The sequence below is a fragment of the Ovis canadensis genome, chromosome 6 (genome assembly GCF_042477335.2).
Source record: "Ovis canadensis isolate MfBH-ARS-UI-01 breed Bighorn chromosome 6, ARS-UI_OviCan_v2, whole genome shotgun sequence".
Classification (NCBI taxonomy): Eukaryota; Metazoa; Chordata; class Mammalia; order Artiodactyla; family Bovidae; genus Ovis; species Ovis canadensis.
This window is the reverse complement of record NC_091250.1, coordinates 22,491,375-22,770,301: the sequence shown is the minus strand read 5'-3', so window position 1 is coordinate 22,770,301 and position 278,927 is coordinate 22,491,375. Positions and strand designations below refer to the sequence as shown.

The window sequence follows — 278,927 nt, the reverse complement described above, 5'->3', positions numbered from 1 at the left end:
ATTAGACTGTCTTCTGAGAACTAGGTAAGAAGAAAGTTTGGACATGTTTTAGAGAAGTCACAGGTTCACTAACAGTTAGACTCAGCCTTCCCAGGAGCCGGGTTAATATTAGGCGCTCGGGTGTCAAGTGGTCCATGATTAAAAGCAAGCACAGCAGTCTTCTTCCAAGCAAAAATACGGATCCATAAACCTAAATGATACCTGAAAGAACTCCTACACTTCTGTATTTATTTTTATGTAAAGAAAGACAAAACAGATTGCTGGTTTCTGGAAATTTTAAGGAGCTCACCCTACGCTTCTGCCTGATTTCTTGAATAGTATAATAACAGGCCAAAGGAAGTGGTTTCTAAAAGATGGCAGAGTAAAAGGACGTGCGCTCATCTTCTCCTGTGAGAGCTCCAAACTTACACCTCGCTGCTGAACAACTGTTGTCAGGAGAATGTTCAGTTCAGTTCAGTTCAGTCGCTCAGTCGTGTCCAACTCTTTGCGACCCCATGAATCGCAGCACGCCAGGCCTCCCTGTCCATCACCAACTCCCGGAGTTCACTCAGACTCACGTCCATCGAGTCCGTGATGCCATCCAGCCATCTCATCCTCTGTCGTCCCCTTCTCCTCCTGCCCCCAATCCCTCCCAGCATCAGAGTCTTTTCCGATGAGTCAACTCTTCACATGAGGTGGCTGAAGTACTGGAGCTTCAGCTTTAGCATCATTCCTACCAAAGAAATCCCAGGGTTGATCTCCTTCAGAATGGACTGTTGGATCCCACCAAAAAAATATATCCCACATCCAAGGGCAAAGGAGAGGCACCAACAAGACAGCAGGAGGGGCGAAACTGTGTTTAGAATCAAACCCCATACCCACTAGAGACGCTCGGAGGGCTCAAACAAAACCTTGTGTGCACCAGGGGACCCCACAGAAACTGAGCCAGACCTGCCTTTGAGTGTTTGAGTGTCTCCTTCAGAGGCATGGATCAGCAGTGGACTGCCACAGGGGCAGGGGCTCTGGGGGCAGCAGCCCTGGGTGTGGCATAAGCCCTCTTGGAAGAGGTCACCATTAATCCCGCCATAGAGCTGCCAGAACTTACACAGGACTGGGGAAACAGACTCTTGGAGGGCGCAAACAGAACCTTGTGTGCACCCGGACCCAGGAGAAAGGTGCAGTCTCCCCCATGAGACTGATCCAGACTTGCCCTTGAGTGTCCAGGAGTTTCTGGTGGAGATATGAGTCAGGGGTGGCCTGCTGCAGGGCCGGGGGCACTGAGTGTAGCAATGTGTGTGTGGGATCTTTTGAAGGAGGTCACCATTATTTTCATTACCTCCACCATAGTTTGGCCTCAGGTCAAACAAGAAGGAGGGAATACAGCCCCATCCATCAACAGAAAATTGGATTAAAGATTTACTGAGCATGACCCTGCTCATCAGAACAAGACCCAGTTTCCGGAAGCTTCCATAAGCCTCTTATCCTTAACCATCAGAGGGCAGACAAAATGAAAACAACAATCACAGAAAACTAATCAAGCTGATCTCATGGACCACAGCCTTGTCTAATTCAATGAAACTATGAGCCGTGCCATGCAGGGCCATTCAAGACAGACGGGTCATGGTGGAGAGTTCTGACAAAATCTGATCCACTGGAGAAGGGGAATGGCAAGCCATTTCAGCATTCTTGCCTTGAGAACCCATGAACAGTATGAAAAGGCAAAAAGATACGACATTCAAAGATAGACTCCCCAGGTTGGTAGGTGCCCACGATGCTACTGGAGATCAGTGGAGAAATAACTACACAAAGAATGAAGAGATGGAGCCGAAGCAAAAACAACACCCAGTTGTGGATATGACTGATAATGGAAGTAAAGTCCAAATTTGTAAAAAACAATATTGCGTAGGAATCTGGAATGTTAGGTCCATGAATCAAGGCAAACTGGAAGTGGTCAAACAGGAGATGGCAAGAGTGAACATTGGCATTTTAGGACTCACTGAACTAAAATGGACTGGAATGGGTGAATTTAACTCAGATGACCATTATAGCTACTACTATGGGCAGAAATCCCATAGAAGAAATGGAGTAGCCATCATGGTTAACAAAAGAGTCCAAAATGCAGTACTTAAATACAAACTCAAAAACGACAGAATGATCTGTTTTTGTTTTCAAGGCAAACCACTTAATATCAAGGTAATCGAAGTCTATGCCCCAACCAGTAATGCTGAAGAAGCTGAAGTTGAATGGTTCTGTGAAGACCTACAAGACCTTCTAGAGTTCAGTCATGTCCGACTCTGTGACACCGTGAATCGCAGCATGCCAGGCCTCCCTGTCCATCACCAACTCCCGGAGTTCACTCAGACTCACGTCCATTGAGTCAGTGATGCCATCCAGCCATCTCATGCTCTGTCGTCCCCTTCTCCTCCTGCCCCCATTCCCTCCCAGCATCAGAGTCTTTTCCAATAAGTCAACTCTTTGCATGCGGTGGCCAAAGTACTGGAGTTTCAGCTTTAGCATCATTCCTTCCAAAGAAATCCCAGGGCTGATCTCCTTCAGAATGGACTGGTTGGATCTCCTTGCAGTTCAAGGGACTCTCAACAGTCTTCTCCAACACCACAGTTTAAACGCATCAATTCTTCAGTGCTCAGCCTTCTTCACAGTTCAACTCTCACATCCATACATGACCACACGAAAAACCATAGCCTTGACTAGATGGACCTTAGTCGGCAAAGTAATGTCTCTGCTTTTGAATATGCTATCTAGGTTGGTCATAACTTTTCTTCCAAGGAGCAAGCGTCTTTTGATTTCATGGCTGCAATCACCATCTGGACATGCAGCGATTTTGGAGCCCTCAAAAATAAAGTCTGACACTGTTTCCACTGTTTCCCCATCTATTTCCCATGAAGTGATGGGACCAGATGCCATGATCTTTGTTTTCTGAATGTTGAGCTTTAAGCCAACTTTCTCACTCTCCTCTTTCACTTTCATCAAGAGGCTTTTTAGTTCCTCCTCACTTTCTGCCATAAGGGTGGTGTCATCTGCATATCTGAAGTTATTGATATTTCTCCTGGCAATCTTGATTCCAGCTTGTGTTTCTTCCAGTCCAGAGTTTCTCATGATGTACTCTGCATATAAGTTAAATAAGCAGAGTGACAATATACAGCCTTGACGTACTCCTTTTCCTATTTGAAACCAGTCTGTTGTTCCATGTCCAGTTCTAACTGTTGCTTCCTGACCTACATACAGATTTCTCAAGAGGCAGGTCAGGTGGTCTGGTATTCCCTTCTCTCTCAGAATTTTCCATAGTTTATTGTGACCCACGCAGTCAAAGGCTTTGGCATAGTCAGTAAAACAGAAATAGATGTTTTTCTGGAACTCTCTTGCTTTTTCCTTGATCCAGTGGATATTGGCAATTTGATCTCTGGTTCCTCTGCCTTTTCTAAAACCAGCTTGAACATCAGGAAGTTCATGGTTCACGTATTGCTGAAGCCGGGCTTGGAGAATTTTGAGCATTACTTTACTAGCATGTGGGATGAGTGCAATTGTGCAGTAGTTTGAGCACTCTTTGGCATTGCCTTTCTTTGGGATTGGAATGAAAACTGACCTTTTCCAGTCCTGTGGCCACTGCTGAGTTTTCCAAATTTGCTGGCATATTGAGTGCAGCACTTTCACAGCATCATCTTTCAGGATTTGAAACAGCTCAACTGGAATTCCATCACCTCCACTAGCTTTCTTCGTAGTGATGCTTTCTAAGGCCCATTTGACTTCACATTCCAGGGTGTCTGGCTCTAGATGAGTGATCACACCATCGTGATTATCCGGGTCGTGAAGATCTTTTTTGTACAGTTCTTCTGTATATTCTTGCCACCTCTTCTTAATATCCTCTGCTTCTGTTAGGTCCATGCCATTTCTGTCCTTTATCCATCCCATCTTTGCATGAAATGTTCCCTTGATATCTCTAATTTTCTTGAAGACATCTCTAGTCTTTCCCATTCTGTTGTTTTCTTCTATTTCTTTGCATTGATTGCTGAAGAAGGCTTTCTTATCTCTTCTTGCTATTCTTTGGAACTCTGCATTCAAATGGGTATATCTTTCCTTTCTTCCTTTGCTTTTAGCTTCTCTTCTTTTCACAGCTATTTGTAAGGCCTCCCCAGACAGCCATCTTGCTTTTTTGCATTTCTTTTCCATGGGGATGGTCTTGATCCCTGTCTCCTGTGCAATGTCACAGACCTCATTCCATAGTTCATCAGGCACTCTATCTAGATCTAGGCCCTTAAATCTATTTCTCACTTCCACTGTATAATCATAAGGGATTTGATTTAGGTCATACCTGAATGGTCTAGCGGTTTTCTCTACTTTCTTCAATTTAAGTCTGAATTTGGTAATAAGGAGTTCATGATCTGAGCCACAGTCAGCTCCTGGTCTTGTTTTTGCTGACTGTATAGAGCTTCTCCATCTTTGGCTGCAAAGTATAATCAATCTGATTTCGGTGTTGATCATCTGATGATGTCCACGTGTAGAGTCTTACTTGGGTTTCTCTTACCTTGGGTTTCTCTTACCTTACTTGGGTTTCTCTTACCTTACTTGGGTTTCTCTTACCTTACTTGGGTTTCTCTTACCTTGGGCGTGGGGTATCTCTTCACGGCTGCTCCAGCAAAGTGCAGCCGCTGCTCCTTACCTTGGATGAGGGGAATCTCCTCAATGCTGCCCTTCCTGACCTTCAACGTGGGATAGCTCCTCTAGACGTTCTAGAACGAACACCCCAAAAAGATGTCCTTTTCATTATAGGGTACTGGAATACAAAAGTAAGAAGTCAAGAGGTACCTGGAGTAACAGGCAAATTTGGCCTTGGGGTACAAAATGAAGAAGGGCAAAGGCTAATAGAGTTTTGCCAAGAGAATGCACTGGTGTTAGCAAACACCCTCTTTCAAAAACACAAAAGAAGATTCTACACATAGACATCACCAGATGGTACGTACTGAAATCAGATGGATTATATTCTTTTCAGTTGAAGAGGGAGAAGCTCTATACAGTCAGCAAAAACAAGACCAGGAGCTGACTTTGGCTCAGATCATGAACTCCTTATTGCAAAATTCAGACTTAAATTGAAGAAAGTAGGGAAAACCGCTAGACCATTCAGGTATGACCTAAATCAAATGCCTAATGATTATACAGTGGAAGTGAAAAATAGATTCAAGGGATTAGATCTGATAGACAGAGTGCCTGATGAACTATGGACAGAGGTTCATGACATTGTATAGGAGACAGGGATCAGACCATCCCCATGGAAAAGAAATGCAAAAAGGCAAAATGGTTGTCTGAGGAGGCTTTACAAATAGCTGTGAAAAGAAGAGAAGCTAAAGGTAAAGGAGAAAAGGAAAGATATACCCATTTGAATGCAGAGTTCCAAAGAATAGCAGGGAGAGATAAGAAAGCCTTCCTCAGTGATCAATGGAAAGAAATAGAGGAAAACAACAGAATGGGAAAGACTAGAGATCTCTTCAAGAAAATTAGAGATGCCAAGGGAGCATTTCATGCAAAGATGGGCACAATAAAGGACAGAAATGGTATGAACCTAACAGAAGCAGAGGATATTAAGAAAAGGTGGCAAGAAAACACAGAAGAACTATACAAAAAAAGATCTTCATGACCCAGATAATCACAGTGGTGTGATCTGTCACCTAGAGCCAGACATCCTGGAATGTGAAGTCAAGTGGGCCTTAAGAAGTATCACTATGAACAAAGCTAGTGGAGGTGATGGAATTCCAGTTGAGCTGTTTCAAATATTGAAAGATGATGCTTTGTAAGTGCCACACCCAATATACCAACAAATTTGGAAAATTCAGCCATGGCCACAGGACTGGAAAAGTTCAGTTTTCATTCCAATCCCAAAGAAAGGCAATGCCAAAGAATGCTCAAACTACCATATAACTGCATTCATCTCACATACTAGCAATGCAATGCGTAAAATTCCCGAAGCCAGGCTTCAGCAGTACATGAACCGTGAACTTTCAGATGTTCAAAATGGATTTAGAAAAGGCAGGGGAATCAGAGATCAAATTGCCAACATCCATTGGATCATTGAAAAATTAAGAGAGTTCCAGAAAAACATATACTTCTGTTTTATTGACTACATCAAAGCCTTTGGTTTTATGGAACACAACAAACTGTGGAAAATTCTTCAAGAAATGAGAATACCATAACACCTTACCTGCCTCATGAGACATCTGTATGCAGGTTAGGAAGCAACAGTTAGAATTGGACGTGGGACAACAGACTGCTTCCAAATTGGGAAAGGACAAGGCTATATACTGTCACCCTGCTTATTTAACTTATATAAGGAGTACATCATGAGAAATGCTGGGCTGGATGAAGCACAAGCTCAATCAAGATTGTTGGGAGAAGTATCAATAACCTCAGATAACAGATCATACCACCCTTATGGCAGAAAGTGAAGAACTAAAGAACCTCTTGATGAAAGTGAAAAGGAGAGTGTTAAATTTGGCTTAAAACTCAAGGTTCAGAACACTAAGATCATGGCATCCAGTCCCATCACTTCATGGCAAACAGATGGGGAAACAATGGAAACGGTGAGAGACTTTATATTTGGTGGCTCCAAAATCACTGCAAATGGTGACTTCAGCCATGAAATGAAAAGACACTTGCTTCTTGGAAGAAAAATTATGACCAACCTAGAGAGAGTATTAAAAAGCAGAGACATTACTTTACCAACAAAGGTCCATCTAATCAAAGCTATGGTTTTTCAGTAGTCAAGTATGGATGTGAGAGTTGGACTCAAGAAAGCTGAGCACCAAAGAATTGATGTTTTTGAACTGTGGTGTTGGAGAAGACTCTTGAGAGTCCCTTGGACTGCAAGGAGATCCAACCAGTCCATCCTAAAGGACAGTCTTAGTATTCATTGGAAGGACTGATGCTGAAGCTGAAACTCCAATACTTTGGCCACCTGATGCGAAGAACTGACTCACTGGAAAAGACTGATGCTGGGAAAGATTGAGGGCAGGAGGAGACGGGACGACAAAGGATGAGATCATTGGATGGCATCACTGACTCAAAGGAAATAAGTTTGAGCAAGCTCTGGGAGTTGGTGATGGACAGGGAGTCCTGGTGGACATTGCCAGGGAGTTGCATGCCATGGTGTCCATGGGGTGCATCCATGGGGTCCCAAAGAGTCAGACACAGCTGAGTGACTGAACTGACTGACTGAAAGGAATTGGAAGAATTCCCTTTCCTCAAACCCTAGTGGATAATCTTCCTAGGCTCCCATGCAGGCTGTTCTTACCCTCTCCCTCCTTTCTCCAGGCCTTCTGCATCATAGACACTCTGTGAGAGGTGCCTGTTGTTGTTTAGTCATTAAGTTGTGTCTGACTCTTTTGTGAGCCCCATGAACTCCTCCGTCATGGGATTTTGTAAAGAATACTGGAGTGGGTTGCCATTTTCTTCTTTCGGGGTCTTTCCTACCCAGGGATCGCACCTCCGTCTCCTGCATTGGCTGGCAGATCCTTTTCCACTTAGCTATCAGGGAAGCCCAAAGGTACCTGTGTTGTTGTTCAGTTGCTCAGTCTGACTAAAGTTTCTGACTTTTTGACCCCCATGGACTGCAGCATACCAGGCTCCCCTGTCCTCCACTGTCCCCCAGCATTCGTTCAAGTTCATTGAGTCCGTGATGCTATTTAACCATCTCATGCTCTGCTGCCCTTTTTTCATTTTGCCAAGGTACCTGTATCCTTAGGCAATTTTTAATAGGTAACTTTTCCATCAGAAAAGGGGGGTGTTACAGTTAATGTGACCATTCATCAGTTGCGTTTATTGATTTTTCTTAATGTCAGTAAACAAATTTTTATCATCTCTGTTGCTAACATCTAAATAAGGGGATCCTGTGTAGCCTGGTGGACAGCACACAGACTGTCAACCAAAGGGCATTATATCAAATTCCTCCTAGCCGTTCAACAACTCAGATCTTTGCTAGTTTCTCTCCGAGTTGCATCTGGGGGTGTCAGCACCACCTCAGAGTGATGTGGTGCAGGAACAAGAAAAATGCTGTGCTGGCTACTTCATGACCACTGAACAGATGGTACATTTTCTGTTTCGTCTTTTCTCCCTTTGTCTAACCTCATCCTTTGTTCAATATTATTGAAGGACTAACCATTTTTTCCTACCAAGCATGTTGAGTCAAGCTGCAGCTTTACATTCCAGACTGAAGCAGAACAGTCAGGGAAAGTTGCTACACATCCTTGAGAACATGCTAACCTTTAACAAAATAAAACAAAACCCTTACCCAGTGTGCATTTGTGGCTCTGAAATCTGGTAAATAATGTGTAGTTAAGTAAAATCTCAGCTTCTTTGGGAAAGAACTGAACTTCCTTTGCCTTTTAAATTGGTAGACAAAGGAATTCAGACCAAATTAAAGTGTTGTTAAGCCTTTAAAACATAACACGAGTAAGATATTACCTCTAAGGACTAAATTATGCACTGATACTCTTTTGGGTTCTCACACGAGAATTTTAACTTTTTTTACTTTATTAAAAGTCTAAGATATTTAGGCCATTAAATTTTATCTATGCAAGTCTGTTGTTCTTGTTTAATGAAGGTATCAGTGGTAGTCATTTCCCTCTCCCTCTTGATTTAGAATACCAGCTGTGGTGACTGGAACACTGTAGTCTGGGTTGATCCCTGAGGCTCCTTACCTATGCTGCAGACGCAGCAAGATTTTTTTTTTTTAATACCTTTCTTTCTGGAGCACACGTTTGTAAACCAGAGCTCGCTGACATTGCGTATCACCCAGGCTTTAGCTCTTGTCTTTACGATTTTAGGGGCGCTGCACCCAGGATTGCCCTCTTTTCTCTACATCCTCAAAAACGCTGTTTTAGTGGATTCTGTCTGATTTTCCTGAATCTCCTCTGGATCAGAACTGGCCTCTACTTTAATCTTCCCTTTAAATTCTCTTTACAGTTAAAGAAACTCTTTCCACGCGGCCTAGCCTGCTGGCTTTGTCTTGGACTTTTTGCCCTTTGTTTACTTTCTTTGGCCACATTCCTTTTCATTGTTGTTGCTGCTGATTTCTTCCCCCACTGTATTAAGTTCACTGATATTTCAGGCCTCTTGTACTTGCTACTCCCTCTTCAAAGAATGCCCTTCTCTGGGTCTTCACAGAGCCACACTTCAACTCTTGGGTCTCAATCAGATACCACCTCTCCAGGTGGCCTCTGGATCTGCACCGTCTAGCTAAGAACTCATCGTCAGCCTCCCCCCAGGTCACTCTCCATCCCACTGAACTGCTCTCCTTCCTTCACAGCACCTACTGCTCTCTGAGGTGATCTTTGTCTTTTACTGTGGTTGTTGCCTGACTCCACACTCAGGAAAGTACGTGCCGTTAGGGCAGGAACCTGTCACTTCTGCTGGCCACAAAATCCCTGGTGTGTAGCACAGTTCCCATAGAGGCTTCATGAATAATTTCTTGAAGAAATAAATGAATGAATCAATGACAGTCTTCATCCTCTTCTCCACCTATTTAATCTTACCAATTAATCAAGGTCCATTTTTTTCCCCTATAAATATCCTTCGAGATGACTCTAGTCCACAATGTTGTTTAAAACAACGGTCCTCACTTTAAAAGTACTAGGCTACCTGTTATTAATAGTATTCCTCACGACTCTGCCCTAAATTTCAGTGGCTAGTCCTCTCATCTGAATGATTAACCTTGATTTAGGTTGGAATCAATAAGTTGGACCTCATTCAGTTCTGAGAGGCTTTTTGGTGAAGGAATGTGTGTGTGTGTGTGTGTGTGTGTGTGTACATGTGTGTGCTTAGTCCCTTGGCCATGTTCGACTCTTTGCAGTGCCATGGATTGTAGCCACCCAGGTTCCTTTGTCCATGGTATTTTCCAGGCAAGAATACTGGAGTGGGCATTATCAGAGAAATGCAAATCAACACCACAATGAGGTATCATTTCACGCCAGTCAGAATGGCTGCTATCCAAAAGTCTACGAGCAATAAATACTGGAGAGGGTGTGGAGAAAAGGGAACCCTCTTACACTGTTGGTGGGAATGCAAACTAGTACAGCCACTATGGAGAACAGTGTGGAGATTCCTTAAAAAACTGGAAATAGAACTGCCATATGACCCAGCAATCCCACTGCTGGGCATACACACTGAGGAAACCAGAATTAAAAAAGACACGTGTACCCCAATGTTCATCACAGCACTGTTTATAATAGCCAGAACATGGAAGCAACCTAGATGTCCATCAGCAGATGAATGGATAAGAAGGTTGTGGTACATATACACAATGGAGTGTTACTCAGCCATTAAAAAGATTACATTTGAATCAGTTCTAATGAGGTAGATGAAACTGGAGCCGATTATACAGAGTGAAGTAAGCCAGAGAGAAAAACACCAATATAGTCTACTAACACATATGTGGAATTTAGAAAGATGGTAATGATAACCCTGTATGCAAGACAGCAAAAGAGACACAGATGTATAGAACAGTCTTATGGACTCTGTGGGAGACGGTGAGGGCAGGATGATATGAGAGAATGGCATTGAAACATGTATAATATCATATGTGAAATGAATCGCCAGTCCAGGTTCGATGTATGATACAGGACGCTCGGGGCTGGTGCACTGGGATGACCCAGAGGGATGGTATGGGGAGGGAGGTGGGAGGGGGTTCAGGATGGGGAACACATGTACACCCGTGGTGGATTCATGTTGCTGTATGGCAAAACCAATACAATATTGTAAAGTAATCAGCCTCCAATTAAAATAAATAAATTTATATTAAACAAAAAATATTAGAGTGGGTTGCCATTTCCACCCCAGGGCATCTCCCCAACCCAGGGATTGAACCTGTATATCCTGCATCTCCTGCTCTGGCAGATGATTATTTATCACTGGGCCACATGGAGCTCAGGCATTAGCCCCAAATATAGCTCAGGATTCTCAAGAGTACCACCAGCCTCTTCAAGGTAATACATTCTAGCGTAATCCCCTCGCCCTCTTTTCATACCAGCCTGCTCCCAACAGTGAGGATTCCAACCCAGACCCACTGCAGAATGGCTGTTAACTGATATCAAACCAAGTTAAGCCCTATATGAGGTAGATAAAAAGAAATAAATTTGGTGCTTCTTGCTTTTCCATATTCTTTACTTTGAGCACCCTCTGTAGCAGTGTACCTCCTGAGTGGGATTCCAAGACCTCCTCTCCTAGGTCCAGCACTTTCCAGCTATTCATCCCTTCATACCCAGAAGATGGCTTCAGGAATACAGCCTCAAGGCTGCAGGTTCTCCTCTCTGCAAGTCTCCTATCACAAACACTGCCTTACGGACAGTGCGTGCCCCCTAAATTGCTTCAGTCACGTCCGACTCTTTGTGACCCTATGGACTGTAGCCCACCAGGCACCTCTCTCCGTGGGATTCTCCAGGCAAGAATACTGAGTAGGTTGCCATGCCCTCCTCCAGGGTTATGGACAGTATCAGATCCTGAGAGTTTGCCAGCAGTTGATTTGATACATTCCTTTGTGCTGGACTAAAAGAACCCTCAGGGCCTCTTCTCCACCTCCAGGAGTCTTAATTGTAGTAGCTTTTTAAGATAACCATCCACTTTGGTGTGTCACCCACAGGAATGAGAGGAAAGGTTAAAACTCTAGACCAGGTAAGAGGTGAAGGAGTGTCAACAGGTTGAGACTGGTGCTTCTGATGAGGAGCTTGTTGAGCAGCTCACATTCTGCTATGTGTGTGGCCAAGGACTTTTTCTTCCAGTTCCCCAGAACTGGATAAAGAAGCGACTTGAGCACAGGGGCTGCAAAAAAACAAAATGATCCACTTGAGCTGTAGATTTCCTATGGTTATTTCTAAACGTCTGCATTCCCGATTGCTCTCTCAGCTTTTCAGCCATTTTCCCCCGGAAGGCTCTCTTTGTCTCTTCCCACACTCATTCCAGTGGTGGTTTTTCTCCACGTCTTACTCAGTCTGCAGTTGCTCTCTCCCTGCCCCATTTGTGTTTTCCTCGTTCCCTTACATGCTCTAACGTCAAAAAAAAAAAAAAAAATCCCGCTTTTGGAATTTGTTATGTATATAATGGACATACCACCTCTGACATATTCCCTTCAGGAAAGGAATAGAGGGAAAAACAGGAGGAAAAATGTTCCAAGAAGCTTGGATCTGTTTCTCATCTTCCTTGTGGGCAGAGGGAAGGGCAGAGTCCAGGCTCTCCTCTCTACAAAAAAAACCTGCTCGCCTTGAAGGTTTCTCATCTGCCTTGACGGACTGGAGCCTAACTGTCTGTCTCAAGTCATTCAGTTCATTTCAGTTCAGTCGCTCAGTCGTGTCCGACTCTTTGCGACCCCATGAATCGCAGCACACCAGGCCTGTCCATCACCAACTCCCGCAGTTCACTCAGACTCATGTCCATCGAGTCCGTGATGCCATCCAGCCATCTCATCCTCTGTCGTCCCCTTCTCCTCCTGCCCCCAAACCCTCCCAGCATCAGAGTCTTTTCCAATGAGTCAACTCTTTGCATGAGGTGGCCAAAGTACTGGAGTTTCAGCTTTAGCATCATTCCCTCCAAAGAAATCCCAGGGCTGATCTCCTTTAGAATGGACTGGTTGGATCTTCTTGCAGTCCAAGGAACTCTCAAGAGTCTTCTCCAACACCACAGTTCAAAAGCATCAATTCTTTGGCACTCAGCTTTCTTCACAGTCCAACTCTCACATCCATACATGACCACTGGAGAAACCATAGCCTTGATTAGACGGAGCTTTGCTGGCAAAGTAATGTCTCTGCTTTTGAATATGCTATCCAGGTTGGTCATAACTTTTCTTCCAAGGAGTAAGTGTCTTTTAATTTCATGGCTGCAGTCACCATCTGCAGTGATTTTGGAGCCCCCCAAAATAAAGTCTGACACTGTTTCCACTGTTTCCCCATCTATTTGCCATGAAGTGACGGGATCAATTCTTCAGTGCTCAGCTTTCTTCACAGTTCAACTCTCACATCCATACATAATCACTGGAAAAACCATATCCTTGACTAAACGGACCTTTGTTGGCAAAGTAATGTCTCTACTTTATAATATTCTATCTAGGTTGGTCATAACTTTTCTTCCAAGGAGTAAGCGTCTTTTAATTTCTTGAATGCAGTCACCAACTGCAGTGATTTTGGAGCCCTCCAAAATAAAGTCTGACACTGTTTCCACTGTTTTGCCATCTATTTCCCATGAAGTGATGGGACCAGATGCCATGATCTTGGAGAAGGCAATGGCACCCCACTCCAGTACTCTTGCCTGGAAAACCCCATGGATGGAGGAGCCTGATGGGCTGCAGTCCATGGGGTTGCGAAGAGTCTGACACGACTGAGCGACTTCACTTTCACTTTTCACTTTCATGCATTGGAGAAGGAAATGGCAACCCACTCCAGTGTTCTTGCCTGGAGAATCCCAGGGATGGGGGAGCCTGGTGAGCTGCTGTCTATGGGGTTGCACAGAGTCGGACACAACTGAAGCGACTTAACAGTAGCCATGATCTTCGTTTTCTGAATGTGGAGCTTTAAGCCAAAGTTTTCACTCTCCACTTTCACTTTCATCAAGAGACTTTTTAGTTCCTCTTCACTTTCTGCCATAAGAGTGGTGTCATCTGCATATCTGAGGTTATTGATATTTCTCCCAGGAATCTTGATTCCAGCTTGTGCCTCTTCCAGCCCAGCATTTCTCATGATGTACTTTACATATAAGTTAAATAAGCAGGGTGACAATATACAGCCTTGATGTACTCCTTTTCCTATTTGGAACCAGTCTGTTGTTCCATGCCCAGTTCTAACTGTTGCTTCCTGCCCAATATGCTACTGGAGATCAGTGGAGAAATAACTCCAGAAAGAATGAAGGGATGGAGCCAAAGCAAAAACAATACCGAGTTGTGGATGTGACTGGTGATAGAAGCAAGGTCTGATGCTGTAAAGAGCAATATTGCATAAGAACCTGGAATGTCAGGTCCAAGAATCAAGGCAAATTGGAAGTGGTCAAACAGGAGATGGCAAGAGTGAACATCAACATTCTAGGAATCGGCGAACTAAAATGGACTGGAATGGGTGAATTTAACTCAGATGACAGTTATATGTACTACTGTGGGCAGGAATCCCACAGAAGAAATGGAGTAGCCATCATGGTCAACAAGAGAGTCCGAAATGCAGTACTTGGGTGCAATCTCAAAAACGACAGAATGATCTCTGTTCATTTCCGAGGCAAACCATTCAATATCACAGTAATCCAAGTCGATGCCCCAACCAGTAATGCTGAAGAAGCTGAAGTTTAATGGTTATATGAAGACCTACAAGACCTTTTAGAACTAACACCCCAAAAAGATGTCCTTTTCATTATAGGGGACTGGAATGCAAAAGTAGGAAGTCAAAAAACACCTGGAGTAACAGGCAAATTTGGCCTTGGGGTACGGAATGAAGCAGGGCAAAGGCTAATAGAGTTTTGCCAAGAGAACGCACTGGTCATGGTAAACACCCTCTTCCAACAACACAAGAGAAGACTCTACACATGGACATCACCAGATGGTCAACACCGAAATCAGATTGATTATATTCTTTGCAGCCAAAGATGGAGAAGCTCTATACATACAGTCAGCAAAAACAGGACCGGGAGCTGACTGTGGCTCAGATCATGAACTCCTTATTGCTAAATTCAGACTTAAACTGAAGAAAGTAGGGAAAACCACTAGACCATTCAGGTATGACCTAAATCAAATGCCTAATGATTATACAGTGGAAGTGAGAAATAGATTTAAGGGCCTAGATCTGATAGATAGAGTGTCTGATGAACTATGGAATGAGGTTCGTGACATTGTACAGGAGACAGGGATCAAGACCATCCCCATGGAAAAGAAATGCACAAAAGCAAGATGGCTGTCTGGGGAGGCCTTACAAATAGCTGTGAAAAGAAGAGAGGCGAAAAGCAAAGGAGAAAAGGAAAGATATAAGCATCTGAATGCAGAGTTCCAAAGAATAACAAGGAGAGATAAGAAAGCCTTCCTTAGTGATCAATGCAAAGAAATAGAGGAAAACAACAGAATGGGTAAGACTAGAGATCTCTTCAAGAAAATTAGAGATACCAAGGGAACATTTCATGCAAAGATGGGATCGATAAAGGACAGAAATGGTCTGGACCTAACAGAAGCAGAAGATATTAAGAAGAGGTGGCAAGAATACACAGAAGAACTGTGCAAAAAAATCTTCATGACCAAGATAATCACAATGGTATGATTACTCATCTAGAGCCAGACATCCTAGAATGTGAAGTCAAGTGGGCCTTAGAAAGCATCATTACGAACAAAGCTAGTGGAGGTGATGGAATTCCAGTTGAGCTGTTTCAAATCCTGGAGGATGATGCTGTGAAAGTGCTGCACTCAATATGCCAGCAAATTTTGAAAACTCAGTGGTGGCTACAGGACTGAAAAAGGTCAGTTTTCATTCCAATGCCAAAGAAAGGCAATGCCAATGAATGCTCAAACTACCGCACAGTTGCCCCCATCTCAAGTCATTAGGCTATTAGATTGTTAGTTTACCTCTTATTTGTGCTCTTCTCTGTTAATATTATCATTGTTAATATCAATCATAAGAAAAACAATGAAATTACCTATATTCTTTGTTATTATAACCTCCTCTAATCTTGAGTTAGGTCATTAACTTTTTGCTGTCATGAAAATAGGGTAGTATGAAATATCAATATATTAAAAGATGAAGAAAGCTATTGCATCTTTTAGTAGGCATTCAGTGGGTATTTTGACAGAAGAGAAATGTAGGAATTTTTATAAAATTAATTGATTCCAGTATAACTTTTCACACAAACAAAGTGAAATGTATAATTTCAGCTTTTTGAATGAAACAAAACCTCTTTGAGGTTTGAATAATAAACTGTGTGTGGTGTAATTATAAGATTGTATCTCAACTTTTCTGCTAAGTCACTTCAGTCGTGTCTGACTCTGTGCGACCCCATAGACAGAAGCCCACCAGGCTCCCCCATCCCTGAGATTCTCCAGGCAAGAACACTGGAGTGGGTTGCCATTTCCTTCTCCGATTCATGAAAATGAAAAGTGAAAGGGAAGTCGTCGCTCAGTCGTGTCCAACTCTTAGCAACCCCATGGACTACAGCCTACCAGGCTCCTCTATCCATGGGATTTTCCAGGCTAGAGTACTGGAGTGGGGTGCCATTGCCTTCTCCATCAACTTTTCTAGAAAACATGAAAAAACGCAGCTGCATTTTTTACCACAGTAACATTACAATCACTTGGTCTGTTGAAATTACAAGTCAAGAAGAAGCCTTTTGTTTCTGCGTATAGATGAACTCTGTGGAACGGTACTGTATTTTTTCAAGCTGTTAAAAATGGGCTTGTTGCTAAACAGATACAGGTTACTATTTAGTGAGGTTTAGTTAGTATCATAATGAGGGCCCAAGGGGTAATTTTCCAAGACAGTTGGGTTTTAAATACACAACGTGAACTTAGCTGGGAAGAAGCATAGACCTTAAAAAAATAAGAGCTAGTACAGTGTATGGATGTGAGAGTTGGACTGTGAAGAAGGCTGAGTGCCGAAGAATTGATGCTTTTGAACTGTGGTGTTGGAGAAGACTCTTGAGAGTCCCTTGGACTGCAAGGAGATCCAACCAGTCCATTCTGAAGGAGATCAGCCCTGGGATTTCTTTGGAAGGAATGATGCTAAAGCTGAAACTCCAGTGCTTTGGCCACCTCATGCGAAGAGTTGACTCATTGGAAAAGACTCTGATGCTGGGAGGGATTGGGGGCAGGAGGAGAAGGGGACGGTAGAGGATGAGATGGCTGGATGGCATCACAGACTCAATGGACGTGAGTGTGAGTGAACTCCGGGAGTTGGTGATGGACAGGGAGGCCTGGTGTGCTGCGATTCATGGGGTCACAAAGAGTCAGACAAGACTGAGCGACTGAACTGAACTGAGCAGTGTTCTAACAGCACAGTGGTGAAAGGTAGCAAGAAATGAAGAGCGAATGCAAATGTGAACCAAGTCAACCCAGAGTGCCAAAGCAGTACTCAGATTTCTCTAATTAGGGTTCAAATGAAAACGTAGAGAATCACTTATTTTTTTAGAAACATAATAACTATGAAAACATAATTTCTGGTGGAGAAAAACCCATGAGCTCTATTCTGACTTGTAGCTTAAAAGTCTGCTTTTTGTTTTGTGCCATTCGGATAACAGCTCCCATTACTTCATTCCTAGCGATGATAAGTGAATTTAATGTGTTGTCTTGTTTGATCTTGTTGAATGATAGACATTTTACATGAGGATACAGAAGTTTGGGGAGGTTAAGTAAGCTGTGCTGCAGCTTAGGAGGTGAAACCAGGACTCAAACCAGAGCACTTGCCCTTCTCCACGGCCCTGTGCTGCCCCTTGTATTGGCAGTTTGCAGGCAGTGAGAAGGGCACAGCCTTTCAACCTGCAAACAGATGTGTACAATACTTTGTGAGCTCACTCGTGAAAAACTAAACCAAAGCTAAAATATGAGAGCATTAAGGTTTAAGAAAGCCTAAACAAAGCCAGTGGAATTCACAGTCTGAGTTTTTGTCTCATTTCTTTGATAGGTAATGAAATATGGTTATACTTGGGAGCCTCTCAGAAAAGTGGAGACATTCATGGGAAGAAATATGCAAAACACGATAATCCTTTGGACTGTTGTTCTTATAAAATATAGCCATCTCTTTCAGACAGCAACAACAATTAGTCATGACTTACACATTCTTTTTAAGATATATCAGAGTCCATTTAAAGTTCCAAAATGTAATACTCAGCACAGAAATAGAGTAACAGATGTTATAACCAAATTAAGGGTTCTTTCCAGACATCTTTTATTGACATTAGAGTGGTACAGAGGCACATTAAAGCCTTTGAATTAAGTGCTACATTCTCAACCTGAGGATTTGGTGGAAAATAACTTCTGAAATTGATGTTTCAATTTCAACGGCTTGTATACATACTGAATTGCTTCAGTTGTGTCCAACTCTTTGCAACCCCATGGACTGAGGCCATCAGGTTCCTCTAGACATGGGATCCTCCAGGCAAGAATATTGGAGTGGGTTGCCATGACCTTCTCCAGGGGATCTTCCCAACCCAGGGATGGAACCCAGGTCTCTTAAATCTCCTGCATTAGCAGGCAGGTTCTTTACCACTAGCTTGCCACCTGGGAAGCCCTCAATTTCAACTATTTGATTCAAATTGATGTTTCTAACAAGTGGCTTTCTAGTTAATGAATATGTTTACAGATTGCCTTCTTTCTACTCTGTTCTAAAATTTATCACATTTCTGCAATTATTTGCCTATTGTCTCCCTCCCTCACTAGACTGTGAGCCACCGAAGTGCAGGCACTGTGTAGGAACCTTCTTTGTATACCCAGGTCTTGATAATGCCTGGTAACAAGTAGACATTGAAATTTTTACTTTTTAAAACACATAACATAGAAGTTTTCAGCCTCAGCACTATTGATATTTTGGGTCATATAATTCTTATTGGGGGGTGGTGCTGTAGCATACATTGTAGGATCTATAACAGCAGTCCTCACATCTACTCACTGGATGCCAGTGGTCCCCACCTACCTACCCAAAATATCTCCAAAAGTTTCCAAATGTCTTCTGAGGGGAACAGGGAATCACCCGCAATTGAAAACCAATGACAGACAAGAATGCACACTCATGCACAGATTAAAAACATGAAGCTATTATTAATTTATTTTTTCAAATTTCTTTGATTAGGTGACAAGTACACAGCATACAAGAATCTAACGTATGAAAGGATATATAATAAAAGATAAATTCATCCCCCTCTTCCATCTCCCAATCAGTTTTTGTATATTATTCTAGACCTGAAATATCCAACAGATGCCACTAACTACATGTGATTGTTGTGAACTTAAGCTGTGGCCTGCTCTAACTGAGATGTGCTAAGTATAAAATCTGTGATGGATTTTGAAGACTAAAAAACTGTAAAATATATCATTAATAATTGTTTTACATTTACATGTTAGAATGACAATATCTTGGATACACTATGTAAAATAAAATATATAATTAAAATTAATTTCACCTTTAATAAAGCCATTTTACTACAGCTACTAGGAAATTTTAAATTACATATGTGACTTACATTATATTTTTGTTGTATGGCACTTAAAAATAAATTTTCTATGGAGTTATAAACATAGATGTCCATATATAATGATAAACTTTAACATGTATACATTGTTTTATTTTATACTTAGCATAAAAATTGCATATGGTACTTAATAAATACTTAATAGATACTCACTGAATCAATAAATAATTGAGTGATTATATGTATACGTATACAATTGACCCTTGAACAACTTGGAGGTTAAGTCCAAAATCTGTGTATATTTTATACTTGACCCTCCAAATATGCTTGCTATTCCTTTGAATCCGAGGTCCCATATCCCCTCATTCAACCAGCCTTAGATAGTGTAGTACTACAGTATTAACTGTTGAAAAAAATTCTCATATAAATGGACCCAAACAATTCAAATCCATATCACTTCCACATACTTCATTTTATTCAAATGATATAAATATTTTATTATGATCTTCATTTATTTCATCTGTAAAATGGGCATAATAACAACATTGTTGTGAAAATTAAGTATTTATATAAGAACTTAGACTAGTACCCATCAGATTACTATAATCACATATCACTACCCTTCCCTTCTTTGTTATCATTATTGTTTTTGTTGTTACTATTTTTTTTTTTGTTACTATTATTTTAAGTAACTATTTTAAAGATGAGGAAACCAAATATCAGGGAAGATAATACCCCTAGGTAACACAGCTGGCAACTTGCCTGGTCAAAACTGGAACCTTGTGCTTTGACTTACAAGTTCATGCACTCATCTCCATCTCAGGATGCCTCATTATAGTCATTTAAAAACACAAAAAAAGAAAGCATGCAGTGCCTAGATCCTGTTTTTAAATTCCATTACCTTGTATCCAGTATTCTTGCCTGGAGAATCCCATGGACAGAGTAGCCTGGCGGGCTGTCGTCCACATGACTGAAGTAAACAGGCACCTTATAAAAGGTACCAGCGCTTCCCAGGTGGCACTAATGATAAACCACCCACTTGCCAATGCAGGAGACGTAGGAGATGTGGGTTCAGTCCCTGGGTTGGCAAGATCTCCTGGAGAAGAAAATGACAACCCACTCCAGTATTCTCAGCTGGAAAATTCCATGGACAAAGGAGCCCCATGGGCTACAGTCCACTGGGCCACAAAGAGTCAGACCCAACTAAGCGACTGAACACACACACATAAAAGGGACCAAGATCCTTAGAATATTGTGTGTCTCCACGTCAGGATTAGGAAAGTGCAAATCTGAAATATTTTGATGCCAGTCAGGAAGTGCTCAAAAACTGAATATGCAGGAGCTTTGTGTACCTTTCTGAAACTTTCAGGTAAATTTCTAGTAATTTCAATTATTTCAAAATATGAAGTCTAAAAAATAGTAAAAGCAATGGGGAAATTTAGTTAGGAATGTCAAAACATATATCTCTGTAATTTATGGGTTAAAGAAGTTATAGTGGAAGTTGACATTTAGGATTGAATGAAATGAACTTACTTACCCAAATTTGTGGGCTAAAGCCATGATGGCAGTTGGAAGGAATTACAAAACTTTTAAAACTTATGTTAAAAATAGCATGAATATAATGGGACAAGTGGATATTATGTACCTCCAAATGTGATACATTTAAGGAAGACATTATATCATCTTTTTAGTATTTTTGTCAAAAATATTTCAACTGCTTCTAATTGTGAGGAAGCAGTCAGACAAACTGAAATTGTGGACACTCTACAAAACACCTGGCCTAGATGCTGAAAAATGGTGGTCATGAAAGTCAAAGAAAAAAGCCCAGAACCCTCTTTTAGGTTAAAAAAAAAAAAACACCTTTTTTTTTACCTAGAGTAAAAGAGGCTAGGGTAACCTATCACCTAAATGCAATGCTTGATCCTTGTTTGGGTCTTGAATTAAACAAACAAATGAAAAGCTATAAACATTATTCAGACACTTGGGGAAATTTGAATATAATATTACTGCTGCTGCTGCTGCTAAGTCGCTTCAGTCGTGTCCGACTCTGTGCGACCCCACAGACAGCAGCCCACCAGGCTCCCCCGTCCCTGGGATACATAGTATTAAATTTCTTGATTGTGGTAATGGTATCATGTTGGTGTAGAAGAGTGTTTTTATTCTGTGTGGGTGACCTATGACGTCGGCAATGATATAGATAGAAAGATGATGGTAGAACAATGTGATAGATGTTAGCCCTTGGACTAGAGGATGAGCACTCTGGTTTTTTGTTTCTTTAGTGGCTCAGTCGTGTCTGACTCTTGCAACCCCATAGACTATAGCCCGCAAGGCTCCTCCATCCACGGGATTTTCCAGGTGAGAGTACTGTTCCAGGTGAGAGTACTGAAGCTGGTTACTGTCTCCTTCTTCAGGGGATCTTCCAGCCTCAGGAACTGGCCCTTCATCTCCTGCACTGCAGGTGGGTTCGTTACCACTGAGCCACCTGGGAAGCCCTGCTGTGCTGTGCTGTGCTTAGTCACTCAGTGTGTCCGACTCTTTGTGACCCCCTGGACTGCAGCCCACCAGGCTCCTCTGTCTATGGGATTCTCCAGGCAAGAATACTGGAGTGGTTGTCATGCCCTCCTCCAGGGGATCTTCCCAACCCACAGATCAAACCCAGGTCTCCTTCATTGCAGGCAGATTCTTTACCATCTGGGTCCAAAGCCCTGAGAGTTGGGTGTTAGTTATATTGTGAGGTGTTTTTTTTTTTTTAATCATCTCAAGCTTTGAAATTTAACAAACATTTGTTAAGCTCTATGTGCTGAGAGTATAAAGATAAATAAACAAGCCTCTCTTCCCCAGGAAATCCCAGTTTTGTGGAAGAGTTAACATGATCATTGCTGCAGTACCTGCTGGTAGTATAAATGCAAAAAAAAAAAAAAAAAACACAGAAAATAAGGAAGAAATTTTGTTAACAAAGATTATTATCACTATAAAACTCAAAAATAAAGAAAAACTTAGAAAATTAAATTCTTATATGCCATCGCCCAGAGGTGATTTCGTCAACATTTTGCTGATTTGACTTCCTTTCAATGCTTACTGTGCATTTTCCGTTCTTCCTTTCTCACTGTCACTCTTACACTCTCTAACTCCAGTGGAGGATGGAAATACTAAATTGAAGTCACATTGTATTTTCAGTCTTGTGCTCTGACTCCTCCACCCATTAGATCATTGTAGAATCTTTTCCGTGCCATTGAAAATTTCTTTGAAATGTCCATTTTAATGGCTTCATAGTATTCAATTACATTGTTGAAGATTTTGACCATTTCCAAATATTGTCTATTGTAAATAATTATAATTAGGAAATAATTCAGAGAAAAAGAGTCTGCATGTCAAAGGAAAATGCTACTGTTCATTTGAAAATGGGTGAAATTTAATGTACTCCTTTCATTTATAATGTAGCATGTAATCCTTATCTAATTTTCCAGTTTATAATCCTTATCTAATTTTCTAGTTTATAATACTGCTATATTCAGGTCAGTTGCTCAGTTGTGTCCGACTCTTTTCGACCCCCTGGACTGCAACACGCCTGGCCTCCCTGTCCATCACCAAATCCCAGAGCTTGCTCAAACTCATGTCCATTGAGTTGGTGATGCCATCCAACCATCTCATCCTCTGTTGTCCCCATCTCCTCCTGCCTTCAATCTTTCCCAGCATCAGGGTCTTTTCAGATGAGTCAGTTCTTTGCATCAGGTGGCCAAAGTATTGGACCTTCAGCTTTAGCATCAGTCCTTCCAATGAATATTCAGGACTGATTTCCTTTAGGATGGACTGGTTGGATCTCCTTGGAGTCCAAGGGACTCTCAAGAGTCTTCTCTCAAAAGCATCAATTCTTTGGGGCTCAGTTTTCTTTGTACTCCAACTCTCATATCCATACATGACCACTGGAAAAACCATAGCTTTGACTAGACAGACCTTTGTTGGCAAAGTAATGTCTCTGCTTTTTAATATGCTGTCTAGGTTGGCCATAACTTTCCTTCCAAGGAGCAAGTGTCTTTTAATTTCATGGCTGCAGTCACCATCTGCAGTGATTTTGAAGCCCAAAAAGTTAAGGTCTCTCACTGTTTCCATTGTTTCCCCATCTATTATCTACTAGTGGCATTTTATACTGAAAGAACAATATCACTTAATGTAAGCTTATCTATTAATATTATAACTTAATGTAAGCTTATATATTAATATTGGGGCTTCCCTGGTGGCTTAGACAGTGAGGAATCTGCCTGTAATGTGGGAGACTCTCTGGATCAGAAAGATCCCCTGAAGAAGGAAATGGCCACCCACTGCAATACTCTTGCCTGAAGAATTCCATGGACAGAGGAGCCTGGCAGGCCACAGTCGATGGGATCATAAAGAGGGAACACAACGGAGCAACTAACATTTTTATCTTTTTACATATTAACATGAAATATTTGTTAAAAATATAGATATAGTTCTCCATTTGATTTTTCAACTCCCAAAAGGAAATTTTAATTTAACAGTGCATTTCAAGGGAAACATTCTGTAAACATTTGCAAATTATTAAAAATAATTTGCTGTATTTAAAATTTTTCTCCCTCTAACCTTTATCCCTCAAACTTCTCTACTATGGATTTTATCCCTTTAAATGAAAATGTCTTGTGCATTTATGTAAATTTATTTGAAAGATAAATTACCAGAAAGATTTAACAGTTAAATTCACCCATCCTTTTGGGAAAAAGATGGAGTGTTGTTTGGAGAAGTTTAGAGAGGGAAGCCACGCATATGCACCATTCACGGGGAATAACAGCTGATGAAACTGTCTTATAGGATGATATAGCAATACCCATTAAAAACTTAAATATGTATAATCTTGTTGCTGGGGATTCCCCAGTGGCTCATGGGTAAAGAATCCACCTGTCGGTGCAGATGTGGCAAGAGTCACAGATTTGGTCCCTGGGTCAGGAAAATTCCCCTGGAGAAGGGAATGACAGCCCACTCCAGTATTCTTGCCTGGAAAATCCCATGGACAGAGGAGCCCGGCAGTGTACAGTCTGTGGGGTCACAGAGATTCAGACACGACTTGGCAGCTGAGCAACAACAACAATAGCCTTGTTGCTGTGGGCTGAAAGTTTATGTTCAATCATTTATATACTGAAGCCCTAACCCTCAAAGGTAATATTATTAGTAGGGGGGTCTTTCAGGGTTGATGAGGTTATGAGAATGGAGCCCTCCTGGATGGAATAAGTGTGTTTACATCGAGTTGGCCAAGAAATTCGTTCAAGTTTTTTCCACAAAGAAGAAATCTCACCGAGCCCCCCAGCCCCTTGGGCTACAGCGGGTTACAGGGAGTTCTGCAGTCAGAGAGCATTGTCACGCTGATCTTGGACTTCTAGCCTCCAGAACTGTAATAAATTTCTGCTGTTTATAAGCCACCCAGTCTGTGGTATTTTATTATAGCATCCTGAACAAAGTAAGATACATGTTCTCATTCTTAACATTTTCAAAATGCATACAGCAAACTTTTAATTGTCCTCGGGAGACAAAGAATAAGATGGATAATGAAAACATTAAATTCCCCTGATTTACACACAAGCTTCAGTCCCCCACATCATTAAAGATTTTACTAAATCTTCTAAGAAAAAATAAACGACCCAATCAAAAAATGGGCCAAAGAACTAAATAGACATTTCTCCAAAGAAGACATACGGATGGCTAACAAACACATGAAAAGATGCTCAACATCACTCATTATTAGAGAAATGCAAATCAAAACCACAATGAGGTACCACTTCACACCAGTCAGAATGGCTGCGATCCAAAAATCTGCAAGCAATAAATGCTGGAGAGGGTGTGGAGAAAAGGGAACCCTCCTACACTGTTGGTGGGAATGCAAACTAGTACAGCCACTATGGAGAACAGTGTGGAGATTCCTTAAAAAATTGCAAATAGAACTACCTTATGACCCAGCAATCCCACTTCTGGGCATACACACCGAGGAAACCAGAATTGAAAGAGACACATGTACCCCAATGTTCATCGCAGCACTGTTTATAATAGCCAGGACATGGAAACAACCTAGATGTCCATCAGCAGATGAATGGATAAGAAAGCAGTGGTACATATACACAATGGAGTATTACTCAGCCGTTAAAAAGAATTCATTTGAATCAGTTCTGATGAGATGGATGAAACTGGAGCCGATTATACAGAGTGAAGTAAGCCAGAAAGAAAAACACCAATACAGTATACTAACACATATATATGGAATTTAGGAAGATGGCAATGATGACCCTGTATGCAAGACAGGGAAAGAGACACAGATGTGTATAATGGACTTTTGGACTCAGAGGGAGAGGGAGAGGGTGGGATGATTTGGGAGAATGACATTCTAACATGTATACTATCATGTGAATTGAATCGCCAGTCTATGTCTGACGCAGGATGCAGCATGCTTGGGGCTGGTGCATGGGGATGACCCAGAAAGATGTTCTGGGGAGGGAGGTGGGAGGGGGGTTCATGTTTGGGAATGCATGTAAGAATTAAAGATTTTAAAATTTAAAAAATAAAAAACTAAAAAAAAAAAAAAATCTTCTAAGAAATGGCAAAATGATGGATCACAGTGTGATCCTCTGCTTTACTCTATCCCCAAACTACTCCTAATAGACATGCTGATTAGTGAAATGGCTAAACAGTTAGCAGCAGTGAGACAGAGTAGAAACAAAATGCTTGCATAATCCCCTAAGAGGACAATCCGTCACTAAATAATTAAGGTTGACTGTGGAGTAGATGTAAATTACCTTTAACAAATCCCTTCTGCTCAGCCCTTTCATTATATCATGCAAAATGGATTGTATGGAGGAAGTCTTTCCATAAATGGTTCATGGTGGAGGAGGTGCTAGAGTTTCAATGGGGATTCTAAATGAATTAAATGGTCTAAATACAGAGAAGAGAAAAATGGTAATTAAAAAGTTACCAAGTGGTTGGCCAGTACTGAAGTCTCCAATCCTCTTGAGAGACTCCCTTTATGTTATCTTTATTCCTATAGAGAAATAGTAACAAATCAAGTTGACTAGCTACATTCACAGAACACATTTATAATCATGCAAGTGTCCTTAAGTGAAGTAAATCAAGCTTTTTATCTCACAGAGTCACAACTCACTCTTTTCTTAATGAGCAGGACTTTCTATTGGATAGTTACAGCTAGTCCTCCTGTTTTGAATCTCTGAAGACATGAAATGTGTATTTTAGCCTGGGCTTCCCTGGTGGCTCAGTGGTAAACTATCCACCTGCCAGTGCAGGAGACCCAGGTTTGATCCCTGGGTCAGGAAGATCCCATGGAGAAGGGCATGGCAACCCACTCCAGTATTCTTGCCTGGAAAATCCCATGGGCAGAAGAACCAGGCAGGCTATAGTCCATGGGATCACAAAGAGTAAGACATAACCAGCGATTAAACAACAACAGTTACCTGCTACATTTCCTAAAATTTTAACTTAAGTATATCCAAAATATTACATATGTATGTGTGTGTGTGTGTGTGTGTGTGTGAGAGAGAGAGAGAGAGAGGAAAATTGTGACAGTCCCGGAGTGGGTCAGGAAATTGGAAAAGTAAACTTACCTCAACTTCTAAGGTCTATTTCCTCTAACATATGATGGTTGTTTATGTTCACGATCCTAAAGTTTATGAGAAGAAATCAACATTTTCCTTTTGATGTTTCTTTTTATATCAGGATTCATGTCTCATGTTTAAATCCAATTGCCAAGTTAGATAAAATTTATTTTATAGATACCATAGTGTCTGAAAGCATTTCATCTTCTCATTAAATTATTATGTGTTTTAATTTATAATTTTAGTTGTTATTTTTAAATGGAATTCCTTGATGTAAAGTGTTAATTTTTGGAGTATACTTTTGGAGTATAATATTTTTCTTAGCAATCAATCATTGCTATATTATCTTTGCTTTTCCTTTAACAGACTCAACTTTAAAATTCAACATAACTTATTGAGAGCCAGCTACTCATCTTGCCTAGAGTGGGGAAAATGTCACGTAGTTCAGTTCTAGAAGCTCTTCTATAAAGTGGAAATCCCTCTGTGATGACCTGGAGGGGTGGGATGAAATGGGATGAAAGGCAGGCTCAACAGGGAGAGGATAAGTGTATACTTACAGCTGATCCACTTTGTTGTATGGCAGAAACCAACACAACATTGTAAAGCAATTATCCTCCAATTAAAAATAACTTAGGGACTTCCCTGGTGGTCCAGTGGTTAGACATGCAGCTTTCAACGTACAGGACACACTTCCATCCCTGGTCAGGGAACTAGGATCCCACACATCACGGGGCAACTGAGCCCAAGAGCTGCAGCTAGAGAAAGCCCTAGTGCTTTTTCTGCAACAAACTCCCAGCACAGCCAAAAACTTTAAATTAATTAAAATAAATAAAAACATATTGTAGAAACGGAAAAAGATATTTCTCCTAAGAAAAGTAAAGTGGAAATCTATAAAGGAATCTCCATGCTCAAACAGGGGGTTACAATTTTATAACTTAAGTAATATCAAAGAACTTAACATTTTAAAAAGTAAAGAAAAATATGTTATGAACATCCAACAATTATAAACATGTTAAACTAGTAAAATTGAACTCTAAATTATGGAATTATAGATTTGATTGTTGGAAAGGACTTTATCAGTTTATCTAATTTAATCCCCTTGTTTTGCAAATGAAAAAACTGAGGTACAAACAAGTTAAACAATTCTTTCCAAAGTGAAAGTCGCTCAGGTGTGTCCGACTCTTTGCCACCCCATGGACTATAGAGCCCATGGAATTCTCCAGGCCAGAATACTGGAGTGGGTAGCCCTTCTCTTCTCCAAGGGATCTTCCCAACCCAGGGATCGAACCCAGGTCTCCCACATTGCAGGTGGATTCTTTACCACCAGCTGAGCCAGCAGGGAAGCCCTTCTTCCCAAAGCTATACAAATTAAATAGTAGTGAAGATGAAGCTAGAAACTAAGGCTTCCAGTTTAGTGCCACGTACTGACTACCTGATATTAGTGAGTGTGAAGTCACTCAGTCGTGTCCAACTCTTTGTGACCCCATGGACTGTAGCCCACCAGGTACCTGATATGAGCAGTGTATAATTTGTATCCCCCCAAAAACTTTAACCTCAAAAAACAAACAGAATAATAAATAATATATAAGTAAGTAGATGCTGATATATTAAAAAGATACCATGTAAAAATGGTTATTTACCTAATAACTATGTTAAACCAACTGTGTTAAAATAAAGTATATTAGACCACAGTGTTTTAGGTTATGGCCATCTTAAAATTTAAAACTACTTTATAAATTTCTTGTCTTTCAGTAATCTTCTAGGAGCAAGAGGTAAGGAGTTTTTTAACCAATCACTCATTTTCAAAACAATAGCCTTTGCAACACATTAGAGCAGTCAATAACACTTACTGAACATTTTTTACTGCTGGGCCAGAGACTGTTCTAGGCCATGGGGATGCAGTGGTTAAACAAGACAACGAAAATGTCTGTTCTTACAGAGTTTATATTCTGAGGAATGGGCATGCACAAGTCTGCACATATGCATACGTGCGTGTACAAGCGTGTGTGGTGGGGGCAGACGAAAAACAACAGCGAAGATATCGTAGAGTGATAAGGGCTGTGAAGAAAAATGATGCTGTGATAGAAAATAGCTCTAGGCTACTTTAGATTGGATGGTCAGTAAAGGTGTCCAGAGGAACTGAGTCCTAAAGGAAATAAAGGGCGAGTCAGGAAATATCCCAAGCCACAAAACCAGACACTATTTAAGGGATTTAAATGGCAGATAAGGTTGGCACACTAAAGAAACCATAAAAGAAGGAAAATAATAACTATAAGAGCAGAGATAAAATAGAGGCCAGAAAAACAATGGAGAAAATAAACAAAGCCAAAAGCTGGATCTTCAAAAAGAACAAAGTTGACAAATCGAGTTGGTGATGGACAGGGAGGCCTGGCGTGCTGCGATTCATGGGGTCGCAAAGAGTTGGACACGACTGAGCGACTGAACTGAACTGAACTGAAGCTAGGTTGACAAAGGAAAAAAAGAGACAAAGAATACATACCCAGTATAAATAAAAATGGGATCATTATTACCAATTATATAGGAATAAAAAGATTATGAGAGTGCTATGAACAATTATATACCAACAAATTAGATGACTTAGCTGAAATGGATAAACTCCATTTATTTAGAAATACAAAACCTACCAAGGTTGAAACCTGAGAACTAACTAGTGATGAGATTGAATCAGTAATCAAAAATCTGACAAAGCAAGCCCTGGACCATGGCTTCACTACCAAACATTTAAAGACGAACTAACACCACTCCTTCTCAAACTCTTCCAAGAAAGTGAAGAGGATGGAACACTTTCTGACTCAATCTATGAGGTCAGAATTACCAAAGCCAAAGACCAGCAAGAAAGGAAACTACAGATCAATATCCTTTATGAGTATTGATGCAAAAATCCTCAATAAGATGCGAGCAAATAGAATTCAGCAGCATACGATAAAGATTAAACACGATGACCAAGTGGGATTTATTCCTAGAATGTAAGGATAGTTCAACATATGAAAATCAGTTAATAATTAATCAATGTACATCACATTGGGCTTCCCAAGTGGCGCTAGTGGTAAAGAACCCTCCTGCCAATGCAGGGGACATATAAGACGCGGGTTTCATTCTTGGATCAGGAAGATTCCCCGGAGGAGGATATGGTAACTCACTCCAGTATTCTTGCCTGGAGAATCCAATGGACAGAACAGCCTGACAGGCTGTGGTCTATAGGGTTTTAAAGAGTCAGACTGAAGTAACATATCACAGACGCATGCCCAGACACCTCTCTAACAGAGTGAAGGAAACACACACACACACACACACACACACAATTAATTCCCTTCGAGAACTTTTCCTTTGCATTCACAGCTTGGCTAAGTGGTCAGTGCAAGAGGCTTCACTTTTGGCCTGTCTTGGCTTTCTACGTGCCTTCCATACTACACTTAATCATTTCTAGCTTTTACTTTATTTTTAACATTTATTTATTTATCTGCATCAGGTCTTAGTTGTGGCATGCAGGGCCTTTCTTTGGGGTGCAGGCTTCTCTCTATTTCCCGCAGTCAGACTTAGTTGCCTCGAAATATGTGGGCTCTTAGTTCTCGGACAAGGGATCAAACCTGTGTCTCCTGCATTGGAAGGCAGATTCTTAATCGCTGGATCATTAGGGAAATCCCTTGATTTGTTTTTTAGTGTTTTATTTGTGTTTAAAGGTGATACATATTTTATTATACACATATATTATTCATTCATTTCTTCTAATTTAGTACAATTTTTTTTTGCTATTACAGAAAATAATCTTGTATACATCCTGAACATGTCTCCTTGTACACACTGGTGATGATTTCTTCAGAGTATATATCTAGAAGTGAAATTCCTGGGAAGCAGTGTGTGTGCATCTTTAATTATACTAAACATTGCCACATGCTCTCTAAAATGATTATACAAAGTCATACTCCCACCAGCTGTACTTGAGAGTTTGTTTTCCTATGTGCTTGACATTCTTGGTATTGCCAGAATTTTCTTCTCTGTTAATCTTACAGGTTCACAGTGGAACCACCTTATTTTTTTCCCCCTTTTTTATTGACACATAGTTGATTTGCAACATTGTACAAAACTCAGCAGAGTGACTCAGTTTTACACATATATACATTCTCTCTCTCTCTCTTTCTCTCTCTCTCTCTCTCTTTTTTTTTTTTGTAACCAAAACTTTAATCCCAAGGATTCTCGCAAAACATATTACAAATGACAGCATGAAAAAAGAATCTTGCACTGTAACTCAGTTCAGCTCTACAATGTACCCTTAAACTGGCAAGGACATTCGGTATTTTGAGTAGTCTCAAATTTCCAAATAAAGAACGTTACAAAGAGCTATGTATTCTTATACAGCAATCACAGAAGGAACTTACAACCTAAAGCAAAGGGAAACTAACTTCTTTGAAACTTCTTAGATTCTACACCAACTGGACAACCTTTTGTCCAGTGTGAAGACTAGTGGAATTTTTAAACCTCTAATCTAGTTTAAGGGTGCAGCTTTAATTTTTCCAGCTTTTGAGTTCACAGCAGCTTTTAAAAACCACTTAACTACAGCTGCATACCGTATCCCAGCTATATTGAAAAAAATCTTCCAATTTTTGCCAGTTTTTGTTTCCATAATGTTAAACATCGACTTCACCTGGGCAGGAGTTAGAGGTTTATTATCAGCCTATGCAAGACTAAAATTCAAAGCAAATTAAATTTTGTTTAAGGGAACATTTTAAAGTAACAATTTTTGATATTACATGCCTCATATGATCCATTTCAAACCATAGAGAATTACACCTTTGTGTGTCACTGTTCCAACAGACAAACAAATGTGAACAGCTAAAACATTTAAAAAATGCACCAAGCTTATGCAGTCTCAAACAAAACTTGCATTTTCTGTACTTACTCCTGTCAAATGAAGTTGTTTCCTGTACACCACTCCTCTTGAAAACTGATCTTCTATTTCCTTTCATTTGACCTAGATCTGCTGTGAGACCTAGAGAAAGATCAGGATGGCTTTGTGACTTCTCTCCCGGGACAGTGATCTCTCTCTTCTCCTATCTCTGGAAAGGGACCTGCTCCGGCTGCGGGAGAAGCTTCTCCGTCTTGGAGATCCGCGTGGAGGTGGACTCCTCCTCCTCCGATAATCATCTCAAGGGCGACGACCCCAAGAAGGAGGTGCGCCACGATTTCGACTTGCCTTTTCACCATTGGATAGTTCCACCCTTCTCGACAGCCGCTCAGTGTTCTCTCCGTCTAGCTCTGGGACAGCATCAGCTGCATCTGGGGGATCTTCAGATTCAACAAAAGCAAAGCCAGGACTGTTTCTAGCAACCCACACACTTCGGAGTGGTCCATAATAGCCAAAAGCTCGTTCCAATTCAGTCTTGTTACCATTGTTTCCAAGATTATCTACCTAAAGTTTACAGTCCAATGGACAGGAATCGCGATGCATTTCGAGATCTTAGGTTAGAAATGCAGAGGTTCAAATCCACAGAACTTAAGCTAGGTCTTCCCAGTTCCCTCCCGCCCGCGTTCCCAGATGCGCCCGCACACGTGACGTCCACAAAATAGCCTACATTCTCTTTTTAAAACATTCTTTTCCATTATGGATTATCCCAGGAGACTGGATATAGCTCCCTGCGGTGTACCATAGGACCTTGCTGTTTATCCCCAAATTCCCAGACCAACTCTCTCCCTTTTCTCCTCTCCCTTGACAAGCACAAGTCTGATCTCTCTGCCTGTGAGTATGTTTCCGTTTTGTAGACAGGTTCATTTGTGCCGTATTTTAGGTTCCACCTATAAGTGATATCATATGGTATCACTTTCTCTTTCTGGCTTACTTCACTTAGTGTGATAATCTCTAGTTGAATCCATGCTGTTGCAAATGGCGTTATTTTCTTCCTTTCTTCCTTTCTTTTATGGCTGAGGAGTTGTAGATATGTACCTCATCTTCTTTATCCATTCATCTGTCATTGGACATTTTGGTGGTTTTCATGGTTTGGCTGCTATGAATAGTGCTGCTATCTTTTTGAATTATAGTTTTGTCTGGATAGTTTTGCGGGGTTCCCTGGTGGCTCAGAGGTCAAAGCATCTGCCTGGAATGCAGGAGACCCGGGTGCGATCCCTGCGTTGGGAAGATCCCCTGGAGAAGGAAATGGCAACCCACTCCAGTACTCTTGCCTGGAGAATCCCATGGAGGGTGGAGCCTGGTAGGCTACAGCCCATGGGGTCGCGCAAAGAGTCGGACACGACTGAGCGACTTCACTTTAACTTTCTTTCACTTTTGTCTGGATATATGCCACAGTAACTTTGAAACACAATAAAGCAAAGTGCAATGAGACAACCTATGTCTGTACCAAGAATAACCTCATTAACACTTTTGAGAACGTAGTGAGATTTTACTAATTCAGACAACAGTAACATCATAATTCATACACTGAAATTATATTTGCATTGATAGTACATATTTTTTGGCATTCTTTGGCATTGCCTTTCTTTGGGTAATGAGTTTGAGTAAACTCTGGGAGTTTGCGATGGACAGGGATGCCTGGCATGCTGCAGTCCATGCCAGGTCACAACTGAGCAACTGAACTGAACTGAATATATTTTTTACAAAAGAACATACTTTAGAAACTAAACATATAAATCTGGCTCCAAAGAGCATTATAAAATATTTACCTTTACAAGCACCTCTGTGTTCAGCATTCAGTCGTGTCCGACTCTTTGCACCCCCATGGACTGCAGCGCACCAGGCTTCCTTGTCCATCACCATCTCCTGGAGCCTGTTCAAACTCATGTCCATTGAGTCAGTGATGCTGTCCAACCATTTTATCCTCTGTCGTCCCCTTCTCCTGCCTTCAGTCTTTCCCAGCATCAGGGCCTTTTCTAATAAGTCAGCTCTTCAAATCAGGTGGCTGAAGTATTGGACCTTCAGCTTCAGCATCAGTCCTTCCAATGAATATTCAGGATTGATTTCCTTTAGGATTGACTGGTTGGATCTCCTTGGAGTCCAAGGGACTCTCAAGAGTCTTCTCCAGCACCACAGTTCAAAAGCATCAATTCTTTGGCAGTCAGCCTTCTTTATGGTCCAACTCACATCCATACATGACTACTGGAAAAACCATAGCTTTGACTAGATGGACCTTTGTCGGTAAAGTAATGTCTCTGCTTTTTAATATGCTGTCTAGGTTTGACATAGCTTTTCTTCCAAGGAGCAAGTGTCCTTTAATTTCATGACTGCAGTCACCATCTGCAGTGATTTTGGAGCCCAAGAAAATGAAGTCTGTCAGTGTTTCCATTGTTTCCCATCTATTTGCCATGAAGTGATGAGACCAGATGCCATGATCTTCGTTTTTTGAATGTTGAGTTTTAAGCCACTTTTTCACTCTCCTTTATCAAGAGGCTCTTTAGTTCCTCTTCTTTCTGCCAAAAGAGTGGTGTCATCTGCATATCTGAGGTTATTGATATTTCTCCCAGCAATCTTGATTCTAACTTGTGCTTCATTCAGCTGGCATTTTGCATGATGTACTCTGCATATAAGTATGATAAGCAGGGTGACAATATACGGCCTTGATGTACTCCTTTTCCAATTTGGAACCAATCCGTTTTTCCATATCCAGTTCTAACTGTTGCTTCTTGACCTGCATACGGGTTTCTGAGGAGATAGGTGAGGTGGTCTGGTATTCCTATCTCTCTAAGAATTTTCCAGTTTGTTGTGATCCATACGTCAAAGCATGGTCAATGAAGCAGAAGTAGATGTTTTTTCTGGAATTCTCTTGCTTTTTCTCTGAGCCAACATATGTTGGCAATTTGATCTCTGGTTCCTCTGCCTTTTCTAAATCCAGCTTGAACATCTGGAAATTCTCAGTTCACACACTATTGATGGCTAGCTTGGAGAATTTTGAGCATTATTTTGCCTGCATGTGAAATGAGTGCAATTGTGCAGTAACCACCTCCATACAGACAGTTATATGTTGGCAGTTACCTCTGAAGCTGGCCACAGTAAATATTCAACAATCGTTTGCTGAAAGAATAAACATTTTAAGTTGTAGTCACAGAGCAGCATAATCCATTAATGAAGCAGTGGATCTTCTGTAATCCTCTACTCAATCTTGTACTTTGGTTATAAAAGTATGTTGTGGAGAATTAGACTATAAATCAGATGTTTTCACTACATCTAAATGCCTCCAGCAGGTTTGAATTAATGATGCTTCTGTTGATAGAAATAAGGAAATTTTAAGACTAGGATAATAAGAATCTATTGGCTAGTTCACAAGTAATTCTTTTTTATTTTTCTTACCTTTGGACCTCTAATACCTATTCTTACCACACCCACCCCCACTTCTGACAATCACCAATTTGTTCTCTGTATCTATGAACTGTTATGTTTATTTTTTAGATTTCACATAAAAGAGATCGTAGAATATCTGTCTCTGACTTATTTCACTTAGCATAATGCCCTAAAGTTCCATCCATGTTGTTGCAAATGGCAAGTATTTTTTTTTCATTTTAAATTTTGTTAAGCAATCTCAACATACTTGACACACATATTTGTTTGTATATATACACCACATCTTCTTTACCCATTCAGTTAGATTGTTCACATATCTTGGTGGTGTAAAAAATGTTACAATGAACATGGAGTTGTGTATCTTTCTGAATTAGTATTTTCATTTTCTTCTGAAAATACCAAGAGGTGAAACTGCTGAACCATATGGTAGTTATATTTTTACTTTTTGAGAAAACTCCATACTGTTTTCAAAGTGACTGCACCAATTTGCATTCCCACCGACAGTTCAGAAGAGTTCCCTTTGCTCCACATACTTGCCGACACTTGTTATTTCTTGTCTTTTGAAAACAGCCATTCTAGGAGATGTGAGGAGATACCCTACAGTGGTTTTGATCTGCACTTCCCTGATGATCAAGGTGGAGAAGGCGATGGCACCCCACTCCAGTGCTCTTGCCTGGAAAATCCCATGGGCGGAGGAGCCTGGTGGGCTGCAGTCCATGGGGTCGCTAAGAGTCAGGCATGACTGAGCGACTTCACTTTCACTTTTCACTTTCATGCACTGGAGAAGGAAATGGCAACCCATTCCAGTGTTCTTGCCTGGAGAATCCCAGGGACGGGGGAGCCTGGTGGGCTGCCGTCTATGGGGTCGCACAGAGTCGGACACGACTGAAGTGACTTAGCAGCAGCAGATGATTAAGGATGTTGAATATCTTTTCTTGTACCTGTTAGCCATCTGTATGTCTTCTTTGGCAAAGTCTCTTTTTAGATATTCTGTCCATTATTTAATCACATTGTTTGTTTTTTGGCTATTGAATTGTGTGAGCTCTTTACATTTCCCGGATATTAACTCCATACCAGGTGATTTGCAAAGATATTCTCTCAGTCCATAGGTTGCCTATTCATTTTGTTTATGGTTTCATTTACTGTGTAGAAGCTTTTCAGTATGATGTAGTTCTACTTATTTATTTTTGCTGTGTCACTTTTGCTTTGGGTGTCATTAAAAAAATTGTACCCAAGACCTATGTCAAGGAGCTTATCACTTATATTTTCTTCTAGAAATTTTATGGCTTCAGGACTTATGTTCAAATCCTCAATCTATGTTGAGTTAATAGTAATCCCGTTTCATTCTTTAGTATTTCCCTGTCCAACTTTCCCAGCAACATTTGTTGTAGAGACTGCTCTTTCTTCATTATATATTCTTGGTCCTTTTATCAATGGCCCCTGTGTGTTGGTCTGTTTCTGCGACCTCTGTCTTGTCCCATTGATCTATGTATGTGTTTTTTTCCCAGTACCCAGTTTTGATTTATAATGCTTTATATTGAAGTTTTAAATCAGGGAGCATGATGCTTTCAGCTTTTTTTTTTTAATTGAAGAATAATTGCTTTACAGAATTTTGTTGTTTTCTGTCAAATCTCAACATGAATCAGCCATAGGTATACCTATATCCTCTCTCTTTTGAACCTCCCTACCATCTTCCTCCCCATTCCACCCTTCTAGGTTGATTACAGAGCCCCTGTTTGGGTTTCCTGAGCCATACAGCAAATTCCTGTTGGCTATCTATTTTACATATGGTAATGTATGTTTCCATGTTGCTGTCTCCATACATCTCACCCTCTCCTCCCCTCTCCCCATGTCCATAGGTCTATTCTCTATGTCTGTTTCTCCATTGCTTCCATGCAGTACCATTTTTTTATATTCCATATATAAGTGCTAGTATACAATATTTATCTTTCTCTTTCTGACTTACTTTACTCTGTATAGTAGTCTATAGGCTCATCCACCTCATTAGAACTGACTCAAATGTGTTCCTTTTTATGGCTGAGTAGTCTTCCATTCTGTATATGTTCCACAATTTCCTTGTCCATTCATCTGTTGATGGATATCTAAGTTGCTTCCATGTTCTAGCTATTGTAAATAGTGCTGCAATGAAAAATGGGATACCTGTGCCTTTTTCAGTTTTGGTTTCCTTAGGGTATATGCCTAGGAGTGGGATTGCTGGGTCATATGTTGCTTTTATTCCTAGATTTTAAGGAATCTCCATACTGTCTTTCATACTGGCTATATCAATTTATATTCCCACCAACAGTGTAAGAGCATTCCTTTTCTCCACATCTTCTCCAGCATTTATTGTTTGCAGACTTTTTGATGATGGTCATTCTGACCAGTGTGATGATGTTTTGATTTGTATTTTTCTAATAATGAGCGATGTTAAGCATCTTTTCATGTGTTTGTTAGCCATCTGTCTTCTTTGAAGAAAAGTCTGTAAAGGTCTTTTCCCTGTATATTCTGGAAATTAATCATTTTCCAGTTGTTTCATTTGCTATTATTTCCTCCCATTGTGAGGGTTGTCTTTTTGCCTTATAGTTTCCTTTGCTGTGCAAAAGCTTTTAAGTTTAATCAGGTCCCACTTGTTTACTTTGTTTTTATTTCCATTACTCTAGGAGGTGGGTCATAGAGGATCTTGCTTTGATTTATGTCATCGAGTGTTCTGCCTGTTTTCCTCTTAAGAGTTTTATAGTTTCTGATCTTACATTTAGATCTTTAATCCATTTTGAGTTTAGCTTTGTGTGTGGTGTTAGGAAGTGTTCTAATTTCATTCTTTTACATGTAACAGTCTAGTTTTCCCAACACCATTTATTGAAAAGGCTGTCTTTTCCCCATTGTATATTCTTGCCTCCTTTGTCAAAAATAAGGTACCCATGTGTGCATGGCTTTATTTATGGGCTTTCTATTTGTTCCATTGGTCTATATTTCTGTTTTGCACCAGTACCATACTGTCTTGATGGCTATAGCTTTGTAGTATCATCTGACGTCAGGAAGGTTGATTCCTCCAGCTCCATTCTTCTTTCTGAAGACTGCTTTGGTTATTCAGGGTCTTTTGTGTTTCCATATTAATTGTGAATTTTTTTTGTTCTAGTTCTGTGAAAAAGCCATTGGTAATTTGATAGGGATCACATTGAATTTATACATTGCGTTTGGTAGTATGGTTTCACAATATTGATTCTTCCTACCCAGAAACATGGAATATCTCTCCATCTGTTCCTTCTATGCCCATTTTTTGAAGAGTTTTAATCATAAATGGTGCTGAATTTTGTCAAAGGCTTTTTCTGTGTCTGTGGAGCTCATCATATGGTTTTTATCTTTCGATTTGTTAATATGGTATATCACATTCATTGATTTGTATATATTGAAGAATTCTTGCATTCCTGGAATAAACTCAACTTGATCATGGTGTATGAGCTTTTTAATGTGTTGTTAAATTCTGTTTGCTAAAACTTTGTTGAGGATTTTTGATTCTATGTTAATCAGTGATATTGGCCTGTGGTTTTCTTTTTGTGTGTTGTCTCTGTCTGGTTTTGGTATCAGGGTGATGGTGGCCTCGTAAAATGAGTTTTGAAGTGTTCCTTCCTCTCCAATTTTTTGAAGGAGTTTTAGAAAGACAGAATTCTCCTGTGAAGCCATCCTGTCCTGGGCTTTTGTTTTGGGGGAGATTTTTGATCACAGCTTCAATTTCAGTGCTTTTAACTGGGTTGTTCATAATTTCTAGTTCTTCCTGTTCAGTCTTGGAAGATTGATCTCTTCTAAGAATCTGTCCGTTTCTTCCAGGTTATCCATTTTATTGCCATGTAGTTGTTTGTAAGAGTCTCATATCCTTTGTATTTCTGCATTGTCTGTTTTAACCTCTCCTTTTTCATTTCTAATTTTGTTCATTTGATTCTTCTCTCTTTTTTTCTTGATGAGTCTGGCCAAAGGTTTGTCAATTTTGTTTAACTTCTCAAAAAAACAGCTTTTAGTTTTATTAATCTTTACAATTGCTTCTTTCATTTCTTTTCATTTATTTCTGCTCAGATCTTTATGATTTCTTTCCTTCTGCTAACTTTGGGGTTTTTTGTTCTTCTTTTTCCATTTGTCTTAGGTGTAAAGTTAGGTTGTCTATTTGATGTTTTTCTGTTCCTTGAAGTAGGATTGTATTCACTTAGAACTGCTTTTGCTGCATTTCATAGATTTTGAGTTGTCATGTTTTCATTGTCATTTGTTTCTAGAAACTTTTTGATTTCCCTTTTGATTTCTTCAGTAACCTGTTGGTTATTCAGAAATGCATTGTTTAATCTCCATGTGTTTGTGTTTTTTAGTTTTTTTCTTGTAATTGATATCTAGTCTCATAGCATTGTGGTCAGAAAAAATGCTAGATATGATTTAAATTTTTTTTTAATTTACTGAGGTTTGATTTGTGACCCAAGAGGTGGTCTATCCTAGAGAATGTTCCATGTGCACTTGAAAAGAAGGTGTACTCTCCTGCGTGTGGATGGAATGTCCTGAAGATATCAGTGAGATCCATCTCATCTAATGTATCATTTAAGACTTGTGTTTCCTTATTAATTTTCTGTTTTGATGATCTGTCCTTTGGTGTGAGTGGAGTGTGAAAGTCTTCTGCTATTATTGTGTTCTTGTCAATTTCTCCTTTTATATCTGTTAGTGTTTGTCTTATGTATTGAGGTGCTCCTATGTTAAGTGCATAGGTATTTACAATTGTTATATTTTCCTCTTGTATTGATACCTTGATCATTACATAGTGTCCTTTGTTATCTCTTATAATCTTCTTTATTTTAAGCTCTATTTTGTCTGATATGAAGATTGTTACTCCAGCTTTCTTTTGCTTCCATTTTCATGGAATACATTTTTCCATCCACTCTATTTCAGTCTATATGTGTCTTTAGGTCTGAAGTGGGTTTTTGTAGACAGCATTTATATGGGTCTTGTTTCTTTATCCATTCAGCCAATCTGTGTCTTTTGGTTGGAGCATTTAATCAATTTACATTTAAAGTAATTATTTCTATATATGTTCCTATTGCCATTTTCTTAATTATCTGAGATTTGATTTTGTAGATCTGTTTTCTTCTCTTGTATTCCTTGACTATGTAAGTCCCTTTAACTGTGGAAAATTCTAAAAGAGATGGGAATACCAGACCACCTGACCTGCCTCTTGAGATACCTATATGCAGGTCAGAAAACAACAGTTAGAACTGGACATGGAACAACAGACTGGTTCCAAATAGGAAAAGGAGTACGTCAAGGCTGTATATTGTCACCCTGCTGATTCTGATTTAACTTATATGCAGAGTACATCATGAGAAACGCTGGACTGGAAGAAGCACAAGCTGGAATCAAGATTCCTGGGAGAAATATAAATAACCTCAGATATGCAGATGACACCACCCTTATGGCAGAAGGTGAAGAGGAACTAAAGAGCCTCTTGATGAAAGTGAAAGAGGAGAATGAAAAAGTTGGCTTAAAGCTCAACATTCAGAAAACAAAGATCATGGCATTTGGTCCTATCACTTCATGGGAAATAGATGGGGAAACAGTGGAAACAGTGTCAGACTTTATTTTGAGGGGGCTCCAAAATCACTGCAGGTGGTGATTACAGCCATGAAATTAAAAGACACTTACTCCTTGGAAGAAAAGTTATGATCAACCTAGATAGTATATTCAAAAGCAGGGACATTACTTTGCCAACAAAGGTCCATCTAGTCAAGGCTATGGTTTTTCCAGGAGTCATGTATGGATGTGAGAGTTGGACCATGAAGAAAGCTGAGTGCCAAAGAATTGATGCGTTTGAACTGTGGTGTTGGAAAAGACTCTTGAGAGTCCCTTGGACTGCAAGGAGATCCAACCAGTCTATCCTAAAGGAGACCAGTCCTGGGTGTTCTTTGGAAGGAATGATGCTAAAGCTGAAACTCCAATACTTTGGCCACCTCATGCGAAGAGTTGACTCATTGGGAAAGACCCTGATGCTGGGAGGGATTGGGGGCAGGAGGAGAAAGGGATGACAGAGGATGAGATGGCTGGATGGCATCACCGACTCAATGGACATGAGTTTGAGTGAACTCCGGGAGTTGGTGATGGACAGGAAGGCCTGGAGTGCTGTGATTCATGGGGTCACAAAGAGTCAGACACAACTGAGTGACTGAACTGAACTGAACTGAACATTTGTTGTAAAGTTAGTTTGGTGGTACTGAATTCTCTTAACTTGGCTTGTCTGAAAAGCTTTTGATTTCTCCCTCAATTTTGAATGAGATCCTTTCCTGATAGAGTAATCTTGGTTATAGATTTTTCCCTTTCAGTACTTTATATATATCTTGCCATTCCCTTCTGGCCTGCAGAGTTTCTCCTGAAAGATCAGCTGTTAGATACATGGGGTCTCTCTTGTATGTTACTTGTGCTTTTCCCATGCTGCTTTTATATTCTTTATTTGTGTTTAATCTTTGTTAGTTTGATTAGTATGTGTTTTGTGGTGTGTTTCTCCTTGGGTTTATCCTGTATGGGACTCTTTGCACCTCTTGGACTTGACTGACTATTTCCTTTTTCATGTTGGGGAAATTTTCAACTATAGTCTTCAAAAATTTGCTCACACCCTTTCTTTTTTTCTTCTGGGACCCCTATAATTCGAATGTTGGTGTGTTTGATATTGTCCCCAGAGGTCTCTGAGATTATCCTCAGTTCTTTTCATTCTTTCTACTTTATTCTGCTCTTCAGAAGCTATTTCCACCATTTTATCTTCCAGCTCACTGATTCATTCTTCTGCTTCAGATATTCTGCTATTGATTCCTTGTAGAGTATTTTGGGGAGAAGGCAATGACACCCCCACTCCAGCACTCTTGCCTAGAAAATCCCATGGACAGAGGAGCCTGGTAGGCTGCAGTCCATGGGGTCGCTAAGGATTGGACACAACTGAGCGACTTCACTTTCACTTTTCACTTTCATTGCACTGGAGAAGGACATGGCAACCCACTCCAGTGTTCTTGCCTGGAGAATCCCAGGGACGGCAGAGGCTGGTGGGCTGCCGTCTATGGGGTCGCACAGAGTCAGACACGACTGAAGTGACATAGCAGCAACAGCAGAGTATTTTTATTTTCAGTAATTGTGTTGTTTGACTCTGTATGTCTATTCTTTAATTCTTCTAGGTCTTTGTTAATTGATTCTTGCATTTTCTCCATTTTGTTTTCAAGAGTTTTGATCATCTTTACCATCCTTATTCTAAATTCTTTTTCAGGTAGTTTGCCTGTTTCCTATTCATTTATTTGGACTTCTGTGTTTCAACTTTGTTTCTTCATTTGTGCAGTATTTCTCTGCCTTTTCATGATTTTTTTTTAATTTATTGTATTTATCTCCTTTTCCTAGGCTTCAGGGTTGAATTCTTTCTTCCTTTTGGTTTCTACCCTCCTAAGTTTGGTGCAGTGGTTTGTGTAAGCTTCGTACAGGGTGAGATTTATGCTGGTTTTTTTTTTTTTTTAATTTTCCTCTGATGGGTAAGGCTGAGTAAGGTGGTAATCCTGTCTGCTGCTAATTCTGTTCGTGTTTTTGTTTTGTTTGTTCTTTGGATGAGGCATCCTGCACAGGGTGCTACTGGTGTTTGGGTGATTCTGGGTCTTGTATTCAGAGGTTTCCTTTGTGTGACTTCTCACTATTTGATACTCCCTAGGGTTAGTTCTCTGGTATTCTAGTGTCTCTGAGTCAGTGCTCCCAATCCAAAGGTTCAGGGCTTGATCTCTGGTCAGGAACGAAATTCCACAAGTGATTTGTTATGCCATTAAGTGAGATAAAAACACATGGCCAAAAATGAGAAACCAAAGATGAATCCCAGACTAACGGCAGTTACACAATCAGCAAATAATAATTAAAATCATGGACTATACACATATACAGATACATCCGTAGGCAAAATCAAAACAGTCCAACAAAAATCAAGTACAATAGAGTGAGTGACCTGGCGAACAAAGGAAACCAAAAATTGTATCTATCAGTTAAGAACAAAACTAAAGCACAAACTGGAAAACAAAACTAAAGGAAGGGGCCAAGTTTGGAATAAAGCAATGAAAACAAAACTAACATATGTTGAGAGGAAAGGTAAGAAAGAAAAGAAAGAAAGAATAGATATGCAAAGCTACATAGAGACAGATAAAGAAGATTTATATACATTAAAGATAACTGCAAGGGGAAAAGAACAGTAGGAAAAGCAAGCAAAGTAATAAATGCAGAAAAAACAATAATAAATTTTAAAAAATTAAAAAAGAAAAAAAGGAAAGAAAAAAAAAAGGAAAACTCCATATAACTGCAAAAGCCCAACATAGAGGCAGAAGTTTATAACAGCAATAAAAAGTGTGATTGGAAGAAAAAAAGAAAAATCTCATAAGCATAATTAGATTTCATAGCGCCAATAAAATCGACAACTACAACAGATGTTGGCAATTTGATCTCTGATTCCTCTGCCTTTTCTAAATCCAGTTTGAACATCTGGAAGTTCACAGTTCACATACTGTTGAAGCCTGGCTTGGAGAATTTTGAGCATTACTTTATTAGCGTTTGAGATGAGTGTAATTGTGCGGTAGTTTGAGCATTCTTTGGCATTACCTTTCTTTGGGATTGGAATGAAAATTGACCTTTTCCACTGCTGAGTTTTCCAAATTTGCTGGAATATTGAGTGTTTCACAGCATCATCTTTTAGGATTTGAAATAATTCAACTGGAATTCCATCACCTCCACTAGCTTTGTTCATAGTGATGCTTCCCAAGGCCCACCTGACTTTGTATTCCAGGATGTCTGGCTCCAGGTGAGTGATCACACCATTGTGGTTATCTGAGTCATGAAGATCATTTTTGTATTGTTCTTCTATGTGTTCTTGCCACCTCTTCTTAATATCTTCTGCTTCTGTTAGGTCCATACTATTTCTGTCCTTTATTTTGCCCGTCTTTGCATGAAAAGTTCCCTTGGTATTTCTAACTTTCTTGAAGAGATCTCTAGTCTTTCCCATTCTGTTGTTTTCCTCTATTTCAGTCAAACACTGGCCCCCACATTGAAAGTGCTGCATCTTAACCACTGGACTGCCAGGAAATTCCATAGTTTTCAATATGTAAGCCTTTCACCTTCTTGGTTAAATTTGTTCCTGAGAACTTTATTCTTTTTGATATAAATGAAATTGTTTTCTTTATTTCTCTTTATATAGTTTATCTGTGTACAGGAACACAGCAAATTTTTGCATATTGATTTTATGTCCTGCAGCTTTACTGATTTTGTTTATTAGCTCTAACAGTTTTTGGTGGCATCTTTAGGGTTTTTTGCATATAATATCTTGTTATCTGCAAGTGACAGGTTTACTTCTTCCTTTCCAATTTGGATGTCTTTTATTTCTTTTTCTCACCTAATTAGTCTTGTGTAGGATTTCCTATACTGTGTTGAAAATAACTGGTGACGGTGAACATCTTTGTTTTGTTCCTCATCTTAGAGGAAAGACTTTCAGCTTTTCACCATTGAGTATGATGTTAAAGGTCCATCTAGTCAAGGCTGTGGTTTTTCCAGTGGTCATGTATGGATGTGAGAGTTGGACTTTGAAGAAAGCTGAGCACCGAAGAATTGATGCTTTTGAACTGTGGTGTTGGAGAAGACTCAGTCCTGGGTGTTCATTGGAAGGACTGATGCTGAAGCTGAAACTCCAGTACTTTGGCCACCTCATGCGAAGAGTTGACTCATTGGAAAAGACTCTGATGCTGGGAGGGATTGGGGGCAGGAGGAGAAGGGGATGACAGAGGATAAGATGGCTGGATGGCATCACCAACTTGATGGACATGAGTTTGGGTGAACTCTGGGAGTTGGTGATGGACAGGGAGGCCTGGTATGCTGCGGTTCATGGGGTCACAAAGAGTCGGACACGACTGAGCGACTGAACTGAACTGGTGATGGTAGCTGTAGGTTTGTCGTGTACAGCCTTTATTATGTTGAGGTACATTCCCTCTATTCTCATTTTGTTTAGAGATTTTTTTGTACATACATGTTGACTTTTGTCAAATGCTTTTTTTTGGTTTCGGTTTAAATAATCATAATTTTTATCCTTCATTTTGTTAATGTGGTATGTCACGTTGACTTCATTGCAGATATTGAATGATACTTACACCCCTGGAAAAAATCCTACTTGGTCATGGTGTATGATCCTTAAAATGTATTGTTGAAATCAGTTTGATAATATTTTGTTGAGGATTTTTGCATGCACATCCAACAATAATGCTGCTGCTGCTAAGTCACTTCAGTCGTGTCCAACTCTATGCAACCCCATAGACGGCAGCCCACCAGGCTCCCCCGTCCCTGGGATTCTCCAGGCAAGAACACTGGAGTGGGTTGCCATTTTCTTCTCCAGTGCATGAAAGTGAAAAGTGAAAGTGAAATCACTCAGTCATGTCCAATTCGTAGCAACCCCATGGACTGCAGCCCACCAGGCTCCTCCATCCATGGGATTTTCCAGGCAAGAGTACTGAAGTGGGGTGCCATTGTCTTCTCTGATCCATCAATAATATTAACCTATAATTTCTTTCCTTTGGTATCCTGTCTGGTGTTGGTATCAGAGTAATGCTGACCTCTTTAAATGAGTTTAAAAGAGTTTTCTCCTCTTCTATTTTTGAAGAGTTTGAGAGGGATTGGTTTAATTGTCTTTTGAATGTTTGGTAGAATTCGTCAGTGAAGTTTTAAACTTTTGTTTGCTGGCAGGTTTTTAATTACTGATTCAGTTTCATTACCAGTTAATTGGTCTGTTTAGATTTTCTCTTCCACCATGATTCAGTCTTGATAGGTTGTATGTTTTTAGAAATTCTTCCATTTCTTCTAGGTTATCCAATTTGTTGACATGCTATTGCTTATAGTAGTCTCTTATGATCCTTTGTATTTCTGTGGTATCAGTTGTAATATCTCCCTTGCATTTCTGATTTTAATTAGTCCTCTTTTTTCTTTACTTTTTGAATATTAAGCATGTAAAAATCAAGAAAGAAAATGTAGTTAGAGCTGACTAATTCCAGTGGTAGCACAATGATAAGAGAGTCTAGGAATTCCTGCAGCTCTGACCCACTCTAGGGTTGTTTCTTAGCTCCTATCTGTTCCTGAAGCTGTTTTACAAATGTGCCATTAAATTTATGACTTATCTTTTCAACAAATTCTCCTACTTGCTTAATTTACCTTGAATTCATTTTGTTGCTTGCAGCCATGCTTGTATTCATAATTTTCACTATTTTAGAATATTTTCTTAGGATAGATTTGATAGCATTGGGATTATTGAGTAAAATTTCTTGATGGTTTTCTGGCCATTTATATAAATACCTTTTGTTGTGATTGCAGAGGCCAAACTAAATAGAAAAACTTTTCTTACTTCTGCAGTGATATGAACATTCTGATAACACAGGAAATGGCAAAAGTAATTGCTTTCATTGCAGTCTATGCAATTTAGAAGAAGAAAAGGGAATTACTTTTTTAATCATTTGCGCACATTTCTGTGGTAATAGGCAGCTGTTGTTTTAACTTTTCTAATGAGATCATTGTAACTGGGTCCATTAGTAAGATGAGTTACCAATAACCCTAAGATGCTTCATAGCAAAGACAGATTTGTGCATGTGTGTGAATGTGTGGGGTGACTGTGTTGGGAGAGGTGGAAGGGGTCTGAAAAATGAAGGGTAGACTGGAAAAGAGAGAGAAAAGAGATACAGTGGAAATGTGCAGGCCATAGATACACTAACCAGTTTACCTCTCAGGCATGCATAAAATAAAGGCTTCAGTTCTAAGACTGATTGATGGTAATGATTCTTTCCAACCTAACTTGTTCCTTCTATAAATTAAAAAAAATTTTTTTCCCTGTTACTATGTATTTAACTTCATTACTCTGCTTTGAAGTTCCAGTTACCAATTGTGAATACAGTTGTGGATCTTAATAAACATTTGTTTAAAATCTATTCTAGTTCCATTCCCTCATTTACCTTTGGGAACTTCTGTTAAACCCTATGACAAATGCCTAAGAGTTGCTGGGGGGAAAAAGCCAGACTAAATTTGACCCTGGTCATCTTATTATTTCTTTGTAGCCTTACCCCTCCATAAAGACTAACGTTTATCTTTGAATCGTTGAGAATTCTTAGCTTCAGAATTCTTACCTTCAGAAGACAAAGTACCCTTTGTCTAAGGGTAATTTTTATGGTGTGGGACATTTAACTTACTTATTAAGAATAAAGCAAATGAAGTCTGTATTAAATGAAAAACATATTTGTGACTTTCCGTGAAGGTCAGGGCAACCACATTCTAAAATCATCAGCAATGCTGCTTGGTTTAAAGAGTTAGGTCTATTTCACTTTTTTTTTAAGACAAAATTTTTTAATTTACTTGGAAAGAAAAAGATACACGTTTTGTAATGTAAGCTTTGAGAGTCACACTTCTTTTCTGTACAGACACAGCTCAAAATTTGACACACTCAGTATTTCAAGATATTATTTATATGTGTAATCTAAAATATGACAAATGAACATATCTATAAAACAAAACAACTCACAAATACTTTGGATGATAATAAAAATATGAAACTTGCAATTTTTAAAATTGGGCTTATTTATAAAATTTTCAATATTTTATATGTTATTTCTGTTGTATCAGATCTGAAACAATCTTCACATTTTATTCACACAATAGTCATTCAAATAAGGCATTAATTGAGCACCTACTACATACAAGACGGTGAATAAAGCAGAGAATGAAAGAAATGACCTGCTCTCATGACGCTAATGCTCTAATGAAGGATTGAATTTAAAATAAAAACATATAAATATATTATAAACCAAGTGATAAGTGTTATGAAAAGAAAATAAAGCAAGATAATAACAACAGTGATGACTATGCTATTGTGCAAAATTTGGTCAGATTGTCATTGACACAGTTTATAGTCTCTTTCTGGAAATCAACATAACTTAAGGGTCAGCTAGTAATTCCAAGTGCCTAAATCCTTCAAAGAATCTATCATATCTAATATTTAATGCACACACATTTCTTAGAAAAGAGATTTTCATATTTGACCTGATGAATGGTATTTGGTAATATGTGAATAATGAAATGAAGTTAACCAAATATGTTTTACTTTTTGAAATACTGAACATCCTTTACCTGTAAGGAAACTGTGTTGTTAAATTTTATTTTTAAATATGTATTTGAATCTCTGAATACATTTTCTCATAGAAACAATATTAGGTATAAAGATATATGTCGAAGCTTGTATATTCAGCTGAAGTACAGTTTATTGAAATAGTAGAAAATAATATTGCCTCCAATTACAGTAATTGAATAAAGTAGAAAATCTATATAAGAGAACCCGATTCTTTTTCTTGAAGAATGACACTGTAGAAAATTATGTTCATTAAGAGGAAAACAGAGAGAACATGAACAGAACATTGAGGGGACTAAAGGGCATGAAAACTTTAGAGGTTTCTTGAATTGGTTATTTTTTATATATAATTTTATTTTAAAGTTATAATTTTCTTTAATTTCTAAGAAACCATGTCATTTAGCACTACTCATATTTAAGTCATAATTAGACTTGACTTTTTTCCCCCTCTCACAAATTAAGAAGAGACAAAAAGAGGGTAGGACTTCTCTTAGTTTTGGAAATAATCAAAGAGGCAAAAAAAAAAAAAGCTTATTTATAAGAATATTATATTTTAGCTTTATTTAAAATTACATGATTGGAAATAAACTCAATTTCCAACAGCAGGAAAATGGTAAAGAAATTTAGACTTGAAATATATTGAATCCACCAAAAGGAAAGTTTCTGAAGAATATTTAATGAAGTAGGGAAAAAAAATGTTCATTGGAGGATAAAAGCCAGTAACAAGACTGTATACCTCTATAAGATTTTTCTATAAACTTTTCAACCAAAGATTTGAAATTATTATCTCTGGGTGTAGAGTGATCGGTATTTTAAAGATTTTTTTTTTCATTTTTTATTTCTATGATCTGCTTTGTTGATTTTCGCATTTCTGAAGGTATTTTTCAGAGTCTGATTTGCATATGAGGAAAAGTAAATAAGGAAAGGGTTTTAGAATAACTGTTAAGCATATTTTAAAGATTGAGTGGGAAAAACAATACTCTTAAGAAAAAGAAACAACTGGAAAATATCTGTGTTTACTTAATTCTTCCCTAAGTGAAAGAAATAGCCCGATGGTAAAGACACTCTGGGCAGAAAATCATGGTGGCCCCAGATTGCATGACCTTTGTAGCAGGCTTCTATATAAAATTCCTCCTATCGAGCCACATGGTGTGGACCCTGTTTTCCTGATTGGATCCTGACTGATAGTGGTACTTTCCTTCTAAGAAGTACTAAGAAGCGGTACTCCCTCAATAACAAAAATCTAATGTATGAACAAACACGCCTTGTTGTGCACCGATCACTTATCTTTGTCTCTTCCTCTGCACCCAAACCCAGCCCCCCGTGCCTTTGCGCAATGTCTCTTCCTTTTCCTTGCATCTACCGCTGGCCATTCCCAGCCAGCAACCAGTGGTCCTAGGGTGAAATCTGAACTTGGATCAAAAGAGTTTGAATCTCTTTCACAAAGAAGATTACGGAGGAAGAATCCTCACTTAAACGTTATCCTAGACTCACAGATTTAGAGAACTTATGGTTGCCAGAGGGCAGAATGCAGGGAAGGGATAGTTAGGGAGCTTGGGATAGACATGTCCACACTGCTATATTTAAAATGATAACCAACAAGGTGCTACTGTATGGCACATGGAATTCTGCTCAATGTTATGCGGCAGCTTGGGTGGAAAGGGAGTTTGGGGGAGAATGTGCTCAGTCACGTCCAACTCTATGCCACCATACGGGACTGTAGCCCACCAGGCTCTATGCCACCATATGGGACTGTAGCCCACCAGGCTCCTCTGTCCATGGGATTTTTTCAGGCAAGAATACTGGAGTGGGTTTCCATTTCCTCCTCGAGGGGATATTCCCCACCCAGGGACTGAACCCGTGTCTCCTTTGTCTTCTGCATGGCAGGTAGATTCTTTACAACTAAGCCATTGGGAAAGCCCATGGATACTATATGGATGGCTGAGTCCCCTCACTGTATACCTGAAAGTATCACAGTGTTGTTAATCGGCTATACCCCATTACAACATCAGTTCAGTTCAGTCGCTCAGTCGTGTAAGACTCTTTGCGACCCCATGAATCGCAGCACGCCAGGCCTCCCTGTCCATCACCAACTCCCGGAGTTCACTCAGATTCACATGCATTGAGTCAGTGATGCCATCCAGCCATCTCATCCTCTGTTGTCCCCTTCTCCTCCTGCCCCCAATCCCTCCCAGCATCAGAGTCTTTTCCAATGAGTCAACTCATCGCATGAGGTGGCCAAAGTACTGGAGTTTCAGCTTCAGCATCATTCCTTCCAAAGAAATCCCAGGGCTGATCTCCTTCAGAATGGATTGGTTGGATCTCCTTGCAGTCCAGGGGACTCTCAAGAGTCTTCTCCAACATCACAGTTCAAAAGCATCAATTCTTCAGCGCTCAGCCTTCTTCATAGTCCAACTCTCACATCCATACATAACTACTGGAAAAACCATAGCCTTGACTAGACGGACCTCAGTCGGCAAAGTAATGTCTCTGATTTTGAATATGCTGTCTAGGTTGGTCATAACTTTCCTTCCAAGGAGTAAGCGTCTTTTAATTTCATGGCTGCAGTCACCATCTGCAGTGATTTTGGAGCCCAAAAAATTAAGTCTGACACTGTTTCCACTGTTTCCCCATCTGTTTCCCATGAAGTGATGGGAACAAATGCCATGATCTTCGTTTTCTGAATGTTGAGCTTTAAGCCAACTTTTTCACTCTCCTCTTTCACTTTCATCAAGAGGCTTTTTAGTTCCTCTTCACTTTCTGCCATAAGGGTGGTGTCATCTGCATATCTGAAGTTATTGATATTTCTCCTGGCAATCTTTTTTTTTTAATTTTTATTTTATTTATTTTATTTACTTATTTATTTATTTTATTTTATTTTTTAAATTTTAAAATCTTTAATTCTTACATGCGTTCCCAAACATGATCCCCCCTCCCACCTCCCTCCCCACAACATCTCTCTGGGTCATCCCCATGCACCAGCCCCAAGCATGCTGCACCCTACGTCAGACATGGACTGGCGATTCAATTCTTACATGATAGTATACATGTCCTGGCAGTCTTGGTTCCACCTTCTGTTTTTTCCAGTCCAGCATTTCTCATGATGTACTCTGTATAGAAGTTAAATAAGCAGGGTGACAATATACAGTTTGATGTACTCCTTTTCCTATTTGGAACCAGTCTGTGGTTCCATGTCCAGTTCTAACTGTTGCTTCCTGACCTGCATACAGATTTCTCAAGAGGCAGGTCAGATGGTCTGGTATTCCCATCTCCTTCAGAATTTTCCACAGTTTATTGTGATCCACACTGTCAAAGGCTTTGGCATAGTCAATAAAGCAGAAATAGATGTTTTTCTGGAACTCTCTTGCTTTTTCCATGATCCAGCAGATGTTGGCAATTTGATCTCTGGTTCCTCTGCCTTTTCTAAAACCAGCTTGAACATCAGGAAGTTCATGGTTCATGTATTGCTGAGGCGTGGCCTGGAGAATTTTGAGCATTACTTTACTAGCATGTGAGATGAGTGCAATCATGCGGTAGTTTGAGCATTCTTTGGTATTGCCTTTCTTTGGGGTTGGAATGAAAACTGACCTTTTCCAGTCCTGTGGCCACTGCCGAGTTTTCCAAATGTGCTGTCATATTGAGTGCAGCACTTCCACAGCATCATCTTTCAGGATTTGAAACAGCTCAACTGGAATTCCATCACCTCTACTAGCTTCGTTCGTAGTGATGCTTTCTAAGGCCCACTTGACTTCACATTCCAGGATGTCTGGCTCTAGATGAGTGATCACACCATCGTGATTATCTGGGTCATGAAGATCTTTTTTGTACAGTTCTTCTGTGTATTCTTGCCACCTCTTCTTAACATCTTCTGCTTCTGTTAGGTCCATACCATTTCTGTCCTTTATCGAGCCCATCTTTGCATGAAATTTTCCCTTGATATCTCTAATTTTCTTAAAGAGATCTCTAGTCTTTCCCATTCTGTTGTTTTCCTCTATTTCTTTGCATTGATCACTGAGGAAGGCTTTCTTATCTCTCCTTGCTATTCTTTGGAACTCTGCATTCAGATGCTTATATCTTTCCTTTTCTCCTTTGCTTTTAGCCTCTCTTCTTTTCACAGCTATTTGTAAGGCCTCCCCAGACAGCCATTTTGCTTTTTTGTATTTCTTTTCCTTGGGGATGGTCTTGATCCCTGTCTCCTGTACAATGTCATGAACCTCATTCCATAGTTCATCAGGTACTCTATCTTATCAGATCTAAGCCCTTAAATCTATTTCTCACTTCCACTGTATAATCATAAGGAGTTTGATTTAGGTCATACCTGAATGGTCTAGCGGTTTTCCCTACTTTCTTCAATATGAGTCTGAATTTGGTAATAAGCAGTTCATGATCTGAGCCACAGTCAGCTCCTGGTCTTGTTTTTGTTGACTGTATAGAGCTTCTCCATCTTTGGCTGCAAAGAATATACTCAATCTGACTTCGGTGTTGACCATCTGGTGATGTCCATGTGTAGAGTCTTCTCTTGTGTTGTTGGAAGAGGGTGTTTGCTATGACCAGTGCATTTTCTTGTAAAAACTCTATTAGCCTTCCCCTGCTTCATTCTGCATTCCAAAGCCAAATTTGCCTGTTACTCCAGGTGTTTTTTGACTTCCTACTTTTGCATTCCAGTCCCTTATAATGAAAAGGACATCTTTTTGGGGTGCTAGTTCTAAAAGGTCTTCTAGGTCTTCATAGAACCGTTCAACTTCAGCTTCTTCAGCGTTACTGGTTGGGGCATAGACTTGGATTACCGTGATATTGAATGGTTTGCCTTGGAGATGAACAGAGATCATTCTGTCATTTTTGAGATTGCATCCAAGTACTGCATTTTGGACTCTTTTGTTGACCAGTACAACATAGAAAGTTTTAAAAAAAAGTTGTCCAAAGCTTCACAGTAAGAGCAGTATGCTCCAAAATACAGCACCTGTTCTTACACATATTGTCTGTGTCACAGGTAATCAAGACCATCTGATCTGGGTTCTGTGCTTCTGCTGGGCAGCAAAAATTTTTACTGGCCTTCTAACATTAAATGAGCCCCACTGAATTGCAGGAATCAAAAGATAATTGTCATGCATTTCCTTGTATTTGAAGTTCCTTTAAATGAGCCTCAAGAAGAAGCAAACTTTTTTTTTTAATCATGTGGGTGGTTTCTCAAAAATGTCAAAGATTCAATAGATTGCTTTGTCAAAACACAGGTAGAAACATAGTTTCTCCTGTGATTCTTTCTCTTGTTATCTTTCTAAATTGAAAAGAAAGAAAATACAATAGTAAAAATTAATTAAAGATAAAAGTTTCACAGCGGTGTGCTTCATGAAGTATTTCACTCAGTGGACCAGTGTGAGAAAATGGAATTCACAGCCACCCTTGATCTAAAATGCATTGCTGCCTCTAGGCCGTATCTTTCCTTTTATACTCCTTGTGGTGGAAAATCAACAATTACATTGATGTCAAAATGGTGTAGAACCAGATAGGATAATTTCCAGAATCAAAACCCCAAAATATATGTGCATCTTTGAGCTAGACCATCACCGACTCGATGGACGTAAGTTTGAGTGAACTCCAGGAGTTGGTGATGGACAGGGAGGCCCGGCGTGCTGCAGTTCATGGGGTCGCAAAGATTCGGACACGACTGAGCGACTGAACTGAACTGAACTGAAAGCAATAGTAGGCTTTGTCTCAGTGAACACAAGCAACAGAACCTCTTCCTTGAGAGAATGTTGATCTATGTAAAATGCAGATAAACACCAACAAGAGGCAGGCTGGACATCCATTGTCTCGTCAGAGCTGCTGCTGATTATTTTAGAATTTTAACTCTTTATAATTTCCCTCAAGGTTTCTCAAACTTTAATTCACTGAAGATTGAACTGATTGTGTCAGTAGCAAAACACTGTTAAATTGTGTTATCATAAACTTGGAGATTTTTTCCAAAGAACTTTCATTTTTATGTAGGCGGTTACATCTTCAGTCTAGTCGTCCAGAAAATAGTATTTTCCTATTTTAATTTCCTGTGAGGTAGGTGCATTACTGTTCCAGTTTTACAGAAGACGTTCAGAACAGGTCAGTGACTTAGTGAAGGTCCCATGGGAGGTGAAGGACCTACTGACCCTAGGCCCTGTGGAGGTTTATCTGCTGCTTCACTTTAGATGCTTACAATGTTGCACCACTTTATTATCCAGGTGGCAATTAAATCTTTTTAAAAACATATTTATTTGTCCTCATAATAAATTCCTAAAATGCAGAAGTAGAATTCAGAGGGCCCTCGCAGTTGAATTGCATAAAGCCCCATCACTCCAAGATAATTGTGGTTATATTCTGCACATTTCCTTCGTATCTTAGGACCTTATGTTTTACATATCATATAGAAAAATATAATGAAGTCTGATTTTTCACTGTAAAAGCAATATAGAAAGTTAGGAAAGCTATAGTGTACCAAGAACAAATCAGCAAAAAATTCAAAACAATTGGGTTAGTGACAAAATTTTCTTGTGCTTATGCTAAGTCACTTCAGTTATATCCTGCTCTTTGTGACCCCCATGGACTGTAGCCTATGAGGCTCCTCTGTCCATGGGATCCTCCAGGCAAGAATACTGGTGTGGGTTCCCATGACCCCCTCCAGGAAATCTTCCCAACCGAGGGATCAAACCCACGTCTCTTATGTCTCCTGTATTGGTAGGCAGGTTCTTTACCACTAGTGCCACCTAGGAAGCCCAAATAAAATTTACTATCAACTGAAATTAACTTAATCAGTTTTATTAATTTCTAATTTGCTACATTTTCTTAATCACATTAAAAAATTAATATTACACATAAAATTAATACTAACAGGCTATAAAAGCCATATATAACTTTCCACAAACTTTTTTTCCTGAATAGCAAAAAATTGCAACCACTTGAAAAATTGATCGAATTGTTTAAAATGTATGACATCATCTCATATAAATTGAGAAACATGTCACAGATCTATTTGTATGACAACTTTGTATATTAAAAGGTTAGAGGTAAAAAAGGAAAAACACTTCTATTGATCCAACTTCAGGACAGGTTACTATCATCAGTTAATAGTTTTCAAAGTTGGTATATATAGTTCCAAAAATCACATTTAAAGGCAGTAGGATAGGTTTACTCTCATCTTAGAAAAAAACCCTAGTGTTCTGAGGGGGTTAATAATATATTTTGAGAAAAAAATGAAGTAAGTGCACATGGCCAAACACACTTGAGAAAGAGTGTATATTATAGTTTGCTCATCTGAGAAAAGGTATGTTACTATTTCCTCCTGGAAACATATGAATAATAGCAGTATATTAAAGACTTAGAAATCAAGCATCAAGTGTAACTTTATCTCAGAATTTCTCACATGTATTTGATAAAGAGATTCATCTTTCCCCTGCCCCTCCAAATACTTACAAATATGTCACAAAGATGTCCTGAAGAATGCACTGTGGAAAGTGCAGACAGATCAGTCATTGCCTATCCAGGGTTTCATCCAGTTATCTTGGACACAGAAAGACTGAGCAGTTTGTGAATCATTGCTCTCAAATAACTTTGTCTCACCTGCAGTGTAGTCTCCTATATCCACCCCATTATTTCCAGGTGTCCTGTCCTGCTTGCCTATCACCTTTCTGTGTCTGCCGCATTATAGCATCCCTTAAAAACTATTAAATCTAGACACATATTGACATCATGATTCCAAATGTAAATCATTATACTAGTAGTAGTAGAAGGAAAAAGTCTCCGGAGATTTTCCGAGTCTTCCCTACTCTTTGAAGGGCCATACAACTTACCATCCTTTATTCCTTCTTTCTGTATAAAAGAGGAGGTCTCACTATGTTCTAGATTTAATCTTACCTCTAGAGGCTGGGAAAGAAATTATTTCATCTAAAAAATTTAAGAGCATTAATTCCGAGCTTTCCAATCTGCCTGCTGGAACACAGAGTTGTTAAATGTGTAGGAAATAGCTCCCCCTTCAGCTCCAGGATGGTGGGGCAGGACCTTCAAGGCAGGGAGTTGCCTCTGGCTACAAGTGGCTTCCCATAACTTTCTCTGGGTGCCTTATAAATGTTATCATATTTTAATTTACCAAGGACTTTCCTGGTGGATCAGGTGGTAAATCTATATGCAATGTGGAAAACTTGGGTTCAGTCCCTGGGTTAGGAAGATCCCCTGGAGAAGGGCATGGCAACCCACTTCAGTATTCATACCTGGAGAATTCCATGGACAGAGGAGCCTGGTAGACTACAATCCGTGGGGTCACAAAGAGTCAGACACGACTGAGTGACTAACACACATAAGGCATGAAAAACATCTGAAAGAAGAACATTAATATGCTAAGAACTTTTGTACACTGACCCACTTTCCAGTTAGAAAAGAACATGAAATATTAAATAAGAATCACAAAATTGTGGAACAATAAGACATACATAAGTATATAATAAATATATACATCTATAACATTATTAGAAACATTTTTGACAAGCTCCATGACATTTTAGTAGAGATATTTGCTATGATTAAAGTATTATTTAAAATATTAATAATGAAAACCATATTACTTCTAAAATATGAGTGATAGGAAAAGATGGTTATAGCAGACATTTTCTATTAAAACATGCATGTGGTTAGGCCATCAAAAAATAGTGCCTTTGAATATTTAGCACCTAGAATTTAACCTTCATTTAATTATATAGTTCACATTGCTATGATTTATTAAGTACAATATGGACAAAAGTGACAGACTACCCAGAAGACTTTAAAGAGTTTTAAGATTAATACCAAGAATACCAAAGCAATTGAAAAATGCAATATGCTAAGCATGACAGAGCAGCATCTACAAGCTATAATTTGTAGTATATTGTTCACACAAGAATTAATGATAGGGAAAATTTTATTGAATAAAAGGTTTAGTCAGTGAGTATGTACAATGAGATAATACCATCGAACAAAACAAACTGATGCTTTTTAAGCTACCGCATGACAGATTACATGAAACTCAACAAAAGGCAAAATTTTCACAGAGTATTTTGTATTTTCCAGATTTACAGAGCAATTCTCTCTGAATATTAAACAGTCACATTTTCAAATTTTCACTCCTTTCCTAGACTGATTGATTGCTGGAGGCTAATTTCAAACTAATTTCTAACACTGTCAGTGGAGAAATGTATTTAAAGCAAAGATTTATGCTAGTCAGATATCCATCTGTCTTCTACATAAGGCCATTCAAATCCTCCCAGAATCTGTTTTAAAATATGTGCATCCTTTTGCTGGGAACATTACTTACTCTTCTCCCAAATTAGGACAAACGCTGATTATTCATGAGTCAGATGGCTCTCAAATACACAGACTGCATTTTCTACTCTTATTATAAAGTCCATGAAATACTACTCTTGTTTTATTTCATTATTCTTTCCCCTTCGTCCTACCCATTCTCATTTACATTGTCCTTCTCATCAGAGATGTTTACAGTAGTATATTCAAAATATGTCCTTAGGCATCCAAAACTACAACCCTGAGAAATAATATTACTTTCTATGTGTGTGTTTTGAATGTACATAAATTGTTTTGCCCCATATAATTCATTCTATATTTCTAAGATCTATCCATATTGCTATAACTTAAAATGATTAACTACTTACTGCTGTACTGTATTTCATTGCATGTATTTATCACATATTCTGATAATCCATTTCCCTAGGGACAGATATGAAGGCTTCTTATAACTTTCTGCTAACACAAATAATGCAATGATATTATTGTCATAAATGTTCCCTTAAAAACTTGTACACAGTGTAAACCCAGATGAAGGAATGATATGTATGCAGAATATATGGATAATTAATTTCACTAATGTTATCAGTTTGCTCTCCCAACAGTGCACAAAGTTTCGCATGACTCATTCTAACCAACATTGGTATTAGCTGACTTTTAAATTTTTCCCAATACTAGGTTGACTTAATTTGAATTTCTCTGACTTCATGTGAAGTTAAGCATCTCTTCATGTCCATATTGGCTATTTAGACTACTTCTTCCATGGATAGTCTATTTTTACTCCTTGTCGAGTTTTTGCTTCCTTGACGACATTAGTAGTTCTTTATATATTCTATTTGTTAATAATCATTTTTCAGTTTTAAATTTTGAAAACATCTTTTAATCTTCCACAAGCTTGTTAAGTTTGTCTATCATATCCTCTTTGTATAGAAATCTTATGAAAGATTTCTATATTGTTATATATGAATTAAAATTCATATACCACCTACACATTTTTTTGGCTGTGTTGGGACTTCATTGCGGTGCTTGGACTTTTCACTGTGATGTTGCAGCCCAAGGGTTTAGTTGTCTTGTGCATGTGGGATCCTAGCTCCTCGACCAGGGATCACGCCCAAGTCCCCTGCATTGGAAGGCAGATTCTTAACTTCTGGACCACCAGAGAAGCTCCTCATTTATTCTTAAAGTTTATAATTTTTTAGTCTTGTCTAAACATCCTTACTGGTGATAGAAGCAAGATCCGATGCTATGAAGAGCAATGTTGCATAGGAACCTGGAATGTAAGGTCCAAGAATCAAGGCAAATTGGAAGTGGTCAAACAAGAGATGGCAAGAGTGAACGTCGACATTCTAGGAATCAGTGAACTAAAATGGACTGGAATGGGTGAATTTAACTCAGATGACCATTATATCTACTACTGCGGTCAGGAATCCCTCAGAAGAAATGGAGTAGCCATCATGGTCAACAAAAGAGTTTGAAATGCAGTACTTGGATGCAATCTCAAAAATGACAGAATGATTTCTGTTCGTCTCCAAGGCAAACCATTCAATATGCCCCAACCAGTAATGCTGAAGAAGCTGAAGTTGAACGGTTCTATGAAGACCTACAAGACCTTTTAGAACTAACACCCCAGAAAGATGTCCTTTTCATTATAGGGGACTGGAATGCAAAAGTAGGAAGTCAAGAAACACCTGGAGTAACAGGCAAATTTGGCCTTGGAATGCAGAATGAAGCAGGGCAAAGACTAATAGAGTTTTGCCAAGAAAATGCACTGGTCATAGCAAACACCCTCTTCCAACAACACAAGAGAAGACTCTACACATGGACATCACCAGATGGTCAACACCGAAATCAGATTGAGTATATTCTTTGCAGCCAAAGATGGAGAAGCTCTATACAGTCAACAAAAACGAGACCAGGAGCTGACTGTGGCTCAGATCATGAACTGCTTATTACCAAATTCAGACTCATATTGAAGAAAGTAGGGAAAACCGCTAGACCATTCAGGAATGACCTAAATCAAATCCCTTATGATTATACAGTGGAAGTGAGAAATAGATTTAAGGGCTTAGATCTGATAGACAGAGTGCCTGATGAACTATGGAATGAGGTTTGTGACATTGTACAGGAGACAGGGATCAGGACCATCCCCATGGAAAAGAAATGCAAAAAAGCAAAATGGCTGTCCAGGGAGGCCTTACAAATAGCTGTGAAAAGAAGAGAAGTGAAAAGCAAAGGAGAAAAGGAAAGATATAAGCATCTGAATGCAGAGTTCCAAAGAATAGCAAGGAGAGATAAGAAAGTCTTCTTCAGCGATCAATGCAAAGAAATAGAGGAAAACAACAGAATGGGAAAGACTAGAGATCTCCTTAAGAAAATTAGAGATACCAAGGGAACATTTCATGCAAAGATGGGCTCGAAAAAGGACAGAAATGGTATGGACCTAACAGAAGTAGAAGATATTAAGAAGCGGTGGCAAGAATACACAGAACAACTGTACAAAAAAGATCTTCACAACCCGGATAATCACGATGGTGTGATCACTCATCTAGAGCCAGACATCCTGGAATGTGAAGTCAAGTGGGCCTTAGAAAGCATCACTACGAACGAAGCTAGTGGAGGTGATGGAATTCCAGTTGAGCTGTTTCAAATCCTGGAAGATGATGCTGTGAAAGTGCTGCACTCAATATGCCAGCAAATTTGGAAAACTCAGCAGTGGCCACAGGACTGGAAAAGGTCGGTTTTCATTCCAATCCCAAAGAAAGGCAATGCCAAAGAATGCTCAAACTACAGCACAATTGCACTCATCTCACACGCTAGTAAAGTAATGCTCAAAATTCTCCAGGCCACGCTTCAGCAATACATGAACCATGAACTTCCTGTTGTTCAAGCTGGTTTTAGAAAAGGCAGAGGAACCAGAGATCAAATTGCCAACATCTGCTGGATCATGGAAAAAGCAAGAGAGTTCCAGAAAAACATCTATTTCTGCTTTATTGACTATGCCAAAGCCTTTGACTGTGTGGATCACAATAAATTGTGGAAAATTCTGAAGGAGATGGGAATACCAGACCATCTGACCTGCCTCTTGAGAAATCTGTATACGGGTCAGGAAGCAACAGTTAGAACTGGACGTGGAACAGCAGACTGGTTCCAAATAGGAAAAGGAGTACATCAAACTGTATATTGTCACCCTGCTTATTTAACTTCTATGCAGAGTACATCATGAGAAATGCTGGACTGGAAGAAACACAAGCTGGAATCAAGATTGCCAGGAGAAATATCAATAACCTCAGATATGCAGATGACACCACCCTTATGGCAGAAAGTGAGGAGGAACTAAAAAGCCTCTTGATGAAAGTGAAAGAGGAGAGTGAAAAAGTTGGCTTAAAGCTCAACATTCAGAAAATGAAGATCATGGATGGCATCTGGTCCCATCACTTCATGGGAAATAGATGGGGAAACAGTGGAAACAGTGTCAGACTTTATTTTGGGGGGCTCCAAAATCACTGCAGATGGTGACTGCAGCCATGAAATTAAAAGACGCTTACTCCTTGGAGGAAAAGTTATGACCAACCTAGATAGCATATTCAAAATCAGAGACATTACTTTGCCGACTGAGGTCCGTCTAGTCAAGGCTATGGTTTTTTCCAGTGGTCGTGTGTGGATGTGAGAGTTGGACTGTGAAGAAGGCTGAGTGCTGAAGAATTGATGCTTTTGAACTATGGTGTTGGGGAAGTCTCTTGAGAGTTCCCTGGACTGCAAGGAGATCCAACCAGTCCATTCTGAAGGAGATCAGCCCTGGGATTTCTTTGGAAGGAATGATGCTAAAGCTGAAACTCCAGTACTTTGGCCACCTCATGCGAAGAGTTGATTCATTGGAAAAGACTCTGATGCTGGGAGGGGTTGGGGGCAGGAAGAGAAGGGGACGACAGAGGATGAGATGGCTGGATGGCATCACCGACTCGATGGATGTGAGTTTGAGTGAACTCCGGGAGTTGGTGATGGACAGGGAGGCCTGGCGTGCTGCGATTCATGTGGTTGCAAAGAGTCGGACACGACTGAGCGACTGAACTGAACTGCACTGATAATAAATGTAATATATTATACTATATATAAATGATATATATTATATATATTAAATATATATTATATAGCATATAATATCAGAGAACGCAATGGCACCCCACTCCAGTACTCTTGCCTGGAAAATTCCGTGGGTGGAGGAGCCTGGTAGGCTGCAGTCCATGGGGTAGCACAGAGTCGGACACGACTGAAGCGACTTAGCAGCAACAGCAGCAGCAGCTGCATAAATATATATATATACTCTGCTGCTTGTAAGATTCTATTATCTTCATTTCAGTTTATATGTCATGTTATAATTTTGTATAGCATTGATTTTTTTGAAGACTTATTCAAGTTTTTTTAGAGGGATGACTTAAAATCTCCAGTTTAAATTAATTTATTAATTTCTCTCAATAGTTCTTTCTGCTTCCTTATATAATTGAAAGTTATGCTGTCTGTTGCTGAAATGTTCATAATATATTTTTATAGTTTATTGGTATACTGTTATTCTAAAAGCCACTTTTAGAATTCTATTTTACTATCATGGCTTCTTTTAAAGGAGATTGTTTCATATTTACCTGATATCCCTTTTTCTTAACATATACCCTCTTATAAACACATTTGAGGTAAGTTACTGAATTGTTTCCCTCCCCCAATATAAAGCCACAGGTCTTGCTTACAGACACTTTAAGATCTACATTATAAGTATATAGCTTCATAGAGGCAGATGAGATTACATGATAATTCTGAGTCAGACACAAAATCTACATTCTTCCCCCAACATGTTCCAGATACAAGCTTAGTTTCCAGGTCAGCAGTTCTAATGAATCATGGAGCTTATCAAAAGGTAAATGGGCAAAAGAAGAGGTAATTATGCTATCTGGGGCTACCTGCTTTTAGAAGAGGAGCAGAGGTCTTATTCAGTAATACTTGTCTATGGAACATTTGGTTTCTTTGTTGCCGGTTGTACTTGGCCAAGCACTTATACTGGAACAGGGATGGCCTTGTGCTGTCCATGTTGACAACAGTAATATCTCAGTATCTTTAGAATTATGGGAAACCATGAGAATTCACCTTTTGGACTGAACCAAATAGCACACCTGAAAACACTGTTTTAGAGCTGATCTGATTCACTGTGAGCAGAAGGCAATGGCATGACTTCTCATCATAGCCTTGGAAATTTTCTTGGGGCTGGTCACTATATCTACTCCTACCACCTGGAAAATAGTATGCTAGGGAACTTCGTTCAAGTTTCCTAGCCATCCTTATGAAAAGGATGTTAAATAGACAACAGCATCTCGCCACCAAAGCATCCTTGATGAAAAACTTGCACGTTTGATAACTAGTCAGATAAGATATACCAGCTAGAGTTCATAAAAGACTTGAAATCTGGGTCATATCTCCAACTCTGGAAGAACCAGAGGTACTTTCATCTATGTCAACAACTTTATCCATGTATGCAGCCTTTGCAATGATGATCTTTAACAGGACCAGGGCTTCATGATTCTCAAGGGTGTTTAGAGGAAAACCTCTCATGCCCCTTATTGGTGCATCTTTCTTTATTCCTCCTTGATGAAGTTCTTTTGTTTTGTTAGACCTCTACTCTAGTGCATTATCTGAAGTTTGCATCACTTCAGATGTTTCAGAAGTGTTATGAAACACTGCGTTGTGAGCTTGCTGCTATTCTTGATCACACTGAAAACTGGAACTGACTAGGTGACATCTGAGTGGCCAGATTAGTTGATAATGAGATGGGAGAGAAAGGCCCCCCTACCCCTTTGACAGTTTCAGCCTTGACAGCAAGGGGAATACTTAGTTTGACAATATTTCTATTTAAATTCCTTCTCAGTGCCAATTTGTCATCAGTTTGTCAACCTCCTTTACATAACACTCAGTCCCTTGTTCACTAGGCAGTTCCAGTAGTTTAGCTTACGTGTTTGACAGCTTTGGTGGTACTTTTTTTCATTGTTTCCCAGAGCTTGAGGGCCATGTATATACACACTGATCGACATGCTATTAGAGGAGCTCTGAAGAGAAATTTTCAGATGGAAAGCTTAACCTCAACACCAAGTTTCTAGGAAGCTTTGGCAATGATCTTGACAATGGATATGGTGAAGATCTGGCTGTAGGTTTTTGATGCCCAGAGGGAAAACAGATGCAGCCTCCAATGGGGATGCACAGCTCACCCATGTATCTCTCTGAGAAAAGAAACAGTCTCTTTTAAGAAATGCATTTTTTAAGAAACTGTTATATTTTTAATACAGTCTGAAATTTTCTGTCTTGTAATCTGTAAATTTAATGTACTGACATTGATTGAAATTATTGTGATATTTGGAATGTTTTCTGATCCCTTATTTAGTGTTTTGCAATTGCCATATTCTTTTCTTCCTTTTCTGCTTCCCATAGGATAATGCATATTATCTTTTGCTAATTTAAAAGTTATATATTTTGTTAAAGTGTTGCACTCAATATGCCAGCAAATCTGGAAAACTCCGCAGTGGCTACAGGACTGGAAAAGGTCAGTTTTCATTCCAATCCCAAAGAAAGGCAATGCCAAAGACTGTTCAAATTACTGTACAATTGCCCTCATCTCACATGCTAGCAAGATTATGCTCAAAATCCTTCAAGCTAGGCTTCAGCAGTACATGAACTGACAACTTCCAGATGTACAAGCTGGATTTAGAAAAAGCAGAGGAGCCAGAGATCAAATTGCCAACATCCACTGGATCATAGGAAAAGCAAGGGAATTCCCACAAAATCTACTTCTGCTTCATTGACTATGCTGAAGTCTTTGACTGTGTGGATCACAACAAACTGTGGAAAATTCTTAAAGAGATAGGAATACCAGACCATCTTACCTGCCTCCTGAGAAACCTGTATGCAGGTCAAAAAGCAACAGTTAGAATCAGATGAGCAACAATGGACTAGTTCAAAATTGGGAAAGGAGTACATCAAGGCTGTATTATGTCACCCTGCTTATTTAACTTTTATGCAGAGTAACATCATGCGAAATGCTGAGCTGGATGAAGCACAGGTTGGAATCAAGATTACTGGAAGTATCAACAATCTCAGATAGGTTGATGATAGATACCACTTTAATGGCAAAAAGTGAAGAGGAACTAAAGAGCCTCCTGATGAAGGTGAAAGAGGAGAATGAAAAACCTGGCTTAAAACTCATTCAGAAAACTAAGATCATGGCATCTGGTCCCATCACTTCATGGCAAATAGATGAGGAAAAAGTGGAAACAGTGACAGATTTTATTTTCTTGGGTTCCAAAATCACTGTGGATCGTGACTGCAGCCATGAAATTAAAAGACATTTGCTCCTTCAAAGAAAAGCTATGACAAACCTGCGTGCTGCTTGCTAAGTCACTTCAGTAGTATCCGACTCTTTTTGACCCCACGGACTGTAACCTACCAGCCACCTCTGTCCATGGGATTCTCCAGGCAAGAATACTGGAGTGGGCTGCCATGCCCTCCTCCAGGGGATCTTCCTGACTCAGGGATCACACCCATGTCTCTTACATCACTTGAATTGGCAGGGGGATTATTTACCACTAGCGCCACCTGGGAAGCCTATGACTACACAACATATTAGAAAACAGAGACATCACTTTGCCAACAAAGGTCCATCTAGTCAAAGCAATGGGGTTTTTCTAGTAGTCATGAATGGATGTGAGAGTTGGACCATAAAGAAGACTGAGCACCTAAGAATTGAGGCTTTCAACGTGTGCTGGGGAAGACTCTTGAGAGTCCCTTGGACAGCAATGAGATCAAACCAGTCAGTCCTATCCTCCCAAAGGGAGATAGTGAAGGATAGGGAAGCCTGGTGTACTCCAGTTCTTGGGGTCGCAGAGAGTCAGACATGACTTGGTAATTGCATAACAAGAATAATTGTGTTATTTTGTTCTTTATTGTCTCTTCCTAAAACCCAAAAGACTAGACTCAATTGTCTCTACAAAGTAGTTGTACTTACCAATAGGTATGTCTTGCCTCAAACAAAATAAGGACCTTAGCATCAGTCCATTTCTTCTGTTCTGCCTCAGCCCTTCACCAGCACATATTGGTATCATCTAGCATTTTTGTTCAGAATTGATATAAATATATTTTAAATGCTTCTTTCTCATTCTTTTCCTCAAGTCAATGCTTAATGAACTTATTGTATATCTTTATATTATTTTGTTCATCTTTAAATATAAATATAAAGTTGTTTTCTCCAGAATTTATTTCTCTCTTGATGGAGTATTTCCTCCAAGAATCATTGCAAAGAAGATTTTTGAGGGAAAAAGTTTTGCCTCCTTGTATTATCAAGCCCTTACAAATGTAGTTTTCCTAGAAGTAAAAAGTCTAGGTTAAAAGTTGTTTTGCTAAAATCCTTTGAAAATATTAACTCTCTTACCTTCTTGCACCTAGAGTGGCTAATGAAAGGCTAATGTCAAGCTGATTTTTGTTTCTCTATGGGTGATATGCATTTTCTCTCAGAAATCTTCTAAGATGTTTTCTTTATCTTTGATGTTGCAATGTGAATTGACCACTCCCCATCTCCACCCTTTCCATGATCTACCAGGCAATGCTATCCCTTAGGGAAACTTCTATCACTTTTACCAACCTGGGCACTGTTCTTTGCAGCAACTGTTTCCTTCAGCTGGAATTATCTGGCCAGAGTTGGGGTGCAGCGGGTGAAGGAGTAGGGTGCATGCTCAGGGCATAGTCAGCTTGCCTGCCTTAGTTGTTACATGCCACCGTATCATTACCGTGGGCTGGCACTGAGCTGTAGCTCGTGTTTTTCTGCCCTGCAGAGGCAGTGGAATGGGAAATAATTAGCCAGAACAATGTAGGAGAGAGAAAAGGACAACTCTTCCTCCAAGCAAACCTCCATCCCTGATGCCTAGCTCTCTTCACCTGGAGGTCACTGTTCCCTGTGATCATCTCCTTCCTCTTCCAGACACACACACACACACACACACACACACACACACACAGAGCTTTTGTTTCTTGAAAGAGGTAGATACAGACTTAGAAGAAAGCTTTTGTAAATATCCTCAGGTGATTCTGAGACATAGAGAAGTATTTAAACCTTTGGAGCATAGATCAAACTTCTTTGCTCATGATTAAAAAAGTAATAATTGGGCTAAAGAGAGTAAGAGAATGCAGGCACAGGAGTATCTTAGACTGAGAGAAAATGAAATCAAGAAAGAGAGTAAGGTGACCAAAATTCTGGGTAGGAAGTTTCCTGGAAAGAAGTCCAAAACATGAACCTCTTGAATAGTCACCACCTACCTATATAGTGAAAGCAAGTGGGCTGCTAACTGCTGCTAAGTCGCTTCGGTTGTGTCTGACTCTGTGTGACCCCATAGATGGCAGCCCACTAGGCTCCTCTGTCCCTGGGATTCTCCAGGCAAGAACACTGGAGTGGGTTGCCATTTCCTTCTCCAATGCATGAAAGTGAAAAGTGAAAGGGAAGTCGCTCAGTCGTGCCTGACTCTTAGCGACCCCATGGACTGCAGCCTACCAGGCTCCTCCGTCCGTGGGATTTTCCAGGCAAGAGTACTGGAGTGGGTTGCCATTGCCTTCTCCAGCTAGCTGGATCTATTCCCTTGAAAAACTGTACAGTTCATTAGAAGGGCAATGCCTGGCTGAGCTGCTTTGGATAGCTGTTCCCTAGGGCAGTTGTAAGGTCCTTAAATCATCAGAGAACAAGGTCTAGTCCTTTACCTCTCAGCTAGAGTGTCAGATTGAGAAGCAGCTCTCAAAATGAAGAATGGAATAAAGCCATTTTGAGGAGAGTTATTTTATGTCTGTCCTAATGGCATAGAACAGACGGGGAACAGGATGCTCCCTCTCTGGATTTCATTTTCTCTAGGTCCCAGAAATGTAAGGAGTGTTAGTCGTTCAGTCATGTCTGACTCCTTGCAACCCGCTAGACTCTAGCCCTCCAGGTTCCTCCATCCGTGGGATTTTCCACGCAAGAATACTGGAGTGGGTTGCCATTTCCTTCTCCAGAGGATCTTTCTGACCCAGGGACCGAACCCGGGTCTCCTCCATTGCAGCAGACTCTTTGCCGTCTGAGCACCAGAACTCTTCAACTCGGGTTAAGAACAGATGATTAGAGATCTGGTGATACAGGATGCAAGAGGCTGTCATCACCAGAAGTAGAAAGGGAGGCTGCTGAGAGAGGACCGAGAAGACTCAGATTGTAAATTGATCTAAGAGACATTTTGAACTCGTCTTGATCCTGAAAGAAAGGTTTAGAAGCTAGGTTCCCATGCTGCTGGTACAGCTGAACTGAGCATTATTCTGTCATTACTACCACTGTGACTGTGCTGAACCACTAACTCTGTTCCACCCACTCCCCTCCCCCTCTGATCTTCTATCTTTCAGTCGAGACAGACTCACAGAATCTGATTAAATTGATGATATTCAGCATTCATCATTTTACTGTGATATCTATTAAACTACCTATCTGTTTAGACTGCTTAGCTATATCTAGTCTTAAGAAAATTCACCAAAAATAAACTTTTTTGAGACAATGAAAGAATTTTCACTAATGAAAAGGGGCCAAGTAAAGAAAAAGGAATAAAAAACTCTCATCACATCACTCTTAGTGGTAGACTAAAAGGTGGCATAATCTGTATTCATTTTCAAGCCACTCTCCAGAAAGTTGTTACTCTTTGATATGAAAAATTCATTGCTATGATTACAGATTTCACATAGCAGCTGGGCTTTAAAAAAATGATCGTGTATCAAGCTTCCATGTGGTATGAAGAAAAATATCCATAATTATCTTAAAAGAATATTAAAGTTTTAAAGGTTTAAACTCCTTTCCAAATATCTACATGAAACCAGATTTTCTTCATATACTTTAATTAAGACAACATATCACAGGAAAATCAATGCAGGGAAATATCTAAGAATCCAGCCATTCTTTATTAAGCCAGACATTAAACAGATTTTTTTATCATGCAAAACAGTGCTACCCTTCTTAAAAAAAATTTTGTTTTGGAAACCATAGTTATTTCTCATAAAATATATTGTTTATGCTAACATACAGTGAGATAGTTATTTTTAAATGAATACATTTTTTCTCAAGTTTTTCTCAGTCCTACTTTCTAATTTTGTAATAATGATTGATATAATCCTCACAAATATAAATTGAGCTCATTGAGATCACCTGTTTTAAGAGAGTAAAGAAGTCCTTGAGAGACTTCTTTGAGAAATCTCAAAGAACCACTGAATTATTTGAGAACCACTGAATTATTTCATTCCTTTTGCACTGCAGTTTAGGAACACATGATACAAATGGTTAGATGACTTGATCCATGCCATAAAGCTACTTCTTTTTCATAGCTCAAGAATTTTCAAAGCCTAGTTTACATTTATAAATAAAAATTCTGCTTTTATAACTTACATTTTTTATTTTACTGAATTCTATTACAATATTACTCCTAGTTATATTAAGGTAACTATAAGTCTCTTTTGATATTTTAAAATTCTTTTAAAGACTCTATACAATGCAGTTTATGAAACTTATCATATATTTTAAGTTTCAGTTTCTTTGAAAATCCTTTCAGAATGAATGGATAAATGGACAACTTTTTTTTCTATTTGTGTGTTCTATTATTATGTTGAGTTCCACAGAGTTTCAAGTAAGTGAATGCTAATAATACCAGAAAGCTCTTTCATTCCAAAATAAGGAATATGCCTTCAATATTCTAATTATGTAACAGATACATAAACTATAGAATTTTAAGTTTATAAGATGTATTTCACTGATTTTCTACTAAAGTTTTGAAGCTATCCTGATATATCTAAGAGTCTTATTCTAAAGACACAATTTAAAATGGTCTGAGACAATTTTTCAACCTAGCTAAATTCCAAATTTATCTTTCGACTTATTTGCAACCCAAAATTAATTTAATAGATGTAATAGAATCCCACCAGTATCTCTAAGAATGTGGCATCCTTTGTGGCATGAACTCTTCTGACGCCATCATGTAATAAATGTGCTGTTCCATACAAATATAGACACAAAATCACACAGCACTTAGAACAAATAGAAACTGTTTTACATAGCATCTTGATGAGGTAAGCTTGTGTTATATCCTTTTAATACAACGAAACACAGAGCTGTGAAAACCTGTTCAGACTTGCCTAGGTTAAATCACAGAATTACTGATGAAGTCAAAGGATAAAAATTCCCATGGTTTCTGGAACTTGTGAAACACAACAATATCCTCTCTTTCATTTAGAATCAGGACATGTTTGAGATATATTAATATATGGTTCCACGTTTTTTATTTACTTCATGCAGCATGAATAGAGGACTTGACTTAGTGGTAAGTAGCATGAGTAGAATTTATCTGAAATCAGAGCTCACTTTTCTTTGTTTCTGTAATTAATTAACAACACTATAAACAGTCCCTTTTGAGGATATACTGAATCTACCAGTAGTTGAATACTCAAAAAGAATTTGCATTTTGAAAAGGAAATAGAAATGTTAAGCATGTAATAAATATTAAGTGACCCCTATGTGCTGGGTATTTGAGATGTGATGAATATGACAGGCAAGGTCACACTTTGAGTGAGGGAAGAGGAAGTAAACAAATAATTTCAGCTAGTCTAGTGCAAAAAAATAACACCCAACAGAGTAATGACAAAATAAAAAATTTAACTTTTAAAATTTAACTATTGTATAGGATATATTAAATTTTTAGGATTAAAAGATGCTTATTCCTTGTAAGAAAAGCTATGACAAACCTAGACAGTGTATTAAAACGCAGAGACATCACTTTGCTGACAAAGGTCAGTCTCTTCAAAGTTATGGTTTTTCCAGTAGTTGTGTACAGATGTGAGTGTTAGACCATGAAGAAGACTGAGCACTGAAGAATTGATGCTTTGGAGATGTGGTGTTGGAGAGGACTCAAGAGTCCCTTGCACAACAAGAAGATCAAACCAGTTAATCCTAAAGGAAACCAACCCTGGATATTCACTGAAAGGACTGATGCTGAAGCTGAAGCTCTAATACTTTGGCCACCTGATGTGAAGAGCCAGTTAAGTGGAAAAAACCCTGATGCTGGGAAAGATTGAGGGCAGGAGGAGAAGACAGCCAGCAAGGATAAGGTGGTTGGATGGCATCACTGACTCAGTGGACATGGGTTTAAGCAAACTCCAGGAGATAGTGAAGGACAGGGAAGCCTGTGAGCTTCAGTCCATGGGCCACAAAGGGTCGGACACGATTGAGTGACTGAACAACATCATAGGATATATCTTTCGCTTAAGTGTACAATAGTACTTGTGGAAGTTTTGGCTAGGACTTCCAAAGTTTCCAAAGTGTGGATCACAACCACCCTCTCGGACACGTAAAAGAAGCAGAAGAAAATTGGCTATAGGGCTCTAAACTATTCTGTCTGCTTCTGAGTTCCCAAATGATCAAGAAGTGGTGATTGGAGGAGAGAATTTTCAGAATTCACTGTATTCACAGAGTTCAAGGAAGGGAGAGAGAGCTTAGTCCTGCTTAACCTAAATCAACAAAGGAGGCTTTAAGGAGACTATGGGGGAACCTGAGGTCTGGGGAATATGGGACTGTTTACTTTCCATTTGGAATGGTTGGTTAGTTGCTCAAAGGGTCATGTGGCCACTTTGTAATAGGATTTCTGGTTTTCCTGAATTCTGGCAGTAAAATACTTCTCCCAGAGGCCAATGGGATAAACAATGTGGTTTTTCCATGAACCAAATCTTGGAAAGCCACTCACTTAGGAAGCCAGCATGGGGTCTTCTTAGATTAAGCCCTGAAGAATAGCCAAGAGGTAAACATAGTCCTCTGCAGAAAGAAGCCAAGTAAATAAAGAAAGCTAAAGAACAGTAGAAAACAGAGATACATTAGCTCTTGTTATGGGAGCCCACAGGGAGAGTAGAGTGGGTCTTGGAAAAACCCATGAAAATGCAAAATGAGAAAGTGTCAATTTTAAGAGACATCCATTGTGGTCCAGTGGCTAAGACTTCACTCTCCACAAGGGAATGAGATTCCACATGCTGGAACCCAGAGTTCACATGCTTCAACTAAGAGTTTGCATGCCGCAACTAAAGATTCCACATGCTACAATGAAGAGCAAAGATCCCACATGCCACCACTAAGAAGTGGCGCAGCCACTTTATTTACATAAAATAAATATTTTAAAGAAAGAAAAAGAGTCAGTTTTAAACATCTGCCAAGTCCAGAAAGTTTCTATACTAGATCATGAATGGTACTGTCGTACCAATTTAGTAAGAACTTTTCCGGTAAGCTGTCCATTAAGTCCCTTTGATCCCCACACTCCTACCTTAGGGGTGGGAGTCTGCAGGTCTTACTGAGATGTGGAGCTGGAGCATCCCCAGGAGGACAGAGAGAAGCAGCAGACAGCGCGCTCCTTTCTCTGCCTCTGCAACGGTGAGCTTCACGCCTGCAACTGGCCTGAAGACAGGGGGTAAGGAGACAAGCCTTTACCAGACAGCCAGAATTAAGTTGTGACTTCTTACTTTGATTGTTATATGTATGTGTTAGTCACTCAGTCATGTCAGACTCTTTGCGACCCCATGGACTGTAGCCTGCCAGGCTCCTTTGTCTATGGGATTCTCCAGGCAAGAATACTGGAGTGGGTTGCTATTCCCTTCTCCATGGTATCTTCCTGACTGAGGGATCAAACCCAAGTCTTCTTCATTGCAGGCAGATTCTTGCCAACTGAGCCCCCAGGGAAGGGCCCACCCCCCCACAACAAGCCTGTCTCATTGATTGTTATAATGAGATGAAAACTTCAATAACCAAAGAACTGTTTCTAATAAACAAGAATGACCAGGAAAACTATGAAGACTGCTTAAGTTTTCATCCAAGGACAAGGGAAGAACCAGTCTCACAGAAAGAGTAGTAGAAGACGATAATTAATTTGCTTTATGAATATATGCTACAAGCCTTGCTGGGTCAGTATTCTAAATACAAAGGTAATCTTCCTACGCTTGCAGGCTCAGTGTCCGACTCTTTGCTACCCCATGGTCTGTAGCCAACTAGGTTCCTCTGTCCATGGGATTCTCCAGGCAAGAATACTGGTGTGGGTTGCCATTTCCTACTCTAGGGGATCTTCCTGACCCAGGGATCGAATCTCTGTATAGTGAGCCTCCTGCATTGACGGGCAGATTTTTCACCATCTGGGAAGCCCCAATCTTCCTATACATCTTAACAAAATTTTTCCAAATTATACTTTGCCATATGTGAATATGCGTGTACACGTACATACAGAATCACGTGTTTTTCCCCTGCTATGAAGATGATACCTGTTTTCAGAAACTACCAATTCAGACTTGGGTACAGATGTGAAAGAATTCCTTACATATAATGTCATTTCCAGTTTTCCTGAATTAGTTAACTTACAGAGCAGTAATACTGTGCTACAAATATGGAAACTGTTTATTTTGGCCTAAGATGAGACTACCTAAGTAAGGTCCAGCCTTTAGAGACATATTGGAAATTGAAGTTAGAATCCTATCCAGCTCCTCTCCAGGATGAGAAAATGTCCAGTTTTTTCCCTTCAGTAAAGCTCTTCAAGTTTCTGTGGCCAAAGCTGTTTTTCTCAGCTAAATTTCACCAGGATCAACATGCTTTGAGTTATTGTATATTTGACCCGTAAACAGATGAGAGGAAAAAAAAAAACAAAAACAGTTGAGATCATTCAAATCCGAGGGAATACTGCATAACCAGTGAGGAGCCAGTGAACGCTAATTCTGCACATTCCTACGTCTTCTGACATAAATGCCCAGAGGAGAAGGCTGGGAAGGAGAAAGTAGGGCGACTCCAGTGATTTCTCTTGGATGCACTGATTTATAATCTGAAACAGATTTAGCATATTAGCCATAATTTGGTCTTAGTATCTGTATTTTTGAGCACATATACAAGAATTACTTTTTCATATTCATTTGAAACTTAGTTCTTTGGAATTTAGAAATTGAATTTTAAATACTGTAAAAATTACAGCATTTGCATTGGCTACAAAAATCTGTCATACTTTTTTTTTAATTGGCATAACATTGCTTTACAATGTTGTGTTAGTTTCTGCTGTACAGCAAAGTAAATCAGCTGTATGTATACTCGTATCCCCTGCGTCTTGAGCCTCCTCCCACTCCTACTCCCCCCCATCACACCTCTCTCGGTCATCGCGGAGCACAGAGCTGAGTTCCCTGTGCTATACAGCTGTTTCCCACTAGCTACCTGTACTACACACAGCAGTGTGTAGTATACGTCAATCCATTCCCCCCTCTCCCGTGTCCACTTATATATTATCTACATCTGCATCTCTATTCCTGCCCTGCAAACAGGCTCATCTGTACCATTTCTAGATTCCATACACGTGCATTAATATACAATGTTTGTTTTTCGCTTTCTGATTACTTCACTCTGTATGAATATGTCGCCTGTTTTAAAGAATGTATCCAATGAAATCTGTAATTATGGTGCCTGAGTGCTAAGTCGCTTCAATCATATTCGACTCTGTGCAATCCTATGGGCTGTAGCCTGCTAGGCTCCTCTGTCCATGGAATTCTCCAGGCAAGAATACTGGAGTGGGTTGCCATGCTCTCCTTCAGGGGATCTTCCCAACTCAGGAATTGAACTCGCGTCTCTTAACCTCTGTTACACTGGCAGGCAGGTTCTTTACTATGAGCGCCACCTGGGAAGTTTCGGTATAAAGGTACAAAAATAGTTTTTAGCATTTTTCTGATCCAAATTTCTGGAACAGTGGATTCCTTTATAATAGTACTTTGTAATTTCTGAGACCAAATCTTGTACAGTTTGTATGTGTGTTTTATAAAATATTTTAAATATTTAAAAATCCACCAAATCCCAAACAGATCACTAAAAAGTAAGCAGCACTTACTATTATATCATCAATTCCTCTTTGAATATGAGTTTTACGCATTTATTATTTTTGGCCGCACTGGGTCTTCACTGCGCCAGCTTTCTCTAGTTGTGGCAAGCAAGCTTAGCTGCCCAGCATCATGTGGGAATTCGTTCTTCAGTCAGGGATAGACCCTGTGTCCCCTGCATCAGATTGTGCATTCTTAACCACAAGGAAGTCCCTATAGGATTTATTTTGATTCATTCCAGAATGTACTTTCTTTTTCTAATTGTTTTTAACATTTCAAATTCTGCAGAGAGAGAATACTCAAAGTAAGAATTAAGCTGTAAAAACAAACACATTTAAAAAACAGTATAAAGCATTAAGGCTGTTAGTTGGAGTCAGCTACAGAACAAAACTTCCTATTCTTTTAAAACCACTGAATAAGCTCCCAAAAGTATTTGCTTCATAAACAATTTCATTTCTTACGTAAGTATGGTAATCTTCTTAGAGAAAGCCCTACATGCAGTTACAGGTATTTCAAACTTTACAGATTTTTAACTCAACATTTTCTGTGTTACATAGAGACACCTGCATGCGTGCTCAGTGGCTCAGTTGTGATCGACTCTTTCCGACCCCATGGACTGTAGTCCACCAGGCTCCTCTGTCCATGGGGTTTTTCAGGCACAAATCCTGGAGTGAGTTGCCTTTTCCTCCTCCAGGATATTGAGATACACTGACCTGTTAAAATAAATTATAGAAGAGATAAATTAGGGGGAAATTGCTTTCATTTCATAGAGATATTTCATTTTATTAAATTTCTTATCCCACAGATCCTTAAAATTGCACTATTAGTGTTTTTGAAATAGGAATAAAGATACAGGGAATGTTGAAGAAATTGTATAGAAATAATAAAAGAATTCATAGAAATTAGAACTATAATGCACTTCCTCCTAATTATAAGTGTTTTTAAAGCCTCTTACTCTTCTCTCTTCTTGATAATTTAAATGTTTTAAAATATCAGTTCAGTTCAGTTCAGTTGCTCAGTCGTGTCTGACTCTTTGCAACCCCATGGACTGCAGCATGCCAGTCCTCCCTGTCCATCACCAACTCCTGGAGCTTACTCAAACTCATGTCCATCACGATGGTGATGGCATCCAACCATCTCATCCTCTGTTGTCCCTTTCTCCTGCCTTCAATCTTTCTTTCCCAGCATCAGAGTCTTTTCCAATGAGTCCGTTCTTCACATGAGGTGGCCAAAGTATTGGTGTTTCAGCTTCAGCATCAGTCCTTCCAATGAATATTAAGGACTGATTTCCTTTAGGGCGGACTGGTTGGATCTCCTTGCAGTCCAAGGGAGTCTCAGGAGTCTTCTCCAATACCACAGTTTAAAAGCATCAGTTCTTTGGTGTTCAGCTTTCTTTATAGTTCAACTCTCACATCCATGCATGACTACTGGAAAAACCATAGCTTTGACTAGACAGACCTTTGTCGACAAACTAATGTCTCTGCCTTTTAATATGCTATCTATGTTGGTCATAACTTTTCTTCCAAGGAGCAAGCATCTTTTAATTTTATGGCTGCAGTCACCATCTGCAGTGATTTTGGAGCCCCAAGTATAAAGTCTCTCACTGTTTCCATTGTTTCCCCATCTATTTGCAATGAAGTGATGGATCGGATGCCATGATCTTAGTTTCCTGAATGTTGAGTTTTAAGCCAACTTTTTGATTTTCTCTACTTTCTTCAATTTAAGCCCAAACTTGGCAATAAGGAGTTCATGATCTGAGCCACAGTCAGCTCCTAGTCTTGTTTTTGTTGACTGTATAGAGGTTCTCCATCTTTGGCTGCAAAGAAGATAATCAATCTGATTTCAGTATTGACCAGTGGTGATGTCCAGTTGTCTCTGCTTACTCCTTGAAAGAAAAGTTATGACCAACTAAACAGCATACTAAAAAGCAGAGACATTACTTTGCCAACAATGGTCCATCTAGTCAAGGCTATGGTTTTTCCAGTGGTCATGTATGGATGTGAGAGTTGGACTGTGAAGAAACCTGAGCGCTGAAGAACTGATGCTTTTAAACTGTGGTGTTGGAGAAGACTCTTGAGAGTCCCTTGGACTACAAGGAGATCCAACCAGTCCATCCTAAAGGAGATCAGTCCTGAGTGTTCATTGGAAGGACTGATGCTGAAGCTAAAACTCCAGTACTTTGGCCACCTGATTCGAAGAACTGACTGAGTTGAAAAGACCTTGATGCTGGGAAAGATTGAAGGCGGTAAGAGGAGGGGACGACAGAGAATGAGATGGTTGGGTGCCATCACCAACTCAATGGACATGAGTTTGAGTAAGCTCCGGGAGTTGGTGACAGACAGGGAGGCCTGCCATGCTGTGGTCCATGGGGTCATGAAGAGTCGGACACGACTGAGCGACTGAACTGACTGACTGACTGAAGCCAACTTTTTCAGCTTCCTCTTTCACTTTCATCAACAGGCTCTTTATTTCTTCAGTTTCTGCCATAAGGGTGGTGTCATCTGAGGTTATTGATATTTCTCCTGGCAATCTTGGTTCCAGCTTGTGCTTCTTCCAGCCCAGCGTTTCTCATGATGTACTCTGCATATAAGTTAAATAAGCAGGGTGACAATATACAGCCTTGACGTACTCCTTTCCTGATTTGGAACCAGTCCGTTGTTCCATGTCCAATTCTAACTGTTGCTTCTTTACCTAAATACAGATTTCTCAGGAGGCAGGTCACAGGTCAAGTGGTCTAGTATTCCCATCTCTTTAAGAATGTTCCACAGTTTGTTGTAATCCACACAAAGGCTTTGGCATAGTCAGTAAGCTGAAGTAGATGTTTTTCTGGAACTTTCTTGTTTTTTCAATGATCCAAAGGATATTGACAATTTGATCTCTGGTTCCTCTGCTTTTTTAAATCCAGTTTGAACATCTGGAAGTTCACGGTTCATGTACTGTTGAAGCCTGGCTAAGATAATTTTGAGCATTACTTTGCTAGTGTTTGAGATGAGTGCAATTGTGCAGTAGTTTGAATATTCTTTGGCACTGCCTTTCTTTGGGATTGGGATGAATACTGAACTTTTCCAGTCCTGTGGCCACTGCTGAGTTTTCCAAATTTGCTGGCATGTTGAAGGGCCACACTTTCACAGCATCATCTTTTAGGATTTGAAATAGTTCAACTGGTATTCCATCACCTCCACTAGCTTTGTTCATAGTGATGCTATGACTTCACATTCCAGGATGTCTGGCTCTAGGTGAGTGATCACACCATCATGGTTATCTGGGTCATGAAGATCATTTTGTATAATTCTTCTGTGTATTGTTGCCACCTCTTCTTAATATCTTCTGCTTCTGTTAGGTCCATACCATTTCTACCCTTTATTGTGCCCATCTTTGCATGAAATATTCCCTTGGTATCTCTAATTTTCTTGAAGAGATCTTTAGTCTTTCCCATTGTGTTGTTTTCCTCTTTTTCTATGCATTGATCATTGAGAAAGGCTTTCTTATCTCTCCTTGCTATTCTTTGGAACTCTGCATTCAAATGGGTGTATCCTTCCGTTTCTCCTTTGTGTTTCACTTCTCTTCATTTCTCAGCTATTTGTAAGGCCTCCTCAGACAACCATTTTGCCTTTTTCATTTATTTTTCTTGTGGATGGTCTTGATCACTGCCTCCTATACAATGTCACGAACCTCCATCCATAGCTCTCAGGCACTCTGTCTATCAGATCTAATCCCTAGAATCTATTCGTCATTTCCATTGTATAATCATTAGGCATTTGATTTAGGTCATACCTGAATACCAGACCACCTGACTTGCCTCTTGAGAAATCTGTATGCAGGTCAGGAAGCAGCAGTTAGAACCGGACATGGAACAACAGACTGGTTCCAAATAGGAAAAGGAGTACGTAAAGGCTGTATATTGTCACCCTGCTTATTTAACTTATATGCAGAGTACATCATGAGAAATGCTGGGCTGGAAGAGGCACAAGCTGGAATCAAGATTGCCGGGAGAAATATCAATAACCTCAGATATGCACATGACACCGCCCTTATGGCAGAAAGTGAAGAGCAGCTGAAAAGCCTCTTGATGAAAGTGACAGAGGAGAGTGAAAAAGTTGGCCTAAAGCTCAACATTCAGACAATGAAGATCATAGCAGCAGTCCCATCACTTCATGGGAAATAGATGGGGAAACAGTGGAAACAGTGTCAGACTTTATTTTGGGGGGCTCCAAAATCACTGCAGATGGTGATTGCAGCCATGAAATTAAAAGAGGCTTACTCCTTGGAAGAAAAATTATGACCAACTTAGATAGTATATTCAAAAGCAGAGACATTACTTTGCCAACTAAGGTCCGTCTAGTCAAGGCTATGGTTTTTCCAGTAGTCATGTATGGATGTGAGAGTTGGACTATGAAGAAGGCTGAGTGCTGAAGAATTGATGCTTTTGAACTGTGGTGTTGGAGAAGACTCAAGAGAGTCCCTTGGACTGCAAGGAGATCCAACCCGTCTTTTCAGAAAGAGATCAGCTCTGGGATTTCTTTGGAAGGATTGATGCTAAAGCTGTAACTCCAGTACTTTGGCCACCTCATGCAAAGAGTTGACTCATTGGAAAAGACTGTGATGCTGGGAGGGATTGAGGGCAGGAGGAGGAGACGACAGAGGATGGGATGGCTGGATGGCATCACTGACTAGAGGGACGTGAATCTGAGTGAACTCCGGGAGTTGGTGATGGACAGGGAGGCCTGGCGTGCTGTGATTCATGGGGTCGCAAAGAGTCAGACATGACTGAGCAACTGAACTGAACTGAATGGTCTAGTGGTTTTCCCTACTTTCTTCAATTTAAGTCTGAATTTGGCAATAAGGAGGTTCATGATCTGAGCCACAGTCAGCTCCCGGTCTTGTTTTTGTTGACTGTATAGAGCTTATCACTTTTTGGCTGTAAAGAATATAATCCATCTGATTTCGGTATTGACCATATGGTAATGTCCATATATAGAGTCATCTCTTGTGTTTTTGGAAGAGGGTGTTTGCTATGACCAGTGTGTTCTCTTGTTAAAACTCTGTTAGCCTTTGCCCTGCTTCATTCTGTACTCCAAGGCCTTACTCATTACCTGTATTGAACCCATCCTATAGGATTCATCCGCCCTCTTCTGTGCGCTCCAGCAGAACTGATTTTTGCAAATAATAGTCGTTTAACATCACACTAACCAATACTTAAATATTTTTCCTCATTTATTTAGTTAAGTGTGTTGACATTACTTAAACTGTCTTTGCATTATTTTATGCTTTTCACTTTGCCTTGTCTCACTTGATCCCTTATTTTTGTCATTTTGAAAAGACTAGGGATTTTTTGTGCTAATTCTCCAGGTAAATCAAACATACTCCATTCTCTATATTTTGCCAGTTAACACTGACATATAATCTGTGAAATATTCATCTTTATATTCCAGAAAATGAATCTTTTATAAAATATTTTATGTATTTTTTTAAATTTACTTGATTCCACCAGGTCTTAGTTGCGACACGTGTGATCTCTGACCGTCATTTCAACATGCAGGATCTTTCGTAGCAGCATTCAAACTCTTTAATTGTGGCATGTGCAATCCATTTCTCTGGCCAGAGATAGAAACTGGGCCCCCTTCTTTGGAAGCGTGGAATTTTAGCCACTGGCCCACCAGGAAAGTCTCCAGAATAATTTAATCACAATGCCTTTAAAAAAAATCTATTGACAGATGATAAGAAAAACCCTCTTAATCCCTGTTTCTTATGTAGTCCATTCATTTGACACCTGAGGCTTGCTAAATATTCTCTTGTGCTACAGCTGCACTAGATCTTAACCATTGTCCTGTTGGGCACAACACATGTACAGACTGAGAAACCTGCACCCAAAGCCTGTAAATGAATTTCCACGGATGACGGGGAAAATGTCAGATGCTAACTGGCTGTCTCCCATCCCTCCCAAAACAGCTACTTACAACCAACCTTCCCAGTGAAACTCAGAAAAATTAGAGAGTTAGCCTCAACCAGTTCATCAATAAGCATTTGTTGCGTTTGTTGCACATTTGTTGTTTTCAAGGCACGGGGAGAAAGCATTCATTTCTAGTTCTTTAGCTCTTTCCCAAAAAGTTTCTTACCAAATGTATTTTTTAAAAGTCTTTTAAGAATATCTCTTTTTATTTTAGGAGAATTTCTTTCACCCAGTTATAAGTTCAGAAAAAGTACCAGAAAAAAGGTATGTTTTAGGAAAATAGATAAACATTTCAATATACCTGGAAGATTGGGTACATAAAGGAGAATAGAATGGAAATGGGAGGGGTAACAGAGGACTACTTTGCATATAATGCTGGGTAGTTTAGATTTTAATCCCCTTGAACCTAGAGCTGTGTTATGTAATATAGTAGCTGATAAACCAAATATGGTTAATTACATTTAATTAATTAAAATCAAATAAAAATTCTGTTCCTTGGCTACACCAGGCACAGTTCAAATCCTCAGTGGATACATATGGCTAGTGGCTTAGTGCAAACAGCACATTTCTATAATTATAAAAAATTTTCTTAGACAGCACTGCCCCAGACAGTGGCTGCTGCTGCTAAGTCACTTCTGTCGTGCCCAACTCTGTGTGACCCCATAGACGGCAGCCCACCAGGCCCCCCCTTCCTTGGGATTCTCCAGACAAGAACACTGGAGTGGGTTCCCATTTCCTTCTCCAATGCATGAAAGGGAAAAGTGAAAGTGAAGTCGCTCAGTCGTGTCTGACTCTTCGCTATCCCATGGACTGCAGCCCTCCAGGCTCCTCCGTCCATGGGACTTTCCAGGCAAGAGTGCTGGAGTGGGGTGCCATTGCCTTCTCCGCCAGACAGTGAGGAAGCATGTAAAAATATTTAGTGGGGAAGCATGTAAAAATGTTTAGTAGAGTCGAAAGTGATAAATTTTAATTTTTCCACAAATCTCTAGTAAGAATTTGATAGACTGAAAACTGATAGGAAAATTAGGCTATGAATCAGGATACATATCATCCAAGGTTGTGTTTACAGAAATGAAGACTAGGGTGTCTGTGTGAGTGTTAAGGTCAGGGAAGAGATTACAGTCACAAAGCAGATAAGGAGGCTGAAGGAGAGGTAAAGTGCTTCTTATTTAGCGAAATGGGTGACTGTAGCCATGAAATTAAAAGAGGCTTACTCCTTGGAAGGAAAGTTATGACCAGCCTAGACAGCATATTGAAAAGCAGAGACATTACTTTGCCAACAAAGGTCCGTCTAGTCAAGGCTATGGTTTTTCCAGTGGTCATGTATGGATGTGAGAGTTGAGCTGTGAAGAAATCTGAGCCCTAAAGAATTGATGCTTTTGAACTGTGGTGTTGGAGAGGACTCTTGAGAGTCCCTTGGACTGTAAGGAGATCCAACCAGTCCATCCTAAAGGATATCAGTCCTGGGTGTTCTTTGGAAGGAATGATGCTAAGGCTGAAACTCCAGTACTTTGGCCACCTCATGTGAAGAGTTGACTCATTGGAAAAGACTCTGATGCTGGGAGGGATTGGGGGCAGGAGGAGAAGGGGACGACAGAGGATGAGATGGCTGGATGGCATCACCAACTCGATGGACATGGGTTTGAGTGAACTCCGGGAGTTGGTGATGGACAGGGAGGCCTGGTGTGCTGCGATTCATGGGGTCGCAAAGAGTTGGAAACGACTGAGCAACTGAACTGAACTGATTGATCCCACTCACTGAAAGAGGAAACATTTTCGGAGTATAATTAAAAAGATAGACACAGGGAACTCTACTTAGTGCACTGTGGTGACCCAAATGGAAAGGAAACCCAAAAGAGAGGGGATATGTACGTGTATTCATTTTGCTGTACAGTAGAAACTAACACAACATTGTAAAGCAACTATACGTCAATAAAAATTAATTTAAAAAAATTAATGGATGGGGGTAATTGATGAATTCAGCTTATAGCTATCTCAACTTTGAGACTGTGAGGGACATGTTACTAAGATGGACAACAGGCAGTTGGATCCATATGTTTGGAAGAGTCATCCTCAAGGAACTTAGGGGGAATGCATGGTCAGGCCACTGAAGACGTTTGCTCCCTTGCTCTCCGGACATCCCCTGCACCCTACTGCCTGCACCCTGATCACATGACTGAGCTTCCTGTGTACTTGCCTCAGGCTTCAGCTAGTGATTTAGTGATTGTTCTCATCAAAGGGTGGTGAGGGGCATGCCCCTCTACTGGTTTCCCAAGTAACTAATGAGCCCTTCTGACTTCAGTTCCCTTATAACTGGTTATATATTCCCATCCCCCCAGTGAAGATGGCCACCATGTCTTGCCTGCCATCTGCCATACACCATGAGGTGTTGCTCCAGGACTTTGCTTCACACATGTTAGTTCCCCCTCCATTGAACCATTTGTGTCTCTGTTGCTAACTCTGGGCTTGAAGCTGGGAGAGCACAGGAGTTGTAGGCCTATGGGATGGAGCCCAAGAGGGGAAATGCATTAATTGTTACCTAGATCTTTCATTTGTTGTTGTTTAGCCGCTAAGTCATGTCAGACTCCTTTGTGACCCCAAGGACTGTAGCCCACCAGGTTCCTCTGTCCATGGGATTTGTCTGGCAAGAAGACTAGAGTGGGTTGCCATTCCCTCATCCAGGGGAGCTTCCCAATCAAGGAACTGAACCCATATCTCCTGCATTGGCAGGTGGAGTCTTTACCACTGAGCCACCTGGGAAGCCTGCATCTCTCATTACCTCCTTAAAACAAGTGCCTACAAGTAAAATTGCTTTTTCAAAGGATATGAATTTTATTGGGGGAATTTTCAAATTTCTTCTCCCCCTACCCCTGCCACACACATTCCCTAGTGGCCCTTATTTTGTCGTGATGAAGAAATATTACTGATGCACATGTACAGTACTCTACAGGTGTGCTGGTGTGGTCTGGTGTTTTAAAATTCATTGGGAGACAGACTTCAGAGTTATATCCCTTTGTTTGTGAAAACTGCGAAAACTCTCTGCTACATGCCAATGGCTTTGTAAATACTATAAGGTAGCATACATTTGCTTCTTTATCAGTACACATTTCAGGTAGGAAAACTAATCATACAGGGAATTCTAAAGAGACAGCATTTGCTATGGAGAAATGTTGAAGGCTAGAAGAGCAGAAAGTGGAAGGTGAGATTAAATAATAAATTCCTAACTTCAGGAATCAGCTGCCAGCCCTAGAGCTGGTAGGATAGAGTATGGAGATGGTATTTTCAGAGCCTAAGAGCAAAGTCACTTCTGGGGACACCCACCTGAGTGTAGGGAAAGGGAAGGTGGGACCACTAAGGAGGGGGTTTCTCAACTGGCTCTACGACTTTGTAAAGGCCACAGCCATTCCCCCAGATACAGAAGCAGAGAGGTGGAGAAATAAGGGACAATAGCTTTCCCATGTTCCACCTTCTAGTCTGCCTGTGCAGAATTCTTTGCAGAATCTTACAGGAAGCCATCAGACAAGGAAAGCTGGGAAATTCAGTCTGTGAACTCTCAGCTCAACAATCATCACAGAGCAGAGTGTGGGTGAGTATGGGGCTCAAGTACAACTCACTGCACTGTGCTTTACCAGGAAAAAACATTTTCCCTCCTTTTGACAGTAAGCTCCTTAAAGAAAAACTATCTGATTTGGTTTTTGGTCACTGATATACCCGAGGGTTGGAGAAGGCAATGGCACCCCACTCCAGTACTCTTGCCTGGAAAAATCCCATGGATGGAGGAGCCTGGTAGGCTGCAGTCCATGGGGTCGCTAACTGTCGGACATGACTGAGCGACTTCACTTTCACTTTTCACTTTCATGCATTGGAGAAGGAAATGGCAACCCACTCCAGTGTTCTTGCCTAGAGAATCCCAGGGACGGGGGAGCCTGGTGGGCTGCCATCTATGGGGTTGCACAGGGTCAGACATGACTGAAGCGACTTAGCAGCAGCAGCAGCATACCTGAAGGTCCATCATCCTATCTGTCGTATAAAACGCTCAGTTAATGTCAATGCATATTTGAGTGAACAAAATGTCTATTTACATCATTTATTTAGATCAATAAAAGTTCAAATCAGTACTCATGTGACTGGCAAGTGTATTGTCTTTTACAGTATAGGGCCCTTGGAAGTCAGCATACTTTTTCAAGTGGTGCTGCCACTACTCAAAGGATTTTTAGGACTCCTTTTTTGAAACTGCCTTTCAGAACTACTTATTGAGAAATTCATGACGATTGGTAGAGTCTAGTACTGGTTATTTCTGGCCAAGACAAATGGACATACACAAAAAGGCGATCCCTAGCATCTGACCTCTAGAACATGAACCAAGACATGTTTTACGATGACCCACCTGTTACTGAGTTTAGCCCTTTTGGCCTAGCCTGGACCACTTGCTTTTGATCTGGAGGGTTTAATACTATTTTCAAAAAGTAAATCCCCTCTTGAAGAATATAGACTTGTTACTAATGTTACTAAGTACTTGCCACAATTTCCAACTAAACATGGAGCTACATGACTTTCTTAGCCTACTTCTGCTAGTACTTTGAATTTGGAATAAGATGATAATATGGTGCATAGCTGTAATAACTTAAGACTTCGTCTTTGCTGCCTTCTATAAAGAGGGGAGAATCATTACTGAGCCCCCTTCTACAAGCATGTTATCTCAGTAGACTATGTTTTTATATCTCAGGGTTATTTCCAGCTAAGACAAATGCACAAGCACAAAAAAGGGGTCCCCTGGCATCTGACCTCTAGAATACAACCAAGACTTGTTTTCCTTTGACCCATCTGTTCAAGTCTAAGCTCATACTGCTTGCTGCACAAAAGGCCAGTAATCAACAGGCAAGTAGCTGGGACAAGGAATAATGACTTCCTTTGGAAAGTCAGTTAAGCAAGAAGAGAGTGGGCTCACGCCCCAAAGAACCATCTTGCCTGAGTTAGAATTTAGGCTTTTTTTTATAGTAAAAGTGGAGGGAGTAAAGTCAAACGCTTTCTGTTTCCTATCAGCCTCTGGAGAGGGATGTGTTAATCTCTTTCTCCTGGCAGTGATTCACAGGTGGGTCTGCTCAGGATGTTTCATATGAGAAGGATTTTAGCTTAATGCGCCTTCCCTGGAAAGCAGGGTTCCCAGAGATAGGCCGTTTATGTATAATTTAAGTGTACAGACAGCATCCCTTTAGTGATTAACTGATTTTTCTGGGCTTCAAAATCACTGCAGATGGTGATTGTAGCCATGAAATTAAAAGACATGTACTCCTTGGAAGGAAAGTTATGACCAACCTAGATAGCATATTAAAAAGCAGAGACATTACTTTGCCCCCAAAGGTCCATCTAGTCAAGGCTATGGTTTTTCCTATGGATGTGAGAGTTGGACTATAAAGAAAGCTGAGCCCCGAAGAATTGATGCTTTTGCACTGTGGTGTTGGAGAAAACTCTTGAGAGTCCCTTGGACTGCAAGGAGATCCAACCAGTCCATCTTAAAGGAGATCAGTCCTGGGTGTTCATTGGAAGGACTGATGTTGAAGCTGAAACTCCAATACTTTCGGCCACCTGATGCAAAGAGCTGACTCACTTGAAAAGACCCTGATGCTGGGAAAGATTAAGGGGAGGAGGAGAAGGGGACGACAGAGGATGAGATGGTTGGGTGGCATCACCGACTTGATGGACACGGGTTTGGGTGGACTCCGGGAGTTGGTGATGAACAGGGAGGCCTGGCGAACTACGGTTCTTGGGGTCCCAAAGAGTCGGACACGACTGAGCAACTAAACTGAACTGTAATAGAGGACAAAAATGTCAAGGTGAAAGTGTTAGTCACTCAGTCCTGTCCAACTCTGCGACCCTATGGACTGTAGCCTGTCAGGTTTCTCTGTCTCTGGGGTTCTCCAGACAAGAAAACTGGAGTGGGTTGCCGTGCCCTCCTCCAGGGGATCTTCCTGACCCAGGGATCGAACCCGTGTCTCTTATGTCTCCTGCACTGCTGTTCCCTGCCTAAAGGGAAATATAAGTAATAATAAAAATCTCAATAAACACCTTCATGGTGGTATGCTTTTAGCTCTGCTTATTCTTTCAATCTTCAGCTCTGTAAAGTAGGCCCTCTTATCACTCCCATTGTACAAATGAGAAAACTAGAGGCACACAGAGGGTGATTAACTAGCCAAGGCCATTCAGCTAGTAAAGGACAGTCCTAAGTTTAAACCTGGCAATCGGACTCGAGTCTGTGCTTTTAGCAAAAAACCTGGTATCCAGCAATTTTTAAAACGCCAGCACTGGCCACTGTGGAATTACTGGAAAAGGGAATCGACAATACGGCCCACAACTCGGAAACAGTGCTACAAGACCCAGGAAGCCTGCAGTCCCAGGAGAGGGCAGTGAGAAGCCAGGCCACCTGCCCGCACCACTGTGACAGCCCGCGCTCTCTGAAGGGCGGTTACCTTCCGTGACGCCCCGGGCGCCGCAGGACACTCATTGGGCCTCTGCTAAACGGCGTCAAATCGCGGGCGTCCAGGGGGAGGCGGGACTTCCGTGGTCCGTGGCGCAAAATTCCGGCCGCGCCGGAAACACCTACTGAGGAGAGGGTATTGGGTACCCGCCTCCTGAAGCGGCTGGAAAATTTTGTGATCCACAGATTCCGAAGAGAAATTGGCGCAAGGGTTCATCCGCTAATTGCCAAGTTTTCGAGGTAGTGGAAAACAAGTCGGGATATGGACAGCCGCTTGCAGGAGATCCGGGAGCGGCAGAAGTTACGTCGACAGCTTCTCGCGCAGCAGGTCCGCGGCCCAGGGAGGGGTCGCGAATGCGCGTGCGCCGCGTTCCCCGTCCCTTTCTCCCCGTTTTTCCGTCTCCTCACCTGCCACTCGGCAGCCCTTCCTGGTCTTGCGACTTTAATCCCAGGACCTCTCTACCCTCTCTACCCCGAATCGTTCCCCTTTCATGTTGTGGTCCTTGCGGTGGTGCTAAACCGACCGCCACGCCTGGTCTTCAGCATCATGTGTGGAATGCCCGCCAGGGGTCTGGCATCCTCAGTGATGAGGATACAAAACTTTGGTGTTTGTGTGTAAGTTATCGCAGTTCACGCGAGGAAAGGGGAGTCGTTAGCCCCTCAATTTCTCTTCACTGTTTAAATAGTCTTTTGTGTCTTGCCTTTTCTCGTATCAGCGCCTGATTCATGAGATTGTGGCTTCATTGTGAAATAGGTTTACAGTGTTTTTTCCTGGGATAGTATCTAAAGACCGCGTTGGCAGTAGCCGGAGTGTAAATTTTAGGTTCTGCATCGTGGGTGTTGCAGTCGACTGTGTTGTATACGGTATCCTCGTCATTACCCACAGCTAAATGTTTGAATTCTTTCCTCAGTCACAACAGATCTCTCAAAGAGGTAGCATTATCGTCACGTAATGAAACACGGGCGCCGGTGGCTAACGAATTTTTCCCTCGAGTCGTTAACCGCTGGGCCAGTAAGTTGAACCCTGGTTTGTCTCTCCAAAGCTTGTCTTCACCGCGGCTGGCGTGTAAATTGACACGTGCTGATTAGTAGAGTGCATATGCAGAAAATGCAGATGCCACCTTTGCTTAAAGTCAGAGGCTGTCTTTTCCTTTCTGACCCTCGGATCAGTAACAGTGATGGGGGAAATGCTCATAAGCTTTAATGAGGGATCTTAATAGTTATTCAGAAATAGTTATTTTTTTTTCTGTAATGAATCTTGGTTTTAGTAAATGAAAATCAAAGATATAGCTTCTTTTATGACATGATGAAAAGATTTATGGTATAGTGTTTAAAATGTCGGTGCTTGGGGAACTTCTCTGTTGGTCCACTGGTTAGGACTCTGCGATTTCATGGCTGTGGCGTGGGTTCAGTCCCTGGTCTGGGAACTAAGATCCCTTAAGCCCCGTGGTGTAAGCCAAAACGAAAAAAAAAAGTGGGTGTTTGGAATTAGGTCTGTTTCTGTGCCTCTGACATTATGATTTTTTTTGACAAATCAGGTATCTTTTTCAAGCCTTCTTTATCCCAGTTGCTTTTATCATGTTATGTTTGAAAATGTTCAGTGGCTCTTTATTAAAACCAAGTAAGATTTTGACACTTAAGTTTTGAATTCAGACCTATATTTGACTCAAAATACATACATAAAAAATTATTTCTTCAATGTCTTACTATGTACCAGGAACTCTTGCAGATGTTGGTAAGTCCGCTATGAATGATAGGTTATCCTACCTTTAGAGAGCTTAAATAGTGTACAGCATTTAATAATGGCTGCCATTTATTAAGTCCATTTTATGTGTCAAGGGACTTGACAAATTTTTACGTATGTTATTTTATCATACAAGTCAGATGCTATCTGGATCTTATAGGTGAAGAAAATAAAGCTCAAAGAATTTACCTTACATGCTGAAGGTGACAAAACTTAAGTTTGCCAGCTTCGGTCTTAGGCCTTTCTGTGCTCTTGCCAATACACCTGGTTCCCTCTTGGAATAACTGGTTAGATACCATTCCACCTGGGTGAGGATGGCCAGTATAATCAATAGTAGACTTCCACTTTACCAGAAGCCTTTTTTTCACTGACTATGTGAACAAGACAGACTGGTTGCTCTCCAGAAAGTTGTTTGTGTAATATAGACATTGTAATTTTTAAGAAGCATCCTTTCTTTCTGATTTCTGTCTATCCTTTATGGCACAGCCCAGGGCAGAACTTTGTGATGAAACTTGGTCTGGAACTCCCTGGTTTAGGCTTTTCTCGCTCTGTGCATCCATTGTCCTGACTGAATGTTGAGGCCACTGCTGTACATCACTAACTCGTACAGACAATTCCAGTTGGGTTAATCTTCTACCCTAACTTTGTTTCTTACCCAAAGTTAGTTTTTAATAAGTTTTTGTTGATTTGTGAACTTCAAAGTAGAGCACAACTCAGCGTATGTAATTTGCTTGATTTGCTTTTGGCTGCTGGATGAAGATATCAGATGCAGTGTGTAAGTAAAGTCGCTCAGTCGTGTCCGACTCTTTGCGACCCCATGGACTGTAGCCTATCAGGCTCCTCTGTCCATGGAATTTTCCAGGCAAGAGTGTTGGAGTAGATTGCCATTTCCTTCTCCAGGGGATCTTCCCGACCCAGGAATCGAACCCAGGTCTCCCACATTACAGGCAGACGCTTTACCGTCTGAGCCACCGGGCAGTGTATAGGCACACACTATGATTGTGGCCGTTGATGCTGCCGCCAGTAATTTACACCTGCTGTTTAACTTGTAGCTTTGTTTTTAAAAGTAGTATACTTTCAGAGGATACCAAATTGTCATAATTATTCAAATAACATATTTAGTGCTACCACAGTGGAAATGGCAACCCACTCCAGTATTCTTGCTTGGAAGATTCCATGGACAGAGGAGCCTGGTGAGCTGCAGTCAAGGGGGAATCACAAAGAACTGGACACGACTGAGCGCACACATGTACACACCCGCAATGGAAAAAGTCTGTTTAGTTACTCCAGTCATTCCACAATTTAAAAAAAGTTGGAATACAAGAAGACGGTTATGTATGTAAGCACAATTTGATTTAAAATGTTGTCTTATAAAACATCGTATTCTAATTTAGGCCCTGGCAAGAAATCTCATTGGTTTATTCACATATTTATTGAGCATCTAGTATAAGTAAGACTTTATAATAGCTCCTGAACATTAGATATCAACAGGATAGAGTTCTTCCTTGGTGAGCTAACAATTCAGTGGGAGAAGAAGTAGACAAAAGTAAACATAAAATAATTGATGTGTACAAATATAAAGTATAAAATAATATAAATAGGGAATAAACAAAAGTAAAACAAAATTAGTTTGTATTTTGATCTGAATGAGAACTATGATCTGAATGAGAAAATGAGGAGGTAAGAGAAAAATGCAGGGAGACTACCTGTTCTCTCTAGTGTTCATGGAAGAACTCTCTGAGAAAGTGACGTGTATTTATCTGAGAACTGAAGGGAGTGGAGTCAGTCACTTTCATGGGAAGAAGATTAAAAGGCATTTCCCCTTACAGAAAGTAGATGTGGTTTCCAATGAAACAGAGTAGGGGTCAGGAAAATTTTATGGAAGAGTTAAAATATCAGGAACAGTTAACATATTGGAAGAGATTTATCATTGGAAAAACCTTAGGGGAGTCATGGAATAGTGTAAAGAGGCAGTGGGAATTAATGTAATTGTGTAATAAAAATTGTTTAATAAAGGCTGGGCTCTAGTATGCTTTCTTTCCTTTTTTGAGCTCAAGGGGCTATATAATGCAGACTTCCTCATGCTTTTCTTGTGCTTAAAAATATTAAGTGATTCCTCATGGCTTGTAAATTGCTTTCTATACCTTTGGTTTGGTGTTTAAGTGTTCCATGAATTGACGCCACAGTTTGTAGCCAGACTTATCTCAACTGGTGATTTTTTTTACATTTGTATTTTGTAGAATTTACCCAACTGCCAGCCATAACTTGCATAACTATTTTTCAGGTATTTGGAAAGTTTAGTATTGTGCCTGTAATCATTATATAAAGACTTGGCTTGAATAAAACTGAATAGTATTTATTACAGTATGGGATAAATAAGGTATAGCACATGAAGTATATGTACTATATAAAATAAATAAGGTATGGTACACAGATGGATGAAAAGTGTTTAACATAATGCCTATCAAACTATAAACCCTGTTACCTGCTTTTTTTTTTGGTTACTACTGCTAAATCATATTTTATTATTTACTTTAAAAGAAGATTGGCTCAAGTTAATTGTTTTGATTTCAGTATAACTTAAAGCATAAAATACTTTTCAGCTGTTGAAATCATTCTTAAATAATGTGGTTTTGTTTCAAGGTACTTTCTGTTTTTCCTGGAAGGTAAATATTCCATTTGCTTGCTATGGTAGTTAGGGATTTTTTTTTTTTTTAATATTTGATGTATTAAATGCTGCTGCAAATGGCTAGAAAGGATGCTTAGTGCATTGTGTTCTAATGTTGAGTTTTGCCTTTTCTCAGTTGGGAGCTGAAAGTGCTGACAGCATTGGTGCTGTGTTAAATAGCAAAGATGAGCAGAGAGAAATTGCTGAAACAAGAGAAACTTGCAGGTCAGTAGAATAATGGCTTTTTATAAATGACATGTTAATATTTGCCAAAGGATAATAAACAATAATCTTCGGTATCAAGTATGTTGTTATGATAAGCATCAGCATACCAATTTGGAAAAAATTGATTTTTATTGTCTATGAATTATGAAATGCTTATTTTCTGAATATAAGTAAGTTCTCATTTATGAACCAGTTAGAAAATGGAATATTAGACTGAGAATTAGCTTATGTACCATATATAATTTTATTTTAAAAATGCTTATTTAAAAAAGAATACCCTAAAAGTAGTATTCATTGATAGTTCATAAAGCATTTAGAATTTTTCAGTATTGTAGTTACCAATTAGAACATCAGTTTCACTCAAGACAGAATGATATGTAGAAATTTCTCTTTGCCATACATACCTTATAAAAACTTATTTTCTCATTTGGTTGCTTTCTCAAAAATAAAGTACAGAGTTATTAATCAGGTTATGATACTTCTAAAATTTATGAACCGAGTGAATGGATACTGTTTAGTTAGGAAAAATTTGCCTTATTCAGTCTCTTTAAAACTATCCTTTAATATTAATGAATACATGTATACATCTTATGTATTTGTGAGTGATATTTCAGTTTTAATTTTCAGGGCTTCCTATGATACCTCTGCTCCAAATGCAAAACGTAAGTATCAGGATGAAGGAGAGACAGATGAAGACAAGATGGAAGAATATAAGGCAAGTAGAGAATGGGACAATGTTTTGGTCAAGAAAAAAATAAGTCCTTACAATCTATAGAGTCTTATCTAGAAAAACAAATTTGACAAAAGTTGAGTTTTGACAAAATACTGAATGTCAGTAGCATATATGTCACTGTTTATATCAGTTTACTCATTTTAATAGAAGAGGTATGTGGATTAAATCAGGTGATGTATATAAAGCACTAAGCGTAATGCCTAGTAAGCTCTAGGCAACAACATTCTTAAATAAGAGCAAGGAGGTAGATGTACCAGAAACGTTGGATAATTAGATCAGTTTTCAGGAGGCTACAGTACTATCTTTTATGAGTTGTGTTGTTCCATCTTAACAATATAGGGTAGTGCAATTAAAATATTTTGAGAATGCATAGGCTAGATAGCAGTGTAGAAGCATTTCTAACAGAGGCCCAAGGGAAAAAACCCAACTTCTTAACTTGTAGTTGCATTATTTAGGTGAAAAAAAAGTAAAGGGCAAAAAACCTATCTCCATTTTTTCAAATTAACTGTTATACAGCTATATTTAACAGAAGAGAATAAATAGTTTCAGTAAATCTCTTAAGTATAATTACCTAATTTCATAAAAACTATGTTGTATGTTGGGCTTCCCTGGTAGCTTAGTGGTAAAGAATGTGCCTGCCAGTGCAGGAGACATAAGAGATGTGGGTTCAGTCCTTGGGTTTGAAAGATCCGGAAATCCCATGGACAGAGGGGCCTGGCGGGGCTACAGTCCATGCGGTTGCAAAGAGTTGGACACAACTTAGTGAAACAGTATTGTGTGTTGGTTGCATTTGATATATCCTAGTATATAACTTAAATATTTGTGATTATGTTAGATTAAAGCATATACAGTTCCTCATATTTTAACGTCTTTGACTTATGAAATAGTGATTTCTTTTGGTTTGCTCTAGTGGAAGTAAAATTGCCCCATTGGTGGGCCTATCTTTCATGATTTAAGCTAAATTCTAATAATTTAAAGTTTTATATCTAAGGTAAATCTAAATAACTTAGTCAACAAAATTAGTAGTTATAGACGGGTATTGAGAATGAAAAGGAAATTTTTCTTATAAACATAGCTAATGATGAGAAAGCAAAGACTTCAATGTTTGACTTTAATGGTAATTTGAAAAATTTATGTCTTAGGGAAATAAAATATTTATGAGTGTTAATACTTATGATGTAATACATAAGATTCCTCTTATACATAAAATATCTACTTAATCTTCCTTTTTTAAGGATGAATTAGAAATGCAACAGGAGGAAGAGAATTTGCCATATGAAGAAGAGATTTATAAAGATTCTAGTACTTTTCTTAAGGTAAATAATTTTCAGATCTTTAAATTTTCATGTTTCAGCTTTATGCCTGAAAAGATTTTAAATACTTATTTATGTTTAAGATTTTTTTTCAGTTGTTGAAGGATCATTATTGTTATATAATAAAATATCATTTAAAATCATTCATGACATGTTCTTCTGATGCTTGGTTATTAATATCTGTAGATAACTGAATTATAAACTATCATTTTAGTAGTGATGTTTTTTATTTTTTAAATCTATCAGTTAGCTTATATTTTGCTTGGCCTCATAGTAAAAAATAAAGCTCCGAGTTAATGTATCTGCCACCAGAGTGAAAGCTATTAATTTAATTTTGACTTTTTCTTTAGGGAACACAGAGTTTAAATCCCCATAATGATTACTGCCAACATTTTGTAGACACTGGACATAGACCCCAGAATTTCATCAGGGATGTAGGTATGTCTGATTTGTTGGGGATATGTGATTGCTGGCTGTCGGTTACATGCATGTAATTTATCCATTTTGTGGTTTATTTCTAACAAAATTACTTTTTCCTGACTTGGCTTCCCCTTTCCATTCATAGTACTTCTTGTAAATGCTCTTTTTCCATCAAGCAGTGTTGCTTTTTTCCTTCTTCCTTCCTTTCCTTCATTTTGTTTCTGTGATTATCCCTCATTTTTATTTCGCCTTTATTTATTCCTTCTTTGATGCTCTTCCTTTCTTTAGGTAAATCTGATTTTTTGACCTATGTCATTTTCCTTTCCTCTAAGAATTTTTTTAACATTTCTTGCAAGATAGGCCTACTAGCAACAAATTCCCTTAGTTTCTGTTTCTCTGAGAAAGTCTTTATTTCTCCTTCACTTTTGAAAGATCAATTTTGTAAAGTACAGAATTCTGGATTGGTGTTTTCTTTCTTTCAGTACTTTAAATATTTTACTTCACTCTCCTTTTGCTTGCTTTTTTCCGAGAAGTTGGATATAATTCTTAACTTTGTTCCATAGTAGCGTTTTGGTTTTTTTTCCTGGTTTCTTTTAGGACTTTTATTTCTATAGCTTGAAAATGATATGCGTAGGTATAGTTGAGTTTTTCTTTTTTCTTTTTTTTGGTATGTATCCTGTTTGGTACTCTCTGAGCTTCCTACATCTGGGGTTTGATGTCTGACATTAATTTGTGAAATGTTTAGTCATTATTTTGTTTATTTTTGATTTCCTCATATCTTAGTTGTGGCCTGTGAGCTCACTGTTGTGGCTCAGTAGTGTGGCACATGGACTTAGTTGTCCTGCCACATGTGGGGTCTTAGTTCCCCAATCAGGGATTGAACTGTCATCCCCTGAATTGCAAGGTGGACTCTTTAACGACTGGCCCACCAAGGAAGTCCCCTCAGTTGTTATTGATTCAGATATTTCTTCTGTTCCTGTGGTTTTTGTCTTCTTCTGATATTTCCATTATACCTTTTGTAGTTATCTCATGTTCCTTGGATAGTCTTTTTTCCCCCCAATTTTTTTCCCTTTACTTTTCAGTTTTTGAGATTTCTGTTGAGATATCCTCAAGCTCAGATCCTTTCCTCAGCTGTGTTCAGTCTACCAGTATGCTCCTCAGAGGCAGTATCCCTGCAGTTTTGAAAATAGCTTGATTAAGATAATTTATGTACTATACAATTCACCCATTTAAAGAATATAATTTAATTTTTTAAAGTATCTACAGGTTTGTGCAGCCATCACCACCATCTAATTTTAGACCTTTTTTTAAAATTGAGGTATAGTTGACTTACAATATTATGTAAGTTTTAGATGTACAAATAGTGGTTCACAATTTTTAAAGTTTATACTTCATTTATGGTTAATGTAAAGTATTGGCTATATTCTCTCTGCTGAACATTATGCTTGTAACTTATTATATAGAGAGAAATTTGTATTTCTTAATTCCCTCCCCAATTTTGCTCTACCTCTTCTATCCCCACTGGTAACCACTAATTTGTTTTCTGAATCTGTTTGTTATATTCACTAGGTTGCTCTTTATTTTTTAGATTTCACATATGAGACACAATATATGGTATTTGTCTTTCTGACTTATTTCACCAAGTATATTATCCTCCGTGTTGTTGCAAATGGTGAAAAAAATAATCACTTTTTTATGGCTGAGTAGTACTCCATTGCATATGTATATGTACCACGTCTTCTGTATTCTTTCATATATTGATGGACATTTAGGTTGCTTCCATATCTTGGCTGTTGTAAATAATGCTGCTAACAACATTAGGTGCATGTGTCTGTTTGAATTAGTGTTCTTAAGATACATACCCAGGAGTGGAATTTCTGTATTCATATAGTTACTTCTATTTTTAGTTTTTTGAGAAAGCAGTATGATAGTTCTGTACTGCTTTCCACAGTTGCTGCAACCACATTACACATCCTTAGAACATTTTTATCTCCCCTAAAGAAACTCAGTACTCTCAGTCATTAGCAGTCAATTCCCATTCCTTCATTGTGGTTTTGATCTGCATTTCCCTAGTGATTAATGATATTAAAAATCTTTTTCTATGCTTATTTTCCATTTAAATAGCTATTTTGGAGAAATGTCTAAAAGCTTTTTTTTTTTTTTGGTATTTGACTTTTATTGAAAGAGTTCTTTATCTATTCTCAGTGTAAGTCCTTTATCAGATGTTTGATTTGAAAATATTTTCTTCCATTCTGTGGGTTGTCCTTTCACTTCTTTGATGGCGCCATTTGCCACACAAAAATTTTATTTTGATGTAATCCAATATACTTTTTCTTTTTTTGCTTGTAAGAATGTTTTCATGGTCACAGTTTAGATGTAGCACAAAAAGTTATAATGGTGAGATAGGCCAGTTACAGAATGACAAAAATGCACACACTTAAAGAGGTACTTAAAATATCAGTAGTACATATATAAATACATACACTTTTATGAGCTACCAAAAATAGTGATTCTCATAGAAGAAGAGAATACAGCAGTGGTTGTCGGAGGCTGGAGAGAGAGAGGAACACGAGAAGTTGTTGTGCAGCTGGCATAAAGTGTCAGTTATGCGAGATAAATTAATTCTGTAGATCTTGTTGTTCCGTCACTCAGTCGTGTCTGACTCTATGACCCCATGGACCACAGCATGCAAGGCTTCCCTGTCCTTCACTGTCTCCTGGAATTTGCTCAAACTCACGTCCGTCAAATTGGTGATGCCATCCAACTATCTCAACCTCTGCCTCCCCTTTCTCCTCTTGCCATCAATCTTTCCCAGCATCACTTTTCCAGTGAGTCAGCTCTTTGCATCAGGTGGCCAGAGTATTAAGAGCTTCAACTTTAGCATCAGTCCTGATGAATATTCAGGGTTAATTTCCTTTAGGATTGACTGGTTTGATCTCCTTGCTATCCAAGGGATCTCAAGAGTCTTTTTCATCACCACATTTCAGAAGCATCAATTCTTCAGTGCTCAGCCTTTAATAGTGCAACTCTCATAGCCCTGTGTGACTACTGGAAAAACCGTAACTTTGACTATATGGACATTTGTCAGCAAATTGATATCTCTGCTTTTTAATACACTGTCTAGGTTTGTAATAGTTTACAGCCCAGGAAATAAAATCTATCACTGTTTCCATTTTTTTTCCCTATCTATTTGCCATGAAGTGATGGGACCAGACGCCATTATCGTAGTTTTCTGAATGTTGAGTTTTAAGTCAGCTTTTTCACTCTCCTCTTTCACCTTCTTTAAGAAACTCTTTGGTTCCTCTTTGCTTTCTGCTGTTGGAGTGGTGTCATCTGCATATCTGAGGTTATTGATATTTCTCCTGGCAATCTTGATTCCAGCTTGTGATTCAACCAGCTCCTTACTTTCCATGATGTACTCTGTATATGAATTAAATAAGCAGGGTGACAATATACAGCCTTGATGAACTCTTTTTGCAATTTGGAACCAGTCTGTTGTGCCATGTCCTGTTCTAAATGTTGCTTCTTGACCTGTATACAGGTTTCTCAGGAGGCAGGTAAGGTGGTCTGGTAGTCCTATCTCTTGAAGAATTTTCTACAGTTTCTTGTGATGCACGCAGTTGAAGGCTTTAGTGTAGTCAGTAAAGCAGAAGTAGATGTTTTTCTGAAATTCCCTTGCTTTTTCTATGATCCAAAGGATGTTGGCAATGTGATTTCTGGTTCTCTGCCTTTCCGAAATACAGCTTGTACATTGAGAAATCTGGAAGTTCTCGATTCATGTGCTACTGAAGCCTAGCTTTCACATTACCTTGCTAGTATGTGAAATGAGCGTAATCGTGTGGTAGTTTGAACATTTTTTGGCATTGCCTTTCTTTGGGATTAGAATGAACACTGATCTTTTCCAGTCCTGTGGCCACTCCTGAGTTTTCCAAGTTTGCTGGCATATCATCGTTTAGAATTTGAAATAGCTCAGCTAGAATTCCATCACCTCCACTAGCTTTGTTTATATTACTGCTTCCTAAGGAAGAAGCACAAGCTGGAATCAAGATTGCCAGGAGAAATATCGATAACCTCAGATATGCGGATGACACCACCCTTATGGCAGAAAGTGAAGAGGAACTAAAAAGTCTCTCTTTTTTTTTTTTTTTTGGTTTTATTTTTATTTTTTTATTTTTTAAATTTTAAAATCTTTAATTCTTACATGCAGTCCCAAACATGACCCCCCCTCCCACCTCCCTCCCCACAACATCTCTCTGGGTCATCCCCATGTACCAGCCCCAAGCATGCTGCATCCTACGTCAGACATAGACTGGCGATTCAATTCTTACATGATAGTATACATGTTAGAATTCCCATTCTCTCAAATCATCCCACCCTCTCCCTCTCCCTCTGAGACCAAAAGTCCGTTATACCCATCTGTGTCTTTTTTCCTGACTTGCATACAGGGTCGTCATTGCCATCTTCCTAAATTCCATATATATGTGTTAGTATACTGTATTGGTGTTTTTCTTTCTGGCTTACTTCACTCTGTATAATTGGCTCCAGTTTCATCCATCTCATCAGAACTGATTCAAATGAATTCTTTTTAACGGCTGAGTAATACTCCATTGTGTATATGTACCACAGCTTTCTTATCCATTCATCTGCTGATGGACATCTAGGTTGTTTCCATGTCCTGGCTATTATAAACAGTGCTGCGATGAACATTGGGGTACATGTGTCTCTTTCAATTCTGGTTTCCTCGGTGTGTATGCCCAGAAGTGGGATTGTTGGGTCATAAGGGAGTTCTATTTGCAATTTTTTAAGGAATCTCCACACTGTTCTCCATAGTGGCTGTACTAGTTTGCATTCCCACCAACAGTGTAGGAGGGTTCCCTTTTCTCCACACCCTCTCCAGCATTTATTGCTTGCAGATTTTTGGATCGCAGCCATTCTGACTGGTGTGAAGTGGTACCTCATTGTGGTTTTGATTTGCATTTCTCTAATAATGAGTGATGTTGAGCATCTTTTCATGTGTTTGTTAGCCATCCGTATGTCTTCTTTGGAGAAATGTCTATTTAGTTCTTTGGCCCATTTTTTGATTGGGTCGTTTATTTTTCTGGAGTTGAGCTGCATAAGTTGGTTGTATATTTTTGAGATTAGTTGTTTGTCAGTTGCTTCATTTGCTATTATTTTCTCCCATTCCGAAGGCTGTCTTTTCACCTTGCTTATATTTTCCTTTGTTGTGCAGAAGCTTTTAATTTTAATTAGATCCCATTTGTTTATTTTTGCTTTTATTTCCAGAATTCTGGGAGGTGGATCATAGAGGATCCTGCTGTGATTTATTTCTGAGAGTGTTTTGCCTATATTCTCCTCTAGGAGTTTTATAGTTTCTGATCTTACATTTAGATCTTTAATCCATTTTGAGTTTATTTTTGTGTACGGTGTTAGAAAGTGATCTAGTTTCATTCTTTTACAAGTGGTTGACCAGTTTTCCCAGCACCACTTGTTAAAGAGATTGTCTTTACTCCATTGTATATTCTTGCCTCCTTTGTCAAAGATAAGGTGTCCATATGTGTGTGGATTTATCTCTGGGCTTTCTATTTTGTTCCATTGATCTATATGTCTGTCTTTGTGCCAGTACCATACTGTCTTGATGACTGTGGCTTTGTAGTAGAGCCTGAAGTCAGGCAAGTTGATTCCTCCCGTTCCATTCTTCTTTCTCAAGATTGCTTTGGCTATTCGAGGCTTTTTGTATTTCCATACAAATCTTGAAATTATTTGTTCTAGTTCTGTGAAAAATGTGGCTGGTAGCTTGACAGGGATTGCATTGAATTTGTAAATTGCTTTGGGTAGTATACTCATTTTCACTATATTGATTCTTCCGATCCATGAACATGGTATATTTCTCCATCTATTAGTGTCCTCTTTGATTTCTTTCATCAGTGTTTTATAGTTTTCTATATATAGGTCTTTAGTTTCTTTAGGTAGATATATTCCTAAGTATTTTATTCTTTTCGTTGCAATGGTAAATGGAATTGTTTTCTTAATTTCTTTTTCTACTTTCTCATTATTCGTGTATAGGAATGCAAGGGATTTCTGTGTGTTGATTTTATATCCTGCAACTTTACTATATTCATTGATGATCTCTAGTAATTTTCTGGTGAAGTCTTTAGGGTTTTCCATGTAGAGGATCATGTCATCTGCAAACAGTGATAGTTTTACTTCTTCTTTTCCAATTTGGATTCCTTTTATTTCTTTTTCTGCTCTGATTGCTGTGGCCAAAACTTCCAGAACTATGTTGAATAGTAGCGGTGAAAGTGGACACCCTTGTCTTGTTCCTGACTTTAAGGGAAATGCTTTCAATTTTTCACCATTGAGGATAATGTTTGCTGTGGGTTTGTCATATATAGCTTTTATTATGTTGAGGTATGTTCCTTCTATTCCTGCTTTCTGGAGAGTTTTTATCATAAATGGATGTTGAATTTTGTCAAAGGCCTTCTCTGCATCTATTGAGATAATCATATGGTTTTTATTTTTCAATTTGTTAATGTGGTGAATTACATTGATTGATTTGCGGATATTGAAGAATCCTTGCATCCCTGGGATAAAGCCCACTTGGTCATGGTGTATGATCTTTTTAATGTGTTGTTGGATTCTGATTGCTAGAATTTTGTTGAGGATTTTTGCATCTATGTTCATCAGTGATATTGGCCTGTAGTTTTCTTTTTTTGTGTCATCTTTGTCAGGTTTTGGTATTAGGGTGATGGTGGCCTCATAGAATGAGTTTGGAAGTTTACCTTCCTCTGCAATTTTCTGGAAGAGTTTGAGGAGGATAGGTGTTAGCTCTTCTCGAAATTTTTGGTAGAATTCAGCTGTGAAGCCGTCTGGACCTGGGCTTTTGTTTGCTGGAAGATTTCTGATTACAGTTTCAATTTCCGTGCTTGTGATGGGTCTGTTAAGGTTTTCTATTTCTTCCTGGTTCAGTTTTGGAAAATTGTACTTTTCTAAGAATTGGTCCATTTCTTCCACGTTGTCCATTTTATTGGCATACAACTGCTGATAGTAGTCTCTTATGATCCTTTGTATTTCTGTGTTGTCTGTTGTGATCTCTCCATTTTCATTTCTAATTTTATTGATTTGATTTTTCTCTCTTTGCTTCTTGATGAGTCTGGCTAATGGTTTGTCAATTTTATTTATCCTTTCAAAGAACCAGCTTTTGGCTTTGTTGATTTTTGCTATGGTCTCTTTTGTTTCTTTTGCATTTATTTCTGCCCTAATTTTTAAGATTTCTTTCCTTCTACTCACTCTGGGGTTCTCCAACTCTTCCTTTTCTAGTTGCTTTAGTTGTAGAGTTAGGTTGTTTATTTGACTTTTTTCTTGTTTCTTGAGGTATGCCTGTATTGCTATGAACTTTCCTCTTAGCACTGCTTTTATAGTGTCCCACAGGTTTTGGGTTGTTGTGTTTTCATTTTCATTAGTTTCTATGCATATTTTGATTTCTTTTTTGATTTCTTCTGTGATTTGTTGGTTATTCAGAAGTGTGTTGTTCAACCTCCATATGTTGGAATTTTTAATAGTTTTTCTCCTGTAATTGAGATCTAACCTTAATGCATTATGGTCAGAAAAGATGCTTGGAATGATTTCGATTTTTTTGAATTTATCAAGTTTAGATTTATGGCCCAGGATGTGATCTATCCTGGAGAAGGTTCCATGAGCACTTGAAAAAAAGGTGAAATTCATTGTTTTGGGGTGAAATGTCCTGTAGATATCAATTAGATCTAACTGATCTAATGTATCATTTAAAGTTTGCGTTTCTTTGTTAATTTTCTGTTTAGTTGATCTGTCCATAGGTGTGAGTGGGGTATTAAAGTCTCCCACTATTATTGTGTTATTGTTGATTTCCTCTTTCATACTTGTTAGCATTTGTCTTACATATTGCGGTGCTCCTATATTAGGTGCATATATATTTATAATTGTTATATCTTCTTCTTGGATTGTTCCTTTGATTATTATGTAGTGGCCTTCTTTGTCTCTTTTCACAGCCTTTGTTTTAAAGTCTATTTTATCGGATATGAGTATTGCCACTCCTGCTTTCTTTTGGTCTCTATTTGCGTGGTATATCTTTTTCCAGCCCTTCACTTTCAGTCTGTATGTGTCCCTTGTTTTGAGGTGGGTCTCTTGTAAGCAGCAAATAGAGGGGTCTTGTTTTTGTATCCATTCGGTCAGTCTTTGTCTTTTGGTTGGGACGTTCAACCCATTTACGTTTAAGGTGATTATTGATAAGTATGATCCCGTTACCATTTACTTTGTTGTTTTGGGTTCGGGTTTATACACCCTTTTTGTGTTTCCTTTCTAGAGAATATCCTTTAGAATTTGTTGGAGAGCTGGTTTGGTGGTGCTGAATTCTCTCAGCTTTTGCTTGTCTGTAAAGCTTTTGATTTCTCCTTCGTATTTGAATGAGATCCTTGCTGGGTACAGTAATCTGGGCTGTAGGTTATTGTCTTTCATCACTTTAAGTATGTCTTGCCATTCTCTCCTGGCCTGAAGAGTTTCTATTGAAAGATCAGCTGTTATCCTTATGGGAATCCCCTTGTGTGTTATTTGTTGTTTTTCCCTTGCTGCTTTTAATATTTGTTCTTTGTGTTTGATCTTTGTTAATTTGATTAATATGTGTCTTGGGGTGTTTCGCCTTGGGTTAATCCTATTTGGAACTCTCTGTGTTTCTTGGACTTGAGTGATTATTTCCTTCCCCATTTTAGGGAAGTTTTCAACTATTATCTCCTCAAGGATTTTCTCATGATCTTTCTTTCTGTCTTCTTCTTCTGGGACTCCTATAATTCGAATGTTGGAGCGTTTCATATTGTCCTGGAGGTCTCTGAGATTGTCCTCATTTCTTTTAATTCGTTTTTCTTGTTTCCTCTCTGATTCATTTATTTCTACCATTCTATCTTCTATTTCACTAATCCTATCTTCTGCCTCCGTTATTCTACTATTTGTTGCCTCCAGAGTGTTTCTGATCTCATTTATTGCGTTATTCATTATATTTTGACTCTTTTTTATTTCTTCTAGGTCCTTGTTAAACCTTTCTTGCATCTTCTCAATCTTTGTCTCTAGCCTATTTATCTGTGATTCCATTTTGATTTCAAGATTTTGGATCATTTTCACTATCAATATTCGGAATTCCTTCTCCGGTAGATTCCCTACTTCTTCCTCTTTTGTTTGGTTTGGTGGGCAGCTCTCCTGTTCCTTTACCTGCTGAGTATTCCTCTGTCTCTTCATCTTGGTTATATTGCTGCGTTTGGGGTGGCCTTTTTATATTCTGGTAATTTGTGGAGTTCTCTTTATTATGGAGCTTCCTCACTTTGGGTGGGGTTCTATCAGTGGCTTGTCAAGGTTTCCTGGTTAGGGAGGCTTGTGTTGGAGTTTTGGCGGGTGGAGCTGGGTTTCTTCTCTCTCGAGTGCAGTGGAGTAACCCGTAATGGGTTACAAGACATCAAAGGTTTTGGGATAATATTGAGCTGCCTGTATATTGAGGCTCAGGGGATTGTTTCTGTGTTGCTGGAGAATTTGCGTGGTATGTCTTGTTTTGGAACTTGTTGGCCCTTGGGTGGAGCTTGGTTTTGGTGTAGGTATGAAGGCATTAGATGGGCTCCTATTGCTTAATGTTCCCTGAATTCATGAGTTCTCTAATGTTTTCAGGCTTTGGATTTAAGCCTCCTGCTTCTGGCTTTCAGTTTTATTTTTACAGTAGCCTCTAGACTTCTCCATCTATACAGCACCGATGATAAAACATCTAGGTTAAAGATGAAAAGTTTCTCCACATTGAGGGACACTCAGAGAGGTTCACTGGGATATAAGGAGAAGAGAAGATGGAGGAGGTAGTTAGAGGTAACTGGAATGAGATGCGGTGAGATCAAAAGAGAAGAGAGCAAACTAGCCAGTAGTCACTTCCTTATGTGCGCTCTATAGTTTGGCCCGCTCAGGGGTATTTACAGAGTTATACGGGGAAGAGGAGAGGGAGGAAGTGGACAGAGGTGACCAGGAGGATCAGAGAGAGGAATGAGTGGGAGAGAGACAAATCCTGCCAGTAACCTGTTCCTTAGGTGTTCCCCACCGTCTGGAACACACAGAGATTCACAGAGTTGGATAGAGGAGAGATGGGGGGGGAAAGAGACAGAGGCCACCTGGTGGAGAAAAAGGAGAGTCCAGAGGAGGAGAGAGTGGTCAAGCCAGTAATCTCGCTCTCAGGTAAACTGGGGTAGTGAAGTTTGGGTTTTTAAATGTACAAAATTGGCATTAAACACCTAAGAGCAAAGATTAAAAATCCTTTCTGGTATTATGGGCCGTGTGGGATCACTTCCAAGGTGGTTCCCTCTGATTAACTTCTTCTGTTTGCTGGTTTTTTAGGATCACTGGTTCAGTCGCGCTGTGGGGAGGGGGGATGCTGTTTTTGAAGACAAAGGTCTGCTTTTCTGGTTGCCTGATGTCCTCTGCCAGCCTACATAATTTGTTTTGTGAAGTTTGCTCAGCGTTGAAATGTTCTTTTGAGGAATTTGTGAAGGAGAAAGTGATCTTCCCGTCCTATTCCTCCGCCATCTTTCCCTCCCTCCTAAAAAGTCTCTTGATGAAAGTGAAAGAGGAGAATGAAAAAGTTGGCTTAGGGCTCAACATTCAGAAAACAAAGATCATGGCATCTTTCCCATCTCTTCATGGGAAATAGATGGAGAAACAGTGGAAACAGTGGCAGACTTTATTTTGGGGGGCTCCCAAATCACTGCAGATGGTGATAGCAGCCATGAAATTAAAAGATGCTTACTCTTTGAAAAGAAAGTTATGACCAACCTAGATAGCATATTCAAAAGCAGAGACATTACTTTGCCAACAAAGGTCCGTCTAGTCAAGGCTATCGTTTTTCCAGTGGTCACGTGGATGTGAGAGTTGGACTGTGAAGAAAGCTGAGTACAGAAGAATTGATGCATTTGAACTGTGGTGTTGGAGAAGACTCTTGAGAGTCCCTTGGACTGCAAGAAGATCCAACCAGTCCATTCTAAAGAAGATCAGTCCTGGGTGTTCATTGGAAGGACTGATGCTAAACCTGAAACTCCAATACTTTGGCCACCTCATGCGAAGAGTTAACTCATTGGAAAAGACTCTGATGCTGGGAGGGGTTGAGGGCAGGAGAAGGGGATGACAGAGGATAAGATGGCTGGATGGCATCAGTGACTCGATGGACCTGAGTTTGAGTGAACTCCGGGAGTTGGTGATGGACACGAAGGCCTGGCGTGCTGCAATTCATGGGGTCGTAAAGAGCTGGACACGACTGAGCTACTGAACTGAAGGCCCACTTGACTTCATACTCCAGGAGGTCTGGCTTTAGGTGAGAGGTCACACCATCATGGTTACCCGGGTCATTAAGACCTTTTTTGTAAAGTTTTCAGTGTATTTTTACTGCTTCTTTTTATATCTCTTCTGCTTCTGTTCCATACTGTTTATGTTCTTTATTGTGCCCATCTTTGCATGAAATGTTCCCTTTGTAGCTCTGATTTTCTTGAAGAGATCTCTAGTCTTTCCCATTCTGTTGTTTTCCTCTATTTCTTTGCACTGATCACTTGGGAATGCTTTCTTATCTCTCCTTGCTATTCTTTGGGACTCTGCATTCAACTGGATACATCTTTCCTTTTCTTCTTTGCCTTTCACTTCTCTTCTTTTCTCGGCTATTTATAAAGCCTCCTCAGACAATCATTTTACCTTGTTGTATTTCTTTTTCTTTGGAATGATTTTAGTCACTACCTCCTATACAATGTTATGAACCCCATCCACAGTTCTTCAGGCACACTCTTATCAGATCTAATTCCTTGAATCTATTTGTCACTTCCACTGTATAATCATAATGGATTTGATTTGGGTTGTACCAGAATGGTCTAGTGGTTTTCCCTACTTTATTCAGTTTAAGTCTGAATTTTGCAATAAGGAGTTCATGATCTGAGCCACAGTCAGCTCCTGGTCTTGTTTTTGCTCACTGTATAGAGCTTCTCCATCTTTGGTTGCAAAGAGCTTCTCCATCTTTTCCATCTGGTGAGGTCCATGTATAGAGTTGTCTCTTGTGATGTTGGAAGAGGGTGTTTGTTATGACCAGTGTGTTCTTTTGGCAAAAGTCTCTTAGTCTTTGCCCTGCTTCATTTTGTACTCCAAGGCCAGACTTGCCTGTTATTTCAGTTATCTCTTGATTTCCTACTCTTTTCATCATAGGGGCATTCCAGGCCCCTATGATGAAAAGATTCTATAGATCTGCTGTATAGCAAATTGTCTATACTCAGCAATACTGCTGACCATAGTCAACAATACTTCAAAAAATTTAAGAGTGTATATTTTAACTTACTTAAAGATACTTGTTGGGTCGCCAAGTTGTGTCTGACTCTTTGTGACCCCATGGACTGCATCACGCCAGGCTTTGATGTCCCTCACCATCTCCCAGAATTTGCCCAAGTCATATCTATTGAATTAGTGACACCATCCAACCATCATCCTCTGTTGCCATCTTCTCCTGCTTTCAATCTTTCCCAGCATCAGGGTCTTTTCCAATGAGTTCGCTCTTTGCATCAGGTGGCCAAAGGATTGGAACTACAGCTTTAGCATCAGTCCTTCCAAAGAATGTTCATGGTTGATTTCCTTTAAGATTTGATTTGGTTTGATCTCCTTGCTTTCCAAGGGACTCTCAAGAATCTTCTCCAGCCCTAATTCAAAAGCATCACTTCTTTGGTGCTCAGCCTTCTTTATGGTCCGACTTTCACATCTGTACATGACTCCTGGCAAGATCATAGCTTTGATTGACTATAAGGACCTTTGTTGGCCAAGTGATGTCTTTGCTTTTTAATACACTGTCTAGATTTGCCGTAGTTTTCCTGCCAAGAAGCAGTTTCTAATTTTATGGCTGCAGTCACCGTCCATGGTCATTTTAAAGCCCAAGAAGAGAAAATTTGTCACTGCTTTCCCCTTTTCCCCTTCTCTTTGCCCTGAAATGATGGGAATGGATGCCATGATCTTGGTTTTTTTAATATTAAGTTTTGAGCCAGCTTTTTCACTCTCCTCTTTCACCCTCATCATAAGGCTCTTTAGTTCCTCTTCATGCTCTGCCATTAGAGTGGTATCACCTGCATATCTGAAGTTGTTGATATTTTTCCTGGCCACCTTGATTCCAGCTTATAACTCATCCAGCCTAGTATTTCCAATGATGTATTTTGTATATAAGTTAAATAAACAGGGTTGACAATACCAGCCTTGTCCTACTCCTTTCTCAATCCTGAACCAGTCAGTTGTTCCCAGTAGGGGTCTAACTGTTGCTTCTTGACCTGCATATAGGTTTCCTAGGAGACAGGTAATATGGTCTGATATTCTCATCTCTTTACTCTTCTACAGTTTGTTATGATCCACACAGTCAAAGGCTTTAGTGTAGTCAGTGAAACAGAGGTAGATGTTTTTCTGGAATTCCCTTGCTTGGTCTGTGATCCGGTGAAGGTTGGCAATCAACCTAGTTCCTCTGCCTTTTCTGAATGCAGCTTGCTTAAATTTCTGGAAGTTCTTAGTTCATGTAATGCTAAAGCCTGCCTTGGAGAATTTTGAACATAACCTTACTAGCATGGGAGATGAGTGCAGTTGTCCATTGGTTTGAACATTCTTTAGTACTATCCTTCTTGGGGGTTGGGATGAGGATTGACCTTTTCCAGTCCTGTGATCACTGCTAGATTTTCCAAATTTCCTGACTTATTGAGTGCAGAGCTTTAATAGCAACATCTTTTAGGATTTTAAATACCTGCTGGAATTTCGTCACCTCCACTAGCTTTTTGGCAGCAGTACTTCCTAAGACCCATGTGACTTCACACTCCAGGATGTCTGACCCTGAATGAGAGACTACACCATCGTGGTTAGCCGGGTCATTAAGATCTTTTTTGTTCAGTTCTTCTGTGCGTTTTTTCCATCTCTTCTTGATCTCTTCTGCTTCAATTAGGTCTTTACTGTTTCTGTCCTTTTTGTGTCCATCTTTGGATGAAATAAATGTTCCTTTGATATTTCCAGTCTTCTTGAAGAGATCTCTAGCCTTATGCTTTCTGTTGTTTTCCTCTATTTCTTTGTACTGTTCATTGAAGAAGACCTTCTGCTCTCTTGCTATTTTCTGGAACTCTGCCTTTAGTTGGGTGAACCTTTCCATTTCACCCTTTCTTTTTGCTTCTCTTCTTTCCTCAGCTATTTGTAAAGCCTCCTTCTTGCCTTTTTTTGTTGGGATGGTGGTGTTTGCTGCCTCCTGTACAGTATTACAGACCTCTGTCCATAGTTCTTCAGGCACTCTGTTCACTGGATCTAATCACTTGAGTCTGTCTGTCACCTCCCCTGATGTTCATAGGAAATTTGATTTAAGTCTTACCTGACTGGCCTAGTAGTTTTCCCCACTTTTCTTTAGTTAGGCTTGAATTTTGTTATGAGGAACTGATGATCTGAGCCACAGTCAGCTCCAGGTCTTGTTTTTGTTGACTCTATACAGCTTCTCCGTCTTCAGCTATGAAGAATGTAATCAATCTGATTTCAGTATTGACCATTTGGTGATGTCCATGTGTAAAGTCATCTCTTGTGTTGTTTTGAAAGGGTGTTTGCTATGACAAGAGTATTCTCTTGGCAAAATTCTGTCAGCCATTGCCCTGCTTCATTTTGTACTCCAAGGCCAGACTTGCCTGTTATTCCAGGTATCTCTTGGGCTCCTGCTTTGCATTCCAGTCCCTTATGATGAATCAGTTCAGTTCAGTCACTCAGTCATGTCTGACTCTTTGTGACCCCGAACTGCAGCATGCCAGGGTTCCATGCCATCACCAACTCCCAGAGTTCACTCAAACTCATGTCCATTGAGTTGGTGATGCCATCCAACCATCTCATCCTCTGTCATCCCCTTCTTCTCCTGCCCTCAATCTTTCCCAGCATCAGGGTCTTTTCCAGTGAGTCAGTTCTTCGAATCAGGTGGCCAGAATATTGGACTTTCAGCTTCAGCGTCAGTCCTTCCAATGAATATTCAGGACTGATTTCCTTTAGGATGGACTGGTTGGATCTCCTTGCAGTCCAAGGGACTCTCAAGAGTCTTCTCCAGCACTGCAGTTCAGTAGCATCAATTCTTCGGCACTTGGCTTTCTTAATGATGAATAGGACATCCTTTTTTTGGTGTTCTAGAAAGTCTTCTAGGTCTTCATAGAACTGATCAACTTCTTCAGCATTGGTGGTAAGGGCATAGACTTGGATTACTGTGATATAGAAGAGTTTGCCTTGAAAACGAACTGAAATCAGTCATTTTTAAAGTTGCACCCAAATACTGCATTTCAGACTCTCTTGTTGATTATAAGGGCTACTACATTTCTTTTAAGGGATTCTTTTTTTTTTTAATTGAAGGATAATTGCGTCACAAAATTTTGTTGTTTTTTATCAAACATCAACATAAATCACACATGTTTCCTTCCTTTTAAAACTCCCTCCCATCTCCCTCCCCATCCCACCTCTCTAGGTTGATACAGAGCCCCTATTGGAGTTTTCTGAGAAATACAGCAAATTCCAGTTGGCTATCTATTTTACATATGGTAATGTAAGTTTGCCTGTTACTCTTTCCATACATCTCACCCTCTCCTCCCCTCTCTCCATGTCCATAAGACTTCTCTGTCTGTTTCTGCATTGCTGCCCTATAAATAAATTCTTTAGTACCGTTTTTCCAGATTCTGTATATATGTGTTAGAATACAATATTTATCTTTCTCTTTCTGACTCACTTCACTCTGTATAATAGGGTCTACGTTCATCCATCTCATCAGAACTGACTCAAATGCATTCCTTCTTTATCGCTGAGTATATGTAGCACAAATTCTTTATCCATTCATCTGTCGATGGACATCTAGGTTGCTTCCCTTAGGGATCTTGTCCACAGCAATAGGTCCAATGATTATCAAAATTAATTTCACCCATTCCCAACCATTTTATTTCATGGATTCCTAAGATGTTGATGTTTACTCTTGCCATATCCTGCTTGACCATGTCCAATCTACCTTGATTCATGAATCTAACATTGCAGGTTCCTATGGAATGCTATTCTTTAAAACACCCTATTTTACTTACATCAACAGACCCATCCACACCTGAGTGTTGTTTCTGCTTTGGCCCAGCCGCTTCATTCTTTCTGGAGCTATTAGTGGTTGTACTCCACTCTTCCCCTGTAGCATACTGGACGCTTTCCAGCCTGAACAGCTCATCTTTCAGTGTCACATCTTCTTGCCTATCTGTACAGTTCATGGAGTTCTCAAGGCTCGTGTCCTGGAGTGGTTTGCCATTCTCTCCTCCAGTGGATCACATTTTGTCAGAACGCTCCACTGTGACTCATCTGTCTTGGGTGGCCCTTCACAGCATGGCTCATAGCTTCATTGAGTTATGCAAGCCTGTTCGCCATGACAAGGCAGTGATCCGTGAAGGGGTCTTACTGCACATACACACCAAAACCAGAGGAACACAAAGAAACTTCTGAAGGTTATTAATATGTCTTACCTTGATTGTGGTTATGGTTTCACAGCTATATGCATATGTTAAACCTCATCAGATTGCATCCATTAAATGTAAGTTTAATGTATACGGTTTTTGTTTATCAACTATACCTCAATAAATTTATCAAAAATACTTCAGTAAAGCTTTTTTTTTTTTTAAGGTTATAAGTAATATAGCCAAATTTCATTATTGGCCTTTCTGCTTTTAAGACGTTTTATTTCTCCAAGGCAAAGAAAATGTACTTAGGAAACTATTATGGATTGAGAAAAAGTTGTACCTCTGTTTTGTAGATGATTGAGAGCTGACTCTACTGTGATTGAAACTCAAACATAATAAAATCTTCAAACTTGTTTCATTTGAAATTTGATCTGTAACCACTGATTAAGGATGCTTTACAAAATCTTTCATTTTTTTAATCTTTGATATTAGGGTTGTGAGATGTACTTTTGGTTTTTAACTTAAGATGATTATTATTCTTGTAAGGAAGCAGGATAAAATAAAATAAGATCTTTTAGGAATCTTTGATATTCAAAGCCCTACTTACCCCTACAGTTGTTTAAACAGGCATTATGCTGTTTTACCTAAAATCTCTTCTGAGGTTCAAAGAGTTAAATATTTTTGAGGACATAGAAACAATGAGGCTCCTGCTTTTAACCTTTCTGGGACTTGGAGGTGTTTTTGAAGATCCTAGGCTTGAAAATATATATGAGGATTTGGTTTATAATATGTGGAGATCTGAGATCTTTAAAACTATAAATACTGATATAGGATATGTTCTTAGAGAAAATGACTTGTCTTGGAGTCGGTAGTACAATGTAGATGAGTAATCAGAGTGAGTGAGGTGAGAGCTAATCGACTAATAGGGACTCATTATCTTCCTGCCTAAATTTGTTCTGGGATTGTGTCCATAATTTAAGCCATTTAAGATCGTCAGTAGTAAGGATAAGAAATCTTCATTTTCTCTGCTTTGGATAACTGTCAAACTAAGGGAAAACTGAACAGTCACTAGATCTTTGGGAGAGTTGTTTTTTTGTTTTTTGTTTTTTTAGTGAAAATAAAAGGAAAAAAGCATGAATAAAAAAAAATTTCTTTTCCTGAGAACAGAATGTCTAAACTTGATATTTTAAGCAGATTATTTAATACAATAAGTTTGAAAAATTAAATGGTTAATTGACTTAGACCATCTTGCCTTTAAAACACCTGGGTGTTTGCCTACATATGAAATTAGGGTCATTAGGTATAAAATGTGTTTATGAAGTATTCAAAGATACTCAAAACTAACTTTTTTACAAAGAATGCAAGAATGATAAGTTGGTTGTGTCTTATTTTGTTTTCCTGAGCAGGCTTATCACCTTTGAATTCATTGATACTCAATTGTATTGAAATTTGGAATTTACTATTTTTCCTCCCCAGGTTTGGCCGACAGATTTGAAGAATACCCTAAACTGCGGGAGCTCATCAGACTGAAGGATGAGTTAATAGCTAAATCTAACACTCCTCCTATGTAAGTGGGGTTTTTTCTTCCCAACTCAGGCTTAAAATATTAGTCTTTTTGTCATGTTACCCTTCTGAAGTTTGAAAAAAATTCAGCATCTTTGAAAGGTTAACACACTCTCTCTTCTTTATAGTGAAATGTATTAGTTTAAAACTCTGGCACTGAGTACACAGTAGGTTGTCATTTTATTTGTTTACAGTTTACTGGATAATTTAGAGTATCTTTAAGTATTTTTTTTTTTTTAGAAAATCTTATTTGTTGTATTCTTAACTGTCTTTAAATGTTTTTAAGTATCTTTTCTTCTCAAAAATTACATATTGAAGAAAGTTAGAAAACTTAAGAGAGAGAGAAAATAAATGAAAGTTAATTATAACTTGGCATCTAGGGATATTATTTTTAACATTTTGGAATATAAAAATTCATTTTAACCTTTGCTAACAGAATGATGTTTCCCTCAAAAAATGTGTTTAATCCTTAAAATTGGAGACTCTTTAGCTTACTTTGAACATATTATACACTTAACAATTTGCTAAAATGTATGTTATTAATGATTAGAAGAACCACAAAGATAACTGAGTTTGTAGAAAAATTTTTAACAGGCTAATATTTATCATATTTAGAAATATTTTACATTTAAAGTAACTTATGCATGCATGCATGCTAAGTTGCTTCAGTCCTGTCTGACTCTTTGTGACCCTATGGACTATAGCCCTCCAGGCTTCTCTGTCCATGGGATTATGCAGGCAATAAATATAGATTTATAGTATATATTATGCCTGAAGATGTAAGGTATAGTAACAATTATTATAATATCTTTGGTCTTTCTTTTTGAGGCAGAAGTTGAGCAGGGAATAAGTAAGTTGTCTGTAGAAGCCTTAAAATTCCAATCTTAGAGTCCTTGGATGTATAGCTAGAAATAATACTGGAGTGGGTTGCCATGCCCTCCTCCAGGGGATCTTCCCAACGTAGGGATTGAACCTGCATTGCAGGTGAATTCTTAACAGCTGAGCCACCGGGGAAGCCCCAAAGTGTTTTATATTTATATTTGAAATACCTTCATACTGTGTAGAAATAACCATTAAATAAAGGCTAGTAGTAATTTATACTAGATGGCTGGAAAGGACTGTTAATATAAACACTATTGCTAACAAACAAACTAGCAAAAGAAAATTATGTCTCGCTTTAGAAACTTTTTTAGATGGAGGAATTTAAAACAAAACAATTTTTCTAAAGGACAATTGCAGGAAAAATAATGTGATATTCCTTGAAGTATTATGATGATAATGGAAAGGGACTCAGACACTCACATCTGAGTATGGATTTTCAGTATAAAAATGGGAGAGGTTTATACTCAAGATGTTCCTGTGGGTTCCTGGTTTTGCTTTGCAGTATGATTCTGTCCATGTCCTCAGGAAGAACAATGGTAGAATATGTTACTGTCTGTACTGAGGAGAGAGATTCCTCCATAAAAAGGTATTTAGTTATTAGCTCATGATGACTTTGAAATAGTATTAGGAAATATTTAAGAAACTTTTTTTCATTACCATCTGTAATCTCTTACTTTTTATGTTTTAATCAAATAGGTACTTACAAGCAGATATAGAAGCCTTTGACATCAGAGAACTGACACCCAAATTTGATGTGATTCTTCTTGAACCACCTTTAGAAGAATATTACAGAGAGACCGGCATCACTGCTAATGAAAAATGCTGGACTTGGGATGATGTATGATGAAACTTTCTACATTGTAATGAATTATTTATTTTTCAAATGAATATATCTTTATTTGATCAGAGAATAATATTATAAATACTGTTTTAGGAATTATAAATATAGATTTATAGTATATATTATGGCTGAAGATGTAAGGTACAGTAACAATTATTATAATATCTTTGGTCTTTCTTTTTGAGGCAGAAGTTGAGCAGGGAATAAGTAAGTTGTCTGTAGAAGCCTTAAAATTCCAATCTTAGAGTCCTTGGATGTATAGCTAGAAATAAGTCTAAAAACAGATTGAATGGTTGATAGCTTTCTGTATTTGGTTAGTTTCAGTGAATGTCAGAGTATTCACACACACATATATATTAGCATAATTTTTACTTGTTAAAGAACTTAACAGTGTAATAGATTTAAAGTATATATAATCTCAGTCTTATATAGTTGCAGTAAAATTCTGTTTTCCTAAATAAAAGTAAACAAACTGATAGCTTCAGTGAGTTACATAAAGTAATCTGTTTTTATTGGTCAATAACAAAAATAGCAAATATATATTTATTGAGTACCACTCTATACTAGGCAACTAGGTACTGGAGATTCAAAGATGAATGAGACTTAGTATTTGGCCTTAAGGAACACACAGTTAAATGGGATAAGCAATGACCTAAACAGATAATTGCAGTATCATTTTGTTAGTTCAGTAATAGAGGATTGCATAAGGTGATCTGAAAACAAACCTGACCAAGTTGAGGAAGCTGGGGGACATAAAGAGGAAGTGATGCATGAACAGATTAGCCAGAATTGGCCACTGAGAATGGGCTGGGCTAGGAATTCAAGCTGAAGGCACAGCAAGAGCAGGAGGCAAAGAGGTAAGAATGGAGGTCTGTGTGTATGTTGATTGTGCTGAAACACAGATGGAGACTGTCTAGAGATGCTGTCTTCTTAGAAGCTTGGACTTTTATCCTGAAGACATTAAGGAATCTTTGAGGGGCTTTAACCAGTTTAGTAAAATGGTCTAATTAGTGTGTGGAGAAGGATGGTCCAGAGAAAATGAAGACTGGAGAGGGAAGAGCAGGTAGAAGACTGTTGTAGTAGTCTGGTTAGAAGGTGAAGGTTCCCTGAATTAGGGTGATGGTAGTAAGGATAGAAAGGTGATAAATTCAGTAATGTTTCGTAGGTATGTCTGGTGAGATCTAATGATTGAGATGAAGGAAAGAGGTAAGGATGTTCAGAAGTTTGAGTTTTGGGATAAATGGGTTCAGTTATCACCGGGTGAGAGTCAGTTTAAGAAGAGGAGCAGGATTAGCAGGATTAGGATATGCTGAATGTGTTGATGAGAGGTGTATGAGAGACATTCAAGTGGAGGTTGGAATAGGAGTATGCAACTTAACAGAAAGATCTGGCCATCTCAAAAGACGGATTTTAAAGGGTTAGCATATTAAACCTATGAGAATAAATGAATATGTCTTGAGATAGTATCTCAATTAGGATACAATGTGAATTTTCAGTAAAGCCTCAGGAAACTAAGCATTTAAGAGGCACGTAGAAAAGATGTGAAAAGAATGGGTCACAGATGAATGAGATGAATCAAGATAGTTTGAATGTCATGGAAGCCAAGGACAGAGAGAGCTTCCCTAATTGAGGAGGAGCATGTGATCAAAAGCGCTGAACACAGAAGAGAGGTAACGAGGACAGTGGCCTCAAACTCTGTAAACTGATGTTTCACAGGAAACTGCTTTGAATCCTTGCATATCCCCCTCTGAGTTAATAGTCGTTACTATTGTTAGTATTACTTACTCTTCAAGATATAACTTCAGTTTTTCTTCCTTGAAGCTTTTCCTATCAGCCTCAATACCTCTGTAACATTTATTTACATTTTTATTTTATTTTACAAGTTTTTCCTCTCCTCTGATAAGTATAATCTATGTTTATTATTGAAACACAGAAATATATATTATCCCCAAAACTTAAGGTTAAAGACGTAGTGCTGTTGATATTTAGGGCTGAGAGGTTTTCCAGATAGGTTGTACAAGTTAATATTTGTTCTGATAGTGTTTAAGAAATATCTGTTTTTCCTCATCAAAATTAATATAGAAAATAATCTTTTTTAATTTAGGCAAAAGAAAATTGAAAAATTAATCTTACTATGTCTATGGTTAGTAGTTAGGTTGAGCTTTATTTTCTCTGGCCAATCTCTAAGATTTGGTCAGTGAAATCCAAGAGTTCAAATTTTATATGATAAACTAATAGAGTTTTTGCAATAAAGAAATTCCATTTTATATGCATATTGAAAAGTTTTGTCTGGAGCCCTAAGAACTCTAAGCTCTTAACCTTTATGTAGTAATAACCTAAAGAAAGTGCCTATAGCTAAATATAAATTTAAAAAGTGAGTTTCTTAGGTATTCTTTTTCATGTTAGAGTCAGTGGAGGTCACTGTGTTTTAGTTAAGAATATAAGCACTTACTTAAAATACCAGTATTTAGTATTTATAATTGTAATGTCAAGAGTTATTTGCTTAATGTTCTTCACTGTGTGCCATCACCTACCTTAGCTATGCCATGGATAAATGTGTGTAGGAACGTGTGTGTGTGTGTGTGTGTGTGCGCGCGCGTATTAATGTTTATTCATATTCTTAAGAGAATATTAGATCAGGCGTTATATCAAGACAAAATTGGAAGTGTAAAACTGAATAGGTTTATGCCTATTGTAATTTATTTCCACTGTCACTCTCAAATAATGTTTCTTTTTACCTAGATAAGTTATAGGTGATATGGTTATGATGCACTCAGGTGAAAGTTAAGGAACTTCCCTTGTAGTCCAGTGGTTAAGACTCTGCACTTCCTCTGTGGGGAATGTGGGTTCTATCCTTGGTTGGGAAAGTTCTACACACCCGTGAGGTGTGGTCAAAGAAAAAAGGAAAAAAAAATTTTTAAGTTAAAATTCCTTAATACATGTAACTAATAAGTATTAGCTTGAGCCATGGTTTGTGGAACTTGTTAGCTGTAAAAGGAAGCAGTAGAATAAGAATACCATATAAAATGATTGCTTTTGTAGTCGTTTATACACACTATGGTAGTCCCCAAATTTAGAGAGTTCATTATTAAAGAACTTTTTTTTTTTTAATTGAGATACTCAGCACGTACAAAGCCAACAATTGTAGCCTTTTTTTTTTTTACATTTCAGACCTAAAGTGATCATTACAATGAAATGTGTATATCGATTTATTTTATTTAGAATTGTTCTGCTGGAAACATCATCCTCCACAAACATTTGTGGTTAGGTTTTATTTTAAGTTTGCCCCTAACTTTGAGGTAATTTAATCCCTTTTCTTTTCAGTTTCTTTTTCTGTAAATGGTAACAGGTTGCTCTAAAGCTATACCTTATAAAATTCCATAATTCTATAAATATGGTTTCCTATAAACTTTTCATGGAGAAGGCAATGGCACCCCACTCCAGTACTCTTGCCTGGAAAATCCCATGGACGAGGAGCCTGGTAGGCTGCTGTCCATGGGGTCGCTAGGAATTGGACACGACTGAGTGACTTCACTTTCACTTTTCACTCGTGCATTGGAGAAGGAAATGGCAACCCACTCCAGTGTTCTTGCCTGGAGAATCCCAGGGACGGGGAAGCCTGGTGGGCTGCCGTCTCTGGGGTCGCACAGAGTCGGACACGACTGAAGTGACTTAGCTTAGCAAACTTTTCATATAAAATCAAGTGTATCTATGTGCATGTGTTCATCTGTTTTGTATTAATATAGGGGGAAAAAACCCATAAGAACAAGTTTTAAGGATAAAATTTATTTTTCCATTGTATTTCCTAAAGAAAATTAGTACACTTAAAGAACACATATACTGTAAGTAAAAAGGAAAGTGAAGTCACTCAGTCGTGCCTAACTCTTCGCAACCCCATGGACTGTAGCCTACCAGGCTCCTCCATCCATGGGATTTTCCAGGCAAGGTTACTGGAGTGGGTTGCCATTTCCTTTTCCAGGGGATCTTCCTGACCCAAGGATCAAACCCGCGTCTCCCACATTGCAGGCAGACGTTTTACCATCTGAGCCACCAGGGAAGCATGTATTATAAGTATATAAACATATGCTGTAAGTCCTGATAAATCCCAGTGCTTGTTCTTTTGGATTTAGAATGAATGGGAAACAAGATACTTCAATGCAATACAGTTTTGGTTTCTTCCAGATTATGAAGTTAGAAATTGATGAGATTGCAGCACCTCGATCATTTATTTTTCTCTGGTGTGGTTCTGGGGAAGGATTGGACCTTGGAAGAGTGGTAAGATGGTGGTTTTTTTTTTAAGTGTTTTTTTAAAATTCATAAGAAACAACAGTATGTTGTATAAGAAATTTGAAGATTAAGTTTACATTGTTCTTCATTTGTTAAATAGTACTCAAATATTCAGAAAGAAAAACTTTTAAAAAGAATATGTAAAAAAATTTTTCAATTAAAAAAGAAAGAATATGTAAAAGACAGTACCCCTTAGTCAGTTAACTAGCTTTCGGGATGAAAAATCAAACTACAATTTACTACGACTTCAGGAAGAGAACAGTTTAGAGATTTGAAATTGAATTGCAGCTCCAAAGTGTGCAGCTTACTGTTGTATACTGTCCGTTCAGTTCAGTTCAGTCGCTCAGTCGTGTCGCACTTTTTGTGACCCCTTGAATTGCAGCACGCCAGGCCTCCCCTGTCCATCACCAACTCCCGGAGTTCACTCAGACTCCCATCCATCGAGTTGGTGATGCCGTCCAGCCATCTCATCCTCTGTTGTCCCCTTTTCCTCCTGCCCCCAGTCCCTCCCAGCATAGTAGCTAAAATGTATTCTGAGTAGCCTTAACTCATGAATTCCAAATGTAACCCGAATCGCATTGGATACTAACACAGCATCTAGAACATATAGTTTGAAGGGATTAATGAGAGTGAGAAAGAAGTTTATTATCTCAGTTTATTTTAGGTACCTTATATTTATCGTATTCAAAACTTTTTTTGTCTTTTTGGTTGGAGTGTTTTGAATTTCTAAATGGAAACAAAATACTAAAAGCTTTTTTTTTAATACTGGTAGCTTTGTGGCTAGTTTTGGTCTCAGATCTGCTGTCCAGCAGTGAAACTTTGGGTAAGGAGGTATTTACTCTTGTGTGTTTCATTTTCCTCACTTGTTATGGGGTAATATTTACATTTTTAGGACATATTATTAATACTTGATATACTACCAAGATCTCATTTAATCCTGGTAATTTTAGGAGGTGTCCGTTTGATAGGTGAAGAATTTAAGTAGGATTATATTGAGATAAATTTGTGCTCAAATCCTGAAGTTCTGCAATTGCTTTGTATTTTTTGTATAAATAGCAAGTTTGAGATTGTTGGATCACATCATTGCTTCCATCATTTATTAACTCCATGGTAAGACTATAACTGTATACTGGGAATCTGTTTTATTGCTGGTATCTCCCTAAGATGCTGTAAAAAATCTAAGAAAATAGAAACACGCCATATGTTTTTATAGATATATTGGTATATTTTATAGTTATATTACCCTGTTTAGATCAAATATCTAGCTTTGGGCTTTTCTCCTACCCCTCAGATTAGCTTGAAATTGATTAGGAGGCTTTATCTTATTTATTTATGCATCAGTTTATCATACTAGTGAAAGCAGATTTTGGCCCAAAATAATTACAAAAATAATACAGCATGAGAAATACTCATGAACTTGTGCTAAGTTGATTAAGGCATGTTGAATTTAGGCCCTTGTGATACTTCATGAATATCCAGTGCTAAACAAATATTTGGCAACAGGAACAGATAGTCATTGTGATTTTTGAGATTTTAAGTTAAAAATCTAAGTTCCATTTTGAGGTGTATCTCAGTATATACAATGAAAAGTACATATATTTTATGCTCTACTGTGTCTTTATTTGTACTTGATCATAGTGCCAACAGTGTTGCACTCCACAATTTACTTAATTCCTCCTACTTTGCACTTAGTCAATTAGGGGTAAGGACTGTATCTTACTCATGTTTTTAATCCCAGCAGCTAGCCAACACCTACATATGGTAGGGCTCAAAATGCTTCTCTGGGTACTCACTTAGCTGATATTTGTTATATGTTCATATATAATAGATTCTAAGACACTAAGATTCAAACCTCTCTATTGTCTGGGTTACATAAAGCGAAAGTAAAGTTTTATAAAGAAATATACAGACAATTTTAAGTCTTTGTATTTTTGAGGTTTAGTTTTAAATATATAAAAATAACATTTTGCAAGACTCATTTGAAAGGAAGTTACTGATTAGAACTTCTTAACAGTTTTTAGCTTTATCAGAGGATAAAAAATTGAGGTGGCAAGAACATTTTACCTTTTGAATTTTTTTTTAATTAAAGAGGGGCTGATTGTTCTCATATTTAAAGGTCACTCTCTGTTGATGACAGTGGAAGGTAGTATAAAGAATTGGAGTATTATATAGTCTTTTCCATATTTTGGTATTATATGTTTTTATAATGGCTGTATATTTAAAAACAAGTATTTCTTTTTTTCTGTTTCTACAGTAACACAAAATTATTATGACATCTTGGAGTTTAGTGTCTCAAACCTCTAGGAAGTTTTTAATGCTAGTTGATTAAGTATTGTTTATTTCTTTTAGCTAAGGATTTTAAAAAAATTCTCTTATTCCTAGTGTTTACGCAAGTGGGGTTACAGAAGATGTGAAGATATTTGTTGGATTAAAACCAATAAAAACAATCCTGGGAAGACTAAGACTTTAGATCCAAAGGCCGTCTTCCAGAGAACAAAGGTATTGTCTTTACTGTTTTCTATATTTTAATTTTTTTCTCTCAAGCTTTTACAAATGACTCCATGCTGTTTAATTCATTTTGGTGGAAAGGTTCTCTCAGACTTGCACAGATGGCATTGAGCATTAAAGTAACACAGCCAAGTTCATTTAAAAAATTCTGTTCACTCAGAGAAGCCTATGCTGTGCTGGAGAAGGTAATATGTATTCCCATATATCCTATACTACTGTCATTCTCAGTCAGATGTGGGCTTTTGGTACTTCTGACGCCTATAGTTTTTCCTTTCTCTGGACTCAGAAAAAAAAAAAATGGCAGCAAGACTCATAGCTGGCCAGCTGAGATGAATATTTCTCTCCTCTTCCCTTCTTTTTTCTGGGCTTCCCTGATAGCTCAGCTGGCAAAGAATCCTCCTGCAGTGCAGGAGACCCCAGTTTGATTCCTGGGTCGGAAAGATTCCCTGGAGAAGGGGTAAGCTACCAAGTCGAGTATTCTTGGGCTTCTCTAATGGCTCAGCTGGTAAAGAATCCACCCGCAATGCCAGAGACCCTAGTTTGATCCCTGAGTTGGGAAGATCCCCTGGAGAAGGAAAAGGCTACCCACTCCAGTATACTGGCCTGGAAAATTCCATGGACAGAGCAACTTTCACGTTCCCTTCTTTTTTCTACATAAGAACCTGAAGAAGCCCTGAGAACCTCTGATTCATAGAACTGCCCTCCTAGTTACCAGGGTTTAACAGTTTGTCCTCCAGCCTTTCACTGTTCTGGGAGCTTCAGGGGGAGAGTCTTTTTGAAGTCTTTCTTGGGCTAGAAATTCTTTTTGAAGGGAATCCAAGCCATCCTTGCTATTATTGGTTCATGGAGTCAAGTGAGATTAAATTTATTTAAACTTTACGCTGTTGTCCAGATTAAATAGAGGTCAAAAAATAAACAACAAAAAAAGAAATTGTTTGACTTTCACATTTATGTATGTTGAGTATTTTCAGTTTGTATCCTTGCTTAAAGTCTTCTCTCCATTTGAAAAGGCTTACACCTTGTGTATAGATTTGCTCTTGGATCATGTGAGGCCCGATATAAAATCAGATTCTGAAATCAAGTGCCATGTTTCCATAACTTCTGGAAACAAGTTACTATCAAGAGTTGCAGAGGAAAACATCCCACAGTCATTGACTCAGTTATCTAAAATGTGACGGTCCTGAGTTTAATGTCTAGCTTCCCTGCCAGTCTTCGAAGGTCCAGAGATCCAGGTTTTTCCTATTGTGTTTTTGCCGGTAGAACTATATCGCAAAGATTCAGAGAAGTAGTATTGTTTTGGAATTTGAAATGTAAAATGTTGTGCAATATGACTGTTTATGAAAAGAAATTAATTGGCCTGTTTTTATTGTTACTTAGGAACACTGCCTTATGGGGATCAAAGGAACTGTTAAGCGTAGCACAGACGGGGACTTCATTCATGCTAATGTTGACATTGACTTGATTATCACAGAAGAACCTGAAATTGGCAATATAGAAAAACCTGTAGAAATTTTTCATATAATTGAACATTTTTGTCTTGGTAGAAGACGCCTTCATCTGTTTGGAAGAGATAGTACAATTCGACCAGGTAAGATCTCAGTGGGGGGAAGTGTTAATAGTTCCTTGAGATATAGATGTTAAGAAAGAGTACACGGTCCTTTGTAAAATAAAATGCTTATGACACATTTGACCCCTCTTCTTGGTGTATTTCAAGTATACTAAGCTCAGTCTTGTTTCAGTACTCTTTCAGGGTTCTCTTTCCTATCATTCTGATCCTGACAAACCTTTTCTCACAACACCGCCTAAATTAGCCAGTTTCACAGTACTATCCAGACCTTCCACCACTCTTTCCCTCATAGCACTATTACCTGAATTATAGAATCATTTGGGCATGTTTATAGTCAATCTCTTTAGCACCGCAGTCTCACGGAAAACGAAGACTGTCTTATTTTCTTTTGAACCAGCATTTAGGTTATTAAGTAAATACTGTGTTGAAGAAATGCATAATGGACATTTGGTCCTGTCCAAAATGTCTGTAAGACATTTGGTCCACACCAAAAGGTTCTTGATATTTGGCCCTGTCCAAAATCATTTGGCAGGGACCAGATTTGCTCAGGTTTCAAGGATCTTTTGGCGTGAACAAAATGTCTTACTTTTTAGGTAGCACTAACCAAATGATCCTGTAGAAAATAACCATACGTTTGTGAAATAAATGACATATCTCAGCCTTAATTAGTACTTGGCTTGTCTCCTTACATATATCATGATACTGTTTTATCAAAGCTTTAACTTTTTTACTAAATCTGTATAATGTGAATTTACAATTTTGAAAAAAATGAGTAGAAAATAATTAAGCTGTTACAAACTGGAATTTTCTTTCAGAGGGGACAGCTTTTGTTTACAAAGTATTGTTGAAGTAATTATACATTCTGTTTCTTCTCGGAAAATATAAAAGTTGCTTTTAAGGACATTGCATCATTTAATCACAGTATATAAAATCAACCTGTTTGGTTTTACCATGCTAGAAATGTTGTTTAAAGCTGAAAGGAGCCAGAGTCTTACTTGTTTTAAACAGTCTACATTTTATACAAGGTAAAAGTTGAAGAAGGTACAGTGGAATAATTGGCCTTCAAAGTACATAAGAATTTAAAAGAAACTCTGATGTTCATTCTAAAAAAAGTAACCCTTAAGTTGAGGTAGGTATAATGGGATCCATTCTCCCTTCCTCCTCCCTAGACTGGTCAGCTATTCTCTGTGGGTGTGCTTTAGTGAACACATAGAAATATCTTAGTTTGTAGAAACTGGTCTTGAATTTCATAAACTTCTGTAAAATGATAAAGGGAAAAATAAAAGTGCATTCTCTTTACAAAGAAATATTTTGCGTGTGAAATGTTTTTTCTCTGTGGCTTAGGTTTAGAGAAAATGTTTTCTGCATTTAGAAGTTAAATGGTTTTTCTCCTGACAGTTTGTTATTCAGAATTGCGTTGCTTAAGTTATTATTTATCATTGCTTTTTGGCTTAATATTGTGGTCAAATAATATGTATCTTAAAATACCACTAATTTGTAATTTGCTTTGACCGAATTTAGATAACTGAAAATAATGTAAATTTTTTGTTGTTGGTTGTAGTATTTGTGTATGCTGTTTCTGTCAGCCGTGTCTTTACTAATGTTTTTAACTATTCTATGAGAAAGGTATGTTTAAATCTATTAAGATCATGGGCTTTTGGTTCTGTTTAGTTGTCAGTTTTGAATTTATGTCTGTTCAAGATTGTTATTAGGTGTATTTAAAATGTAGGACTTTTGTGCCTTCCTTGTAGATTGATGGTCTTAATATTATGAATTGTCCTTCTTAATCCAGTTTCTTAACTTTAAATCCTACTTCATCTAACATTATTACAGTGATTCCAGCTTTTTTGGGGGTTGTGTTTGCTCTGTATATTATTTCCATCCTTTATTTACAGTCTTCCATATCCTTTAACATACCTCTTGTGATCAAACACAGAGGTGGTTTTCATTAAATAGGTAGGTTTAATCTTTATCTTTGAATTGGGTTTTTTTTAAAAAATAATTGATTGCTCCCTTTCCCATGTTTCTGTTTTCTTTTGGTTTTTGTTTCTTTGGCTAAGAGACATAGGATCTCAGTTCACAACCAGGAATTTATCCCCTGCCCCTTGCTTTGGAAGTGTGGAATCCTGACCACTGGACCACCAGGGAAGTCCCTTAATTGAATTGTTTGGTGGTGGTGGTAGTGGTGGTTTAGTCACTAAGTCATGTCCAACTCTTGCAACTCCATGAACTGTAGCCTGCAAGGCTCTTCTGTCCATGGGATTCTCCAGGCAAGAATACTGGAGTGGGTTGCTGTTTCCTTCCCCAGGGAATCTTCCCAACACAAGGATTGAACCCTAACCTCCTGCATTGCAGGCAGATTGTTGACCAACTGAGCTATGAGTCAAGTCTATATTTAATGTAATTCCTTTTTAAAAAATGTTTTTTTATTCATTCTTGGCTGTGCTGGGTCTTTGTTGCTGCACAGACTTTTCAGCTAGTAGGGGCTACTCTAGTTATGGTGCACAAGCTTCTCATTTGAGTGGATTTTCTTGTGAAAAGCAGGCTCTAGAGCAGGAGCACTTCAGTAGTTCTGGCATGTGGCCTCAGTAGCTGCAGTTTCTAGAATACAGGCTCAGTAATTGCAGACGGGCTTAGTTGTGCCACAGCATGTATGATCTTCCAGGATCAAGGGCAAATTCGTGTCTCCTGCATTAGTGTGGGGTTTCTTTACCACTGAGCCACTAGGAAAACCTTTAATGTGGTTTCTGATATTTGTGGTTGTTCAGTTGCTCAGTCATGTCTGACTCTTTGTGACCTCATGGACTGCAGCACCCCAGGTTTCCCTGTCCTTCACTATTTCCTGGAGTTTGTGCAAAGTCAAGTCCATTGAGTTGGTGATGCCATCGAACCATCTCATCTTTTGTCATCCCCTTCTCCTCCTACCTTCAATGTTTCCCAGCATCAGGGCCTTTTCCAGTGAGTTGGCTCTTTGCATCAAGTGGCCCAAGTATTGAAGCTTCAGTTTCAGTATCAGTTCTTCCAAATTTAAGGTTGATTTCTTTTAGAATTGACTAGTTTGATCTCCTTCCTGTCCAAGGGACTCTACAGAGTCTTCTACAGCACCGCAATTCAAAAGCATGAATTCTCTGGTGCTCAGCCTTGTTTATGGTCTATCTCTCACATCTGTATATGACTACTGGAAAAATCATACCTTTGATTATACAGACCTTTGTCAGCAAAATGATGTCTCTGCTTTTTAATATGCAGTCTAGGTTTGTCATAGCTTTTCTTCCAAGGAGCAAGTGTCTTTAAATTTCATGGCTGTAGTTATCATCCACAGTGATTTTGGAGACCGAAAATAAAGTCTGTCACTGTTTCCACTGTTTTCCCCATCTATTTGCCATGAAGTGAGGGGACCGGATGCCATGATCTTCGTTTTCTGAATGTTGAGCTTTAAGCCAGCTTTTTCACTCTCCTCTTTCACTTTCATCAAGAGACTGTTTGGTTCCTCTTCGCTTTCTGCCATAAGGGTGGTGTCATCTGCATATCTGAGGTATTGATATTTCTCTAGGCAATCTTGATTGCAGCTTGTGCTTCATCCAGTCCAGCATTTCTCATGAGGTACTCTGCATATAAGTTAAATAAACAGGGTGACAATATACAGCCTTGACATAGTCATTACTCAATTTTGATCCAGTCTGTTGTTCCATGTCCAGTTCTAATTGTTGCTTCTTAACCTTCAGACAGGTTTCTCAGGGGGCAGGTAAGGTGGTCTGGTATCCCATCTCTTAAGAATTTTCTACAGTTTGCTGTGATCCACACAGTAAAGACTGTAGTGTTGTCATTGAAGCAAAAGTAGACATTTTGCTGGAACTCTCTTGCTTTTTCTGTGATCCAGTAGATATTGGCAGTGTGATCTCTGGTTCCTCTTCCTTTCCTAAATTTATTTTGTACATCTGGGAGTTCTTGGTTCACATACTGTTGCAGCCTAGCTTGAAGGATTTTGAGTGTTACTTTGCATGTGAAGTGAGTGCAATTGTGTGGTAGTTTGAACATTCTTTGGTGTTGCCCTTCTTTGGGATTGGAATGAAAACTGACCTTTTCCAGTCCTGTGGCCGCTGCTGAGTTTTCCATCTTTGCTGGCATATTGAGTGCAGCACTTTCACAGCATCACTTTTTAGAATTTGAAATAGCTCAGCTGGAATTCTATCACCTCCACTAGCTTGGTTCATATTTATGCTTCCTAAGGCCCACTTGTCTTCGCACTCCAGGAGGTCTGGTTCTAGGTGAGCGATCACACCATTGTGGTTATCCAGGTCATTAAGACCTTTTTTGTACAGGTCTTCAGTGTATTCTTGCCACTTATATCTCTTCTGCTTCTGTAAGGTCCATACTGTTTCTGTCCTTTATTGTGCCCATCTTTGCATGAAATGTTCCTTTGATGTCTCGGATTTTCTTGAAGAGATCTCTAGTCTTATTGTATTTTCCTCTATTTCTTTGCATTGAACACTGAGGAAGGCCTTCTTACCTCTCCTTGTTCTTCTTTGGAACTCTGCATTCAGATGGGTATATCTTTCCTTTTCTCCTTTGCCTTTTGCTTCTTTTCTTTTCTTGGCTATTTGTAAGGCCTCCTCAAACAACCATTTTGCTTTGTTGCATTTCTTTTTCTTGGGGATGGTTTTAACCACTGCCTCCCTGTATAGTGTTAGGAACCTCCATCCATAGTTCTATACACTGTATCAGATCTGATCTCTTGAATGTATTTGTCACTTCCACTGTATAATCATAATGAACTTGATTTAGGTGATACATGAATGGCCTAGTGGTTTTCCCTACTTTCTTCAATTTAAGCCTGAATTTTGCAATAAGGAGTTCATGATCTGAGCCACAGTCAGCTCCTGGTCTTGTTTTTGCCGACTGTGTAGAGCTTCTCCATCTTTGTCTGCAAAGAATATAATCAATCTGATTTTGGTGTTGACCAGCTGGTGACATCCATGTATAGAGTTGTCTCTTGTATTGTTGGAAGAGGGTGTTTGCTATGACCACCTTAATGTTTGCTTTACATTGGTACAACCTGTTCTGTGTCCCCTTTTCTCTCATTTCTTTTGGATTAAGAATTCTTATATTATTCAAGTGTTTCTTTTTTATTTTGTTAGATATTCTTTTATTGTTCCTTCACTGGTTTTCTTGGAAATTGCAGCATGTACCCTTGAATTATTAAATTTAAATTAAAGTAGCATATTGGGTTTTTTTTTAAAGGGTAGGAAGGCTATGGTTTAAACTTCATCGTTTCTTTAGTCTTTTAAAGGCAGTTTTTCTCTATATATTCAGTCATGCCTGAGTTTTACACACATACTAGATATACAGCTACAGAATGAACTTTGAGTTGTTGAGACTTCTGCTGTACATATACATGAACATCTTGTTTAGAGGTTTAGTAGATGATTTTACTCTCTTATCAAAGTAAAATATTTTGACAACAGAGCTTGTGGCAAGCAAATATTTCCTCTTCACTGGCTTAAAAGAAAGTAATATGACTAGATGCTCAGCTGGAGTTGTATGTTTTTCAGAAAGTGTAGATGTCCATAGGTATTGAATATTAAGATTCTGGCTGTAGTGTTTGAGGAAATAAGGAACAGATTTTTATCTTCCATCATTAACCTTTGTACTCAAAAATAGTTTTTGAATCTGGGAACAATCTCCAGTGGGAACTGCTATTTAAAGGAAGTAGAAAACTTTAAAGAAAACAGCAAAGCTATTTGAACAATAAAAGGGAACATCAAACAGATGGTAATCTTTTTTAGTAATTGAAAAGTCAGTGTAACAACATTAAAGAAGATTTTCAAGAGGGAAAAAGATTCAACCTCACTACTTCCAAGAAGTATTATTTTTTTGCATAATACTTTCCAGTCCTCTTGTGCATACAAATTTTTACATAACTGTGTCATTCATCATTTTGTATTTTTCTCAATATTATGTCAAAATATGTCAAAACTATTTCTACATTTAAGTAATTATAATGCTTTTAATGGCTTTATAGCATTATTTTAAGTTTTTTTTTTTTTTAATGTGAGTGGAAGAACCTAAGGAGTAGAGAGAGTAGATAATTATTAAGTATAGCTATAGATATAAACCTAAACAGCAACTGAAATAAAAATACAAATTTTGGTGCCAGTTTGTATTTATAATATTCTATAACTATAACATAATGGGAATTTTCTCCATTCATTTAGGTATGGCCACTCTACCCACTTTATATTATACATTATATCTCTGATACCCTTCTGTCTATATCTATACCAGTTGTACAAAGTCTTAGAGATTTAGATTTTATTTTTTGCTTGTAAACTACTATCTGATTCTTTATCTTTGCCCATTCTTGCACAGATTATTTTAGTATTAAGAAAGAATATCCACTTTGGAAAATTATGTAGTAGAAAGTTAACCATGTAAATAATAATAGGAGCAATTGAGAGAAGTCTGTTCAAGAGGCTATAATTTATTTGGGTCAAATCCTCAAATACATTTCTTCCTCAAGGAGATAGTCTAAGGTATATAACACATACCAGAGGAATAGTCTTTATTATTGCTTTAAATGTTTAAAAATTGATATATGTATCATATTCACTGAAGCCGGGCTAATTTAAAGTTACTTGGTTCTTAGAAATTAAGGATTCAAAATTTTAATAGAACACTGTTGCAGTGAAGAATTTGTGAGTGGGAGGTAGTGTCCCTTGCAGTTTACTTTGTAAAGGTTTACGTCTTATTTATGGAGGGCAATATAGCATGAAGGAGACAATATTAACTATTTTTATTAAATCTTCGAATTTTTTCTTACCTCTTGCTTGTGTGTTGTGTTCCACAGCACCATATGTATAGTAGAAAATAAACCAAAAGCAAGTAAAAGTCTCATAGGTTCAATTGTCAGTGAGACCACATAGGTGTGCAGTGTATTCTTTCATCTCATTTTTATCAAGGTGTCTACTTGATGGGACATGAAAAGCATCATATGGTTTTATCTGTTATTTTTCTCCAGATAGTAACAGATTTTATCTGTGCACTGTTAGACGATTTAAATGATGAACACAGTTTTGTACCAAAAAAAGGCTACTACATTTTAGAATGTGACTGCAGTAAAATATTTTCCATTTTATCATGGACCTAATAGTCTAAGTCCCATCACTCCATGGGAAACAGATGGAGAAACAGTGGAAACAGCGGCAGACTTTATTTTGGGGGGCTCCAAAATCACTGCAGATGATGGCTGCAGCCATGAAATTAAAAGACGCTTACTCCTTGGAAGAAAAGTTATGACCAACCCAGATAGCATATTCAAAAGCAGAGACATTACTTTGCCGATTAAGGTCCGTCTAGTCAAGGCTATGGTTTTTCCAGTAGTCATGTATGGATGTGAGAGTTGGACTGTGAAGAAGGCTGAGCGCCGAAGAATTGATGCTTTTGAACTGTAGTGTTGGAGAAGACTCTTGAGAGTCCCTTGGACTGCAAGGAGATCCAACCAGTCCATTCTGAAGGAGATCAACCCTGGGATTTCTTTGGAAGGAATGATGCTAAAGCTGAAACTCCAGTACTTTGGCCACCTCATGTGAAGAGCTGACTCATTGGAAAAGACTCTGATGCTGGGAGAGATTGGGGGCGGGAGGAGAAGGGGATGACCGAGGATGAGATGGCTGGATGGCATCACTAACTCGATAGATGCAAGTCTGAGTGAACTCTGGAAGTTGGTGATGGACAGGGAGGCCTGGCGTGCTGTGATTCATGGGCTCACAAAGAGTTGGACACGACTGAGCGACTGAACTGAACTGAATAGTCTAAGAAATAATCTTGATAAGGCAGAAATTGTGTGAGATTAATTTTTCAGGTGAAGAACCTAATTCTTAGAGATTCCTCGACCTGCCCTAATGATCAGGAATCGCCACATGCAGGGAACCTCAAAGCACGAGGTCTCCATCAGGCATTTACAGTTAATTTGTAGTTCTTCCTGTTGCAGATACAATGTAATCAAACAGAAACCATCCTTATAAGGAAAATTATCTAGCAATGAAATTGACAAAACCTTTTTACCTGTAGAAATATAATATGTAATGGAAATTCAGAAAGATAATTCATTTCATTAAGATACATGTTTAAAGTGGATGTTGAAGGATGGAATTTTCACCAGGTTGACAGGATAGAAAAAATTATAGGTACAAGGTGGAGATCAGTGTGCAAACAGTTAACTGTAGTGGTTCATTGTTTCAGCAGTGCGATTAGAAAGCTAGTTCAGACCTCATCATATAAGGCTTCCGATTCCATGTTACTGAATTCTGGCTTAGTGGAAAGCCCAGAAGGTTGTGCAGAGAAGGAATGTGGTTTCAGCTTTGCTTTAGGCTTTCCACTTTTAGAGGAGGAGAGGTTGGGAAAGCATTACCGTATGCAAGTATGTCTGTTGTATGTGTAGGGGACAAAACTAGTAGAAAAACAAAAACTCTAAGGGTGGCAGCAGAAATGGAAAGATGGTAACAAGTAGGAGCAGCATGGTAGTAGGTTGAATTTCTAAGACCTGCCAGCTGGGTTAACGTGGTTGGAAGAGAAGAAGCAAAAGTTAGTTCCAGGATGTTAATTAGAAAACTGGAACCATTTCTACAAGTAGGAAGGTAATACAAAATTTAATAAATTTTTACTAAGCCAGAACTCAGTGTAGTGTCTAATATTTTCTAAATCCTATTCTCACAGAAATATGGATGGAAATGACGATTATATTATAAAAGTTTTTAAAAGGAAAAAACAAAACAAATATATATATGAAATCAAAGACCATAGTTAAATGCCACATGTTCTATGTAAAATATCAATATTGGGTAAGTGATAGGGGCATCTTTGGAAATACACTGGAGATTTGAAATGGCTCCTAAAGATAAGTAAGAGAATTGGGGGGGAAGAAAAAGGTTAATGTTTTTTCCCTCCGTTTCAGGGTGGCTTACAGTTGGACCAACTCTTACAAATAGTAACTACAATGCAGAAACGTATGCATCCTACTTCAGTGCCCCGAATTCCTATTTGACTGGATGTACAGAGGAAATTGAGAGACTTCGACCAAAATCACCTCCTCCCAAATCTAAATCTGATCGGGGAGGTGGAGCTCCCAGAGGAGGCGGAAGAGGTGGCACTTCTGCTGGCCGTGGGCGAGAGAGAAATCGATCTAACTTCCGAGGAGAAAGAGGTGGCTTCAGGGGGGGCCGTGGAGGAGCACACAGAGGTGGCTTTCCACCTCGATAGTTTTTAGGACACTGATCCTATTAATGCCCCTTCACCTTCTTTCCGATAGTTTGAATTTCACCCAGGAGATGTTTAGAACTCTGTTCCAGCTTGCACTTTGCTTTAGTTTCTCTAAGCTACAGGAATATTTTAATCAACCTCCCTTGCAGTTGTCACTGTCACGTTTTATTCAGGGTAAATGAGTCATCCTGGCTTTTGTCCTGTGCATGTAACCAGAGTGGAACAACACAAATACCTTTGCTTTCAGAAACGGAATTTAGTCTAATTACAAAGGCTTTTGCTTTTTAGGAATAAAGTGAGCAGTGAAAAAGACCCAGTCTGAAGTATCATACGGGTGCTGACAGTAGTTGATCATGGGCATCCCACCATTGCTGTCACAGCAAATGGGAAGCTGTTTGCAGGCTTGATCGAGTGGAGTTGGGACAGATGGTAAACTTCTCTTAGAGTTTCAACATTTTCTCATTGAAACAATAAAAGAGACTTTTTTTCTTTCTCTTTGAAAAATCTTAAGTAAACTCGTGTAGTTTGATCACAGAAGAAATTAAGAGACTTGGAACAAAAGCCTCCTCCCAGGTTTAAATCTGATCAGGGAGGTGGAGCCACTGGGTGGGCAGAGAGGAGTAGAGCCCATAGACATACTTTTACAAAGAGGGGAAAAAGTGCTCATTATAATCTCAGTTGTGCAGCTACCAATGACTGTTACTCATGCTTCCTAAGAAGCTGACGAGGACAAATAGCCAAGCAGCTAAGGACAATAAAACTTTGGTGTGATCTTGGATTGACTTTCAAAGCAGTTTCATATTCCTTAGCAAAATAAAAGAATAAAAGCAACAGATACACCTGGTTATCAGGTGCTTGGTTTAAACATTTTGGGGAATAAAGTACTTGGTGATGGGAAAATGACATGCATCTTTAAACTTGTTATGGAGAAAACGTAAAACCAATTACAGAAAACCCTCAACTTAAGAAGAGAGCTTGGAAAAATGAACTGCAGTTGCCTTCTAAGGGACTGGTTTTCCAGATAAGTTGTATGAAATTTTATATGGTCATTTCTATACTGTCACTCATGTTTTGCATGAATCTGCTAAATGAAATAATACCATTATTGTTGATAAACATATTTTTTATCTTATGTATGATTTTTCTAATGAAACTTTAAACCTTTGAACTTCGAGAGTCTCTTTTCTGTGAGTGGAATTGTCGTTACCAAATGAAAAAGGATTGACCTCAGATGAGACTATTCTCTTGGTCTGTGAGTAGTCCTTTATGTGTATTGGCTCATAAATTGAGGTTATGTTATATCCTTTAAACACTCAGTTTGAGGATAGGGACTGAATTATAGGAATATGCTTGAGATCCTTAAAAGCGTGATGAATTTTACTTGCTCAACCTGTTAGACCTTTCTAGTACAGGTAGCATTTGACTAATGTTGTTCTTGATGTAGATATGATGTGGAACTGTTCGTTAGAATTTTTACTGAAATGGTGGTACATTTTCAGCTCCAGTAATTAATAGAGAGAACTCTATTTGTTAAAGGTGACCTGGGAATGAAGAAGACAGATACTCAGTTGCCCAGTGGGAGTCCTTAGACACACCAGCTAGGGAGTGATTCTGTCCTTTAAATAGGACTCTAGTCTGGTTCCTGCTCTGGGTCAGCTAGAACAGAGTTCGTGGTGGGGAATATCGTACCCAAATACTACTGAACCATATTAGATCAGGGAATTGTTGTGATGTCAGTCGCAGTGTAGAATGAGACAGCACAGTGCACGAGGCGTCGAGCTTTTTAGTGGGGAATCAAGTGTGGAGTCAGACTCCACAGGCTGCATATCCAGAGTTGGAGTGGGAATCAGGGCTGCACCAGAGTTGGAGTGGGAATCAGGGCTGCACCAGAGTTGGAGTGGGAATCAGGGCTGCACCAGAGTTGGAGTGGGAATCAGGGCTGCACCAGAGTTGGAGTGGGAATCAGGGCTGCACCAGCTAATACTTTGGTAAGTAGAAGAGCTACCTCCTATAAGTCCTTAGCTCATAAAAACTACATACCTCTCTTATTTGTAAACCAAGTAATTGCTGTGCCACAGTTTCACTTTAAATTGATGGGATTGTAATGGTTGGATGCCTGGGACAGCACACTGTAACTGAGAATGATTCCTTTGCATGTCTCTTAAAATACTTTCTACCCATTTTAGTCGTTAACTTACAATGTTCTGATTACAGCACCTGATTTTTAAAACCTATACTTTTTTCATTCTGAACTTAAGAACGTAAGAGTTAGTCTATAGTTCTAGATTTTACTGATTTGGTATAATTTTTATCAACTTGACAAAATGATACCCCAGTTGGGATTCATTCTAAATAATAGTCTTTGATCGGAAAGTCTCTTTTTGAGTGCGCTGTTAAAAACATACGCTTTTGTGTATAAGAAAGGCTTTTCTTGGAACAGTCCTGTATAATCTTGGGGTCCATATAGGACATTAGCATTATCTTTGATGTTCAGTGATAGGGACTTAAGTATATGCTGTCAGTTTTTAAGCTATAAACCTGGGACTCCCCAGGAGGTTAGAACATTTATCTGGCAAATTGAGCCCATTGAAGACTCCCATTTCTGAAAAGTCACATTTGCTTCTGCTCTCAAGATGCCCAGTCAATTACTCATATGAACATTGTTAGGTATAATGCACAGACAAAATACTACCTCATTTAATCTAGATGTTCTTTTTCTGTAAACCCTTTTTCTAGAATTTGACAAAATATTAAAATGATCAGTTTGAGTCTGTGTTATAGTTCTTCTGTAACTAGAGGGGCTGATGAACAATGAAATCAAATAAGGTAGGTTTTTTCCAAAAATGCTTCTAAAAAATTAAATTTGAAGTCAGTGATATAAAGTGCATATAGGGATTAGGTATATAATGTGAATCAGTGAAGCAAGCCATGAGTTCATTTTATAGTGGAATGATGACTGCAGCCATGAAATTAAAAGATGCTTGCTCCTTGGAAGGAAAGCTATGACCAACCTGGACAGCATGTTAAAAAGCAGAGACATTACTTTGGTTTTTCCAGTAGTCATGTATGGATGTGAGAGTTGGACTATAAAGAAAGCTGAGTGCGGAAGAATTAATGCTTTTGAACTGTGGTGTTGGAGAAAACTCTTGAGAGTCTCTTGGACTGCAGGGAGATCAACCATGCCATCCTAAAGATCAGTCCTGGGTGTTCATTGGAAGGACTGATGTTGGAGCTGAAACTCCAATACTTTGACCACCTGATGCGAAGAACTGACTCATTGGAAAAGACCCTGATGTTGGGAAAGATTGAAGGGAGGAGGAGAAGGGGACGACAGAGGATGAGATGGTTGGATGGCATCACTGACTCAATGGACATGAGTTTGGGTAAACTCTGGGAGTTGGTGATGGACAGGGAGGCCTGGCGTGCTGCAGTCCATGGCATCGCAAAGAGTCGGACCACGACTGAGCGACTGAACTGAACTGAATTCTTTTTTTAGACATTTTGAGTGACTTTGACAACGCTATTTGCATATTTAATGCAGGACTATTTACTTTCATTTACTGTCTCCCTTTTGTCCTGTCTTTGCTGTTTTCCCACATGGGTGGATTTTCTTAGCTCCTCTCTAAGGGAGCAGAACAGAGCACCTTAATAAGTAGTCATTGACTTGATCTCAAGGCCGTGGAGATCTGAGAGAGAGGTGGCAACAGAGCTCACAGGTAAGGCAGACATCATACCCAACGCCAACGGATTGTCACCACAGAGGGAGGATGGTAAGTCTGAAATGTTCATGTGAAATCTCCCTAGATGTTGGCAGTTAAAACACTTTGTGTCCTTTGCTTACATTTTCCTTTCAAATAACTGAAAGTTTTAAAAATTAGTTTGGCTAGCTAAATTCTGCATACGTTTTAAATTCTGGCTTCTAAATACTGTTACCAAAGTCACTTAAAGAGGAAGAAAAGAATTTACTTGATTTGGACAGGAAACATTCACTTCGAGAATGTTGTTGGTACACTTTGAAACATACTAAAGAGATTGCAGACATGGACTAATGCTTTAAAGTTGGATATAGGGGTGTGACTGCAGCCATTCATCTGTCCGGTGGAGGGAATGTGGAGGCTAGGCCAGTTTGCCACACTTCCTTATAAAACCCCACATCTCCCCCATCTTTTAGCTTAGAATTACAGCTGTTAATGTCGTAAAAGAGTACATCATTCTGTGGGGGTTTTTTTGCATGTTTTTTTAAAGTAGAGGACAAAATGTCAAACTATTTTGCTGGGATACCCAGTTCAGTAGTTTATGCTGGTTAAATTTCCAGGGTAATTGCTTGGATGTCTTAAGGAATTTGCTGTCATTTTATAGGTTTATGCTTTTCAGGATGGTAGGAACATACTTTGATATCAAGTACAAGGAGAGTTTGGATGTAATAATGTTGCCCATGATTCAGATAAGCTGCACAGGTAGAGGGATTATTTTGCCTTGTCCAAAAAGCAAAGTATTTATAGTGGTAAATAGGATCTCAAGATTCTAGCTTACTTTTCTACTGCTGTATCTTACTGAAATAAAAATCTTACAGCATATAAGTATGATTATTATGCTTATAAATCCAAAGCAAAATTTCAGAAACTATAAGCACGCATGTAAGCTTGCCAGCTAATTGACTCTCTTAATTTTATTTTATTGTTAAGTATTTGTTCATTTGGCTGCATCAGGTCTGAGTTGTGGCACATGGGATCTTTGATCATTTTTGTGACATGCAGAATCTTTTAGCTGCACCATGCAGGATTTTAGTTGCAACATGTGAGCGCTTAGTTGTGGTGTGTGAACTCTTAGTTGCAGTATGTGAACTCCATAGTTGTGGCATGTGGGATCTAGTTCCCTGACCAGGATTGAACTTGGGGGCCCCCTTGCTTGGGTAGTGTGGAGCCTTAGCCACTGGACCACCAGGGAAGTCCTATGACCCCCTGAATTTTAAATCCCATCACTTCCTTGAGATGATGCTGGTAACATATTGGGTCAGAATGTCATTAGAACTTCGTTGGGGAACATTCCCAATTCTGATTGCTTTAGAGTGATGTTTTTCAAGTGAAAGATTCCCATTCCATCTGGTACCTGCTTTTGCCTGCTCATTTGGTTCTGAACTAATAACTGCTGCTCACGCTCTTAGCAATTGGTCTTTGTCACAGACTCTATAATGGCAGCAATATGCTTTCTCAGCTTCTAATGTGCAGCACATAGCAAGTGCTCAGTAAATAAATAACCCTTTACTTTTTGTTTGACTAATAATTGGAAGTAATTCCCAGAGGATTTTTAAAATCGTTCACATTTCACTTCTTTTCCCTTTTGCTGTTTCTTTCTTGCTCCATAAGAGGACTGATTTTCTAAATAGTAAGGATTTTTTTCCTCTCAAGTATTAGAACATCGTCTTTGAGGCTGAGGAAATGAAGTCATTTCCACTGACTTACTACTTACCAGTGGACTTACAGAATCAATTTCCTTTGGTCTGAGTTTAAAGGCATCTGACTTCCCTCAGGACATTAGTCTTTAAAATACTGTGTCAAATGCAGCCTATTAAAGTAAGGCAGATTAATTAACCACATCTCTATCACCTTGTTGCTAACAGCTTCAGTAAAAAATTAGACTCTTCCTCCTATTTATGAGAGTGGACCTGAGGGAGAGTAGGTTGCCTAAGAGTGAGGGGAGCACAGGATGACTGTGGATGGGCATAGGGAGGCCCCTGGGGGTCTTGGGAAACTGCTGGGGGTCAGTTTCCCTCAGGCAGAGAGGACCTCAGGCAGAGAGGACCTCACTGGGAAGTAGCTGAATGGTGCACACAGAAAAGTTGGTCCCCGGGCTACACATTTATTTCTCCCAAACAGTGTGGAAGCAGAGGAGTCCTGGACTTAAAGAGACTGTAAGGCTTTGACACTAGTCATCAGTGTGGACTGAAGACAGGAAATCTTCCCTGCCAGTTCTATGAAATAGAGATTCTGACTCAGGTTGATTTTTACACTCAATCTTAGCCATAAGGCCAAGAAGCAATTATGCTAATTTTTAAAACATGGGTTTTTTTTGGGGGGGGGTATACTAGAGTTTACAGCTGCAAATTTATGTCAGTATGCCAAATCTGATTTCCCCTAATTCATAAATGTAATAGCCTTCTTGCTGAACAGGCATGATGAGTCCCTAAAACATTGATTGGGTAACATTAAACCTCATGGGGTATTCTAAAACTGTATTTTTGAAACAATATCTTTTTAAAGAAGAGTTTTTCATGGACCTAAGGTATACCCTAGTTTGAAAAATATTGGCTTCAAAGTCTTATTCTGTAAAAGATCTTAAAATAGAAAATTCTTATCATGTAAGAGCTCTGTTTATAACTGTTAATATTTTTTAATGTCATGAAAATAAAAAACATACCCTGAAAATCTTTGCACAGCTCATACTCTTGAGACCGGATCTGTAGTCACTATTATGATAGTTTCCTAAACTAGACATTAGTATTTTGCTTCCCAAATTGACTTCATTCTTTATGTAGTTTGAAACTGAATTTTCATAGATGACAGTGTTTCTGGAAATCATATTCATGAGGACATACTTTGGGAATTGGGGGAGTTTAGCCTGGACAAGGGATGTGATAGGGATACATGGTAGCCTTTGAACTTTCTGAAAACTGTCATCAAGTGGAAGAATTCACCTGTGACCTCAGACAGAGTTTGTACAAAAGGAATGAAGTCTGCTAAATTTGATTTTCTAACAGAACTATTCATAAATGGCTGCTTGGGAAGGAGTAAGCTTCTTAGCACATTGTTTCCAAGCAGAGGCCAAGAAACATCTGTTAGATATGATGACTGGGGATTTCTGTTGCTTCTTTCAACTAAGATTTTTTTCCTTTTTATCCAGATTATTCAGTGTTATGTCTTGTTTTCAGCAATTATAATTTATGTAGTTAATTCTCCCCCAAAGAATTGTCTTCTCTGGAAAATTACCAACTAAACTTTTTGGAAGATTTCCGGACCCTCAGTGTGTAATGCCTCCTAGTGGAGCTGAAGTTACCTTTGAACAGGATCTAAATTTTGATCTCTACTTTTTGTGGTTTTATTAATAGAGAAACATGTTTCTATCCCGCAGCATTTTTAATAAAGACTAATATACTACTCCTAATTATTCTCAATCTTATTAGGTTAGATTTCTAGGAAGTGAAGGGAGTACCATTTAGTAACATCCTTAAAGATGTGCCTTTTTGAGTGAGTGAACTCTGATTTTTCTCATACTGATTCTTCAACATTCCAAATGCAAATTCTTGTTTTTGGTTTATATATTAACTAAAGTTTTGATTTCACAGTTAAAGCAGGTTAGGTTAAGTTTTGGTTAAACCTAAAGCAGCTTGGTTTAATATTTTTCTCATTGAAGAGTTTATTTTAATCTCTGAGACCATCTTTTAATTGGATACTTCTGTAGAATTTAAAGATGCTTGGTTTTAAGGACATAAATTAAGATATTCATGAGACATGTAGTTTTCTTGATTCTTAGCAAGTTTAATGTAAAAACGTAATATTAATAGCCATGAAGCTGTGGTGATGGGATACCACTGTGTGCCAGGAACAGTTCCAGGCTTAATCCATGAAACAGCTGAAAAGGAAACTGAAGCACAGAAAGGTGGCTAACTTAGCTGTATCACACACCTGTGTGGAGGAACCATAATAGAAATCCACATGGCTGGTCCAGAGCCCGTGCTCTTAGCCATTATGCCCTCCTGCCTCTCAGGGTTTGGGGCATGGGGTAACTTTCAGAACACTATGGGACAGCACTCACACCATTTTCAGCAAGTAGTCATTTGGGATTCACTGGCGCACCTCCATTGTATATTGGGTTCTTCTACCATTGAAGGGTCTATCTAGGTGGCACTAGTCACAAAGAACCTGCCTGCCAGTACAGGAGACCTGAGATGTGTGTTCGATCCCTGGGACAGGAAGATCCCCTGGAGGCGGGCACAGCAACCCACTCCAGTATTCTTCCCTGGAGACTCCTGTAGACAGAGGAAACTTGCATGCTATGGTCCGTAGGGTCACAAAGAGTCAGACCAACCGAAGCACCTTAGCACATGCACTGGTTGATCAAAATCTAGTCTCTGTTGTACTCAGTATTATATTCCTTCCTGTGCTCTTGAGTCTGACTCTTGTAAGGGTTTTGTTTATTTCTATTTCTGTTTTTCTGTTTTCAACCTTCAGCATTCTTAGAGTTGAATGAAACAGTACTGCCACTTTTTTTTTTTCCAATATAATACTGGACTGCCAGTATTTAAATGTCAAATCCCTACCTGTCTTAAAGAACAAAATCCTTCCTTCTGTCTGTGACCCTCTCTCATCCCTTTCTTGAGCTGCCTCCATCTGTCTCCTATTCCTTAACCGTTTCCCATCTAGCATTTAAGCTTATTGACCCAGTAAAACTGCTCTTACCAGTTCCCCATGACTTTTTTTTCAACTAATTCCAATGTACCTCTTAGTCTTTATAGCTTGCCTTTGGGAAGCCTGGAACTTGCCTGTCCACCTCCATGTACCCCTTTCCCTTGGTGCTGTGACACCCTCCTGCCACATCATCCGCCTTCTCTGGCACTTCCTTCTCAGTCTCCAGGTTTCTGTTTTACTGTCTGTCAAGGATTTGTTGTGCTCTTACTATAGGATTTCCCTATGGTTTTTTTTTTTTGTTTTTGTTTTATCCACCTGTGTGGCTTTTCCCCTCTCTGTGTAGATGGCTTGCACATTTCCAGCCCAGAGTTCTTTCTTGAGCCTCAGACCCATATTTTTAGGTGCTGTAGTTGGTCTCACTTGCATAACTTACAACGTACCTTCACGTACAGATGTGAACTACCCCTTACACACAAAAGACACACACATATACACAATCTGTTTCAACTCCATGTTTCCTTTTTTAGGGAATGGTCTATCTACCCAGCTATCCAAAGCAGATATCGTTTTCAGACACTTCCTTCTCCCTCACTAACTCCAGTTCTTCCCTGCCCTTTTCTGTCAAATACCATCATTTTAGTTCAGGCCACCCTATGTGTCCTCAAAGGGACTATTCTGAGAGCTGCCTAAATGGTTTCTCTGCTTTAGTCTGCCACCTCACAGCCCCAAGTGATCTTCCTAAAGAATGATCTTATCTGGCTTGCCAAAGTTACTTTGAATGTATGCAGTTTGCCTTTAGGCTTAAGTTCAAACTTCCCCTTGACCAGAACTCACTCAGTTTTCTCTTTTGCTGCTTTTTTCTCCTTAGTAAGTAAGTTCCAGTCAACTTTAAACTTAAACTCCTTTAGGTTTATTGGAAGGGTAGTATATGCTGTCTGTCACTGTGGGCCTTCATGCATATTTTTTCCTTTTCTGGAATATTTTACCAGTACTCCCTATGACCTGGCTAATGTCTACCAAATTTTCCAGGTCTCAGCTTCAGTGTTTTTAAGTACTGTGAAATCTTTACTGACTAAACCCTGCCCCCAGCTAGATTACATGAGATATCCCTAATATATGTACTATATCATGCATGTGCCTGCATGCTCAGTCATGCCTGACTCTTTTGCAGTCCCACAGATGGAAGCCCACCAGGCTCCTCAGTCCATGGGATTTCCAGGCAAGAATACTGGGGCAGGTTACCATTTCCTTGATCTTTCTGACCCAAGGATTGAACCTGCGTTTCTTGCATTGCCGCAGATTCTATACCGCTGAGCCACCAGGGAGCCCATATATGATATATATACATACAGACATGTGTATATAGCGTATATATATGAGATTTCGTTTGTGGTCTTACTGTTTGTTGTTTGTCTCCCCAGTAGGGGTATAGTGCCTGACACATTGCACACAGCAACTGTGAAATAAATACCTGTTAGGTGAGAACAGATTACCTCTTTGAACAGCGCATTGTTTGAGCACCTACCTAATTACTGAGAAGTTTCTTCTTTCAGTTGAGCTGCGCCTTGTCACTTACATTTATTGGTTCTATTTTCTATACCCTTGGGAACACACAGGGCAATAATTAGACTTTAAAAAATTTTTTTAAGTTGTACCTCATGTATAGTTATTATGAAATATTGGCTATATTCCCTGTATTGTTCAATATATCCTTGTACTTTGTTTTATGCATAGTCGTTTATATCTCTTAACACCCTATTCCTATCTTATTCTTTCCACCCCACTTCCCTTTACCTACTGGTAACAGTTGTTCTTTATATCTGTGAGTCTGTTTCTTTGTTATATTCACTAGTTTCTTTGATTTTTTTAGACTCTACATGTAAATGATAACATGCAGTATTTATCTTCTGACTTAATTTCACTAAGCATAATACCCTCCAAGTCCATCCATATTGTTGCATTTGGCAAAATTTCATTCTTTTTTTGCTGTTGTTGCTGAGTAGTATTTCATTGTGTGTGTGTGTGTGTGTGTGTGTGTGTGTGTGTACCATGTATTTGTCTGTTCATCTGTTGATGAACACTTACGTTGCTTCCCTAGCTTGGCTATTGTACTGTTTCTTAGCTTAACTTTGCTGCTGCGTTACATCGGGGTGCATGTATCTTTTCAAATTAGTGTTTTTATGTTTTTTTTTCAGATAGATACCCAGGAGTGGAATTGCTAGGTCATGTGGTAGTTATGTTTTTAGTTCTTTGAGGAACCTCCATACTGTTTTCCACAGTGGCTGTACCAGTTTGATTCCCACTGGCAGTATTTGAGGGTTCCCTTTTCTCCATCTTCACCAACATTTGTTATTTGTGTCCTTTTCGATGCTAGCCATTCTAGTAGCTCATTGTGGTTTTGATTTGCATTTCTCTGATTAACAATGTTGAGCAGCTTTTCACGTTCCTGCTGGCCATCTTTATGCCTTGGAAGAATGTCTCTTCAGGTCTTCTGCCCAGTTTTTATTTGGATTTTTTTGTTTGTTTGTTTTATGAGCTGTTTATATATATTTAGATAGCATTCCCTTATTAGTTATATCAGTTGCAAATATTTTCTCCCATTTAGTAATTACCTTTTCATTTTATGGTTTCCCTTGCTGTGCAATAGCTTTTAAATTTAATCAGGTCCCATTTGTCTAATTTTGCTTTTATTTCCTTTAGGAAACAGACAAAAAAATTACTGCTACAACTTACGTCAAAGAGTGTTTGTCCTTTGTTTTCCCCCAGGAGATTTATGGTTTCTGGTCTTAAATTTAGGTGTTGAATACATTTTGAGTTTGTTTTTGTGTGTGGTGTTAGAGAATGTTCTAATTTCATTCTTTAACATATAACTTTACAGTTTTCCTACCACTATTTATTGAAGAGATTGTCTTTTCTCCATTATATATTCTTGCTTTGACCATAGATGCGTGAGTTTATTTCTGGGCTGTCTATTCTGTTTTATTGATCTATTTGTCTATTTTTGTTCCGGTACTCTAGTATTTTTATTACTGTAGCTTCATATTATATGCTGAAGTCAGGGAGTGTGATTCCTCTAGCTCTGGTTTTCTTTCTCGTGATTGTTTGGGGCCTTTTATGTTTCCATACAGATTTTAAAATTATTTGTTCTTTTACTATGAAAAATGCCCTTGGTATTTTGATAGGGATTGCATTGAATCTGTAGATTGCCTTAGGTAGATAAGTTATTTTAACAATATTAATTCTTCCAATCCATGAACACAGTATACCTTTCTATCTGCTTGTATTGTCTTTAATTTCTTTCATCATTGCCTTGTTGTTCGGTCTCTCAGTCATGTCCGACTCTTTGCTATCCCATGGACTGCAGGCACACCACACTTCCCTGGCCTTCACTGTCTCCTGGAGTTTGCTCAGACTCATGTCCATTGAGTCAGTGATGCCATCCAACCATCTCATCCTCTGTCACCCTTTTCTCCTTCTGCCTTCAGTCTTTCCCCCAAATCAGGGTCTTTTCCAATGAGTTGGTTCTTCACATCAGGTGGCCAAAGTTTTGGGGCTTCAGCATTAGCCCTTGCAATGAATATAGAGTTGATTTCCTTTATGATTGATTGGTTTGATCTCCTTGCTCTCCAAGAGACTCTCAAGACTGTTCTCTAACCCCACAGCTCGAAAGCATCAATTCTTCGGTGCTCAGCTTTCTTTATGGTTGGTCCAACTCTCACATCTGTACATAACTGCTGGAAAAACCATAACTTTGTCTATTCTGACCTTTGTTGGCAAAGTAATGTTTCTGCTTTTTAATACGCTGTCTAGGTTTGTCATAGCTTTTCTTCCAAGGAGCTAGCATCTTTTAATTTCTTGGCTGCAGTCACTGTCCACAATGATTTTGGAGCCCAAGAAAATAAAGTCTGTTACTGTTTACACTTTTCCCGCCATCCATTTGCTGTGAAGTGATGGGACCTGGATGCCATGATCTTAGGTTTTTGAATGTTGCTTTCAACCACCTTTTTCGCTGTCCTCTTTCACCTTCATCAGGAGGCTCTTTAGTTCCTCTTCTCTGTCTGCCGTTAGGGTGGTATCAACTGCATATCTGAGATATATCTTACTGATATTTCTCCTGGCAGTTTTGATTCCAGCTTGACATTCATCCAGCCCCACATTTCACATGATGTACTCTGAATAGATGTTAAATAAGCAGGGTGATAATATACAGCCTTGATGTACTCCTTTCCCAATGTTGAACCATTTGGTTGTTCCATGTCTGGTTCTAACTGTTGCTTCTTGACCTGCATACAGGTTTCTCAGGAGGCGCGTAAGAGGGTCTGGTATTCCCATCTGTTTAATAATTTCCCGCAGTTTGTTGTGGTCCACAACAAGTGGATACTCAGAAGCTTTAACGTAGTCAGTGGACAGAAGTAGATGTTCTTCTGGAATTCCATTGCTTTCTCTATTGAGAGGGTAACAGGCATAAAGGTCAGGGGTCTGCAAATGGAGAAAATAGGCTGCAAGTCTCAGACATTTTTTCTCTCTCCCTTAAGCAGCAGGAGGAAACAAACTCTATGGAATTTTTTTTTTCCTTAAGCTATGCTAATGAAACTATGTATTTGCTTTGAAATTTACCCTTCTTCAAAATGGTTCCAGCTAAAACTAACTTTTCTTTTCTCTTGGGCTGATAATAGCTCAACAAACCAGTATTCATATCAACTGTTTTATGGCTGGGGGATGACACACCTCGTGCCATCCTATCTCAAAAAAGCATATTGTGGGGGAGGGGCCTGGTGTCTAGCAGGGGGCCACTCTCCATCCCCTTCTGATGCAAGTCTATATCAGAAGCTTCTTCTGTCCCTTTTCATACTTTAATAAAAACTCTGCTACCCAAAAGCTCTTGAGTGATCAAGCCTGGTCCCTGGTCCCGAAGTTAAATCTTCAGAGATCACGAATCTGACACCATTCACTGTAAGCTATCTTCTTGGGGGCTCATCCGGGATGTTCAGGACAAGGTAAGAACACTCAGAGCTGGAGCCTCTTTGCTTTATCAGTATACACGTTTTCTGCTTTGTTAACTCTTCAGTGTGCTTGTGTGACTGAATGACACGCCCTGCATGAAACAAGTGTTGAGCCCTGCTCTGTGGTTTTGTGGTGCCTTGTGACAACTGAAGGCAGCCCAGAAAAGGGGAACCTTATTGGGGGTTTATACTGAGCTGCCAGTGCCAAGAGACACCCAACCTCCCTGCGAGGGGAGCGGCCAGAGATGGGCAAAGCGTGTGGACTGAACTTTCCTTTCTCGGTCACCTTTTCCTGGTCTCTTTGACCACTTCGTAATCACCTGGGAAGTTAGAACTACTAACCTAAACTGTCGGACCACAGACTTTCAAGAGACTTGTGATCTGTGGTGTTACTGTGTGCTGTTACTTAGGTCCCAAACTTAGATTGGTAGTCAGGAAGTGCCTCGCTTCGCTAGGAGTTGAAAGTTCGGAAGCTAGACGAAGCTCTAGCTCCAAGAGTATCTCTTGGGTTCCAGGTTACTCAGGAAGTACAGTGGGCCTCTTCCTTTGCTAACACTAGCTCTTAGTGGACCAGAGGAGGCTCTCCGGTGGCTTTTGTCCCAACTCCTTGGCTATTCTTTCTGTGGAATCTGTGAGAATACTGGTTTGATGATGCTCAGAAGGAACAGTTTGGTTTTATGTTATACTGGTCTTATTGTGGTCAGGAATATACTCAGGGTCATGCACAGGCACTCAGGAGACAAATGTTTCCCCCAGTGGTCTTAGCTAGGGAGGTATTCTGGAAGGTTACTTAGATTGCCCCCTGGGTGGCATCAGAGGCAAGCAAGGCTTTAATGGTGAGGAACTGGACACTAGTCTGGGATGCCATCAGGTCTGCCTCTGGTGCATCCCCACCCCGTCTCAGTGGTGGAACTGGGAGGGACGAGTATGGTGCCTGTGTTGGTAAGGCACAGACTAAGTCCGACCAGGGAAGGAAAGCTTCAATGAAAAGTCTGTCTACACCCCCATCTAGAGCAGGGAGGTATGCCTCCAGTAGAGAGAGGGTGCTGGTCGCTTTTTTCTCTCTTACGGATGGTAGCTAACAATTCCAACCTCACTCCTGTGAACTGTATCTTGAAAAACTGGGATAGATTTGACCCCCAGAGCTTAAAGATGACATGCCTGGTCTTCATATGTGATACTGCATGGCCACGGTACCCACTGGAGGACGGCGAACGGTGGCCGGTTGGACATTCTCTTAAGTATAATACTGTTTTACAATTAGACTGATTCTGTAGAAAACAAGGGAGATGGTTAGAAGTAGCATATGTGTTGCCCTTTTTCTCTCTGTGGTACATGCCAGATTTATGTCCTAAGGGTACAGATTTGGGTGTGAAACCTTCAGCTCCCTCCTGTCCTCCTACTTTGCCCCTGATCCTGCGGCTCCAAATCGGGCAAACTGAAAGTCAGGGAATCACCCCAGGAATGGTTGCCTTGGTCTCAGTAACAACCCAAACTGAGATTCAAACAGCCCAAGTAGGGTAGAGGTCCAAACAAACTCTGTCTCAGTACGACCTCAAGAGTACTCTGGTTTCAGTAGAAGTTTTCAAGAAGACCATCGAAGTAAGAGAAGCTCAGACAGCAAAAACTAAGGGTGAAATACAGGATGAGATGGAGAACAGAAGACAGAAAAAGAAAAGCAGATTTCTCCAATCTATCCCTGGGATCGTATGCGCGGAGCAGCCAGAGAGGCTGAGGAACAGCTGCACAAGCTGTTGCCTCTTCATGAAACACCCACTGGGAGAAATAATCTATAAGAGTTAATAAGCCCTTTTCTTACCAAGAAATACAAAGAATCAAGGAGGAAGATGGTGGAGGAACAGGGTGAGGAGACCACTTTCTCCCCCACAAATTCATCGAAAGAAGATTTGAGCGCCAAGCAAATTCCACAGAAAAACTAAATGCTGGCAGAGGACATCAGGCACCCAGAAAAGCAGCCCATTGTCTTCGAAAGGAGATAAGACAAAATATAAAAAGATAAAAGAGGTAGGGACGGAAATCCGTCCCGGGAAGGGAGTCTTAAAAAAGAGAGACCAGGAAACACTCTCTCTGGTGGGTCTGTGGCAAGCCGTGGAAACTCAGAGGGTAAAATAACCAGGAGGAAAAATAAATAAACAATTAAAACCTACAGATTACATGCCTAACAGCAACTCCCAGTGGTCCAACAACCCAGATGCTCACATCCCCTACTAGCAAGCTGGAAAGGGACAGGGAGGAGCGCGTGGCATTGCTTACAATAAGGACCAGGCCTGAATGCCCTGAGGGCATCGGAGGGAACTAGCTTGAGATAGCAACGCAGACTGTGGGATAGCTATCCCGAGATCCCACAAAAAGCCCTAACCACCGCCAGGCACGCTCACAGAACAAAAGACTGAGCACAACTAGCCACCTGTAGACTGGCCATCCCCTGCTGGAGACAGGCAGGCGAGGGCAGCCAGAGCCATAAGAGGGCAATCACGGCCCCAGAGAGGCATCCTGTACCAAACTGCAACCAGTCTTTGTTGCTAACCAAGACTTGGGATTCTGGACGGTTGACATCCACAGAGAGGGTCGCAGCCAGAGATCAGCTTCCCAGAAGAGAGACAAGGCTTGCCCGTTGTATACCCAGAAAACCGAGCTGGGATGGAGGAAGGGATAAGTCGCAGCCTTAAACTGGGGGTGACTATGTGCACCAAGGAAATGGTCACCTGAGCTGCTCGAACCTGGGACAGGCGCAAAACTCAGCCCCAAGTAAGTCTGTGCCTTTGTTGAGTACCCGAGAACCTGAACCTGAGGGGCTTAGACCTGGGAAGTGCATGCAAACCAGGGCCCACAGCAGACAGTTTCCAGCAGAGCAACCTAGAGTCTGAGCAGGGAATGCACACACACCGTGAGAGAGGGCAAACCCAGTGTGGCTGAATCACTGTGAACACACACCAGTGATATTTGTTTGCAGTGTTCCTCCCTCCCCAAAGCACGACTGAACAAGCAAGCCTTAAAAAATGCTCACCACCATGCCCCTTGTGTCAGGGCAGAAGTTAGACACTGAAGAGACCAGCAAACAGAAGAAGCTAAACTAAGCAGAGGGAACCACTTGGGAAGTGGTGCAATAGATTAAAACCCTGTAGTTAGCACTGGCTACATAGGAAGGGGCCTATAGACGGTGAGAAGTACAAGCTGGACAAAGGAACTATCTGAAAATGAACTGACCCCACACGGTCTGCAGCAGCTCCAGAGAAAGTCTTAGACATATTTTTACTATTATCATTTTTTAAATTAAAAAAAATTATTTTTTTTTGTTATTTTAAGTCCCCATTACTCCTTTAATTTTCATTTTTATAACCTATAATTACCTTCCCCCCAAAAAAGACCCTATTTTTAAAGCAAACTTCATATATATATTTTATAATTTGTGACTTTTTGTTTTTTGTTTTCTTTAATATCGTATTTTTGAGAATCTAACCTCTACTCAAAATTTTTAATCTTTGCTTTTTGGTATTTGTTATCAACTTTGTACCTTTAAGAACCCAATCTTCAGTATCCATTTTTACTTGGGAGCGAGATCACTGGCCTGATTGCTCTCTCCCCCTTTTGACTCTCCTTTTTCTCCAACAGGTCGCCTCTATCTCCCCTCTCCCCCTTTTCTTCTCTACCCAACTTGGTGAATCTCTTTGTGTGTTCCAGGCTGTGGAGAACACTTAGGGAACTGATTACTGGTTGGATCTGTCTCTCTCCTTTTGATTTCCCCTTTTATCCTCCTGGCCACCTCTGTCTCCTTCCTCCCTCTTCTCTTCTCTGTGTAACTCCATGAACATCTCTGAGGGGTCCAGACTGTGGAGAGCACATTGAGAATTGATTACTGGCTAGCTTTCTCTCTCCCCTTTTGATCTCCCCTCTTCTCCTGGTGACCTCTATCTCCCTCCTCCCTCTTCTCTTCTCCATGTAACTGTGTACCTCTCCAGGTGTCCCTCACTGTAGAGAAACTTTTCATCATTAACCTAGATGTTTTATCAATGGCACTGTATAGATGGAGAAGTCTTGAGGCTACTGTAAGAATAAGACTGAAAACCAGAGGCAGGAGGCTTAAGTCCAAATCCTGAGAACACCAGAGAACTCCTGAATCCAGGGAACATTAATTGATAGGAGCTCATCAAATGCCTCCTTCCTACACTGAAACCAAGCACCACCCAAGGGCCAACAAGCTCCACCCAAGGGCCAACAAGCTCCAGAGCAAGACATACCATGCAAAGTCTCCAGCAACACAGGAATATAACCCTGAGCCTCAATACACAGGCTGACCAAAGTCCCACCAAACCCACTGACATCTCAACTTATTACTGGACATTTCATTGCACTCCAGAAAGAAGAAATCCAGCTCCACCCACCAGAACACCAATACAAGCTTCCCTAACCAGAAAGCCTTGACAAGCCACCTGTCCAACCCCATCCATAGCAAGGAACCTCCACAATAAAGAGGAACCACTAATGCCAGAATACAGAAAGGCCACCCCAAGCACAGCAATATAAACAAGACGAAAAGGCAGAGAAATGCCCAGCAGGTAAAGGAACAGGATAAATGCCCACCAAACCAAACAAAAGAGGAAGAGATAGGGAATCTAGCTGATAAAGAATTGTGAATAATGATAGTGAAAATGATCCAAAATCTTGAAAACGAATTGGAGTTATAGGTAAATAGCCTGGAGACAAGGATTGAGAAGATGCAAGAAAGGTTTAACAAGGACCTAGAAGAAATTTAAAAAAGTCAATATATAATGAATAATGCAATAAGTGAGATCAAAAACACTCTGGAGGGAACCAACAGTAGAATAACAGAGGCAGAAGATAGGATAAGTGAGGTAGAAGATAGAATGGTAGAAATAAATGAAATAGGAAAAAAGAAAAGAAATTAGGGCAACCTCAGAGACCTCTGGGACAATGTTAAATGCCCCAACATCTGAATCATAGGAGTCCCAGAAGAAGAAGACAAAGAAAGACCATGAGAAAATACTTGAGATAATAGTTGAAAACTTTCCTAAAATGGGGAAGGAAATAATCACCCAAGTCCAAGAAACCCAGAGAGTCCCAAACAGGATAAACCCAAGGCGAAACACCCCAAGACACATATTAATCAAATTAACAAAGATCAAACACAACAAATATTAAAAGCAGCAAGGGAAAAACAACAAATAACACACAAGGGGATTCCCATAAGGATAACAGCTAATCTTTCAATAGAAACTCTTCAGGCCAGAAGGGAATGGCAGGACATACTTAAAGTGATGAAAGAAAATAAACTACAACCCAGATTACTGTACCCAGCAAGGATCTCATTCAAATATGAAGGAGAAATCAAAAGCTTTACAGACAGGCAAAAGCTGAGAGAATTCAGCACGACCAAACCAGCTCTCCAAAAATGCTAAAGGATCTTCTCGAGACAGGAAACACAGAAAGGGTGTATAAACTTGAACCCAAAACCATAAAGTAAATGGCAATGGGATCATACTTATCAATAATTACCTTAAATGTAAATGGGTTGAATGCCCCAACCAAAAGACAAAGACTCGCTGAATGGATAAGAAAACAAGACCCCCTATATATGTTGTCTGCAAGAGACCCACCTCAAAACAAGGGACACATACAGACTGAAAGTGAAGGGCTGGAAAAAGATATTCCATGCAAATAGATATCAAAAGAAAGCAGGATTAGCAATACTCATATCAGATAAAATAGACTTTAAAACAAAGGCTGTGAAAAGAGACAAAGATGGATACTACATAATGATCAAAGGATCAATCCAAGAAGAAGATATAACAATTATAAATATATATGCACCCAACATAGGAGCATCACAATATGTAAGACAAATGCTAACAAGTATGAAAGGGGAAATTAACAATAACACAGTAATAGTGGGAGACTTTTAATACCCCACTCACACCTATGGATAGGTCAATTAAACAGAAAATTAACAAGGAAACACAAACTTTAAATGATACAATAGACAGGTTAGACCTAATAGATATCTATAGGACATTTCACCCCAAAACAATGAATTTCACCTTTTTTTCAAGCGCACACGGAACCTCCTCCAGGATAGATCACATCCTGGGCCATAAATCTAGCCTTGGTAAATTCAAAAAAACTGAAATCATTCCAAGCATCTTTTCTGACCACAATGCAGTAAGATTAGATGTCAATTACAGGAGAAAAACTATTAAAAATCCCAACATATGGAGGCTGAACAAGACGCTGCTGAATAACCAACAAATCACAGACGAAATCAAAATATGCATAGAAATGAATGAAAATGAAAACACAACAACCCAAAACCTATGGGACACTGTAAAAGCAGTACTAAGCAGTACTAACAATGAGAAAACAGAAAGAGAAATTAAGGAAACAATTCCATTCACCATTGCAACAAAAAGAATAAAATACTTAGGAATATATCTACCTAAAGAAACAAAAGACCTACATATAGAAAACTATAAAACACTGGTGAAAGAAATCAAAGAGGACACAAATAGATGGAGAAATATACCATGTTCATGGATCAGAAGAATCAATATAGTGAAAATGAGTATACTACCCAAAGCAATCTATAGATTCAATGCAATCCCTATCAAGCTACCAACGGTATTTTTCAAAGAACAAGAACAAATAATTTCACAATTTGTATGGAAATACAAAAAACCTTGAATAGCCAAAGTAGTCTTGAGAAAGAAGAATGGAACTGGAGGAATCAACCTGCCTGACTTCAGTCTCACTACAAAGCCACAGTCATCAAGACAGTATGGTACTGGCACAAAGACAGAAATATAGATCAATGGAACAAAATAGCCCAGAGATAAATCCACACACCTATGGACACCTTATCTTCGACAAAGGAGGCAAGAATATACAATGGAGAAAAGACAATCTCTTTAACAAGTGGTGCTGGGAAAACTGGTCAACCACTTGTAAAAGAATGAAACTAGAACACTTTCTAACACCATACTCAAAAATAAACTCAAAATGGATTAAAGATCTAAATGTAAGACCAGAAACTATTAAACTCCTAGAGGAAAACATAGGCAAAACATTCTCCAGCATAAACCACAGCAGGATCCTCTATGACCCACCTCCCAGAATATTGGAAATAAAAGCAAAAATAAACAAATGGGGCCTAATTAAAAGCTTCTGCACAACAAAGGAAACTATAAGCAAGGTGAAAAGACAGCCTTCTGAATGGGAGAAAATAATAGCAAACGAAGCAACAGACAAAGAATCTCAAAAATATACAAGCAACACCTGCAGCTCAATTCCAGAAAAATAAAAGACCCAATCAAAAAATGGGCCAAAGAACTCAACAGACATTTCTCCAAAGATGACATACAGATGGCTAACACATGAAAATATGCTCAACATCACTCATTATCAGAGAAATGCAAATCAACACCACAATGAGGTACCATTTCACACCAGTCAGAATGGCTGCTATCCAAAAGTCTACAAGCAATAAATGCTGGAGAGGGTGTGGAGAAAAGGGAACCCTCTTACACTGTTGGTGGGAATGCAAACTAGTACAGCCACTGTGGAGAACAGTGTGGAGATTCCTTAAAAAACTGGAAATAGAACTGCCATATGACCCAGCAATCCCACTGCTGGGCATACACACTGAGGAAACCAGGATTGAAAGAGACACGTGTATCCCAATGTTCTTTGCAGCACTGTTTATAATAGCCAGGACATGGAAGCAACCTAGATGTCCATCAGCAGATAAATGGATAAGAAAGCTGTGATACATATACACAATGGAGTATTACTCAGCCATTAAAAAGAATACATTTGAATCAGTTCTAATGAGGTGGATGAAACTGGAGCCTATTATACAGAGTGAAGTAAGCCAGAAAGAAAAACCCCAATACAGTATACTAACGCATATATATGGAATTTACAAGGTAATGATAACCCTGTATGCGAGACAGCAAAAGAGATACAGATGTATAGAACAGTCTTTTGAACTCTGTGGGAGAGGGCGAGGGTGGGATGATATGGGAGAATGGCATTGAAACATGTAAAATATCGTATGTGATATGCAAGTTTGATGCATGATACAGGGTGCTCGGGGCTGGTGCACTGGGATGACCCAGAGGGATGGTATGGGGAGGGAGATGGAAGGGGGCTTCAGGATCAGGAACACGTGTATACTCATGGCAGATTCAAGTCAGTATATGGCAAAACCAATACAATATTGTAAAATAACTAAATTAATTTTAAAAAGAATCAAGGAGGATCTAGGAGACTATTTAGAGGACCCAGAAAAATATATCAGAGCTTTTAACCTTGATTAGAAGGATGTGATATATATCCTGGGATGAATGCTAACCCCCAACTCAAAAACTTAAGTTTTGGGAAAAGTGGTTGCTTATGGAGATGAATGGCTTAGTAATGAATCAGTAGGGAAGAGGGAAGATGAGATAGCCTCCCTCCCCACTGGGAATCAGGTGGTCCCAACTATAGAACCAGGCTGGGACTACAACACGGTAAAGGAAGATGGGATCAGAGTCAGACTTGCCTGTCAGTGTCCAGGAGTCTCTGGTGGAGGCGTGGGTCAGCAGTGGCCTGCCACGGGGTCAGGGGCACTGGATACAACAGTGCTGTCATAAGTCCTTCTGAAGGAGGTCACCATCACTGCCATTACCCCTATCATAGTTTGGTCTCTGGACAAACTACAGGGAGGGAACATCAGCTGAAATTTGGATTAAAGATTTACTGAGCATGGCCCTGCCCAGCAGAGCAAGACCCAGTCTTCCCCACAGCCAGTCCCTCCCACCAGGAAGCCTCCACAGTCCTCTTATCCTTCTCCATCAGAGAACAAATAGAATAAAAACCACAACCACAGAAAACTAACCAAGTTGATCACATGGATCACAGCCTTGTCTGACTCAATGAAACAATGATCCATGCTGTGTAGGGCCACCCAAGATGGATGGGTCATAGTGGAGAGTTTTCACAAAACGTGATCCACTGGAGAAGAGAATGGCAAACCATTCTAGTATTCTTGCCTTGAGAACCCCATGAACAATATGAAAAGGCAAGAAGATATGACACTGAAAGATGAATTCCCCAGTTGAGTAGGTTGAAGCCTAGCTTGAAGAATTTTGAACATTACCTTGCTAGCATGTTAAATGAGTGCAATTGTGCAGTAGTTTGAACATTCTTAGTCATTAGTCTTCTTCAGGATCAGAATGAAAACTGACCTTTTCCAGTCCTGTGGCTACTGCTGAGTTTTCCAAATTTGCTGGCATATTGAGTGCAGCACTTTCACAGCATCATCTTTCAGGATTTGAAATAGCCCCACTGGAGTTCTGTCACCCCCACTAGCTTTGTACATAGTGATGCTTCCCAAGGCCCACTTGATTTCACACTCCAGACATTCTGGCTCTAGTTGAGTGATCACACCATCGTGGTTATCTGGGTCATTAAAACCTTTTTCATACAGTTCTGTGTATTCTTGCCACCTCTTCTTAATATCTTCTACTGTTAGGTCCACACTGTTTCTGTCCTTTATTGAGCCCATCTTTGCATTAAATGTTCCCTTGGTATCTCTAATTTCCTTGAAGAGATCTCTAGTCTTTCCCATTCTATTGTTTTCCTCTTATTTCTTTGCATTGATCACTGAGGAAGACCTTACTCTCCTTGCTCTTCTTTGGAACTCTGCATTCAGGTGGGTATATCTTTCTTTTTCTCCTTTGCCTTTTGCTTCTCTTCTCTTCTCAGCTATTTGTAAGACCTCCTCAGACAGCCATTTTGCCTTGTTGCATTTCTTTTCCTTGGGGATGGTTTTAACTGCTGCCTCCCTATATAGTGTTAGGAACCTCCGTCCATAGTTCTTCACGCTGTATCAGATCTGATCCCTTAAATGTCTTTGTCACTTCCATTGTATAATCATACTGGGTTTTATTTGGGTCATATCTGAATGGCCTAGTGGTTTTCCCTACTTTCTTTAAGTCTGAATTTTGCAATAAGGAATTCATGATCTGAGCCACAGTCAGCTCCCTGTTTTGTTTTTGCTGACTGTATAGAGCTTTTTCGTCTTTGGCTTCAAAGACTATATCAGTCTGATTTCAGTCTTGACCATCTGGTGATGTCCATGTGTAGAGTCATCTCTTGTGTTGTTGGAAGATGACGTTTGCTATGACCAGTGTGTTCTCTTGGCAAAACTGTTTGCCTTTACCCTGCTCATTTTGTACTCCAAGACCAAACTTGCCTGTTACTCCAGGTAATCTCTTGACTTCCTGCTTTTGCATTCCGGTGTCTTATAGTTGTCTTACAGTTTTTCAAGCAGAGTTTTTATTTCCTTAGGTGGTTTATTCCCAGGAATTTTATTCTTTTTGATTATAAGTGGGATTAGTTCCTTAGTTTCTTTTTGTTTGTTGCTAGTATATAGAAATGCAACAGATTTCTCTACATTAATTTTGTACGCTTTACTGGATTAACTGAGCTCTAGTAGTTTTTTGGTGGCATTTTTAGGATTTTCTTTATATAGTATGATACCTGCAAGTAGTGTTAATTTTTTTCTTTTTTTACTGCTTCTTTTCCAGTTTAGATTTCTTTTATTTCTTGTTTGATTGCTGTAGCTATGACTTCCAGGAGTGTTGAATGAAAGTGGTGAGAGTGGGCCTCATTGTCTTGTTTCTGATCTTAGAGGAAATGCTTTCAGTTTTCATAGTTGAGTATGATGTTAGCTGTGGGTTGTCATGTATGACCTTTATTATGTTGAGGTATGTTCCCTTTGCCCACTTTCTGAAGATTTTTTTATCATAAGTAGATGCTGAATTTTGTAAAAAGATTTTTGTGTATCTTTTCAGATAATTGTGTGTTCTTTATCACTTTGTTCATGTGGTGTATCATATTAATTTTGTGGATATTGAAAACTTTTTGTATCCTTGGATTAAATCCCACTTGATCATGGTATATGACCCTTTTAGTTTATTATTGTATTTGGTTTGCTTTTTTTTTTTTAAGGACTGTTTCATATATGTTCATCAGTGATACTGGCCTGATTTTTTTTTTTTTAATATTTTTGTCTGGTTTTGGTATCAGGATGATACTGGCATCATAGAATGAGTTCGTAAGCATTCCTTCCGTTGAGTTTTTTTGGAATAGTTTTAGAAGGGTAGGTGTTAACTCATCTAAATGTTTGATAGAATTCACCTGAGAAGTCATCTGGTCATGTACTATCCTTTGCTACTTTTTTTTTTTATTAGTGATTCATTTCACTACTGGTAATTCATGTTTTCTATTTCTTCATGTTTCAGACTTGGGAGACTATTTTTTTAGGGATTTGTTCATTTTTGCTAGGTGATCCATTGTACTGGCATGTAGTTCTAGTAATCTCTTATGATCCTTTGCATTTCTGTGGTGTTGGTTGCAACTTCTCCTTTTCCGTTTCCAATTTTATTGATTTGGGCCATCTCCTGATAAGTCCAAGAAAGATTTATTGATTTGTTTTTTTCTACCTTTACTTAGCTCAGGTCTGGGTCACAGGGTGATTGACTGCAGAACCTAGGGGGGCCCCGTGGCTAATGCTGGCTCATTAGTGGGTGGAGTCTGTCCAAGAGACCCCAGGCTGTTGCCCATCCACTCGTGGGTACAAAGGTCCTGGCTAGTGCTGACCTACTGGCAGATAGAACAGGTCCTGAAGTCTGATTGCAGGGCCCAGGTGTCCCAGAGCTAGGCTGGATTGCGGGTGATCAGGCTGGTTCCTGTCTTGGTTGAGTGTAGGGTCGTGGGGGGGTCCTGAAGTTTGTGTAGCTTGCTAGTGGGTGGTCAGCTATCAGAGTTGCAGTTTTCTTTTGGCTGGTGTCTGCTTCTTGGTGGGGGTCAGGGGGCGGGGGTCGCTGGGTCCTAGGGTCTCTGGCTTGAAAGCCCTGGTGGGTGGGGCTGGTCCTGGGCCATCTAGTGGGCAGCGTTGTGCCCTGAAGGTCTTCAGTCAGCCTGTCTCCTGGTGGTGAGGCTGTCAGCTGCTGGGCTTGAGGCATCCCAGCCTCAAACAAGTACAGGATGTTTGGTGAGAGCAGGGCTAGTCCTGAAACTGAAACTAGAGGGAGGGTTCCACAGTGGTGCCCGCCAGCACAGTGTCCGCCTGGCAGAACAGGCCCTCCCGGAATGACTGCCCGTGTCTTCGTCCTCACGGTGGGAAGCTGCATTGCCTCCTGCCTCTCTGGGAGACTCTTGTAAGTCTGGCCAAAGTTCCTACCAAATTCCTGCTTCTACCCCAGGGTCCCGGAGCACGCGATAGCCTGTGTGTGCCCTTTCAGAGTAGAGTCTGTGTTCCTCAGCCCTTGGGGACTCCTGAAAGGAAGCCCTGCTGGCCTTCACAGTCAGATACTCCGGGAGCTCCTGTTCCTAGTGTGGGGCCCCTGACCCCAGGAGCCCAGTGTGGGGCGCAGACCTCTGACTCCTGTAGGAGAAGCTCTGCGGCCGGCGTTCTCCCATTTGTAGGCTGCCCACCCAGAGTTATGAGACTTGACTGTATCTTGACTTCATCCTTCCTACCCATCTCCTTGTGGTTCCTCTTTATTTTTAGCTGTATATCCTTTCTGGTAGATTCTGGTCTTTTTCATCAGTAGTAGTTCTGCAGATAGCTGTGATTTTGTGGTGCCTGTAAAGAAGTGAGCTCAGGGTATTTCTCCTCTGCCCTCTTGGCTGATTTATTAGACTATCTTCAAGTGAATTAAGGGATGTGGGCTGGGTTTCTGTTTCATGTAGAGCATGGTGCCTAGAACTGAAACTCACCTAACTGTGGTCTCACCTCAGAGTGGAGTGGGATGTTTGCTGTACTTACTTGATGAACTATCCTTGTTAAAAAAATAAAGTAGCTCGGGATCATATATGCATTCATGCTCCTATAGGTTCATGTTGACAGACCTCCTACATTCTCTTTTAAATAACTCATTTTGTTTTTTTTTTCCCCCCTAAGATGCAGCTTCATGTACATTTATTTTTTGGACACAAGTTCAGAATCTTACATTTCTTCTTATTAAAACTATTCCAAATTGATCTGAAACATTATGCGATTGGCTGACTTGTGGGAAGATTTTAATCCTGTCAGTATATTTGTTGTTTTTCTCGATTTCATGATATCTACAAATTTTAAAGCATACCTTGTTAGGCTTCTTGTTGTTATTCAGTTGCTAAGTCGTGACCAAATCTTTGTGACCCCATGTACTGTAGCACGCCAGGCTTCCCTGTCCTTCACTGTCTCCCATAGTTTGCTCAGACTCATGACCATAGAGTCGATAATGGTCGATAATCCAACCGTCTCATCTTCTGCCACCCCCTTCTCCTCCTGCCCTCCATCTTTCCCACCATCAGGGTACTCTTTGCATCAGGTGGACAAAGTATCGGAGCTTCAGCTTCAGCATCCATCCTTCCAATGAATATTCAGGGTTGATTTCCTTTAGGATCGATTGATTTGATCTCTTTGCAGTCCAAGGGACTGTCTAGAGGCTTCTCCAACACCACAGTTTGAAAGCATCAGTTCTTCGGTGCTCAGCCTTGTTTCTGGTCTGGCTCTCACATCCATACATGACTACTGGAAAAGCCATGGCTTTGACTTATATGAACCTTTCTCACCAAAATGATGTCTCTGTTTTTTAATACACTTCTCTACTTTTGTCATAGCTTTCTTTCCAAGGAACAAGTGTCTTTTAAATTTCATGGCTGCAGTCAGACTGCCTACAGTTAATTTTGAAGCCCAAGAAAATAAAGTCTGTTACTGTTTCCATTTTTTTCCCCATCTATCTGCTATGAAGTGATGAGACTGTATGCCATGATCTTAGTGCTTTGAAAGTTGAGTTTTAAGCCAGATTTTTCACTCTCCTCTTTCACCTTCATCAAAAGGATCTTTACTTTCTTTTTGCTTTCTGCCATTAGGGTGGTATTACCTGCATATCTCAGCTTGTTGATACTTCTCTCGGCAGTCTTGATTCCAGCTTGTGATTCATCCAGCTTGGCATTTCACATGATGTACAAACCAGGAAATGGTGAAGGACAGGGAGGCCAGGTGTGCTGCAGTCCATGGGATCCCAAAGAGTCAGACATGACTGGGCAACTGAACAACTCTGTATAGAAGTTAAATAAACAGGGTGACAGTATATAGCCTTGACATACTCTTTTCCCAATTTTGAACCAGTCTGTTGTTCCATGTTCAGTTCTAACTTTTGCTTCTTGACCTTCATACAGGTTTCTCAGGAGATAAGTAAGGTGATCTGGTGTTCCCATCTCTTTTAAGAATTTTCTACAGTTCATTGTGATCCACAGAGTCAAAGGCTTTAGTGTAATGAATGAAGCAGAAATAGATGTTTTTCTGGAACTCCCTTGCTTTATCCGTGATCCAACGAATGTTGGCATCTTGATCTCTGGTTCCCCTGCTTCTTTGAAACCCAGCTTGTATTATATACATCTGGGAGTTCTTGGTTCACATGCTGCTGAGGGATTTTGAGCATAACTTCACTAGCGTGTGAAATGAGTACAACTCTGGTAGTTTGAGCATTGTTTGGCATTGCCTTTCTTTGGGATTGGAATGAAAACTGACCTTTTCCAGTCCTGTGGCCACTGCTGAGTTTTCCAAATTTGCTGACATATTGAGTTCAGCACTTTAACAACATCATCTCCTAGGATTTTAAATAGCTCAACTGGAATTCCATCACCTCCACTAGCTTTGTTCATACTAATGATTCCTAAGGCCCACTTGACTCCACACTCTCAGATGTCTGGCTCTAGGGAGTGACATGTAATCACAGATGAAACCCTTGGCCATTTCAAGCTTATTTCTTCATCTGTGAATGGGGCTGATAATAAGATTATGGTCACTGTGAGGAATAAATGTGGAGATGTTCACAGAGCAGCCAGTGCAGTTCTCGGGACATTGCATGTATTCAGTGTACTTTAGCTCTTATTAATTACTCATATCACTGACATCAGAGTTGAGCAGGAGAGAGAAGGACAGATACTTGTGTCACACCACTCAAAGCTACTCTCCTAGGTTTATGTATATTCATTAGTAATGGTCCTGTTTTTATTTATTTTGCTCACCAAGACACATGGGAGAACTTTTAAATTGCCTTTCTTGAGTATACTGTCTGACACTGCTTTATTTATTTACCTAATTCTTCCCAACTCACCCCCAAAACTTAGTTTTTTAGTGATCCATCCATCCAACTTTTTCCAAGACCCTTTAACTACCACTCTTATTTCTTTTAAAACCTCAAAATACCTAAATAATGAATTCTACCTGGTAGTTAAGAGCATATGAAGTGATTTATTGATACTGGTTAAGATCCATTATATACAGGTAGAAACCATCAAAATTGTACAGGGAACCATGAAGAATATTGATAAAGACTGTTTTACAGACAAAATAACAACTGGAAAATAGTCTTAACATACACAACATGTAATTATGAAAAAAACGTAGAACACAAATTGTTCCACAAAATAGATTCCAAGGTTATTTAAAAGTCTGCTATGCAAACCTTAAGTTGAGAAATGTTCAATGGGGTTATATTGTTTTAAAAAAATTAAGTATAATGTAAAAATTAAGTTTTTTTATCCCTTACTGTAAATGGGAGAGGAACCGAGACAACTTTTTACCCCAAATCTATACATTTTGAAAAATAATTTATATGTCTAGCACAAAGAAAGAAAATTGAGAATGTTTACAGTTCTGTAAACTATGCCTTTCATGAAATGCAAACTGCATCATTTTTTTTTAAATTGTGCAATCAGAAATAGACTGTTCCCTTTAAGGTACAACTGTACCTCAATTGGCTTTATACCTGAGCACCAAAGCTGAAGTTCTAAAATGCCGTCTTGGAAAGCTATTCTGAAAATGAGCAAGAAATCAAAACTAGACTGTTACTATCCAGAGAATTAGGCACCAAGAAGGAGAGTGTCTCCTTAGAAATGCAGTATTAACAATAGAGAAGTTTCTGTTAATTAAGCAGCTGACAGATCTCCTTGTGAACACAACAAAGGAAATCCACGTAGGATGATCCTCCATAAAGTCCTTTGTCTTCTACCAGGAACTGTCGGAAAACCATATCTGGCTGTTCTCGCTGCTTTACTATCGTCAGCTAGGAAGAAAACAACAAGGCAGCTGGTTATAAACATTTCCTGAATGTGGCTCAATGCTGTATGCTTCAGTTTCACCAGAATTGCATGTCTGCTGTCTATGAGGCCTTGGAGGAGGACAGGAAAATGCCAGTTACCCAGAGTAGAGAGAGGCGGTGCAAAGCCACAAAAATCAAGACACGTAAGTGGCAACAATGAAACAAAAGCAGAATGTTACGGAAATGGCTGCACAATGGCAGTGACTCGCTGAACCTTCAAGGACAGGGTAGGATTTCCTTAAGGATATGGGAGTATGGTGTTAGGGAGCATTCTACTGGGGAACCACGTGCCAAATACACAGTCCTGGATGGCAGGTAAATTAGCACACACTTCTAGAAGTCCGTGGGAGATGACGCGTTTGGGTTTTTGTAGAAAATGTGAATCAACGAAGGTGATGAAGAACAACTGGCTGTGGTGCATAGCGTTCACTAGGGGGATGAGGGAAACGAGACGGGAAGCAGCTGCAAGCATCTAAGGTGCGAGACAGTCAAGACCTGAATGAGGCAGTGTAGCTGCAAAGAAGACAGATGGAAAAGATAATGTTCTTAAACTACTGAAATTAATCTTAAAAAACAATTTTACACCGATTACATGTGGAAATGGTAATATTTTAGATAAGTTAAAACCTTATCAAAATTGTTTTTAATTGTGGCTGCTACAAAGTATAGAATTAATGTGCAGCTTGCATTATTGGACAGTGCTGCTCTAGAGGGAGAGACCCATGGGGAGGAAGCCCAGAAAAAGGTAGTTTGTCATGAATACTCTCAGCTCTTCTGTTGACCCACTTACTCACTTGTATTTCAAGAAGTTAAAGCAGACGATCAGAATGGTCAGAATTTGATATCTGTTGAGCTGTGTGTGTGGTTAATGGGGACAGATGTGCAAAATATTGTCTTCATCTACCACCTGTACAATTAAGAAGAACCAGGGCATCATCTCTCACTTCCTTTTGCCTGGTGAAACCACCCAAAGTGCCTGCAGCTACCAGCTTCACACCCGCTACGGTGAGGAAGGCACGTTCCATATCGGCTGGGTGCAGCTACCATTTCGAGCTGGCTAATTCCACGTGGATACGGACACATGTGACGTCTTGGCTGGTCCGTGCCAGGCCCTGACACTGGAACAGCAGTGTGTAGAGTCATTCCATCTGATGAGGGGAAAGAAACTAGCCCCTCCCATGGGAACATCGCCAAGGAGTTGAAAGTGTGCATCCTGGTGAGCCTGAAACCAAGGCAGTTTTCTTGAAAAGAGAAATTTACACAAGTAAATTGTCTTCTCCACCTTTCCCCAGGTGCCACTAGGACTCTGCCATTGTCTGCTATGGGCAACACCAATGTGGGTCTGGCCTCAGTGAGACAGCTCAGGCTGAGACTGGGCAGAATAAAAACACCATGGAGGGAAGGATTTGAGGTCCTAATTTCCTTAGAATTTAATTTTTCTATGGAAATTAATGGAAGCTCATATTGCTCATCTGGGGGGTACTGCCATTCATTTATTTAGTTTTTGGTTTAAATGTAGTGGTCACTGTAAAACCTTCTCTGATGTGTTCATCTGGCCATGATCTGAAGTAGGAAACAGAAGAGGGGATGAATTTCAACCTTGGAAGAAACTCATCTTTAAGGTAAAGGAATTAATATCATGCTATCGCATTTGAGTCTCTACAAAGCTGGATCACCCAGCACTTGGTGGAAAGTCTCAGGGAACTGCATTTATAGAAGTGGTGGATATGGTGTCTTGACATGCTGGTGGTCTTCTCATGGATACACCACCCACATCAGAGGAGAAAGTATATTGGGAGGGACTGGGAATCTGTATGTTATTCCCCTCAGTGTTTCCATAGGGAGGGACGCAGCTCGGTGGGGTGGGGTGGGGAGGGGAGAGGACTATAAAATGGTCACTGCTGGTCTCCCCGCCACGTTCCTGTGTGCCCTCTCCGTGGAAGGACTGGTTAATCCAACTGGTCTAAATGGGATATTCTCTGGGCCATGTTACCAGTGCTTAGAGAATTATTGTACTTCAAAATGCATTTTCTTCTCTCACATTGCCTGTTTCACAGGGCACAGATAAATGATGGCAGTGATCAGGATGGCCCAAAAGGAGTATGCTGAATGAGAGGAGAGTGCCATGGGTATAACTTAGGAGAGCATCAACTTGTCTTAAGGGGCAGATGAATGAAGAGAAGCCAGAGGAAAAAGGTCAGTGAGAAAGAATCAGGAGAGTATGATGTCTTGAAAGCGGACAGAAGAGAAACACTGAGGAAAGTAGCAGTACTCAGTCCTGTAAAGGGGTTGAGAAGAAAATGTCTTTAGCAGTTTGGCAGTTCCAAGAAAACTCGAGCTGGGAAGGAAATTACAAGCAGTTATTAACATTTCAGGAAGCATGGTGGGAAAATGCCTGCTATGTTTCTAGTGTTCAGTACACATTTTAAAGGAAGCAGCATCTTGGAGAAGCAGCAGCTTCAAAGAAGGAAGATGTGACAACAGCTTGTAAACTGGAAAGGAGCCAGTGGGGAGGCAGTATTCTAGGAAGCACAAGAGGAAGAAGAGATACTTTGGAGCCTGGAGAACCATGAGCAGGGCAGGGCTAGAATTTCAGTAAAGCATTTGATTTAGGTAATCTGGGAATACACTGTGATAGAAATCTCTTCTTTTTTAATTCTCCCACTAATGTAAGACTGTGCTGACAGTGGGCTCTAAGAGGGCCGATTCTCTGAAAAACTAACTAGCATAATCGAGAAGGTAGCAATGCCTTCTGGTTTGATTTTGCTATCCTTGACCCTTTTCTCCTCCTAGTCAATCTGGACTCTTTCAAAGATATAAAGACTCTTTAAATGTGTCTTCATTTCCTTTGTGTGATCCATTTTCAAAGGTTGGAGAAGAAGATGTAAAACCAAGCTCATGGACTGATCAGCCAGGACAGGCCTTTGTCTTTTGTGACCTAGCTGTGCGCCCTGACCAGGTGAGCGTGCTCCTTTTCACGTCTGCTAAGCAGCAATGGCAGCTGAGAGGCTGTGGGGGACCAGGTATCTCCTGGATTCCTTCAGCTCTCACATTTCTGGATTTTAATGAGTTTCAAATTCTTTGAAACCCTGAAAATATCAAGGATTTTTCAAACAGAGATACATTTGCAAGTAGCACATAAAAAAATCATTTAAGCTAAAATTAGTATTAATATTATATAATTTCTTATATTTTATTTACATATTATATTTGGTGACTACTCCAGATATTTTAATAACCACAGCTGACATGACCTTGATAAGCAGGTCATGAAGCAGGTGAGAGAAAGCAGAGGAGAGGAAAGGATTTTCATTTTTCCTGAAAGAAGGGGTTACTGAGCACAGGGGTGATCGCCATGTTTAGTCTGGCTCCTTCTCTGCATTTGGGGCCAGTTATGGAGATGCAGGCACTAGGACAAAGGTGGCTCATCCTTGCTGTGCATTCTGAACACGAGTTCTGGTAAATCTGTGTGTCATAAGACCCTAAGATTTCATCACACGTCTCCAGGGTACTCAGAGTGTTGTGTGAAGAACATGTTTAGTTTGAGCCTTCACTGCCGTCTCTAGGTCCTGCCCTGAAACTGAACCCAAGTATTGATGTAAAAACAGTTCTGGAAAGGTTTTGTTTACCCAGATGTCCTAGAGATTATAAAGCTCTTTATTCAACTTTCCTAAGTTCTACTAAAGTTGATGTTTGCATGCACGAGTATCTATCATGGTAAAGAACATTGATATAAACTGATATAATATTTATGTTTTGGGGGAACAATAGCCCCACAATACCCTGGTTCTTGTAGAGGCCTGCCTGCAGCTGAGTGTCCTGCACCTCTGCAGGTAGTAGTACAAGTAATAGACCACCGTCATCTGTACGTTCCAGGCAATTCTACTATTGAGCTTAAAAAGGAAAACGGGTGAGTACTTGGCACTTAGCAACAAGGCATAATTTTCCTGACTTAACAGACATTTTACATTCTTTTACTCACACTCAAAAAAAGCTTGGAAGGACTAGGATAACAAAATTTTTCAGAGATAATAAAAGCTGTAAAAGTCAAACTTAACAAATGCTTTTATACTTCTAAAATTTTAAGCACTGAAGGAAAAGTCATTTCAAAGACTTAATAATATCAACTGTTTCTAAGTTAATACTAAGATAACCCATAGTTAATCATGGTGATAGTTATTTTTGTATGTGTGTAGTTGACAGGTAAGTAGGTATACTCAGAGACTGTGAGTTTTCTATGAGAAATCATGTTATAAAAATACAGGACATGCATTTTAAAGTCTGTAAGGAAATCAAAACACTTGAAGAAAGAAGAAAATCTCATTCTTACCTTCATTGAATATGGCCGCTTTTGTTGGATAATACCCATTATCATTCTGAGTGTTTGTGAGTATGGATTTCCCACCTCAGGCAATAATGTCTAAATTTAAGGAAAATAAAGTTTAAGTTTCAGTACAAGTTATAACATTTAGATAGAAGCAGAATGAGATTATTAGAATGTTAAAGTTAAAAAATATCCTTCCACACTGTTGGCTTAGTTCATCTACCTAAAAACCAAAAATGTGAAATAAAAATGCATTAAAAATGATTCATACTCATCAGCATAATTTGACACAAACAGTATATGATTTTTGCAAAGAATGTGAAGTCACCATGATTTTAATTCCGTTGCAAGATGGATATTTCAAGGCTGTGTTATGAGAGAAGGATATACCTCATTCCTTCAGTGGATCAGCAGCAAAACCCTGAGGCATTACCCCACGTGGAAAATGCCATCCAAATACCACTGTCCCAACATTCAAACCACCAAATGCTGACTTCTCAGAGGGAATGTGGCCTCTTAGATTTCCCTGAAATCTGGGTAATGGTATATAAAAGACAGCACCCACGGCATGTGGCCCCCAGGGGACACAAGAGATCTGGACTTAGATTTCTTTCATTAAGACGTAAATGTTAATGCTTACTTCTAAGCAAGGAGATACCAAGAGCTAAGACAACATCTGTGAGTTAGCCACTGGAAAAGTGAACTGGAACATTTTACCAAAAAGTCACACATCTCAGGAAAAGATCATAGACAATATTTTTCACAGGAGTTGTTTAAAAAAAAGGCAAGAAATTAATTATTTATATTCACAATTCACACCCTTTATGTATTCTCTATGTGGTCTCTTTAAGACTGTCTTTAAATTTTCATTTAAAAAACAAACATAAAATAAGTATACTTTATGTATATATCTCAAAGTGCCAACTGCCTCTAAAAAGAAAGCAATATTTGGTTTTTTGTCTTACTTTTTGAAGAAGGTTGAGAAGAAATATGGAGACATAAGCACAAACCTAGCAATCTGTTGCTTTGTGGTGGACAGACTTTGGCTACTTCATATGTATATTCAACAAATATGCATTAACATTTATTTCATATGTGAAATTTAATGTTTAATATATGACATAAGAGGAGGCTTCCTTAAATTTTATATAAACTTTCTTCACACTTATAGTTCTTTGCCCACTGAATTTTAATTTTTAAGAAATTGCATTTCTAATCATTCTTAATTTCAACCACATGCAAACATCTTACTATTTCTAAATATTCATCTTAAAACGAACCTCTTAATGGATACCTTTAACTTCTTTAAAAATATATTTTTACATTCATAATACATATGCAGCTCTCTAAACCGACCACATATCTATTTAACCTGAGATTTTAATCCAGACTCCTCCTCCAGATGCTACGTGTCTACCTTCATACCAGAAATTAAAGCCTTAAGCCATGTGCCAAAACATGAGTGAGGACTCAGGGAACAAATTCTCTGCTGCATTCTGCACCTGAATTCATAGGGAATCCAGTCAAGCAGAGGAAGACAGCCATCACAGCAGTGGGCTCACACGATGGTCTGCAAGTAAGGTATGCAGTCAGTGTGATTCTCGGAGTATACTAGGAAAACCGACAATTACAGTTTAAGAAGAACATCATTTGTGTTCATTCCACATCAAATCTAAGGGTGCATAATTTCAGAAGGGTGCAGAATTTGTTTTTGTGGGATGGTCACATCTGTAGCTAAACATGTCTGACAGATTCTACATCCTGGTGAATATGGAGTTCAGCACCAGGGATGAGCCCAGAGCCTAAGACCAAACTCACTTCCCACCTCTGCCACTTACTACTGAAAGAACTTGTCTCTACACCTCACTGAAGATGTCTAGAAAATGTTGATACTCGTATCTGTCTCAGATTTGTTACAAGAATTAAATGAAATAGTGTGTTTAAAGTATTTGGAGCACAGTGATTAACAAATAGGAAATGCTCTGGTAGTGTTGGCAGTCTCTATTAAAGCATTAATTTGGTTGTTGGATAACACTTTATACAAACAACTTTATGCTAGCTAATTGTTACTCATTAAAACATGAAATTCTCTTATATAGAACTACAGACCTTATTGTTTTGTCTATAATACATGGTTGCACATGAACAAAAAGCATTTAAGAATTTATTACTGCAAAACAAAGAAAAAATATACCTACCATATCTGTGTTGACATGTGCAAGAGATGGCACGTTAAAGATTCCTTGAATCAGTTCTGGTGGGCTGCTTACTCCCAACCATAAGAACATGTTTAGACCATTGGCCAAGAGGAAGATTCCTTCTTCTGAAAGACGGGTCTCAGAGCAGCGAATAGCAGCAGGTAACGTGGTGCTCTTGACATCCAAGGTGTGCTGCGAGGCAGAGGCGAGAGTCAGAAGGCCCTCTTGCTCCATCCCTTGCTCTCCTACCCTTTCCCCCTCCTCCCTCTCAGCTCACATCAATGAGTCCTTGCTCTGCACCATGCATTCTAGTCATTAGACAGTAATCCCCACCTTGTATAGCTAACCATGTTTTGGAGGGAAGAAAGGACAGCAGATAATCTAAGTATATAGAAATTTAGACGGTGTTAAGTGCTGTGAAGGAAATCCAACCAGTCCATTCTAAAGGAGATCAGCCCTGGATGTTCTTTGGAAGGAATGATGCTAAAGCTGAAACTCCAGTACTTTGGCCACCTCATGCAAAGAGTTGACTCATTGGAAAAGACTCTGATGCTGGAAGGGATTGGGGGCAGGAGGAGAAGGGGATGACCGAGGATGAGATGGCTGGATGGCATCACCGACTCAATGGATGTGAGTCTGAGAGAACTCCGGGAGTTGGTGATGGTCAGGGAGGCCTGGAGTGCTGCACTTCATGGGGTCGCAAAGAGTCAGACACGACTGAGTGACCGAACTAAGTGTTGTGAAGCAGGGCAATGGGATAGAGCACACTGGTGGTGGTAGTTTTAAACAGGGGAGTCCAGGAGGTTTGTTAAGAAGGTAACATCTGAGCCAGGGGCCATGGGCATTCCAGATGGGGGGCATCAGGTGCAGAAGGCCTGAGGTGCAGGACTGTCTTCGACGTTCAGGGCTCAGTGAGGAGCCCAATGTGGCTGGAGTACAGAGAGAGAGAGAATATGAGTCAGACAGAAGCAGGTCGGCTTCTCCTGAAGTGGGAAATCCTGAGGTGTTCTGAGGGGCGGAGGGCCATGAACTGACTTTGAACAGCGTTACTCTAACTTCCGTGCGGAAAAGTGACTGGGGGGCCAACAGGTGCCAGCAAGCAGGCTTGTTAGGAGAGGCGACTCTGCTGGAGTCTGGGTGGTGACAGTGGGCGTGGAGAGAGTGCTGCCGGATGAGATGTGGTGGGTGAGGAAGAGGAGAGTCAAAGGGTGAGCGTGGGCCTTTGGTCCTGAGGAACCGGAAGGAGAGAGGGTGACAGACGCATGGGGTGAAGACTCAGGAGACAAGGCCCAGCGCGCTCAGGGGTGGTGCCCATCACAGCCCACGGAGACGGGCTCCAGGGGCTCCAGCACCAGCGCTGCGGAGCTCAGGGCGGTGCCGGCTGCAGACGGGAGCTTGAGCGTCGGCACAGACTGTGGCTGCCGGCCTGACGCAGGTCAGACCCCCGCAGGGCTGTGTGCTCAGACAGAAGGGTCCCGGGGCTTGAGCCCTGGGGGCCCGCACGGGAAAGCAGGGTAAATAAACCAGCAGAGGCGGCATCGGGAGAGGCCGGGGAAGCGGGAGGGCAACCCGGGAAGCAGGTGAAGAAGGCGCTCTAGAGGGAGAGGCTGTCAGAGGACTGCGAGCAGCCCACAGGGCAAGTCGGTCTTAGTGAGACCGTCATGTCCGTGTTCCCCAGGGCCCTAGCTTCTCTGGCAGAGTCCAGTTTTATCCGAAAATCAATTATTTGAACGGACGTTCACTCTTCCTAATTGCACTACCACTGAGAGCCTGGGCGTGCGTTTTGATCCAGGAGTCAGAAACCAGCCCTCGGCTGTCCCCGCTATGATCCCGCAGTTATAACCCGCTAGGTCCCGGGGGGGAAGAAGCCGAGGAAGAGAGCACGTCAGGGCTATCTTCAGTAAGGAAGCAAGGTACATCACCAGGTAAATTCCCTGAGGGCGTCTGCACAAGGGTCATCAGAACCATTCTGATTAAACGTGGTGACTCTCAGACAATTAATACACTGTCTAGCAGTTGCCTTTCATGCCATAAAGTAGATTTCAACTGAAGCTGGCCTTCCTGACCGTTCAGTCTGCCTAATCCGTCAAAGAGGACCCCTCTGGGAATGAAGGCAGAGACGCAGTCACCCAACAGTTCCGTGAGCGGGAATGCCCCGCCCCGAGCCCGTCTCAGGCCTGCGCTGCATGTGACACCGAAGTTTCTGGTTAAGAACGAAGGATGATTCTCTCCCGGACGTCTCCAGGAAATGCGCCACCACAGCGCGCTGCCTACTTACTATGGGCAGAAGCTGTGGGTAAAAGAAGAGCTGCGAGTCGGCCACGCCCATGGTCATGACCAGCTGCCTCTGGTAGGCCCGCTCGTCCGTGGAGATCTCGGGTCTGCCGAGCAGCACGCAGTTCTTCAACAGGCAGTTCATGTACACTGGCAGGACTTTCATGGAATCCGGCAAAATCAGCTGGAAGAGAGAGACACTGGTTTCAGATACTTGCTCTTTGCGGAGAATCAAGACCCACTGCACTTCACCTGTAAAAGAGAAACAAGATTTGCTCTCTGAGGATGCAGAGAGCATCCGGTAACCCACATGCAGCACCTAGAGCAGGGAAAGCAGCACGGGGCAGGCATTCAGAGAGCGGCAGGTGGCTGTCACGCTCTCCAGGGCCCTGGCAGCTTGGCACAGTGTTCTCAGCACAGCTCTCCGCGGGGCATGTGGTCCCAGCCATGACTCTTACCAGCTGTATGCCTCGCAAAAACTCCTCATCCTCTCTTTTCCTCCATTTTCTCTTCTAAAATAATAGCACCTCTACTTCACGATCCTGGGGGGGGAGGGTTAGGAGAATTAAATTGTTTCTGATGTGTGCAGTACTTAAAGTAATACCCAGCACACAGTGCCATATACATGTTTATGAAATGAAATGTATAAGTTATTTCCTAATCTGTATTACCAGCTGCTTTCTACCTCGAGTTCAAGAACAGCATTTCCAGCTACCCCTGAGATCTCTCTTCCTCTGTGCTCTTCCTGCGGCTTAAACTCACAGTCACAGACTCATCAGACACTGAAGGAGGACTGTGTCACAGGTTCTATCAAAGCATCAAGGCCTCTGCAGAGGAATGAGCCATAGTCCACATGCAAGATGGCTAATGTGCACTGGGGATGATATACATACAGACAGATAAACCATAGTAAGGGAAATTCAAATAACAATACCACTCAATATATATAGAAATTAAAACAGGAAATGTTTTGTGAATTTATTAGGTATGTCACTAAATGATAACAGGAAAAAAAATCAAACTCCTACAATTCCACAAACATGGTTTTCCTCTTATGTTTCCTGTTTTAGATACTAGAGCTACTAGATGAACCCTGATTTCATTTTTTCTTTACCTTCAACTAGAACACAAATTCTCTCTATTCCTTTATAATCCACCATTATAATCTTTAAAATCCACCTGTACCTTCTTCCTCGCCACCCTCTCTCTGGCTTATGTGAGCTCATTCTGACTTCATTCTAACTGCCTCCAAGTACATACCATAATATGATGCTCCAAATAGTAACACAATTCTAGAAACATGAGTAAAGAAATTACAAATAATTTGCCTGTGTGTTTAACCTTACCAACACAGTTTTACAAATATGGCTAAGAATCAAGAGAGACTGGCATTTCTTCCATTTATAGTAGGTCCATGAACAGCAAAATATCCAAAAGAAGAGCATATACAGGAGATAGATAATCTGCAAATATAAATACCTGGTCTATAAATTCATGATTTCTTTTTAGCTTTCTATCTTAATGATGAAAAAAATATGCACTTAACAGAATACACACTGAAAAGAAGATTTCCCTTAGGGCTCTGTTATTAATAGGATTTATTCCTCAAATCCCTTTATCATCGCTTCTCATGATCTTCTAAGGAAGGAATATGTAAGACAGAACTTTCTAACTGGTTAAGGAAAATATATTTTAGAACAATTCTACTTTGCAGTTTGTTTTTCCTCTCAACTTTTGTCTCTTTTCAAAAAAACCAAAGACAGATAAATGCATGTTTCCTCATATGACAAAATGCTCTTAGAATTTCTTCTCTAGCATAAATTTTTTTTTAATTGAGAAATACTGTTTAACATTATATTAGTTTCAGGTATATAACATAACAATTGATACCTGTATATATTGTGAAATGATCACAATTCTAGTTAACATCATCACCATACAAAGTTACAGAATTTTCCTGTGATGAGAACTTTTTAATATTTACTCTTGGCAACTTTCAAACATGCATTAACTAGAGCAGCTATGCTGTACATCATATCTTCATTACTTACTTATTTTATAACTGGAAGTTTGTACCTTTTGAGCCCCTTCGCCCATTTTGCCCACCCTCCACACCTCCCGGCAGCCACTGGGAAGAAGCAGTCTCTTCTCAGTATCTGAGCTAGGTTTTTGTCTTTTAGATTCCCCATATAAGTGAGACCATATGGTGTTTATCTTTCTTTGACTTACTTCACTTATTTAGCATAAAGTATTTTTATTTGACAGCATGTGGTACTGGAGTATGTTTTCAGCCAAGGAAAATTAGGATTAAAAAAAAAATTACAAGCCAAGGATACAGGACACAAACCATGGTCACTGGAGCCAAGTGGCCCCAGGGCTACTTCTGGGCTAATCACCAGTTATGGATTAAAAATGTTCTTAGATCCCCATAGAGAAGCATGTACGTACAGTTTTTAAATATTATCTTGCAATTCACTGGCTGTTTCTCATTAATCAGGTCACATTAAGACAGTTAAGAAATTTGTTGCCCTAAATACCACAAAGAGTTGAGCGTGGCCCGTGGTGACTCTTTCAGGACTAAAAAGTCTGATTAGAGGAGACTACAGAGGGCAGGAGGAACAGAATAGAGAAGGAAAGTAAGAAGGAAATTCTGTGATGAAGAAAACTGAGTTAGAGTGAAAGAAAACAGTCACTCAATGTTTTTGAGGTAGGGAAGAAAATGTGGTAACAGATCAGTACTTAAAACCTTTCCTTGCCTCCCTGATCCTCTCCATAAATAGTGAAATTACTCTTGGGAAGAAAAGGTGTGAGTGAGGAGGGAGTGCAAATTCATATGAGTCCAGTTTGACTGAATTTGGAGAATTCTCTGCTTTGGGTTTTGAAGTAACAGATGTGGTAATGGAAAAAAAAAAAAAAAACTATTACTTTCCAGTTAAGGTGATGCAACTTACCTCCTCAAGTCAGTGTACTCCCATATGATGTAATATATTTAAGTTTGGGACAGTGAGTTGTTATATTTAACAAAAAAGGAAGCTACATTGCTTATGTAAGGTTAAAAAATTGTTTTAATGTTGTTTTAAATTATATGTCTTAACCCAGCATCTATCCTATGACTTGCAGAATGGGTGCCTCCTAAAATTTTGCACCTTAAGCTCCTCTTTTGCATCAACCCTGTGCTGGCCCTGGCGATTCAGTAAAAGCGTATCTCCTGAGGTCCAGTATATATAATGCAAGTACACAGCTCCTTAACAGTCTTGCTTGGACCAAGGGAACTTTGGGCTCTGTAGTACTAAATAAAACAGTAGAATACAAATTTCCCCATGGAAATAATTTCTTACAAGTGAACTATGGAAAGACCACCAAATTTGAAGTTACATTCTCTGAGAAAAACCTCAAGTCTAGCCATTCTGTTAAATAATGGTGTATTTTTAATATATCATTGTTACTAACAGTATTATCATCTCTACATTTTCCCTACTCCCTGATGGATAACGGTACAACTGAAATGTGCTAATGGAGAAAGAAAAATCTCCAGAAGAACAGGAATAATCTTTGTCTACTTTTTTCAGAAACCGACTGGCATCAGAATGCTGTCACTCCAGAAATAAACTGTGCAAACAGATCTAGAAGTAAAGGCAAAGCTTATAACTTTAAACCAGAAAGAACCAACCAGTTTTATTTCTTCCCTTAAGCAGGCAACAGATTTGTTTTTAACATAAGGTTTTTTTGAATCCAATTGCTGTAGCAAATAAACTTCCTCAGAGCTCGCTAACTGTACCTGTTCTTCTTCAGCAAGTCCTCCTGACGTGTGAGACACTCCAGACACAGAGCAATGTTCCCAGAGCTCCGAAACAGTGAGACTGGGGGGTGCAGTGGTCCTGGCTGGCCTGTACCCAGGAGCTCCTGGGGGGCTCTGTGTAGGATGCTCTGAAACGGGACTGACGCTGAGTTTACTGAAGAGGCCAATCCTCTGACTAACAAAGAGGGCTCACTCACACAGATCTAAGGGTTGCTTCTGTGATTATCAGCAGGAGATGAAAGAATGGGTGGCTACTTTAATCCCTCTGGACAACAAAGGAATTTCTGTAAAAAGTCCAAACTAATAGTCTTTTAATTTCCTGCATTACCCAGATTATGCATTTGGCCCCCAGATGTGTCTCCACTATTGTTGCTGCTGAAGGGTGGCTTTAGGTGGGGTTTCAGGTGTCACTGTGGACAAGAATTAACCAGAAAGGCTCCCACCTGTTGCTGTCTTCTTTGATTCTGTGTTCAGATGTTCAATACACAGCTATGAGAAATGGCATCTAGCTATGATGGGAAAGATGAGGAAAAAGAGAACAGATGCAAAAATAAATGTGGGCCTGAGGGTCTGCCTTTTGTTTTTGTCTTTTGTTTTCATGAGTCAGATTTATTTAAAAGATCTAAAATTTCAAGTTATTAGCCAGTTTTTTTCAAAACTCTTCATACCTATTAATTTTTTTTGTTTTTTGGCTGTGAGCATGGGGGGTCTTAGTTCCACAACCAGGGATCAAACCTGTGCCCCCGGCAGTGAAAGCACGGAGTCCTAACCACTGGACTGCCAGGAAATTCCCTATTATTAACTATTAAATACAAAGAACTTTAGAATTTATAAATTTTGTGTTTATAAAATATAGATAAGTCATTTCTGCCATTAGTTTGCGTCAACTTTGATTGTTAATATACCCAAAAAGTATTTAAGCTTCCCCATTTCACAATGTAATATTCATCATCTATATGCAAAAGAAAACCTGATTTATACTGACATTTCTTACATACAATATTCTTTTGTTTTATATAATGTAGTGACTGTCAGCACAATATGCACACACATTTTGAGGTTCAAGCATGCTGCAAGGCCACTAAGTTTTTTTCAGTGTTGGCTGTAAAAATACCATGGGCTTCCCTGGTAGCTCAGTGGATAAAGAATCCACCTGCAATGCAGGAGAGACCTGGGTTCAGTTCCTGGGTTGGGAGCATCCCCTGGAAAAGGGAACGGCTGCCCACTCCGGGATTTTTGCCTGGAGAATCCCATGGACAGAGAAGCCTGGCGGGCTACAGTCCACGGGGCTGCAGAGTCTGACATACCTGAGCGACTTCCACACATAAAAATACTGCGGTCCCCCAGCGGCACCCGCAGTGTGCTCGGTTGCAGTTTACCAGGCAGCATCTCAGTACCCAGACGACAGCAGCCCTCAGCAGCAGAGGCCGCGCGAGCAGGCCCTGAAGACAGCGGGGGGCTTACCTGGCTGGCTGCAGAGGGACTAGCACAGTTCTTCCGGTAGCAGGCCAACATGTGGGCAGTCTGGTTAACCAGGATTTCCCGAATGACCTTCAAGGGTTGGTGTAGAACGGCTTTAAAAGCTGTTTGCACGAAACAATGAAAAGGGCATAAAAGGTTTAGCTCAGAAATGGATCCCTCCAAATATAATCAAAGAACAAATTGCTATTATCTTCAGATCGCTCAGCCAGGAATAACAGCATTTTAAATGTTAAAGTAAGGCTCTTCTCTTGACTAAGTATGATGGTTTAGCCAGTGGAAAACAACAGCCTACCTATAACAAAAGGTGGGAAATTGGTCCAGATTCGTCCTCAGAAGATTAGACACAGGACTCTACTCACAGAGAAAAGCAAGACCAGTTCACCATCTCTGATGTTCTGAACTCCTATGGGCTGGACTGCTCTTCCAAAGCTCAGTGTAGAATTTCAGCTGAGGTTTGGGGCAAGGAGGGGAGGAGCAGCCAGGAAACTCCACCTTGGGCCCCTACCACTTCCTAATTATCTCGGTAAGACTAATCCAATTCAGTCTCCTGTGAGGGACCCTATTCTTCCATTATCTCCATGTGCACACTCACCATCATGAGTCTCAGGACCACCTTCCTCAATTTCAACTCTGTTGCCCTGGGAAGGATTCAGTGTCCCCTTATTTGTCTAGACTTAGAAATGCTGAGTCGTATTCTTCACCCTCTGCTTGTATCAATTCTGAGTTTACCCACCAGAAGGCTACACCATCCCAAGACCTGTTAGCTACTAACTTGGTTTAACCCACAAGGCTGCTTGAACCACTAGGCAAGGTGCTCTGCACCCCAGGATCGGCAGAGAGTTACCTGACTTGGCGAAAAAGTTGATGAGGGCATCTGTCTCACAGCTCTTATACAGATCCGCCAACTGGGAGCTGCAGTTCAAGCCCAGGTTGTGAATCCGAAGTCGTCTCTGACCGCTGACGGTTGTGTAGAGCACGGCGCACTGCAGAGGCAACGTGTTTCCTGGTTAGCACGTCCACTCAAGCTAGCCTGGTCTTACTTACATGCACAGGACAGCGTGCACAGCTCCAAGACCTCTAAACCCTCCAACAGGCCTTTCCCGTTAGCGCTAAAGACTAAACAACACATAAGGGAGAATGATGGCCAGTGATACATGGGGTGTCCATGCAGCATTTAGCTGGTTTAAACTTAGGTTTTAATGGGGCTGTTCACATGCAAATACCTGTTTGTATTTCCACAATGAGGCTACACTTCCTAGCTTAGATTTTATTGCCAGGGATTCAGGTCCAGAAATAATACCTTCACATTATCATAGTCCTACTCCAGGCTCACTTCACCCAAAAAGAAACAGCTAGCTCTGGTGACAGGTTTTATCCTAATGATAAATGTATACATTTTGGTAATGCGAACAAGTAACCATTTCCCCATTTTAAAGTACACATTAGTTACTAGAGTTCTTCCTCAATTTGATGTCAACTTCTCCCTTCTTCAGGAGTGAGACTGTTATCTGAAAACTGACCATTAGAATTTCTCCTGTTTTATGTGAAAGTCTCCATGGCTTCTAGTTAATCTTACTTGCTACAAAGCCATGTTCTGTGGATACTTGCTTCTGATATGATGACCTGTCTCAGCACAGTGTCCGGCGCATGGCAGGGGTGCAGCAAACCCGGGGGGCTGGGGACCGATGCCTGTCGTCTGACCTCAAGTCTGTGGGGTCTCATGCAAAGACTCCATAGACATCATTAGTTCAGAGAAACAGCACAGGAATCAGGGTGTGCAGAATAAACCACAGAGCGCTCCAATCTAGTGGCTTCCACCTTCGGAGAAACGGAGCTGGACTTCCTTATGGAGAGACTGACACAGCTGATGGTCTTGGGAGTCTCCCCAGTGATCACTGTCAGTAACAAACTAAGCAAAAGATAGGAGTCCGTTCTGAGTCACCTGAATCAAGGCTCCAGTGTCTTCACTGAGCTTGTCATCATGCTTGAACTCCACAGTCACAGCCTTGTCACAGTCGATGGCTGCCATCTCTACGTCAGTGGTGTTGTTCATATAAATGCCGCCAAAGAAGTCGGTGGCTCTGAAACCTGAGGAAAAACAAATGTTGTTTCTCCTTATTTTACTGTCATTTTCTTTCTTGGCCTGTTGTTAGTTTCAAGAGGAAGCAATCACACATCAGAGACCTGAAAAACAGTATAAATGAAAAGTACCTGTGCTGGTACGAACCCGCATAATAGCATCAAATCCTATTTTCTTCTCAATATCATTTCTGAGGTCATTTAAAAACTGTTGGCTGTCCAAGTGCATCTAAAAAACAAAGGACAATCATGTCCACCAGGTGGCAGTAAAATACTGAAAACAATTTTTTTTAAAAATCTTGATTAAAACTTAGTTTATCCAGAAATCTTAAGGTTCTGAAAGCCCTTTCAATGTTATTTCATTTGTAATCTTGATCTTATCATATCCCTTAGCTAGTTTACAATATAAGTATGTAGCTATGCAATTAAAAATAATTACATTCATCAAAATAAAGATGATGAACATTTGTCCCATTTGTTGGGGGAACACTCGTTCCCTCTCCATGTTTCCATGTGGAGGTACACACATCAGAGGCGCCTCCTCACCCCTTCTCAGGTGAGGGCAGGTGAGGTCTGAGTTTGGGACAAGAAGCCGGGTGGGCAGAGCTCAGCCTCTTCTGCAGCCTCCGGGTAGGGCAGTGGGGCGGTGGGGGCAGGCAGCCTGCAGGAGGCACCCATCGACTGGCCCTCAATATTGGAGCTTGCAAGGGCCAGGGGTCCACAGGAGACGCTTCTGTCTGCGCCCACCCTGTGCCTGGTGGTGTCTGTCTCACGGAGGGGAAAGGAATAGCAAGTCCCACAGACCTGGGTCCCTTCCAGTGTTGACATTCTGATCACCTCTTGACTCAGTTCAGGCTTGGAAGAGGGGATATAATGAACTGACCCCTTCAAACCATAACAATTTAAAACAAAACGTGGTCACTTTAAAAAAGCAATCTTAAATATACTGAATATAAAGGTTTATATAACATATAAACATTTTATAGAAAGTATTATTTCCCTCCAACATGGAAGCTTACATTGATATTCAAACCTGAGGCTGAATTGAGCTCAGTCTGTTGCCATACCTTAGGAAGCAGGAAAGCACTTTTTTCCTTAATGTTTTTAAAAATTTCTTTTTGATTGAAGGATAATTGCTTTACAGTATTGTGCTGGTTTCTACCGCACAGCAACGTGAATCAGCCGTAAGTATGCTTATATCCCCTCGTCCTAAGCCTGCACCCCACCCCGCCTAGGTCGTCTCCCCGCCTAGGTCGTCGCAGAGCCCCGGGCTGGGCTCCCTGGCCGCACCGCACGTCCCCGCTGGCTAGAGTCTGACACACGGTGGCGTGTGTATGCCAGTGCTACCTTCCCGTTTCGTCCCGCCCTCTCCTTCGCAGGAAAGCGATTCTTAACCGGTCCATCCTTTTCCATCAACTCGAGAGGTCACATTTGTCGGTTGCCCACAAGGGGGCGCAGCTCTCTCAAGCTCCGAGAGGCAGGAGGAAACCCGGGGGCCCAGACAGCGGGCATTTACCTGGAAGCCGTTGTATTTGTAGAGCGTCCCCCCCGTGAGCTGAGGCACGAGCCCCAGGGAGGCCACGTCCACGTACTGACTGGGGAAGAGGAAGAGGGTCACGCAGCAGCCGTGAGCCACGCAGTCTTTGGCCAGAGAGTCGTAGACGTTGGTCTGAGGCTGGAAAAGTATCTGAAGAAAAGGGGGCACAGAGGGGGAATGAAACCCACGGAACGTTTCTGTCGTTTCTCCTGCGTTCTCCAGGCTGAGGAAGCAAGCCGTGGTGTGCCCCAGGGCAGCGGCTGTGCGTCCGGCGCCCCGTGTGCCCGGCGTGTGCCACATGACGGGCACGCATGTGCGTGGTGTCATCAGACCCCTGATGACCCCAGGGACGCTGACGCCGCTGCCCTCCCTGCACAGGCCGAGACGAGGCGCCCTGTCTGCGGTCGCGTGGCCCCGGCTGGACGCCCGCCTCACGGCTCACCCTGCCCCGACTGGGTCCCAGGGCAACACCTCAGAGGGTTTGAGCAAAGCGTATTCCGAGCCCCGGGCACCTCAGGACTGCCGTCCTAGGGGGCTGTCCGTCACTTTCACCCTCTACCTGACCCTTCTGCATTTCCCCCCATTTCTCCCATCCCCTAACAGTCTTACCAATCAGTGTCTTACATGGGTTAGACATGAAAAAGCTTGAGATTTTATCTTAATGTAGGTCAGATATCACTTTCCCTAGGAACATATAGTTTCCTCAATTATTTACAATTCACAATCTTCCTGACAATGCACAGTACCCTGGATTTATACATGTAACTCTGCCCCCTTTCCTACACAAATCACACATGGCCTCTCTCTCTCTATTCCTTTGTAAGAACTGACATGACATTTCAAAGGGCAGCTGTTTACAAATACCTTTTCTTTGTCTGTATTAATCATTTTTTTGTCATCTCTGTTTTTTAGTTTCCCTGGTGCTTCTGCAGTTGGCAAAGAGGAATGGAAGATGAACAGCTTCCCAGGACAGTCTGCTGCCTTTAAAAAAAAGAAAGAAAGAAAAAAGACTTCGGTGGGAAAGTTTTATTGTAAGGGACTCAGAAAAATAAAAGTCCTTCCCATGAGCCAAGCACTGTATACATCTCATTAATCCTCACAATAACCTTGTGCCTTATATAGACTGGGAAACGGGCTCAGGGAGGCTGAGAGATCTGCTTCAAGTCAAACAACCTGTAAATGAAAGAGACTATAAATATGTACATATCAGCTGCACTGCGGGGCTTGCAGAATCCCCAGCCGGGACAGAACCCAGGCCCCGAGCAGTGACCGTGTGGAGTACCAACCCCTGGACCACCGGGGATCCCCAGAGAGCCAATACTTAAATGTAGGTCTCTGTACCATGACATTTTAAACACCTGTTAAAATGATGTGTCCAAGTAAAAATACTTGCTCCTTTATCCAACACAAGTCTTTCAGAACCAGGTGAATCCCAAAAGCAGAAGTAAATAATACGATTCCCAGGATCCTGACGGAATAGGAGCTCTTCTTTGAAACCGCCAGTAAACACAGATGACACCTGCAGTGGTGGCCAAGGAGGAATGCGCAAGAACGCAGTGCTGCTGCGGCAACAAGAGACGCAGGAACCAGCTTTCAGGCAAGAGGACAGAGGCAAAACTGTGGGGTCACGGTGACCCTGCCGACCTGCAGTCTCTGCGAAGTAACAGCGCCCAGGTGGGCGCCATGAACATCGACTCAGCATTAAGATTAAAACCTTATTTAAGGAGCTGAGAAGTAGCCTATGAGCAAAGCTTACTGAAAGTAAGTAACGCGGGATACTGCCCCCCTGCAGTCCTGCCTCTCTCCAAGTCGCCTGGGCACATTGCTGCCTCGAAACGAAGACAACCATTCTGATCACAGAGGTGGCTCTTGTCCCTGTGATGCCTGAAGGCTTTCCATTACAGGATAAAGTCCGCGTCCCTTCATCTGGGCAGGAAGGCCAGGAAAACAGTGGGATGTGTTGCACCAACATTTGCTGTGTGCAGCTCTGCCCCAGACCTTTGCAAACATTTCTTATTTCATGCTGACAGGCTGGGGAAGAAGGCAGTATGGGCTGCATGTTAAGGTCAGGAGAACTAAGGCCCTTCCAGTCTGGCCCAGGTCACACAGCACGGAAAAACAGTTTCAAGGCCCTTTGGAGCCGAGTCTGAATCTGTTTTCCAGTCTAATCTTCTTGCCCTGCCCATCCCCTATACTGGAAGTTCTAACCCTTCCTGCTTTCCTGGAGTACATCATATGCTTTACACACCTCTTTATCTTTGCACTGTTCCCTCTGCCTGGAATACATCTCTCCCTTTCTGTGACCTGGAGCGGTGTGTGCAAAGATGGGGTTCAGTGGCACACGCTGGTGTGCCCGGGTCAGCTGCAAAACTTGTTGGGAAGTTATTGCTAATAATAAGGTATGTGGGTTTGTGACTAACTTCCTCAAAAAGCAAATGAAGAGAACTGAAGGTTAGCCCGGTCCTAACGTGTCTCACCACGTGACATTCTGATGTGCTCTGTGGACTGGGTCCCAGGGGGAGGGTCCCCGCTGACACCCTGGGGAGGGGAGGTAACCCAAGCCCCGTCTCATCTTTGCTGTGTGACTCAGCATGAGCAGCAGTTGTATCGTTGCCCGAGACTTCTACTGATAGTTACTGACAGACACAACATTAATGAGGAGGAGGGAAGCTTCCTTCTTCTTGTGAAGGTGAAGAGCATGGACAGTGGTCCTCCTCGTGCAGACACACAGCACACTGTCAGCACTTTGGCCAAGAGACACACGTTACTTCCAGTAACCGAATCCTAGTAACATTTCCAGTGATACTGATAACAACACATTAAAGGTTTTGAAATTCCATGACTAAATTTTTTTCATTTTTATCACTCTTACAAAAGTATTTTTTTGTCTTAATTCAAGTAGCAAAAATATAAAACCTTTCTTAAAAGTCTATCTTCTCCCTTGCCTTACCTGCCCAATTTCCCTAAGGAATTTATTGCCAAAAATTCTTCTATCCATCTAGATCTTTGCTACTCATGGAAGGATTGTAATTTTATACCACGGGAGTTAAGATCATGGGTATAGTTCCTATCTGCATGGGTTTAGAATCCCAGCCATTCTATTAGCTTAATGACACTGGGCAAAATATTTAACTTCTCTATGCCTCAATCGGGCTTCCCTTGTGGCTCAGCTATTAAAGAATCCGCCTGCAGTGCAGGAGACCTGGGTTCGATCCCTGGGTTGGGAAGATCCCTGGAGAAGGGAAAGGTTACCCACTTCACTATTCTGGCCTGGAGAGTTCCATGGACTGTATAGACCATGGGGTTGCAAAGAGCTGGACACAACTGAGCGACTTTCTGTTTCACTTTCATGCCTCAATTACCTAATTATATGACATAGGAATCATCATAACTATTATACAAAAATATTGAGAGAATTCAATGATCCAGGACATGGTGTTAATCATAATTACACATAAATGATTGCCTAGTTAGTATTATCCATTGAGTAAAACTCTGAAGGAGAAAAGATAAAGTAAAATATTAAAGAAAAAAATTAAAAAGTCATATTTATCTTTTTTCTTTATATATATAATGGCTATTAATTTCAGACTTAATAATTTCATTAATCACATCCTTTAAAAAATCTTTGATCAGTTCAGTTGCTCAGTCGTGTCTGACTCTTTGCAACCCCACGGACTGTAGCACGCCAGGCCTCCCTGTCCATCACCAACTCCCGAGTTCACTCAAACTCACATCCATCGAGTCGGTGATGCCATCTAGCCATCTCATCCTCTGTCGTCCCCTTCTCCTCCTGCCCCCAACCCCTCCCAGCATCAGAGTCTTTTCCAATGAGTCAGCTCTTCGCATGAGGTGGCCAAAGTACTGGAGTTTCAGCTTTAGCATCAGTCCTTCCAAAGAACATCCAGGGCTGATCTCCTTCAGGATGGACTGGTTGGATCTCCTTGCAGTCCAAGGGACTCTCAAGAGTCTTCTCCAACACCACACTTCAAAAGCATCAATTATTCGGCACTCAGCTTTCTTTATAGTCCAACTCTCACATCCATACACGACTACTGAAAAAGCATAGCTTTGACTAGACGGACCTTTGTTGGCAAAGTAATGTCTCTGCTTTTGAATATGCTATCTAGGTTGGTCATAACTTTCCTTCCAAGGAGTAAGCGTCTTTTAATTTCATGGCTGCAGTCACCATCTGCAGTGATTTTGGAGCCCCCCAAAATAAAGTCTGACACTGTTTCCACTGTTTCCCCATCTATTTCCCATGAAGTGATGGGACTGGATGCCATGATCTTCGTTTTCTGAATGTTGAGCTTTAAGCCAACTTTTTCACTCTCCTCTTTCACTTTCATCAAGAGGTTTTTTAGTTCCTCTTCACTTTCTGCCATAAGGGTGGTGTGTATCTGAGGTTATTGATATTTCTCCTGGCAATCTTGATTCCAGCTTATGCTTCTTCCAGCACAAAAATCTTTGATAGGTAGCAATAAAAGAAAGAGCTCCTATGGCTTCATACACCTTATGTCCCTACAAAATGTTATGTTTCTACCAGAATCTGGTTGTGCCCACATGAGGGTATCATACAGGATTAGACGAGTGGCATGTCTTTCTCGTTTCGATGGAGAAGGTTGAGGAGGGCTGACCTGGAGAACCCACTGTTCAAAACAGCTCCAGCGTCCTTTCTTCCGAGAGAGGTGTTCTCATCGCCCTCGGCAGAGCTGCTTGCCTCTACCTCTCTGCCCCCACTCTGCTTTGTAGATGAGGCTTTTCTAGAATTCACGACACCTTATGTGTTCTGCTGTCTTCCAGAATCTCTGGTCCACGCAGAAGGCAGGCCTGCGGCTCTCCTCCTGTGTGTTTCCCTAGCCACAGTGCCCTTCCTGCACCCGCCTCAGGTCTGGCCCCTCACCCTACAGGTGCCCCATGAATTCCTGTGGAGGGAAGGTGGCGACAGCATCTTGAAACCAAGCTGCAGCGTTTATGGAGACGACTGAGACATGAACTCCCCACATCTAACGATGTATTTGAAGCATAACTGCTAAAGGCCTTTTCCCTCCAACTTTTTGGCAAACTCTGTTCATCTCGTTTTATGGGAAAGTGAAAGCTAACTCAGAAAACTGTTCCGAGGCCAACGTGAAAGACAACGCCAGCAATTCACATACAGTTGGGTTATGAGTGTCAGACTTTAAAATAGGTGCAGATTTTGAAAGACGATATATATGAAAAGAAAAAGACACTGAGAGTGCAAGGGGCTGTCGACACAGAGGCGTGTACAACACAAAACAGAACTGAAGGCTTCAGCTGGAGAGTGTGTGAGAGCGTCCCAACAAGCCCCTTTTTATCTTTGTGACAGATCTGCGCGTTTTATGTCCATTTTTGTCTTCCGTCTTTGCTTCAAAAAGTTTATTACAACTAATTATATATAGCTTTGACTTGGCATCTATCTGATAGAAGGTAAGGCTATAATTCCAGTGGGGGAGTCTGGTTCTGCAGCGTCTCCACTCGGACACAAATAACAAACGGTGCACTTTGCTGTCCTTTCAGCTTCTCCTCCTATCCAGGGGGATGAGACTCCAGGCTCTGGCCTCCTGGGCAGAATACACTGAGCTGTTCACTGACCTGCCGCAGACCTGGACCCAACAGAGGTCCTCTCTGCTCTCCTGCCCCACACCCTTTTTGGGGGAATATTATCAATAAACATCATGTCCTGTATTACAGAGTTACATCTCTTCTACACACTGTAGGCAACTTAGAAACAGGGACAGGAGTCCTAACACTGTCTCCTAAAACACAGGCATTTAGTCGATCTTTGTTGACTGAAAGAACAAGTGAATTAATGATGTGGTCTCTTCAGTATTTAGATGCTACCCTGCAGATTCTCAAAACTGTTAGCCTTCAGCCTGATGATGACTTCAGGCAAGAATTTTAGTACCCTTGTATATGTATATACAAATTTAAGTCTGACTGATATTTAGCCACACAGGCCCTGAAAGATGATGAGATAATATGACTGTCAGAGGCAGCTGAACTATCATACACACATCAGACATTTACACACTTTTACACAAACACACAACACATTTATCCTATTTTTTCTTCATCCAAACCTGATAAAGTTGCTTGAGGCAGAAAGTATAACCCACAGACAAGCTCCAACTGTACTACAGTAGTTTCTGCTCTTATACAACAAATTATAATCACCTGGAATCTTCCTAGGAGACGCAGAAGAAACATTTTTCATTAATTTGTTACTTATAGCAATAATCTACTTGTAAAAATACTTTTGAGGAAACAGACAATTAAAGGCACATAATAAGAGAATTACTAAGGCAAATGCAGAAATCAGTAGAAAGGTCAGGGAAACTAGAAACATCCACCCTAAGTAGTAGTAGTATTTTTTATTGTAGTTAAGGCTAACACTATGAATTGGAATGCTTATCACAACTGACTCTAGGAAACCAGATAGTGAATCTTTTCTACACGTTAGAGATTGAATAATGTCTCCACTCTACACAAGAAAGAAACTTTCTTCGTTGTGTTCTTTCTTAATTTAACCGATAGTTTAAAGCATAGAAGAGCTTCCCTGGTGTCTCAGTGGTAAAGAATCTGCCTGTTAATATAGGAGACACGGGTTCGATTCCTGGTCCGGGAATATCTTCACATGCTGCCGAGCAACTAAGCCTGCGTTCCACGGCCACTGAGCCTGTGCCCTGGAGCCCATGTGCTACAGTTAGCGAAAACAAGGGAAGCGACTACAATGAGAGGCCTGCACACCGCAGTGAGGGTCAGCCCTGCTCACTGCACCTAGGGCAACAAAGACCTAGCACAGCTGAACACATAAATTAAAAATAAATGAAAGCACAGAATGAGACATTAAATCATAGTTCAACGAAAAGCATTCTTAGTCCAAGTGTAATGTAAAGTTGGAAGGATCAGTATGCAATTTCCTGGGGAGCTAACTTAATGTGAGGATATTCTGAGAGGCTGCAGAATGAGCAGCAATTCTTGATGCTGGTGGTTCCTAAATACAGATAATCAGCAAACTGTGGAGCTGATGAATCAGGATCTCTGGAAGTGGGGCCAAAAAGCTGTAGTTTTGAAAAGCACTTGCCCTCTAAACACGTGACTGCACTGACATGAGGTGGGGCGTGGCTGCCTCCTGGGCCTTCTGCAGCCGCGGAGTCCGTTCCAGGGCTGCGGCCGGGGGACAACCTGCCAGCAGGCACGGGGCAGTGACCGCCACTGACAGTGTGTCCAACTCTGTCGTTTTGTAAAGGCAGCTCCTCATCTTCATAGGAAGACAGCTCTTTACCTCCTCCACAAGGAGCTCATTCCTCTTTGTAAGAACAGTGTACTTATTAACTCTGACTTCTGATTAGTTATATTTAGATGTTTGTTTCTTCTCTTTAAACGTCAGAGGAAAGGCATATGTTACTCTACCATGAAAACTGCAAGTATGATATAAAAATAAAAAGGAGATCAGCTGGAATGAACTGGCCCCTGCTAAAGGACAGGCAGCTGAGAACACTTGACGGTGAGGTCAGCGTGGTGCTGAGTGACCTCCAAGAACACCCTGCTCATTAAGAACACAGTGCTTTTCCGTCATGTATCATACACCACACTCTGGACACGTGGAAAGCACGCACACAAATTGCTCCCTACATTTCTTCTTTCTAGGATGCTTAGCAGCCTCTAGACCACCTGTGGACTGCCGATGTGGAACCCACTGTGACAAGACAGTACCGCTCCCTTCTAGAAATGATATATGGGGTTGAGCTGGGATTCTGTATGCATGTTTTAATGAAGCCTATATTTTCTTTTATGGATGGAACTTCCTGTGTGTGTGCATGCCTGTCTTTTAAAAAAATTCATTTACTAGCAACTAAAGAAGAGCCACTCTGCTGTCTTAACTAACGATTTACTGGCTTGCGATTCTCCACTCATCCTTCCTCTCAGGCACATGCATGTGAATATACTGTTGCTCCCCGGACGAACTCTTTAGGGTAGAAAGACCTGTAGCGTCATGTATACCTTATCACACATCAGGAAATTTACATACGAATTTCTAGACACCTTTTCGGAGGACAGAATAGCAACAACTGCAGAACTTTCAAACTGAAAGAGCTATTTGTCTTTAGCAGTGTGGAATAAAATAGGAATCCCCAAAGTCTTTCTGTAGCCCAAACAATGATCACTGCTGGCTTCCACGGGATGAAACTTAACATCTCCAAATTGCTTTCAGATGTAAAATTTATCTTTAACTTTACATTAAAGTAACATGTATTGAGGCTTTTTGAGGGACATCTGTGGTCTTTAATCTCATCAGTAAATACTCTGAAGATCAAAAAACCCAGCCAAGCATCTATACTGGAACCAGACTAAAATGTCTGGACACAAAACTTATGTGGAAGTAGTTCATAAACTTAATTCTGTAGGGTTGTTGTTGCTGTTTGTTATTATCGCTAGCCATTTTATCTTAAAAATTAATTTAAGTGTAAGTTTACTAATAAGAATAAAAAAACAATTTCAGGAACCAGCTGTCTAGGCCAAAAGTGACTCCTGTGCTAAGTAATAATGATTAAGAGTGAAGCACTTTCCAACCACTCTGCCTTCCTGAAATCACTGCCTTATTACCACAACAATGACCAGGGTCACTTGGGCCCAGCTTCCCAACCAGAGTCATGCCAACCCCACACCTGCTGGCGTTCGGGAAGGCCCAGCAGCAATTGCTTCTGTCACTGACTGTTGCGACTTTGCCCCTGCATGTTTGAAAACCCCCAGGAAGGAGAGAAATGGGGGTTTTTCTCTTCATATCTGGTAGTTCAGATGTTGTTGCAATAATTTAAAAATAGATCACATAAAGTTCATGTGAAAGCCAAAGGGAGGAGCTAAACTGGAAGTCTGACAGAATCAGCTGCTCAGATGCTAACAGCGCTGGAATGTAAACGCTGGGGGTGAGCTGCGGTCTGGCCATTTCCGCCTGAGATTTGCAGGCAAGTGGGGAACAGCCTCCAGCAAGCTGCATGTTTTAATGAAGGCTGTATTTTGTTCATGGATGAACCCTCCCATGTGCGTGTCATTTTTAAAGTTTATTTACTACCAACCAAAAGTGGCTTCTGCTCACCTTTAGGGCTTCCATGCCAGCCTGGATGACAGGGGCAAAGACGGTCTCATTTTCATTAGAGTCTGCAAACATCTCTGGAATCTGATCCAATAAACTGTAAGAAATGAACACGCAAGAGGCTTTAAACACTTTGCATATTTATAAAAACATCGAGAAGTAACTCACGAACACATCAAAGCTAAACACATGTGGCGTTTATTTTACACTGAACACCTGTGGGTGAATCTCACAGGTCCCTCCCTCAGGGAACGATATCCTGGCATGGTCTGGCACCAAAATTCCATGATCTGGTTGGAAAATTTACAAAAATCATGCTCTTTATCACTGTCACTTTTCTATTTACCACATTTCTGATCTCTTAGACTCTGAATTATAGAACAGTGGCTACGTCATCAGTGAAGATGCTCATCCAAGCACAGGAAATAACTCCTGGGCCGCCTTTCCAGCAAAGAGAAGGGATGGACAGGGCTGAGCATGAGTCCTAAAACGTTCCTCATTTTAGATACCAGTCTATACTGAGAGGAGACAGACCGAACATAGAGTTTTATAACCCATGTGTTAAAACCCCCTTGCTAATGACAAAACAAAACCTATGGGATTGAATCAAGACATGAACGAACAGACAAGTGATCTGGGTCTAAATTATAAAGCCCTTGGTACTTGCTTGTGAATCACAGATTGCGATTCTTGATAGTTGACAAGGAAACCATCCAACAGAGGAACAAAGACCTCGCTGACGTCGGTCACCACCATCATCTGAGGCTGGGCCAAATTACTCTTTACGTTGAAGAAATGCACAACTTTGTTATATGTGATAAAACCAACTCGAATTGCAGAAGTTTCTTCTTGATCTTCCCTGTGAGAGGGGGGAGAAAAAAAAAGCTTGAGGCTCTTTCATAAATTTATGAGAGAGAGGTTTCTATGAGAAATTCAGTAAGGAATTTGAATTAAATTCAGTAAGGAATTCCATAAAATATATGGAAGATATATTTAAAGTTTTGTTGTCATTTACCAGATGTAGATAATACTGAGTCACAGTGGTGGGGTGGGAGATATTTCAAAACTAAGTAAGTTGATAAAGAAAAAAAGTTCTCAAAAATCTAGGTTAAAAAAATATTATGAATTTGTTTGTATTTTTCTAACATATTTATTCTCAAGCCATAGCAATTACAAAGTATTCCACCCCCACCACCATAAACAAGCTAGGCTTATTACATTCTTTATAAACAAAGCTCTCAGAAGTCACCAGAAGGTCAGAGTAACAGATGGCATATCTGAAGAAAAACACACGTTCAGATGACAAACGGGACAGCTATTTTATCAAGTAAGGACCTGCTCCTCCCCTGTGACTCGTCTTACCCATTCTCAAGACTCAACAGGAGAAGGGCTAGATTTTGAAAGTTATATACCATATAATGGAGAAGGAAATGGCAATTGGCTCCACTCTTCCTGCCTGGAGAATCCCACGGACAGAGATGACTGGCGGGCTACAGCCCATAGAGCCACAAGAGTCAGACACGACCTGGCGACTAACCCACCATGCCATATAAACAAACAGACAGAGCAAACACGTGAAACAGCCACATAAACGGATTGACGATGAAATCACTAGGGAACCGTTTGCGATACTCACAACCAGACAGTAAAAGCAATACCGACTACACAATTGCAACAGAGAGTTTAAAATTTTTGCAGAATTCCGGGACAAGGCTCTACTCTTCCCGAAAGGAGTATACAGGTATGAATCTTCTCACTCAAGTCTGTACTGAGTAAATTCAGAGTTGAGCGGTCTGGACTCCAGTTATTTTCTTTCTCCCTCCCCCTCCTGCTCCTCACCCCTTTCTAAAATAACACACCTGGACACCACTGATGCTCTTACTAATCATCAGCAGTGGACATAACACGGTGCTCAGGGACGGTGTGAGAGCTACAGAACACGGACGCCACTTTCTCTGACCCTTAGATTTCAGTATAACTTACTCTGCTCAGGGAGCAACTTTTTCGAAAAAGAACAGCTTGGTTTCTAAACTTTGCACACGACCTGAAGACTTCCCTGGTGGCTCAGACGGTAAAGCATCTGTCTACAACGCAGGAGACCTGGGTTCGATCCCTGGGTCGGGAAGATCCCCTGGAGAAGGAAATGGCACCCCACTGCAGTACTATTGCTTGGAAAATCCCATGGATGGAGGAGCCTGGTAGGCTACAGTCCATGGGGTCTCAAAGAGTTGGATACGACTGAGCGACTTCACTTCACTTCACTAAAGAGTTACTTGAGAACAAGAGAAAGGGAAACGGAATGATGTGAAGTTCCAGCAGCTGGTCCCACCATCGACATTCCAGTTTCCTTGATGTTTCAGCAGAGTACAGGCTGACTCTTGACTTTAAATCCTCTTCTATTTTTCTGTTTACTTTGCTGACAGCAGTTGCTCTTCACTGTGGCCTTGATAAATGAGGGGGCAGTTTAAATAGATCCTTATAATCTCTTCCAGAAGCACTTGGTAAATGTTTGTATTCTGGACTCTGGCAACATTTTTAGAAATGGGAATCCTTACCTTTTGTAAGGATTACTACACATACACAGACTCACTTACACACACACATCCCCTCCACACCCTGAACCGTACGACCTCAGGCAACCATGACTACACCATACGGCGTCCGTGTTCCCCTCTTCTTTCCTTTTTCGTTAGACTCTTATTCCTCAAGGCCACGCACAAGTCCTCCTTCCATGAAACTTCCCTTGATGCCACCAGCCAGACCTTATTTCCTTTTCCTAACTTCCTGTAACTCCTTCTCAGTTGGCTCTTGGTGGATTGTGTCTTTCAGTTAACATTTCCCGAATCCTCGACTATAAACCAATAAAGGTCAGGGCTCAAGGCTTATGCTCTCTGCTCTGAGGGTCTAGCACAATGTGGGGGATTAGAGGTCTCATTGAGGATGATTATCATGACGGTGAAACACGTGTTTGGGATGGCAGGTTAGAGCCCAGACTAATAAACTGATTGTATCTTTTCCCAACTCCAGGTGAGTGATGTTGCTTTGGTAGCTTAAAATCAGCCTCCTGGAAGTATTCACACTACAGCAATGAGCAAACAATGCAAATAAAGGCTTTGCTTATTTCAGAGCACTTTTCCAGCACACCATTGGTTAAGCTCCTATTTCCCAGTGAACCTTCTATTACATAAGAGAAAAATGTCCAGCAAATCATGCAGGGCATTTATTCTCTTTTAATAGTTAACTTGGAGTCAGCCGAGGCAAAAGACACAAAAATTATAGAGAAGAATCTGGATTGCTATTCCCCATTGGATTTGGACATTTTTAGTGATGGGAAAAGAGTATCCTGGGATTCATAGGGTTCACTTAAATTCTAATGAACATTTTTTATAAATATCTAATCAGGACATCTCACATTATTACAAAATAGTAGGAGTAGTGTTTTCACTGGAACATTTGTTCTTAAATTTGAGAAACAAAGAACTATGCTAAAATGTTCTTTTTCAACAGGATAGCTGCCTTGATAAACCATATCCAGAAGAAAATGGAATCTGTCTCTCCTTCCTATTAATTCTATACAAATTCTATAAAGTTACAGACAGGATATCATAAAGAACAACTCGGTTTGTTCCCTTTTTCAATGACCCTTTCCCTCAACACTCGCCCCTATTATAATGGGATGAATCTGACAGAGCAACACCGAAGATATCAAGCAACCTGAAGAACTAGAATACTCCAAAATCAAGCATTGTGAACATATTAGCTACACCAGCATTAAACACAAACAACTCAGAAAGAAAGCCAAGAGTTTGGCGTGAATAACAAGTAAGACACTTCAAATCTTTTCTGTCCTTTTCCAGAGAAACTCAGACAGAGAAGTCTATCACCCTGGCCATACCAAAGATGCAAATTCAAAGTCCAATAGTAAGGAACAGGCTTTCCCTTCTCAAAAGACTAGCCGAGAGGGGAACACACCTTAGACACTCGTGGCAGTGGTGGTTCAGTTGCTGAGTCATGTCTGACTCTCTCGGCTCCCTGGACTGCAGCCGCCAGGCTCCTCCGTGCGTAGGATTCCCCAGGCAAGAACACTGCGGTGGGTTGCCACTCCCTTCTCCAGGGGATCTTCCTGACCCAGGGATCGAACCCCTGTCTCCTGCGTTGCAGGCAGATTCTTTACCACTGAGCCACCAGGGAAGACCCGACTCAGACATTAACCAAGACTTATACTGTGCTTTAAAAATGCTCTTTGGCACATTACCTGCTTTAATTCAAAGAATGAAACCAAACTGATGGCAATCACACCATCAAAAATATAGTTATCCACACGCACACACACATACAGCCCAAAACAGATTTCACAGAAGAAAACGGAAAATAGATTTCTTTTAACCTAAAAGATGTGCTCAGTCATGTCTGACTCTCTGCAACCCCATGGACTGGAGCCCTCCAGACTCCTCTGTCCATGGAATTCTCCAGGCAAGAATACTGGAGTGGGGTACTATTTCCTTCTCTAGGGGATCTTCCTGACCCAGGGATCAAACCCACATCTCTTGCATTTCCTGCACTGGAATGGTCACTCAGTCGTGTCTGACTCTGTGTGACCCAATGGATTACACAGTCCATGGAATTCTCCAGACTAGAATACTGGAGTGGATAGCCATTCCCATCTCCCGGGGATCTTCCCAACCCAGACATTGAACCCAGGTCTTCCACACTGAAGGTGGATTCTTTACCAGCTGAGCCACCAGGGAAGCTCATTTTAAAAGATAAAGAGAAGGTATTTTGGCTTGAATAAGAACTTTTATGAGAAATATTTGAGAAGTGGCAGGGAATAGCCGGCAGTATATTTTTACTTTTCTCCTATCTTTGGCCAAAGTCACATGTCTGCTCCAATGGTATATGAAAGGTATGATGACACCTAATAGCGTAATTTTATAACTTACATCAATAGGTTATAAGCTGCATATCACCAGTGTGCTGAAAAGGCACCCGGGGCTGGTGAAGTGACTAGACATGTGAACAGTCATGTGAGAAAGTAGTTTGAAGCAGTTTGAGAGAAGGGGAGAGAGAGAGACTATTTCCAGAAATCAGAGTAGCTTTCACACTCCTCAAGTGTGAAATTCAGATGTAGTATATTAAAGCGGCCCTGTGAGAGGTCTGTGATCAAAGACGTCATTTTCGGCAGAAAGTCCATCCTTGTGAAGTGTCCCTGAGAATGAGGTAACAGAAACTGTAGTCGCAACCGTTGGCAGGCAGCAAGGCCTTTTTTTCGCCCCATCTTCATCTTGCTCCAGCTCATTCTTCACTGCAAGATTCAGTCTGAAATCACCTCCGTGTTTTTTTAAACATTCCCACTGCTTTTCCAAACCATCTCCTTGAGAATATGATGACTTCAGCTTCACAGATACAAACAAAACGACTCCTGGGAGGTCCAGCACCAGCGCTCACTCGGCTGAGCCTCACTCACGGGCACCACAGCCCCAGACGCACGTGGAGCAGAGAGGAGGGGCGCCCGAGCACTCACGCAGCCGTGGGGGCTGTGGACAGCCCAGCCCGCAGAGCACCCTTCCAGGACGGAGGCTGCTGATGTTCAGGGTGTGGGGAGCGGCGGAAGAGATCAAGACTGGCGCACACACTAGGTTTCAGGCGGTCTTCCACAGCCTCTTTTCTTCCTTAAGCTTGCCTTCCATCACATAAACAAAGGCTTTCTCCCTGCTCCAAGTCTCCTGCCTAGATGCTAGGTCCAACCCTAAACAAGCTAGTTTGCATAGGATAAAACATAGTCATGTTTGCTAACACACTTTCCATCTTTCCTTTTATGCACTCCCCCTGCAATGACAAGTCACAGGTCACAGAGGCAGGAAGGCTGCCGAGGGGCCCGACAGGGAACCAGATGGACAGAAAGAAATTTGGCCACAGAGCCGCAATGGTTGCCATGAGGTCAGTTTTCCTGCGTCCCTTAGAAATACCTACCGCAGCAGCAACCACCTGTTTCCACTGGAAAATCAGCGTTTTTGAAAAGGGAAAACGGACTGGCAAGGCTTTTCCCACCACACTGCTGGGATCTTCCTTACCACTTAGAATGGACTTCTATTAGCTTTTGCTTAATTATTCATTTGTTTGTTTGTTTTGGCTCCACCAGGTCTTAGAGACAGCACGCGGGATCTTCGCTCTTTCTTGGGACACGTAAGGGCCTTTCTGTTTTTCAGTTGCGGCATGCCAACTCTTAGTTGTGACATGTAGTTCCCTAACCAGGGGCTGACCCCGAGCCCCCTGCATTGGGACACAGAGTCTTAGTCACTGAGCCAGCAGGGAAGTCCCTAGAATGTGTTTTGAATGTTGCTTACTGTGGCGTTATTTCCTATCAGTTTTCTTTTTCTTGGTACAAAAGAGCACTCTGACTCTTTAAGGATTATTTGATGCTGTTTAAACAATTATCTAATGTCCCCATTAGCAACAAATCTCAATGGGCCATTCAGCACTTGTTTTCTGGCCAATAAATTAATTCGGCAATATTGTGTAAGTTACCAAAAGAATGGAAGTTCCCTTACTTTGGCAGTTTCTCCAGCACGGTTTTCAGCTCTTCACATATGAGCTTCACAAGTCCATTCTTGATGTTACTATATGACACATCAATCATGAAGATGAAGGCTGGTGGGTTGGGAGGCTTATTCTTCTACATGAAAGCAAGCAAATCACACACATATAAAGTTCATGCATTTCATAATCAAATTAAAGCCCCCAGGAACTCTAGAAGGTCATCAGACCTCTCCTTTAATATTTTATGATATAACATCTGTGGAATCAAATCACTTTCTGGAACAGTCTCTGCCACTATAAAAAAGATAAAGCCTGTTTATTTTCCAGGCTGCAACCTGAGTCCCACTACTGAAGTAGACAGGATTATGAGAGCTAGCAGAGAAGGTTCACTTTTGCAGGGCTCAGAAGACATTACGACCCCAGCTGCCCAAAGGTGGGTACAGTCTTGTGGGGGCCTTGCTTATAACCCTCTGCCTTAGGGGAAGAAATGTGTCTAGACCCCTGGCAAACTGTGCTGTCAACAGTACAAAACTATAATTAGTGTTTGTTTTTAAAACTGAAGTTAAACTTCATAAACTTGATTGATTTCATCATGTTCAACTCTTCCTTTATAAGCTCTTTAAAGATATGAAATTCGATACAAAAATATAATTGTATACTGAAAAATTTATACTATATTATCAAATACTTACCTGTTCCTTACATACTTATGGTAAAAAAAAAAAGTTGAATACTGGGTCTTTTTTCTATCTGCTTGAAATAATCACTGTAACATAAAGCAGCTGCTAAATACATTTTGTAGCTTTTGGTTCCTTTACTGGCTGGTGTTCAAACAGCTCTTAGCAAGGGATTTGTCAGTTGGATTGCACAAAATATTTAGGAAATAGAACCACAGGCAAACGTCTTTTGTGACACTAGAGAATAAAGAATTAAGGCTAATTAAATCTTAACTTTAGGATAAATGAAAACTGTTCTAAATTATATTTTAATTGCTACAGTTATAAAATTAGGTGATAATATCTCCCAATTATCTTACTAATTCATCCTATACCCAACTGTAGGGTTAGATGTAACATTTCTCTTATAAAAGTCATTTGTTAAAAAAAAAAAAGAAAAAAAATTGCAGGACTTGAAAACTACCAACCTGATTACTTCATAGTTTTGCCACATCCAGAATCAGACCAACAAAGAAATATAAGAATTCTACTGGACTTCCCTGTTTGTAGAGTGGTTAAGAGTCTGCCTTGCAGTGCAGATGAGACCAGTTCAACCCCTGGTGGAGGAAGATCCCACATGCCTCGGGGCGACTAAGGCTGTGCCCGCCACTGCCACTGCTGAGCCCAGGCTCCACAGGAGAAGCCCGCTCACCACAACCAGAGAAAGCCTGACGCCACAATAAAGACCCAGCTCGGCCCCAAATAAAACAAGTCAGAAAAAAGAAAACAACCACTGCTGTCTACACGAGCAATTTTTATTGCCAACCTCTCAATTTCCACATAATCTAATTCCTGACATGCTTATGCCAATTTACACAGAATTAAAACAACAGTCATTCCCACTGATTGAACCAAAACCTGAGACCACGCCAAACATGCCCTACCACTTTCACCCTCTCTCCAAAGTTCAGCATCCCCAGTTCCCCACTGAATGTCCTCCATTATCTCCAGGCTACACATTTCTACATCATGCATCCCTCTAACTTGTTTTCTGCATCTTCTTCATCTTCGTCACTTTGTGTGTTAGACACTTCAGTCACGTCTGATTCTTTGCGACCCCATGGACTGTGGTCCACCAGGCTCCTCTGTCCATGGGATTCTCCAGACAAGAGTACTGGAGTGGGCTGCCATGCCCTTCTTCAGGGGATCTTCCCAACCCAGGGATCAGACCCAGTCTCCGGCATTGCAGGCAGATTCTTTACCATCTGAGCCACCTACACAAAACTAATACATCATTCCCTTAAGGAACATTGCCTTCCAACAGCTCTATCAATAACATCACTACACATCAACCCAAAGGCTTGGAAATGTGAAATTAGATGTGACGCTTCCTTTTCTTTCCATCAAGTTCCATCGATTTATTCTTCCAAAATGCTTCTTTCGCATGTCTTACCCCACCCGCCTCTTAGCCACTGGGAAGCATCTCATCTCAGGCCTTAACACCTGTACTGGCCCCATCACTGGCTGCCTTCACCCAGAACTCCACCCAGGCACCCCAGCGGGCTTTGTCCAGCCAAGCCTAGCAATGGATGAACTCTATACGCTGGTTTACCGCATCATCTCACTAAAACTGCTCTCTTGAAGCTCACAGACCTCCTGGCTGCAAACTACAGCGATCTGAAATAAAACCCAGCTCTCCTCAATCTCTGTCTCTGCAGCTTTCAGCCTGGCAGGCCACTTTCCCTTTTTCAGCTGCCCAGACACAAGGTGTCATTTCCCCTCCCACTCGTCTGATCTCCTCCTCTGTTTCTCACTTTCTTACCTCTTCCAAAGGACACCTTCCTCGCTCTCGCTACCACATGCTCCAGCGCAGAATCTCACTTGCTCATTTTTAAGCAGCACCTCTCTATCGGCGACTCCTCAGGTTCCCTCTGCAGGGCCTGTTTCCTGAGCTCCCAGCCAGCATTCCGTCAGCTACAGCACAGCACGCCTCCCCAGCAAGGCCCCACCAGCGCCTTACACTCGGAAGTGTAGACAACACTTCTCCCACTCCTGCTAGTCTTCCACAAGGAACTTAGAGAAAGCAAGATCCTCTCAAACAATCCGGGCTTTACATCCCTCTCTCTCCGGAACCGTCCACCTCCCTTACCAGCCACACGGAGTTAACTGTGAAGCCTCTGCGGCTCCTTCTCGTTCCAGTAACCAAATGTGGACCCTCATTTTCTTTCCTTTTAAAATGATTTTCAATAGTGGTAAAACACAGAAAACAATCTACCGTCCTAACCATTTGCACCTCCTTGGGGGCTCCGTGGTATAGAATCTGCCCGCTAGTGCAGGAGGCACTGGAGACTTGGGTTTGATCCCTGGGTGGGGAAGACCCCCTGGAGCAGGAAATGGCACCCCACTCCAGTATTCTTGCCTGGAAAATTCCACGGACAGAGGAGCCTGGCAGAGCACAGTCGATGGAGTCACGAAAGAGTCGGACACAGCCTAGCGACTAAACAAGAACAGCCGCCATTGTTAAGTGTAAATTCTGTGCTATCACGCACACTCACATTGTTGGGCAACTGTCACCACTATCCGTCTCTAGCACGCGAAACGGAAACTTCATACGCATTAACAATCACTTACCACCCCCCGCCCCAGTCCCTGTGAACTGCTGTTCTACATTCCTAATTTCTGTCTCTATGAGCTGAACCACTCTAGGTAATGCATATAAGTAAAATCCTACAGTATTCGTCATTTATGCGACTGGCTTCTCTAAGCATAATGTCCTAAACATGCATCCATGTTGCAGCGCGTGTCAGAATTCCCTTCGTTTCTCAGGCTCGCTAATACTGCATGGCATGTACACTCCGCATTTCATTCATCCGTTCATCCATCTACGGTACCTGGGGGTCCTTCCACCTTTTGGCTATTGTGACTAATGCTGTTATGAACACAGATGTACAGATCTCCCTCTCTGAGACTCTCTTTTCAATTATTTTGGGAATATAGCCAGAAGTGGAATTGCTGGACCATTTGGCAATTCAATTTTTAATTTTTTTTTCCTGAGGAATTGCTAAATGACCCTCATTTCCTCTTGCATGTTAACTGGTTAACTACTACATTCACCAACCTCCCTCCTCTCAGGACATGTACTGCTGTCAGAATAAAGTACCCAAGGCACAACACAGACCCCAGTGCTGCTCCTCTGAGGACAGGCAGCCTACCGAGCCTCCAGCTGGGCACCGAGCCATGTCAGAAGGGTGCTCAATGCTGCGCGACACTAGAATGAAGGCGTAGAAGGGTGGGTGGGTTAACAGCAACAGTTCCCTCTCAGCCTTTGACTGTCCTCATGGCCTACTGAATTAAGAAAATTCTTCAATGGCCTGGCATTTGAAACTCTCCATAATACTCATTCAGCAAACACATATAGAGGCCTAAGAGATCAAAGCTATGCCAAGCCTAGCGGAACATAAAAGGATGGTCCGGTCTCAAAACAACTTCCCAGCTTTACTTCCTATCATGCCCCCAAACACATTCCTCCAATTTAAGTGTTTGCCATTTTCAAAACATTTTCTATCCAGAAGTCACAACCTAGTGGGCCTGGGCCAAGAAAAATATTTCCTTGGCAGGAAAAACTATTTTGTTTGGCACAGTGTTTTTTAAAAATATTTGAATGTGACTGTGTTTTGGGGGAAAGAGGAATATACTCTCTAATTATTCTAGTCCCTCTACCAGGGCCCCACTGTTCATCTACAAAGCCCACCTCACCCCCAAAAGTGCTAACTCGCTTCAGTCGCATGGACTCTGTGTGGCCCTATGGACTGTGGCCTGCCAGGCTCCTCTGTCCATGGGATTCTCCCAGCAAGAGTGCTGGAGTGAGCTGCCCAAAGGACCTGGAGTGAGCTGCACATACCCCTGAGAAGCTGCTTCTGCTCACCACTTAGTTTCCCCTTCCGTTTTCACGTGTCCATCCTCCGCTCAAATGGCACTTACTTTCTAAAGCCCTTCTTCAGTCCTCTCCAAATCAGAAATGATTGCTCATCTGTTTTCTCATGGGACTCTGATTATTCTACTCTCGTAGCATTTCCATTTGGATTTATAATTATGTACTTTTCTTATCAGGTCTCTATGCATGGTAAGGACTGAGATCAGGTTCATATCCTTGCTAGTTTTGGAATTATAACCAATAAGCCTTGGACATACTAGGTATAAAACAAATGTCAAAGTGAACCAAAATTAAATGGAGAAACTACATTAAAAAAAAAAAAAAGACTAGTTTGGAATGAAAGTTTACCTCCCAGGTATACTATATGCATAGATAGATACATTCCGTAAACTTCAAGGTAAAAAACTTCCAGTTATGAGACAGAGCTGGGTCTTTTTTTCTAGGAAAACTATACGGTGATTTTGCAAATACATGCCAACTATCACAGCACACAGATAGGGAACAGGGGTTGTGCAGTCACACAGACGTGGTTTCCAGTCTGGCCCCATCATTTTCTATATGTATGGCCTGAGGCTGGCACTTAAGATCTCTAAGCCTCAGTTTCCCCACATCATGGTGGTAACTAACCACATGAGTTGGCACAGAGCATCACTCACAGTGAATGCTCATGAGTGTTGATTTTATTATCTAAAGTTGGCATTAAGACAAACTCAAATGAATAGTAAAAATGTGATTTTGTAATTCTCCTTTACGTTTGTATGGTGTTAAAAAATACACATATAAATTAAAGACTTTTTTTTAATGTGGACCATTTTTTTTAACATCTTTATTAACTTTGTTACAATATTGCTTCTGTTTTTTTATGTTTTGGTTTTGGGCTGTGAGGCATGTAGAATCTTTAGCCCCCTTACCAGGAACTGACCCACACCTTCTGCATTGGAAGGTGAAGTCTTAGCCACTGAACCACCAGGGAGGTCACATACAAATTAAATACGCTCATACAAATTCCCTAAGGCAATTCATTATTATACTTCATTTACATTTTAAGTTATAATTAAATTTTAAGATATTAAGAGTATCTTTTTATTATGAACCTTATTTGGAATAATAAAAGGAACATTAAACTTATTTTTAAAAACCCTTCAAAATGTACAGTTTTTATTTGGTTCCTTGCCCGCTGTGTGAGATTTCCCATCAATGAGATGTCTGGAGCATTTCCACATAGCAGAGTTTGAAGATACTGAGACTTTTGTTCCCAGAAATAGATTTGACTCCCTGCCTAGGTTTCTACTAAAAAAGCAGAAAATCAAGATAATACAGCCTTTTTGGCAGAGAACTGGAAACTCGGAGCATAGTTAGATTTATACTCCAGCTGCAAAGACCAGTGAATAAATTTTCTGTCACTAGGTTACAATAGCTCTATTATATTTAATTAGAACTTCAAATGTTTCTGTTCTGCCTAGTCCTTTTCCTTCAGTCAGTAACAGTTAAAGGACAAATAAGCTGTCCAAAAGCAACTGGTACTTTAGGACACCTTTTTCCTGTGAAATAAATCATTTGTACCAAAAAATGTTTTCACATTTCCCCTAAATATGTTTCAATGTTACACTTGAAACTAATAGAGCCTGAACTCTTCTTTGATAACTAGGTCTATGTCATGTGTGAAAAACTCATATAACACACTAAAATAAATGAAAAAGGCATATTAACGAGACAACATTTTTAAATTCACTCAGTTGGAAAAACTTCTAATTAGGAACAATGTTCTTTGCAATTTTTTCTCAACACAAGTGGGCTGGCCCCCTAGCGAACATCTAGGGAAGACGTCTGTGGGTCAGAGGCAGTTTCCTGAGGACTGGGCCCTCTGGAGCACTCGTTTTTGGAAGGGAAAGTAAGTCAGAATGACTGTTTCTTCAAGTCTACACATAGCACTTCAGATGCAAGCTAAAACTTGAAGTGACATCCAAGAAGATGTTTTCAAACCACGAAAGAATTTTAAAGACCTGCAAGATACCCATAATGACGTCACTATCACTAGGAGGTTGGAGGAGGGCAACAGCTGATCCTGGGAGTAGGGACACACTAGCAAATTCATTTCCTCGTCCACTGACTCACTTGCCCACCCGTCTGCACACAATGATCAGTTGCCTACCCTGTGGCAGGAACTGTGGAAGCTGCCGTAAGGACAGCTAGGACAGGGCCTACCTGGTGGCCCAGTGGTTAAGAATCCACCTGCCAGGGCAGGGAACCCGGGCTCAATCCCTGGTCTGGGAAGATCCCACATGCTACAAAGCAACTAAACCCAGGTGCCGCAACTACTGAAGCTCACGGCTCTGTGAGCTGGGCTCTGCAACAGAGGCTGGGCTCACAGAGGCTGGGCTCTGCAACAGAGGCTGGGCTCTGCAACAGAGGCTGGGCTCTGCAACAGAGGCTGGGCTCACAGAGACTGGGCTCTGCAACAGAGGCTGGGCTCTGCAACAGAGGCTGGGCTCACAGAGGCTGGGCTCTGCAACAGAGGCTGGGCTCACAGAGGCTGGGCTCTGCAACAGAGAAGCCAGCATAGGGAGGCGCCCTCACATCCCATCTGGCGAGTGGCGCCCACTCGCTGCAACTAGAGAACGCCCTGGGAGCAACGACGACTCAGCGCAGCCAGAAATCAAGCCATCAAATTCAAAAAAGCTAATATATTAAAAAAAAAAAAACATAGCGAGGACAGATTCTTGTTCCCAATGATATCAGAATCTAGGAAGAGGGAAAACATAGGAAGATTTAAATTCTATGGGGATAACTGCTAAAACAGATACCCGGACCAAATTATGTGGAAGACAAATCAGAACATTTAGTAAATAACAACCACGATGAAGTCAGAGAAAGTCAGATGAAGTCAGAGAGACACTCACATAAAATAAAATTTCAGCCAGAGATTAGAGAATAAGTAGGAATTTGGTGGGTGGGATATGCAGAGCTGTAACAAGAGGATGAAAACGCAGTCAAAGTCAAAAGAACATCTTAGATACAAGCATGGAGTTGAGCAGAGGCGTGATCCTTTCAGGGTATGGGAGCCAGAGTTTTGTACAATTGAAGATGCAGCTGAGGTGGGAGCTAATGGTCTTATAAGGAAACAAACTTTTGAATTTAATTTTTTAGATTGAGGCAGTAGGAGGAGTCTCACAGTTACATTTTAAAGCAAGGAAGCCAGAGGACAGGATCCCGGGCTGCTGAAATAACCTAAGGGCGATTCTGAGAGCCTAACGTACGGTGGTGCCAGCGGGAGTGGAGAAGAGAGCCAGAGAAACACGCCAACAGCCTTGCCGACCATACTGGCTGACCTTCAGCCTGAGAAGGGAGATTCTTTGGGGATGACTGACAAAACAAATAGGGCAGAGGTGCTGTAGGGAACCGCTGCATTAAGAACTAGCATATTCTCTCTTAAAGGGACATAAAAATGAAATCATTATTTTTTTCTTCCTGTCATTGCAGCGGATGGTCTGGCTGTTTAATCACATTAACAGCCTAGACGGCTTGATCTGTGTCTTAGGGATTTCTACTTCCCCATGGCACCACTCAAATGCTTTGGTTGTGAATTAAGAGTCAGTTCATTAAACATGAAAGTTATTCACTTGTATCTGATATCCATATATAAACACTGTTAGTCCTGGGAGTACTTACCCTGCAGTAATCCAAAGTAGCAACATATTCATACGATCCTAGAGATAACTCTGGCTTCTCATAGTGGTCCAGTCTTCTCCCGATGTGGTCCAGATGTTGGAAATAGAATGGTGGAACTAATAAAAACAAAATAGGAAAGGGAATCTTTTGTTTTTACAACACAGACAATTTAGTAAGTTCTCAAAGTTTATTATGGGAGGAAAGGAGTTAGTATGAGGGGAAAAAAGCATTTTAAAGCTGGAATGTAGCATATTCTAAAAATCCACTAGTCCTTCTTTCCAGTCTTGGAAAGAATGAGGGTTTTCCAAAATATCTTCCTGACCCTTCTGCCAGTTATTGATGACAAAGAACATTAATGGTCTGGATCATTACAGAGAAGCAGCAGATAAAAGCACCGGAGTTTTTAAATCATCACAACCAAAAGTTAGTTCTCCCTATTTAATTACCTTTTCTCAAAGGAATTCTAACTTTTCAAACTATTTAAATTTTCAACACCCCAGCAAATATACATTGGTTATTTGGACTATACTATTAGCTCTAATGTTTATTATCTTTTAATCAGAGATGTCTTCAGCCATGGGGAGTTTGCACGGTAATCTTTAATGTCTGGGCTTCAGAGTAGAGACGATTACTGTATTAGGGAAAGACTACACCATGAGATCTCAGCTCAGGAACTCTTAATTTGATTCAAATGTCTAAGAAGGTTAGTTCTGGCAAAGGCCTGGAAGTCATCCAATAGGACAGGAACACTTATGACTCACACACTGAACTCTTGGACAAATAAGGCCTGGTATCTCTGTGCAAACTCTACTGCCTTGAGAAGAACGGGGCTGACTATTAAGCGACTGACAACAGGGGTGCTTAGAATAACTAGCTGTGCTCTGGTTTTAAGCATTTCATAAAGAACAACATTTTCCTTTGTAAAACCGTGTAACTAATGACTTGTTTTAAAACCAATAACTCAGTATTGTTTATTTTTAGTTATGAATTTAGCACAGGGGTTGGGCTTCCCTGGTGGCTCAGCTGGTAAGGAATCCGACTGCAATGTGGGAGACCTGGGTTCGATCCCTGGGTTGGGAAGATCCCTTGGAGAAGGGAAAGGCTACCCACTCCAGTATTCTGGCCTGGAGAACTCCATGGACTGTATAGTCCATGAGGTCACAAAGAGTCAGACACGACTGAGTGACTTTCACTATCACTAGTACATGGGTTGTAAGAGTACTGTTTTCTTAGTTTGGACCTAGGAAAATAGTCACTAAGGCTTGCTTTTTTTTTTTTCTATTTTCTTACTATATTGTGGCCATTTCTTTTTAAACAAGTTTTATAAGATTCACTTGTACATAGGGATCTCTGAACTTGGAATATTCAGTGTTCTGAAAAGATTGTGGCAGTGGGAAGCTGATAGTCTCAGCTGAGCTAAGAAGGCTATGACGGCCTTAAACTGCTCTCCTGTTATGTTTAGCACGCTCAGTTACTTAGTCGTGTCCAACTCATCTGAAACCCGACTGCAGCCTGTCAGGTTCCTCTATCCATGGAATTTTCCAGGCAAGAATAGATGAGATGGATAATACTACACCAGCTGTTCCAGGATGTATGAGTGGTACTTTCTACACACTTTCTAGAATTTATTTTTATTCACACATCTACATGTAACTGTCGAAAAAAAAATTCCCCTTAAAATCAATTAGCTTTACATTTGTTAGCATTTACTATTACCTGCCATGTTTTATAAACCAGATTCAAGTCCCCCCATAAATTACATGCGGCCATGTGACACCTGTCTTCCTGCGTTTTTGGCCTCAAGTTCTTCCGACTGAGAGAGGATCCCTGACGTTTTGAAGGAAAACAGAGCGAAGCCATTTGACAATGCCAGCAAGGTTCTAACAAGCCTTGCCTTCTCTAAACCTAAATGAAGAATGCAGCTACCAGTGTACCTCTAAGGGGGTCTGGCTTTCTTGCAGGAACAAATATTGGAATCTAGTATTTTTGCTGACAAAGGTCCATATAGCCAAAGCTACGGTTTTTCCAGTAGTTATGTATGGATGTGAGAGTTGGACCATAAAGAAAGCTGAGTGCCAAAGAATTTATGCTTTTGAACTGTGGTGTTGAAGAAGACTCCTGAGAATCCCTTGGAAAGCAAGCAGATGAAACCAGTCAGTCCTAAAGGAAATCAACCCTGAGTATTCATTGGAAGGACTGATGCTTAAGCTCTAATACTGTGGCTACCTAATGTGAAAAAGAGACTCACTGGAAAAGACCCTCATGCTGGGAAAGACTGAAGGCAATAGAAGGGGGTGACAGAGGATGAGATGGTTGGATGGCATCACTGACTCAGTGGACATAAGTCTGAGCAAACTCAAGGAGACAGTGAAGGACAGGGAAGCCTGGCGTGCTGCAGTCCATAGGATCGCAGAGTCAGACACAACTTAGCAACTGAACAACAACGTGAACAACCCTATTAGCAAATGAACACAGCAGCTTCCTAGGAGTGGACACCTGAGGCATTCCCTTGGGTGTTTTTACTCTACCAGGAAGCGGCAGGGCCTTTTAAGGCTTCGCACGGACACTTTGGGCATGAGGCCAGAGAAAACAAAGATCCTAGATGCTCTTTGCGGATGGGTCCTGGATGGATCTCTGATCACCTTGCGAAGAAAGTTGAGGGCTTGAGTGAACACGCTGGGACTTGGTGGAGGCGTGGCAAAAATGCTCCAGGAGAGGCCTTTGCCATCTCCTGACATCTTCCCCCAAAACGAAAGCACTTGGAAGCGTGTGCTCACAGGGTTCCTGAAATGCAGATCCCAGGGTTGTGTAGGATTTGGCTGCAGATTTCGTGAAGCACGAGCGATGGACCTTCCTTAGAAAGAGCAGCAAAGGCGGAGAACCAGCGGAGCCTGCTGGCACCAGTATACCCACTGTGTGCGGAACAGGGGCCACAGCCGCTGCAGGGCGAGAGCGCTCCCGGGGGCCCGTCCTCCAGACAAAGCTGGGAACCGAGATCCCACGCCACAGCACGGGGCTTTTAAAGGTCTTTTTGAGGAGGCCTCACTCTGTCAGTCTCCTGCACTGGGTGGGGGCTGGGCGAAGCCATGGGCTGTGTTTAGGGTGCGAGTGCACAAGGCGGCCAGCATTGCTCCCCCACCAGGGCACGGCCTCGAGCCGAGAGGTCACGGACGTGATGACGCAGGCCCTTGAGCCGAGAGGTCACGGACGTGATGACGCAGGCAGGAAACCGCCGAGGGAGCAGCCGGCTCTCAGACCCGCCGCGGGCACCACTCACCGTCATTCACGCAGCTGCAGAAGCCGCACTGGTACCTCCTCCCGCCCTCGATGAACTGCATGAACGGGCACATGTAGGCTTTGCACCTGTTGCATCTGACTGGTCCAGTCTCCCCGTGGTTTACCAGGTAGAGAGGCGTCTACAGGAAGCAAGCAGAAGCGAGAGACACGTGGGCACAGGGCTTCCAGGTTTCTTCTGAAGTCCTACCATTGTAGTCACTGAAATGTGAAAACTCCAGACTCATTAAGGAACTTAACTCAGTGTCCACGAGGGGAGTAAGGACGCCTCTCTTGAGACTGTGTGGAATTCAAGGCAATACCCACACAAAAATTACTTTGCATGTCTAGTGTATAAACATATTTGTACATTTATGTATATGTGTATTTACACATATGTGTAAGAAGTGTGTGAAGACAGACAGAGAAAAATAAAATACAGTGATGGTACCCTGAATATTCATTGGAAGAACTGATGATGAAGCTGAAGCTCCAATATTTTGGCCACCTGATGCAAAGAGCCAACTCATTGGAAAAGACCCTGATGCTGGGAAAGATTGAAGGTAGGAGGAGAAGGGGGCAACAGAAGATGAGATGGTTGGATGGCATCACTGACTCAATGGGCATGAGTCTGAGCAAACTCCAGGAGACAGTGAAGTACAGGACAGCCTGGAGTGCTACAGTCCATGGGGCTGCTAAGAGTTGAACACAACTTAGCGACTAAACAACAATAATGCTTAATAATGCTTATGTTGAAAATGTCCTGGATACCATGTATCACATATCTTGCTAAGTTTGTTCATTAACTATAAATAAAGAAGGGAGCTAGGTCTGATTTTAAAATCAGTAGTTTGCACATCGGCATACTGCTTAGATAATTCCACCCAATATACAGAATGTTTCTTCAAAACGGCAACTCTCAGAAGAAGTCTGCAGTGATTTTCACTTACTTAGGCAAGGAGGCTGATCCTGCCTTTTCTGTTTCTTTATCCCATGACAAAATGTCTCAAGAAGGAAGTACTCTCAATGTAGCGGGTCATGCTTTGCCAGAACAAAAAGAATAAATATTTCTACAGCTTCTTCCTCATAAACATGTGTAGAACCCATTACACGTCCTTTACACCCTGAAAGTGAAAAAGCTCAGCACTGCCTTATTTCTCAGCACTTCCAGCTTTCAGAACAAAACCACAAAGATTCTTCTTGTTTTTATAAATCTCCTTAAAGATAACATTTCTAGGAAAGCTTGACAATACAGGGTTTGGCACATCAACTAAGTTTTTCTCTAAAGAAACAGATGTAAATAAAGCAGACTGCTGCTTAATGGAGACTTGAAGAGCAGGAGGAAGGTGGCGATGAGGTGGGGTCATAAGGCCATTTTCTGCCATTTTCTTAGGGAAGAAAAGAGAGAGGAGAGATCTACAGTCTGTCCCTGACCAGATGTCCAATGTGGAAGCTAATCTGCTGAGGTTTCAGAAATGAGTTTTGAGACCTCAGAACAGGAAAAAAACAGATAGTATGATACATAAAAGAATCAGGGAAAGGATAAAAAATACATTTAGAATTACTAGGCACTGTCCTCTCCCACCTCTTGCTTCAAGGAAGCCAGGAGATGGATTGAATTTTGAATGAGTTTTGAGACCCCAGAACAGGAAAAAAACAGATAGTATGATACATAAAAGAAACAGGGAAAGGATAATAAATACATTTAGAATTACTAGGCACTGTCCTCTCCCACCTCTTGCTTCAAGGAAGCCAGGAGATGGATTGAGATGTTTCTGGTCTCTCCTGGTCTGTAGCATGGGTATGGCTTTGGTGTCCGACTGGTCAGGTTGTGAGAAGGAGTCAATGAAGAGAAAGTGAAAGAGTCTCTCAGTTGTGTCCGACTCTGCCAACCCATGGACTGCAGTCCACCAGGCTCCTCTGCCCAAGGAATCCTCCAGCAAGAATACTTCTCCAGGAGATCTTCCTGACCCAGGGATCGAACCCAGGTGTCCTGCATTGCAGCCAGATTCTTCACCATCTGAGCCACCAGGGAAGCCCCATACAATTAGGAGGCCGTGTGCAACATAGAGTGTTAAGCCGGGCATAAAATTATTGGATAAAAGGTATCTAACTGTTGTCATATCTGTACAGAACAACCTTTCCTCTCTTAAAACCACTCAGCGCCAGAGAGTGTGTATATTTAATAGGAGGGTTAGAGTTTGATAAGTTTGAGACAGGCTTGAGTTTCTAAAGGCATTTATTCATATAAATATTTAAATCAGCTGATTTGTTATTATGAAATGTTATTGTAAAAATGATTTAGAAGACAAGGAATCTGCCTTTCAGGAGATTTTGATACCATCTGACGGTTAAAACAGTCGAGAGGCACACTAGATTTTAAAATTGTTCTATGAGTTTGATTTGCACACACATGTGCTATGCTTAGTCACTCATTTCCGACTCTGTGCAACCCCACAGTCTGTAGTCTTCCAGGCTCCTCTGTCCATGGGGATTCTCCAGGCAAGAATACTGGAGTGGGTCGCCACGCCCTCCTCAAGAGGATATTCCCAACCCAGGGATCAAATCCACGTCTCCTGTGTTGCAGGATTCTTTACTATCTGACCACCAGGGACGTCCTTGCATACACTCAAGGAAAGACTACTATATATGCATTCAAACACAGACCCATACAACACTTTCTCATATACACTGTTTGTTTGAAAGGCATAAAGTGATGGATGTGTGTTGTCTTCAACTAGAAATAATAGTTTCTGTACAGCAGAAACTAACACAACATTGTAAAGCAGCTATACTCCAATTAAAAGAAAAAGACACGGGTTTAGGCCAATGAATGCAGAATCAGAATCAGATACGAAAGACAACAAAAATGTAATGATAAGGTAGCATTTTTCTCGGTCAAAAACCCAATCATCAGTCATTCTCTGGGTGCTGCTGAGGTCTACGGCTTCCACCTCAGAGATGAGGAGCTGCTTTCAAGAGTTACACCAGGGTTAAAGCCTGCAACGTACAGAAACTCCAGCCACGTGTACTTCTCTCATCCCTTTATCATCTTCAAAGAGTTCAGAGTCTATCATCAACTCGCTGAGACACTTTAGGAACAAAATCTGATGCAATTATTTGCTAGACAAAGCAGAGGTAATGGAAATTAACCTTATTTTTCCTGATGTGATTTACTCAAAGGCAAGCCCAACCAAAAATTCCTGTGAAATTGTCGGCAGCTACCATCTAAGCATTCCAGTCTGGGCAGATTCAAACTTGCAGAACTGAAAATGAATGTCCCGTCACAAACTGGAACTGAGTAATGACTGTATCGAGGCTGTGAAACTCGCGTGCATTTTTTTCCAATTTTCGCTCTTTTGGAAACTGAATGATGGATAGGTAAGGGACGGACTGCAGACAACTGAGGTGACAGAAAAGAATGTTAAAAGCTTTTAGACTGTTTACACTTTCTTTCTGGGCACCGGCACAAGGGTTTCCACATCACACCGTCCCGCTTCCTGTCTCTCAGGCTGTGCTGAAAGCCATCAGAGGCTTTCCTTGCTTTCTCCAGATGTCTGCTTATCTGCTCCACAGTAGCATGCATGAGCTCATAAACAGCTAATCTCACATGTAGTCTCAGTTCAACTTTAGTGTATACAGCTTTTAAAAAAATCACATTACTTTCCCAAAAGTCCTAGGTTTCTTTTTTCTTCTTCTTAATAAGGACATTATATTACACTTACCTCAGAAATATTTTCAGGTTTTGCAATTTTGTTTATAAGTGTGTTTTTCACTCTTTTGCCCTCTAGTATATTCCTGCCTGCTCTTTCTTTGCTGTTCTTTTTCTTAAATGGAAAAAAGTGAAGGGATGGAGAGCCTCACTCTAAAACCCTCATTTGGCTCTGGTCCTGTGTGGCCTGAGTTTATATAACACGAAACTGATGGTGATGCTGGGGATAGACAGAGGAGATTAGTATCTGAACCCCTAGTTTGTAGTTTTGATCTACCAGGGTTATGCCAAATACTTTATTGGTACTAATTTTGACTAAGATCCTTTAGTAGAATAAAAGGTATCTCCTTTGTATGCATATGTAACACCACAGTCCATTTGGACCACAAGAAAGAATATAATTCATGGAGAAATGAGGTTCATCGTCAAAGGTTTTGAATACTATTCCATGTAAACGGAGTAGACAACAAAATGTGCCAATCAACAACTCCTTGGCACTGCTGATACAACTGTTGAAGTTTTCCTATATTCATATATCATCGGATCCCAAGCGTTCCTGCCGTTCTCTTTACCATCTGTACATTCAGTGCTGGCTGTGTTGTGCGCCGTGGTGGGGTATACAGTCCAATGGGATGGAAAGGCATGAAAGACGTAACATGCGATAAAAGAGCAATGTAGGAGCAGAAAGAGTACTTGGGAAATCATCATTAATAAAAGCAACGTTAACGTAGTCACAGACTGTAACCCAAAACAACAACAACAAAAATAAATGCTCAGAAATGAAGCACAACCGAGAAAGATCCGACATGAAGAATTCTGATAAAGTTTATGGCCTAGGTACTTTTGTTTTGGCATCTCTATAACCAAAGTCTGAATACACAAGTCTTTCCATACAGACTCTTTGTTTTAGCAAAGTGATAAATACCAGAAGGTAGCTATTATAGCTGCCTATACCTTTAAGCTGCCTATGAAAAAGTGAAAGTCACTCAGTTGTGTCTGACTCCTTGCAACCCCGTGCACTATACATATACAGTCTATGGAATTCTCCAGGCGAGAATACTGGAGTGGGTTGCCATGCCCTCCTCCAGGGGATCTGCCCAACCCAGAGATCGACTCCAGGTCTCCCACGTTGCAGGCAGATTCTTTACCAGCTGAGCCACCAGAGAAGCCCGTAAGCTGCCTATAGCTATACCTATAAACTAGTTACCAAACCTGGAAATCTGGAGAAAATACGAAGGTGTTCTTATACCACAGATCCACTAGGTGGCACTGTACAACTAAAAATTAAAACTATTTCCTCAGGTAATACAATACTCAAGATAATTATGCTATAGACATTTGATGTAGTTATCACCATAGTTAACAGAATTTATGTCAGTTGTTACCATCACAAAATTAAGAAACCTATACTCTTGTTGAGTCTTTGATAAGTGGTAAAAAATATTCTGGTGAAACCAAAATGTGTTTAAAGATGAAATACAGGCTATTCTAAGCATGAATTACATAGAAATTACAGACTGTGCCAAATTTACTGAAGATCATAGTTGAGAAAAATCTTTTTTAAAGGTTTCTAACGCTCTCCCAACTTCCGTGACTACATGTAGGAAAACGGGGGCCCTGCAGGGACTGGCGGCCCCGGGCACACAGGATGCTGCTGCCCGGCGGGGTGGGGGGCGAGGAAGCCCGTGCTCCTGCAGCCCTGCCGGCACCCACCCCGCTCCTCACACTTGCTCGCACGCATGGTACAAAGCAGCAAGGTAAAGGCAGTGAGGTATGAGGCACGGCGCTCAGCAGCACCTGTGACGGAGGGCTGACCTTCCTGCTGTGGGAACATCCAACCACCGGCCGTGGTGTGGATCGGGGAAGGCACAGTGTGGAGAGAGCGGCCGAACAGGGGATCCCAGGAGCGCGCTGATGCAGGGAGGCTTTCTGCCCGGCTCCCCACGCTCCGGGCTGAGGACAGCCCCTCTGCCCTTCAGCTAAGTTCTAACACAGGCACCTACGCATAACACACGAGCTCACTCTTAACCACCCACTTTCCCCCCTCTTCCAATGCTTGTTTACTGATTCTGAAAAAAAGCACATTTTGCATTTTCAATATATACTCTCTTCCTTTTTTCTCTCCTATTTTCTTCATGAGAAGTCTCCAGGAGAGCAGTCGATGTCCTGGGACTACACAGTTGTCCCCACACAAAGAATATTCAACTTTACTAAGTGCCTGAAGAAAATAGCTAGGCTAAGTAACTACTAGTAATGGGAAAGACAGTTTGGCGTACAGTGGCTCCTCAATGAAAACGCAGCATGGCCCTCCAACTTGATATAGGATCATATTCAATATCAGACTATATTCCCTAGTAAATTACTGTAAATATATGTATGTCTAGCAGCAAAGACATATTGTATTGTCAAATGTGATCCTGGCACACAGCTACTTCTTTGGGCCTGCAGTGCTGCTTACAGTTTGGGTCTATCGCAAGGCAGTTTCGGTCAGTAATTTGGATTAATCAGGGGATATAAATGGAAGCATGAACACGGTATGTGAAAAGATAATCCAGAACTTGTGATGAACAACTACCCTTTAAAAATGTTAAACGTTCAGACTATTAAGCATGTTGAAAGACAAGCAGAGTCGGATTCCCAGAGGATTATGCCCAGCAGCTAAAATGAAGAGAGTCTATATCAACTTGCTTATTAAAGATATTTCTATAGGAAAGAGAAATGAGAAGCTTGTGTGTGTTTTCTATTTTCGGCTTCACCACATATGCCATTCGGTCAGCCTATACCAACAGAAAAGGTCCAGGGCAGTAGGGTGCTTACTGCACACACGTTTTCTCAACAGCAGTACTATTTTGTTGGACTTTTAAAAATACCAAATACGGCATGAAAGAATAATATTTTTTGAATGCCTTTTAAAAATCATTCTTCTAAAAAGAAACTGAGCCTAATAAAAAAACATTCAATATATTGAAATAACTATAAGAATATATTTACACTTTTTAAAAGTGTTTTTAGTTGGCCCTAAAACCTTGTGTTTTCGTATTTCTGGAAAATTAACCTCTTGCTAGTTTGTGGCACTCAAGAGATTATTTTCAATTTTTTTCCTCTTCAATAATGCTACTGAGTATTCATTTATTGGGAAAGACTGAAGGTAAGAGGAGAAGGGGATTACAGAGGATAAGATGGTTGGATGGCATCTCCAACTCAAAGGACATGAGCAAACTCCAGGAGATGGTGAATGACAAGGAAGTCTGGCAGGCTGCAGTCCGTGGGGTCACAGAGTCTGACACGACTAAGCAAATGAACAACAATAACAACAATATAATATTGTATATAATGTTATAGAACATTTACTCTTGTTATAACTATATCGAGAACTTATACTGGATTTTAACATGTCTTTAATTTGGAAACTGGTCTTTTTTGGTTTGGAGGGGGGTTGATTTTTGTGTCTATCCAGCATTGACAAATCCTGATTCAAATTTATAATATATGCAAGATCATAACTGTCATCTGTATGATTTGTGGTTTAAAATGCTTTCATGTACATAAAGATCTTGTGATGCTGAGATGTTAACAACCGTGGGTGTGGGAATTATCATCCCGCTATTGAGCAGGGAATGGACATCAGTGAGGAACAGGGATTCATTCGCCCAATAAACTGCAGAGCAGGAGCTTGAATTCCCGTTCAGTTCCTGTGCTGTGCATTCAGAAACTGCCTGCAGACTGCTTTGGTTGAGAAGCACACCGATTCAGAGAAAGCTGCCATCACCCACGGTCCACCACTTGAACCAAGCCCTCAGTGGTCCCTGGGACCCTTGAAGTGTCTCCTCTCGCTCTCTCTCTACAGGAGCTATTTTATGTCAATCCTTCAAATAAGCTCTCCTTCCATCTCCCTCAGCAGACAGCTTCCCCTCCTTGCTCACAAAGGAAAACAAAACCTCAGATAGGAACTCCCATGAACGTACCAGCACCTCCTTAACGCTTCCTTTTCTCCCTCCTGCTACAATGAAAAGAGCGTCCATCTCTCCTCCTGACACGGTCCCAGGGCCTTGATCTAAACCGGGACCGTTATGAAACGAGTCGCCAGTCCAGGTTCGATGCATGATACTGGATGCTTGGGGCTGGTGCACTGGGACGACCCAGAGGGATGGTACGGGGAGGGAGGGGAGGAGTGCAGGATGGGGAACACGTGTATACCTGTGGCGGATTCATGCTGATGTATGGCAAAACCAATACAATACTGTAAAGTAATTAACCTCCAATTAAAATAAATAAATTTATATTAAAAAAATAAATAAATAGATAAACCAGGACCAGGTCCCAGCCAGCCCCTCAGCACTGGCTCAGGCATTTCAGCTGTGCGCTGGCACTGGGCCTTGCGCCTGACAGCACCCTTCACAGCACTTTACTTTCGAGCATTCACTACCAAATTCTCAGGCTTGTTTGTTTAACTGGTGTTTCTCCTACAGAGCAATTCCTGAGAGAATGGGCAGTTGACGGTTTTTGAATGAACAAACAGAATATCTACCAGGTATCCGCAAATATGCTGTCCCAAGCCCAGGGCAGTTCATGACAGATGCTAACCCAAAGGCAGAAATAAAAGAAACTGCTCCTTGGGAGAGGGGGGCGGGTAAAGGATTCTTTACAAGGACCTGCATTTCCACTGATGACAGAACTAGTGAGAACCTCACGGCTCGGGAGGAAAAGCCTGAGCTGGGGGAAGGTGGTGGCCGGCAGGCAGGAGCCAGGCTGAGCTGAGAAGAAGGAAGATGGACAGGAGGGCTGGAGGGATCCTGGGGAGGATGCTCAAAACCAGGCAGAGCAGCATATCCTGACTGCTCAGGCTTCGCTCTCCTCCCCCGCCTCCACTCCATCCCTCTCCTTCCCTCTCATCTCAAAGCCATCGGGATCTCGCCTTTCACAAAGCTAAAACAATGGAATGGGAAGAATGACTGGTACTGGTTCCCAAACCTGCTTATTAGTAAATTCTTTACAATTACCGTGAGGAATTTTTAGAATTTCTCTTTGTTTCATCATCAGCTGTATTTTATTCAACCCTTAAAATCTCTTTTAAAAATAAACTCAAAAGATGTTTGAATATTACTTCTAAATTTCTAACTAGAAAAAGTCCATTCCTTAACTGCTTAGGTAAACCTCAGGCTCGCCACTGATTCCTAGCGGTGCACGTTCCAGAGTCAATTCTCAATAAATACTTGTCGGACGGGTGACAAGGAAAAGAGGGAGGGAGGGAGAGAGGGAGGGAAAAAAGGAAACACTGAATGGAAAAGAAAAATGAAGGAAGAAGGAAAATACAGAAGTCACATTTGGATATAGTTGCCAGTCCTTTCATCACAGAAGATCAGGTCTAGGTGTGAAAAACCCTAGGACGTTAAGTTGATCCCAAGGTATGCAAAAGTAAGTGGACCAGGAGCCTCTTCTCTTGCAGTGGCCACCAGCATCTTAAAGCACACACAGCTGTGACTTTCCTCCAAGGCCCTCCAACACCACGAGGCTTTTCAGGGGGAAGGCCAAGTCAGGCCATGTGCTGCAGTCTACGAGAGGGCTGCTCCCGGAGACAGGGCACCCAGGGTTTCAAAGGGAAAACAACTGTCACTGCGGTTCAGAGAGCACCATCACATCAGTTTTCCTGAATGGAAGTCACAGTTCATGACAAAATTACAAACGATGAGAAATAACTCAGGCAGAAAAACGGTCTTTTGGGATTGGATTGTGTTGATGTAGTCTTTCCAGTTATGGCTGCTGCTGCTGCTGCTGCAGCGTCACTTCAGTCGTGTCCGACTCTGCGACCCCATAGACGGCAGCCCACCAGGCTCCCCCGTCCCTGGGATTCTCCAGGCAAGAACACTGGAGTGGGTTGCCATTTCCTTCTCAATGCAGGAAAGTGAAAGTGAAGTCGCTCAGTCGTGTCCGACTCTTAGTGACCCCATGGACTGCAGCCCACCAGGCTCCTCTGTCCATAGGATTCTCCAGGCAAGAGTACTAGAGTGGGGTGCCACTGCCTTCTCCATTCAAGTTATGGGTATATTTGCAAAGATCAATGCTACTATTACTACTGGAACACATGTTGAAAATTTGAGTAAGACATTCCGTCTCAAGGAGCTATGTTATCCAGGGATTCTATAGTTAAAAGACATTTTCCCACATTTCTTTTAAACTTTGACCTATTATAATTTATCTTTGGTCCCTAAGGAAGAATTATATTTTGTTGTCTGATCACAGGCCACTGACTGAAGCCATGTTTCATTGCTATAAGAACACAGAGTGACCCACAGATAATAAAAATATATTGTAGACTTAAAAACTCTATGAATCAAGCTTGTTTCTTCCATAACAAAATGATTGGCAGTTTTTTGTTTCTCAAAAAAAGGTAAAATGCTCCACTTTAAAGATGAAAGTATTAAAGACAATAAGCTCAGAGGCCAACTTCCTTTGTCTTTCTGACAGAATTACAAGTTAGCCAAAGTCTTCCCTCCATTTATCTCACTTCTTAATGGCTATGGAAACACTTCGAAACATTCCCCCCGCTAAGCATGAGCCCGGTCTGTATTCAAATGACACCTTCTCAATCAGGTGTACTGTCCACCCTATGCAATCTGAAGCCTGCACTCTGCCCCTTCCCCAGGCTGCCCCCATCCCCTGACCTGCTCCACTTTTTCCTTCCTCCATCTGTTCAATAATTTTCTTATTACTAGGTTCTCTGTCTTTCTTCTTTCCATTCAAATGTTAGCTCCATGAGGACAGGGATTTTTGTCTGTACTGTTCACTGACATATCCCAGGACCATGAAGAGTATATGGCACAAAATGGGTAAAGAGTAAACATTTGCTGAATTAAATCCTTGTTGAATAGGATAGAAAGAAATAAACCCATGCACCTATGGTAGCTCAGATAATTAAAGAATCTGCCTGCAATGCAGGAGACCTGAGTTTGATCCCTGGGTTGGGAAGATCTCCCAGAGAAGGGCATGGCAACCCACTCCAGTATTCTTGCCTGGAGAATTCCATGGATGGAAGAGCCTGGTGGGCTACAGTCCATGGGGTCGCAAAAGAGTCGGACATGACTGAGCTATTTCAGAACAGACCAGACCAGACCTATGGTCAGTTAATCTATGACAAAGGAGGCAAGAATCTACGATGGAGAAAAGATAGTCTTCAATAAACAGTTCTGGGAAAGACAGACAGCTACATGGAAAAGAATGAAATTAGAATATCCTCTAACACCATACACAAAAATGAACTTAAGACAGATTAAAGACCTAAATGTAAGACTGGATACTAAAAAATTCCTAGAGGAAAACGTAGGCAAAACACTCTTTGATATAAATCACAGCAATATCTTTTTGGCTCTGTCTCCGAGAGGAATGAAAATAAAAACAAAAATAAACAAATGGGACCTAATTAAATGCAAAAGCTTTTGCACAGCAAACGAAGCCACAGACAAAATGAAAAGACAACCCACAGAATGGGATAAAATATTTGCAACGATGCATCCAACAAGGGATTGATTTCGGAAATATACAAACAGCTCATCTAACTCAATGTCAAAAAAAATACAAAAACAAAAAACAATCAAAAAAATGGGCAGAACATCTAAACAGACATTTCTCCAAAAGGTACAAGAAAAGACGCTCAACATTGCTAAATTATTAGAGAATGCAAATCAAAACTACAATGAGATTTCACCTCACACGAGTCAGAATGGGCCCTATCAGAAAGTGCACAAATGATAAATGCTGGAGAGAGTGTGGAGAAAAGGAACCCTCCTGCCCTGCAATTGAAGAGCAACCATAAAAAACATACGGAGGACCCTTTAAAAACCAAAAACAGAGTTACCATATGTTCTGACCCTGCAGTCCCACTCCTAGGCATGTATCTGGACAAAAGTCTAATTTGAAAAGATACATGCACCCCAGCTTTCACAGCAGCACTATTTGCAATAGCCAAGACGTGGACGCAGCCTAAACGTGCATCAAAAGATGATTCGATAAAGATGTGGTCCATATATACAATGCAGTATTACTCACAGAGAAGAATGAAACAATGCCATTTGCAGCCACCTGGATAGACCTAGAGATTAGCCTACCACGTGAAGAAAGCCACAGACAGATATCAAACTTACGGTTACCAAAGGAGAAAGGTAGAGAAGAGAGAAATAAGGAGGTTGGGATTAACATATACACCCTACTACGTATAAAACAGATAGCCAACAAGGACCTACTGTTTAGCACAGGTAATTATACTATTTTATAATAACCTACAAAGGAAAAGTATTTGATAAAAATAGATATATGTGTGCATGCGTGCTAAGTCACTTCAGTCCTGTCTGACTCTTTGAGACCACATGGACTGTAGCCTGCCAGGCTCCTCTGTCCATGGATTCTCCAGGCAAGAATCCTGGAGTGGGTTGCCATTTCCTCCAACCCAGGAATCGAACCCATGTCTCCTGAGGCTCCTGCACTGTAGGCAGATTCTTTACTGCTAAGCCACCGGGGAAGCCCAGATATATACGTTCAGTTCAGTTCAGTCACTCTTTGCAACCCCATGGACTGCAGCACACCAGGCCTCCCTGTCCATCACCAAATCCCAGGGCTTACTCAAACCCACGTCCATTGTGTTAGTGATGCCATCCAACCGACTCATCCTCTGTCGTCCCCTTCTCCTCCCGCCTTCAGTCTTCCCCAGCATCAGGGTCTTTTCCAATCAATCAGTTCTTCGCATCAGGTGGCCAAAGTATTGGAGCTTCAGCTTCACTATCAGTCCTTCTAATGAACACCCAGAACTGATCCCTTTACAATGGACTGGTTGGATCTCCTTGCAGTCCAAGGGACTCTCAAGAGTCTTCTCCAACACCACAGTTCAAAAGCATCAATTCTTTGGCACTCAGCTTTCTTTATTGACTTTCTTTCATTATTGACTTACTGGGTAGCTCAGACGGTAAAGCGTCTGCCTACAATGTGGGAGACCTGGATTCTAATCTCTGCATCAGGAAGATCTCCTGGAGAAGAGAATGGCAACCCACTCCAGGATCTTGCCTCCCCTCCCCCAAAAAAGGGGCTCAAAGAAATATTTGGGCTTCCCTCGTGGCTCAGACGATAAAGCATGTCTGCCTGCAGAGCGGGAGACCCAGGTTTGATCCCTGGGTTAGGAAGATCCCCTGGAGAAGGAAACGGCAACCCACTCCAGTACTCTTGCCTGGAAAATTCCATGGACTGAGGAGCCTGGTGGGCTACAGTCCATGGGGTCGCAAAGAGTCAGACACAACTGAGCGACTTCACTTTCAAATTCACTTCACTTTCTTTATAGTCTAACTTTCACATCCATACATGACCACTGGAAAAATCGTAGCTTTGACTAGACAGACCTTTGTCAGCAAAGTAATGTCTCTGCTTTTTAATATGTTGTCTAGGTTGGTCATAACTTTTCTTCCAAGGAGCAAGCATCTTTTAATTTCATGGCTGCAGTCACCATCTGCAGTGATTTTGGAGCTCCCCAAAATAAAGCCTGACACTGTTTCCACTGTTTCCCCATCTATTTGCCATGAAGTGATGGCACCAGATATCACAATCTTAGTTTTCTGAATGTTGAGCTTTAAGCAAACTTTTTCACTCTCCTCTTTCACTTTCATCAAGAGGCCTTTTAGTTCCTCTTCACTTTCTGCCATAAGGGTGGTGTCATCTGCATATCTGAGGTTATTGATATTTCTCCCGGCAATCTTGATTCCAGCTTGTGTTTCTTCCAGTCCAGCGTTTCTCATGATGTACTCTGCATATAAGTTGAATAAGCAGAGTGACAATATACAGTCTTGACGTACTCCTTTTCCTATTTGGAACCAGTCTGTTGTTCCATGTCCAGTTCTAACTGTTGCTTCCTGACCTGCATATAGATTTCTCAAGAGGCAGGTCAGGTGGTCTGGTATTCCCATCTCTTTCAGAATTTTCCACAGTTTGTTGTGATCCACACAGTCAAAGGCCTTGATATAGTCAATAAAGCAGCAATAGATGTTTTTCTGGAACTCTCTTGCTTTTTCAGTGATCCAACGGATGTTGGTGATTAGATCTCTGGCTCCTCTGCCTTTTCTAAAACCAGCTTGAACATCTGGAAGTTCACAGTCCATATACTGTTGAAGCCTGGTTTGGAGAATTTTGAGCATTACTTTGCTAACGTGTGAGATGAGTGCAGTTGTGCGGTAGTTTGAGCATTCTTTGGCATTGCCTTTCTTTGGGATTAGAATGAAAACTGACCTTTCCCAGTCCTGTGGCCACTGCTGAGTTTTTCAAATTTGCTGGCATATTGAGTGCAGCACTTTCACAGCATCATCTTTTAGGGTTTGAAACATCTCAACTGGAATTCCATCACCTCCACTAGTTTTGTTCATAGTGATACTTCCTAAGGCCCACTTGACTTCACATTCCAGGATGTCTGGCTCTAGGTGAGTGATCACACCATTGTGGTTATCTGGGTCATGAAGATCTTTTTTTGTATAGTTCTTCTGTATATTGTTGCCACCTCTTCTTAATATCTTCTGCTTCTGTTAGGTCCATACCATTTTTTGCCCTTTATTGTGCCCACATTTTCATGAAATGTTCCCTTGGTATCTCTAATTTTCTTGAAGAGATCTCTAGTTTTTCCTATTCTGTTGTTTTCCTCTATTTCTTTGCATTGATCGCTGAGGAAGACTTTCTTTTCTCTCCTTGCTCTTCTTTGGAACTCTTCCTTCAAATGTGTATATCTTTCCTTTTTCCCTTTGCCTTTAGCATCTCTTCTTTTCTCAGCTATTTGTAAGGCCTCCTCAGACAGCCATTTTGCCTTTTTTTCTTGGATATATATGTATGAATAACTAAATCATTGTTCTGTACACTTCAAACTAACAGAACTTGGTAAATCAACTGCATGCCAATTAAAAAAATCCTTGTTGAAATAAATTGATTCTTCATAAAAATGGACACTGCTCATCATATCACATAACAATGTATTATTGCCCTCATTATGTATAGAACAATTGAAAAATTCCTTAAATCCATATGTGATTATACAATTATATAAGTAACTCTGTATATAAGGATATCACAAAAGTCAAATTACCATTTTTCTTTTCACAGTTTACACCTACAGAAGCTCTACATTTATCCAAGATTATCTGAAGCTTTTTATATGAACTGCTTTTAGAGTGGGGGAAAAAACACAGGACTGCAAGATTCACACAGTCCGACCCGCTGTCAGGAAGGCAGCCCCGTGCCCTGGCCGGTCTGCTTCCAAGTGACGAGCCAATCATCTTTTGTGAGTTAATTTGATCTGGGCAAACAGACAAAAGCCATCTGGAAGTAAGACCTGAAAATAGGGTTGTAAAAAAGTTAAGAAAATTTTAATTTAAAAAATGTGTGTGACCAATTTGAAAGCAACTGGAGAAATAAATACATTTATATATTTATTATGCATGAACAGTGAGCTGGAAGGAGAAGAAAGATGATTCTTAATGTATCAAATAATTAATAAAAACTGATAAATATGAGCTAATAGTCTATCCTTTTTCTACAGGAAAATGCGAAACGTAGATGAATTTGTAAGTTTGAAGTATTTAGATAAAAGAGTTTTTCAAAACTTTTTAAACTATGGAAGAGAAGACAGTATGGAATGTAGCAAACAGAAAGAAATGTAAATCGCATCCCCTTGTTAAAGACTATGGCATATGCCAATTTACCTCCAGAAGTTCAGTTCTGGATTAAGAGTGAGCTCTGCAGTAGATGAATCCATGATCTCTACATTCACTAGAGTTTATTATTATGGCTCTTCTGTTTCACCATACCATATGGCTCTTCTGTTCTCTTTCTGTATTCTGCAGACATATTGTTCAAGAACATCAAACATGCTCTTATTTTCCCAATGAATAAACATTTCCAAGAGTTTAATCTTCTCTTTTTAACATGTCTCAGTTATCTTCCCTCCCAATACACAGACACACACACACACACGTATCTTCACTTTATAGTGAGATGATATGAAAAGAAACACTGGAGGGAGAATAAAGTGAAATCTAAGCTAACCTTATGAAATTTTTTAAGCAGTTGTTATCCTAGTTGGCACAATTTGGCTCCTCGATTGTCAGCTCCTTCTTAAATTTCCTTGGAACTTGTTTAGTACCAAATGCAGCATTTCTACGTAAAGTAGGTGTTCAGTAAGTGTTTGAGCATAGAAACTCTTGTCACCTCCAAACTGGCACCTGCCATCGACCTCTACAAGAATTAAATCGTGCTGCTGTGGCTGCTGACTTCAACACCCCTGGAAAGGAGTCCATGGTGGAGAGCAGAAAGGAGGAGCTCTGTGCCCTGGGAAAGGCCGGCAGAACATGTCCTCAGATAGGTGTTTTCAGGAGCCATGAGCTCAATTCTTGTATCTCCTCGTCTCTAGAAGAGCACTCAAATTCTCCATGATGACGACTGCTCCACATGACCAGCAGACACCCTCACTAGACTAGGAGACACCCAGACTAGACCAGCAGACACCCTCACTAGACCAACAGACACCTTCACATGACCAGCAGACACCCTCACTAGGCCAGCGGACACCCTCACATGGCCAGCAGACACCCCCACTAGACCAACAGACACCTTCACATGACCAGCAGACACCCTCACTAGGCCAGCGGACACCCTCACATGGCCAGCAGACACCCTCACTAGACCAGCAGACACCTTCCCTCGACCAGCGGACACCCTCACTAGACTAGCGAACACCTTCACTAGGCCAGAGGACATCTTCACATTACCAGCAGACATCGTCATCACTAGACCAGCAGACACCCTCACTAGACCAGCAGACACCTTCACATGACCAGCAGACACCCTCACTAGACCAGCAGACACCTTCACATGACCAGTGGACACCCTCACTAGACCAGCAGACGCCTTCACATGACCAGTGGACACCCTCACATGGCCAGCGGACACACTCACTAGACCAGCGGACACCTTCACATGGCCAGTGGACACCCTCACTACACCAGCAGACACCTTCACATGACCAGAAGATACCTTCTTCACAAAAACCTGTGTTTGATTCATGTACTCCCCCTTCACCAAAATCACATATATACTGGCCTTCCTCCCATCTCTTTGAAGCAGTTTCTCAGAGGTATATGAAGTGCTATCTCCCAGGCTATGGTCTTTATTTTGCCCTCAAATAAAACAACTCTTAATTCTCATATTGTGCTTTTTTTTTTTTTTTGTCAGCGAACTCTTCAAACTACCTGGTCTCAAAATCCCAATTTACTTCCATACACAAATGATACCATGTAATGAAAACTATCAAATTAAATATTTATTTGGTGCAAAAATTCTCAGGAACTGTTTTAGGTCTTGGGAAATGAAATAGTGAGAAAAAATTACAGGTGGGCCCTACCCTCATGGAATCTAACGGGAGAAAAACAGGAGTCAAAAACATAGATTCACAATCGCAAACTGTGAGCACAGTACTAGAGCTCCAGCGAGGATAATGTGGGGAATTCGTGAAAGCTCTCCTGAGGAGGTGACCCTGAACTGAAATTTAAAAGGTGAACAGCAATTAACTAGGCTAAAAGGGCAGGATAGTGTGGAGGAGGCTGTGGGAAAATTATTCCAGCAAGTGCCCATGAAGCACCTTATGAAAAAACAAAAGCTAAAGACACTTTTATATAGTTATAACGGTGGGTGTTTTTCATTTTAATAGTAAAAAATAGAAAATAGCAATATAATATCAAATTACGAGACCATGCAACATTTCTTTTCAAAAATGTAAATGAGCAGCTCTCCCCTTCTTACATGAACACAAATTGTGGCATCCACGTCAGCTTGCTCCTTCTTACGTGCGACAGGTATTAGAATCACTGGGCGGGTTTGACTGTCTCTCTCCTGGACGGGTACACTGCAGGTGCATGTAAGCTACCGCAGTTTTCATACTTCTCTTCCTTGCACACAGGAGACACCCCAAACCAATGAATGTTGGATTAAATGACATTTTCCAAAGAAGAATTTAATACTGTACAGCAAACAGTGGTACCAGTGATAAAGATATTCATTTCTCATGCCAGCTTATTTTTAAATTAAGTGTTAAGTGGTGCTATAATTTTATGAGAAAAGTAAGGTTTAAAAACGCTATGGAAATTTTTTCACCGTCAGTTTGGCACCCAACTTCCTTTGACACCCAAGCTCCTCCTATCTGTACCCCACTGCCCATATGACGTTCAACTCCTGCCAGAGAATCACTCCCCGATCACTCACGCACCAGACAAGCTCAGGCGTCATTTTCAAATATTCCATGAAACAATTCCAAACTACAGGTTTGCACAGGCTTTCTTTTTCTTCCTTCCTTAAAAACAGGACTTCTTTTTTTTTTTTTTAATTTTTTAGCCATTTATTCGTGAGAACTTGTTGCTCAGGAAACTTTCAAATAAAAATCTTTAAATTTTTTACTTTCTCATACTTTACCACTGAGAGGACACATCAACTATGTAAACTTCAAGTCCCAGTATTATCTAAATGCCTACAAAACATACTGGAGTTAGAAATCATCAAGCAGGGTACACAAATGTATTTCAATTATTCTAAAATCCCATGAAAGCTTCCAACTTATCATGACATAATGCTAAAAAGTCACTATTAGTAAGACATACTCCTATTTTAGAAATGTTAAAATGTGAGAAAAGGCGGGCCTTAGAAGTGACAGTGATAAATGATAAAATGACAGTGAGATAAATGATAAAAATGATAGTGAGATAAATGATAAAAATGATAGAGGCTCTAAAATACTTCCTCAGCTGTGGTGGCTCTCTGTGGATGCCCAGGGTTCCACACCCAGGGAGCCTGGTCCTGGACACTGTACATATGAAGGGGACACTTCACGCAAAGATGGGCACAGTCAAAAAACAGAGACAGTATGGCCCCAGAAGAAGCAGAAGAGATTAAGAAGAGGTGGCAAGAATACACAGAACTGTACAAAAAAGGTCTCAATGGCCCAGATAACCACCATGGTGCGACCAGTCACCTAGAAGCAGACATCCTGGAGTGTGAAGTCAAGTGGGCCTTACTATGAACAAAGGCAGTGGGGGTGATGGAATTCCAGCTGGGCTATTTCAAATATTAAAAGATGATGCTGTTAAAGTGCTGCACTCAATATGCCAGCAAATTTGGAAACCTCAGCAGTGGCCACAGGACTGGAAAAGGTCAGTTTTCATCCCAATCCCAAAGAAGGGCAATGCCAAAGAATGTTCAAACTATCACACAATTGCAATCACTTCACATGATATCAAAGTAATGCTCAAAATCCTTCAAGCTAGGCTTCAATAGTACATGAAATGAGAATTTCCAGATGTACAAGCTGGATTTAGAAAAGCCAGAGGAACCAGAGATCAAATTGCCAACATTTGCTGGATCATAGAAAACGCAAGGGAATTCCAAAGAACATCTACTTCTGCTTCATAGACTACACTAAAGCCTTTGACTGTGTGGATCACAACAAACTGGAAAATTCTTAAAGAGACTGGAATACCAGACCACACTATTTGCCTCCTGAGAAATCTGTACGTAGGTCAAGAAGCAAAGAGTCAGACATGAAACAACAGACTGGTTCCAAATCGGGAAAGGAGTAAATCAAGGCTTATCCTGTCACCCTGCTTATTTAACTTATATGCAGAGTACATCACGTGAAATGTCAGGCTGGATGAAGCACAAGCTGGAATCAAGATCGCTGGGGAAAATACCAATAACCTCAGATATGCAGATGATACCACCTTAATGGCAGAAAGTGAAGAGGAATTGAAGAGCCTCCTGATGAAGGTTAAAGAGGAGAGTGAAAAAGCTGGCTTAAAACTCAACATTCAAAAACCTAAGATCATGACATCTGGTCCCATCACTTCATGGCAAACAGATGGAGAAACAATGGAAACAGTGGCTGACTTTTATTTTCTTGGGCTCCAAAATCACTGTGGGCAGACTGCAGCCATGAAATTAAAAGATGCTTGCTCCTTGGAAGAAAAGTTATGATGAACTTAGACAGTATATTAAAAAGCAGAGACATTACTTTGCCAACAAAGTGCCCTATAGTCAAAGCTATGGTTTTTCCAGTAGTCGTGTACTGATGTGAGAGTTGGACCATAAAGAAACTGAGTGCCAGAGAACTCATGCTTTTGAACTGTGGTGCTGGAGAAGACTCCTGAGAGTCCCTTGGACTGCAAGGAGATCAAACCAGCCAATCTTAAAGGAAATCAACCCTGAATATTCACTGGAAGGACTGATGCCGAAGCTGAAGTTCCAATACTTTGCCCACCTGATGCAAAGAGCAGACTCATTGGAAAAGACCCTGATGCTGGGAAAGATTGAGGGTAAGAGGAAAAGGGGGCAACAGATGTTGGATGACATCATCGACTCATGTCCATCATCATGGACATGAATTGGAGCAAACTCCCAGAGGTAGTGAAGGACAGGGAAGCCTGGTGTGCTGCAATCCGTGGAGCTGCAAAACACTGAACACAACTGAGCGACTCAACAACCACAACACTCAGTTGCCAGGCACCAAAGGTCATAAAACCCACTTACGGATTCACTGAAAATCAAACCAAGGAAGAACGCTTTCTCTTTTCTTCTTGTTTCTCCCAACATAATTCTCCATTTAATAGAAGAAATATTTATATGAATAATTTCAAGATTGAAAAAATAAGGTTGGTGTATTTAACTGTCTCAACTGTAACCTAAAATGGGATCCTAACAACCTTTGTCCTGACAAATGTGGAGCTCTCTGTGTCTGCTGTAACACCATTCTAAAAAGGGATAACATTCTGTTCTCCAGCTGCCAAGCTTTTTCTCATAGTACTTTCTCATAGCAGTATACAAACAGCGGCCAAAATCCTTAAGGGATAAGACTCAGTTTCTAAAGTAACTTTATACATTAAATATTTTAAATCTTATGTTCATAATTCTGTTTCTACATGAGTTCATACAATCTATGTTTCCAAGTTCTTATGTTAATACTTTTAAAATACTGCATTAAAGCAAACAATTTAAGATTATAATACACATGTTAAAAATAGATTCAGGCTTTTGAAGCTTTCATTTTAAAATAATTTAAGATATAAGTCTTTAAGTTCCTTAAAGGGCACAGTCTTATGCAGTAATCAGTTTCACTTCAGAGCATATTTATCACTAAAGCTAGCTAAATCGGGGTTTTATAAAAACGCATAGTTTCAAAATCTTCATGTACTTTTTAAGTAAATAATATACTATAGAGTTCTTATACTAAAAATATAATATTAATGAAACCCCTTTGGGTTGGGTTGTGCAAAATGCTCACATGAATTTCTAATAACATACAGGATGTGTGACAAGTACATGGTAATCCATGCTGAAAACCTAAGAGAGTGGAAAAGGAAGGTAGACATTAGCCTTCGAGATTTACAGAACATCAGAACCAGGCTTCTCCTTCTTGGGAATGGAAGCTTAAGGTCACAGTACAAGGCATGGCACAGACCTACATTTCCTGCCTCCTGGCCCAGTGTTCCACATAACGCTCACTATCTCCTGTGCTTTGGAGAAAGCAGTCTGTTTTTCAACATGGTTTCTCAAATACCCTTATATGTTCAAAAATTCTTCCTAGGACTTCTCCAGTGGGAGAGTGGATAAGAATCCCCCTGCCAATGCAGGGGCCACGGGTTTGATCCCTGGTCCAGGGAGATTCCCCATACCATGGAGCAACGGAGCCCGTGCACCACAACCGCCACGCCTGTGCTCCGGAGCCTGGGAGCTCCAACCGCTGAGCATGTGTGCTGCAGCTAACAGAGCTCGTGGGGCACCGACAGCCTGCACTGGGCACCAAGGGCAGCCCCAGCAGTGAGCAGCCCGCGCACTGCAAGGAAGAGCGGACCCCGCTCGTCACAGCTAGAGAAAGAGACCCAGCACAACCAAAAACTAAAGAAAAATATTGATTATTAAAATAGTCTCCCTACTTCCTTTTCTGTTCTGCTCTTTAAAATGAAACAGAACCTTTCTCATTAGTATGACAGAATATACTGCTATCACATTAATAGGTGATAGAGTACATCAACAATCTCTGAAATGACTTTTTCTTTTCTGTATTCACAGAGTTTGTTAGAAGCCTAACATACCTAGAGAACTCAGCCACTGTTTGGCAGTTTGGTCTGTCTTTGCCTTTTAAATGTCTGTCCAGCCCTCAGGAGAATGCATTTGTTCGGCCAGGACCTCTACAGTACGCCCAGCTCACTGCCGCAGTCCAGATGGTCTCTGCCGTCAAGGAGCAGTAAGCAGTAATGTGAAATAAAAAGACTTCAAGAAAAGAGGTCTAAGGTGGACATGTCAAGCTAACCCACAAGTTTGCAGGAGCAAGAGATCTCTGCTAGCAAGAAAAAGGAATGCTATTTTATGTGTTTAGTAAATAAAACCTCAGTAAGCCAGATATTGCTGAAAGAATTTGGACTTTGATTTCGGAACCTTGATTTCCACGGCATTACTTATTAGCAATGATTTTACTGTGTGATTTTAACTGCCCCATAACCTATAGAACTTCTTCATCTGTAAAACTCAGACAACACCTTTTTCACAAGCTGCTGGCTTCCTTTTAAAAAGCTGACACACAAACTATGACAGTGAAGCAGATTTTCTTCCCTTTGATGGATTAAACAGCAGTGGAAACTCTGCCCAAACCCTGCCAACCCAGGCCAGCAAGACTGGCTGAGGCTAGTGCATGACCAAGCAATGTCTTCTGTAGGTGACGGATGTGGATGTAATGTGCTGGTGTTCATTTATTCTCTGACAGTCTTTCCCTTTTTTGTTAACCCCATTTGTCAGCTCACCGACATCCAACCCTTTTTCTTTCCAGCGGCATATTCTTCATATTCACCAAATCTATCAGACTATGAACAATCATGAAGAAAAATAATTTAAACCATTTAATAACGGTACAAACTTCCTTATCGATTAAGTCATACTCAGTTCAGTTCAGTCGCTCAGTTGTGTTTGACTCTTTGCAACCCCGTTGACAGCAGTACATCAGGCCTCTCTGTCCATCACCACCTTCCGGAGTTCACCCAGACGCATGTCCATTGCGTTGGTGATGTCATTCAACCAATTAATCCTCTGTCAGCCCCTTCTCCTGCCCTCAATCTTTCCCAGCATCAGAGTCTTTTCAAATGAGTCAGCTCTTCGCATCAGGTGGCAAAGTATTGGAGTTTCAGCTTTAGCATCAGTCCTTCCAATGAATATTCAGGACTTATCTCCTTTAGGATGGACTGGTTGGATCTCCTTGCAGTCCAAGGGACTCTCAAGAGTCTTCTCCAACACCACAGCTCAAGGGCTTCCTTGGTGGCTCAGAGGTTAAAGTGTCTGCCTCCAACGCGGGAGACCTGGGTTTGATCCCTGGGTCGGGAAGATCCCCTGGAAATGGAAATGGCAACCCACTCCAGGATTCTTGCCTGGAGAATCCCACGGACGGAGGAGCCTGGTGGGCTACAATCCATAGGGTTGCAAAGAGTCGGACACGACTGAGCAACTTAACTTCACTTCCACAGTTCAAAAGCATCAATTCTTTAGTGCTCAGCTTTCTTTATAGTCCAACTCTCACATCTATATATGACTACTGGAAAAACCATAGTTTGACTAGACGGACCTTTGTCAGCAAAGTAATGTCTCTCCTTTTTAATATGCTGTCTAGGTTCGTCATAGCTTTTCTTCCAATGAGGAAGCGTCTTTTAGTTTCATGGCTGCAGTCACCATCTGCAGTGATTTTGGAGCCCAAGAAAATAAAGTCTCTCACCGTTTCAATTGTTTCCCCATCTATTTGCTATGAAGGGATAGGACCAGATGCCATGATCTTTGTTTTCTGAATGTTGAGTTTTAAGCCAATGTTTTCATTCTCCTCTTTCACTTTCATCAACAGGCTCTTTAGTTCCTCTTTGCTTTCTGCCATGAGGGTGGTGTCATCTGCATATCTGAGGTTATTGATATTTCTCCCGGCAATCTTGATTCCAGCTTGTGCTTCTTCCAGTCCAGCGTTTCTCATTATGTACTCTGCATATAAGTTAAATAAGCAGGGTGACAATATACAGCCTTGACATACTCCTTTTCCTATTTGGAACCAGTCTGTTGTTCCATGTCCAGTTCTAACTGTTGCTCCTTGACCCGCATACAGATTTCTCAGGAGGCAGGTGAGGTGGTCTAGTATTCCCATCTCTTTCAGAATTTTCTACAGTTTATTGTGATCCACACAGTCAAAGGCTTTGGCATAGTCAATAAAGCAGAAATAGATGTTTTTCTGGAACTCTCTTGCTTTTTCCATGATCCAGCGGATGTTGGCAATTTGATCTCTGGTTCCTCTGCCTTTTCTCAATCTGGCTTGAACATTTGGAAGCTCACAGTTCACGTATTGTTGAAGCCTGGCTTGGAGAATTTCGAGCCTTACTTTACTAGCATGTGAGATGAGTGCAATTGTGCGGTAGTTTGAGCATTCTTTGGCATTGCCTTTCTTTGGGATTGGAATGAAAACTGACCTTTTCCAGTCCTGTAGCCACTGCTGAGGTTTCCAAATTTGCTAGCATATTGAGTGCAGCACTTTCACAGCATTAAGTCATAACTAAGGTACAATTTCCCTGAACCTAAACTCCAAAGAATACGATTATTCCCACTTTTTCACACTGTACAAAAATTAGTTATGTCCCAGATTTTCTACCTGTTTTAGACAAGAATAACTGGTCTTGTTTTTCCCTGTTTCCCTAAGTCCAGCTAAGTTCCTACAGAGTTAATAGTTGATTATAAATCAAGTGAAGTTTAAAGTCTTGGATAAAAAAAGTATCTGATTAAATCAATAAGAAAGGAAATTACTTTGACTATTATATCCATTTCTAATCCAAGAAAATTACACAGATACTCCTGAATCTATACCCAAATGGAGTAAAAGCTTCTGCCATCTGTTTTATAGGTGAAATTACTTAGTTTCATGTATAATTAGATGATGTACATACTTGCACAAAATGTAAAAGTTCCTATTTTAAAGAAAATGAAGAACTAAGTATAATTTTTGCCAGAAATCTACCATTTCTACCTTAGTTCTTAAAAGCAACATCAAAAATAAATTCACAGGTTACTAAGCAAAATAGCCTACAAGATAACTGATTACTTTTGCTGAATAAATACCTCATATCTAATTATATTAAATATAGTAATTAAAACAAATACCAAAAAAGTTAAAATTTATGATAAGGAGCATGAAATATTAAACAAAGATGACACAGATATGTCCTTGGAAATAGCGTACATCTCCAAAGCAAATGCTCACGGGGAACATTCTCGGGTAGTAACCACTTGGGTTAGGTTTATTTTTATAGTCCGTTGCTAACACAATGACATGCTTTAAAGGTTCTGTCAAACAACAGAACTGACTTAAAAAAAAAAAAAAGCTATACTAAATAAATCCTTGCGATAGATGCCAAATCAGGATATCTTGAAGGATATCTTTTTTTTTAATTGCAGCAATAGTGGCAATATTAGATAAGGAATAAAATCTTAAACTTTTACTATACCTAAAAATAAGCAAGTCATTTATTCTAGAGGCAAAGAAATTAGGATGCTATTCAGAAGGAGGATAACAGTATTCATGCAATCCATTTTCTTTAAGAAACAAACTTTAAAACTTATTTCCTTGATCACAGGTTATAAATATAAAATATCAGGAACTCCCTGGTGGTCCAGTGGCTAAGACCCCATGCTCCCAATGGGTGTGGTCCAGGTTCGATCCCTGGTCAGGGAACTAGATCCCACATGCCACAATTAAGATCTGGTGCAGCCAAGTAAATATGTTTTAAAAATCAGCATACCCCTTATTCTCTATTATTAACTATAACTGTTTAGCCTGGGGCTTCTGACAGGAACTAAATAAATGATAGTGCCATTTATGGATAGGTGGAAGAATGAACAGGTTTAGGGTGCAGAGATCAGAAATTCACTTTTGAACATGTTAAGTCTGAGGGTTCTAAGAGGTACCCAAGGAGATTCTAGAAAGGCATCTGGGTATGTGGAGGTGGGGCTACAGATGGAGGAAGGAATGAATGAGGGCAATAGTGCAGGGATTTATAAGGACCTGGCCTCTGACCACCTGGCTTGGAATCCCAGCTCTGTTACTTAGTAGCCACTGGTCTTAGGTAATATTTATTAGCTACTGGTCTTAAGAGTTATCTAACTCTGTGCCTCAGCTTCCTTATTCCAAAAATGGAACAATAAGTAGGCTGGTGTGAGAATTAACTAAATGAACATATATTTAAAAATGTCTGTGTTCACTAAGTGCTTTATAAGTTATGACTATTATTATTCTCATCAGTAACTGTTACAGATGATACTTAGTCTTTGGGGGGGTACAGAGTCTAAGAGAAAAAAGAGGAGACCCCGAGTTATTTTCAAATATCTTTTGATACTGGCTTTTAACATAATTCCACAGTGATAAGAGAACAGACTCGGCATGTTTTCAATACCTTTAGACCAAGAAACTTTTGCACTTGTTTTGTGTCCCTAGATATACTCCACTGTCTCCCAGTTTATCCTACTGCTGTGTGAAAACTGTATAAATCTTAATTACGTTGAATTGGTTCATGGTGCTTTTCAGGTCTACTAAATCTACTCTTCTATATATTCATTCTATTAATTTTTGAGAGTTTCATATTGAAATTCCAACTAAAAATCTTAATTTATCTACTTAAAAAATAATTGCAATATACAGTGGAACTATATGTAACTTTGTTCTGTATTTTCCAAGTCTCCTATAAATGTGTTATCATATTTTCATACTTTAAAAAATAGAAAAGGAGGAGGAAAGGAAAAAAGAGGAAACTCAAACTCAAGCCTTAATGAGCCCCAGGATTAGAAGTCAGGATGATAACAAAAGGAACTAAAATGCTCCCTCCCTCTGAGGCTGGAAAAGATACACCAGGAGGGCGTCACGGAGACCACAAGAGGGAAGGCTGCCAAGAAGACCTAAATTCTTGGTGACCCAGACTTTCATCCAGCCAGCGGTGGAGTGGAGTGGTGACAGTACGCTACACTGTCACTTATACATGTATCTTTAAAGGATGGATATTGATATGCTGGTATATGCATACTTATTTCTAGAAGGAATCACAAAGAATGAGTAAAAATTGTAAGGGTGGGGCAGAGGGGTAGGAAGGAACCTTCTTCACTGTATACCATTTTCATCTTTTGAATGTTTGTACGTTTCCTATTTTAAAGTAACTGATTCATTAAAATGCAAAAAATACTACATATTGTTATAAACACATATATATGAAGTCAAATATATAAAATCCACACGTATAGGAAGGATACACACTGAATTCATTAGTGTTTGTGCCTAGAGTGGGATGAAAGAGATATCCTATGAAGTTTTAATTCTTAGAAAATTATCTTAGTCACATACGACAAAACGTTAACATCTGTTAATGATGGTGGCATGTACACTGATGTATTATTCACTAACACTTTAAATTTTGTTCAAAGGATCAAGGTTAAAATTTAAGAAATCTCTCTCACAGATACTACTACACAGTAGTCAGAACTGCTAAAATTAAAAAGACAATACCAAAGGTTGGAGAGAATGCAGAGCAACTGGAACTCTGATACCGCATTGAAAAGACTACAAAATCATATAACCACTTTGGAAAATGGTCTGGCAGTTTCTTATAAACCTAAATAAACATGGTTCCCCATCAGCCAGCAATCTACTCACAGCTATTAATCCAAGAGAAACGAATACGTGTCCATAGAAACACTTGCACTAGAGTATTTATAGAAGCCGCTTTATTCACAAAAACCGAAAAGCAGAAATAGCCAGATGTCCATCACTAACAGAGTAGATACACTGATGGGGCCTCTTAGGTGGCAGAGTGGTAAAGAATTCACCTGCAATGCAGGACACTCGGGAGATCCCTGGTTCTGGAAGATCCCCTGGAGAAGGAAATGGCAATCGACTCCAGTATTCTTGCCTGCGAAATCCCATGGACAGAGGAGTCTGGCGGCTATAGTCCATGGGGTCACAAAGAGTTAGCCATGACTGAGCAACTAACACTTCCACTTAGGAGCATTATATTAAATTTCTGGGACCATCACTAAAGACACCATCCCTAAAAGAAGCAAATACTGAATGTACCTCTCAATTTATGAGACCATAACTGCATGTAAGACTGGCTTCCAGGAACAACGCAGTGCCTCTTCCATGCCCAACTCTAACCCAGTTCACTGTGCTCTCAGCGGAGATGGTGGCATTCTGCTGCACCCATAAAAAGACTGAGTGAACATGTCAAAGGGGACGGAAGCCACTGTGCACGCGGACACTGCCTCTCTCCTCCTCCTTCCTTCTCTGAGGGGTCATAGAGCAGCCCCCACCCCTTCCCAGGTCACTTTACCCCGGGTCCCAGCTGGTGTGACAGGCCCAAGAAACAGTAGATTTGTTCTCTCTTAGAGAGGCTCTGGAGAAGGCAATGGCACCCCACTCCAGCACTCTTGCCTGGAAAATCCCATGGACGGAGGAGCCTGGTAGGCTGCAGTCCATGGGTCACTAAGAGTCAGACATGACTGAGCAACTTCACTTTCACTTTTCACTTTCATGCATTAGAGAAGGAAATGACAACCCACTCCAGTGTTCTTGCCTGGAGAATCCCAGGGATGGGGGAGCCTGGTAGGCTGCCATCTATGGGGTCACACAGAGTCAGGCACAACTGAGCGACGCAGCAGCAGCAGCAGCAGCAGCAGAGAGACTCTACTTCTCACTCAGGTGCTACTAGGTAAGCATCAGGTCAGCAATCTCAAAGGATCAGAGCCAAGGTCAGGTTTAACTTGGGAAAGCATCTATGCTTCAGCTTTTAGCGAGCAAATAGAATCCAGAGCTCGGCCTAATTTACTGGACCACCGCAAGGTTACAGTCACAGCTCCAGCCTGAGTAAGGCTTCCCTTCAGCCCCCACCTGACCAGCTTTGCTACAGGACCTCGTGTCTATCTCCCTGTGCATGTGGGCATCCACCACTCAGGGGCAACAAAAGGAGGAACGGCAGCTACAGAGAGTGGACGTCCTAATCCCAGGACCCACTAACAGCATCCTAATATCAGAGATCTTAAATACACACCACTTATCTTTGTCGCCACTTAACTATAAACTGGGGGCTTCCCAGGTGGCTCAGTGGTAAAGAATCCACCTGCCAATGCAGGAGACATGGGTTCGATCCCTGAGTCAGGAAGATCCCCTGGAGGAGGAAATGGCAACCCACCCCAGTATTCTCATCTGGAACACTCCATGAGGGGAGCCTGGTGGGCTACAGGCATGGGGTAGCAAAGAGTCAGACATGACTAAAGCAACCGGGCGTAACATACAGCATGGCAACTATAAATTGGGAACACCTTTCTCAGCTAAGGATACAACTGATCCACCTCATGCTTTCTAATCCTGCTGAGTTTAGACAGGGGTTGATGAGCGCCCTGGCCCAGAGATTACTAAAGCAGATGTAGCGAGACCAAGGACCTCAGCCTGCATTACCTTCCTTTTACCAGAGTACCTCGAAGCTGCAGTACTGAGCAAGGGCATAAAGACTTCACAAGAGGTGTGGGTACCTGTCATTTTCTGACAGTCTGTATTTCCTGTATATGTGCATTGCTATTGCTGTTGTTGAGCCACCAGTTGTGTCTGACTCTTTGCAATCCCATGGACTGAGCATGCCAGGCTTCTCTGTCCCTCACCATCTCCCAAAGTTTGCCCAAGTTCATGTCCATTGCATCAGTGATGCCATCAGGCCATCTCATTCTCTGACGCGCTCTTCTCCTTCTGTCCTCAATCTTTCCCAGCATCAGGGACTTTTCCAATGACACAAACCAGGGGCTTCCCTGGTGGCTCAGCTGGTAAAGAATCTGCCTGCAATGCAGGAGACCTGGGTTCGATCCCTGGGTTGGGAAGATCCCCTGGAGAAGGGAACGGCTGGCTACCCACTCCAGTATTCTTCCCTGGAGAATTCCATGGACAGAGGAGTCTGGCAGGCTACAGCTCATGTACATTGTTACAACAGGCCAAATAGAGACCTACCCCATCTGTGTTTGGAATACAGGATGCCAAAAAACACACAGTGTATCAGATTTTTTTCTCTTTCTTCTTACTTTTTAAAAATTGGGGTTTAGTTGCCTCAGAATGTTGTGTTAGTTTCTGTGGTACAGCCAAGTGAGTCAGCTATATATATATGTGTGTGTATATACACACACATTCCCTCGTTTTGGGGTTTTCTTCCCATTTAAGTAACCATAGAGCATTACGCAGAGTCTCCTGTGCTATACGGTCGGTTCTCGGTTTACTTAATGAATTGAATGGACTACATGTTTTTCACGCTCCAGTTTTCTGTTTACAATACAGAAAAATATACAGGAAAATAATGACAAAAGAGGAATTTCAGAGTTATTAAATTACTGAATTGCTATTTTCATCACTTACCTCATTTGAAGGGATCGTGGCAAAGGGCTTGATGATGGCGGCTAACGGGATCTGAGCTTGCTTGGCCATATCTGACGTGCAGGGAAAACAGTACGTGGTGCAGCGGATGTACCGAGGACTGGCATTGCCTGAAACGGTCAATGATGCAGACTCAAAATCTGCCCTGTATTTAAATATTTATAAAGGCACGTCTAGGTAATGCATTGCCTTATTTGTAAAGCTTCATGATTTCTAACAAATAAAAAGGAGCACTGTATAATTTTATTATCTATACTCTAGGCACACTATAGTTTCTTGTAAAATAAGACACTAAATACTGCTGCAAAAGTGTAAAAGATTTTAAATTATCATTTTCCATAAGCAGGGTATTAACATAGCCACTCAGAGATTTGAGAGGTATTTAGATTCAACGGGAAAAGTAAAGCAAAGACACAAAACATAAGAATAAAATTTCTTCTTCATCCTCTCCTATCAATACATCTGTTATGAGAAAGGTAAGCATTTGTATACCATTTCCTATCAGCTAGTTATACTGCGTCAAATAGAATTCCACTTGACCATGTTCTCCTCCTTAACTTGTGATTCAATTTAGAAATTAAAATTCTATTTATAACAGAAAAATTTTTTAAAATACCCGAATCTGTTTTTAAAACACACCAAGTTTCCTGACCAAATATTTTTTTCATAGCATGCTGCTGCTGCTGCTGCTGCTAAGTCGCTTCAGTTGGCAAGCGTTAAGTATTAAAACAGTAGCTGTGGGAATGGCCCTGACGAACTTATTTGCAGGGCAGGAATAGAGACACACAGAGAACAGACCTTCGGGCCCAGTGAGGGAAGGAGAGGGAGGAGCAGATTTAGAGCGTAGCGCTGGGACACATCACTATGCATGGGACAGCCAGCCAGCGGAAAGCTGCCGTATAACACAGAGAGCTCAACCCAGTGCTCTGTGAAAACCTAGGGGGTGGGATTGGAGAGTGGGAGGAAGGCTCAAGAGGGAGGGGATATATGTATGCTCATGGCAGAAACCAACACAGCATTGTAAAGCAATTATCCTGCAATTAAAAATAAATTTAAGAACCCAATATCCATGGCATGAATATTTCTAAATCACTAGAATAACTTATCTAAAATAAACTTAACAATTAAATCATAGTCTATTTTGGCAAAAGAACGTGATTATCAAACAGTATGTATTGATTGTCTGCTGGATACTGTCCTAGGTGCTTCCTTGTAGAGTTTATGTTCTTGCAGAGGACACAGACAATAACAGACCTAAAAAATCCCCAATAAATTACACAGGACCTTAGACGATGACAAATGTTATGGGAAAAAAGCACCTCTCAGGGAGGGGTACCACAGTGGGAAAAGACTGCAATTTTAAACAGAATTTTACAGAATTGGTCTTCTTCAAAGGCATCACTGGAGCAAAGGCTCCAAAGTGGGAAGGGATTTGCTCGCAGGTGTCTGGGGACAGCGCGAGCCTGGGCTGGCAGAGGAATGTCAGGAAGCCAGTGAGACTGGGATGAGGCTCCTGGGGCAGCTGGGGAGGAATTCAGAGACGTCACAGAGATCATATCAGCCCGATCCAGGTGACTCCAAAGTTTTCAGCCTGAGGAATCAGAAGCATGAAGTTGCCACGAACTGACCAGAGGAAGGCTCCGGGAAGGGAAGGGGTTTTCTTGAGCCCGTGGGTGAAAACCAGGAATCTGGCTCCAGGCATAATCCATTAGGTGATCAAGCAGTGACGCTGAGTAAGCAATCAGACACACAAGGTCTCGGCGCTGGGATGAAAGCTGAGACGGAGAAACACATTTGGGAGTTCTGGGCATATAAACAGTATTTGAAGCCAGGAAACTAGATTAAACACCACAAAGCGGCCAGAGAAGAGCGGAGTGAGGACCGAGGCCTGAGTCCTCTGACACAAAGAAGCCAGGAGACGAGGAGAAAGCAGCAGAAGGGCCAAGAAGTGCAAAAACGAGGGAGTCTGGGGGTGCTGGAGGTGAAGAAAGCACACCGAGGAAGAGGCAGGACCGGATGTGCAGGTGCTGACGCCAGGTCAACATGACTGCGGGCTGGAGGGGGCTGGAGAGCTGGGAGAGAGACTTTCGGTGGGACAGTGGGGTAAGGAGGAGGAGGAGGGTAGGGAGGCTGCACACAGTGAGTTTAGGAGAGAGAGGCAGGTGCTGAATATGCAATAATCCTTTCAAGGTTTTTAATAGTTACTTTAATTGGCAGATGATTACTTTACAATTCTGTGATGATCTCTGCCACACATCAATACGAGTTGGCCACAGGTATCCCTGTGCCCCCCACCTCCCCCACACCGCGCCCCCAGGCTGCAGAAGGCACGAGCTTGTGTGCCCTCCGTAACACAGCAAAGCCGCACTGCTTATCCGTTTCACATGCAGTGATACATGTGTTTGAATGCTATGCTCTCAAATCATCCCACCCTCTCCTCCCACCGCTTCCAAAGGTCTGTTCTGCACTTCTCTGTCTCCTTTGCTGCCCTGCACGGAGGATCACCCAAGAGCAAAGAAAGGGGAGTTGGTGAAGGAGGTGGATCGAGAAAACTCTGTTTAAGATAGGAGAAGGCTTTGTAAAAGACAGGAATCATCATGTATAAAGAGAAACATTAAAGACGTAAGAGAGAGGAGGGAGACTTAGGGTAGCAGTACACTTGAGTGGCACACAGTAGGGGATTTCAACTGCAGCACATTTATGGCCAAGAGTCAGAAGGCAGAGCACAAGGCCATATGATGAACAGGGGCTGATGCGATGGTGAGACTCCACGGAAGTTCTCTGGTTGTGTCCTCTTCTCAGGAAGGAGGAGGTAAGAGCCAGCTGAAAGAAGGATGAGCGGTCACTCTGCTGGGGGTCTGCAACCTCTCATCCTTTCTTTGGCCTTTCTCTGGCCACACCTCCCTGCACAGGTGGGCCGGGAACGAGGGGAAGGCTGGACCCGAGAAGCTGAGCTTCCTTTCATATTTAATCTATTTTACATTTTGGGGGGACCAGACAGAAATCTGGATTTTTACATAAAAATTTTGATTTTTATATAATGGCAACTAATTCAAACAGAAATAAATTATTCTGTATAACAAAATAATGTGTCTGTAGGTTGAATCCAGTTTGGGGGCCCTGCTGCAGAGAGTCTGATAAAGGGGAGAAATGTGGTACTAGCAACAAGGATAATAACAATCAATGCCAATGGATTAGGCATCATTCTAAGATCGCTATATGTAAATACATTTTAGTCTCACAATTGCCTATGACCCTGATACCCTATGATCCCATTTTACAGAGGAGTAAACTGAGACACCGGGAGGTTAAGTGACTTACCAAAGTCAAAGGGTCAGAAGTGGCAAACATGGTATTAGAACCTACAGTCTCTCCTACATCCCAGACCAGTTGGGTCCAGGTCATGAAGCCGTGAATTTGGACAAGAGTTAAGACCAATCCTGTTTTCCCTTGGGCAATGATGGGACATTTTTCAGCAATGCGTGTGTGTGTGTGCTCAGCTGTGTCCTGCTCTTTGTGATCCCATGGTCTGCAGCCTGCCAGGGTCCTCTGTCCATAGGATTTCCCAGGCAAGAACACTGGAGCGGGTTGCCATTTCCTCCTCCAGGGGATCTTCCTGACCCAACCTGCGTCTCCTGTGATTCCTGCACTGGCAGGTGGACTCTTTACCACTGAGCCACGCATATGATCAAATTAATGAATACCCGAAGAAAATTATTCAGAATGTACTAGAGAGCTTCTGGGAGCAGGAAGAGAGATCAGAGACAGGTAGAGTCCAAGTGAATACTGACATGGGGTAAAACAAGAGTTCGGACATCGGGAATAGGAGAAATACTAGGTGATAAATGTAAACTTGAACTCTTATTATTGTATATCCCATATAACTTAGATAAAACCTTCCTCCTCATCATCACACAATGTTACACACAGTGGGAAATAAGAATTTTTGAATATTTTAAAGTGTACTTTAATTGTTCATTGTACTCAACTTCAGTAGTTAACATTTCCAATAATACACTGAAATTGAGCATTTGTTATCTTTAAAAATCTTATTTTTTACAATGCAATATGCATATGAACAAGTTCATGAAGGTGACTAAACAAACTTGTTACAAGAAGCTACTGCACACAAAGAATAAATTTTTAAAAACCAATGAAGAATTTGTTTCTTACGCAGGTATGCAAAAGTGGGGCATGAAAGGCATGTTTATAGCAACCTTGGTAACTAAGATCCAAAATCCCTTGATATGCTTAGTAAAGAAACATATGGGATAGACTGACTAAAAAACATTCAGTAACTTATTCATTCAACAAATATTTATGAAGGTAATTCCCAAGTTAGAGGCTTAGAGGCAGGAGAGGGTGAAGCCTCTGGCTTTAAGGTCTGGTAGAAGAGAATGATAATAAAGCAGATAATTGGGGGCATCCCTGGTGGCTCAGGGGTAAAGAACCCACCTGCCGACGCAGGAGACACAGGTTCAGTCCCTGGTCCGGGAGGACCCCACGCGCCACAGGGCCTGTCCTCTAGAGCCCAGGGGCTGCAGCTCCCGAGTCCACCTGCCCGAGGGCCTGCACTCAACAAGAGCGGCCACCGCAGTGAGCAGCCCATGGACCGCACCGGGAGGGCAGCCCCCACTCGCCACGAGCAGACCAAGGCCCACGCAGCAATGCAGACCAACAAGCCAGCAATAAACAAATAGAGCAAGTGAAGCGGACAGTCGCAACATGGCAGGTAGGAGTCACAGAAGACCAAATCGACTACAGAGTGGCCCAAGGGAGGCAATGAGTTCTACCCACGGGCCACAGGCGACTAAACAAGGGATGCACTGCTTGAACAGGACCTTGTGGGCCAGGCAGAAGCACAGAATCAAGGGAGAAATGGAGTCTTAAAGCAGACCCTGTGGCCAAAGGCAAAGAAGTGATATTCTTAAAGCAGGTGCATCTCTTTATCGGCTTCTCTGCTAACCAGCTGTGCGGCCCTGGGCGAATCACTTAACCTACCAGGACCTTAGTGCGCTCACATCTGCAAAGTGAGAGGGCAGGGCAGATGAAGTCCAAGGTTCCTTCAGTCTCAACACTTTACTTACATCTGTGAGTTTCTATGTCTCTGAGACCCATGGGTTTCATACTAAAAAGACTACTAATATCCAAAAATTAAACCATGCACCTAGGGTCAATTTATCTATGACAAAGGAGTCAAGAATATACAATGAAGAAAAGGCACTCTCTTCAGTAAGTGGTGCTAGGGGAGTCCCCGGTGGCTCAGTGGTACAGAACCCACCTGCCAATGCAGGAGACACAGGTTTGATCCCTGGTCCGGGAAGATACGTGCCACAACCGAGCCTGTGCTCTAGAGCCCAGGAGCTGCAACTGCTGAAGCCTGCGCATCACAACCAGAGAAGCACGGCAGCGACAAGCCCACAGGCCGCAGCTGGAGAGCAGCCCCCGATCACGACTACAGAGAGAAACCTCGCAGCGACGGAGACCCAGCAGAGCCACAGATCAGTCGATAAAACCCGTGTCTGGAAAAGGTTGTGCTAGGGAAACTGGACAGCTACAGGAAAAGAATGAAATTAGAACATTCTCTAACACTAAACAAGCAAATAAACTCAAAAGGGATTAAAGACCCATCAATAAATGTAAGACTGAACACTAACTATAAAACTCCTAGAGGAAAATATGGGCAGAATGCTCTTTGACATAAATCACAGCAATATTTTTTTTGGATCTGTCTCCTACAGTTCTGGAAATAAAAACAAAAAGAAACAAATAGAACCTGATTAAACTGAAAAGTTTTTGTACAATAAAGGAAACCATAAACAAAACAAAAAGACAACCTACAGAAAAAGAGAAAATATTTGCAGATGATGCAACCAACAGGGATTAATCTCTAAAATATACAAACCGCTCATACAGCTCAATATCACAAAAACAAACAACCTAATCAAAATATGGGCAGAAGATCTAAACAGACATTTCTCCAAAGAAAAAGACTATATATATAAAACTGAATCATTCTGCTCTACACTTGGACCTAACATGATACTGTAAATCAATTTAACTTCAATTAAAAAAAATAAAATTTTAAGAAGTCTACTAATAAGTAACAGCAATAAGACAGACAGGTGGCTAAAAGCCCACATGAAAAGATGCTCAACATCACTAATCATTAGAGAAATGCATGACAAAACTATAATGAGGCGTCACCTCACACCAGTCGGAAAGGCCATATTAAAAAAGTCTATAAATAATAAATGCTAAAGAGGATGTGGAGAAAAGGGAACTCTCTACTCTGCTGGTGGAAATATAACTGGTACAGTCATTACGGAGAATAGTATGAAGATCCCTTTAAAAACTAAAACTAGAGTTACCACTGGGCCCACTGATGTCCCTCTTGAGTATGTATCTGGAAAAAGACGAAAACTAATTCAAATGTTTGGGAACGCATGTAAGAATTAAAGATTTTAAAATTTAAAAAATAAAAAACTAAAAATAAATAAATAAAATAAAATAAAAAATAAATAAACCTGGGGAAAAAAAAAAAAGATACATGCACCCCAGGTTCACTGCAGCACTCTTTATAATAGCCAAGACATGGAAGCAACCCAATGTCCATTAACAGACGAGTGGATAAAGACGTGGGACATATATACAAAGGAATATTACTCAGCCATAGAAAACAAATCCTGCCATTTGCAGCAACATGGATGGACCCAGAGATCATCACATGAAGTGAAGTTAAGTCAGAGACAAATATTATATGATGTCACTTATACGTGGAATCTAAAATTTGGCACAAGCGAACTTATTTATAAAACAGAAACAGAACCACAGACATAGAAAACGAACTAAAGGCTACCAAAGCAGAAAGGGAGTGGCAAGGGGGAAATTAGGAAGTTGGGAGTAACACATACATACTACCACATATAAAATAACCAATGAGGACCTACTCTATGGCACAGGGAACTATGCTCAAAATTTTATAATAAACTACAATGGAAAAGAATCTGAAAAAGAATATATATAAAAAACTGAATCATTCTGCTTTATACTTGGATCTAACATGATACTATAAATCAATTTAACTTCAATTAAAAAAAATAAAATTTTAAGAAGTCTACTAATAAATAACTGCAAATAAGCCAGAGAAAGGGGCTTCACAGCAAACGGGTGTGACTTGCCCAACTGCAGGGCTCTCTCCATGCCAGGCAGCTCTCTGTTCTTGCCAAGGGCTGGGCTGCAGGCTGTGGAGAGCTGATGATAATCAAGACCTCGCCACCTCCTCCCTCCTCTTTCCACTCCTTCCTCCTACGCTTCCCCTGTATGGACTAGATGACCCAGCAGTTCCACTCCTGGGTATATACCCAAGAGAACTGGAGGAGGGACTCGCAGAGACGCGTGTACACCAGTGTTCGTGGCTACAGCTGCGCACTGTAGTCGAAAGATGGAAACAACCCAAATGTCCTTCAAAAGATGAATGGACAAACAAAAGGCAGTATATACATAAGAGTGAGTATCCTGCAGCCTTAAAAGGAATGAATTTCTGATACACGCTACGACATGGACAAAGTTTGACAATACATGCCAAGTGAAGTAAGCCAGACACAAAAGGACAAACAGTACATGAATCCACTTACACGAGGCATCTAGATGGGGAAAATTCAGAGACAGAAAGTAAAACAGAAGACCCCAGGGACTGGCAGAGTGGGGGAATGGGGAGCAGTGGTTTATTGGGTAGAGAGTTGCAGCGTAGACCGGTGAAAAAGTTCTGGCAATGGATAATCATGATGGTTGCACAACACTGTGAACTGTATACTTAAAATGATTAACACAGCAAATTTTATTTTGTTATGTATTTAACCACAATTTTAAAAAATCACCTCTATGTTAAAAAAAAAAATACCAAAACGGAAAACTCTGCAGGTGTTGCTCCTTAACACACGCACACTCTCCCACTGCCAGACCTCAGCACAGCCGTCTCTGCTGGCTGCCGACCTCGCCCAAGCTCCCCACACGTGTTCTGGTCCACACCTGCTCACTCGAGGCTCAGCTTGGTTGGCCCCGCTCTAGCAGCACAGGCTGGGCCAGTTACCGCATGTCTAAGTTCCCACAGCAAAATGCATTTTATCCTTATAACATTACCATATGATTATAACATTAATATGTAGTTATATCTTTTCCCTGCCAGATCGTGCACTCATCTAAGAATAAGACCATGGGGCTTTCCCTGTGGCCCAGGGGTTAAGACTCGGCTCCCAGTGCAGGGGGCAGAGGTTTGATCCCAGGGCAGGGAACTGAGATCCTACATGTTGCACGGCATAGCCAAACAAAGGAAAGGAAAGAACAGCACTGTGTCTTTTACTTCTGAATTGAGGCAGTAGGTGAGTAGTTAAGAACATGGCTTCTGGCATCAGAATGGAGACTGGGGGCAGGAGGAGAAGGGGACGACCCTGGATGAGATGGCTGGATGGCATCACGGACTCGATGGATGTGAGTCTGAGTGAACTCTGGGAGTTGGTGATGGACAGGGAGGCCTGGCGTGCTGCGATTCATGGGGTCGCACAGAGTCGGACACGACTGAGCAACTGAACTGAACTGGGGTGAGTATCTTGGTGAATTACCTAAGCATTCTGTGCTTTGGTTTCACATTCTGTGAAATAAAGAGGAGATTAATGCCTATCTCAGTAAGTTACAGGGAGGATTAAATGAATTAATACACATAAAGTATTCAGAAGACATCTTAACGCACAGCAAACACTTAATAAATATTAACCACAAGGGTTACAGGTATTGAATATTTGCTGAATGAGTAAGCGAATGAATGAATGAACAAGTATGATCCTGCTCTAAGTAGCTCACAGCCTTGTAGGAAAGATGACCCAAACCACAGTAAAATTTAATGGAACAGGGTTATAATAGGAGTGTCTATGAAGCACTGTGGGGGAAGGAATTAGAGGAGATTTCGAAGGGAAAATTAAATTGAGTTTGGAAGAACTAAGAATTCCCCAACTAAAAGGGTTAGAGTTATATATACCAAGTACATTTGTTCACTAGATATTTGTTGGGTGGCCATTATATTCTAGGTATCAGATGAATTTCTAGGGGTACAATGGTGAGCAAAAACAGTACTGATCTGTTGCAGAGATTCTCACAAAGTGAGAATCGGTGACATGAGGGGAAGGGGGTGAGTTTAGTTTGGCTGAGGCAGATATAAAGAAAGAAACAGGTGAGAGATGAGGCTGGTAAGGAATATTCATTAGGCCTGTAAAGAGCCTCCAACTAAAATATTAAAAAATACAAATGTAACACTTACTATTAGGCTGAAATGAAACTGCCATTTTTGTCAGTCAACAAAACAGAAAAAATTAGCAATTTCATATAGCTCAACCTACCAGGTCTTAAGTACTGAATAAATATGAATTCATTTAACAAGTTTGGATGGATTCTGTAAGTAATCGGGAACAAATCACTTTTAATAGAGGAAATGAAGTAATCTGAAGTCTGTTTTAATAGTAGTATCTCTAACAGTAACATCATCTGTAATCTGTATCAACCCTTTCTACAGGTCAAGAACGTAGACCTTTATACACACATATAAAGATACTTCCATGCATGCACACCAGTCAGTCCTGAAGGAAATCAATCCTGAATATTCACTGGAAGGATTGATGCTGAAGCTCCAATACTTTGGCCACCTGATGCAAAGAGCTGACTCATTGGAAAAGACCCTGATGCTGGGAAAGACTGAAGGCGGGAGGAGAAGGGGGCAACAGAGGATGAGATGGTTGGATGACATCACTGACTCAATGGCCATGAGTTTGAGCAAACTCCAGGAGATGGTGAAGGACAGGGAAGCCGGGTTTGCTGCAGTCCATGGGGTCACAAAGAATTGGACATGACTTAGTGGCTGAACAACAACGCAAGCATATAGACACAGACACACACGGCACAGAGAGTCACCTCTAATCCTCACGCTGACCCTGGAGGGCAGGTCTTAGTCCTCACATCTTACACAGGGCAACGCTGAGGTTCACAGAGATGAGATAAGCAAAGCTCAGGACAGTAAGGAAGAGAACCTGGGTCTGCATGCAGGCATGCCAAACTCCCAATCAGAGCTCTTTGTGCCTCACGGTGCTGCACGCTCTGAAAGGACCGTGCTGAAGGCAGAAGACAGGATGGACTCACAAGACGGGGGTCCCACCAGGAGACTTGCTGACTCAGCAACTCTGAGATGAGCCGACGCACCTGCGTGTGTACCAATGCTGTATTTCTAGAACCGAGTATATACTCCATTAAATTCAGAATCTGAGATGGCACACTGCATCAGGCTCTATTTTAACTTGCCACAAACAGAATAATATATTCCCTGATTAAACCTGGACAAAGTCTAACAGAAATATGAAACCATTAACAAATATGGGATAGAGTCAGTAGGGACAGAGCTCAGCCTCTCCTCATCCAGTTTTAAAATGGGAAACCAGAGCCCAAAACATTAAAGGACTTATTTTAAAAATGTCACTGGGGCTAGAACCAAGTCTGCTGGCTTAATTAAGTCAAATATTGAATTCCCTACCGCCTGCTCATGCCACCCTGCCAGGTTCTCACTGTAGTAAATAAACCAAAGTAGGTCATGAACAAATTTAAACCCACAAATTAAAATTTTAAATTTTCTTAAACTTGTTGATTTTGACAAGAACTCAGCTGACAGTGCCTTCTCCATATTTGATTAATGACAAATTAGTTCCTGTTACCAGCTATAAAGGGGTGGTCCATCAGTGAAACCATTATTGGAGGGTATCTGTGCATTTGCTTTTAAAAAAAAATGGTGAAAAATACTAAGACCTCAATCAGAAACGCAGCTGAGAGAAGAATACCTTGGTCTTGTATCACACAGTCTGTAGTGACCAGTGGAGGGATCTGGCCTCTGGCATTGGTGGCGTAAACTTGTCCCCCTCGGGCGGCTCTGTCACTCTCGATCACCTGGATCTGTAAGTAAGAGATCAAGGGCAAGTTAAAGTCAGTTTAGACCTCTCAACATTTCCCTCTCGTTATACACACACGCACGCACAGGCATTTTCTAAATCCTTTCAGCTGATTTCAAATCAAACTCTCACTAAGAATCCATCATATCTTCAGCCTCACTTTTGTTTACTTTCACAGCCTTAAGCCAGCAGCTTCCAAATTCTATTCTGTAATACTCTTGAGCTCCAACTCTGATCTTTCACGGAAATCTATTTTGATTCAATTTGTTTCTTGGGATCACAGGTAAGAGTTCTTTGGGAAAGGATTCTCACTGGAAATGAAATTGAAAATAATATTTAAAAAATAAAATACTTTCTGCGGTTAAAGAAAACTCTAAAAAGCTAAAAATAATTAAATTCAGAAGAAATGATTTGCAACATATAACTTAAAGAAGCCCTGACTTTTCTCCTCAAATCCCTCTATATCTTTAATCTGCCTTTCAAGTTTCCCCCACCACATCCCTGCTCCTCGAGACATAAGAAACAAACCATATCAAGTGTTCCCATGTGGTTTTTGCCTACCATATAGAGACGAGAAGAAAGAAAAGTCCCAAAGTTTTGTTCTCTAATTAGGAAACACCTTATATTTCTCTACTAAAACATTTATCGATGAAGACATAGGCACAAAATATTGTCCTTCTGTTGTAACTGTCCAGGGACCAGCTGCAAGGAATTCTAATAATAAAAGGGTCTTTCTTTTTCTCTTCTCCCTGCCCTCACTTCTTTCTTACAGGATAAAAGTGACAAGAAACTTTAAAAAAAAAAAAAAGGAGTAAACATTTAGAGGGGAAAGTGGGGAGAAATGAGATGAGCATTCAGAGTGGAATATTTACATTGGGGGACATGCAGTTTAAAGACACTATTAACATGAGGGGAGATCAAGATGGCAGCGTAGAAGGACGTGGAGCTCACCCCCTCCCACACACATCAAAAATACACCTACTTGTGGGAGAATTCTCAGAGAGCACTAACTGAAAGCTGGCAGAAGATCTCGTACACAACCAAAGCTGCATGAACGATCCCCCCTGTAACTCGGTATAGGAAAGAATGAGGGTAGGGAGGAGGAGTCAGCACAGGCCCTGTGCCCCTGGGAGGTAAAACTGTTAATATCTGCAGATGACATGATACTTTATACAGAAAACCCTAAACACTCAATACCAACACTATGAGAGCTAACAAATGAACTCAGGAAGGCAGCAGAGTACAAGATTAATATACAGAAATCTGCTACATTTCTCTAACAGTGAAACACTGGAAAGACGAAGGGAAATGGAAAGACATCCAATCTCTTGGATTGGAAGAATTAATACTGTTAAACTGGTCATACTACTCAAGGCAATCTACAGATTTAATGTGATCCTTATCGTATTGCCCACGGCATTTTTCACAGAAGTAGGCGAAACAATCGTAAAATTTATATGGAACCACAAAGGACCCAGAATTACCACAGGCAATCCTGAGGAAAAAGAACAAAGCAGGAAGCATAACTCTCTCAGACTTCAGACCACACTATAAAGCTACTACAATCAAAACAGTGTGATACTGGCACAAAACCATACATGGATCAGTGGAACAGAACAGAGCCCAGGGATAAACCCACACACCTACATGCAATTAAATCTGCAAGAACAGAAGCAAGAATATACAATGGAGAACAGTCAGTCTTTTCAGAAAGTGGTGCTGAGAAGACGGGATCAGTTCAGTTCAGTTGCTCAGTCATGTCCGACTCTTTGCGACGCCATGAATCACAGCACGCCAGGCCTCCCAGTCCATCACCAACTCCCGGAGTTCACTCAAACTCACGTCCATTGAGTCGGTGATGCCATCCAGCCATCTCATCCTCTGTCGTCCCCTTCTCCTCCTGTCCCCAATCCCTCCCAGCATCAGAGTCCTTTCCAATGAGTCAACTCTTCGCATGAGGTGGCCAAAGTACTGGAGTTTCAGCTTTAGCATCAGTCTTCCAATGAACACCCAGGACTGAGCTCCTTTAGAATAGACTGATTGGACCTCCTTGCAGTCCAAGGGACTCTCAAGAGTCTTCTCCAACACCACAGTTCAAAAGCATCAATTCTTCAGTGCTCAGCTTTCTTCACAGTCCAACTCTCACATCCATACAAGACCACTGGAAAAACCATAGCCTTGACTAGATGAACATTTGCTGGCAGAGTAATGTCTCTGCTTTCTAATATGCTATCTAGGTTGTTCATAACTTTCCTTCCAAGGAGTAAACGTCTTTTAATTTCATGGCTGCAATCACCATCTGCAGTGATTTTGGAGCCCCCAAAAATAAAGTCTGACACCGTATCCACTGTTTCCCCATCTATTTTCCATGAAGTGATGAGATCAGATGCCATGATTTTAGTTTTCTGAATGTTGAGCTTTAAGACAACTTTTTCACTCTCCTCTTTCACTTTCATCAAGAGACTTTTTAGTTCTTCACTTTCTGCCATAAGGGTGGTGTCATCTGCATACCTGAGGTTATTGATATTTCTCCCAGCAATCTTGATTCCAGCTTGTGCTTCTTCCAGCCCAGCGTTTCTCATGATGTACTCAACATATAAGTTAAATAAGCAGGGTGACAATATACAGCCTTGACGTATTCCTTTTCCTATTTGGAACCAGTCTGTTGTTCCATGTCCAGTTCTAACTGTTGCTTCCTGACCTGCATACAAATTTCTCAAGAGGCAGGTCAGGTGGTCCGGTATTCCCATCTCTTTCAGAATTTTCCACTAGCAATATTGCATAGAAAGCTGGAATGTTAGGTCCATGAATCAAGGCAAATTGGAAGTGGTCAAACAGGAGATGGCAAGACTGAACGCCAACATTCTAGGAGTCAGCAAACTAAAATGGACTGGAATGGGTGAATTTAACTCAGATGACCATTATATCTACTACTGTGGGCAGGAATCCCTTAGAAGAAATGGAGTAGCCATCATGGTCAACAAAAGAGTCCGAAATGCAGTACTTGGATGCAATCTCAAAGACGACAGAATGATCTCTGTTCGTTTCCAAGGCAAAGCATTCAGTATCACAGTAATCCACGCCTATGCCCCAACCAGTAATGCTGAAGAAGCTGAAGTTGAACGGTTCTATGAGGACCTACAAGACCTTTTAGAACTAACACCCAAAAAAGATGTCCTTTTCACTGTAGGGGACTGGAATGCAAAAGTAGGAAGTCAAGAAACACCTGGGGTAACAGGCAAATTTGGCCTTGGAATACGGCATGAAGCAGGGCAAAGACTAATAGAGTTATGCCAAGAGAACACACTGGTCATAGCAAACACCCTCTTCCAACAACACAAGAGAAGACTCTAGACATGGACATCACCAGAGAACTGGATAGCTTCATGTAAATCAATAAAGTTAGCACAATTCTTCATACCACATACACAAACACAAAATAGTTTAAAGACTTAAATATAAGATATGACACCATAAGACTCCTAGAAGAAAACATAGGTAAAACATTCTCAGACATATACTGTAGCAATATTTAAAGCAAAAATAAACAAATGGGACCTAATCAAACTTAAAAGCTTTTGCACAAAAAAGAAAACCATAAATAAGACAAAAAGACAATCTATGGACTCCAAATGATGTGACTGACGAGAGGCTAATTTCCAAAATATCCAAACAGCTCAATATTAAAGAAACACAGAAGCCAATCAAAAAATGGACAGGAGACCGGAATAATAATAGATATTTCTCTGAAGAAGACACACAGATGACCAACAGACACATGAAAACATGCTCGACATCACTAGTTATTTACAGAAATGCAAATCAAAACTACAATGAGGTAAATCACCTCACAGTGGTCATTATCAAAAAGTATAGCATCACCAAAAAGTCTATATATAATAAATGCCACCGAGGGTGTGGAGAAAAAGGAGCCCTCCTACATGGTTGGGGGAAATATAATTGGTAAGCTACTATGGAAAACAGAGTGGAGGTTCCTGAAAAAACTAACAGAGCTGCTATATGATATGGCAATGCCACTCCTGAGTACATATATCTGGAAGAGATAAAAATGAATTAAAAAGATACAATGTACCCCAATGTTCATAGCAGCACTGTTTACAATAGCTAAGACTACTGGAAACAATCTAAGTGTCTACCAGTAGATGAATGGATAAAGAAGATCTTGTATATACAATGGAATATTATTCAGCCATAAAAAAGAATGAAATATTGCCATTTGCAGCAACATGGATAGACTTGGGAGATTATCATACTGAGTGAAGGAAGACAGAAAGACAAATATATGATATACATCACTATATACAAAATAAACAACAGGATTTACTGTATAGCACGGGGAACTGTATTCAATTGGGGAAAAAATCTGAAAAATACGTAGAACTGAATCACTTTGCTGAATATTTGAAACACAATATTGTAAACCAACTATATTTCAATTTAAAAAAACTACTGTTAGTATGAAAACTGTCCTTCTCTAAACTCTGAAACGTTACCTGCTCCATTTCCCCTCCCATCTCGTCCAATCCATACCCCAGTTGATATCATTGGTTTCTACAGCATATCAGAGATAGATTTAGCCTGCTTTTAAATCCACACATTTCTCTTTAATTTCATAGGATTTAAATTCTTATTCAATTAATCTTACAACTACTGTAAGATACAATCGAGACTAAAAGCTACCATGGGCAAAGAAAAGCAGCAAACAGGAAAATCAAAACACTGTAGTCACACCCTATATTTCAACCACAGGGGTCACCTGGTTTCTTCAAAACTGGAGTAGCTTTTCTATTATCAAGATTTACTGTCACCATTTCAACCAATGAAGTGCCAAATACGAAAGTGAGGTAAAAACCACAATAATCTATATATTGAACATAGATAGTTCTCAGTCTCCAAATAGACTATGCTTCCAGAAAAGTTTGTTTTAAATTAGCCATTTGCAACTTACAAAGCGCTGCCTCCAAAGAAACAAAGACAAGTGGTAATTACACACTTCTAAATAAATACACATCTTTGCTAGAATACTACAAAGAGATCGAGAATACTGCAAAGAGAGTAAGAGATACAACAGTTCTAGTGATTTCTAAATATATAGTTTTTATTGGATGAAGCAATGGTTTCTTTTTTTTTTCTGTTAGGAGATTGTTGTTTTTTAAGTTGAAGCATAGTTGATTTATAATATCGTATCAGTTTCAGGTATACAGCAAAGTGATTCATGCGTATATATTCTTTTTCTGATTATTAAAAATAGAGCTTTTATTTAAATCTCACATCCATGTTCTCAGAAAACAGCTTAGACATAAAACACCACGGAGAAATCTCAATAGAGGTTTTGAGTGTGCCTCAGTTCCTAAACGGTTTCAGCTTGATTGACAGCAACTCCTGATAATGTTAATGCCACTTCAAAGTTTACAGATTTCTTTTTCCTCCAGAAGATGTGCCACTAGAATTACTTTCACACTTCTCTGCTATGAATAGAGTATTTTGCTCTCATAAAATAGTATCAGGAGAGAGAAAAAAAGAAAGTGATTTTCCTGAGATAAATGAACAAGATAGATAAGAGAGGCAAGATAATAAGATGCATGTGCACCGCTAAGGCAGGCTGCTTAAAGCAGAACTATCTGCACTTTGGCATGGTCAGAGAAAGAGGGGGACGGGAAGAGCTCAAATTCTGGATAATCCTCCCGCTGATTAGAGAGCGACGAAGCGTTTGATGGTGATACCAGTGTCCTCAACTTCAAAAATGTGGATTAAGACCACCATCCGAAACTGTAGTGAGCCCTTACCTCAGGACTGGCGTGCAACAGATCAGAAAACATGATTTCACATCTTTCTTTCCAGAAGGAAGAATTAATTTAGTTAGCAAAAGCATTCCACTTTGGTAATAAGAATATAAACAGATTCCATATGGCATTGCTATTTCATTACTTTTAAGATAAAAATACTATTGGGCTGACTTGTATGTGTATATTTTAGGAGTTTGAAATAAACCACAACATATACTGCTTATTGCTTTTGTTGTTAACTTTCATTCAACAAATATGTGAGCGCATACTCTGTACTAGGCCCTGTTCTGTGTGTTAGGGACACAGTAGTGAACAAAACCAAATCCTGGACCTCTTGGAGCTGACATTCTAGTTTGGAAGACAGGAGATAAATGCATAAATCAGATACACCCTATGTGAGGTCATAAGTGCAACAGATATGAGTGACGTGGATAAGAGTGCAAGTGAGCTCAGGGATGAGCAAAAAGGACGTGAAGGAAACACAGAACTGAGCCATGCTCTGCATCTATGTTGGGGAAGAGATCTAGGCAGAGGGGACAGCATGTGCAAAGGCCTCGAGGCAGGAGAACATCTGGCTGAGGAATACAAAGGCAGCTGGTGTGACTGACGCGAGGCAGAAGAGCAGAGAGGGCCTGGGACAGAACGGGGTGTGTGTGTATGTATGTATGTATGTAGCTAGGTCACGGTACCCAGTCACAAACACCAGTCCAGATCTTGCTGCAAAGGTAATTTTTAAAAATATATGATTAGAATTTAATCAGTAGACTTTGAGTAAAGCAGTGGGTGGGCCTCATTCAACCTGTTGAAGGATGAAGAGAAAAAGAGCAAGGTCCCCGGAGCAAGAGAGAATTTTGCCTCCAGACACCTTCAGACTCCAGCTGCAACATCAGCTCTTCCTGTGTCTCCAGCATGCTGGCCAGCCCACCAGCTTTTGGTCTTGCCAGTCCCCGACAATCAAGCAAACCAATTCTTTAAAATAAATGTATCTCCATATAGAGACATATATCCTAGTGGTTGTTTTTTGTTTTTGAGAACTCTAATATAGTGGAAATTTTCTGGGAGGCTATTCTTGAAAGGCCGTAGGGATGGATTCCCAGGCACAAGTGGAGGCAACGGCCTTGGTTCATAGTATGGACAAGCTTATTCACACAAACAGCGGGAAGAGGGGCAAACGGGCACAGACCCGTGGAGATGCGGAAATGAAGCATGCAGAGGGTCTCTTTGCATTTCTGCTATTTTCTCAGAAGCAAGGTGATTATTAAAGAGTCAGAATAGGGAAAAGTAGTATCAGAAGTTTCAAGAGAGAAGAAATGACAGTCATCCAGGGAAATGGAAGGGGGTCAGTTGAGGTGGGTGATGGTATCCAAACTTGCTGCACATTTGAAAAACCCCAAGGTCCAGTACAATTAAATCATAACGTGGGGGGCTGGGAGCAAGGCATCAGTGCTTCCATATATTTCACTAGTCAGTATTTAACGCAGTCAGGTTTTAGAAAAACACAACTAAATGTTCGCTTGTCTAGTGGTTATGAATTCAAAGTGAGACCAGTAAGCATGGCAGGCATCTTTCTCGAGTTGTCTTCACCTAACCAGAGTAGGTGGAAAGTTAGTTTAACAACACATGGGAATTTTCTAGATGAATCCAGTGGAGGGAGGGGGCAAAGGAATTCAGAGCAGAAGATGCAAGGGACAGATTTCTAATTATGGATCACGTAATCTAAGCTGCCTAAGAGAAGTGAGAAGATGAAGGTGATGCGAATCAAGAAAAAGTGGCAGGCTGTAAATCCTGGGGGGCGAAGTGTTATGGGAGTTTGAGTCCTAAAGGGAACGCGCTGGAAAGATAAGAGGCAGTGGTTGCAGAATGGGGTGTTTTCAGCTGAGACTCTGAAGGTACACGGTCATTGGCAATGACAGAATCCACGGTAAGACCAGATGCGGGGCATATGAAAGGCACATCGGAAGAAAGAAAGATCAAGAACTGAGAGGCACTGGAGATGGAAGAGTCTACAGACGGATGATAAAATGGCCAATACCTGTAACAGAAACAGTACTGGAGAGATTAACAACAAACTGGGTGTCAAAAGCATCAGAGAATGAAGAAACGACCTAGAGAGTCTGCAGATGCTACATACAAGCAGAGAAATAAGAAGATAAACTGTAAATCACATAAATACATGATACTTCAAGTGGAATAATTTAATATTGGGTTGGCCAAAAAGTTCGTTTGGGTTTTTCCATACCATCATATAGGAACACCTGAATGAACATTTTGGCCAACCCAATATTAAGCTAGAAAAGTAATGGCTGGAAATATGTTCATCAATAAGGGCACTGTATATGGGGCTTTCCCGGGGCTCAGAAGATAGAGTCTGCCGGCAAAGCAGGAGACGCAAGTTTGGCCTCTGGGTTGGGAAGATCCCCTGGAGAAGGAAATCGTTGCCCACTCCAATATTCTTGCCTGGAGAGTTCCACGGACAGAGGAGCCTGGTGGGCTACAGCCCATGGGGTCACAGAAGAATCGAACACAACTCACTGACTAAAGAACAAAAACACTGCATATAGCAAAAGAATTGATCAAATTTGAGAATTTTGAGAGATGATGCTTAATCTAGACCATCTGGTGGACCCTAAAGGGAATCACACGAAACTTATGAGAGGCACAAGCAGTTTTGAGATTGACACCTGGAGGGAAAGACACAGAGACGAGGGAAAGGTGATGTAACCACAGAGGCAAGGACTGGAATGATGAGACGACAAGCCAAAGAATGAAGAGACAAGAACAGGCTCTCTCACGGAGCTTCCGGAGGGAGCACAGCCCTGCCTACACGCTGACTTCAAAGGTACCACCTCCAGAACTCAAAGACAAGAGGGTTCTGTCGCTTTAAGCTACCGAGTTCATGGTACTCGGCTACAGCAACCACAGAAAATGCACAGACCATCCTAGACCATTCAGACTCCAGCCGAGCCTCTAGCTGACCCCACATGCACAAAGCAAACCCAACCAAAATCAGTCAGATCCAGCCCCGATTAGCAAACCTGCCCAGACTCATGAGCATTAATAAATAGTGCTTCTGAGCTGCTAAGATTTCTGATGACTTGTTAATACAAAAGTTAAGTTATAAATAATATAAAATATAAACATAATATCTCTTAGTGCTCTTTAGTCTCTTTCTAAATTTTTCTACTCGTGTTTATAAAACCACTTCAAAGATGAAAGCTAACTGTAAACAATTTCATTGTTACTCCAAAGGAGTTTACATCCCTGCTCACGGCCATAAGATGTCCAGTTTCTGAGGCAAACATTTATATCCCTCCGCCACTGACGTCAGGCTTTGATACACGACTTGCTTCAGCCAAGGACATGTGAGTGATTTTGATACATCTGACTGGAAGCTTTAAGAGCCATTGCACCTTTTAACCAGTCTTCCTCCTTTTCTCCCTTTGTCATGATATACATGTCCCCAGTAGGGATGCCCCTTCACTGTGGATTCTGGAGTGATAAGGTCATATGGAGCAGAATCTAAAATCAAACTGCAGCTAATGCAGCTTACAGGTAACCTAGGTGATAAATAAATCTTTGTGGATGTAAGCTAAATTGAGGACTATTTGATATGCAGACTAAACCTAATAAAGCTGACTGATAACTGTTGCTGAAGAGTACTCTTCTAAAGAAAATCACTTCGGTGGAGGAGAGTAAGTTATAGCTGTAATTTTATTTAAAGCAGTTTTTTAAAATATGTAAAATACTTTGTACTTTCACTCCTATGGGTATCCTGAAAGGATCTTTTAGTTTCTGAAAATAGCATTTTTATATAGAATATATTCTTACTACAAATGAATCGTTAAATATCAATAAATACTGCTGATGTACATGAGAATAAACATCAGGGGATCCTGCCAAGATTACATGATACCACACAAGCCCACACAGGCTGCCCCTCTCATGGAGACCTCTGGTATACCATGACGCGCCCTCCCCAGCGCGAACATCCACAGAGGGAAGCGAGCCTCACCCACGTGGGTGATGGGTATTGTGCTCGGACGATAAAGGACAGGGTAAACGCTGACGGACTGAAGAGCTTCTGAGAACAGTGAATGAAGAGTGGGTTCTCCATGAGGGAGACGGGGAGCAGAGCACTTACTGGGCTGGGAACGGAGTCGGGATCCAGCTTCTTCTGGGGCTGCGGTGGGCCAGCCATCTGCGCAGGCCCTCCCGGGAAGCCTCCCGGGTAGGACAGCTGTGCACCTGCCACTGGGGGCCCATAGTTGGCTGCTTGGAAGAAAATTTAAAAAGAAGTGACTACAACCCCAAAACGCAGACGGAGGGCTCACTGACAATACTATGCTGTTCAGTCAAACACGCCGCATTTCTCATATTAAATAAGGCAGAGCATTAAAAGCAAACATCTACAGTTCCCCTCTTCTTTTTACTGGTTACACTATTCAAAAATAATGAGGGATAGATGTCTAGTAACATAGGAACAAACATGATTCCCAATTAAGGGCACCCCCAGGTAACCTGAGGTGATCTTACCCTGCTGTGCAGGATATCCAGGGCCCAGGTTCTGTCCTGGGAGAGGTGCGGGCTGGTATTGGGCGTTCGGAGGAGCAGGCCCAGGGAGCCCATCTGGTCTGTGCGTGGATGGAGGCAAGGCTGAGACACCGGGACCGTTTAGTGCAGTGGGCGGTGGGGGCAGAATCTGAGATCCAGGCTGCAAAATGGACGGCTGTGGAGGCTGTGGAGGCCCCTGGAATGACGCTGCTGACGCAGGGCCAGGCGGGCCCTGACTCGGGGGGGCCACCCCTGAACCTAGGCAAAACCAGAAGACCGGCCCAGCTAAATACCACACTCCGAAACTCTTTCACTTCTACCACATATGTACAACAGGGACATTCCTTTTCCTGAGTAAAGCAAGAAGGCACTCTTACAAGTCAATTTTTCCCCCCACAAGAAGAAACCATCATTTGGAAAGCAACACAAATCCTATTTGGGGTATTTTATACAAGTGAAGAATTTTTAAAGAGCTACATTTATAATGATGGAAAATTAGAGAGATAAATTTTAACTCAGTTGCATCCACTTTTCATGATACATGGCATTAATTATCATGAAAAGTGGACTGGAAGCCTGGCGTGCTGCAGTCCATGGGGTCACAAACAGTCGGACACGACTGAGCCACTGAACTTTGTCTGGTACAGAGTATAGAAAATCATACAGAAGAAAAAAATTTTTTACATAACAAGCATTATTTACTCAGGTCAATAACTTATTTGCATCCTGTGCCTGACTTGATAGAATGGATTTTGGAAGTAGGAAGAAGTAACGGAGAAGGGACTGGCAACTAAAATTCTATCCAGTCATATCTGAAACGGTAGAACCAGATTATTTTTTCCTTTCTCTGATCATGTGAAACTGAGTTGCTGCTTTGAAGATTTGTCCATTTTGAAACCAGTAAAAGGAACTATTCTGAGGGGAGTTTTCCTGATACTTTTAAGACACTAACTATAAGTAATGAAAACATTTGTCATCAAGATCAATGGCTGACCCTGCAGCTGTCACAGTGAACATGTCCATGGCTCCTAAAATAGACAGCATTTCCACTGAAGTACATCTCAGTACTGCAACTGTCTTGTATATTATTCTTTTCTGCCTCACAGCATCTGAGCTTCCATTCCTCCCAAGATCTAAATGCGGAATTTAAAATGCACTGTGAAACGAAGAGTATTATATTTTTGATTTGTGGGCCTCATAATAAACACAGGGTTAAAACTTACATTTCTTAAAGTAATTTCACTGTTCTAATGTTTATTTGTGAAGTCAGTTTGTTTTTTTTGGGGGGGGGGTGTAGTGTTGAATATAAGGCATTCTGCGGGTCCTTCACTTACCTTGAAATAAATGGCAGCATGATTGGGAAAAAAAAAATGACTGCCATACAAAATACAGATAATTTATATGAAAATGTCCAAAATTAGTTCAATATGGTATACCAGAGATACGTCTATTTTGAATCTGAGGAAAAAGTTTCTTACTAAAATACTCATGAGACAAGGCAGTCAATAATCGTGAAAAATGAAACTGTTACCATAGCTGTTAACGTGCATAGCACTGAACTGACTGCCCAGCTGGGTGATGGACGAAGTAGACCCTGGACTTGGATATGACGACTGCGTTGAGGGCGAGTATGGTGGGTAGGAGGGGGCCGCACTGTTGACAGGAGGAGGGCCAGGAAATCTGAGAGAGAAAAGGAGTGTTAAGGTCACATGCAAATGACATACAACAACTTGCAAAGTTAAATCAGCCCGTCTAGTGGGCACTAGGAAAACAACATCTTTATCCTCGACATGAGCTCAAAATCAATCGTGTAGCACCATCCCATATTTATGGTCATCTAAAGATACCAAGACACTTAGCCAAAAAAAAAAAAAAAAAAAATTCTAATGGTAATCACTTAACAAGTTTTGGAAATCAATTTAGGAAGCTGAGTCCGTTAGAAATCATCTATACTAGGCTTAATGATCAATAGGACAGAAACCAAGAAAACTAAAATGCTTTGTTTGTTAACTGTATCTTTATGATCACTTAGAACTAAGTTTTCGAGAACTGTGTTAAAGATATGCTTTGTAAATCCATTGCTTCATAAAAAGAAATCTTTTTTTTTTTTAATTATGCTCTTTGTCTTTTTCTGAAAACTCATTCATGGGGTTTCACAGATAACATGAAACATTTGCACACAGGCAGAATGCGCATATGCTACGGAACATATTAGTGACTGTAATGCGAGGTCCAGTGACAGGGTTTGGGCTAACCAGAGAAGGCGGGCAGTATTATTCACTCTTTCAAGAAAAAACATTTCCCCAACATGTTCAGAAATATTTCATAGATGTTAACAATATTTTTAAAATATAAAATCCTGTGAATCACTTTTAGAGATAGTACAGATAGGATGAAATACGTTTCAAATAGAAGTAGGACAAGCACCCTCAAGTATTTTTTAACAGAATGTTAATAAAGATTTAAAATACAGAATGAGAGACTAAACAACCATTAGCTATTACTTTTTGACCCATAAATGCCAATTTATCATTCATTGCCTAATACATATCCTAGGAGTCAGGCATCAGAAATTCACAAATTTAAAAAAAAAAAGAAATTCACAATTTTTTTTTTCTGATCAACCTAACTCTTAAACAGATTGGATTTTTAAATTAATCAATTTAATTGGAGGATGATTACAATATTGTGGTGGTTTTGCCATATGTCAACATGAATCAGTCAAGCAATATTATCAACTGAAAAGTAAAAATAAAATAGGATGGAAAGGATAACTTTTATTAAATAACTTTTTAATAAAAATATTTTAAAAGCTCTGACATACATATGAAAAGATTACCAAAACATCTTAAACATACAAAGTGGTTTAATATTTTTCAAGTTTCCTTACTTTTCAAAATTAGTTTATTCAAGGCCCTGTGGATCTCAGAGCTTTGGTGAGAATCCAGGCCCCTGATTCCTAACCTAAAGACTTGCTGTGTGAGCTGGGACAAGCCACGTAATTCCTTGTAGCTCTCAGTTTTCAATCCAGAAAAATGGAATGGTCCCTTTCCTGCTCTGAATATAATGTGGTTAGAATTAAAAATCATACAGATCTAAGTATTTGTCATTGATTACTCCATTTAGCATGTTTCTTGGGTAAGAAACATTCAATTACTTTTTTTTTTTGCAAAAATGAATTCTATTTCTATATACTAGCAACAAACAATGAGGAAGTGAAAGTTTAAAATACATCATTTATAATACCATTGAAAAACATACAATATTGGGAATGAATTTAACAATAAATTCATTCCCAATAAACAACTGTAAAATAACAATAAATAACTGTAAAAGCTCTATATGAAAAGATATAAATTATTGCTAAGAGAAATTAAACTAGACTTAGAGGAATATACTTGTTTATGAATCAAAAGGTTCAAAGTTATTAAGATATCAATCCTTTTCAAGTTAAATCTATAATTTAACACAATTATAATGAAAATTAGAATAGAAAAGCTCCAACTACATATTTTAATTAACTGTTTCATTGAATGTCAGAACAAAGAACTATAAAGGATTATAACCTGAAGATTATTAAAATATCAGAAGTGAGCCTCGGTTTTACCCCAAACCTCTCAAGAGATGACTCAGCTGTCCATGGTCTGGTGAACCACAAACATTTTTCTTCTTCAAGTTAACAACAAACTGCCTAAAAAGTGAGTGACATGCTGAAGTTTGTTAGAATCTGGAGGTAAGGTCCCAAATTTTTCAAGATAGCTGCTGATATAAAATCTAGATTTTTAAATACTAAGCCCACTGAATAAAATAAAAGCTCTGCCAAATCGTCACTGCTTTACACATACACACAAAAAAGAAAAAGAAAACAACTGTGTGTTCCTCTTATTTTTCTTGTTTTCTACTTTTCCACTGAAACCAATTTTTTGGTAGATTCATCCTAATAATAGCTTCAAATTGGGAAGACGAGTCTCCTTCCCACCTTCCCGCTCATGTAATTTCCCATTTCTTGGGTCAAAACAGAACACTTACAATTAAATTTTCCCTTAATAATTAAAAAATGGAACTTTAGGTTATAGATTTTATATAAGAAATTAATCCCACCCACCAGTAACACACTGTAGATAACTTTAATACCATTAACAATTTTAAGACATTTATTCTGCCTTAGCCAAGATAAAAAAGCCAAATGACTAGGTATGATTTTTAAGTTTTAGGAAACGTTGAAATAGCAATATTTAAAATAAAAATTATGATTTAAAAATTTAAATCAGCATAATGACTCTAAATTGATCACATCTTTATTCAACAGTTTAGATGTGGTAAAAAATGAAAAGACTTCTAGGATGGGTCCTCTCAGGACAAATGACTCCTTGAAGTGCTATAATCATCACAAAAAGGCCACGTGTGACCTTTGCTTTCTGACAATCCCTGTCATCAGGCTGGAATGACTCACCAGCACGGTCACTGGGCCCTTTGCCCTCCACTGAACTGCAGACACAGAAATGCATCCTATGAGGCTAGGGAGTCTCACCACAAAGGCTCAGCCTGAACACCAGATCTCTCCTTTTTTTTTTTTAACTTTTTAGTTTCTGTTAGGGTATAGCTGATTAACAAAGTTGTGATAGTTTCAGGTGAACAGCAAAGGGACTCAGCCACACATAAACATGTATCCCTTCTCCCCCAAACTACTCCCCTATCCAGGCTGTCACATAACAGGGAGCAGAGTTCCCTGTTGTATACAGTAGGCGCTTCTTTGGTTATCCATGTACAGCAGTGCGTATATGTCAATCCCAAACTCCCTACCTATCTCTTACCCCCATCTTTCCCCCCCATCAACCATAAATTCAGTCTCGATAGCTCCATTTCCAACGTTTAATTCAGTTTAAGCTGAAGCAATTGAACAGTACAGGAAGAGAAAGAGATGGGGAAAAATCTGTCAGTGTCTCCCTAGGAATCACGATATAGGCAGATTCCTCAACTGAGCTGTTATAGGCAGCTACACTGAGCTAGCAGGCAGGGCAAACAACAGACCAGAGGCTTTGCAAGTCCAGTGAACTGGTGTCGATTACGGCCAACGCACATTGCCTTTCATGGGCGCTGTGCACTGTTGCGAGGCTCTCTGCATGGACTAATGACCAAAATCCTCACCAGCACATCTTTACTGTTACACCTGTGATGAGGAAACCAAGGCACACAGAGGCAGAGTAACTAGTCCAGCCAGAACTGCCTGAGCCACGAGTATCACACACGCCCGACCCTACCGTCTCTGCTCCTCATCACTGTGGCAGATGCCGTGCAGAGCGCGCAGCCACACAGCCAAGATGGTTCTGATGGCTAAGTCCGTGACTTACCTGGGCTTCCCTAGTGGCTCAGAGGAGACCGGGCCCAATCCCTGGGTCGGAAAGATCCCCAGGGGGAGGAGAACGGCAACCCACTCCAGCATTCTTGCCTGGAGAATTCTATGGACAGAGGAGTCCGAGGGGCTACAAGTCCACGGGGTTGCAAAGTGTTGGACATGACTCTGACTCACACACACACACACAAGCAACCTAATTGAAGCAAAACAAGTGGAAATAACCAAAAAGTTCAAAGCAATCTAGGCCATTTCTGGTGACTCAAATTTTAACTTCAAAGTGGCTGTTCTATTTTTGCATTTCTTTAAAAAAATAATCTGACCTGCTTGACAGCTCACAGCAATGTACTTCTCCAGAACTTCTCCCCTATATTCAGGACTGAGAATTCTATTTCCTCATTTTACAAGTGAGGCAAATGAGATCTGGAGGCCTAGGAATGTCACCAGCATCACAAGGGTAATGAACCAGAGGCAGCACCTGGGTTCAACCTTCGCGTCCTCCCCGCAGGCCCCACTGCCACACTGTTGAGACGAGGGGCCGGAGGGGCGTGTCCTGAACTGGGGCCTTGGACTTCATGCTCCTTGTTCAAAGCACAATCCCATGGAAACCAAATTACTTAGACTCACTCATTCAGTGATCCCTACAATAACCTTCACTGCATCTCAGAGCTACCATTTCAATGGAAAATGTTATCAGAACAAGAACCAGGAGATGACAGCCTCATGAATGCCCTGTCAGTAACGATTTAAAATGTGCCAGAGGGGGTTTCCCCATCAACAGGGACTAGGTCTCCTCGAAAGGGTAACCCAAGGACCTCACCATCGGCAGGGTCCAGAGCCCTCCAGAGGGCCCCCTCCCCCGCCAACCCCAACCCTGCAGCCTGACAACCTAGGGAAGGAACCTGGGAAACAAAGCCTCTGGGTAATCCTTGGACAAATGCCAACATAAACACTATCTACTGCTTAGCACTGGGATTCTCGACAGCAATACCTCACAGGACACACGACAACGGGATTCCAGCCGGGAAGGTGTGAGGTGGGTTCCCCCTGCAGGGCACAGTCCCAAGGGGCTGCAGGGCCCCCAGCATGTCCCATATCCCACACCCTGGCTTCTCCAGGCCCGCCTCCCACTTCTCCCTTCCTTAATTTACAAACATAAACAGAATGATTTCCTGGGTTGTTTTTAGTATCTCCCTGCCTTTCAAGAGTCCTTCACTGGCATCTGTGTGCCTTCCACATCAAATGCGCAGTCTCCACCACTGGCCGCAATCTGAACTCAGTTCTGTAAAGGATTTAACAGAACATATGATTTCAAATTTCACTGGAGAATGTAAACCACAGACATCTGAAGGAATTAGAGATTCATACAAAACACTAAGATGAATACAGGCTTCCCTGGTGGCTCAGGGGTAAAGAACCGACCTGCCAATCCAGGAGACGTGGGTTCAGTCCCTGGATTGGGAAGATCCCCTGGAGAAGGAAACAGCAATCCACTCCAGTATTCCTGCCTGAGAAATCCCATGGACTGAGGAGACTGGCGGATAGAGTCCATGGGTTTGCAGAGTCAGACACAACTTAGCAACTGAGCACGCATACACACAAGATGAATATAATTCCAAACTAAAAGCTGCTGACACAAGTCATTTTCATTATTTTTTTAACAGTATCAGTATTTTATTTATTAGTACTAGTATTTTAATGTCCTAACTTTTCTAAGCGCTTTGTTTCCTGACAGTTTTCCAATAGATCCTTTCGAGGCATCAAGAGGTCAAAGTTCCAATCGCCAAGCCTGCACGTGCAAAAGGGACCTGTGAGACAATTTCAGTGGATTACACAGATGGGGGTTAGCCTCTAGCTCACCTTTGTGGAGGAGGACCTTGCGCGTGAGCTCCGTTCTGGCCAAACTGATGGGGTCCAGGAGGCGGATGGCCCTGAGGCAACATCCCCCCAGGGGGAGCCGCCCCCAGAGGCCCTGCCGGCTTTATCATGCCTGCAAGGGAAGGACAGGAGCTTAGAAGAGTGTGAACGTGCAGGGAGAGAGGACACAAAGGTAACAGGTCAAAAATGGAAAACAGGAGGGGCAGAACGGGTTAGAACAGGGTCTCCTTCACACTTGCTTTCGCCAGCACAGACTCACCCACGCCAGGCTGCGGCATCACGGTGTGACCGTCACAGTGACGGGAGTGCGGACACCACTTTAACCAGAAACTAAAACCTTTGTGTCTGGTAGAGAGGCACCCCGCTAGAAATGCACCATCTGCTAGAGCACACAGTGAAATGTGCCCACTGGTATCAGACTGCAAATCGGGGGAGAAAAACAGTATGAGGCCTCACAAAGCATAGTAATTCTAACTACGGGGGAAAAGGACCTCTGAAAATGCCTGAGTTACAGCGTGAGGACGGTGAATGGAGAATAGCATCTGTTTCTCCCATGGATCCAGAGCACGGACCTCAGAGTTAATCATTTTTCCAGGATTCCCAAGGGCTGGGTGACAAACAGCTCAGGCCTGCTCAAGTCATCTCAGTTTCTCATACAAACTACGAGGCCACACGTGATGAAGATGCTCCCAGCAGTGCCTGTTTTAATTTACAAGCACCTCTTCTGCAACAGAGATCTTTAAAAGTTTCTCTCTAAAACTGTTCTCAAATATTTTTTCTCTCCTTCTTCTAGAGCAATGGTGGTACAGGAGAAAAATCAGTGAGCTTGGGTTAGAGCAGTGTGATGCCCCATCCAGCCACGCTGGGCAAGAAGTTTACCTCTGTGGGCCTCAGTTTCCCCTCACTGCAGAAGGAAAGGTTCAGACTTGATTACTCGTGACGCCCCTTTCAGACTTCAGGAAAGAAAAAAGAGAAAAAGTATATTTCTTCTGTGTGTTTGTCCCTACTTCCATTCTGCTTGTTTTTGCTCCAGACCATTCAATTTTTCTTCCTCTAATTTTTACTGGAGTATAGTTGGTTTACTATGCTGTGTTACTTTCAACGGCACAGCAAAGTGAATCGCTTACTATACATACCCCCACTCTTTCTTTAGATACTTTCCCCATATAGACATTACAGAATACAGTAGAGTTCCCTGTGCTATAGAGTAGATCCCTATTAGTCACCTATTTTACGTATAGTAGAGTGTATATGCGGAGAAGGCACTGGCACCCCACTCCAGTACTCTTGCCTGGAAAATCCCATGGACAGAGGAGCCTGGGGGGCTGCAGCCCATGGGATCGCGAAGAGTTCGACACGACTGAGCGACTTCACTTTCACTTTTCACTTTCCTGCATTGGAGAAGGAAATGGCAACCCACTCCAGTGTTCTTGCCTGGAGAATCCCAGGGATGGCAGAGCCTTGTGGGCTGCCATCTCTGGGGTCGCACAGAGTCAGACACAACTGAAGCAACTTAGCAGCAGCAGAGTGTATATGTTAGTCTCAATCCCCCAGTTTACCCCGCCCCTGCCCTGCTTCCTGGTAACCACAAGTTTGCTTTCTCTTACTCGCTTTTCTTTTGACCCCATTCTCCTCTCTGGCACCATCACCAGTGACCTCTTGGCTGCCTTCTGTGAACTCTACCATTTGACCTCACAATGGTATTTCATATTCAACATTTCCTTTCTTCTTTCATCTTCCGAGAAAATTTATTCCCTTAGAGAGTAAGGAAAGTGACGGATGACCCTACAGTGGCCCAGGAAGAATTTCTTATGTGGTCATAATAACCCTCTGAAGGGCATGCTCTCAGATGCCTGGGGAATCCAGAATGAAACACAGCCAGTGAAGCAGCAGTATTCATGAATAATATTAGTGAAACTTATTCAAAGGTTTCTTTTCTTAAAACTGAATTCCTCAAACTTAAGAAAAAATTTCTATTTACCGTCACAGTTTATTTAGGCCATTTTCTATATACCAAGAACAAAAACAAACATCATTCTTATTGTTACATACGGTTTATACCTCAAATCCAGCAGAGTTAGAAAGACATGACATTACAGCCACACAGAATGCAGTCTGCATTCTTCCTGTATCACTCAACACCTGTGACCCTAAAAAGATACTTTCTTTCAGAACCTAAACTTTTAACACTGTACCATGACAACAGAGTCCCCTGTCTCTGTGGATCATGCTGAGAATTAAACTAGGTAATGGGCATAGGAGCATCCAGAACAATGCCAGATATGTAAAAGGAATCTCCCACAAAATCTTCGTTTCCTCACCCTGGTCACACCTTTTGTCCCCTTTTTTTCCAAAGATTTATCAATATAGTCTAACAAGATACATATATCATAATTATATGCACTCTTGTATTTTCATTCTTAAAACATTATTTTGGACAAAAATAGAAAATCTACAATACTAGTGCCAATGCAGTAATAATTAAAGGCACTACAAGAATCCAAAGATATTTTCATTCCTTAAATAGGTACGCAAACAGCAGTTTCATCAGCAACCCTCATACAGCATCAAAAACTAGTTCTCAGAGTTACTCACACCCTGGTACTTTCATGTGTACATGAGATGCCTATATTTATAAACCTGTTTCTAAAAACCAAACCAAACCAAAAACAGTTCTTACATACTCAAGCAGAAATGTCTCACACAAATCTTACTAAAAAGATTCTTTCCCTTTTATTTTTGGAAACCAACTCTGTAGCAATGATTCAAATTCATTCTTGTTCAACATACATTCAGTGTGCCTTTGAGGCACGTAGAGCTCTTAGGGAAGAAACAACCATGTAAACAGTTACAGCGCCTGGTAACAAGTGTAAAATGCAGAGGAACTACCTAACACCTCCTACGGGAATCAAGAAAAGTTCAGAAAGGAAGGCCTGCTCGAGCTGAATTCTGAAGAACAGGCGGGAGCTGTCTTAGTACAGAGATAGGACAGGGGGTCCCAAGGCAGGAGGCAAAGCTTAAGTGAAGATCTGAGAGAGTGGGGTGTGATCAGGCAAAAGGTGAAGTGTTGACAGACGGTGGGGAATGGCCGGAGCAGAGGCTGTCCAGGTTGGCTGGGGTCAGACTACAAAGTCCCGGGTGCCATTTGGACTCTATTCTCGGGGCAAAGGAAACCAGTATCACTGTTATCTGCACAGTCATAGGCTTCGGTCACATACCTGGCATTTTCATAAGTGATCAGAGATAAAGAGGAATCAGGTTATGAGAATTTCAGTATGAGAACCTTAATAGGAAAGCAAAACCATACCATGAGAAAGATCTAATTATGCTTATGCCCTCTTGATGAGGGTGAAAGAAGAAAGTGAAAAAGCTTGCTTAAGACTCAACATTCAAAAACTAAGATCATGGCATCTAGTCCCATCACTTCGTGGCAACTGGATGGAGAGAAAGTGGAAACAGTGACAGACTTTATTTTCTTGGGCTCCAAAATCACTGCAGATGGTGACTACAGCCATGATATTAAAAGATGTTTGCTCCTTGGAAGAAAAGCTATGACTAACCTAGACAGCACATTAAAAACCAGAGACATTACTATGCTGACAAAGGTCTGCTTAGTCAAAGCTATGGTTTTTCCAGTAGTCACATATGGATGTGAGAGTTGGACCATAAAGAAGGCTGAGCACCAAAGAACTGATGCTTTCAAATTGTGGAGAAGACTCTTGAGAGTTCCTTGGACAGCAAAGAGATGAAACCAGTCAATCCTAAAGAAAATCGGTCCTGAATATTCATTGGAAGGACTGATGCTGAAGCTGAAGCTCCAATACTTTGCCTACCTGATGTAAAAAGCCAGCTCTCTGGAAAAGACCCTGATGCTGGAAAAGATTGAGGGCAAGAGGAGAAGGGGGTGGCAGAGGATTAGATGGTTAGATGGCATCGCTGACTCAGTGGACATGAGTTTGAGCAAGCTCTAGGAGACAGTGAAAGGCACAGAAGCCTGACGTGCTGCAGTCCATGGGGTTGCAAAGAGTCTGACACGACTGTGACTGAACAAAAACGATGTCCAAAGAAAAATATCTAAAATCATAAACTGGCCTTTAAAGCAATGACATGTTTTACAGACTAGTTTACGTAATACCAATTCTAATTCCTTTCTGGCTTGCCTTTCCATGTGGTCCTGAGCTGGAAAGATGGAATCTCCCTTTCCTAGACTCCTTACAGACTGGGCTGCCACGTGCCCTAGTGACGGCTCCCGGGGAGAAAGGCAACGCTTACTGGAGGTCGGCTCCATGACCGCAGAGTCCCAAGCCTGGTTCTCTAACTCTACTATTCTCTTAGCTTCCTGATACCCTTTACAAATGTCTTTCTGCTGGACTGACCTCTGACCAAGACATCACAGATTTGGCCCTGAATCTGACAAACTGAAACCAAAATTAAAAACCATTTGAGAAAGAAAATTTATCTAAAATAAACAAACTCCCTATTATACGGGCAGAACCATAGTGACTCGTTTCTAAGGTGCTGTGGCTGGTGCTAGTCCTACAAAAGCTCACTATTTATTAGAAGCTTCACCACAGCCCCCAGTTCCAGGACGTCAACAGTTCCTGCTGCTCAGCTTCTAGACAAGTGGTCCTCCACCAAGGGTGATGCTGCTCCTGAAGGGACACTTGACAAGGTCTAAGACTTTCGGTCGCTATGGCTTGGGGCCAGGGGTGGGAGCAGGAGCGGGAGCACTGCTATCTGATGATCCGTAGAAGCCAAGGATGCTGCTAAAGGCCCTAGGACGCACAGCACGGCCTCCCACACAGAAGAATCAGCTGGCCCCAAATGTCAACAGTGCTGAGGACCCGAAACTCTGCTCCAGAAAGCAGTGTGCCCACTGATTCCCTCCTCACACTCTAATGTGGAATATAAATAAACAATATACGTGACCCTTCCCTGCTTAAGATGCTTCACTGCACCCTTAGAGCCACGGTCAATCTCTTGCAGGTCCTCTAAGGTGCCACCTCTCCAACCCCAGTGACCTGCCTCCCTATTTGGCCGCCCCTCACTCATCTTTCAGGTTCTTCCTTCCAGGAAGATTCCCTTCACCGGAAGCCTTGGTTAGGTGCCCCTGCTGTGAGCTTCTATCCCACCCTCTACTTTCTCAAAACGGTGTTTTCCTTACATTGTCACCATCAATTCCCTTAATGCATGCCCCACTAGACAAGTCTGTACTATCAGGACAGAGCCTGGGTTCATTTTATTCATTGCTGCATTGCCACAGGTATTTTGCTCACCCAATAAACCTGCTACATTGTCCCTGCATGGCACTAGCATCACAAAATAGGCACAAAGGACAATATGGTATGTAAGAAATAGAAACCAAGCCTTGGCACTGGCCAGATCTATGGCAGAACAGATAGTTCAAGGAACTACAGCTAAGTTCTCTGAGTCTGTCACCAAAAAAAAAAAGGTACACCAAAAGACTAGAAAAGAAGGTATGTGATGTCTGAAGACAAAGAGATCTAAGGTCATTCAGCACAGAGAAAGATAGGCTAGGGTAATTTAGTGACAGTTTTATATCATTAAACAAATATACCACAATTTACAGAAGGGTATGTATCCAGACAGAGTCTGATAGCCTGGTATCTGAGAACTGATAAGGAGAAAGAGGTTTAAATTAAAGCACGAAGGATCTAATTCAACAAAATGGTGCTTTACCACCGGTGAACACCTGAGTACCTGCTGATGAACGCAGCAGCCGGTTGTCCACCCATTCGCTGAACAAACGCTGAGCGAGGACCTTTTGAACTGTTCAGGCACATCTGTTACACACAGTGTGGTAACGGGCAGCAAAGCCACACAGGGCTTGGAGAACACAGGAGGAGAAGGTTTATGAATAAGCCTGAGGAAGAACAGGAAGTGGTCAGAAATGTCAGCAAGCCCCACAAGCGAACTGAGTCTGGGGGAGGAGGGCAGGGCACACCCTGTGGGGAGGATAGGGTAGAGGCACTGGCCGGAGGCACAGACCCGCTTCTGGAGGTGCCAGAAAGGCCTGAAGCGGAAGAAAGTCAGAATTAGATTTGCAGGCTATAAAAGTCCCTCCAACACAGACCACCTGACCTGCCTCCTGAGAAACCTAAATGCAGGTCAGGAAGCGACAGTTAGAACCGGACAAGGAACAACAGACTGGTTCCAAATTAGGAAAGGAGTACTTCAAGGTTGTATATTGTCACCCTGCTTATTTAACTTATATGCAGAGTACATCATGCGAAATGCCAGGCTGGATGAATCACAAGCTGGAATCAAGATTGCCAGGAGAAATATCAATAACTTCCGATACGCAGATGACACCACTCTTATGGCAGAAAGAGAAGAGGAAATGATAAGCCTCTTGATGAAAGCGAAAAAAGAGAGTGAACAGCTATTAAAAAACCGAGACATTACTTTGCCAACAAAGGTCTGCCTAGTCAAAGCTATGGTTTTTCCAGTGGTCATGTATGGATGTGAGAGTTAGACTATAAAGAAAGCTGAGCGCCAAAGAATTGATCCTTTTGAACTGTGGTGTTGGAGAAGACTCTTGAGAGTCCCCTGGACTGCAAGAAAATCAAACCAGTCAATTGTAAAGAAAATCAGTCTGGAATTTTCATTGGAAGGACTAATGCTGAAGCTGAAACTCCAATACTCTGGCCACCTGATGAGAAGAACTGACTCACTGGAAAAGACCCTGAAGCTGGGAAAGACTGAAGGCAGGAGCTGAAGGGGAAGACGGAGGACGAGATCGTTGGATGGCTTCACTGACTCAACAGACATGAATGAGTCTGAACAAGCTCCAGGAGTTGGTGATGGACAGGGAGGCCTGGCACGCTGCAGCCCACGGGTTCTCAAAGAGTTGGACACGAGGGACCGACTGAATGAATGGAACAGGACTGGACTGTTTGGAGAAAGGCTGGAGAGAGGATGTGGCTGACAACGTTAGTCATCCAGGTGAGAGGCGGATGGCTGGAGCAAGAATAGTGACTACTGGGTAGAAAGGAGGAAGCAGGGAGAAAAGATTTATAATCACCCCCAAAAGAATTTGGATTATAGAAGGTAAAAAGAGGGACTTTTTAAAACAGTGAAAAGTTCTAATTTAGGTAGCTGAATGAATGATAGCTGCTCGGTGAGTATGGAATGTCAGAAAAAACATGCTTCATGAAAAAATATACTGTGTTATTTTGGACATGATGAGTTTGATATACCCATGTAAACAGGCTGGCCACTGAAAATACAGATCTGGAGCTTAAGAAAGTCATCTGGGCTGGAGGAAAAGATCTGAGAAACTAGCCCTTCATATGGAATAATACAGTTAAGGGAAAAATCTACAGAGAGGGAAAGAAGGGTGAAGCCAGAACAAAGAAGCAGAATCAGCACCACTTAAGGGTCATGTGGGGAAGTGGGAACCCCTTGGAGGAGCTGTCCAGAAAGCCACCAAGAAAACTAACAAAGGATAGTGTCATTGAAACCAAAGGAGAAAAGAGTTTTGTACAAATAAAAGCAGTAAACGGTGTCAAATTCAAGAGCACAAGACAGTGTCTACTGCCTTTGGTAACAGGAGGTCACCAACAACCCTAGGGGGAGAAGGGGAAGGGTGGACGGGGCCCAAGCTATGGAGCAGAGGATACACTGAGCCGTGGAGGGCTGCAAGGCAAGGATGGGGCGTGAGGGAGGGGACTGAGGACTTTTTTAAGAGATGGCTATGAAGAGAAGGAGGAAAAGTGAGTAACACTGAATGTTTTACTTAGGAGTCTATTCGAGTTTGCTGTTTGTTTTCTCAAAGGACTGCAGTGTGAATCCCAGTTACACCACCAGCTCTGTACCTTGGATAAATCATGGTATTTCAGACATCCAGTTTTCTTAGCTGCAAAACAGGGCTAATAATCTACTGAACAGTACTGAATGAGAGTTAAAGAAAATTATACATATAATTCTTTTAGGACCAGTTTACAATATATGGTAAGCATTCAAAAAAAAAAGTGATGCATAATTATCATTATATATAAATGCTGAGGGGGAATGAACCACCAGACAGAAAAGAAATTGGAGAAAGATGGGTTAAATGGTTCCTACAGGACCCAGATCAAGAAATGTTATGGGGAGGACTGAACCTGGACAAGATGATGATGCCTCACCTGGAGGTTTTTAAAACCTGGACTAAGTCAGAAGAGCGACTTCCCACAGGAAATTCAGTCTCACAGCATCTTCTGCTGCAACTGTGCGTGGCTGCTACCATCAAGCCTGCCTAGAGGCTTTCCTCACCCCTGGCTGCCTCTTCACTCCACACAAGCTACCCAGCAAGGCCTGGATCCTATACGCCTGAGTCAGTCCTAGTAAACCGCCAGAGATACTCAACTATTTATACACAGCCAGTCCTAAGAACTGTCTTTCACAAATATTTTTAGAGGATCTGGGGTCATCAGCACTGAAACGAGCTATTATTAGCCTCCCTGCTGACCCTGAAACTTGGCCCCTCAGGGCAGCCCCTTGAAAATGGGAGGTGATCTTCTCATGTCAGCTGCCATCAGAGCAACAGGAGTCTCACTTCATGACGCCTTCTCCCACTTCTGCTCCAAACACCAAGATTCCTTGCTGGATACCAAATTTTAGGGCAACTAGTGTTATTCAATAATGATTTTAAAGCAAGGCCATGTTTTTCTTATTATTATCATCACTGAATAAACTTCAGCATACAAATCTAATGAGATTTTTCCAATATTAGTATATGTATATATTTAACACACATATATTTAATATTTAATATTTAATTTGTTGGGGGTTTAGTGTTTGTAATAACCTCATACTACCAGTTAATAGCAAGAGCAAGCCTAACAGTAAAAACAAGACACTCAGGAAGTGTCTTGGTTTTCATCTATATTTAAAAGATAAACTCCCTATGCAAAAACCAAAGTGATAAGGTAGGCTTTTCCAAATAATCCTTTAAGCTCAAGCCTCTGCATCATCTATAATTACCATTCAACTCTTCCAAAGCTGCTCTTTCAGAGTATCTTATGTCTCCGAGCTTGAGATTCAATAATCACACACGCGTCAAGATAATGCACCTTACCTGGTGGAGAACCTGCATGAGACGGGTCCCCATAGTGCCCATAATGCGGTGGAGAAAGGCCAATTCCAGGCTGGGACTGAGAATAGGGAGGTGTAGCCACATAACCTTGCTGGCTCATTATGAAAATATCATTCCAAGGAACAGTTCTATAAAAGAACCCTGTAACAGAAGGAAAAAGACAAAACATCAACACGAGAGTTTGAGTCACTTAATGTCATTAAAAATATAAACACTGTTAATAAATGTTTATGATAGTCTGAAGAAAGGTACAGTTATCAAGGGCACGAGACAGCTTCATATCAAGCAATATCACTTTCCCCTAAAGAGGCTCTAACCACAGCTCTATGGAACTCAGTAACTCACTTCCATAGGCCGAGGCAAATGCACAGGCGTTAAATCCTGAATAACAGCTGCCAATCCCTTTCTCACCGTAAGCCTAAACTGTGTCACAGAGAGTCTCTCATAAATGCATCTACTATCTTGGTGCCTTTTGTTTCCAGGGCCCTGTTTCAGCATAGAGCATGTCACTGGCAAAAACCACATGTCACTGTCTGACCAGCAGACTTGCCAGTAGCCTGCAACTGGATGTTCTGACCTGTGTCATTTTAGCGCTATCCTAATTAGTAACTTTAACCAGGCAGTTAGGATAAAGGGGGAAAAAAAGTCCAACAAATACAGCAGAAAATAAGTTGACAATGGACTGATTTTATAAGTCATATATTGATGAAGCCAAGTGGCAGCCTACAACTGTTTGAGAGTTGTCAGTGGTTTCTCAGGCAAAGATGACAGACTTTCTGATTTAAATACCACACCTCTAAGAATACATGCACATATATTTAAAGAATGAAGGGGAAAAGTCCAATTGCACATGTGTTTAAGCACACACACACACAGCTCACAAATACAAGAGACCCATCTTGATGCTGCTGCTGCTGCTGCTACTGCTGCTGCTGCTGCTAAGTCACCTCATTCTACTCAGAACCAAAACATCAACATGTTTTTAAAGCTGATATTTTCTCCAGGTTTCATAAAAGACGAGACATTTCACAGAACTAGTCTTAAAAAGAAAAATTATAACAGAAAAAGCTCTGAATCCCAGCAAGAGAAGTGGGTTTACACTACACATCTGCTCATCCTTAGCTGTGTGACAGAATGAGCTGAAGAACCTCTCTGAGCGTCAGTTATCTCTTACAAAATGAAGCTTCTAAAGCCTTTCCAGCTGAAAAAACAACGGTTCTACAATTTCTTTCCACTTCCTTCACCCAGCATTGGAATATTTTTCCTTTTGCTATTTTACGATGCTATCTTTTAAACTATAAGGTCAGTGAAACCGGCTAAGGTTTGAAACATATTCAGGAAACTGCATTCACTTGGTTTCAATTTCATGTTAAACTATGCGATTCCAAAATGAAAGCAACTGAAGTAAAAATACTGTAAGATCACTTTCTTCTCCTTGGAAGGGGAGATCTAAAAAAGAGGAGTGATAGGCCCTTGGGTCCACTGCGTTACTGACAACACATCTTCCCTCCTCCCACTTAGCGGAGAGAGACGTGGCAGCCTGAGCTTGGGTCAAGCTCATCCAACCAAGCGCATTTAGGAAGTCAGCAGGAACACACCTACGCAGCAGCCTGTTGCTGAGTGACAGAAAGGAAAGGCAGGGATGTTCACTCCAAAGAGCAGGAAGCAGTCGGGTGCCTCTTCACTGGTCCTGGCAGGAATTTGCTTCCTCACTCAACCCAGTCTGCCACGTCAAACTTCCTCACACTGGAGCACCAAGTTACAGAAATCTGACTCAGCTGCAAGCGGCAACATGGCAGAAAGCCACTTGGCACGAGCAGGCCGAGCCTCAAAATCTGGGATTCCAAGCCCAGGACAACCCCCAGCCCGCTGTCACTCGACTGTTCTCACAGATGCACGTCCTACCCTGGACCCAGCTGGGATTCGGACAAATCAGTTTCACTGTCAGGCTGTCCCGAAGCTTGAAGATACATGTGCCATTATCACAAAATGAGTATTTCCAGCAGTCCCTCCCTCCAAGGAAGGGGAAATTAAGTTGATACGGAGATAAGAACACAGCGGGCAGTAACGCTGGAATACCGTGGCTACTGGGGACCCTAACCTGGGAGTTTCAGCATCCCCAGACACAAAGATAGGGGCGCGGGGGCGGGTAAAAAATGCCCACGCCCACCCCCCGGTATTAAACTACCCGAAAGGGCTGCAGGCGCAAAGCAGGAGGTCTCCTCCGCTGCCCCGCCAAGGTGAGCATCCCGTCTCCCGCCACCGCCCCACCGCACCCCTAGCCTGGCACCGCACCCCGCCACAACTGTGTCTGGCGAAGGGTCCCGCCGCAGCGCAGCCAGGCTGGGCGCGGCATTACCTGCTCGGCGCCCGCCCGCCGCCGGGCCTCCGAGAGCCCGCGCTCTGGCCGCAGTGCCGGCTGCCCGGGGGACCCCGCTCCCGCGGCGGCCGCTGCTCCCGCCGCGCCGCGCCTCGCCTCGCGCCGGCGTCCCCGCAGGCTGGTCTCGCTCGCCGAGTTGCAGCCGGGCTGGGAACTGCCACGTCAAAGCCTCTCCCGGCGGCGCGCCCCCGGCGCCGGGCTCAGAGCAGCGGCCGCGCTCCCGGCGGCGCGCGCGCACAGACGCCGGCGGGGCGGGGCGGGGCGGAGGCGGCTCCCGCCGCCCGGCGCGGCGCGCGCGCTGGCTGCGCGTCCTCCTCTTTTTGCTCTTTTCTCCCCTTCCTGTTTTGTTTGTTCGTTCGTTTCCCTCCAGCAGGTCAAAAATGTTAACGCTGTGGCTAAATTAGAGCCACAGTTTCAGCGTGGATTCCCGTAGGAAGGAGGGAGTTTGTATTGAGGGTACATTCATTCATTCAACAGGTGGCAGGCTCAGCTGTTCATTCAATACGTATTACTTGAGTCATAATAATATTTACTAGTAACAATGATGTTTATGATAATAATATTTACTAGGATATTTGGGGTTCTGCACTGCCGACATGGGAAGGTACACGCTTCGGGATCTTGAAGAGATTGCAGGCTAGAGGCGAATCTGGCACGTGTACAGAGACTTCACTCACTCCGAGAGGCACTACAGAGGAAGCAACGCCCAAGGCAGCTTGTTAACGCAGCGCAAAAACGGAGGAAAGGACGTCCCAGCTAAAAGTATGGGAAGAGGGGTCTTCACCAAAGCTAGGATTGCGGGTTGTGAGAAAGCAGCCAGATGGTACTGATTTTTAAGGTTACAGAGAGAGCTCAAGCTCCACGTCTCACCCAGGTTGCTTTTCTCAGCTCGCTCTCAGAACACGGAGTGCTTATACATGCAGCGATCCCTGTTTTGGAGTGGAATCAGTCATTCTACTTTACAGACAACGGATATGTAGACATTCGTTGAAGGAATATCCGTTGTCTGTAAAGTAGAATCCACGGCTAAACAGGCCTTCGGCCATCCAAGGCTTGGTGTAGCTACCACTTGGCTCAAACCTAGAAGAGGACCACCAGACCAGCGTTTTGTTCTCAAAATACACTTTCTTCTGTGCAACAAGAAAGTGAAAGCGACTTGACAAATTCCTTTTACTGATAATATGCTTAGGTAAAAACTTGCATGAGCATGATGCTTCTGCTGAAATGCTCCATAAGTTTGGCTGGCATTTTATGCTGTTCCAGCCTAGTGAAGACTAATGGTCCCTTTCCCCATTTTACTTTTGTTAAGGTGTTAACGTGTGGCTAACCTGGTTGAACCTGCCTACATCCAGTTCAACACTGGTCAGGTCTGAAAAATCTACAATGAAAATTGTTTTACATTAGGTTTCTTATATTCTCAATATGATAGAAATATCTGATGGAGTTTAAGAAGCGCAACCTAAGCTGAAGCAGGGCAACTTGAAAAATCTATTTAAAAAAATAAAAATTTTCATATCACAGCCATGTCACAATGTAGGAGAGAATCACTTGGAATTGGGAACACGGTGATGACTTGGTTAGCTTGCAGCTCCTGTAAAACCACAAAATTTGGATTTGTACATTTGATCTCTCCCCTTGCTCAGGGCACCAGAAACAATTTGTGGTTTCAGTTCTAAGACAGTTTTGAATTCCTAACTATTTAAAGCTGAGAAGGATTTGAGAGAGATTGATATTCAACCAAATATTCGGTGAGGACTGAATTCAACCCAATCATTTTGTTAATTAATAAACTGAGGCTCGGGAAATGTAAATGACTTACTAATCTTAGAGTCAGCTGGAAATCATGCCTTCTGATTCTAATCCGAAAGTTATTTTCACCACATACTCTTTTCTTTTTCATATTATTCTGAGGTACTATTCTCTATTAACTGGTTCTACATTTTTCACGTTACTGCTTTATATTCAAACTTTCAAATGAAAAAAAATAGTAATTAACCACACAAGTCCACCAGTGACTGGAGTTCCTGATCACAAATCTCTTTTTCCCTATGATACAGATGTCTGTTTTCGGTCCCCCTTCCCGTCTCATGGCCCCTCGTGCCCATAGCTTAAGTGGCTAACTTCTTACCTTATTCCTGTGGTTGAGACACTGACCTCCACTAGACCTGAGGGTCAGCCTGGATTCCCAGCCCTCCTGGGTTTCACTTGAGCTATTTCTACCTGAGAGCAGCTCTGATGTTCTATATGGAATTAACTTGGTCACCCTGGTAACCATATCCTAGTTGAAAGGTGAAGTCACAGGGAACATCTGTGTGCTGGTGTTCTGTGTCCTTAAGGTCTTTCTGTTCTAACTTTAAAGGGAAAAGAAGGAAGAGAGTCAACTCCGCAAAAGACCATATAGAAAGAAGAAATTTCCTGACAACACTCAGAGTTCTGATAGGTGGCCTTTGGAAAGTTAGAATCATCATACTCTAAGTCCTTGGAAGGAAAGTTATGACCAACCTAGATAGCATATTCAAAAGCAGAGACATTACTTTGCCAACAAAGGTCCATCTAGTCAAGGCTATGGTTTTTCCAGTGGTCAGGTATGGATGTGAGAGTTGTACTGTGAAGAAAGCTGAGCACCAAAGAATTGATGCTTTTGAAGTGTGGTGTTGGAGAAGACTCTTGAGAGTCCCTTGGACTGCAAGGAGATCCAACCAGTCCATTCTAAAGGAAATCAGTCCTGGGTGTTCATTGGAAGGACTGATGCTGAAGCTGAAACTCCAGTACTCTGGCCACCTCATGCGAAGAGCTGACTCATTGGAAAAGACCCTGATGCTGGGAGGGAT

The 278,927-nt window shown here is 40.9% G+C and overlaps 2 protein-coding genes, 1 long non-coding RNA gene and 1 pseudogene across 4 annotated transcripts; 2 read left to right on the top strand and 2 right to left on the bottom strand.

Annotated features, from left to right (window-relative positions):
• Positions 1-31,685: 31,685 nt before the first annotated feature.
• LOC138442875 (serine/arginine-rich splicing factor 3 pseudogene) lies at positions 31,686-32,181 on the bottom strand (annotated as a pseudogene).
• Positions 32,182-86,922: 54,741 nt separating this feature from the next.
• Positions 86,923-134,117, top strand: METTL14 (methyltransferase 14, N6-adenosine-methyltransferase non-catalytic subunit). Its single transcript, XM_069593395.1, has 11 exons — positions 86,923-87,190; positions 91,411-91,499; positions 92,127-92,214; positions 93,468-93,548; positions 93,896-93,983; positions 111,920-112,010; positions 113,585-113,726; positions 117,912-118,004; positions 120,399-120,515; positions 121,902-122,112; positions 131,045-134,117. Exons 1-11 carry the CDS (start codon positions 87,125-87,127, stop codon positions 131,347-131,349), a joined length of 1,371 nt encoding a protein of 456 aa, XP_069449496.1. The 5' UTR covers positions 86,923-87,124; the 3' UTR covers positions 131,350-134,117.
• Positions 134,118-160,065: 25,948 nt separating this feature from the next.
• Positions 160,066-276,338, bottom strand: SEC24D (SEC24 homolog D, COPII coat complex component). Of its 2 annotated transcripts, none has more exons than XM_069593393.1 (23): positions 276,076-276,338; positions 273,699-273,857; positions 264,599-264,728; positions 258,917-259,065; positions 257,368-257,643; positions 256,976-257,106; positions 246,920-247,031; positions 236,028-236,155; positions 205,817-205,955; positions 202,540-202,655; positions 194,292-194,416; positions 188,411-188,602; positions 187,747-187,840; positions 179,493-179,609; positions 178,608-178,778; positions 177,224-177,320; positions 176,955-177,100; positions 175,857-175,995; positions 174,995-175,113; positions 169,736-169,915; positions 167,458-167,649; positions 165,266-165,355; positions 160,066-160,899 (listed from the first exon to the last, which is right to left on the bottom strand). In XM_069593393.1, exons 2-23 carry the CDS (start codon positions 273,814-273,816, stop codon positions 160,759-160,761), a joined length of 3,102 nt encoding a protein of 1,033 aa, XP_069449494.1. In that variant the 5' UTR covers positions 273,817-273,857; positions 276,076-276,338; the 3' UTR covers positions 160,066-160,758. The 2 variants fall into 2 exon arrangements, with proteins under 2 accessions (XP_069449494.1, XP_069449495.1); XM_069593394.1 differs by having other exon boundaries at positions 256,976-257,103.
• On the top strand, positions 160,108-179,700 carry LOC138442281 (uncharacterized). The gene is made up of 5 exons (XR_011257617.1): positions 160,108-161,078; positions 162,455-162,557; positions 162,993-163,131; positions 163,805-163,894; positions 179,541-179,700. It is a non-coding gene; the product is annotated as an uncharacterized lncRNA (long non-coding RNA).
• Positions 276,339-278,927: the final 2,589 nt, after the last annotated feature.

Bases quoted from the DNA above. Each gene is read 5' to 3' on its own strand.
- METTL14 (XM_069593395.1), top strand. From the start codon at position 87,125: ATGGACAGCCGCTTGCAGGAGATCCGGGAGCGGCAGAAGTTACGTCGA. The intron at 93,549-93,895 runs GTAAATAATTTT...CTTTTTCTTTAG, and splicing joins ATTCTAGTACTTTTCTTAAG to GGAACACAGAGTTTAAATCC. The intron at 112,011-113,584 runs GTAAGTGGGGTT...TTAATCAAATAG, and splicing joins AAATCTAACACTCCTCCTAT to GTACTTACAAGCAGATATAG.
- SEC24D (XM_069593393.1), bottom strand. From the start codon at position 273,816: ATGAGCCAGCAAGGTTATGTGGCTACACCTCCCTATTCTCAGTCCCAG. The intron at 264,729-273,698 runs GTAAGGTGCATT...CTTCCCTTGCAG, and splicing joins TCATGCAGGTTCTCCACCAG to GCATGATAAAGCCGGCAGGG. The intron at 175,114-175,856 runs GTAACTCTCTGC...TCGTGCAAACAG, and splicing joins CAACTTTTTCGCCAAGTCAG to CTTTTAAAGCCGTTCTACAC.